Source organism: Xenopus tropicalis, chromosome 6 (assembly GCF_000004195.4).
Source record: "Xenopus tropicalis strain Nigerian chromosome 6, UCB_Xtro_10.0, whole genome shotgun sequence".
Lineage (NCBI taxonomy): Eukaryota > Metazoa > Chordata > Amphibia > Anura > Pipidae > Xenopus > Xenopus tropicalis.
Genome location: NC_030682.2, coordinates 28,497,569 through 28,739,418, shown reverse-complemented (window position 1 = coordinate 28,739,418; position 241,850 = coordinate 28,497,569). Strand labels below are relative to the sequence as shown.

The 241,850-nt window shown below is 39.3% G+C and overlaps 4 protein-coding genes across 5 annotated transcripts; 1 reads left to right on the top strand and 3 right to left on the bottom strand.

The window, feature by feature from the left end:
- Positions 1-1,376: 1,376 nt before the first annotated feature.
- Positions 1,377-118,085, bottom strand: cubn (cubilin). Its single transcript, XM_012965626.2, has 67 exons — positions 117,888-118,085; positions 117,535-117,664; positions 115,007-115,102; positions 112,409-112,447; positions 111,533-111,634; positions 110,363-110,466; positions 109,801-109,927; positions 109,425-109,593; positions 107,374-107,505; positions 106,399-106,494; positions 105,198-105,319; positions 104,644-104,830; positions 101,394-101,512; positions 100,621-100,855; positions 100,059-100,240; positions 98,914-99,076; positions 96,874-97,064; positions 95,763-95,919; positions 91,871-92,049; positions 91,213-91,378; positions 90,112-90,337; positions 88,613-88,743; positions 81,255-81,441; positions 80,694-80,851; positions 80,432-80,613; positions 79,809-79,965; positions 79,078-79,262; positions 69,240-69,399; positions 60,491-60,672; positions 55,245-55,419; positions 54,951-55,132; positions 50,989-51,145; positions 49,546-49,662; positions 47,858-47,971; positions 46,468-46,596; positions 45,680-45,812; positions 44,150-44,355; positions 43,622-43,803; positions 42,214-42,409; positions 40,309-40,506; positions 39,735-39,881; positions 39,049-39,239; positions 36,631-36,814; positions 34,661-34,835; positions 34,025-34,203; positions 30,921-31,130; positions 30,371-30,511; positions 30,099-30,280; positions 28,724-28,895; positions 27,978-28,184; positions 26,307-26,456; positions 25,030-25,151; positions 24,325-24,550; positions 23,209-23,396; positions 22,413-22,560; positions 20,962-21,111; positions 19,740-19,922; positions 17,990-18,119; positions 17,261-17,478; positions 11,557-11,762; positions 8,526-8,688; positions 8,006-8,214; positions 7,111-7,258; positions 6,267-6,451; positions 4,361-4,526; positions 2,828-3,063; positions 1,377-1,702 (listed from the first exon to the last, which is right to left on the bottom strand). Exons 1-67 carry the CDS (start codon positions 118,004-118,006, stop codon positions 1,595-1,597), a joined length of 10,896 nt encoding a protein of 3,631 aa, XP_012821080.2. The 5' UTR covers positions 118,007-118,085; the 3' UTR covers positions 1,377-1,594.
- A 4,366-nt stretch (positions 118,086-122,451) lies between these two features.
- On the bottom strand, positions 122,452-140,796 carry trdmt1 (tRNA aspartic acid methyltransferase 1). 2 transcript variants are annotated; one of them, NM_001004959.2, is given in 11 exon segments: positions 122,452-122,661; positions 122,975-123,104; positions 124,575-124,632; positions 125,264-125,610; positions 126,880-126,963; positions 130,310-130,379; positions 132,034-132,099; positions 133,169-133,240; positions 133,484-133,560; positions 136,118-136,227; positions 140,494-140,796. In NM_001004959.2, coding segments are annotated over 11 exon segments (1,188 nt in total). In that variant the 5' UTR covers positions 140,561-140,796; the 3' UTR covers positions 122,452-122,554.
- Positions 140,797-151,496: 10,700 nt separating this feature from the next.
- vim (vimentin) lies at positions 151,497-165,194 on the top strand. The gene is given in 9 exon segments (NM_001134803.1): positions 151,497-152,116; positions 153,578-153,638; positions 158,622-158,717; positions 158,845-159,006; positions 160,809-160,934; positions 161,900-162,120; positions 162,221-162,264; positions 164,087-164,169; positions 164,826-165,194. Coding segments are annotated over 9 exon segments (1,386 nt in total). The 5' UTR covers positions 151,497-151,565; the 3' UTR covers positions 164,868-165,194.
- A 12,128-nt stretch (positions 165,195-177,322) lies between these two features.
- st8sia6 (ST8 alpha-N-acetyl-neuraminide alpha-2,8-sialyltransferase 6) lies at positions 177,323-238,688 on the bottom strand. The gene is made up of 8 exons (NM_001097280.1): positions 238,582-238,688; positions 200,755-200,808; positions 195,155-195,250; positions 189,143-189,229; positions 186,124-186,268; positions 183,780-183,892; positions 182,368-182,460; positions 177,323-177,791 (listed from the first exon to the last, which is right to left on the bottom strand). Exons 1-8 carry the CDS (start codon positions 238,686-238,688, stop codon positions 177,323-177,325), a joined length of 1,164 nt encoding a protein of 387 aa, NP_001090749.1.
- Between the last annotated feature and the right edge of the window lie 3,162 nt (positions 238,689-241,850).

The window sequence follows — 241,850 nt, the reverse complement described above, 5'->3', positions numbered from 1 at the left end:
CAAAAAAACACAAGATTGTGCCAGTGCCTTGTACTCTTTTAAATATAGAAAAATATGTGTTTTAGGGTAATTTATTGAAAATTTCTCATGTGTTACACTTCCTGCTGCCTCCTTTCCCAGGCTGTGCAGGGGGGGGCAGTGGCACTCAGCACATTGGACTGTAGGATAGGAACCAATCAGCAGCTAGCCTGACCTGATAGGGAACTGAAGCATGTCTTTGCTTGTGTGAATCCTATTGTGCTTCTGGCAGGGACCGTTGGAACTCACTCACCCCTCACTTGAAACAGGGACCCGAGAGAATCTACAGTATAAGGAGCTCCAATAATGGGGCCATTTTTTAAAGAAAATGATCATTTTTATGAATGGCTACTTTAAAGTAGAGGGAAGTCCAAAACCAAAACCAATTTAAGCACCCCCAGTGACCAAATGGGGCTTAAAGGAGAAGGAAAGGTAAAAACTAAGTAAGTTTTATCAGAAAGGGCTATGTAAATACAGCCATAAGCACTCACAGAAACGCTGCACTGACTTCTCTGTAAAAAGATTAGTTGTGTCTGTTTTCCTCTGCCAGAGACACGCAGCTTTCAGCTTCCTGCTCTCTCCTGCTCCCCCCCTCCCTCAGGAATGCTAAGAGCTCACTCCCCCCCCCCTTAGTAAGACTATGAGTCAGCTTCCTGCTGATTGGCTCAGATCCACATTCCTAACTGAGCATGTTCACTTGGTCCCGGTGTCTGTGCAGGAGTGAGGCATTATGGGAATCTTCTCTACCCAGCTCAGCGTTTTTTCTTCCTGTTTGGCTTCAGATCTTCTAAACAGGAGAAATATGGGGAGACTTAAGGGCACTATTGAGACAACTGAAGGTATGCCTGCAGCTTGAGATTAACTCTTTACTAGCCTTTCCTTCTCCTTTAAACAATGGCCACCTTAACTGAAAACCAATGAGGGCTCAGCCAAGTATTGATCAAGACAGCTGGAAACTGCTGATAGGCCATAACCACATGGGGCTGTGGATGTGCTCCTTGTTCAGTGGGTCTGCAAGGATCATCTTGATCATTTGGATTATTGGATCATTTGGCCTTTTATCGGCATCTTTAAAACTCTTCTTATGCGTAAGTAGCAGCAGAAAGCACAGGTTTCCCTAAGGTCATTCTGTATCTTATAAGCAGGTAACGGTGCTGTCTGGGCTGCAGTTCCACTACCCCTCTATACATTTAAACAACCAGCAGCACCAAATCAAAACCACCTCATTAATTCATCAATTTGAACTTCCATACCAGCTATTTCTATCTGTAAAAATGTTGTATTTATTGCACATGATTTCACAGACACAAGCACCCATTCACCAGTCATGTAGGTTCAAGCATTAAAACATGGACACATTAGTGTTAAATATTTATTTATCTGGTGTATAGTGAGTCTTTAAACCCTAATAGTGATTCCTTGTGGTGACATTGGGCACCAAGATGTGATATCCTTTTCAGGCTGGGGCCACGCAGTATCCACATCTACTACTGGATTTCCTACAGATATTCTCATGGTCGGGCAAGAAAATAACATTTCACCCAAGTCTTTTCAGATCCAGTCACCCAAAAGGGTTTCATGTGACCCACGTTAATCTGAAGCCAGAGGGCAATGCCACTTGTTCTGCATGAAACTTAATGAACATCTGGTGAGTGGTGGAGGTGAGTGGAGCAATGCTGGAACCCTATGGATTTAAAGAAAAAAAAAAAAGAAGTCATTAATGTTTGCAGGGTTCTGTTAAATCCATAATAAAGATGGATACAATATTACTGGTTCTAATGCAATGTACTGATGTTGCAAAAAAAATAAAAATAAATATATATATATATATATATATATATATGAATTAGCTGTCTACAGAGTTAATATAAAAACCTACCCAGCACCATTAATACTTTTTGAATTAAACCCTTATACCCATTTCATCAGAGATGAGTTATTTGGACAGGGGTATACAAGTAATGTCAGCGCACCAAGTCAGCTTGGGTCCTAGTTGGGATTTGCAACTTTTGTATCCAAAGCAGTAAAACTAATTTTGCTAAAAAAAAAAACCTCATTGAAGCAGATGACTGTGGAACAGCGACATCTTATGCAAGGCTGAAACTGCAAGTATAACAAGCAGAAGCCACAATCAGGGAAGTTGCTGCTGTTACAGGGCACCATGGATAGCACTGTTCAACTGGATACACCCATATTGACCCCTTTCTGGCTTCTTGTAATAGAAAATAGTGTCCTATGAAAGGTGGCAAGGACAGCTGTGACCAGCCACCTAGAGAAACTATAGATACCATAGCCCTAAATATCTCAACTAGACAAATACATAGAGAAAAATAATGAAAAAAAGGTCTATTTGGCTGGAACATCAGGGTCATTTAACCAACCATTCATCAGGCCTATAGCCAATACTTATAGAAAGCTTATGTTGTAACTTCTCCTTTCTGTCACTAGGTGGCAGTGGCATACTTTTAAAAAACTGTAATTGGGAAATTTTACTAACTGTAAAGGTTTCTATTTACATTTACGTGTGCCAGGGAAAGAGAAAACTAAGTATTTTTAATTCTGCCTCTTTCTAAATAGTTATATTTATAATATGCTATATTAATATTAAAGATATTTTTGGTGTAGAATTAATGGTTAATAAAATACTTCAGAGATCTCCACAAGTACTCACTGTACACTCTGGTAAACACTAGATGGCGCCAATGCATAATAAACAGAACTAAAGTACCAACCTGACAAACCAGAAATGTAAAGTTTGTGTTTTCTATGTGTGTAATAACTGCTTATACAAAAAAACACAGTGACCTACCATTCCACAGAATGTTCCAGCTAACGCTGAACTGGCATCTGGCCCATTATAAACCTTCAGATAATTACTGTCACAGCTTCCTGAGTCATCAATGTTGAGTACTGCAAAGTTCAGAGTAATGAGCCTTCCCAATGGGGCGAGTATTGTCCATTCACAGTTGGTGTTGTTGCTGTAACTCCCAGGATAACTGGGGCTTGTGAATGAGCCATGGTCTCCAAACAGGGTACCTCCGCAAGCTAAATGGTACAGAGGAAATGGACAATATTAATAGCATACCAAAGCATTTCTTTCTCACTTTATAAGGTTGAATACTTAAGTATATTAAAGCCACCTATTGCATGGAAAATTGTTTCCACTGCAGTTGTGGGCTTTGTTTGTTCTGTTTTGGGCTACTTAAAAACTTGGCACTTAAAGTACTGACTTGTGCTCAGTGGCACAGGTATTACTGGATGGCAATTCTAGGACATGGGGTTTATTCTACTTTGGGCACTTTATGCACATCTCTATATAGGATTCCTCCCACTGTGCAAAAAACATGTTTGGCAGCGTAGCGGGTCCCTATTAAAAATGACTGTGTGAGAGCTTTAGGGGCTGATTTACTAACCCACGAATCCGACCCGAATTGGAAAAGTTCCGACTTGAAAACGAACATTTTGCGACTTTTTCGTATTTTTTGCGATTTTTTCGGCGTCTTTACGAATTTTTCGTTACCAATACGATTTTTGCGTAAAAACGCGAGTTTTTCGTAGCCATTACGAAAGTTTCGTAAAATCGCCCGATTTTTCCGTAGCGTTAAAACTTACACGAAAAGTTGCGCCTTTTTCGTAGCATTAAAACTTAAAAGGTGCGAAGTTTCGCGTAAGTTTTAACGCTACGAAAAAAGCTCAACTTTTTGCGCAAGTTTTAACGCTACGAAAAATCGCCAGATTTTACGCAACTTTCGTAATGGCTACGAAAAACTCGCATTTTTACGCAAAAATCGTATTGGTAACGAAAAATTCGTAAAGACGCCGAAAAAATCGCAAAATATCGATCATTACGGAAAAAACGCAATCGGACTCATTTCGACCCGTTCGTGGGTTAGTAAATGTGCCCCTTAGTGTGGCCATGGTAGGGAAATGTAATGCTAAGCTCTGCTGTGGCAGGGACTAATGTAGAGAAGAAGCGGCATGATAAAGAAAGCACTGTAAGCTGCTCCGTGATATTCAATATATTAATATATGGGATTCATAATAATAGTGATCCTTATTATTGAACTAATAAGGCAAAGATTTTTAGAAAATACTGTACATGCAGCATTCCGTTTCTAATTCTATGGAATATTATTCTGCTAGGTTTCCTATTAGCTGTACTCTCCCTTTTACTTCTTTGAATAATGATATCACTGAATTACAGACAATTGTATACGGCTAGGCAGTGATGATGACTGGGATCCATGCTATCATTATTTATAATTGCTGTTAAATTGCTGTAGGCAATAGGAGTTTTCTGGAGAAACCAATTCATTGCATGTAACCGGTAACCTTTTCCTACCGTTAGGGGACGATGTCCATGTGATTTCATATCCTCGAGAAGATAATACCAAATCACTTTTGAAAAACAGCCGTAGGACGTTATTCTTAGAGAAAATGGGGTCTGGCAGAGTATCCCCACAATACTTTCCAATCAGCGGTGAGTTGGAGTCACTTCCATTTCTCACCTATATTATATGCAAGGCAAATAAAGGCGTTATTGTACTGATTCTTGTTAGAAATACCTTCCCCGTGTTCTTTGTAACTGGACATAGACTGGGGGGCAATGGGATGGTGCTTCGTTTTCAGCGTGGAAAATTGTGCAAAAAAAATGCCTTAAACAGCTACATGTGTACAGTGCTTGTGAGTGGGAGCAGTGGGTCAAGATACAAATTTAGAGACCACTAAACTCAAAGCTTCAGTTTGTGTGCACAGAGCTTTGACCAAAGGATGGCAGACACAAAAAACCCTGGGATCTGTTCTTTGCACGATGCACGTGTCCTTCAGTTGTACATTGGCCCCAGAAGATTCACAAATTAAATAAGATTAAAGATTTCAGTCACCCTTAAAATAAATGTTAGCATGATATAATGTTCTGAGACAGGCTAGGCTATAATTTATAAAACAATAGAGAAGGAAGCCATCTTTTTACTTATACTTCACCGCTAAGGTCATGGATATACATACATAAACTACTCAACAAGTTAGCAGTGAAATATGAAAAAACATTTAATGGTTATAATTATTATTATTATTAACATTTATTTATAAAGAACCAACATATTCCGCAGCGCTGTACAATAGGTGGGTTTCATACATTGGACATACAGAGTAACATATAAAGCAATCAATAACCGATACAAGAGGTGAAGAGAGCCCTGCCCAAAGAGCTTACAATCTACAAGATAATTAATTACAAAAGCAAAAAATTGATACTATACCAAATGACATAAGGGTGCATCCCTGTGCCTCATGGCCCCATGCTCCGCCCTCCTTATGAGCCATACATTGGTGGGCGGAGCATGGGGACTATGTGGCACTGTAATGCACCCTTATGCCATTTGGTATAGTATGTTCAATTTTTTGATTTTGTAATTAATTGTAACCATTAAATGTGTTTCATATTTCACTGCTATCTTGTTGTGTAGTTTATGTAGGCTCTAATTTACCCTATACAAAATTATAACGCTCTAAGAGCGTGAAATTATGTTGAATTTCTCCGCAACCAGGAAATAAGACAAACTCGAAAATAATTAAGTATAACTAATATAATGAACTAATACAAGAACCAGCTGGCGGCCAAATTGGCTATAATAAGCACAAACTGGCCACTAGACAAAGCCCATCCACCAAATTAATAAATGTTTTTAAACATGTTGGAATAAAGTTCGAGTTTTAACAGATCCCTCTGAGTCCGGAATGCTTGTCGTCCTCTTTCAAAATTCTAATTTACCCTAGCAACCAGGCAGTGGTTTGAATGACTGAAGATGTATAGGATAGGGCACAAATAGAAACATTAGTAAATAAAAGTAACAACAAAATTGTAGCCTCTCAGAGCAAAAGTTTTTTGGCTGCTGAGGTCAGTGACCCCCAAAAGAGGCAGAAGAGGAAGGGGAGTAATTAAAAAACTAATTACAATAAAACTGTGGACTGACTCATGTTGGTTGCTAAGAATAGGCCATTCTATAGTAAAAGTTAACCTAAAGGTGGAATGGCCATTTAACAAAGCTCAGTACAGAGTATGTATTATTGCTTCTACTGTAGAATAGGTAGAATAGGAATAAGCAGTGTTCCCAGCAAAACTTCCTGCTCATCAGAGCACAGAACTGCTCCTGGCTTCCTGGTGGAAGAATTAACAGGAAAAAAGAAGAGACTGTTCCTCGTAATTGCAGACCAATCTTTGGTGTTTAAATGACTAGTGATCTTACCTCTAAAAAGTCATAACATATGGATGAACTTGTTGCCTCTATACTGAATGAATTAAAGAAGAGAGAGATTGTGTGATTGGGTGGAGCTCTCAGGACTGTGGTACATTCAGCATTGTGGGGGTAATTCTCTGGCCACCCTGGGCTTTTTAAGTATCCAAATGTTTGATTATATTCTCTACTACAGTCTGAAAAAGAGAAGAAATGCAATAATGTTAATTAGTCAATTGCCCTTCTGTTTTATACCTGGCACAAACCTTATACAAAAACTTAACATCAGCAGCTAAAACAGATCAAACAGTAAATTAGATCATATACTGTAGATCTAAATAAGCATTAACACAACAAAATTAAAATTTTATATTTGAAATGACTGCCAGTTGATGGATAAAGAAGCCTTGCTTATTTTATTGGGTTTGTCAGAGTCTATCAGAGTTTAACCATGGTTCAACCATTTTCAATGACACCCCACACAATCGATTACATTATCAGAGCCTGAAGCTGGCAATACATTGAAATATCAATATGTCCACTACAGGAATACAGGCCGCCACAGCGAGGACTGCATCAATGAGCCGATGTGGTCATCGCTCTGACAAGGTTTTTAAACCTGCCCAATCAACATCTGACTAATTTTCACTCAGATATTGGTTGGTAGGTCCGTTGGAGTGCCCCATCACTTCTGCGATCATTTAAAATCTCTTTCTTTCTACAACCATGTATGGCCACCTTTAGTCCTTGGCCTACAACATCCTTTACAATAGTGGTGTAATGCTTACTAGAAATGACACAGAACCTTAGAAATGCAAATACATTTAGAGCTTTACTAGAGAACATAGACACTTACTTGCAGTCTGGTAGGTAAAGATGAATCCATTGCCCTGCATATAGTTTTGTGATTTAAAAACCACAACAGCTGTTTGGCCATAGGAGTAAAAATCTGGAATCCCAAAAGTTTCTGTTCCACAATATCTGCGGACCTGCCCTTGATCACCCTGCAGTAGAATGGAACGATAGCAACTTAGAAGGAAAACAACCTGGCCAGGACAAGCTTCTCTATGAAATGTGAGTTATTTGGCATGCAGATGGAGTTGCTATAAATGGAGTGTAAGCCTGACTGCTAGTGAAAACAGTGGTCTGAAAGGGACCACTTAGCCTTAACAATTAATCTATTGTTTTATTTAATTCAAAATAAAAGCAAAACTAAAATTATATTTGGTTGCTCCCCAACCTTTTTTTACCTGTGAGCTACTGTACAATAAAATGTAAAAAGAGCTGGAGAGCAACACAAACATAAAAGATAATGGTGTGCCAAATAAGGGCCGTTATTGGTTAATTGGTATTCCATATATGGGGGTTCTGTTTGGTAGTACTCATGGTTTTTAAGCAACCAAAACTTGCCTCTAAACCAAGAATTCAAAAATAAGCACCTACTTTGAGGCCACTGGGAGCAACATCCAAAGGGTTGGTGAGCAACATGTTGCTAGTGAGCCACTGGTTGGGGATCACTGCTCCAGGGCAGAAAGTTAAAGAAGAGGTCCACTTTGAAGAAAACCTGGGCACAATTGCCCAAATTCCAAATGGATAAGAGAACCCAGTTTCCTTTCATTTAATTCATTGCAATGTTTACATGTATGTGTATGTATGTATATGTAATGTATCTATGTGTGTGTATTAGAATTCTGTAATGTATGCCAGTATAGCTATCCCCAAGGGAAAAGAGATGTTTGATGTTATCTCACCACAGGAGAGTCCTTTAGTTCTATGTAATTCTGAGAGCAGTCACCATCAGTTTGCAGACGAAAGCTTTGTACACTCAGCCTCACATGCTCCTTAACTGGTGCATCGATAATCCACATACATGAGGTAAATGGTGGGTAAAGATTTGGAAAGTTGGGAGATGATGTGGTCACTGAAGTGGATGTTGCATTATAGCTTCCTCCACATAAAACTGAAATGAGAAATACAGGGCTATAGACCCCATTATACAGTAAAGCAATGTTTCTGTATATCAGTTTTGTAGTGAGCCATAAATAGTGCTTCATAGGAATATCTTATTGTCTAATTTATCTTTAAAGAATCTTCTATAAAGATGAAACTCACTTGTATTTAAATAATATTTATGAAATTGGCAATCCATATAGTTTTGTTCACATATTCTTGAAGCTAATGATCTCATGGTAAAGCAGTATCTAACATTTAGGTACAAGCGACCTAAAAAAAGTGTTTGTTTGTTTTAAAATCTGCAATATTTCAACTTACGGTCTTTAGTGACATAGGATGCATTGAAACCTTGTCTTTCTACTGAGGAATCACTGACAAACAAAACAGTCAAAACATTGCTTGTAGAGAGGAATGGGGCTGGTCTACTGGAACCACAATATGTTCCTTGAAGGTTACTATCTGTGGTACTTCCATCAAAAACCTGAAATAACAAAATTGATATTGTTTCATTTCCTTTATCAGCTGAATGATATAAAATGTTACTTTAAACTATAACGTAGACAAGCCTTGCTCCTTACAGTGGAACAGCTCCACCCATATTGTTTGAGTTCATCCTAAACTCAAGAACAGCAGTAGAACTGTGCCTCGTTCAGTCCAGTGGAAATCTAATTAGAATACTCTGTATATACTCTCTGTATGCTGTAGAAACCTGGATGCTGCATGCTACCCTCCTTAGGTGCACCTACTGGTTGCCTATCAGTTATTAGAATGATTTGATGGAGTATATGCAGCTTCTCCCCATTTCTTGAATTTTTCTTAAAAGGAGAAGCAAGAGTATGGCTAAGCCACCCCAAACCAACAGTAATGAATTTCCCTACAATGAACAGGGAGGAGTTGGCGCTGCATTTATCCTGATATAGGTTTATTACACATACAAGTGACACTCTATTTATTCTAATATTTCTAATACTGGAAAATATATTGGAGTTGTGCCTATTATACTTGCAGTGCCTACTATGAGTAAGCGTGTGCAATGGATGAAACACACACGGCCTAGTCATTTTTTTGGGGACTGATGGACTCATTTTGGGGACTGATGGACTTCATTTACTTGATGATGGTGAGACTTTCTGAGTGTCTATGAAGATTCTCAATCGTCCAGGCCATGATATACAGTATCTAGTCTAAAGTAACTGGAGTTTATTCCTTGAAAACATTTCACCACTCATCCAAGTGGCTTCTTCAGTTCAAATGACTGGTAGGAAATTTCTGGCATTTAAACCCCTGAGGGTAGTACAATAATATACATCCAATCACAATGGTTCTATTGAACTTATAGTGATGAGGGTTTCTGTCCAGCCTGACCAAATCATGTAGCTCCAGTATGATTCTAGCTTGGATATGTTACATTTATGTTATATTTGCTTTATGCCATGTATCTTGTCATATGGTCTGGGTTATAATATATACAACTGGCACAACATTAATCCTGCAATGATAACTGGGAGGTATTTTACATTAAATCGCCACTGAATTTATCCTGCCATGTGTTCTGGAGTATTTTATATTCAGTTGGCCCTGGTATAATATAAATAATCTGTGTAGAAAATATATTCAATTATTTTCCCCAAACACAACAATCAGGATAGCCATAAAGCTATAAAGTGTTTTTCTGCAAAAGTTTCTGCTGTATAACATTTACTGGGAACCTGCAACCAGGTTTTTTGTGAAATCCTCCTGGCAGAGGAGCAATCTGCCACCCCACCGAGGAGTAAGCATTAGTAACAACTCAGTCATGGTCTCCCAAAAATGTTAGACAGTGGGGGTCAGGGGGGCAGTGGCTAAATATCCTTTTCTTTTAATTAAGAAATTATATTTCCCTTCTATATAAAAAGCACCATGATTAACCTGAATGTGCAGTTTATGTTATGGCATATAAACTAAGGCCAGCTAGCAAGAAGCCAAACCAATTATTATACAGGTATGGGACCTGTTATCCAGAATTCTCAATCCTTGGGGTTTTCCAGATAAGAAATCTTTTTTAATCTGGATCTTTATACCTTAACTAAATTTACTAAAGCTCAAATTTTTCTAATTTTCTGATTCTTTTAAAAATTTGAAAAAACTACTTTCCATCATTTATCAAAAAATCTGAACTGAATAGGCATGTGCGGGGAAAAGTCGCAACACTTCAAATTTTTTTGTCGCACGATAACTAATATTTTTGTAATGCCGCACAAAATAGGAAATCCAAAAACATCTAAAGATTCGAAGTGAAGCAAGATCTCCCAGGGAAGGGACATCTGCCATTGACTTCTACAAGTTTTAGATCGAGTATTTTCAGATTTGCAGTTGTCGTAGTTTTATCGCATAGTATATCTCAAAAAAGTTGCAGCTTTTTTTGGTGACTTTTAGCACTAAAAAATCCAAATTGGAAAAAATTAATTTCTGACCATTAGTAAATTGCCCCTGTGGAGGCAGACTTACTAAAACTCTATTTTTTTTTAAATTCAGATAAACTCATTTCCATGAATGTCTGACATTTAGCAAAAAATCTGATCTGAAAAAGTAGGTCTGGGAAAAAGTTGTGGAAAAGTCACAAAAAATCCAAAAACTTCTAACAACTCAAAGCAAAGAAAGGTCTTCCAGGAAAGGGAAGGGACATCTGCCATTGACTTCTACATGATCTCGACAAGTTTTTAGTATTTTCAGATTCGGTACATGCAGACATGCAAAGTCACACTATATTCCTAATATAAATTCATTACAGATGTGCAATGATTTTAAAGTTATTTGTAAATATAGCACCCACACCACACCAGAGGATAAAGATATTATAGAAGAATGCACCTCTGGACCTGCCTTGAACATAATACATCATTTACCTATAAAGACCACATATCCCAAAGGGGACAAGTAAATAAATCTCTTTGCAGGTCTGTTAATCACAGAACATGCAAGGCATTGTGGGAATTGAAGAACCCACACAAAGACTGATTTAAACTACTCCACTTTAACTATTAATGAATCCAATAGATAGTGTGGTATTGTATGATCTGATTTTTATAATTGAATTCATTGCTGCTTTGGTTGATGTGCTATGTCTGGGAAGGCCAATGACTTTTAAATGACAGAATGATTTGTTGAGTGGCCCATGTATACTAGCATTATTTGGCTAGTAAATGACAAGCTTCAAATTGCTGCTCATTTTGCTGTTACTCAGCTACCTTAAGGAAGTTCATAGTTTCAAATTTTAATCTGCTTCACATTTTTGTTGAATTAGGATGAACTCTCTCATCCGTGGCAAAAAACAAGATGGTAAAGGGAAATGGCATTTTTGTGTCTGTACCTTGACATAATCATATCTGCATGTACTGCGAGATTGAGCCTCCAAGAAGAATGCGCTGAAGGTGAGGTTTATCTGTGTGTTGATTGGAGCAATAATGTGCCAAGCACAGTTCAAGTTGCTGTCATATCTTCCATCCAAATTAGAGTCTGGGGAGCCAAAGGTACCGGCTGCATTAGTCAGGTATCCCCCGCAGCCCTGCATAGGCCCTGGAACAACATATGTATCGAATAAAAACAGGTAAGTTACTTACATGGGTAAAATCATTTGCAGGTAGGTGAAAACAGAAAGCTGCAGACCATCTTTTATAAGATACCTGAATAAACCTTTTAAAGGACATTAAAAGAATAATGGGGGGGGGCTATAGGGTACAAATCTATGGGCCAAGTGCGAGAGTAATATGGGGGTGCAAGCGCACACCACTTAGTGCTCATTTAAGAGGAATTGCTCTCCCCAGGGTTGTTGCTCTTTGCACAAAGCGCCAGATGCCTACATGCTTCCCACGTCCCCTGCCTATTTTAAGTCTAGCACGGCTACACTAGATTTAAACATCAGGGCCGAAACGGGAGCACAGAGGCCTGCGCAGAGGACCCATACTATGGCTATGAAACCTGTTATCCAGAATGCTTGGGACCTGGGGCTTTACTTTCCAGAGATCTTTCCATAATTTTGATTTCTATACTAAATATCATTTAAACATTACATAAACCCAATAGGCTTGTTTTTCCGCCAATAAGGGGTAATTATATCTTAGTTGGGATCAAGTACAGGTACTGTTTTATTATTACAGAGAAAAATTACATTCATTTTTAAAAAAAATGTTATTTCATTACAATGGAGTCTATGGGAGATGGCCCTCCCATAACTCAGAGCTTTCTGGATAACTGGTTTCCAAAGAACAGATCCCATACCTGTATTAGTATTTCCCAAGAATTCTTTGTGCATGCTACCGACTTGTAGGCTAACACATGCACCCTATAGTAAGCTTTTCCAATCTGATTATAATGCGCACGTACAACTCTAAATTAACACATTACACCTATGGATATACAGTATATTTACACCCTTACTGAGGCAGGTAAGGGTGTAAATGATGTGACCAATCTCAGTCAAGTGCAGAACATGTTGTTCCTGTATAAATAATAGACAATACATTAAAACATTTACTGTGTGGCGCAGCTGTATATTAAATAAGAACCGGAGTACAGGAACTGGAAACACTACATCAAAAATAACATGTTAGGAAAAAGTGATGCCAAACCAAAAAGCTCTTGGAGCTAATTTACTTGAATAGTTACAAAGACCTATATGCCTTTTAGACCTTTCAGACGTCTGAATGAATTTGCTTTTATTAAATGCCAGGGCGGGTGCTTGACTTATAACCACACTGCAAATGAATGCTGTGATCATGCTTTGTGAATGCGTGACTTTTACACCAGTCATGATGAGTAACACACACATTGTGCATCATACAGATCCTTAAAACTGAATCAGCCAGGGATTGTTGTATAGGGGACTGGCAGATCTCCTTTACATTTGGAGTTGGTGAGGGAGAAGGGCTTTAATAATTTTATAAACTGAATATAAATGCCTTTTACATATATTACATTGTATATAATGGGGCAAAATGATCAAAATGTGAGTTTAAAGCATGATGCTTAAAAACTCACCCACCTTTTATTCATTCAAATGGGATTTTAAGAAACGTATTTATCAGTCTCTAACTTTCACCCACTGATCAACACACTTCTAAATATCCCATAGGAATGAATAGAAGGTGGGAGAATTTTTAAGCATCACGCTCTAAACTCACATTTTGATCATTTTGCCCCAAAGTATTAACATGTATCTAAAGGCATTTTTCTCTTTAAAGGAGAACTAAAGCTTAACTAAATAAATTCTGTATATTATGTTTTGTGCTTCTGTACCAGCCCAAGGCACCCACAGCCCTTTAGCAGGGAAGATTTGTGCCCCCAGTAGCCCCCCATCTTCTTTCTGCTGATTCCCTGCACATACTCTGTGCTGCTGTCACTTACCTGAGCTTAGGGACCCACTCACTATATACTGTATATATAGAATATAAATGTCACAATATAAGGCTGATTAATGATTAATACTGCATGGCAGATCTGAAACCAGTGCAATTACAGAATTTATTATTAATCATCAACTCTGTAGCATCACACTCCATGAGAGACAAAGCTAATTTTATGCTTGATAATTCACAATAACCCCTAAGCTTAGCTTCCCAACAGCTGCCCAGAGCCCACTGAGCATGTCAATGTCACTGACACTTCTAAAAGTTTCCAGTATAGTGACCTCCTGTGACAACTTTGAAGGCCTGGATCATTACTGCTATAGAGATGCTAAACCTTTAGGCTGGCTCAGTATACAAAAAAGTGCATTTCTAGCCATATTTATTTAAAAAAATAGTTAGGCCATGTAGATGCTGTATTGACTTACCTTCATTATCTGATACACCATTACCAATCAGCCATAGGTAAGTGCTGTGTCCAGTTAAAATGCCACTCGGTGTGGGTTAACACTAATGGACATCAGTCTAAACAGTGTGACTTAATGCAGAATGGCTGAACTGTGGCCCTCCTTCCTTCCTTTGTGAATGGGTTTTTGGAAGAGACAGTATAATATTTATATAATATAAAGGACAACATGTTTGACATCCCTAATCGATGACATTAAGGGGCACATGTTTTGCCTTATGACTAATTTAGATGGTATAGAGACATAAGCAGTGGGCCAGACTAACAGTTAAGGAACATTGAATAATTCACAGCTATTTGAGATCATGATGTTTTCTTTATATAATGAACAAGGGGCCTGATTCACTAAAGTGCGATAAAAATGATTGCACGCTTTTTTGCGGTAAAAAAGACGCGATAATTAGCGCGCGATTCACCATAGTATTATCGCGTGCGATAAGTCGCCATTTTCACATGCAGTATTTCTTGTGCTAGTTTTACCGCATGCGTTAATTTCCGCGCTGAAAAGAATACGATCGCATGATTCACTATAACTTTGGCGCGCTAAATATCGCATTCGGCTATGCGAAAATTAACACCTACTACAGGCAGGCGAAAAATTATAGAAAAGTACAGTAAATGAGTTTTTGCCATGAAAATATAGACTTACAGTGTCTTTTTACTCAATTTTACTAAAGTCTTGGCATGTATGGAATTTCGCTACTAATATACAGTACTATAGCGGTGAATATGTTGTCGCCAAAATATACAGTACTATAGCGGTGAATATTTTGTCGCGCAAAATACATTACTATGTATATTTTGCCGATTTTTTTTATCGCGATTTTGTAATCTCGCGACTTGCGGACATTTTGTGACGATTTTGTAATCTGGTGACATGTGCGACTTGGGGCCATTTTGTGTCATTGAGCCTGCAGCCACCAAACTGAGAGGACATGCCTGGGGTTTCTGGCTTGCTACCAGGGGAGAGGCGCTACATAATCAGCGTGCTCCTGTGTGCAGGATATGACCACCCACCGCTGGGGGACTTAGGGGTCCACGAGAGGAAGAGGGCAATCCTGGGCGAGCTAAGAGAAGGTTTGCTTGCCGGGTTTGCCCTTGATGTGGGCCCCCGCCAGCTCCAGCGGCTGTGGTCCGACCTGAAGCGCAGGAGCCCAAAAAATGTTGTTGTGAGGGGCCCTGTTATTTATGATGGTGTATGAATGTATATATATATATATAATATATTACACAAAATAACATCTTGCAATACTATTTCACAGAACTTCAGCTGGCGCCTCCTCCCCAGGCCCAACCCCAGGCCCTTCAGGCTCTACCGGCCCAACAGGCTCTACAGGCCCCCGCGGCCCGACCAGCCGCCCCAGAGGCCCAAGAACTGGCCCCCGAGGCCCCAGGACCATCGGCCCAAGAGCCAGAATAGGCCCCCGAGGCCGAATGTGCCCCCGAGGCCCCAGGGTCCCCCGAGGCCCCAGACACCCCCCCTTCTTTCCTCCCCCAGTTTCCCCTCAGTTTCCCCCCAGGCCCTTGGGTTCTCCCCCCAGGCCTCGGACTCCCCCCAGGCCAAGCGCTGGGCGCCAGGTTCTCCTGCGGGACCATCAGTGCAGGAGGACCTGGCCAACATGAAGGCTGAGCTGGCCCAGCTCCGGGGGGAGGTGGATGAGTTAAAGAGGGACATGGAAGAACTCAAGGGCAGCAAGCCCTAAGTTTTTTTCCCCCCCTTTTTTCCAACCTTTTTTCTTTATTTTATTAGTATAGTAAAATTTTATATTTTTCTACTTTTGAACTGAGTAATGTCTACTTATTTTGCCTTCCTTGATATGGTATTCTATACTTTCATGTAGTTTCCCCTACACTCTTACATTTATCAGTAACAGCATCAATATGCTATATGGGTTAAATGTTTGCAAATATTCTGCCAACAATTTTGTCTGTAGCCCATTTTGCTGAATAGTAAAACTTGCGTTAATTAGTACGTAGCGTATTTTCTGGCGAGTGTGATAACTGCCAATCCAATGTTTTGTTGCCAGAATAATTGCAATATTATATTTGTCCCCGTTTAATAAAGTGCCCATAACATATTTGCCATTTATTCTGTGTCTAAAATCTCTAACTTAATTTAAGCCACTTTAGCAAACGGACCCCTAAGTATTTGGCTAAATATTCTTAAATGCCCCCCATTTTATTATCTCTAGCACTTATTTTTTTTTTCTTACTTAGATTTTTATTGGTTTTTGGGGTTTTTTTTGCAAATAAACATAATTTATACAGCACCTCTTTAGCACTCTGTGCTCTCCCAGGGCAAAATGTCGCCATTTTTATGCTGCCGATTGTCGTGTGCATAATGTCACGACAATTAGCGCATGCGATAAATAGCGTGCATGCGGAAAATACCGCGCACGCTATTTATCGCGACAAGGCTATCGCATGAAATACCGCGCGTAAAATAGCGCAAGTGTACTAATAGTGAATCGTGCGAAAATTCGCCAAAATTAAGAAGCGGTAAAATTTTTAGCGCACGCTAAAAATAGTGCACGTTATTTCGCACTTTAGTAAATCGGGCCCAAGATGTGTTGTCCTCTCACTTCAAAAAGATCATTTACCCATAGTAACCAAACAGATCTTTGTTTCATTCAATAAAAATATCTCAAGCACTATTCATAAATGTTAAACAAATGCTCAACCTTTACTGGTTCCAACCATATTAGACCCCAATAGATACAAAAAAAGCAAAAGTGTGAAGGCAGTACTTAGCTGCTAATTTTTTACTATTGGTCTCAAAACATGTTTTGAGTCACCCCTTCTCAAGTGTGACTTGAAACATAATGTGAGACCAATAATAAAAAATGAAAAATGAATATGGCTAGAAATCCAATATTTTATATACTGAACTTATTAAACCAGCCTAAACGATTAGCATCTCTATAGTGGTTATGATCCATGCCTTCAAAGCTGTCACAGGAAGTCACCATACTGGAATCTGTTAGAAGTGTCAGTGACACTGCACATGCTCAGTGTGCTCTGGCTCTAGGCAATGTAAATCATTTAAAAAACACAAATAAGTGAAAATGAAGACCAAATGCAAATTATCTTAGAATGCCACTGTTCATCATACTAAAAACTGCCCCTTTAAGTACACATAGTTCATTTCATCTGGCGTGTTATGTTCTTATGCATATCATGGCACAGAACAAGATAAAAGGGCTTACCCAAGGTTTGCCTGAAAGTTGCTCTCCAGCCACGTGATGTTATATGATTATCCGTAACGAACAACAGGAACAAATTATTACTCGAACTCCTCAAAATTGGAGGTAGAACATTCCCACAGTAGCGGCCAAGTAACGGGCTGCTGGAATTTAAGCCGTCATAAACAGCAATGTAATCATATAAACAGGAGGAAGAGGCTTCAAGATCAAGCTCATTGAATCTGTCAATAGATAAAAGCAATGGATACATTCATTTCATACTTCAAAGATATGATTTTCAATAATCTCTTAATTTACAATATGACTTGCAGATGTGCCACACAGGTATGCTGCCCTTATGTATGACTAAAAAATAATGTGTGCTTATCAGTAGGGAAGCACCAAATCCACCAATTTTGAATTTGGTTGCATACGGGATCCTTCACCAAAGAGTCATCTGAATACCAAAACAAATTCAAAATCTGCATAATTTTTTTTTCACTTTCTTGTATTATTGTACAAGAGCCAGTGGCAAAAGTCCCCGAAAACCTCTAAAACCATGAGGCAAAGAAAGATTTGTAAAAGGAACACCTGCCATGACGTATTTTTGCATTCGGATTTGTTGCGGTTTTGCCACATAATGAAATGCAGTATTTAGTGCCTTGTGACTGATAAATAGATACTGTAAATATTTCTTAACTTCACGCACTGAAGGAAGAAATGCAGGTAAATTATATTTTAAGAACAACTTACTTCAGTTCTATGATCTTGTTCTCCTGAACGGTGACATGGTACGTGCAGTTCATGTTGTTGTGGTAATCAGTAAAGGCGTACGTTGGGCTCCTTAAGGTTCCATAAGAGGCATTAAAGGTTCCTCCGCAGGCTGAAGAACAAAGCAAATGTGAAGATGCAGCTATGATATAGCATAATTAGATAATGCCATGGTGCATTTATTTAGGTTAAGTAACCCTCTTTAACACAGGGTTTTACCTGTTAGCATATATATTTTATATAAAATGTTATACTACATCTAGTATTTTGCGCTACAGTGATTCTATGCATTTTCCATAAGTATTGTCAGGACTATTAGAAAAGATGTGAAAGGATATAAGAAATGGTTCCTTTTGTGAACCCCATGTTGAAAGGGTTCTCTCTTCGTTATCTTTAGTTTGGACAATAGTTTAGGCATGACAAACTGAAATAGCATAGAGAGCCAAACTGCTGCCCATAAATCTACTGACAATATATAAAAAGAGGTTTTGTAGAATTCTTGGTATGTGTATAGTGGCTGGACAATCCTCACTGACCTATATGTACCATGGCAAAAGGACACCTCATAGGTTAGACATTTTAAATATGCCAAAGGTGGTGATACTGTGTAGGGCAGTGATCCCCAAACAATGGCTTTGCTCACCAATCCCTTGGATGTTGCTCCCAGTGGCCTCAAAGCAGATGCTTATTTTTGAATTCCTGGCTTTTGGGCATGTTTTTGTTGCATAAAAACAAGGTGTACTGCTAAACATAGCCTCCTGTAGCCTGCCAGTCCACATAGGGGCTGCCAAGTTGCCAGTTAGGCTGATGCCATACTGAGCGTATGGTGTATATTTTCGGCAAGCCGAAAATCGCTTCCCGAAAATAGTGCCATACGCTCCTACCTGTGCCTGCACCCAAATGAATGAAATACGCTCGGTGCAGTTACATGTAGCTGGTATCCGCCGAAGATACAAAGTCTCGTGTTTTTTGGCAGATATTGACTACATGTGCCTGCACCTGAGTGTATATTATTCATTTGGGTGCAGGCACAAGGTAGGGTAAGTGTACAGTAGCGGGGCGTATTCTCGGCAAGCGTTTTTCGGCTTGCCAAGAATACACCCGTGTTGGATCAGCCTTAGAGCCCCTATGTGTAACCCCAGGAACATTTTTCATGCTTGTGTTGCTCTTCAACTCTTTTTACATGAATGTGAATGTGGCTCACAGGTAAAAAAAATATTGGGGCTTCCTGTTGTAGGGGCACTGATATGGTATCCATTAGTTTTGCCTGTAGGATGATGGGCTGGATACTGGATACTGGATCAGCCAGTATATGACCACCTTCAGTGTGGGAAAAAATTTTAAGGGTCACAGTTATTCAAGAAAGACAAGCAATATGGATTAGGAAAATCCACATTATATTTATATAACTACACAGTTCTGAGTTTAATATGGACTAAACTAGTATTTCTTTGAATATTAGCACCAATTATAAAGAAAATAGAACTGATAACTAAAAGGAGGTGCAGAGCAACATACAAGGTTGACGCAGCATTCAATTTTAATATAAGTGGCCGAGGGCCTTTATGCAGCTGAAAGTGGCTCCTCAAAATACTAATCTTGCATGCCCAGTTAGCAGATAACAGAAGTATATTCACATATATAACACAGGTCTGCACAGAGGTTGTATAAAAACATTCAGACTACCATTTTGAATGTCACATTGTACCATATAATATGTTTGGTTACTTACGAATCACTCTATAGGTTGCCATAAACCCATGCATGTTTATATCAGAATCCGTGTAAAAATTGAGTGACATTGACCCTCTTGCACTGATAGATGCTGGGACAGAGGCACCACAGAGATTGGCCAAGGGGGATGTTCTCTCACCACCAAAGATTTTTAGTCCGTCCTTGCTACAGGATAGGCTTGCTGCAATGGAAAACAACATTGCATTTCACAATGTATATAGAAAAGATATATACAATCACACATATTAATAAACAAACAGCAGTAAGAGTAATCAGTTTGTGGGTATCAGTGTTGGTCAGGATTAAAAGCAAGGCCTATCCCTATATTATTTGAAAGCGTGCTTATATATTGAGCCTTAGTTTGGTGCATAGCAGCAAGGACCACATTTATCTGAAGAAGTTCCTGTTCATTGTAGCGAGTGTATTATATTCTGACTAGGGTTTGAAAATAAAATCAGACCTATTGTGTTTCTGGGTTAAAAGTAGGGTAAACTTCTGACATAAATGGTACATTCTTATTGCATTTTGGAAGCCAATAGCCTCTGGCTTCCCCGTATCAAATATATGCTCTGTATCAGAAGGAATGTATGACCTAGCATGGGTGTGATGAAAGACAGTGTGCTGCTAAGCAGGGTTTTGTTTAGGAAATAAATATATTGTTATATCTAACCAAACAACTCATTTATCATACAAAAACCAAACTGTAATGTTCAAGTTAAACCATTTTGTTTATATTTTAAACAGCTGATTAAAATGTTCTGAGCTCCATTAATTTAAAGGAGATCTTTCAATTGTTTTTATACTTTACATAGATAACATAGAATGGTTATCATTTCCCAAAGCTTTTAGCATATGAAATCACAAAACTATCATGCAGCCAATGTCGCACTGGGGCACCAGAGTACATAACCTCAAGGGCCACGGAATTTGTGGCAGCCATGGTCGATACCTGCCGGTATGGGACAGGAGTGGGGGAGAAGAACTGGCAGTGAACATACACTGGTATTGCCTTATTGAGAATTAAAGCCTTATATTACATTCCCTTTGCATTCCTACAGAGAACAAACTCAATATGATTAAGATCAAGGTAAAATATAGATTCCATATTCTACAATAAACAATTGTCAGTGTCAGTATTGTGTTAACTGAACACAACATGGCATATAATGGCATTGGCATTTAAATGATATGACAAAGGGCAAGCAAACTCTTTGACTTACATTCAACTTCAAAATTCTGAAAAAACAGGACGATGAACATATTAGCTTCAGCGTGAATGGTATAGTTGCACCTTAAATTGTTGCCATATTTATTTGGGTAATTAGGAGACATAATTCGGCCAGATGAATTTGTGAAGTTGGCACCACATTCTAGAAGAAAAAGTTCAATAGTTGATATATGTTTTCTACATGTATTTAATGGTTATGAATTACTTGTTTTGTATAGGCTGTTTAAATTTTAAACTAATGTTATTATTACAGCACTAGGAGAGAAAGAGAGAGTGAATTGTTTTCTTGCATTTCAAAAATCTCTTACCTGCACAGCACACACTTATATTTCAAAGGTAAATGAAATGATAAAAACTGAAAATAGTATTCTAGGATTGTTCTTTATTGTACACAAAAGTTGTATTGTGCTAGTGATTGAAATTACTATTAGAAAACTGACAATGCAGAACAGAGATTAGAATAGAACCCAAAAGGCAGAGAAAAATATTCATACACTTTACTGAATATAACTAAAATAAATGAGGTATTATCAAATGATGATTTACCCCCAACTTGGTTAACTTCTTTTTGGACAAAATGCAGTGTTTAGTTGGGGTAATTACAGTATTTCTACAGGTATAGAAAGGGTTGACCTATGTGACACTCAGTGGCATATTTACAATATGTTTTGTTTTACGAGCACGGTGCACAGAATAAAACCAAGTACAGGTATGAGAGTACAGAAAGCTATAAATAACGTAATAACTTCATAGCAATTAAGCTCCATGAAGCCATATTGGTGACAAATCAATCCTGCTTGGTCTATTTTATGTTTAAATGAAGTTAAGTTTTCCAAATTATGGAAAACCCTAGGCCACAAGCTTTCTGGATGATAGATCCTATAATTGTATAATACTTTGGCTGTAGAAAAGAACATATGTGCTTAATAATTTTTTTTTTTTTGTGATTACTTCACATAGCACATACTGTTCTGCTTTTAGTCTCCTCCTAGTTCTGTAGAATCTCTTTCATTTTAATATATGTCATGTTTCTATATCTAATTTGTACAATCTGCAAAATGTCCCATTAATATCTGAATGGGATATTCATTTTACAGATGTATAGTCTATGGCACTAGCCAATATGCGTGTATTCTCTGTGCATGTATTCCACATATCTCACATAAACAGTTACTGTATTTCTTGAAATTTCAGAGAGCATTCATTGCAAATAATTTCTGCAAATAATACACACACATCATACAACCTATCAAGTGTCACGGATGTTATACGCAGAATACCAGTGTGGATGAGAATGGACAAATAAAGAGGAGCTGAACTGTGTGGTCCTAATCCAAACAGTGCACTTAAGCCAGATATCTAAAGAACTGTAAGATGTACAAATTTTAAAAAATATCTTCTGGTGGAGAGGAAAGCCTATGATAAGGGTAGGATATTACTTACTGCTGATAAATGAGGCAAAGAAACCACTTCCTGGAGCGTCTTGTGACTGGAACGTTACTCTAATCACATTTCTTGGAGAAATGACAGGGGCCGGAGCAGTGTCCCCACAACCTGTAGCCAGCAATTCCTCCTCAGCACCACTCCATACCTATAGTTACAGTTTAAAAAATGACACGACATTGAACAGTTTTCAAAAGATATATTGTAAGAAAACAAGGCATAATATAACACTATAAGGCAGGGCAACTGTAGCTGATATGAAAAGGAATGCAAAGGAGAAACTATGAAACTTCAGGAATGTGTATTTATATATATATATACATGCAAATGAATTTGAACATGGAAATTTGGGTTTGGATTTGGCGTGTTGGTGACCACATATTTTACAATGGATTTGGAATTTAAAGGGGTTGTTCACTTTTAAGTTAACTTTTAGTATTCGATAGAATGTCCTATTCTTAGAAAAGTTTCAGTGGTACTTTTTATGACTTATCTTTCTGTTAAGGTCTCTCTATTCATATTCCAGATTCTCATTCAAGCCACTGCCTGGTTGCTATGGTAATTTGGACCTTAGCAAGCAGATAGCTGCTAAAATTCTAAACGGGGGAGATGCTGAATAAAAACCTAAATAATTAAAAAACAAAAACACAAATAAGTAAAAATGAAGACCAGCTAAAAACTGTCTAAGGATGGGGCCCACTACAACCATCCAATATAATGAAGTGTAGCCCAGTCAAGTTATATAAGCAATTTTTTCATGTTTACAGTATATACATTTTTTAGTTCCAGCACAAACCTTAACATAGCTTCTTTGACAATGTCCATTATCATCTGGGATATGAAAGTTATTATTGAATGACAATTCATAATGGCTGCTTGCATGTGTCTCTATTGTCCAGGTACATCGACTATTGGCTGGAAAGTGCTGAGGCCAAGCAGGCGATCTTATGGTACCACTATCAGCATGAACATGTCCTCCACAGCCTACAAGGAATTAACAGTCATAACAAGAAATTAAAAAAAATATATGAAAAAAACTGTATATTCTTGAAAAGATGATTTCATACTGTGTATAATATTTTAGCATGGATCTCCCACTGTTGAATTAAAAAACATTAATCCCTGGGGAATGCTGGGCTGTTCCTGTGTTTGCTTTGTGGAATCCCTTTGGCTAGAGTCCAAGTCTGGCTATTCACATACAGAGACAACACATTTCAGTCAAGGCTTTTACTCTCTAAAAGGAAAGGCATATTTTGGCCAATTTACCATACCATAGAATATTAAATAGGGTAGAGTAATGCTATAGTTTTCATGTCACAGCCTATGTTTTGCACAGTTTCATGCAACTTCACATGTTACTATCTCCAGTCTGTTCAGTTGTGGTAACTTACAGCCTTCAAAAATGTCTAATATATACAAATACATGCAGAGATGAACTAAACACTCACAAGAAAATGAGCTATGGTTCACAAACTTCTCCCAGTTTACGTGCTTTGACTTTCTGTAGCCCAATTAATATCTCTTTTTTGCACTCTATTTGTTATATGCAGTGAAAAATGTATACAGCTTTAATATTTGCTATAGTAATAGGACTTGGTGTTGAATATCATGCATATATGTAAAACCTTTGATTAAAAAAAGTGTCCAGTACTCCATAGTTGGGTAGGCACACAATGCAGCTCCATTGCAGGTATTTCAAAGGCATTGTATTCAGGAACATGTAATGTACAGAGGGGCTTATGCATTTAATACCCCAAGGCACTTAATCATGGGTATATCTTAAGTGCCTTGGAGCACACAGAGCTTTGACCATTTCAGTGGGGCTGTTATTGTATACCACCACATTGTATGTTAGGTTTGTCAGTTATATGTAGTTATATTAGTCTTATTATTATGGAATAAATATTTTTACCTAGAGAATCTGAGGTCCAGTTGGCATAAAATCCTCTTCCGTGCAGTGAATCATCAGAGTTGAAAATCACTAGCAGCTTGTTGGATCCTGACTGAATGGTCCCAGGAGATGTTGTCCCACAGAACTGTCCTATCAGTGGGGATCCAGGGCTGGCACCATTCAGTATAGTAACAGAGTCCCAACGGCAAATTTGGTGGCTTTCAATATCAAAGTGTATAAAGGAAAGCTAGGGAGAGAAAGCAATGTGTGTGAGAAATAGAGGTCTGCTTGCCTTTGTTTTGCAAAAGACTTTAGCATAAAAACTAACTTGCAGATTTTTGTTTATGTCATGTTTAACAAGAATTCAATTCTCCCCAGATATATTTAGTGGGTTAAGGTATCTTGGTATAATGGCATAAACCTTAACCAGTCCCTGCGTGTTTTCTTACACAGTGTCTATTTGCACAAGATTTAGATAGCACAGCCTGCAAAAGGAACAATGGAATTCACACCTGTCATTGGCAGGCATAACGTACCTAGTTTCCTTATAGTGTATTTTGCTTAACACAATTTATTTACAATAGGCCCATCAAAAGCATGGACACTAGTTAATAAAGTGACAAGGCAGAATCCCTTTCTGCATGGTGTATTTTGCAAGCTTATAATAATTAGCTGTTTCTGCTCCTATGTAAGTCCTCTTTACATCTTGTTCTGATTAATACTTACAGTGATAATATGGCCTTCTGGAGCGTCTAAAAGCCAGGCACAATGGCTCATACTATTGTAAGAAGCTGGGAAATTAGGGCTAGCAATAACTCCATATTCTCCAGCTTGTATCCCACCACAATCTGGAAAATATCACAGTATAAGAGCATCATAATGGCATGTCTCAAAATATAATGAAACCAAGTTTAAATTGATATACTTGACAACTGTTTGGACTGGAGTAGTCTTTCCTGTTACATATAGCCAAGTGAAACAAGCCCCCACCCCCCGAATCGGAATATGATAAGTTTAAAAAACAAACATCTGAACTCAATTTAGAATAAATAAGATTCATTGAACTATAATAATCATTATCTTAAGGGATCATGAAGAAGGTAAATGAAGCTACATCTGCTGTCCATTGCCCCACCCCAAGGGGCCCATTTACTAACCCACCAATCCAAATCCGAATTGGAAAAATTCCGATTGGAAAACTAACATTTTGCGACTTTTTCGTATTTTTTGCGATTTTTTCGGCACCTTTACGACTTTTCGGAAAAATACCGATCATTACGAAAAAAACGCAATCGGACGCATTTGGCCCGTTCGTGGGTAAGTAAATGTGCCCCCAAGTGTATGAATAAAATATATCTGTTTTTATACAATTAATATTTGGAATATAAAGAGTAGTAGCTCCAATGTATTTACTGGTGACTTTCTTAAAAATAGCTTAACATTCTGGGGGTTAAAATATCGTCTTCATAAGGTACATTTCTGACAATTTAATAATAACATGTGTATTTTATCAATGCCAACAGAATGTGCCTTCTCTCTGCAAGTAATCCAAACAGAAGCTGTTTTTTTAGATTTATAAGAAATATTCCCATTGTAGATTAGCATATTGCATTGATATACTTGCCCAGTTTCTTTAAATACTACATTTTTATATGTATGTTTAGGTATGAGATCTATTATCTGAAATCCTTGGGACCTGGGGTTTTCCAGATAAGGGTTTTTTTCCATAATTTAGTCAACTTAAAATCATTTTAACATTAAAAAAAAGCCCATAGTATTGTTTTTTTTTAACCAATGTGGATTCATGTAACTCAGCTACCATGAAACACAAGGTACTGTTTTATTAATAAAATTATTACAGAGAATAAGGAAACAAGAAAATAAATTATTTGTTTAAAATGGACTGTGGTTGATGGCCTTCCCATAATGTACCTCTTTCTGGATAGCGGGTTTATAATATAAGGGATCCCATACTTTATATATCTGTTACAGTTACACATTACCTGTAAAGGAGTAGCTGGCATTAAAGCCAATATTTTCCACCTCTGCATTACTCACAAAGTGAACCCAGACCTGAGATGCAACAATAGCAAGTGGGACTGAAGGAGTATTGCGACCACATAACCGGGTAATCAGTTCCCCATCAGCATTATCTGTACACAAAACAGGGCAAATCTCTTATACATTCTCTTTACTGACAAACATGTCATACTATAAGCAAAAATTATCACAGAACAATTGCTGAAAGTTCAAATTCCTGGTTGGACATCTTATTACAAGAGCAAATGTATGAACAGATAAGATTAACTGAGAGATCCTTTGCCACTAGTGGGTGCAGCTTTGGATGCAATACTTGTGCAAATGTGTATGTTTTTAAATGCCATAGAGAAAAAAACTTACTACTATATAGTACCTGTAGTCAGTACTTTAGTTGCACCATTATTTAGAGCTAAGGTGTGCCTCACCTATATGATGTCCATTTGATGTGGATGCAACTTGCTTGGCATTAACAAATGGCTCAAGTTCTGCTCCTGCATACTAGTGTTGCTTGTTGCTAGCGGTAGATGAGATGACAATGAAATACATGAAAAAAACGCTTTTTTTGTGGAGTGGGACAGCACCAATGTTTTCTTAGCACCTAGCTTTCCTTTACAGACAGTAACTGTACTAAACCTTCACTATTATTATTACCACATTACTGTTTCTTTAAATGGGACTCATGGCTAATGACTTGAGTGTATATACTTTGTACTGTAAACATCTCTAGAATAAAAAGGGATTCCCATAACAAAAACAAATTTAAGTAACAGATGAAACCATTAATAATACTTGGACCGCAAATTTACAACCACACAGTTACTTTGAAATACTAAGCCCAACTTACCGAGCCAAGTATTGTTTGGTTAGCTGTGCTGGGAAATCTAATTCGCAGCAGGTGTGTAAGTGTGTGTTAGAGTTGGGTTGCACTTCCTTGCACTAATAAGGAACAGTTGTTTTATACTAATGCTTTAGCTGGATTTCACATACAACAACAGTAGAAACTATAGAAAATAATGTTGTTAGAAGAAATTGATTGCTCAGAAATGGGTGTAAGGAAATACCTGAATGCATATATATTAGCTTCACAATTAAATGTAGATGCTAAAATATACCTTCTGGACAACTGCATTCAAGGCATTTTGGTGATTTCTCTTTTTGTAGGGGTAACAGAAGTGATTATTATGGGAAGGATGCAGCCTATGGCAACGTGTCTGCATTCTCTCCTGTGGTGTGCCATAGGCAGAATGTTTCCCATAGAGTAACCACCACCTGCCTGCAGCTGAAGTTATAGTCATTGCTGTGGATTCCTGAGGCCCCGGAGAAAGAGAAACCAACTGCCCCATGCTTGTTTATAGAGATAATGTAGGCCACTGTGTAGAAGAAACCATCAGATCTAATTATGCAATATGTTTTTCTATCGCCCATGTTAACTTGGTTCATGCGATTAAGTCATTTAATTAACATGTGTGACTGATTGTTAGGGGAATGATGAATTTGCAACTGTTTTGAAATTTATGGCCAGGTTTACCAAAGATTGGAAACAATTTCTTTGTCTTCAGCAGAAAGTGGTGATAAATCTGACATTATGGAGTTATTTATTCTATGAGTTTATAACCTAAAAATGGGGTACTCACCAAAACGCAACTCAATAAAGTCACGTTGACAGTTCAGATGATATTCCAACTGCAATCTTTTAAATGAGATAAAAGTGGTAGAGTTTTCGGTGTTTGGGTTTTGAATGATCCATTCACAATTCAGATTTCTTGTGTAATTGTTGACTTGATCATAACCGGGAGATGAAAAGTGTCCTCCTGTGGGATCTGCCAGTGCACCTCCGCAAACTGCAAGACAAATCCACCCACAGTTTTGATAAAAATCCATTGCTTAGACTGGAAGTGCTTTAAAGAAGCACAAACATTGTTTCAATAGTGTGTCACTTAAGACAACATGGTGGCTTGGCGAGTAGCATTTCTGCCTTTGAGGGGATCCTGAATACAATTTTGCCTTGTGCTTGATCTGCAAGGAGTTTGTATGTTCTTCCCTTGCCTGCATGGGTTTCCGGCACACTTTAAAAACTTACAGGTAGGTTATTTGGCTCCTGATAAAAGTTTGGCTAACTTTTGCTAACTCGTCAAAAAAAATTGCCAATGGCAAAATGCTGAATTTTGCAGTGTTGAAATTTGCTCATCACTAGAGGTCTCTCTATAATAATATTTTGTATTTTAATGCACCTAAACTCTCTTTATTTGTTTTAGCTCAGAAAAAAAGATTTTCATTGTTATGGTAAAAAAAATTGGAAAAAATACAAAAGAAAAAACCCTTTGTAGTATTTTAATAAATGTATGACAGTAGCATCATTGATTATTAATGAATAACTTACCTGCATCTTCCATTGAATTGAAAGTTGCCAGAAACCCACCACTTGAAACAGAACCATCTGTTACAAAGATAACTCTCATTGTGTTGCCAGAGGATTTCACTTCTGTCTCTGGGGCTACATTACCGCACAGTTTTCTAAGCAAAGGGGACTGGTTCTGATAACCATTGTATACCTGAAATAGAAGAATGCTCTTAGAACCCAGATCAAAGAACAACTGTGCCAGTGAAACAAATCTGCCCACTTGATAAAGCTTTTATAAATATATCATAGCTGCTGATTAAAGAGCCACTTTTACCAAAACATGAAAATGCAAAAGAGAAAAGTGCTATACTATCCAGTGCTATACAAAGTGCTCAGCCATGGTTTCTTAATGAAAAGGTTGCAAGACAACTCTGAATATAGTTTATATTTGTCAGGCTGGCCTGCAAGAGTAGCAAAGCATATGCAGATGGCCTATGCCCCAATGGACTCCAGTAGAGGAGAACTCTTATCAGTCCATCCTTATTTAACCTATATATAACTCTATACCATTTGGCTCTTAGATCTCTATATCTAATTGCTGTGCGAGTGGGCCCAGGAGGGCTATACAGTGCCCAGTACAACACTTGTGATACTCAAGAAGGACATTATAGTGTACAAAGTACATTATTTGTGCTATTATACACAATTTGCATATGTATTTAGAATTTTAATATATCCTAATTTGTTTTTACAAAAAAAGAAAATACCTTTATATATATACATAAAATGTTCACTTTGTCTGGATTTTAATTTTTTTTTTATATAAAAATACCTTTATTTTGTTATGCAGGGGTTTCTGGCCCAACCCATGAATATGTATTATTTAATGTTGGTAACCAAAAGAATGACTAAGACCTTGGGTCTTGATACACGGATAGATCTGCTCAATTGGTGAGGTTGCCAAAGAAGCAGATTTTTCCCTGATATCTCCACCTTGAAGTGTGCAATATCAGATTGATCCAATTGAGGTCTTGTGACAAATGATTGAGTCACTTTGATGGGATGTAGGGCGAGGACCACCTCAACAAGCCAGTGCGCTCCTCCTCCAATGGGATTTCTAAACCTGCCCGTTTGCCTTCTGGATGACTTTCCGCCACATATAGGACAGACAGGTCTGTCTAAGGGCTCCATATGTGGCCTGATAAGCTGCCGACACAGTCTGTGCCCAAGTATGGCCACCTTTTGACAGGTAAACATGTCTGCAAATACCTATGCTAATTGCTATGAAAATCAGGACTGAAATACTTTTATGTCAATGATTTTTATTTTTTGTTGCCATTGGTCCAACTATAACAGTGGGGAGAGTAATAGACACTGAATTTACAGAGTGATAGACACCAAATTTAGCACTTACAGCCACATAGTCATAGTCACAGTTCTGTTGGTCTTGGAGTAGTAGGGCATTAATGGTGAGAGTGACTCGTCTTCCAGCTGGCACTGTGATCCTCCATTCACATACCCGATTGTGAGGGTACAGGTTAGGATAGTTGGGAGAACTTATTATTCCAGAAGAAGCTGTGTAATCTCCACCACATTCTGAAGAAGATAGCATGGAGTAAAATAATGTATATTCGTAAAGGCATATGGTATTAAGCATTTTTCAGGCAGCGTCAAGTAGAAACTTACCTTCAGTGCTTGCATCATAGCGAATCCTGAATCCCCTGCCATTCTCTGACTGATCACTAACAAACTTGATATAAGCAAAACTGTCAGAAGTAACCAAGTCGCTTGGCACCATACTGTTGCAAAACACTCCTAGTACTCTTCCTGGAAAAAAACAAGTGCACAGCAGATTTAATGCTAATGGTCCCAAACTGTATTTTTAATTTCTTTTTCCAAGTCAGATAAAATACCTTAAAAATAAATACACACCATAATCATCTCAGGAATTTCAAAACAGTACCTCTCTTTGTTAAAGCTACCAAAAGCTTACTATGCAGAATGCCTGCTACTTTCATATTGCCTAGCAAGGGGCTTTATTGTAGGCTGTCCTGCCCTGTATTATGAGAATGATAAATATTCTAGATCTTTGTTTTATATGAAACAGATTGTGTAATATAAAGCACATTATAAGAGATAAATGTTACATGTGTTTTTGGTAACTTTTCAGCAAGGCAATAAAGCACAATATACATTAAAACAATAACCCATGTGCTATATTTAGCAGTGACCTTACCGGAGGCATTATATTCTCGGATTTCCACAAAGTCTCTAGAACAGTCTGTAGAATTATGAAGATCCATGGCCTCGAATTGGATTGTAAGGTAGTGCCCTGTGGGACCAGTGAAGTACCATTCACACAAAGAGTTGTCTGGGTAGTTTTGTAATGGGTATCCTGGGCTCTGAATGATGCCACTTTGTCCAAAATGTGTTCCTCCACAAGTAGCTGAAAAAAGAGGTGCAGACACAATCCTTTTATTGCACTAAATTCAGTAATTTCTGCCCAAGGCCTTGTTTCATAAACATGATCCTAAACAGGATGCAATCATACAAAGCTGCTTTACAGGAGACTATTGAACAGTAACGGATTTAGAATACGAGTTTGTTTACCATAGCCTTTATAAGAGAAATATAAGCTTCTATATGTTACTAGACCTGGTGAAAATATTAGGGCTCATTTACAACTGCAGATGCAGCATGCATAGTGCAATTTTGGGTGCAACTGCCATGTTTTTTTTCCCCATAATACAGCTAAATGCGTCATATTAGCCACAAGATGGCATTGTACATGACGAAGATAAGCGTATTTTGTCGCAAATCAGACAAATTGAGTGGAAGTCCATCTGGTGCCATTTCTGGTGTTCAACTTGCAAGTGATAAACACCGTAAATGTGCTGTGTCTATTGATACAGGGCGCAAAGGGAACCCTGGTGCTAACAACTGGTCAATAGGTGGCTGACACAGGGTTCCCCTGCCTCAATAGGTGAAGCAGCACCTAATTCCGAATGGAAGGCAAGAAGGTAAGTGGTGTTGAGCTCAACTATATGAAATTTCAAGGAGCGCATTTTGAAACAAGTGCCTCTAATGAAAGTGGTGTTACGCCCAATTTACTGCAGAAAAAAGCACAAGTTGACCACTGTGCTTGCAGAATGAGCCCTTTTGTGATGTTTATTACATTACAAATACAGTGGCTTGCAAAACTATTCGGCCCCCTTGAACTTTTCCACATTTTGTCACATTACAGCCACAAACATGAATCAATTTTATTGGAATTCCACGTGAAAGACCAATACAAAGTGGTGTACACGTGAGAAGTGGAAGGAAAATCATACATGATTCCAAACATTTTTTATAAATAAGTAACTTCAAAGTGGGGTGTGTGCGTAATTATTCAGCCCCCTGAGTCAATACTTTGTAGAACCACCTTTTGCTGCAATTACAGCTGCCAGTCTTTTAGGGTATGTCTCTACCAGCTTTGCACGTCTAGAGACTGAAATCCTTGCCCATTCTTCTTTGCAAAACAGCTCCAGCTCAGTCAGATTAGATGGACAGCGTTTGTGAACAGCAGTTTTCAGATCTTGCCACAGAGTCTCGATTGGATTTAGATCTGGACTTTGACTGGGCCATTCTAACACATGGATATGTTTTGTTTTAAACCATTCCATTGTTGCCCTGGCTTTATGTTTAGGGTCGTTGTCCTGCTGGAAGGTGAACCTCCGCCCCAGTCTCAAGTCTTTTGCAGACTCCAAGAGGTTTTCTTCCAAGATTGCCCTGTATTTGGCTCCATCCATCTTCCTATCAACCAGCTTCCCTGTCCCTGCTGAAGAGAAGCCCCCCCAGAGCATGATGCTGTCACCACCATATTTGACAGTGGGGATGGTGTGTTCAGAGTGATGTGCAGTGTTAGTTTTCCGCCACACATAGCGTTTTGCATTTTGGCCAAAAAGTTCCATTTTGGTCTCATCTGACCAGAGCACCTTCTTCCACATGTTTGCTGTGTCCCCCACATGGCTTGTGGCAAACTGCAAACGGGACTTCTTATGGTTTTCTGTTAACAATGGCTTTCTTCTTGCAACTCTTCCATAAAGGCCAACTTTGTGCAGTGCACGACTAATAGTTGTCCTATGGACAGATTCCCCCACCTGAGCTGTAGATCTCTGCAGCTCCCCCAGAGTCACCATGGGCCTCTTGGCTGCATTTCTGATCAGCGCTCTCCTTGTTCGGCCTGTGAGTTTAGGTGGACGGCCTTGTCTTGGTAGGTTTACAGTTGTGCCATACTCCTTCCATTTCTGAATGATCGCTTGAACAGTGCTCCGTGGGATGTTCAAGGCTTTGGAAATCTTTTTGTAGCCTAAGCCTGCTTTAAATTTCTCAATAACTTTATCCCTGACCTGTCTGGTGTGTTCTTTGGACTTCATGGTGTTGTTGCTCCCAATATTCTCTTAGACAACCTCTGAGGCCGTCACAGAGCAGCTGTATTTGTACTGACATTAGATTACACACAGGGGCACTCTATTTAGTCATTAGCACTCATCAGGCAATGTCTATGAGCAACTGACTGCACTCAGACCAAAGGGGGCTGAATAATTACGCACACCCCACTTTGCAGTTATTTATTTGTAAAAAATGTTTGGAATCATGTATGATTTTCGTTCCACTTCTCACGTGTAGACCACTTTGTATTGGTCTTTCACGTGGAATTCCAATTAAACTGATTCATGTTTGTGGCTGTAATGTGTAAGTTCAAGGGGGCCGAATACTTTTGCAAGCCACTGTATCTTGTAGAATGCCAGCTAATACTTATATGAATAATATGCATATTAACATGACTTCCCGGGTAGAATTACCTATACAGGTATGGGATCCCTTATCCGGAAACCCGTTATCCTGAAAGATCCGAATTACTCCATTTTAATCAATAAATTCAGAATTTTAAAACTTTTTTAAAAAAAATTTTCTCTGTAGTAATAAAACAGTAACTTGTAATTGATCCCAACTAAGATATCAATAATCCTTATTGGGGCAAAACAATCATCCTATTGGGTTTAATTAATGTATTATTGATTTTTTAGTAGACTTAAGGTATTGAGACCTAAATTACGGAAAGACCCCTTATCTGGAATGTCCTTGGTCCCGAGCATTCTGGATAACGGGTCCTATACCTGTAATAAGTATTTATACAAACTCTGGAATATATATTTTATTTATAAATATGGTATGTTTTCCCTTCAAAAGTTACACTTCTTAAACAGATATTAAGCTGTGATAAGCACATATGTAATGTAAGGCTAGCAAACTGAAATGTGCCAGGACTGAGAAAAATATAGTTTGGATACATACCTATTTTATACATGGCTTTGAACCCTACACGAGGTGTGCCGCTATCCGTCATAAACCTCAGGTACATGGCAGTGCCCAGGGATTTGTAAGTGATTGGGAGAGCATTTCCACATAACTTAGCAAGTAGCCTTTTACTGGCATCTGCACCGTCACGTAATTCCAGGTAGTTGGAGCTGCAGCTAAATAATGTGAGAGAATGTTTTATTTGATTAACCGGTTCATTTAGACGTTTATATTTCAAGCATTTTGAAGTACTCAGCTAAGCCTCCTTATTTCTTTTGTATTTCTTTCACCCTTATATATGTATATATACTGTATATATATATATATGTGTGTGTGTGTCACCGAGGAGTTCCATTACCATATAAAAGCACTTGGCCATGATTTTATACAGGTCTTGGAACTCCAAGTTGACTTGTAATATCTTTATATTTTACAACACTGAGCACAGTTTTAAGGCTATAAATTACAGGATATTCATGGCACTTGTGTATTATACGGTACTACATGTGGGATGCTGCTTGTTGGAGTTATGGGCCATGGGTGCATTGCTGCCCAGGAGTAAAGAGGCCTTGACGTTGCATGACTAATGCAATTTGTTTTACCAATATTTGTCATATGCAATAATATCAATACTTTTCAGAAGGTTCAATGTAAAATTGTTCCTTAAACTCCAGCTCCACGGCCTCTCCATTCGGTACAGTGATGATCCAAACACAGTCTGCATTCATTGGATAATTCTCAGGATACTTGGGGGAAGTCACAAATCCAGAAGGATCTGATTCACTTATATAAATACTCCCTCCGCAAGCTAGAAAGAACAGCAAAAAGCAAAATATCATGGTCACATACAGAATCGATGATTAGATATATTGCTTTTATGATTGCTATTGGCCTGTAATTGTAAGAAAGATATAGACAATATAGTTGGTTCCATATTGCATTGATTCCATACAGTATAAATGTGGTTTCTTATTTATATTTTATGAAAAAATAGCTGCCTGTTATTGGGTGGATGGTATGAACCAATTATGCTGCTTCTATCACTGCCATAGAAGAGCACGACTGCAATTATGGCAAAACCCCTTCCTATTGGATTTACCGTGGGAAATATAAATAAATAACAACCATGTTGTCCATCAGAGACACTCTACGCGGCTACAACTGAGTGGGGTAAACAGATGGCACAGGAGAACTCACCTTTCTAACCTATTAAACATCTCTAGAAGGCAACATTTGCATCTGCTTACTACATGAATTCATGCTATGGACAGATGCTGTTGCATTTTCTTTTTTGTTTGCTTAGCATGTGGGCCCTATATAATAATATTATAATGGGTTTTCCCACTGAATATTTCCATTGCATCATTTGGCAGGTTGTGAAAAGCCAGATTTTGGTAATAAGGATTTAGCAAAACGTCAAAAAGTGCAAAGAATTCATCATATTAAAACCACTATGATGGTGGGATTATAATGACCCTATGTAATCTTTCAATCCCAAACAGATTATCAGGTAGCAAGTAATTAAAGATGCACATAATCTGGTTTACAAATCCCCAAACCAAAAAAGACGCTTCAATTGGCACCCATCCACTGCCATTCCACATTTGTTCAATGAATACTGGTGCATCTAAATGGGGATCCCCAACCTTTTTAACCCGTGAGCTACATTCAAATGTAAAAAGAGTAAGGGAGCAACATAAGCATGGAAAATATTTCTGGGGGTGCCAAATAAGGGTTGTAATTGGTTTTTTGGTAGCCCCTATGTGGGCTGGCAATCCACAGGAGATAATATACTTGTTTTTTATGGAACCAAATCTTATCTCCAAGTCAGGATTTTTTTTTTTAAAAAAGTACCTCCTCATGAGCCACTGGTTGGGGATTGCCATTCTAAACTAATTGCATGGTTCAAAAGTAGTTTAAGATGCTTTTCTTGTTTGTCCACCCACTATAAAATATTTCATTCCTACAGCTATTGGATTTGCTGTCTGTGCTCCTTATTTTCATCTATATGGGAGCTGCTGGTAGCTTTGACTGAGAGTAGGTGCTGCATTCTGAACAAAGCATTACCTCCTGCTTGTAGGATTTTAACTTCAGCTTAGCCATGGTGGAAATGAGAATATACCACATGTTCCCATTGCCTGAGATGTATTCCATAGCGAAGAAAGGTAACAGGTAGTATGTACCTGGGCAGCACAAACTGTTTCTAGCTTAGAGATAGCAGTATTACTTTAACTAGTTTTACTTTCAACGTAGATCAATTTATTGAAGAGAGGTTGAAATATTAGTTTTCTAGTTTTTCTGGTATTCAAATTCCTTTATTATAATATCATATTTAGGTTAAATTAGTAAATCTAGTACAAAATATTAGCAAGTTCTTTGTTAAGTAGCTCAGATACACAGAACTATAATAAAAAAATTTTGGGTAAGACTCTTGTGCGTATAGTCCATGACTTGTGATATGGCTTATCCGGATCTGGTACAATGGGTCTTGGATCTAAGTTTCATTTCAGTGGCAAACTTATCTACTCAGTAGTTGGACAGTTTAGACCTAAAAAGCTGGAGAGACCTTGCAAGCAGCAGAGGAAGCAAAATAAGGACTGTACCCAAACTTAGTGCCTCATATTTTAGTTGAAAGCCTTTGCCCTCATTGCTGTTGTCAGAAACGAAGTGAACAAACATCTCATTATCAGTGGTGTGCATTGTAGATGGGGGGCTGGTGCCACAGAATTTTCCGTTGCGTGTAGAAGTGCCCATAGGAGGGGATGAGTCATCAGGACCATTTTTTAACTGGAAAAACAAAAATGACAATGAAACAAGGTTCAGGCTATTATTTTTGTCTTATTTATTTGGTGGGGGGGGGGGGGTGGAAAGAAGAGGTACATTAAGTACAGAAAAAAAGATTTGCCTGTAGCATACCATTTTTGCTTAATTCTGTATATGTGGGTATAATTACGTACATGGGAATGTTAGTAAATCTTTGGAGCATCTTCACCAAGTTCTTCTAGAGGCAAATCTTTCATGAATAAAATTAATCCAAATTTTCTTTCCAAATGTTGAACTGTATTTTTATTACAATTCCGTTTTATTTGTTTTATTTAAGGAAATCTAATCTAATCTAAAGAAACACTTATAACTGAATCATCCCCATTGCTTGCTATGGATTTTGCTGAAAGGTCAAGTGCCTGACCTGCATTTGTATGAGGTCATTCAAGCAAGAATTCTTTATTTGCAGTCTTGTTTTTCACAGCTGAAATAGGAATTGGATCTATTCTTCGGATTCAGAAAGATCACAAAATATATTTTTGTCAACATTATTTTTTTTATTATTTGTTTTTGCCTGGAAGTATTGGAACAATGATTTGCTAACACTGGAGGAATTCGCAATTAGGCACTGGCCCAAAGCAACTAATCAGTAATTAAATATTTTTTTTTTGGAGCCAACTGAAAGAAATGAATGAAACAGTTACTGTTAGTAACAGTAAACAGATTGGGGGAGATTTACTAATCCACAAACAGTCCGAAGGCGTCCGAATGTGTTTTTTCGTAATGATCGGTATTTTTGCGACTTTGTCGTCGCCGTCGAAACTTTTTCGTATATTCTCCGCGACGTTTACTATCACGGAATACGAAAAAATTGCGACGGCGACGAAATAATTGCGCAAAATACGATAAAGTCGCGACGCCGCCGAAAAAGTCATGACAAATATGAAAAGTCGTGAGGGCGACGAAAATGTCACACAATTTTCCTTTCCAATATGATTTTTTCCCTTTCGGGATTCGGATTCGTGGATTAGTAAATCTGCCCCTTAGTGTTGATAAATGACTCCCAATGAGTGGTTTGCCTTTCCTTCTGTCCAACAAACTGACTACATGCAGTGGGCATTGCTTCCAAGCAAATTATATTTTTTATCTGGCATAGCCTTAAAGAAATACTCACCCATGCTAGTAAATCCTACTCTTAGGGGCCCATTCATTAAACCACAATTTTTTTTTTGTATTTTTTCTAATTTTTATAACTTTTTGTAATGACCACAAAAATATTGTTAAAATAGTATGACTTTTTAGTGGTTTTTGTTAAAGGAACAGTAACACCAAAAAATGAAAGTGTATAAAAGTAATACCAATATAATGTACTGTTGCCCTGCATTGCTACAACTGGTGTCTTTGCCAGTACTACTACTATAGTTTATATAAATAAAGCTGCTGTGTAGCCATGGGGGCAGCCATTCAAAGGAGAAAAGGCACAGGCACATATAGATATCAGATAATCACATCAGATAACAGATAAACCCCCATTATATGGGGCTTATCTACTAGTTATCTGCTATGTAACCTGTGCCTTTTCTCCTTTTTTCCAGCTTGAATGGCTGCCCCCATGGCTACACAGCAGCTTATTTATATAGTAGCTTTTCTGTAGCAAAACACCAGTTTTTTTGCAGAGCAACAGCACATTATATTTTAATTACTTTAAAACACTTTAATTTTTTGATGTTACTGTTCCTTTAACTTCCACGAAAAAGTCGTATTTTTTGCAAAGACCATTTCGGAATTCATTTAAGCTTTGGTATCGTGACTTTCTTTTGGCCAGGTTGGAGCATTGAATGCAGAGTCATGCATTGAAGTTTCAAAGCCAAAAAGGTTTTCGCGCAGTTTATGATCATTCGGATCGCAACAACAATATTTTCGTACGACCAAGAAAAGAATTTTCACGCAATTTTTGCACATCAGAAATTATGGTTAGTCCGAATTTTTTCCAATCGTGCTTTTAATTGCCGAAAACTTGTGGTTTAATGAATGGACCTCATAGTGTATGCATGTGGCCAAGTGCCTAGGGAATGCACACAGCTATTAGACAGGCACTTACCACTAGCCCAGCTATAGATTTAGCATGATATCTACTGAATGTTAATGTAAGAGTAGAAATGTTATAATAATTAAGTATTTGAGCATAAAATTACTTTTTCTTGCTGAGTTTCTAAAACATTTTTCTATTATTTAAAATATTGTTTATATACACACACCTCTAAATAATCCCCAGTGCCGCATGTAGAATCACTGTTTGGAATCTCAAATGTTGGTTCGAAATGGGCAGCAATAGTAAAGCCACTAGTAACTAGGAAGTGCCATGTACAATTCAGGTTTGCACTGTAGTGCTCAGGGTAGTTTGGAGAAGTGATCAATCCTCTGTTTGCATGTAAATAGCCACCACAGCCTAGATGGAAATAAATAATACTGCATGTTAGGCCTTTTACATCTTAAACTAAAACCTTCTCAGTAGTCATCAATAGGAAGGAAGTGTTCTAGATACAGAAAGACAAGTCCAGTATTAAAGAGCAGAGCTAATGAAGAGTTTTTAGGGGGAAGACACATGGAGCTACTTGTAGCAGCTACTTTTTGTGGCTACAAAATAGACAATGCTGATAATTTACTGATAATTGTCTCCATGTGTGTATTTTAGCAGAGGCAACTGTATTTGTAACTGTAACTTGTATTTTGTGTCTTGTGGCAGGATTGACACAGTTGCAAAGAACTGACTGTCTGTCATTTTCTTTGTGAAATATGTTTTCTAATAAACCCCCTTATGTGGTACTCTAGGTTATTTTGCAAAGAAAAACAAATAGACAAAATACGGTAAAAGCAGTTCATGAAATGACTTCAGCTGGAGAAACATCCAGTGTTCCCTAATGTGTAGCAATGCCATAATTACTTTTGTGATATGATGCATTAAATCCTGTGCCAGATACAGATCCATCAGTTGAAAATCGAATAAACATGCTATCTCCAGAAGATCTGATTGGTCCAGGAACACCCTTTCCACAAACGACAGCAAGCTGTGGAGAGTTGTTATTGTCGCCTAAAGAAATATAAATAAAAATATTTGCAAAACAGTGTACTGATAAATAAGCCTCACTTAAGTAAGTTTTATTAAAAAAAGATCTAAGTCTATTGAGTTCAACAATTGGTATTGTTTAATTAATTTTGGAAACACTGCATATGGTTAGCGTTACAAGAATCTTTAGAACAGAAGGTTAAAATTTCAATGATGCTATAAACACTATGGGGCCTAGGAATGAAGACTGCTCCCCAAAATAAAATATCCAGTGCTCAGGCTTGACCATTCTAAATTCTTACTTTCTAAATTCCATAAGCACTTTTTCTTCAGATGCTTGGAGCCTCATGGTTTAATGGTCAATGTGTAAATGCTCTGCTTATTCACCTTACCTCGACTACAGTGACGAGAAGGGAGAACAAGAAACAAAGGTTATATTTAATTCACATACCATCTCTTATGACAAGCTTATCGTAATTACAACTTCGATGTTTTTCAATATCCACAGATAGAATATTCAATTCCACCGTTGATCCTGGAGCTTTGATAACCCAGGTGCAGTCGAGGTAGCTAGCATAGTTATTTGGCCATCCAGGAGAGAACAAAAACAATGGTGTATCTCCTGTCCTTAGAATTCCACCACAAGCACCTAAAATTGCATTAAAATAAGTAAATCTGATCAAACTTTGCTTTGTTTCAGAATTTATTGAGTGTATGTTTCTGCAACATCTTTAAAGGCCTTATATGTATGCTATAATTAACCTTTCAGACATGTTTTCATCAAAAATAGATTTTTTGAGGCTGAAAGTTCAGAAGTTCAGTTTCTTATCAAATGGGTTTTCCATTAAGAAGCCATCTTGCATAGGAAGCTATGAATGTTGGCTGATTCACTTGCTGTACTGGGTTATAAAAGAAAGTTCCATCTGCCTCCAGCACAAGCACAGTTCCCCAGCAGCATGGACAGATCAAGTCATGTTGGTGAACAGATACTTTCAGTATCCAGGAAAAGTATTGTTTCCCCATGTACACTATTTGGTACATTTCAGTTGTAGTTCTAGCGGCAATTTTATTTGGTATATAAGTTATAATTGTATACATTATGGGGCCCATTCATTAAACCACAAATTTTTCGCATTTTTAGAACTTTTCGTAATGACCACGATAATATCGTTAAAATAGTATGACTTTTTTGTGGTTTTCGTGAACCACGGAAAAGTCGTATTTTTCGCAAAGACTACGACCATTTTGGAATTCATTCAAGCTTTTGTATTGTGACTTTCTTTTGGCCAGGTTGGAGCTGCAGAGGGCCATTGAGTCCTATGGGAGACTTTCCTTGGGCCAGGTTGGAGCTGCAGAGTGCCATTGAGCCCTATGGGAGGCTTTCCTTGGGCCAGGTTGGAGCTGCAGAGTGCCATTGAGTCCTATGGGAGACTTTCCTTGGGCCGGGTTGGAGCTGCAGAGTGCCATTGAGCCCTATGGGAGACTTTCCTTGGGCCAGGTTGGAGCTGCAGAGTGCCATTGAGCCCTATGGGAGGCTTTCCTTGGGTCAGGTTGGAGCTGCAGAGTGCCATTGAGCCCTATGGGAGACTTTCCTTGGGCCGGGTTGGAGCTGCAGAGTGCCATTGAGCCCTATGGGAGACTTTCCTTGGGCCAGGTTGGAGCTGCAGAGTGCCATTGAGCCCTATGGGAGACTTTCCTTGGGCCAGGTTGGAGCTGCAGAGTGCCATTGAGTCCTATGGGAGGCTTCCTAAATCATGCACTTAAGTTTCAAAGCCAGAAATGTTTTTGCGCTGTTTACGATCGTTTGGATACGAAAATTTTGTGACTTTTGGATCACGACCACAATATTTTCATACAACCAAGAAAATAATTTTTGCTCAATTTTCGCACATCAGAAATTATCTGTTTACTCCAAATTTTTTCCAATTGTGCTTTTAATTGGCGAAGATTTGTGGTTTAATGAATGGGCCCCTATGTGTAGACTATATGGAAGAGTTTGTGCTTATGCATCAAAAGAAAATATTTTTTAGCTGGCTAATAGGATATTTGTTATATCTAATGCAAAACTAGGGCAAAAAGGACTTTCATCTGCCTTTGGTTAGCTGACTTATTTGAGCCATTTTAATACCTAAAGCAACAAAATCAATCAAATGACTATATGTTTCCTAAAATGTGAGTACAATAACACATTTCAATATGGCAAATTTCACATCAGTTTTAATAAGCCACATTTGGTTTTCATCAGTCCGTTTCTAATGAATTCTGCAAGGCGAATTAAGGGGTGGCATTTTATAGACAAACATGTAATAATAATAAATAGATGTTAATATCCCTGATTTTATACTGATAATCCTACCTGGAGCTATGGTAGGGAAATTCTCAGAAAATGCATCTACAGCTAACCATTCAAGAAGAAATCCTTTCATGTTTATGCTGTTATCACTTGTAAACTGAACAGTCATTGAACTTCCTGAAGAGAATATGTCAGGGGGCGGAGTTATTCCACAGTATGTGCCAATGACATGATAGTGAGTGTCAGGACCATCATAAATCTGAAATATAACAGTGATATTATTATTAGTTAAAGTTGTTGGATTAATTTTAGCTATAGCTTTGGTATTACAATTAGGGAACACCAGTAATGGTCAAAATATGGGTTTAATAACTAAAGGCTGTTAAATTCCAAAGAATGCACTATATCTACCCTCTTCTCTGAAAGGCAATGCTGTATTTTTCCTACATATTTCTATTTACTTTGTGAAAAGTACAGTATTTGCATTGATGTGATCAGTTCCTGTTTACTCAGTATCCCCTTCAGATATAATGCTGGGCTTTCTGGTTAATGTTCTATAAATAAAACGCAGTCCTAGGTAGATCCAGTTATTAATGTGTGACTGTGTTTATGACATTTGCTGCCACTGTCTCTGCAGGTTTCGATATGACAATTGTTATCGTAATAAGGAGTCCAGACGTCACACTGGGGGGTCATTACTGTGTCTGTGGGTTCTTGTTTACAGTAGTAGGACAAGTATATGTGACCTTAAGTCTAAAGGCATTTGTACAGGGGACTAAAAGGGTATTTATGGACCTTCTTGTCCAGCGTACTTTAATACACTGTGCATTGATTAAGCCCAAATAAAGACCATCAGAGCTGGCTTCTATCTGTACTACTGACCAAGCAGGAATACTTAGGGGTATGTTTATCATGCTGTGTAAAAAGTGGAGTAAAACATCACCGGTGATGTTGTTTATAGCAGCCAATCAGATGCTTTGCTTTGGTTTTCTAACTGTTGAAATCTAATTGCTGATTGGTTGCCCTGGGCAACATCACCGGTAATGCTTCACTCCGCTTTTTACACAGCATGATAAATATACCCCATATAGTATTAATGATTTTTAGTTGTATAGTGTATGTGACAGTCAACCTAAGTACTGAACACCTGTACTCTCTCTCCACTTATATGCAGGCATGATTTATTCTGTCATTCTTTCACCTACAAAGTGTTGTTGTGCACAGTACTTACTATGACTATTTATATATAAATAAAGTGGAACCATGTTGAAGTTATGTGATGGGGACAAATAGCCACAATAAAATGGGAGATGAGGATAATGGGGGCTGTGTGGAAGCGCATTTATCAAAGGGTTAATTCTAACTTTCACCCATTGATAAATATGCTTCTAAAAATCCCGTAGGAATGAATAGAAGGAAGGAGAGTTGTTATACATTAAGCTCTAAATGTGCCCCATAGTCTTAGCCTTACTTTTAGCTTATCATAGATGCATCCAGAATGGTCTTCGATGTCAATTTCCAGGATTCTGGCCTGAATTATTTGCGAGGAGTCCACATTAATTTTCCATAGATAGTTAGAATAATGAGGGTAATTTCTAGGCCACAGTGGAGAAGCAATCTGGCCACGATCGCCTCCTATATTATTTCCAAATACTGACAAAAATTGACATTTAGATTCCAATGTAGGCAACCAAATATGAAATGATAAAAATAGTGAAGATACATTTTAATTAATGGTATATTGATGACAAGGGTATTATACAGTATTTAAACTAGAAGCTCAGCCAGCACAAGTCATTATACCTGTGATCTCATTCTGAGCTCTGACTTTTACCTCAAGGCAGTAAATGAGAGTACTTAAGCCAGACACATGCTCTAATGTAAATTTATTAATGCAACCGTGACTCTATAGAATCACTACAGTTTCCATGCACTGCATCAAATCTTTTATTGAATAAGTCCCTTTCTTATTGTATTCTAACATTGTTTACATACTTACAGTGTGAGAATGTGGCCTGGAACCCAGAACCACTGAGAGAACCATCTGAGACAAATTTAATCCAAAGAATATGTCCAGTAATGGTTGTGATGTTGCTTGGCAATATGTCCCCGCAGAATCGCCCCATTAATGACCCTGTTTCATTCCCCTCCCTGATTTCCAAGTAATCATGAGAGCAACTGTCACTGTGCTGCACCGAGAAAGTGCTACATTTGGGTAGAAAGAAAAAAAAGAAAATTAGGAAAAGTATAAATTTATTGCCAATAAATTACTCTGCATTTAGTTTTCCTGTATAAGCTTTAGTGATTTGTACGTATATAGAGAAATATGAGTTTGCCTGTATATGGGGAGATCATTTCTGCTGCAGATCCTTGTCTGTGTTACCTCTCAGGTGATGGGCAAATCAGCCTATCTAATCATTCTCTGTTCTTGACGTGCAAAACTAAGGAAATAACTGAATTGCCTCATAAATATAAAGTACCCTTTATAAACACTAAGAGGATATTTATCAATAGTTAAACAGGCAATTCACTGCAGATTGCATGAAAGATATTTCCACAGCACTATCTACTTGTTTGGCTGTGCTTCTTGGTTCTCTGGGATAAAAATTAAATCCACCAAAACTATATCAAAGGACCAGTAACAAAAAATAACATTATTTTAGGTGAGTCTCCCATTTTGTGGCAATTTGCCACAATCACAATGTTAATTACAATGAGAATACTGTGATGACAGTAGAGTTGTGTAAGAGCCCTTTAGACAGCTTGCATACTCTGTGCCTCAAGTCACCAAACCCATTGCAATTGACAGTAATTTACCTGTTTACCTCAGTCATGAATAATTTCTTGCTTGGTTTTGTTATATTCCTTATCTGATCCAATTCTCAACACTGCTTTAAAGCTGGCCATACACACACCGATAATATCATACGAAACGAGGTTCGGTGCGTGTATAGCATGTCGGCGAGTCGACCAATATCGCAGGAAGCTGCTGAAATCGGTCGACTCGCCGATCGGCCAGGTTAGAAAATTTTGATCGGGCGCCATAGAAGGCACCTGACCAAAATCTGCCATCAGGGCTGAATCGGCAGAAGGAGGTAGAAATCCTATTGTTTCTACTACGAGTCGACCAATATCGCAGGAAGCTGCTGAAATCGGTCGACTCGCCGATCGGCCAGGTTAGAAAATTTTGATCGGGCGCCATAGAAGGCGCCTGACCAAAATCTGCCATCAGGGCTGAATCGGCAGAAGGAGGTAGAAATCCTATTGACACTAAAACACATTTAATTTGGTATATCCCATTATTTTTTTAGTAAAACTGATTCAGAATATTTAAAATAAAAAATTATACACTCCTAATGAGTCTACGAAATGCGTAGACTCATTTAAACATGAAATGTTTTGATATTTAAAATGAGAGCTGATCTTCAGGGCTTTGTTATCTTTCTAATGTTAAAACAGTTTTCCTGCCAGACAAAGGACTTCCTTCCTCTAAGGCCAATATAGCAGAACAAAATGGAGGTGGAATTACATGAAGGACAGCAGTAGACGGTTGCCAGGAGAGCTGAGAATGTTCCAGACACACTCTGTATTAGCTGGATAGTTCTCAGGATAGCTAGGGCTGTTAAAGGCTCCTGTCTCCATATGTAAAGTGCCTCCGCATGCTAAAAAAAATGACAAAATACGAATATTAACAAAATGAGTTTAATGCTCATCTGATATCTTGCACAGTTACAGTAGCCATAGCTTTTTGACATAATTACTAGAGATCAAAATATGGTTCACCAGATATCTGACCCAAAGTAATAGAACCATTTGTTCATTTTTTTACCTACTATTTTACTACAAGAATATCTGTATTATTCTGTTCCTTTTCAGTTATTATGACACTAGTTTGTGTGTGAAGCAAAACTCTTATCCACATGCATACGGGACAGCTCTTGGAGCAGTGATGGAGGATAACCTTACTCTAAATGGTTCTGTGTGGTTCCCTGAAGGGGAAGGTTGAGGGATTGACACCCTTCTCTAATAGACTGAGATGATATGTTGCAGGGATTATTCTCCATGTGGAACTGCATCTGTCAACCAATTCTTCTTTGTATACGCTGCTAGTTTTGAAAAAAATCCAGCAAGCTATAGGTTTCCAGAGAATTTTGGGACTTTTGGGTAGTCCCATAGGTTGCTTTCCTTTTGAACCTCAGACTACCTTAAGGAATGCTTTCAAAAAATTAGAAATTACTCACACATTTACATGGTTAGACAGTGTCTGGATGGAATGTCACAACATACATTTAAAGAAACAGTTAATATTGTTCTCACCTGATGTTGAAGCAGCAAATGTTGCATGAAAGCCTTTGGCACTGGTGCTGTTATTAGATACAAATTTTACAACAAGGGCATTGCTGAAAGATGTAATAGGATGGGGAATAGTTCTACCACAGTATCGACCTAAAAAAAGCACATTGCAAATTAAAACAGATAACAAAGCAAGCACCATGTATGGTGCTGAAACTAGAAGCTCCTATAGTTCTTGAAGTTCAAATAACATACCTGAAACCTATGCACTGAATAACATACCTAAAACCTATGCACTGAATATCATACCTGAAACCTATGCACTGAATATCATACCTGAAACCTATGCACTGAATAACATACCTGAAACCTATGCACTGAATAACATACCTGAAACCTATGCACTGAATATCATACCTGAAACCTATGCACTGAATATCATACCTGAAACCTATGCACTGAATAACATACCTGAAACCTATGCACTGAATATCATACCTGAAACCTATGCACTGAATAACATACCTGAAACCTATGCACTGAATAACATACCTGAAACCTATGCACTGAATATCATACCTGAAACCTATGCACTGAATAACATACCTGAAACCTATGCACTGAATAACATACCTGAAACCTATGCACTGAATAACATACCTGAAACCTATGCACTGAATATCATACCTGAAACCTATGCACTGAATAACATACCTGAAACCTATGCACTGAATATCATACCTGAAACCTATGCACTGAATAACATACCTGAAACCTATGCACTGAATATCATACCTGAAACCTATGCACTGAATAACATACCTGAAACCTATGCACTGAATATCATACCTGAAACCTATGCACTGAATAACATACCTGAAACCTATGCACTGAATATCATACCTGAAACCTATGCACATTTATGTCTTAAAAATACCAGTGACCAGTATACAAGTATATAGCTAGCGGCATACAGGGCAACTTTTGACAATTATGATCATTTGGCCCGAGGGCTAAGCAACAAGATTGTGTGCAGTTTGGACACACACACTAGGCTCAAATCTGTGGTTTGGCCAAATGATTTTATACAAATGAATCAGTACTTTGTAGTACATCCAAGTCAACTAATGATACACAAATGAAAGTTAACAGCCTATTAGATTTGCTAATTTTAATCAAAAAGGACAAAACTGACCACTAAAAGAGGCTGGCCATATTAGATTTCTCATTTTGAGTCCACTGAGTCGGTATATATCTAGTACAAGCAAATGTAATTGTTATGGATTCAAAAGAAGTACTGGCCAATACCTGTACTGAACAAACATTCAAAGATTTAGTAGTTTTGGTACTTTTCAGTCAAATAAAATTTATATAAGCCCATGGGTCTCTTCTTTATTACAAAAACAAAAAATACCTTGAACAGGTGCATCAGGGTTATTTCCATCCAAAATTTCAACATAATCTAATGTACAATTATCGTTTCTAAACTCAATCTCCAAGTCCGTAAAAGAAAGTGTGACATGATTATCTGGGGAGAAAAAGAAATTCATGAAAAAAATAATATGAGGCCCATTTTGTGTTTTTTGAGGTTTTTGAAACCACAAAGCTCATTTCCACTAAAACCAGGAATGTCTAGTCATTTATTAAACAATCCGAATTAAAAAAGACCAAACAAATTAAATTGCAGAAAATGAAAAGACCACAAAAACCACAAATTTTTAATGGTTTTTACTTTTTTCCTACAAATCTCTGTGGATTTAAAACCCAGAAAAACTCTAAAACCACAAATTAAATAGAGATTGGTAGAATTTTCCTTGGTCAACTTCCACTGACTGCTACATGACCTCGACAGCTTTTAGATGGAGAAGTTTTGTATTAGTGTTGTTTGTGGTTTTGACAAATAATAAATGGCAAAAAAAAAAATTTCCACGAAAAAATTAAGTTTTAGCTATAAAAAAAGGGCCCCTCAATGTAGCATTTGAACAAGACATGTAATGCCAAACAAATATATTTTTTATAATGCTAAAGCCAAGATCTACTAAAAATATTTACAGTACATTATTAAAAGGATGACCAAAGGCAGATAATTGCTAAATTATGTATTAAATAATGATAATCACAATGTAATCCATCTAAACAAATGAATGTAAAATTGCTCAGAGCACATTTCTAAGCACTTCTGCGATTTACTTAATTATTATGTTTAAAAAATGTTCATAATATTAGCAGTTTTATCTGCTAATATAATACATTTGATACACCATTGCCATGAAGGGCAGTTGAGGTGGCTTTTGTACCTAGGGGATTTAATTCTCCTTTAAGTTGGCCTGTAAAGAAAAGTCTTGTGATGTTAGAAAATAAAGCTAGCGAGTCATCTGATATGTATCTGGTCAGTTCTAAGTAGAGAAGCAAGATGTTCCTTTTCTAACTGACCAACCAAAATGAACAGCAGGTGGCGATGTTGCATCAAATTCATAAATATAAAAAGAAAACTGTTAATATCTTGAAACCTGAAGAGTGCATAAAAATGTTAGAGCTAGCCTTTTAACATGGCAGGGTTGGTGGAAGAAAAAAGGTTGGGATGGGGGGGAAGAGAAACCCTTGACCACTTATTCTTAACCAGTCATGAATTGGTGTGGATGGGTTTACAAACATGGTACAAAGGTTTTGCTCAGATTGCTCACTCCATTTAAACATATTATTTTCATATTTTGTTTCAATGGAAACAAATATTCATGTTGTGCCATAGTACACTTTGAAAGTAGTGTGATGCCAAAACAAAGTTGCTCTTTGTATATGTCCCCATCCTTCCCTTTGCTTCCATTCACTTAAGAACCCAGGGCAGGGGGTTGACATGTAAAAGAAGAACAGACAATGAGTTGATGATAGCTAGGCCAGATGTACTGGTACCACACATACATTAATACTATAAGCAGTGTTTGGGTTTGGCACTGTTACACAGTATGGCATCATTTCAGTTGCTATACCTCTTTATAACGCTTGCATTAAACTTTCTTTTTTGAGTATTTTTAGCTGCACAGAACAAAGTCATACTACTGAACTGATTTCCTTAAAAATATGGCACAGTTTCAGGTGACTTACAAGGTTCCTGGGCCTGGATAATCCACATGCAGTTCTGATTGTTTGGGTAGTTGGCAGGATACAATGGAGAGGAAATAGTTGCGCCAATTGAATCTGCCGTGATTAAACTTCCACAAGCTACATGAAAAAGGAAATCATTCAGGGTGAGAAGCAATGTGTTTTTAATATACAAATTCTTTTTTTAATCTTAGTTACTGGAATAACTAATTAATTCCTTAAACATTCTTACATAAAACATAAGGATTATTTGCAGTAACACAACACTCAATTGCATGATAGTTAAATACATTAGCAAAGTAACTAAACTCATCTTCTATTCAAATAACATATTGAGCCAAAAAGAACCTAAAAAATTATCCTGATTCATTTTAGAAATCTGTATGGACTTTAAGGTAAAATGTATTTTTTGCACTATAACATTCCTTCAAGCTTACCTTACTCAGTAAGAAATGTAAGTGTACACATGCCTTACTGGGACCCAGCAACTGTGGTCCCTCTTACATGAATTTGTTTAGTGCAACGTTCTTTCCACTTCTAAATTGAACACAGGATCATAGAATTTACCTGGTAAATGTACCTTGTGAACAGCACAATTTACTTTTTCTTAGTCCACAATTCTCTTTTACTTCTGGCCTCACATATCATTGAAACCAGTTCTCAGTAGGACAAGAGGTATATTAACACCAATCTTTCCCACACTTTGAGACTAGTTCTGTTAGGGCCTTGGCTAGGGAAGGACCAGCATGAAGGCCAATTAGGGACATATTTAGTTAGAATGCACATTTTAAGTCCTAAATATTTCTGAATGCCCATACTTAAGTTCAGTTAGACCAAGATTTTTGTTGTCACGTATATTACTGAAACTTTGCCATAATGGCTCATAGAGCAATATTTTAATATATTTGTAACCTTATTATGAAATAACTGTGGTCCTGGTCAAATGCTGGGCTTTAAAAAGGGAATGAAAGCAAATGAGTCTAAAAACCACTGGTAAAATCTCTTGGAGAGACAGGGAGCTCTTTCTTACATATAAATATTTATTTATTATAATACTTGTCCCCCCTGTGTGTAATTTTGTATTTTGTAAGATTGTACAGCACTGCGTACCCTTGTGGCGCTTTATAAAGTTATACATACATACATACATACATACAGATAGTCTCAGAAGCATTAAACTGTTGGGTGGCTGAAGGTCTTTAACCTTGAGCCCTTTACTACTTTCAACACTTTATTCAGCAGTATCTCAATAAAGGTAGAGGCTCAACAACCCCTCATCAGGTACCATGCCCTAAGTTATAACACTCCTGTGATCTTATAGATGTCACAGCAACATCTAGAGTTCTGGCTGCCTTGTAACAGATGTCACACATTACCTACTAACTACATTACTATATTGGATGTGGCCATCATATAATGGAAAATGGCTGATTAAGAGGTAATCACCTTCAGTAAATTTGGCACTAAATCCCCTGTGCTGGTTACTTCCATCTGACCTCAGTCTGACAAACATTGTGTTCTGAGTTGATGAAATTGCAGCAGGCAGTTGGGTTCCACAAAGAACAGCTAGAGGATCAGCTTCATTGTCTGGTCCATCAAAAACCTGCAAAAGAAATATGTTCAACTACTAATATGTGCACATTGCTTAGGTAGTAGATAAGGCTCACAAGTAGAAATGTGGGATCAGGGTGCACATACCCCAGACCTGCAGGTAATTCATACCATAGAATTATAGCAGGCACTCACAGATCCATGAGTAGGTGTTGTTATAGTAAATGAAAAAGTATTACTTTATTACAAAGGTGGACAGAAAGCCTCACATGTTTTGTGCATAAATGCATTTAATCATTGTCTATGAATAAGTGCATTTGTGTGTGAAATGCATTAGATTGTCTGTACACCATATGTCTTTTTCATTTACTGCAAGAACTACCTGTGGATCTTAATGACGGATAACGCAAACTAACTTAACTAATAAGTATCTATAGCGAAAAAATGTATTTGCATGTACTCCACTATAAACCCTAACTGACATTATGGAAAGGCTTACACATCGCTTCAGCTTTACGAAGTTGAGCAAAGTTTCTTGCAGGCAACTGGAAAGTCGGAGCGATGTGTAAGCCTTTCCACTGGTGATTCGTATTGTTGCTGGTGGAAAGGCACTTTGAAGAGATAAGTCACCCTCGGTAGCAGAAAATTCTCTTTTGATGAAGTGCCTTCTTCTACATTGTCTATAAACAAGCAGAGTGTATATACTGTATGTGCATGCCATCAATGAGATCTAATGGAAAAAATACACAAATCACAAGCAATGAAAATAGTTTTATATGCACGTAGTTTCGGTAACATGGGACTGATGGGCACATCATTTTAAGTCTTAAGAGTTATTTTCCTGCCAGCTGTGTATAAAGCACATATTGCAGGTTTTATAGAGATGAAAGAACTTCTTGTATATTCTGGTGCAATTGGTAGCAGATGCTAAATAAAATAAGAGGATTGCTGCCTACATATAGCACACATATATAAAGCTTATGGCTATGGTTAGAGCTAACATAATGTTTTTCTTTGTTCCTGTAAACAAAAGTAATGTGTGATGTCTGAGCTTGTGTAGGGGAATATATTCATAGGACTAAAAACCATTGTTGACAACACTGCATGATTATGAGCCCTTAAAGGGGTAATTCGCCCAAGGGTTAACATTTAGGGGCTGGTGTAAGGAAATGTAAGGCAAGTCTGTTCACTTGCATTTTCTGCTTGCTTTTCTTTTTACCCTGATCCTGTTTTGTAAACCCATGTGTGTTTGTTCTTTTGCAAGTGTTTTTTGGCAAAAAATCAAAACTTTGCCAGGTTTTAGGTGGCTTTCTAGATAAGGGTTTATTTAATAATACATCCCATACCCAGTTTGTGCTTTAATTATATATATAATGAGCACTGATAATATTTGTCATTAAAGGATAAGGGAGATGCCAAAAGCCTAGGGGTTGACCCTACAGGAAATCACAAAGCCTGTAAAAGCAACAAAGAAGCAAAACTTCTCCCACCAGGGAGGAAGGGAAACCTCACACAGATTTCCTAGGCTATTTGTATTTCCCATGTGTATGGCATGGCAGTAATACTGCACACAGACCTGCACACTTACACATCCGCCACAGCTGCTAGAAAAGGAAAATCTTATGTATTTTACAAATTGATTTCTTAATTGTATAAAGCAAAAGGGGAGTGCCATTTTTCAGTTACACAAAAAATTGCAAGGATTTTGGATGCATTTAAATATAAAAGCAAACAGAGTTGTATCAATTTCTCTCCACTTCAAATTGCAACTGGAAAGTAGTAGGGAAAGTCCCTCACCGAATTAGTTACAAATGTAACTACCTTCACAGCAGACAGAGAAAGAAAATCTATTAATGCTTGCTAGAAAAAACGGGAGTTTTGGAGTGCTTTTACTACAACACTCCTGTAATATTAGTAACGCTCCCTTTAACAAAGTAATAATATCTAAACAAGTATTGTAGCATATATCAATTGTCCCATCATCCTATAAAGTATGGGATACGTGGGAGTTCCAGGGTGCTTTTACTACAATGCTGTAGAGAAATTGGAGAGAAATTGATACAACTCTGTTTGCTTTTGAAACTGGTAACATTGTTTTGAGGCTCATGTTAGCCTCAGTGAAATAGCAACTAACAATTGATGCTCCCTGGAGAACTGATAAGATCTCTGATATACCCCCTGCTATTTTTAATGGGATTTTCTTTTTTCTTTTCTATTTATTACTTATGTAAGTTTTATTATAAATTAATAAAGGTTAAATTTTAATTTCACGATCTACTAAAACTCTGTGTTAACTAAGTGAGTCCAATTAGGCAACTAAATAACGGTGCAGTTAATTGAAGTCTGTTGTGGAACACCCGTTAGGGAGTTTCTTAAGTTGGTTTTTTGATAATATAATAATTGTTTGGTTAGAAGCTCTACTACAGTTTATATAAATAACTTGCTGGGTAGTCATGTAGGAACTATTCAAGTTGAAGCTTAACTCTCCTTAAAAGCCGCAAGCGGGGGAAGAACTAAGGCTGTGAAACCAATGCTTTGGTCTTGGCTGTCTGTCTCCTTCTAATAGCTAATGGCATGGGAGGATCAAGCATGTGAAAGAGGCTTGTGCCCTGGTCAGGAGACACTGTTCTCATGAAATGCAACAATGCAGGGAGGTTCAGGCTGAATCGCTGTGAGTAATGTAATTTATTATTACTGAAGGACAAGGCATTGTTGCCAACAGTATCAAATATTTAATGCGGGCGGCAAGTCTCCCCATGTGTCATTGCCCTACTTCTGCAGGAAGAATGACCAAACTTTCATGTGGTTTTGGCACCCTGACACCTCTCCATTTAATGGTGGGGTATATCCTGATGTGCTATTGTGGCTTGTTAATTTTATGATCATAACATGTAACTAAAAACCCCTGTTTTTGAAAATACATGCACTTGCATAGATACTAAATGACTTAGTTGAAGATTGCACAAGTAATTTCCTCAGGTGCCGCTGGTACAGTAAGGGCATTGTGCATTGTGGCACTCCTTAGTGCTCTTGCACTCACATGTAGTGCAATGCTAAATGCTAATTGGTTTTTTAACTATACATTTTTTGGGGTAGAAAGACAGCAAAATCCCACACAAAGAATTTGGAATGATCTCGCAATGGCTGCAAGAATGTATTTATTGTAAAATACTATATAACGCCTGATTAACAGAAGTTGGTCCCAGTTTATAAAGGGAAAACTTTGGAGTGTATATTATTTAACAAAGTGTTGGAAATGTGTCCTTCTCAAACAATGGAACACATCACATACCCCCATGGAGGGAAATAGGGCTGACTGCAACATTAGTAACCAGTAACATCTAAATGAGTTTACTGTTTCTTTACTGATACTCTAGCTACATACTGGGGATTCTATATAACTGCATATCTGAAGAGACCCATTGTCTGTGTGGGACAGACATTCTAAAACTGGGTATTTAAGTCTACAACTGACTGAAGTTCTGCTGTTCTGTTCTGGCATCACTACATTGTGCGTGCATCCCAGTTTCTACAGCCACATAACAAGCATTCCATTCTGTTCCACATGTGTGTTCCAGTGTGCTAGAAGAAGCCAGACTTTGAAACTGAATCTTTGAGGATCGCTCTTATTATAATGAAATTATATAGCACAAACACATTTACAGTTATTGAAGATTATCATCAGTTTTGCATGAGAAAGAGCCGCAAAGTTGGAATCAGTGAATCTTGCATCAATTTTGAAGCACCTCCTCTATTTTCTGATGGTGCTTTTATTTTTCAGATTAGACTGCAGTAGCAAAACTCCCTCCCCCACCGTTCCTTTTTCAGTCATAAATAAACTTACAGTAAGTACTTACAGTGACACTGTCAAAACTGCACGAACTATGAGATTCAATATCAAAATCTCTGAAAGTTAGAAGAACTCGGTGTCCAAAATCAACTCTTATCACCCAAGAGCATTCTGTGTTGTCTTCATAGGGTCTGGGGTAGTTTGGAGAATGTATCTCCCCATTAGGGGCCTGAAACACTCCCCCACAACCTAAAAATTGAATACAGAATAATAAAATATAGAGTTATCATATCAGATATATATCATATCAGATATTTATCAGATAAATATATTTAAGTGTACCAAAATTGTTGAATTTTACCTCCAGGAATTTCTCTCCAAGTAGTATTAAATCCTCTGCCACTGACATATGCATCAGTCTTGAACCGGACTGTCATTGTATTCCCAGTACTAGAGACCTGCAAGGGATTCTCTTGGGGTCTAGGGGCACATAACTGAGCCAATCTTGGAGAGGAGACTCCAGGCCCACCATAAATCTGAAGTGATGAGAGACATTGGCAGTTAATGATAAGTCCAAAGAAATATGTTTTATTGCATATCTTATATATTTTGCATAGCCTACTATAACTAGTAGGGCAGTGGCAATGATACAAATTACAATGACAATAGCAACGATATGCTGAAAATACAACATGAGATTTTGTGTGAATCACAGTAAAATTATAGGATAATTAAAACTATGATTTCCCCCTATATTCAAAACAGGATGCCCAACTAATCTGCTATTATTCTTGAAATAGTCACCCCAGTAGTTAAACCATCTGAGGAACACATTTGACTGATTTAAAAAGAAATAAACATAAGTAGATCATACAAAGCTATTTCTCAGTGGAGACAATATGGGAAGTAGTGCCTGTTGGTGGGACCAGTAATGCCCTAAAAGATGTACAATTTCAATAAATTTTTCTGACATTGGTCATTGTCATTGGTTTGGTGTATGGGGCCCTAATTTGGTGCTGGGCCCAGTAACTGCTACTTTTACAACTAGATATATGTTTGGTTTCCCAGAACATGGAGCTCCTAGCTTTCATTCCTAGGACATAATGAAGTCTTTGTTAAGAAAGCATCTTGGCAAATACAGCTGGGAACTCATTCAGTTCCACTGTGCTGCCAGCAAGTTCTGTACACTTGGACAGGACTGGAATGGAAACTGGTCATTGCCATTAAATTTCCCACATTAAACAACAGTACGATATGCATAAACCCACAGCTGCATTTTTGTAGATACAGTACCTAACATATATTAATCTCATTATTAAAAGAAGCATAATGAAAGAACTTATATGCACAACTAAGGCTGTAATTACAAACCTATACTTTGTTGACTTCCTTGCTTTGCATCAGTATAATTGTAAACTTGATAATCATAGGATTAGATAAATAAGGGGAACACTACCAAAATATAAATGTGTCATACTGATTTCGGCCCTTTTTGAAACACACTGTGTGTAAAAGTTGTAGAAACTGCAATAAGTAGTATTTTTTCATCAGAATATAATGTATATTATACAATCGTCATGAATATCCAGTAAAATATATCCTTATAAATGGTGCTTAGTAATATCATCAGTTATTATAGGTGCTTAGTGATGTCGTTTGTGTCACATAATATTAGAAGTCCCTTCAGAGTTACATGACTTGTAATATCCTTAGATTAGGGGGTGCATACAGTAATTCCCTATTTAATTAAGCGCTGCTATATTGTTTATTTGGTTTTTGCTCTTAATTCAAAGACTTGATTCTATTGCTGTGTATGGTTCAATGTACATACATCAGTCTAGACCTGAAACTTAAAAACTATTGCTCCCAATAATCGTACCTCTTTATTGGAATTAATGTATGTTTTGTATGTTTTTGTTGAACTCTGGTACTCTGGAGAGTATAAAAACTTTCTACACCCCTTAACCAAACCCACAAGTCTTGCATGTCTGAGTTGGGGAAAAAATACAAAATAAGGACATTCTGCTATACAGCCATTCTCTAGTATGTTATGCTATTTGGCCTTGTTTTCTTGGGCACAGGTTTTAAAGCCACATTAGGGCAGGAACCATTTTATGTTATAAAGTAGTTACTTAATACAGGTATGAGATCTGTTATTTGACAGAAAACTCTGAATTATAGGAAGGCCATTTCGACTTAATTTCAATCAAAGATTTATAAAAATTATTTAGTTTTTCTCTGTAATAATAAAACAGTACCTGTACTTGATCCCAACTAAGATATAATTACCCCTTATTGGGGGCAGAACAGCCCTATTGGGTTTATTTCATGGTTAAATGATTCCCTTTTCTCTGTAATAATAAAACAGTACCTGTACTTGATCCCAACTTAGATATAATTACCCCTTATTGGGGGCAGAACAGCCCTATTGGGTTTATTTAATGGTTAAATGATTCCCTTTTCTCTGTAATAATAAAACAGTACCTGTACTTGATCCCAACTAAGATATAATTACCCCTTATTGGGGGCAGAACAGCCCTATTGGGTTTATTTAATGGTTAAATGATTCCCTTTTCTCTGTAATAATAAAACAGTACCTGTACTTGATCCCAACTAAGATATAATTAATCCTTAGTGGAGGCAATGCAATCCTATTAGGTTTAATACATTTTTAAATGATTTCTTTAGTAGTTAGAAGGTATGGAAATCCACCCCTTATCTGTAAACCCCTTGGCCCAAGCATTCTGGATAACAGGCCCCCACACCTGTACAACAAATGTAACAGCTTAGTAACTACCAACATCTCACAGAGGCCTTCGGCTTTAATATTAATATCAATATTTTGGGCTTATTATTATTGAGTCATTTCTTTTGCAGGTTATAGACTTGTGGTCCTGTAAATGTCTTTTAGTGATTTAGAGATATGATTTTAAGTGAACCAGAAATAATTTTTTACCTTGGGTTAAACTAATGCCAAAATAACCCTACTTTTCCCTTAATTCAGGCCTCTGTCTGTTCAGACCTCTTTCTTGTGCATGGGTAGAAAGACAAGTTAACTACACTATATTATTTTAATACCCAAAATACAGCCAAATTTTTATAAAAACAGCTAAACAGAGGTATCAAATACTTTTATATACAATATTGCTTGCTATTGTGAGCAGCTCAAGCACAGGATGGGCAGGGATGTGCTGAAAATTGAGCCCCCAAATTTCTCATATCTTGGGGGAGGCTAAAGGAATAGGCTTGCTGACAGCATAGAATACAAATATATCTTCTGTGTAGCCATACCCAAACCTTTGGTCATAGCTGGCAATGCATATAATGGGTTCATTTTCCCTCAGCCACTAACTGGTGTAACTTCTGAAATATTTCCTGCAGTTTTCACCACAGAATGTCTCTGTTAAAACTCAGGGACTTGGCTTCATGCTGTCGCTATCATCTAAGGACCCTGCTCAGCATTTTTGGCTACTGTTCTGCAATGTGTTCAGTAGCCCATCTGGCCAAGGCCTTCAGCATGCGGGGGGGGGGGGGGGCTGGTATTAATAAAGAGAGCTCAGTGTAGTAAGTTTACACAGCGTGCCAGGGTGCCTTGGCCCCTGCATTACTCACAGCTCATGCAGAATACGTGACTGGGGCAAAAGGCCAGTAGGGGGTGCCAAGACCAAACTTGAATGCTAACTTCACTGGCCTACCCAACCCCGACAGGAGCAACAGGAGCTCCATAATTACTTCTGTGCCTATGCAAGTAGTCAATGCAGGGCACAATTTAATAATTGGCACCCTGTGGCAGATACAGTCATTATAAATAAATCTTTTACCCTAAACTAAAAGTTTTGCACATAATGAAGAGCTACACAACTAATTCACACTGCTTCTAAATGCTAAAATGTAAAATAGGTTAAAACTCTTTTAGCCGCACAAATACCAAAAAAAAATCTTTACATTCCAAGAAAAAAAACCCAGAAAGGGTATAACTCTGACAATGAAATGCAATGGCATGTAAATAGAATTTCAATGCCGTGATTGTGTTCTCTGCTAGAGTGCACTGTACCCTTAGTGCAGCCGATGGTTTAATCTGCTTTTATCATTTGCTTCTGCCCTGTTAGCTCTATTTATTGTTCAATTTAACTCAGCATTCCAAAGTTCTGAGCAATGGAAGAGCAGATTTACGTGGCTGACTAGCATGCAGATTAATATGAGCTGAAACTGACTGCTTTGTGCTATGGGTGGAAGTGTAAAAAAATTATACACGCAGTGCATTCCCATGATGCTTACTGTAAGCCCAACAAAGTTAGTTTTAAAAACAAGTTCAGCCTTCTGTGTAGTATAAAAAATGTTTTTGTTATTCTTTGAATAAACACAAGACAAACTAAGTGTGCATGAACACTCCCTGCACTAACTCAGTCCTGCTGGACCCTTGTGTAGAGTCACTGTTGATTAGAAGTGGGAAATGATGGGAAATGTAGCCCCTTTCTGCCTCCCAGCTCTTTCCATTGTTATTAATAATACATATCTTACTGGGACTCAAAGTACAGAATCAATGGAAATGTAGTGCACATAGGTGCCCTGTATTTAACAGTGATCAGATAGTATTTCATACAGAACTCTTGCATCCTTTGTTCTTGTAATCAATGCCTGATGCAGCTGCTTTCTGTCTTCCCATTCATTTGCCCATGGTTTTGCCAATGATGACCATGACAGTAGCAGCACCTTGTTTGTAGGCATTCATTTTGTCCCTATTAAGGGTGCGTGCCAGTTATATAAATCTTCTAGCATTGAACTAGAAGAGGGTCTAAAAGCTGAGGCTAGAGGCACTTAAGTTGGCCATATACGCACCGATAATATTGTATGAAACCTCGGTGCGTGTATGGCAACTCGGCGAGGCAACTGATATCGTAGAAGGCAGCTGATATCAGTTGACTCGCCGATCAGGCGGGTTAAAAGATTTTGATCAGTCGCCATTGAAGGCGCCTGAGCAAAATCTGCCTTCAGGGCTGAATCGACAGGAGGTAGAAATCCTATTGTTTCTACCTCCATATCTGACGATTCAGCCCTAAATGTCAGTGGAGGGTTGGAATGATCTTTCGTGCGACTGATGGTCCCACGAAAGATTGTGGCGCGTGGCCAGCTTTAGTCACTACACTTCATTGTACTAGAAAAAGAAAATGACTTAATAGACCCCAGCCTGTCAAAGTGACATTTTATAATTAATTGTCCATATCCTTAAATAGAAAAATAACACAAATCCAAAGTGTTTTAAATAAGAAAACAAAAGAAACACAACATGGCCTGTATTTATTAGGTCTATTACGTTCATAGGAATATATTGTTGCCTGTTATCAATATAACAAATGTGACTTTCTGGACTAGCATCGACTAGCACCGAGTAGCACTTTAAAAATACAGTTCACCTTTACAAAATGTAATATCTTCATATAGTATACCATAAATAATGACTTTTTTTTAATATGCTTTCTATTTTTACCAGTGTTGTAGAGAAATATATAAACTTATTTATGTAGTGCTATACCAGTACTAGTATATTCTAACTTATTGTTATAGTCTTAAATGAACTAGAGGGACAGTAGCAGTTTTAGGCCTTACCTCCAGCACATCATAACTGCACGTAGAATGGTATTCTATATTGAACTCCCAAATGGTGATCTGGATGCTACTCCCTGGGGAGGTTTGTATGTGCCAGATACATTCTCTGTTGTCGGGGTACCTCATTGGAAACCCGGGACTGGTGAAGGAGCCAAAAGGACCAGACAATTCTTCGCCACATCCTGTAAAATCATAAACACTGTTTTAAAAACTGGATGTACCAGTTATTGTACAGCATTAACAGAAATCATTTAAAGGGATTCTGTCATGAATTTTATGATGTAGTGTTCTAAATTTCTAAATTACACTGTTTACAGTTTACACTGATCCTGAGCTTTCAGAAGGAGCCAGTGCTACATATTAGAACTGCTTTCAGAAAGCCTATTGTTTCTCCTACTCCCATGTAAATGGAGGAGTCCCAAGCCAGACTTGGATTTTTTACTGTTGAGCGCTATTCCCATATCCACTACTTTTAATACTACAGCTGTTGGGGAGCTACTGTCTGGGGGGTGATATCCTTGGAGAGTGATATCACTCCAACTTGCAGCTCAGCAGTAAAGTGTGACTGAAGTTTATCAGAGAACATGGATGTTGCACCCTGGGAAAAGAATATGGCTTGCCACATGTGAAATTTCAAAATGAATTATAAAAAAATCTGTAAGTTCTTTTAAAAAACGGATATCAATGCAGGATTCTGCTGGAGAAACTCTATTAACGGATACATTTGAAAAAAAAAACATGTTTTTTGATGACAGTATACCTTTAAATACAATGCTATTATATAGGGTTGTCCAATGATTGGCTCTTCATGCTCATGTGGAGATCTGGGAGTTTTACTGCAAAACATACGGCCTGTGGTGCTGACAAATTATAAGGTTTCTTTAAAAGACACACTCAGCCTGGATTGCTTGGTCATCTCTGGTGAGATGGAAGGATTAAGCTGATTTATTTCATGCTGAGCAGAAACAAAGGACAAGAGCCCCATGGCTGCAGTTAAAACAAACAAGGAACCTTCTATTGGCTAAAATGTTTAAGCTTTCCCTACCCCTGCCTCCTCTTTGTATTGGGTAATATTGGTAGTTTCTCTGTGGACCCAATACTGACCCCATTTCCTTACATTGGGCAAAGACATGGTCATCATATTGTTGTCTAAAGGGGATCTAAACCTTTTTTTTTTTCATACTTTTTTTGCATTTTACATCCCCAAAGGTTTGCTTTCTCTATAGTCACACCATTGATTCCGTGTATAGGGGACTCTACTGTTGTGTGCAGTCTTAAAGAGGAACCATTGCAAAAATGAAAATATAATATAAACCTCATCGTACAGAAATTAGAAACTGTCAAAAGTTGTGCTGGTCAGTTATTTTGTTATTTTATTAGTTTTAGTAATTTGAGTTAGCTCTAATACATCTTCTAGGAAAGGAAGCCCCCCTTAAAGATGTCAATCAAAATCTGAGCCTTACTTCTGCGTGAACAGAGAATAAGGGAGACATTTTGCTGAGAGAGGGTAAATGAAGAGGAACTTGATTATTTCAAAATCTGTACAGAATTGTTAACTGATAACATTTAGAAAGTTTAATAATTCCACGAGATAAAGCTTATATGAAATTTTCATTTTTGCAATACTCCCCTTTAGGGCAAGGTCACACAAGTGCAGGCTGACAAACCGCCTCTATGCTTAAAAAAATCTTTTAGTTGTGCCTGCACCTAAAAGCATTAAATCCACACCAGGTGCAGCCAATATCCGCCAATAAATGGCAATATATAGGCTGAGCGTGCCTGCACCCAGGCAGATTCAGTGCTTCTGGTTGCAGGCACAACTAGATATTTTTTTTTAAACATAGGGGCATATTGTCAGACTGTGGATCTGCACTTCACAGGCTGACAATCTGCCCCATGTGAGGCCTTAAGGACTTTTGGCATATAGTGACCAGTATGCCAGTGAAGCATCAGCAGAGGCTTAAATGATATACAGTGTGCAAGACTGTCATTTTAGCTACAATATATTTTAAGATAGCATTGCCCTAACTCCCCTGTTAATAGTCACCCCCGAAAAAGATATGGAGGATTCCCTGTTACTAATTGCCGGTATTAAATAAAGCCAACTGTGGAACAAACGCCCTTTGTCCCTCAGTCATTATACATTCCTGTGGAGCCAATTCTGCCTTCCGGAAGAAACGAGCAGATCAGAGCTGCTATTATGACTAAGCCTCTCTCAGTGGAAAAGCCTTGTGGAAAACTGACCAGTCATCCTACTTGCTGCTGCTATTTCCTTTATAGTTATTATTTTAACAGTGAATATCTTCTCACATTTCTCAATAAAGGACATGCCGTTGGAACACTACATGCAACGTGTGATCCAGTCTAGCAGCTGGAGGTAAGAAGCTGTGCCTCCAACTGGTAAGCCAACTGGAGAGTTAAGTTTTACCCCTAAAACAGCTATTATTATAAACATAATCCTTTCCAATCTAACTAATAAGCAACTAATGGGCTAACATTCAAAATAGGCCCTGACAATTAAAGCAAATAGAGGCCAAATGCAGAAGCACACCGGCCCACTAAATAATAACTGTTTGTGGCAGTGATCCCACATGTTGCTCACCACGCCCAGTGACCCATTCTTAAATGTATGGCTTGGAGGCAAGTTTTCGAATCACAGAGACACAGTTTTACTCCAAGCAAAGGCTCCTGCAGGCTAACAGTCAACATGGAGCTACAAAATAGCCAATCAACTTTTTACATCTAAGCGTTGATCATGAGTAAAAAAGTTGGGGATCTCTGGTCTATGCAGGCAAATATGTGACCAAATAACCTATTGTCAGTTAATCTCTATGCAAGCAATCTCTATACTTTTTATAGCTCAAGAATCAGAGACAAAAAATACATAGGGATAAAAATATTTGTGGTAAATGTCACCAGATTACTTATGGGTTAATTTAGGAATGGGTTAACTTGGAAATTATCTACAATGTAAAATTAAGTCTGTATAATGCATCCTATCCTATGAAATATGGTGTAATATAGAAAGCCAACATTATCCAGAGCCGTGCATCATTTATAACCCTTCCTTCCCCAGTGGATCTAACAGGCTACTGCCACACATGGCGGATTCTCGGTCTGTGGATAAATGATGGTTAAGAATCCAGTTCTTCTCTCCTAAAAGCTTCTTGATGTGCCTACACATTGCGTTGGTCTAGGAACAGGCACATGGCAGCACAAAACTACTTAAGTATGTGTGCGCGCTGGGGTTTGCTTGGAGGGGTTGAACTTGATGGACTTTTTTCAACCCAACTTAACTATGTAACTATGTAATATTCCCAAAGGATTTAGAATTCTTTTGCTACAACACATCACTTGCCAAATGGAATTTAGTGGAAATTGTATGTGTGCCTGCATCTGGACATGTGCGAAATGGCAGCAGCCTATGGGAATCTGTCTCTGGTTAGAATAAAAGCAAATGCTGCTTGACAGGAAGGCTAAGCACTACACCAACTCTGCCTTGAAGGTCCTGCTTTAATATGATTATCCACCTTTGTATACATTATGTACACTACACAGCTGGCCAATCCCTTATCACAGAGCAACTCTGCATACAGTTATCATGGCGCACCATGATTCTTGAATGCCTGGCAGGGCATCAAACATTCATCTGCACAACATCATCAGTAAACCAACCAAAGAGAGTTATACTCCCCTAGACACTGATCCATTGACCACTGCTGCTTTGGCTTAAAATGAAATGGGTAAAACTGAGTATTTTTCCTATTTCCTATTATCTTTTTCACATGGGAACTGCCCAGTCTGTGACCAGATTTAGATGCCTTTGTCTTGCATACTGGAATTCTCCAGTGAAGACAATGCCCAGTGAGTCAATCTGTTTGGGCTGGTTTTTATTAGAAAGAATTTTGGCTGAGAACATAGACAAATTATATCTGTGAATGACTGGTGAACGTATCAGATTTTTAGTTTTTAAGCATCACATACAAATATTGTCTCCTAAGGCATGGCAATCTTCACTGGAGAGTGAGCAAATACTTATGAAACCAGTTCCATTCATATTATACAAGAAAATATGCCTAAATTCAGTTGTCTTGGAATCATACAGCCTGTATATTCAATGTATTTTTTAAAGGACAAGTTGCACAATCATGGATCATTTGCTATACACCGAAACAGACATGTATAAGGAAATGAGTAGCAACTAAATGTTTGATGTTGGACGCTGTTTTATCAGACATATGAATAAAGATTGATCGTTTTTAAAGTATTCTTGTGGCGGTTCCTGAGTTTTCCTGGTATTCACTGCCAAAAGTTGCTGATGTGCCGGTTGGTACAGACATGTATAGCTTATAATGAACAAAGGGAGCCTTAATTGAAAATCTCTAGGTGTATGAGTATAGCGTAACGGCAAAGTTCAATGACATTGCATCAAACAGTAAATAAATGTAATTTTTTTTTTATGTATACATACCCTAAGGTCTAAAAGGGCTCATTTGGAACCCAAAGGCACAGCTTTACTCAGAAATGGGAGCAAAAATGCACCCATCTAAGTGCTATACACATAGCGCTTGCACTTACGTGCACATATTACATTACATTACATTAACATTTATTTATAAAGCGCCAACATATTCCGCAGCGCTGTACAATAAGTGGGTTACATACATTGGACATACAGAGTAACATATAAAGCAATCAATAACCGATACAAGAGGTGAGCGCTCTGCATCAGTTTTCCAGATGAATCCGCCTCTGTTCTAGGTGCAACAAGTTTGGGTGAAAGAGAACCCTGTATTAATTTTCTGGTGCTTAGTGGTGCTTTAAGGGGATCTAGCACAAAAATAGAAAATGAACATAAGCTCAGTCTCACTGAAATAAATAAAACTTTCTAAAAATAATCAATTAAAAATTCTGTACTGAATTATGAAGTTACTCTTCATTATCCCCCTTTTATTAATCCCTTTAGTCTCCCTTCATTCTCTCTTCATACAGGAGGTGGAGTCAGATTTTAATTGACAGCTAGGTCAATTTCTTCTTTTGGGAGGGTTGCACCCTTTGCCTATTACAGAAGGCTCCGGCAGAAATCCTGTCTTTCTACATGTAGGATTTGTGCCAAAGTCAGTTATTTTGTTAGATTTTGATGCGCAGGAGTCAGATGAGTTAGCTTTACTATATCTGCTAGGAAAGAGAGCCTCCCTAGGAGATGTATAAGACCTACCTATAAATCAAAATTTGTCTCTGACTTCTGCTTAAAGAAAGAATGAAGAGAGACAAGTTGCTGAGAGGGAGAAAGGGAAGAGTTACTTAATTATTTCAGAAATTGTACAAAGTGTGTAATTGATTATATTTAAAAGGTTTTATATTTACAAGAGATAAGCTTATATCACATTTTAATTTTCACGATGGTTCCCCTTTAATGCTGTGCCATGTGGATCACAGACAGTAGGATGGGCGTGTAACTGTGTACCCATGTCCCAACCACATATTACTCCTTCCACCACAGGTGCAATTTAAGGTGGGTATATATAGGCTCATGCCTGTAGGCAACAGAACAAGTGGCGCGCCATCTGAATGATCAAATAGTGTACACAGCGCAATCTCTTTTCTATAGTTTAGGTTGTTTGGGCAGACAGCCTGAACAGAGGACTTATGGTCATAAACTGGCAGATATGGTGCATCAGCTGATTAGATCTTTAGACAGGCTCAATGCATAAAACAACCAATATGCTTAGTATATTGTATATTGTATAGTATATTGGCCAATGCTGTTAGCCCACCATACACATATAGAAAACTATAGAAAATATAGAAACTAAAAATTGCACAAATCACAATTGGTACAAGTAAAGCCAACTTAACTAACCAGCACAAATCTTTTTCCTTTAGTATCTACTTCAACGCGTGCGTCAGATGCTGCATGCATATATTAATACACTGTTATTATGGGTAAAATACATGGCAAACTGTGACTTTCTTGCACTTGCAATACATAAACCCCCATATATTTGTTTACCCATCCGCTGTTTAAGTTTGGGTTTTATACCAAATTTTTATCCTTTGAAAGAAAGAAATGGCCTGCTTCTTGCACAGATTTGTAACATTCTCTATCAAATAAAGCCATTTGGACTCAAACTTCTTACAGATAAAATATGCTATGAAAGCGTTAATGACTGCATAAGAAAAATACTTTTCTGGAAACTACTGCCACATAATGCAACGCATTTTAGAATTTGGAGACCCCCAGGGGAAATTACATAGAATGTCTAGCCCAGGCTGTTGCTAGGATACTAATCAATAAACATAACATTTTCCAGAAATCCCCAACACCACCACCACACTTTGACTCAATAAAGACAGCAATCAGGGCAGATTGTACAAATCCGTGAGTCACTGAGCACTCTCATTTCTTGTGGGTCGGAGGCTCCGTCTGAAAGGCCAGTTTTCTGCTGACAGAAACAAGTACTTTCTCAATCACAGATATTGGCAAAGTACTATATGCTTTTGGATCTGACAGTGGGGGCGCGCAATGCAAAACCACGGATAAAGATTTAAAGCTTGAGGCCACAAAAGTTTCATAAGGGAAATGCGCAGCATCTGATTCAAATTAAGTTCTGTTCCTAAATAGAAACGACTTGTGCATTTACATATCAAATTCATGTAATGTGAACTAGGAGGATCTGCAACTATATCCGGATAAGAATATCTGGATGTAAAAAAAGCTATTTGTTGGTCCTTTAGGTGGGGAGAGTCTCAGCAATTTCATTTAAAGGTGGCCATGCATGTGTAGTTTTTTTAAAGATATTTCCGTTATCGTGAGACCAAGCTTATCATGAAACGATCGCTTAAAAGTATGATTTGTTCACCGACCATTTCAAGCAATATCATCTAGCTGAAGCTAAAGTAAAAAGGAAAAATTGTGGTAGCTGCCTGCTTGGTTCTGCAAACTGACAGATTTCATTGTTTAAAGACAAACTTTTTTAAACCTGCATGATCGATTTTCTGACCGATGTCCGATGAAAGATCGATAGATGTATGTTCGTTCAGTGCACACCAACCATGCCAAATATACCTTTTTAGTAGTATGTGCCACTGGGTAATCCTAAATAGAAAATTGCCTTTTAAGAATTAAGGCCAATACCCTGGGATCATAGGATTCACAATGCACACAAACAAACCAAGGGCACACATACGTTAGGCCCCATCAGCCAATAATGGACGTTTTTTTAATGGAGTTTTGTCTTTTGCTTCCACACTTCTTCCTGTTAAAGTTAGAGCTACATTATTTCTGATACTGGATATATTTTGTCAGACATAGGGGCGTGCCCCCTAAACGTTACATGGTTTGCAACTAATAAATAGCAGGGTTCATCCCACTTAAATAAATCCTGTTGTGCCAGTATTTGTGCATATTTTGGTTAATCTCCCCGTGGACCCATTTACCATTATAAATTGTCTTATGCCATCTATGCTACACACACATATACACACATTGCGTGTATTGGTACAGCATTCTTACACCCAATTAAATGCTATAGGAATTTGCCTGCTGATGAACAAAACCCAGCTTTGTCAGAGATTTCTGCTGTGTCCTCACCAGATAATTATCACTGACAGACAAGCAACCAATAAATCATTCCTATTATACACTATGCACAACTAGCCTTTGGCTGTATGACCTCCAGTCATGACTTAAGTGCCTTTGAAAATGGGAAAGATTTAGCTAAGAGTAATTTACAGATTATTGCAAAACAAGTCCTATATTTGGCCTTCCCCAGTGCCCCAATATTGCATCTCCTGTAGGGTTAAGACTTGTCTAGGATCAAATAGAACGGGTAAGTCTTCTACCAGAGAAACTTGCTGTTGATGTTTGGTCACTGAGAAAGATAACGCTTCCCCAAACTTTGGAAACATCTACTTTAATGGTGGGGGGTTTAGACATGTCTAAAGGAATAAGATTGTGGTCCTTCAAAAAGAGCCTTTATGACATTTGACATTATATTGATGGCTGTTCATCATCCTTGTGGGATGGGAGAGAAATTCTGGGAAAAAATATGTTCGTGAAATGTTTATAGTAGTTTGAGAATCCCAATATGCTTTGCAGTGCTTTTACATTTGGCCAAAACTGAGCAGAATCTGTTGTAAGAGTTCTTTTTATCCTCTGAAGTGCTATGTGCAGTTCATAAATGATGCTGTGTTAATGCACTGTATATCACACTTAAGCAGAAAAATTAAATATTACAGTTTCTAAGTATAAAATCATTTGAATTTGATTAATGTAATATCTATAACATGTATATATATGTATATGTATAGATATTTAAGTTATGTATTCTATCTATAATAGAATAAAAAAATAAGAAGTAGAATTTAAAATGGTTATTGATTGATTATTTGCATGATATGGGTCCTTAACTGAGGTTCTTTTCCAACAGCTCTTTGCTGTAGTAGTATTCTGGGTAAAAATCACATAATGTTTTTATATAGCTTGTGGCTGAAATGATGTCAGAGATCTAACACCATCCGCAGTGGTCTAAGCTCTTATCTGAAAGCCATTGTTCATGTCGCTGGATAATTTTTACCCCTACCAGGGTTCATAGGCAAAGTAATTGAGAAAGAAAGCTCAGCAAGACAATGGATATAACAACATGTGGATAGATAATGAACTTGAAATATGTGAAGTAGTAATATTCTAGCAGAAATGTTGGGATTATACATAATTATTTCAAGAACAGTGCCCAATAAGCCTTACCATTGACATACCACTGCATCTGAAACCCTGGTCGTGTAATTGTATCATCTGAATGGAAGACAACATGGAGGCTTGTTCCAGTTGTGGTACCAGATGGGGGTAACTGATTTCCACAGTAGGTTCCAATGAGTCTTGCCTGCTTATCTGGCCCATCATAAAGCTGCAAAATAATATATGTAAATGAATCATTTGTCTCTGATCTTGTTTTTTTTATGTTTATAAAAGTTGTAAGTTACTTTTTCCAGTTTACTTAAGCTTTTTTGTATTTTTGATATAAGACCAGTGTGCATCAGAGTATTCTCTTTTTTGTATTTCTGTAAAATATGTCTATGAAGATTCTCATTCATCCAGGTCATGATATACAGTATCTAGTAGAATTAAGTCTAAAACAACTGGACTTTTCTGAGTTTTTCTTGAAAACGTTTCACCACTCATCCGAGTGGCTTCTTCAGTTCAAATGACTGGTAGGGAATTCCCCGGTATTTAAACTCTTGATGGTAGTAGAGTCACAGACATCCAATCACAATGGTTCCATTGAACTTGTTCAGTTAGGTGTTAGCTGAAACTGACAGGTGTAAGAAGGTATGATCCAATCACAATGGTACCAAGATTCTCATTGATGAAGGTGTTAATCCTTCAAAGTACATGACTGGAAGTGTGAACTGTTGTGAAACTGCCGGGGCCTATATGGACTCCCAAAAATACACAAAGAAGGAGCCCCTTTGAGGCCAATTGTCAGCAGCATTAACTGTGTGACTTATAACATTGCTAAATACGTGGCCAACATCTTAGCCCCCTTAGTTGGAAACACAGTACACCACATTCAGAACTCCATGGACTTTGTCAAAAAAGTGAAGGTTAAAGCTGGAGATCGATGATACAATGGTGTCCTATGACGTAACATATCTGTTCACATGCATACCCACTGCCGAGGCAATTGATACAGTGAGGAAACGGCTGAAACAAGACACCACCCTCAGCAGCAGAACAAAGCTGACCCCATAACAAGTTTGTTCCTTAGTGGACCTATGTCTCAATACCACTTACTTCAAGCACAAGGAAGTTTTCTATAGACAAAAACATGGCTGTGCCATGGGTTCGCCTGTGTCTCCAATTGTAGCGAACCTTTACATGGAAGAAGTGGAAAAGAAAGCCCTGGACACCTTCAAGGGAACAACACCAAGTCATTGGTTCAGATATGTGGATGACACCTGGGACAAAATTAAAGAACGCGAGGTTCCAGCCTTCACCAAACACATAAACTCGGTGGACAAAATCATCACGTTCACAAGGGAAGATGTGAAAGACAGCAAACTGGCTTTTTTGGACTGTGCTATAGTTATCAAAGAGGGGAGGGACCTGGATATTGAAGTATACAGGAAACCCACCCACACAGACCAGTACTTGCTGTTTGATTCCCACCACCCTTTGGAACATAAACTGGGTGTAATTAGGACTCTACATCATCGAGCTGAAACTGTGGCATCCAATACAGAGGCCAAGGAGAAAGAATATAAACATCTAAAAGGAGCTCTGAAAACTTGTGGGTACCCAGACTGGGCCTTCATCAAAACCAAATCAAAGACCAACAGAAAGACCAGACCTACAAACAGAAGGGAGGAACACAGCAGGCGAAACAACATAGTCATTCCATATGTTGCTGGAACATCAGAAAAACTTTTCAGAAAAATTTTCAACAAACATCGCATTCCTGTGTTTTTCAAACCCAGCAACACCCTGAGACAGAAGCTGGTGCACCCGAAAGACCCAACACCCAAGCACATGAAAAGTAATGTGGTCTATGCTGTCCAGTGTAGTGAAGAGTGCTCAGACTTATACATTGGGGAGACAAAACAACCTCTCTGTAAGAGAATGGCCCAACATAGGCGGGCAAACTCCTCAGGACAAGACTCAGCGGTCTATCTACACCTCAAAGAAAAAGGTCACTCTTTTGAGGACAGTAACGTGCATATTTTGGACCGAGAGGACAGATGGTTTGAAAGAGGTGTGAAAGAGGCCATTTATGCCAACCTGGAAAAACCATCCCTGAACAGAGGAGGGGGCCTGAGACACCGCTTGTCACCAACATACAATGGCGCGTTGACATCCTTACCCCGGCAGTTTCACAACAGTTCACACTTCCAGTCATGTACTTTGAAGGATTAACACCTTCATCAATGAGAATCTTGGTACCATTGTGATTGGATCATACCTTCTTACACCTGTCAGTTTCAGCTAACACCTAACTGAACAAGTTCAATGGAACCATTGTGATTGGATGTCTGTGACTCTACTACCATCAAGAGTTTAAATACCGGGGAATTCCCTACCAGTCATTTGAACTGAAGAAGCCACTCGGATGAGTGGTGAAACGTTTTCAAGAAAAACTCAGAAAAGTCCAGTTGTTTTAGACTTAATTCTACTAGATACTGTATTTCTGTAAACAACATGAATAACTTTTAGCATTATATGGCCAGATACATTCTTAGATGTTTAGAATTTATACTGCTATCTGGTTCCTTGGCATACTGACCTTAGCAACCAGGCATGTCAGAAATATAGCACTTAATGTCATTATCATTAAAGGGAAAATATACCTCTACTTTTTGACATAATTCAGTTGAGCTTATGTGGAAAATATGCATACACTTCCAAATATGCCTTTTTTTAAACAAACTTCCCTTACCTGTTCCCAACCCCCTGTAGCCACAAAGAGTGATCCAACCCCTCCCTCAACTTTTTCCATTGTGAAGTAATACATTTGGGGACTTCCAGAGAATCTGTTCACCACCTACTATAAAAAGCAAAGGGACTTCAAGTCCATCATTTCATATAAACCCAACTAAATGAGCCCATGTCAGATCGGGAGGTATATGTTCAATTTATAGATAGATTGTGAGCAAATTGAAAACAAAGATTTGCTAATATAATAACATCTATTCTCTAACTATCATCACTCATTTTGCAGGTTACACATTGCCATGAAAACACTGAATGTACACTAAGACAGTCCATGTATGAAAATGGAAGGCACTGAACTAGGCCTCAGGCTGTCTTATTTAGTCCAGTTCATCCTCTGTCAGACCTATGACCTTATAGCTGCTTTTCAACTGCAACTCCCAGAATGCCCAACAGTCTTCAGGATTTCTTTTTTGAGGTGCTGGAAACCAAGAACAAATGGCTTCAGGTTGAGAAATGCTGATATGTTGTTACTTTTTCCATCTTGAAATCAGCAGGTTTGGATTCTACCAAATCCTTAGGCTTTGCATATGGTTTGGCTGAACACTGACTTCGGCTTAAAGGAGAAGGAAAGGCTAAGTCACTTGGGGGTGCCAAAATGTTAAGCACTCCCAAGTGACTTTAATCGCTTACCTTTTCCCCCGGGCTGGTGCCCCTGTTAGGAGAGAACAGCACCAGCCCAGGGTAGCAGCGAGCGCTTCCTTCTTCCTTGTTGGCACGCTTGTGCATGCGCAGTAGAGTGAAAAGCCGAACTTTAACAGCAAATTTGGCTTTTCACTCTAATGCACATGCGCCGGCCAAAGGGATTTTGCCGGCAGAAGACATACTGAAAAAGGAATCGCTTGCTACAGGTACCCCAGGCTGGTGCGGTTTTCTCCTAACAGGGGCACCAGCCCGGGGTACAAGATAAGCGATTAAAGTCACTTGGGGGTGCTTAACATTTAGGCACCCCCAAGTGACTTAGCCTTTCCTTCTCCTTTAAGTAATTTGACATTAACAATAATGTAGAAATAGGCTACAAATGTTGTACATTATGTTTTGGGCTTCTGTGCAAGACCAAGGTGACCACAGCCCTTTAGCAGGGAAGATCTATGGCTCTGAATATGTTCCATGTAACTCCCACAGCACATTGAGTATGTGCACTGTTACAAAATCCAAGATGCTAACCCCATGTGCCTGAAACATTCATGTTATAGACAGGTTTGTATATTCATATTTGGGTTTATATAAAGTTTTGTAAAGGATTCAGTATTAAGCTTTTTGAGTCCAAAAATTATGGATTTGGTGCATCCACACTCAAATTATGGACAGTTTTTTTAACTGAGCAGACCTTTGAAAAGGTCATATACAGGGTCCTCCCCTGACGCGTTAAACTTGCACACTCATGGGAGGACATTAGGTGGTGGACTCTGCGGGGGGTAAGGGAGGCTCAGTGGGGGCCCCTGGGGGGAGTTAGGGGGTATGGGGGGACGTGGCCAGTGGGGGTACCTACAGGGCCCCTTGGGGCGGCAGCCCCGGTGGGCCCTGAACCCCCCAGTCGACCCTAGTCATATAAATGGCCCAGTAAACTACCTACTTCTTCTGGAGAGGCCAAATTAGCAGCTCATATTGGCCTGACACATTACTCCTCCATATGTAATAAAACACACTAAATCTGTCCCAATGCAGTAACCCATAGCAACTAATAAGCTTTAGAACAGTTGACCAGTAATTGTTCCCTGTTGATTGGTTGCTATAGTAAACTTAGCTTTCTGTCAGGGCTCTTTACACTCTGTTACAGCCTACCCAGGTGCATTCATATACGCAAGCATTGATATAAAGCTGCGCACCATTTCAGCATATGGTTTGAAGGGTTTTTCCATGGAATGTTAGTTCATCTGTGACTCATTTTAGGTCAATTTACCGGACTTAAAATATATATTTATGCATTTAAAAATGAATACCTCACTGGTTTCTTGCCACCCTCATCACAAAAAGCTGACATATTGCAGAGACACTTTCCTTACCTGTTGGCATACAAAGCTTGCCTCTGTAAGTTATGGGGGAAAGCTATTTTGTGTTTTCATTACCATTACATGCTATGGTACTGCAGCTTCTCAAGCTTACTCTCACTTCACTTCATGTCATTGCTCTGCCTCATTTGCAAAAAATGCTATTTTTTTCAAGGTAAAGTTTCCAGTGGCAAAACAGAAAATCACTGCGTTCCTCTCACACTGGGCTCTATTTATACATTTTCTGTTGCACAGTTAGAAGTGTTGCCACCTAGCAACCACCAAAAAGAGACTGTTCCTGCCTATACAAAATGTATGTCATTTCCTCCCAAACCACAGATTTACTCACACACACACACTGTTACTATAGGAACAGTCCCCATAGCTACTAATTACCTACGGCCTGAGGGAAAACAAACAAGTATAAGTACAACTGTGCAAAATGTTTTATTCTGGTCCAAAGTGTGCTTCTAGCCAATGCAGAATGAGTAAATATCTCAACATGCTTTTAAAGTAACCAATGGTATTTGTTTTTTGTGGACATTTCCTTTGGATTGCTGCGCCATGTGAAATAGAACGCATGTTCTAATTCTAGAACTGAATGGAATGTTAAACGTTCTAACTTTACCTAAAGACAATGTGACTGATGAATCACTGCTGTTGGGGTATAAACCAGGTTCTATGTTTGGAAGTTCACTGCAAGTCATGGGGCAGAGTCTATCAAAATGAATACAGTCTGCAGATGATTCTATTTCAGCTGATCCTTTGAATTTAACGATTGCTTATTATTCATTTTAGGGTTGTACAAAATAGCATTTATTTCAAAAGACTAACGGCAGAGAAGTCACGTTGCTGTGAGTTGGCAGGGTGTTGGCAGGGTGTGGTAAATGACAGACTTTTTCCAAAGTGAAAAACAGATATTTTTTTAAAAAAAAATCAGAGAAATGACTCATTGATGCCGTGGTGTGCATGTCTAAGAGGCATCCCAAATCATTTAGAAAGGCTGTGGCATTTTCAAAGGCAGATCTAATTTCTTTTATACCACAGACTGTACTGCAGCTGCATCAGGGCTTGTGTCCTTGCCAAACAGTTAGAGGAACCAGCACTCCCATAACAGCAGTCACATGGGGTTAAAAAGGGTCTCTGATCCTCTTTACTATTACTCTGTGTAGTACAGTTAATATTAGTATCTATACAGGCATGCAAACACACCCCGTTCCTATTTCTCCTGCTGTCTGCTGTACATATACTGCAGCCAAGTGAGGCCAAACTTGGGGCTTTGGCAGTTTCTGAATTATAAATGTGATGGCTGCACGTTAACCTACAAGAAAATGTATCCATATCTAATGAGAGTTTGACTATATGGCTGTGTCACATTCATAACATGAATATATAGAGCCATAACAATATTATTAGTATTATAATGCCCTCTTTGTAAAATCTGGGGTCCTCTTTAAGGGATTCAAAGAGACCAGGCTTCATTTTTTCTTATATGAAGCAGTTGTATTTGGGATGGTACCTGCCTATTACATACTGCAGCACATAGAGAGAGTAAGTACTTCTGCTGCATGCCTTTGTAAAAATTAGAGATATGGCATGTCAATTTTGTCCTCACACTGTTCCCCATAGCACTGCGCAAACTATAGCATCTTGTTTACACCAATGCCTATATATATATATATATATATATATATATATATATATAGTTTTTATCTGTACACTGAGATAATTGGGAGCCAGAGTAAATGCTAGACCACAAAATGGTTTTGGTGTAAAGTAAAATTAGACCAGTGGTTGCAGACAGTATTACAGACAGAAAGTTTTGTTTATTAACATTGACTATAATTTCACCTGATGCAGTAACCCAAAATAAACAATTAGCAATTAGCTTTGATCAGAATAACTGAAGTACATTTCTAATTGGTTGCTATGAGTTACTGAAATTGAGTGAGCCCAGTGTTAGTAAATGAACCCCAGCTGAGTTACAGGGATCAGTCAACTACCAAATGGAGGCCATAGCCAGCACACAAGGGGGCAAATAGCTCTGTCAACCGATTTGCCGTTGAGAATGAATTTTTTGGTGCAAAACAAGTAGCGGGAGCTGCAGAAGGTGAGACGTGAGTACCATGCGGTATGTGACATACGCAAGTAACGGTTAGATTGGCGCCTGGCATTAGCACAGTAGTATGGAGAACTCTGTATGTTACCTGACATATTGGTAAATATACACTGTGCAACTGCACCTTGAAATATATCTATTTCTGTCTGTTTATGTATCTTCTAAGCAATCATGGATGACACCTTTCATGCTATGCGCCAAGTTGGTTTATACTGACAAACCAATTTACAGAAAATACTGTACATATATCACATACACAGAAGGGGAATTATATAAAGAAACCTTGTTTTCATCAGAAAATGTTTTCAGTTTTCATGGATTTATTAACCCAAATGGCCTGCTGTTTTTATTAGTAAATGAAAATGTTGCATGGAAAAAATATATACAGTTTACTCTATGCCTAATGCCTACTCTGCAGTGAGAGTAAAAACAAACCATGGAATTAAAGTAATTGGTCTGTTCAAAGTCTGAATAGTTTTCAAAGTGTTAATGCCTAGCACTGCAAGCAGAACAGTTATGAATAGAGTTTTTGAAACTTCCCCTAATTACAGTAACACTTCCTGGCAGCATCTGATCCAGTGATACAGGCCAAGAACACAATGTGACCAGATGACATCTCCATTGAGAGGAAGAGAGTACATGCAGGGATAGTGGGGCTGAAATAAAGTAATTGCAGGTTACTATGCCAATACTGCTTGTGATTATCACATGCATAACTACTATAGAAGAAGAGCTACCAACTTGTGTGTGGCAGTGGGGGGTGGCACTACAGTAGACTATCTCACTGTCTGAAGCTGTAAAGTGCAACTGGTTAGTGGGGCAGATAATAATGTGTAACCCTAAGGAGAAAAGACCACCTAGAAATAAATTGTCCTTAGAAAGATAGGATGGTACTACATGTTTCTTGTGAAATCAAATATATTCCAAGGTTTAGGGAAGTTTATGGCTCATTTGAACTGCTTTATCTTTTCACCACCTACGCATCCAGTTTAGTTGACATGTTGCTAAGGCTCACCCCTAAAGAGACAGAGGCACTGTTATATAGTCATGGTTATATTGCAGGAGACAGTTTTAAAAAAATGTCTCCTATCACTTGTGAGACATAAAGTGTCCTCAATGATATCTTCAAATCTTATGTTGAAATATTTCTGGATATACTGTATGTGGTATAATGGTGTTCTTAACCAGCGCATGGTATTTATAGACAGAATATGGTCTTAAATTCTCTCACACTCTTCTGGAAGACAGAAAAAAGCTATAAAGTAAAAAATTATCCTGGGCAATCTGTGGATTCTGACAGACGCCAGAGGCATGGTCGGACTGGGCCCGACCCTTGTTGGTGCGACTTCCCCCCAGCCCGACCGTTCCTCTCCTGACGCATTACATTTGCGCAAGCTTAGGGCAGGACGTTGGGTGGGGGACCCTATGGGGGGTTGGGGGGCCCCTGCAGGGGGGGGTTAGGGGACGCAGCCGGCGGGGGAACCTGCAGGGCCCCTGGGGCGGGAACACCCCCAGTCTGGCCCTGGCTAGAGGGGCTGCTGTAAGATTCCATAGATAGTTACTATTTAGTTGGCTGGTTGAGGGCTGTTTGGGCATCTGTCTACTTAAAATGCCAGGGCCTACTTTGAATGCCAGTCCGGGCCTGATCATGAGTAATATACCTATTATTACTTTAGGAGAACTTAGCCATGAAACATCTATTGCAAGTGAGTCTTGTCAATTTTCAGTGGTATTATACCCTTCTCTACCCTTTCACTCCAAAAAAATAAAGCAATGGACATGCCATTTATAAAGAATCCATTAATATCCATCAATGGGTTATAACTGCTACCCTCACTACCCATTAATATATTATACAAACCCGACTCTTTTCTTGGGTAGGATTTTAAATAGTAACTTTATATAATGAATGGAATTTAGGGTTAAACCTGCAAGTAAATTATTTCCAGCTTCTCAGATATTTCTTCAGGCATTTTATTGTAACACTAGTTTGGCAGATCTATCTGAAACGGCTGCAGGCATCCTGTGTGTGTCACCGCAGTGAGTCAGTTTCCTCTCTATGGCACATCATTCAGTATCACTTTGTATATCAAGTCATGCTCAGTCTGTGATTGAAGTACACACTGAATACTGAAGTCTACAACAAGGAGATTCTCTAGTCATAGAGCAGATATCCTGAGAGCAGCAGTCCACATGATAAGACCAAAATGTGTGCAACGCATTCAAATTTGGTGCTTTTAGCAATAGTTTTACCCAGCATTCCCACGTAACTGGACTTATGCAAAAAACTACATGTAATGTAGCTTGCAGTATATTTGTCAATGCGGGTGCAAAATCTGGTGCTAGTTATAGGGGCATCAATGTTGGGGGTGACAGAGCCAGTTTGCACATAATTTCACTGGTGCAACACACAAAGCCCTAGAATTATTGCCTGCTCAAGGTAGGTGTAAGGTACAGGGCTACATTTTACCCTATTTTGCAAAGCAGGATGAATCATGATGCCAAAAGTATATAGGAGCACAATTAGGCATTAGGTACTCTTGAATGGCATTTTGGCAGAGGAAATTCTGCACCAATAGTTACACCTATCAATGTGAATAAGCCTTTAAATCACAAAGCAAGGCTTAAACATACTATCGCAATTGCCCAATGCTAGACAGGCATTTTATTAAATGTAGTTACAAGGCACACTGTTGGTTTCCATTTGGGGTTGCCAAGGGGCAGAGATGAAGACAAGCTCTTGGAATTTGATAGGGTTGCTAGAAAGCATTTTATAACATGTAGTAGCTTTGCTTGCGCTTTACAGCACATCTGGTCAGTAGGTAGTCATGCCTCAAGACTTCAAAATTCGTGCTACAACCACCACCTGCAGAACAGTGCAGGTTTGGTTGTAGGACCATAGTCTAACATGTTAGCTAGATATTAATCTGGTTAGAATCTTGCAAGCCAAAGCAGTAACAGGACACTTATACAATAAAAGACAACATACCTGTACATAGTCATTGCAGGAGAAATATCCCTCTACATTAAATGTTGTGAATGTATAGTTTATGGTGTTCCCTAATGTTGCTTGTATCGTCCAGTTGCATTGTTGGTTGTGGGGATATGAGTTCGGATAGTTTAAGCTTTCCAATATTCCTCGGCTGCGGTTAGCAATCATAACACCCTGGCAAGCTTAAAAAAATGAAAAAAATTAAGTAGTCAACCCTAAAAGTCCACCCTAAAAGTGGATAGAAATAAAAGATAAATTGCATTTTCTAATGATTTGTTTGTTACCCACAAGGTTTCCAGCTTACATTTTACCTGGGAATCAGTGCAGTCTGCAGCATGCACATTACTGAGTACCCCTATGTAATATGTGCCAATTTTAAAGAGATAAAATAGCTATCTGTTATATATTTTTAGCCATTTTAATAATACAACCAATATTACAGTGCAATAAATCGAACTGAAATAAATGAATATTGAAATAAACTGTTGCTGATTAATTTTTTGTGATTATTTTTTTAATTGGTTTAGTTATTTCTCCTCTATAACAAGTAGAAGGCTGTGGTGCATAAGGAAATTTGACCACCACTTTAAATAGGCTTTAAAAAGAATAACACAAGCAAAAGGGAGGGTATCTATGAATCCCTGAAAATGTAAAAAATTTAACTATGAAAACATTAAGAGAACGTATAATACACCTGTAAGCCTATCAGTCAGTATGAAGGTACTTACTTTGCTTGTATGTTGCGAAGAAGCCACTGAATGAAATTGAGTTATCTGTCCTAAATTTTACATACACATTGCTTCCTGAGGACCTGATTGGATCTGGCAGCCTCTTTCCACATAATTTTTCCAATAAATGTGAATGTGTGGTATTGCCATCATAAACCTACAAGGAAACACAGTATGGACTGCTTAGGATTCTATGTTTTTTCTTTACGTTACTGGGCCCCAGACCAAAATCATATTAGGGCCCCCCTATGCCAGCCATGCCCCACTGGGCCCTCAATACCTCCTGCCCCTGCCCCCCAGCAGCTGCAGGGTTGTCTAGCCTACTTGAAATATTGAGACACACAGAAAAAAACTGATTACAGTAGGCACTTTGGTAAAAGGACCTAAAAACTGCAGTTCTATCACAGTATGAAAAACCTTCAATCTGTATATCTGCATATACCTGTTTTTAATTTAATTAAACTAAATGATCTGCTTTCACTGTTTTACACATGCATATGTTTTATTTTCTTGTGAGTATATGGCATTCATCAGAAATCAAAAATGAACAATATATGTTTGCCAAAGCGACTATGTGCTCTATAAATGTATGTTTATGGAGAAGTATGATTTGGTGCACTTACAGCAAGATAGTCATTCTGACAGTTTGAATGCGACTCTAAATCAAAGTGTTCAAATTGTATCTCAAAAGTGCTTCCACTAGATGCCATCATCTGCCAGTAGCACTCAGAATTGTGATAGTATGGCATGGGGAAGTTTGGAGATGTGAACCCACCGGAGACAGATGTAAGGGTTCCACCACATCCTGCAACAAGAAATATAATGATCAAGGAAACCAATATATAAAATAATATGACATTTTTTCTGCAACAGGAAAGGGTGTACCTGTAGTTGCGCTGTCCCAATGAGCAGAAAATCCAGTTTCAGAGTAACTAGAGTCACTTCGAAATTTTACCCAAAGTTTATTGCTGTGGGAGACAATTACCGGAGGAGGTCCCTGACAAAATTTTCCAAGCAATGGAGATATTTCGTAGCCCCCATCTCTAAAATAAGTTATTAAAAAGAAAACACAACATTAGCAATATTAGCTAAGCCAAAGAAATAAAGTAGTTCATTCCATACACAGGCAGATTTGCATACCCTAGGTGGCATATTGGTATAAAGTCTGCTTGTTGGCCAACCTCGCCAACCAGGCTGATCTTGCCATGTATTGCCACTTTAAGACTGATGTATAGATAGATAGATAGATAAATTTATAATTCAACTGAGGAATTAGGTTTTCTTTAACTGTTATCCAAGTACATATTACATTTCAAAACTCTAGTAAGATCAGACATTCTAAAAAGTCTATGGCACCAGCAGGCACAAAGCCTGTAATAAAAACATAGAATTGCATTTTAGGGCAACAACAAGAGAAATAATAACCACTAAATGAATGTGACTTGCCTGATTTCTACATGGTCCTTGTCACAGTTTGTAGATGTACTGAGCACAAAAGTTGTAAAATTCAGTAAAATCTGTTTATTTGTTTCCACTGTGATTGTGTAAATACACTCCAGGTTATTGGGGTAGCGGTTGGGGTAGTTTGGAGAAGAAAATATTCCAGATGCTTCTGTGTAGCTGGCATCACAGGCTTAAAAAGGAGTAAACAACAAAAAAATGGGCATTAATACTTTCTCATTTTTTTAACATGGATTCTATTAACAATTTGGAAAGCAAGCAGATAAAAATGTCAGTGTAGGACTGGCAAGATTGGGGATGACTTTCATGTAGTTAGCCAGCTTGAATATATTGCAATGTATAGACAAACAATCCCTGTTTTGTTTAAAGGGCATTTTTTTGGTAGCTTAATGCACAAAATGTCTGAATTTCTTTAATATATCAGTAACAGGTGAGTGCAGAGCACCTTTCTTCTTAATCCACATAATACAAAATATAACTGTGTATTAAATCAAGAGGCAGGAGCAAACAAAAAATTACAGTCATTGATAAAGGTGTAGCGCATTCATGGTAAAATGTATTTATTCCAGATTTGCAGTTTTTACTTTTATTATGACAGTGCATTAAACCTTTACATTCCAGAAAATGTACCATCTATAGCAGGTAAATGAAAGTACCAGCAACTGTAGATTCTGTGTTTTTAGGTTTCTCTGTGACCTATGTTACACTATCTGTAACTTGGTAACATGTGGCATGGATGGATCAAACAGGGATTCCCAAAAAAAAACCCCAAATCTTAAGTGAGCCACATTTTAATTCAAACCTGCTGACTGTTTAGATTGCTGGCACATCCTAATGCTACTATGTCTTTATAGTAAAACTCAGCTCAATCCCAGCTAATACATTCATTTCAGTAAGGCTAAACCTAGTTGTTTTCCCAAGATTTTTCCACAATCCAAGCCAGTATTATTCTATAAACCCTGATATTTGGACAATCATTATCCTTAAAAAAATCATGTGTTCAAAACTGAACTCAAATGTTTGTAAGCAAAGTCTGGATGAGAATGCCATGCAACTCAATTCTGATACAGTTGAGAGAAACATACAAGAATAAATCCAGATTTTTAGGCAGAATTCATTCCCATTTATAAAATCAGACTCATCTTGATTCATGGAAATGGAATCTCTTTTCGAGTTCAATTACTTGCGTTCTTGTGGCCCATAGGGTGAAGAAACCCCTTAGGGTGAAGACACACAGAGCTTCTAGCAGCAGATATTTTTTCATTGCTACTAAATGCCAGAAAATCCCCTGCCATAGACAGTACTGAGAATGGCCTCTGCTTAAACACACATAGAGACAATTATCAGTAAATGATCAGCATTGTCTATTTCTGTAGCCACGACAAGTAGCTGTTACTAGTAGCTCCATGTGTCTTCACCCTTAAAGGAACAGTAACATCAAAAAATTAAAGTGTTTTAAAGTAAATAAAATATAATGTGCTGTTGCTCTGCAAAAAACTGGTGTTTTTGCTACAGAAAAGCTACTATATAAATAAGCTGCTGTGTAGCCATGGGGGCAGCCATTTAATCTGGAAAAAAGGAGAAAAGGCACAGGTTACATAGCAGATAACTAGTAGATAAGCCCCATATAATGGGGATTTATCTGTTATCTGCTAAGTAACCTGTGCCTTTTCTCCTTTGAATGGCTGCCCCCATGGCTACACAGCAGCTTACTTATATAAACTATAGTAGTCTTTCTGAGGCAAACACACCAGTTGTAGCAATGCAGGGCAACAGTACATTATATTGTAATTATTTTGTACACTTTTTCTGGTGTTACTGTTAGTTTAATATTCTAACAATGCCAAGAATAGGGGACATTATCCCCTATGCAACACCATTAACATCACAAGTATAATCTTATCATATGGGACTGTTTGCAGAGATACAGAGCTCTGGTTGTACGTTTGTGCCCCAGGTTTCATGGGATCCGAGCAACATGTACAACTGCATCTCTGAAATCCTACAAACCCCATGAAAACAGAATTTTTTCTACTTGCTAATAAAAAAACATCAAAACAAAGGCTCACCAACTAATTAGACGAAGCAATGAAAACACCACAAGAAAAATGGCTTTTAATAAACAGAGCCCATTGTAATTCTACTTGACATTTAAATCTGCTGTGACTGTGAATGCCAGCTTTGTGGGGGAACGTCGTTAAACTGCAGTTTTTTTTGCATTATATTGTGCATAAACACCCCTGGCAACAAATTAGCTTTTTAATGCTGTACTTGAGGCCAGAGTGGGAAAATAAATGTTTAACTGTCTCCAAAATTACTTAGACTCTTTATACATTTACTATTTATTTTTAAAACAGATTGCACTTAAATAATTATGCTTTTATTAATATAGTTTTGACATATTGGGCAGCATCTTAATAACAAATATCAGACTCTCCCACAGTGGATATTACAGGCTAATTTAAACACACACAGAAGAATCAAATTCATCAGCATTTAATGTGCATGTAGTTTTGGCACAGGAAACAGAGCACCCAAAGCAAAACAGCACCATGAAGGTAGTTCCCTGGTCAGAACTGAACCCATTTCCTAAACGCTAAGGGGCAGCAATGTTAACAACTGTGCCCCTCTTACTGCATATATAAAATGGGCACATTTTTAAGATTTAAATACAGGTAAGGGACCTGTAATCCAGAAAGCTCAGAAACTAGGGCTTTCCAGGTTTTTTTTCCATGATTTGGATCTTCATACTTTGTCTACTTTAAATCACTTTAACATTAAATAAACCCAATAAGATTGTTTTGCCACCAATATGGATTCATGCAGCTTAGTTACCATCAATTACAAACTACTGTTTTATAACTACAGAGAAAAAGGGAATAAGTTTTGAAAATCTGAGTTATATAATGGAGCCAATAGGAGATGGCCTTCCAGTAATTTGAAGCTTTCTGGCTAAAGAGCCTCTATACCTTATATTTTGACCAAACTACTAATATTCTAGGCAGGCTCATAGTGGCTGCAGAGATATACATTTCAGAAAGGCAATCACTATACTTAGGACAGCTCTTTAGATAGATGAAGGGTGGGCTGGGGGATGGCTCCCATTCCATTGGTTGGTGTGGAAGGCAATGGGTAGATAATAATTATGTCTGCATTTTTTATAAAGATTACATGGCAAATTTTGACCACAAGTTTTGCCACAAAACTGTGCCAGGTGAAAAAGTTTGCTCATCCCTTGTTGCCACTCTTCTTTAAAACAACACCTGCCTACTACAACCATAATATTTTATTGCCTGATTTTAACAAGGGCCTTGAATATCATTTCTACTGACTTGGTGGAATGGCTAGTTCATATGTAAAGGTCCTATGTTTGTGTTTTCACCGTTATGGAAAGATTGTGTATTTCATTTGGCCGAGAAAGCAGAATTTGCTTGCAATTACTTCTTTTATGTAGATGCCAAGCTAAATACTCTTATAGCAAAAAGTAGAAGAGACAAAAATATGTTGACTTCAATCAACACCCTTAACTATGACAGTTGTGTTTGGTTGCCTTGGTTACTAAGTATTTGAAGCATAGGTATATCTTGCTCTAACCTTGGGAGGTATGATTACAAGATGGAACCTCAATTTTTAATGTGGTTACCTTAAGGTCTGGCATTCACAATAAAGTTTCCAGTGAAACAGAACTGTTGTCAACATCTCTCTCATCACTGAAAGCTTTCCATCTTGCAGTAAATACAATCAACAAAGTAAGCTGGTTATGTGGCATAAAAGCAAGTTTGGGCACTTGCCAAACCACCGAAGACAACTTCATCTTTCGCAGTGTATTAACAAATGAAATGGTTCTGTCCGTTAGTATCACTTCTGCTCTGCAAAAATCTTGTTCTTTTAAAAAGCAAGAGCAACTTACAGAAATAACATACAAATATACAGAGCCTAAAGATACCATAAAGGGAAATATATATTCAATACCTGAATACGCTATATGACACTTTAAATTACACTGGTAAAAGCTGTGTGTTTGCTTCAGAAACAATACTATAGTTTATGTAAATAAACTGCTGTGTAGCCATGGGAACAGACATTAAAGCTGGAAAAAAAGGAGAAAAGGCACAGGTTTAATAGCAGATAACTTTTGTAGAATACAATGGTGTTTTACAGAGCTTATCTGTTATCTGCTATGTAACCTGCTATGTCTCTTTTTTCCAGCTTGAATATCTTACATGTTAAGTCCTCAGAAGTGAGCTCTGAGCAATTTTACATTTATCTGTTTTGACAGTTTTTAAAAAAAAAAAGAGATATTGCACTAATAAGAACAGGTTTTTATTTTTTAAATTCCTGTGAGTAGTGATGAGCGAATCTGTTCCGTTTCGCTTCACCATAAAATTCGCGAAATGGTGAAAAATCTGTGAGACGCAGCTGTCCTGTGACTTTTTTTGTCACCCAACAAATTTTTGACGCATGCCAAATTTTAATGGAAGTTTTGCAAAACAATTTGCCAATGAAGAAATGCGGAATGTGGCTGCGAATCCATGCCTGGCAAAAAAATTAGCTCATCTCTACCTGTGAGTTATGTGGAGATCGTCTATTGGAAGACGCAAGTCAAGGTAAATAATAGGTAAATAATAGGTAAATAATATGGCAGCTTCCACTTAAGTGTATAAATGCAGCACATGTAGCAAATGGTATGTGCATAAAACACTCTACGAAGAGTGGCTGTGGCCTTCAAAAACACGTTGCATTAATTTAGTTATTTAACTGGTTAAATTAAGGAAAATCACGTTTTTCAAATCTTGGTGGAATGCCAGCCTCAAGATTATTATTGTATATTGGTGAATCACAGAGTATGGACTGTTGAGGTACAGCACCCTCAGATTACTCTAATTGTATAGATTGTTATATATTGTGAACGTGTGTATTAAACAAACCATTTCCATATACCTGTACTGAAGAGAAAATAAAGATAAACCTTGGAAAACTTTCAAATATCCGTGTTGTTCATTTCAACAAAAAAACTCATTTAGAAAGATGAGGGTTCAATATAAAGAGAACTTTCCTTACTCTGTTTGAGGGTATTTGACTTTTAATGGCCATGCATGTACCTGGTATAGGTACAGAGGCACAATTAATTAGGAAGTATAGAGTTAATACTATTTCATCTCCATGCTGCGAGACCACAGCCAGATCAGGTCTTGGGATGGAAGTAAAATTACTGCTGACGTGGACACTTTGAATTCATGCATTTGTAAAATGTGGCCTGGCGCTGAGCAGTGTGGTGGAAACATACTTTAAAGTTGTATTCTGATGTGGGTGCCAAGGGAGCTGTTGAAGCACTAAAATAATGCCAGCCTCTGTCCTGTTTTTATCCTATTGTCTGCTTTCATTAAGCTAAACCTTGTAACATTTGAGATGGGGCCCATGTGTATTAATCTAGAATATATAGCAGTAAGGAGTCAAATCTAAATGATCATATTTGAAGGTCATTTTTGAGATTTCCTTTTGTCTTCTATTTTTGTTACAGTTCTCTGGTAGCTGAATCAGATTCGTAGAGAATGCTGCCGTCTGAAACCACTTACAATACTGGCACGGTGTCCAGTCTGAGTGGGAAGTGAAACTGCAGCTTTTCCACCAATTTACAAATCTAGCCCCATCATTAACTCTTTAGGGTAACTGCAGCAGAGTTCTTTTTAATGAGTCATGGTATTAATTTAATACTTTGATCTCTATTGGGCATAGGTAGATCTTTGCAAACTCAAAAACAAGTTCCATATAATGGCATTTGCGTGATAAAACGTTTCCTTTCCCCTTCCCTGAGGGATACAGAAGACTGCCCTGTGCCTCCCAAGAAAGATGTTTTTCACTATTCCTGAATTGTAGAAAACATTTAACCACATTCCAGTCCTAAATAGTATAACTGTTTCTGTATGCATTTATAGAATATTCCATAAGGCTTTGATTTTCAGGACTATGTCCTGGTACGTGTTCTTTTTATGTCTTATTACTGACATCCTGAGACTACAAGAAAGGAGGGAAATGGTAGCCAAGTTTAGTCTTTTACATTAATAGTATTTTTCGAATTTAATACAGAGAACAGTATTCTCCAATCTTCAGGTGAAGAGAATTATCTGCAACTTCATTTAGCTGTCTTCTATCCGAGATCTGCCAGTGTTTCATGATGCATGGCTGGTCAGCCTCTGTGGTTCTACTCTTGGGGGTGCAGAATGTCTGCTGCTAATGTGGCAAGTCTTTGGCAGCAATATGACTAAAATGTGAGACCAACAGTTCTACATGGTGGGCACACACCATTTGCACTCTAATAACCCTTGGACAGATTTTTTGGGTCTGAATTGCACAAACAAATTTTCTGGATTAACCTTTTGGATCTACTTAACGCCATGTTTTTTTTCTCTTTAATACTTCAAGCACAGTACATCTATAAATCCACAGTACATCTATAAATCCTTGGCACTTATCCTCTGAAATATATTTTTCCACTGCATGACCTTTTCTTAATTTTAACTGAGATGCTGAACACTTACTTTTTTATTTCAGCCTGGGCATGTTTACAGAGAGAAAGAGAACACGTATCCCAGCATAGCTACTCCACCACAGGCAGTGAAAGATGCAAATTCCTGGAAACCAATGGCTGAAGCTGGCATGCATTAACCAACAGTGGCTCGCGTTCCACAGAAAAGAAGAGACCGTTTTGAACAAAGGCCTTTTACAAGGATTATGTTGAATATTCCAAGTACAGAAGTGACCACATCATCCCAAGTTAATCTTTCAGGCATTTTAAGTACATGTTCACCAAAAACCTTTTCATTACCAAGTCTTTTCCTCTCCTTGAAAGAGATGCCAGCCATACTACAATGATATTGCTTATGCCCAGCACCGGCAAAAATAGATTATTGACTGGATTATGGATTATACGTGTGCCATCAAAGGATGGTTTAATAGATTTTGCCATTTAAGTGACAGAACAAAATGTAAAAACAATTTTCTGCATAATTTTATAGGGGCGGCTAAAGTCCAGTAAAACCATAAGTTTCTAATTTTCCCTGCATAATTGTGCTGTACAAATAACCAGGCTTATGGAATTAAGCAGGAAAGTAGAAACTTGTTGTGTTAAAGGACAACTAATAAACAAAGGCTATTTTTCAGTTAACTTGTGGTTTCTTGCCCTTAAGGCAAGTAACCACAACCTCATGAAAAGATGGCATTTACATTGTTATTTATTAGTTTTCAGTACTATGAAATACTACATATCAACTACTTACTTACTTACTACTTATTACAGACAGTATTTATTTTCTGTCCTGAATGAAAAAAGAAAATCATATTACCTGTAGTTGCGTTGAGCGAGGTGTATCTGGCTGAAAACCCCTCAACTGCTGTATTTGTATCGGTAACCAAAAGCACAGTCATTGTGTTGCCTCTGCTGGTTATTGATGGAGGGATGGATCTGCCACAAAATCTAGGAATCAAAGGTAAAAAAACCATACATTATGCCTGTGCTTTTGGACTTACTCTTACAATACTCAATGTCCTAACTAAATAACAGATAAATTAATGATGGGCCCAAATCTGCTTTCCAAATCTTGGCTGCAAGGAACTCCAGAGATTAACAGTTGGTTAATACTGACCATACTAATTGATATTAGCATAAGTGCCAGATAATTCTCTAGATCAATCAGTTAAATTCTAGAGCAATTTATTCACATGCTTGAATTGCCAAAGGGCACATCTAATCACAACTGGCACAGTTCAGTTCAGTGTAACTGTAAGCATTCAGAGTATGTGTGTTTAACCAGCTTTGTTGGAACTGTAATGATTGTACAGCAGCACAACAATGAAGGTAAATCGAGACAGTTACCTGCACTAACAGTTCTGTTGTAGACCAAACAGACTATACATTACATTATAGAATTAATCTTGCCTAGAGAACCAACATCGACCGTTGCATTCATATTAAATTTTTTTTACTTTATTCTATATTCACATTGACCCCTTATAATTAAGCCTATCACTTTCATGCATACCAAAAGCACAAGTCATAGGCTCAGTATGGCACGCATCAAAAGTCAGTACCTGTATATATAGATTCCAAAAAACATTCCCCACTTCCCCAAAAACAAGCTCATTACCTGTACTAACAAGACTGGCAATAACACAAAATATCATTAAATATAAGTGTATATAAGTGTATAAAGCACCTGAAGCCTGTGTCTTATTTTTGTTTTATAAAGCATCTGAAGATTATGCCTTATCTTGTGCCATCATGTGTTTATTAAGTGGTTGTTTTTAGTGGCTTACTATTTATCTTTTATTTAAACTGAGCCCTAGAATTCAGCCTGAAAGAAAATGATTTCTGTATTAGGCCAGGACTGAGTTAGATGCCTCAAGACAGAAGCCAAAAACTGCTGAAAGAGACTCCCAAGTATCTCCATTGTCACTCACTGGAGAATGCTAAATGCAGTCAAACTCACTTGTATCTTTGGAAATACTGAGCTTCTGGTAAGAATTAATATGATCTGTGCACAACGTTCCACAAGCAAACATTGCAGAACAGTGATCACTGCCCTCAACCACTCATATGCTGCACCTTCTCTTAAATTTACTTTCAAAGACAATAAGCTTTATCAGACTGTATAATGTTAAGTAGCCTTAACATTTGTAAAAAGAACATTTTTGGAGCAAAGTCAGGTCGACTGTAGATTTGATTCCTGTGTGAGTTCTTTGTAAATTACTCCCTTGTCTTGCAGGCACCAGTTGTACATTGCACAGCTTTATAGGAAAATTATTTTGTTTTATACAAATTTATGATAAGGAAACTGAAAAGTACCTTCCAATTCTAGATTCCATGATAGCACTTGCACTATCATATATATCCAAATAATCATAACTGCATGAATATCCATGTTCAAGATTGAAGGAGTCGAATGTGAGGCGTATCAGATTCCCAGGGGGAATGGAGATGAACCATGTGCATTGGATTCCATGTGGGTAGACAGCTGGATAACCTGGACTAGTAATGGTACCTTGAGTGTCAGTAAGGGTACCTCCACAGCCTGTAAAAAAACAACAGTCAGTAGACTTCCCCTGAAGCTCTGCAAATAGCAAAGCAAAGGTAAATAGTCTAAACACAAAAATGGTGGGTTTGCAATATTTCAAATGTGTGTATGATGTAAAAACTGGCTTAGATTACATACATACTTGTGATGCATGGGGGTGATAGGCAAACCATTCCCCTTATGGTGTGTATGTTAACTGCAGTTAGAAGTAGCAATTACTCATCTGCTGCAAATACCTTTGGAACCTTTAGGATACTAGACCTCAATCAGACTGTCTACTGTAAGATTTAACTATTAATGTGCAAATTGCTTGCATTGTGAGTTATTCTTTAGGAAGATAGGCCAAACTTCCATTATGTTTAAGCAGTCTTTAAAGGGGTGCTTCACATTTTAGCTAACTTTTAGTATGTTATAGAATGGCCTATTCCAAGCAACTTTTCAATTTGTCTTTATTATTTATTTGTTATCATTTTTGTATTATTTGTCTTCTTCTTGCAACAAGCCCAAAAGCTATTATTCTGTGAGGCTATAGTTTTATTGTTATTATTACTTTTTGTAACTTTCTTTTCTATTCAGGCCATCTCCTATTCATATAACAGTCTTTCATCCAATCCAACCCCTGATTGAAAATGAAATAACTAAAAAAACTACAAATAATAAAAAATGATGACCAGTTGCAAGAATAACACTCTATACATCATACTAAAAGTTAAATAAAAGGTGAACAAACCCTTTGAAGTCTCTTTAAATATGAGTGTTACGTTTGGCCCAGTATTATGTAGTGGTCTTGTGGTACTTTCTTCCCTATATAATAGTATGAGGGAAGCTATTTAATCATTATTCTTTAACAAGGTGAAAGAATCTAAACTCACCCTCAATCAAAGATTGATATGAAATAGAGAAACCATGGTTTGTGGCTGAAGAGTCGGTAGTAAATCTGATATAGAGGGCTCTCTGAGTAGATTGAGCAGGCACAGGCATTTCAGGCCCACAGTATTTCCCAATAAGTGGGGAATCTGAAGATGAACCATCCCTTATCTAAAGGAAAATAAGAGCACAGGTATTCAAAAGAAAGCCTCATATTATAATGTTATGTCCTTGTTAAATGTTACTATGATGTTACACAGTGTCACTTTGATGAATCTTGCATAGATTGGTTTTGAGATATGACACTGATTGGCTATCAAACCCTTAACAGCATCATTATAAACATGAAAACATACGTTTTCTTAGTTGGTGCAGAGCAGCTTGTACCATTGAGATTTGACTCAGCAGAGTTTGGGAAGGGTAGAAGGTAAACTAAAATAGTTCAGAATCTAAATTTAAATAACTGTAAAGTATGCTTGTTGACCATGGGTATCTACAACATATTAATGGGACACATATAATCATAAAACATAGCAACAGCATTTAACACAGTAACATCAAGTTGCGCACAAAGCAAACAGAATTTATGGAACAACCAGGAAGAACCAACTTTATCTAAAGATGCAAACAACAGCGGCAATATTAAAAATAATCATTACTTACCTCAACAAAATTAGAACCACAATTGGTACCAGCCAATATATCAAATGAGTTGAACGTAAGTGAGACCACTTCTCCTTCTGGTTGAGTAATGATCCATTCGCAGGTTCTCTCTCGAAAATACGCGTCAGGATAGTGGGGTGTGTGAATTACTCCGGCCCCTGTCAGAAAGCCCCCACAGGCTGAAAAAAGAAGAAAACTGTAAATAATGTTTTACAATCTGTTTATTTTCATATACAAGATGGATATATAGTCATGCAGTGCTTATAATGGATAATGGAAGTCCTGCTGTTAAATATAAGTATATACTGAAGTGTTCCATGACTATACAGACAATAAGGCACATGTCATCATAATACTGTATAGGTCATGTAACGTTTCCTCAACTTCTAATTTCCTAATGACTGAAGCAGGGGGTGCACAACCCCATATAATACACATGATTCTATTGTGTATGTGTGTAAAGGGGAGTTTTGTAATATCAAAGGCTGGTAAAGTATAAGGACTTAGAGGGCTTCCTAGTTTATATGTCCTGGTTGTTTCCCAAACTAACTTTCATATCAAGGAAAAGAGTGATTCCGGGGCTGGATATAGATTAGATAGAGGCAACATAGGCCTGGGGGCAGGTCCCCAGTTTTACTAGTAATTTAGTATTTATGTAAGTTTGTATACTTTCAAAAAAAGGTGGGTTTTAGTTACAAAGTTACAATCATAAAATTGACAAGCCACCATACCATCCCAAGGTAAACCCCATATGGTGGCCCAACTATTTACCTCTGGTCATTTTTTGTAGGCTGGCACCGCCCTGCATGGTATAATGTCTTGGGATAAGTGTCTCCTGACCAAGGGATTGGTCTCACAAGGCCTAATCTTCCCCCCTCCATTGGCTTTTAAATGAGAGAGACTGGTATGGTGGCTTGCTTACAGAAAGAATGACCAAAGTTCCATGTGGTTGTAGCACCCCACTCCCATCCCTTTAATGGCAGACTGGGTGGTGGTCTGGGAAATCTCTCTCTCTCTTAAAAGCCACAAGCAGGGGTGGATTAAACCTGTGAAACCAGTGTTTTGGTCATGGCAGTCTCTCTTCTTTAAAAGCTAATGGCGGGGGAGGATTAAGCCCTGTGCGACCAATCCCATGGTCAGAAGACACTTATTCCAAAACATAAGACCATGCAGAGAAGTGCCAGGCAATTTTATGATCATAACTTTGTAACTAAGAACCCCTATTACTAAAAGTCTATGCCAGGGATCCCCAACCTTTTTTACTCTTGAGCAACATTCGATTGTAAAAAGAGTTGGAGAGCAACACAAGCATGAAAAAGGTACCTGGAGGTGCCAAATAAGGGCTAAGATTGGCTATTTGTTAGCCCCTATGTGGACTGGCAGCCTATAGAAGACCCTGTTTGGCTTTACACTGGGTTTTTTGCAACCAAAACTTGCCTCTAAGCCAAGTATTCAAAAAATAAGCACCTGCTTTGAGGCCACTGAGAGCGACATCCAAGGGGTTGGGGAGCAACATATTGCTCGTGAGCTACTGGTTGGGGATCATTGGTCTATGCACTTACATAGATACTAAGTTACTAGTAAGCAGGGGACCAGGGAATATTCATTGATCAAACCTATCTCTTTTGTAGGTTTGTGGCTAACTTGGCCGGTCGCACTTCCGTTGTACTTAGCTTTGAAGTGCTCCCACAACCCTACTTTTTGTGTATTTTCATCAAAATATGATGGCTGATTGTAGGGTGGTGATGTCCCGACTAAAGCACGTAGCCAGTATAAGCACCAAGATAACAGGGCCAGGGTAAATGTAAGAGTTTGGCAAAGATCACAAGCCTAGACATTGGTTAGGCAATGCTTGAGTAAGATGCTTATCTAAAATAATACACAGTAACTCTGCAGTATGACAGCTAACCACAGCAATATGAAGAAATGGCATTAGCTGTTATTTGGAACATGAAACTTCCTTTGACTCACCCAATGGCAGCCATGCTAGATTTCAGTCCTTGCACCTACACAATACTAAAACGCCAAAGTAAATCTGGCTTTAAAAATTATACCCTTCTCTGTCTCACCTAATTGACCCAAAACTTAGGTCGTTTATTATAATAGCAACTTGTTTTAAGTAAAATTGCGCACAGTAAGTCTTTGAATTGGACTTGAGGTGACAATATGTTTTGTTGCGCCAGCTGGACCTTCTTTTGTATTCTGCATATAAAAAGATGTGACATATGTCTTTGTAGCCTAACTACTTGCTTAATAATTATGTACCCCCTCAAAGCGGCCATATACCTCAAAGTAAACAGCTGGACAAGGAAGTGACATTTTCGGAGCAATATCAAGGTAATAACATGCTGACAATGTATCTAAAGTTCCTAATTATTTTTCCTGTATTTATTACCTGTTTGTCCCAGCATTGATCCAAGTGTCTCACACACACCTAATATAAATAGCTTTATCCCTATTCCCCTTCTACCTCTCAGTTCATCTTAATTCCTATGTGTATTTTAAAACAGTAGATGCAATGGAAAAACAGCTTCTGGGTTAACAATGAAGCAGTTATTCATAAAGCAATTCGTTCATTTTCTTTGGCCTACAGGAATCATCGCTCACCTCTACGGAATCACCCCCAGTTCTGCAGAAAAGCCAGATATTTTGTGAGTTACGGTAACTAAGTGTCTTTTGTCCAAATAACACAAAATATGTACCAACTACAATTTCCTAGTTACAAAATGATGTCGCTTTTTCCCAAACAGGGTACCACTGTCCAGTAACTTTATTCATTAACACTTAACATCCAGCTGTCAAACTCCCTAGAGCAGAGCTGCCCAAGTGGCCCTCCAAAGGGTTTTTATGGTCTGGGCCTGCTCAAAGATTCCTTAGATTTCACTGTATGCAATCATCATTTTACTTCAACCCAACGCACTACCTGTAATAAGTTGGACAGCACTGCCCTATAGTAACCTGCACCATCTAAATCCTGCTCTACTCAATCTATTTGAGAGAGAATCAGCAGGGTCCTATTCACCACCAAAATGGTATCTTCATGTGATCAGACTGCTACCTGCTAACTAGCTAACCTCTAATGACAATGAAGCAATCACTTACACTTCAGCAGAGACACCAACCCAGCAGTTTTATATTTTGGGTGATGGCCACAACGCATTATAACACTGGAAACCTGCCCAATCCCAATCTCAGCTTTGGCTACTAGTCTGCTCTATCTCATAGTGGGCTGAACAGACAGATACCATACATTGAACTGAATATGTGTGCTTGACAAACTTTTGGTTTGTTGTCCAATTTAAGAAAATAATAATTGCAAATTTAGCATCTGGTCTAGTAAATTCTACTTTCTGCCTGGCTGCTATAGGTTACTAGGTAATAAAACACGATATCTATGACATTTCCACATAAGAACTCCCATTTATGTAAAATAGAGAAACAGTTATGAAGGTATCTTTAAAACACATCAACTAATTACAAACAGCACTTAAAAAGCTATAAATGATCAGTCACAGTTTAATTTCATCTCCTTATAGTGGTGAAAGTGCCCTTTCCATGTGATATTATACAGAAAGCTTAACTCTCCATGTTCCAATTTGTGCCTGTATGTTACCCAACCACTTAGACTGTAAGCTCTATGGGGCAGGGACCTCCTTCCTACTGTGTCTCATACCACATGGCACTTACTCCCTGTGTATTTATACTTATTGTATTTATTATAACACTTGTCCTCCCTGTGTGTAATTTTGTATATTGTAAGATTGTACAGTGCTGCCTACCCTTGTGGCACTTTATAAAAGTTATAAAGTTATACATACATACATACAACTCTATACAGTAATAATAAATAATTACAATCTATCCCCCATATTTTAAAAAAACAGATTCTTACCAACTTGATAAAATGCTTTAAAACTCGATCTTGTTACTGATGCATCAGATTTAAATTTGATCCAAAGTGCGTTTGAACTTGATGAAATAGGTGGGGGAATGGTAGTGTTACAGTATCTGCCAATTAAAGGTGCAGTTTCTGTGTCTCCATCTCGTATCTAGTACACGAATATATATTAAAATATCATCAACATACCCAGAACAAGAAAGATGCATTCAAATGGTTTTATATTATATAACATGCAGCTTGCTTTAGTGTCATTCTGTAACACTGTTCCTGGCACATGATTGGAAGAAAATATATTTCACCTGGCTGTCATTTTATTTATAATGAGCAGTCAGTTGAGTAACTACTGAACCGCGGATTTTCACCCCAAAATTTCTCTAAAGTTTTGCCAAACAATTCACCAATGTCGAAATGTGGAATTTCTCTGCAGATCCATGCCTGGCAAAATTTCACTAGTTAAAACACCTTGACTACTGGCCATTTAAATATACTTATAGTTGGAGACAATATGTATATAAGACATAAAAACATGTAACAACTGCCACAACATCATCCATATATAAAATGACTTTGAAACAGTTCAGCATTTCATTATTATTGTAAATTTGCTCCATTATAAATTATTACAGTTCTGCAGAATATGATATATATATATATATACTTTTTATAATAATAACAGTTATTTTAAATTTAATCCATTATTCAATACAAACTCCTAGGAATACTTTTAATATTTAGCTATATTTGGAAACTTTTTTTAAGCAGAATTCAAAAAGCATACAAAATAAATAATGACGACCAATTGGAAAGTTGGTTAGAATAGGTCCATCTATGTATATAACATTCAAAAATCTCATCTCAGACTGACAACTTTCCTTATAAACTAATAGCACTCCCAATGTGTTAGAATTCACTTACAAGAATCTAGCTGGGGCATTGGCCTAGCATGCCAGTGGGGTTAGGGGAAAGGCATGTCCCCCAAATTTTCTAATAGCACGTGCAGAGAAATACAAGCATAGGAATTCCAGACTAGCAAGCACAATTTAGTGGCAAAATGTAATGTTACAGAGTGTGGTTGTAATGTCCAGCAATATAACATCCTTACCTCCATATAAGAAAGAGAACAGCCACTGCTATTTTCTAATTCCAGGTTGGTAAAACGTAGGCTGATTTTTTCATTGGCCGGTTGCTGGATTATATAAATGCACTGTTTGTTCCCAGTATAAGGTTGTGGCCATCGGGGAGATGAAATAAATCCTTCATTGTCAGTAAAATTTCCTCCGCAACCAGGATCAGCTGTCATCGGTTAATGATAACACAAGAATTTTGTTAGAATATAACAATCTGTCGTCAAAAATCAGCAATAGAAATAGGTACATAAATTACACTTTACTTTGAGTGGTTCTTCACCAGGGTCGGACTGTGGGGTGCAGGGCCCACCGGGCAGGTGCCCCCACCAACTGCGTCCCCCACACCCCCTAACCCCCCTTCCTGCTGAGTCTCTCTTAGCCAGCCCCCCGCAGGGTCCCCCACCCGACATCCTCCCCTGAGCACGCATAACTTTAATGTGTCAGGGGGGGAAAAGGTTGGCCGGAGGAGCACCACCGGGGCCCACCGGCCCAGTCCGACCCTGTTGTTCACTTTTAAATTAACTTTTAGTATGATGTAGAGACTGCTATTGTGAGACAATTTGCAATTGGTTTTTATATTGGTTTTAAATTGGTTTTATATTTTAATCATTTGTGGATTTTGAGTTATTTAGCTTTTTATTCAGCAGCTCTCCAGTTTGTAAATTCAGCAATGTGGTGCTAGCAACCAGGCAGTGGTTTGAAGAAGAGACAGGAATATAAATGGAAAGATAAGTAAAAAAAAAGGACCAATAACAATACAAGTGTAGCCACACGGAACAATAGTTTGTAGCTGCTGGGGTCAGTGACCCCCATTTGAAAGCTGGAAGGAGTCAGAAGAGGAAGGCAAATACCTCAAAAACTATAACAAAACTATAAAACTATAAAAATTTAAACCAATTGAAAAGTTGCTAAGAATAGACCATTCTATAACATACTAAAAGTCAAGGGAACAACCCCTTTTGAAAAGAGGAAAGAATTATATAACTGGAAGACAGTGGGATGGGCATTTTAGTCATAAAGTCATATAGTCATAAATAGTGATGAGCAAATTTATTTGGCTGCCATCGATTCCTGACGAAATTCCGCATTTTGCCATCGGAAACTGCAGTGAAAATTTTCTGCAACAAAAAATTTGGCTAGATAAAACGCCCATTGACTTTAATGTCTATGGAGAAAGAAATTGCATATGTACTAAAACATTGTGCTTATAAAAGAAGCCACGTGGTAGGAGTGAGAAAAAATGGCCATTGACTTTAATGAATTTCCAGTAAGAAAAAAAGTTGCATGTGTAAAAACATTTTTCACCGTTTCAGGTGTTTGTCTAAGCAAAACAGGACAGATTCGCTTGTCACCAGTCATAAACGTAAGCTAGGATGCATTATTTCTGATTATAGTGGTACCATTGTACAGGTATGGGATCCCTTATCCGTAAACCCGTTATCCAGAAAGCTCCGAATTACGGAAAGCCCATCTCCCATAGACTCCATTTTAATCAAATAATTCAGAATTTTAAAACTGATTTCCTTTTTCTCTGTAATTATAAAGCAGTACCTTGTACTTGATCCCAACTAAGATATAAATAATCCTTATTGGATGCAAAACAATCCTATATTGTTTAATTAATGGTTTATTGATTGTTTAGTAGACTTAAGGTATGGAGATCCAAATTATGGAAAGACCCCTTATCCGGAATACCCTTGGTCCCGAACATTCTGGATAATGGGTCCTATACCTGTATCATGTATTGTACCTGTACTCGTCTCATAGCAGAGAGACAGTTGGAAAAAAATATTACAGGTAACTCATTACAACAGTGAAAGAGCTTAAGTGTATTTATTTTTATTATTTGGGATATTCCCAAGATTCTACACTAGGCAATATAGCAAACAGGATTGACACAATTAAATAAGCAATAATCTATTCATTAAAGTCAGTCTTTAATACTGAGCCGAACAACCCTTGCATCATGGGATGACAGAGAGTGGCTGAGCCCCAGACAAAACACTTTTACTCACAGGGCGATGAGATGTATGTGATATGAAAGCCTCTGTCTTCCCCTGTGTTACCCGAGTGAAAATGAAGCCAGGCATAGGGGCCAGAAGTCTGCAGAGGAGCTGGGGATAAAGTGCTGCAATATTTTCCAAGGACCCTATCCTGCGGAAGGAGTCCATCCCGAATCTAAAGCAAGCAAACATTGAAGAAATCAGACTTTTATACCAAGGGCAAATGTTCCTGTGGCTAAAACCAACCGTCGGTGGCTGCCGAGGCAGTGACAGCAAAGATGCTTAAATTAGGGCCAAATTACCAATTTAAAGATGATTGTGAGCATCCAATTCTTCTTTTTTAAGCAAGCATTTTTGCTGGGGTTGGGGTTTTATAGTTTATCTATACCACAGAATTACAACAACACAGGAAAAAAGTTACATTTGACTGCTTAAAATAGTCATGAAAGACAAATAGCACATTTTGGAAAACTGCACCTGTTTTCATATATGTGCCGACTCATTAAACAACTTCCTTAGTGTCAGGAAAGTTTTGCTGAGAGTCAGGAAAGTGGTAATACCAGTGATAAAATGTCAACTGCTGGGAATACCTCAGGAATCCCCAGTTTAACTTTAATAAGTATAACCATGCACAAATATAAGTGCACAATAGAAGAAACTCTTAGATTGTAAGCTCTCACAGCCCTCCCACTATTGACCTTTTAATTATCTATAGAATTTATGCCACAAAGAATGCCACTTATATGGACAAATAACTTGGAGTTAGGGAGTGACAGAGGATGCAGGCCTTAATGGGACCCCCCATGACCCATATAAACATTTTTCAATTATTTTTGCAATTTATTTGGATGGAATAGTTGGATTGTTAAATCAGTTTTGGCAGTGCTTACCAAAGCCAGGTTTGTTTCTGTGTTACTGGATGTATATTGACACAGCCCAGCATGAATGCATAGCCCTTGCCTGTATAGGACATGTCAATGTGATAGATTGAACATACCTTGATGATGTTATGCGCAGATTGCAGCTTTTTATAGATGCTGTTTATAGTAACAGTAATATTCTGTTAGCCAGCAATAAAGTCAGCCCTATGAGAATGCTGCAAAATTCTTCCAATGATATGTTAGTTCTAACTTCCCTTTAAGCACAACTATACTTACCTCCAGATAATCTTTTCCACAGTTCTCATGATCCTCCAGGCTCAGTGTACCAAAGGCAAAAGTAATGTAAAGGCCAGGGTTTGTGGAGATGGTCCAGTAACAGTCACGATTGGGGGGATAGTTCCCAGGGTATCCAGGGGACATAATTGATCCATGAGTTTCCATCAGTTCACCTCCACATTCTAAAAAGAAAAGTAAAATCTGTATGTTTTTGATAAACAAGTTACATTTCTATTGACATGATGGGGTCATGAAAGCATATATATTGATTTTGCCACCTTAGTTTATGCATTTGCCACTGTTTTTATAGCAACAGTTTATCACTGCTCTGGTGGCTTTTGTAATTGGAACTATTGCTATTCTTTATTTCTATCCTGCCTGCATGTTTACACGGTGCTTGACAGAGATTCTAGGTTGTGTTCTCTATGCAGTGTTCTGGTTGGAACTAAATTCAGGAGGCAAGTGCTGCAAGTAAGTAGTACTAACTGCTGATTTACCATGACACCCAATAGAATATCTGTAGGTCATACGATTTTCTTTTCTGCAACATTCCACATTATACCTGGTTGGCGAGACTCCCATGAAATCCGGAAACCACCAGCACTGGAGATATGGTCAGAGTGGAACCAAAAAAATAAAGAATTATGGGAACTGGAGATCTCCTGGGGTACGCCGGTGCCACAGTATTTGCCTAATATAAAACTTGAAATTGAGTCTCCGTCATGGACCTGAAGGAATTCAGTTCTGCAAGGGGTGCTTTGCTCCAGATGGAAATTTGTGAAAGTAATATGTAGAATCTACAAACAGAGAACAGATGCATTCTTTTTAAAAATATATCATACTGCTTGTCTCAGAGAACCATTCAACAGCTATTGGTTATTATGACCCCAAGTGCTGCTGTATATCAAAGATCCGCCAACCCATTGCATATTTCCCACTTGTTTATAAAAATGCAAAGATAAAAAACCTAGTACTAAACTAAAATTGTATGGCGTGATACTGCTACTACATTAAATTCCATGCCTTAGTATGAATTCTAGTGATAAGTACTAATGTGATTAGTGTTTGCAACATACACATTCTGGGTCTGCTAATGCATTGCATGCATACAACTGATATGAGATATGATTATCGGTTACTCTCTCATGAAAGTGTTTGTATCTGTATGACATGCATACATATCCCAAGTTTAATGAAGCTGTCACTAAAGTTTAGCTTGAAGCAAGGCTTGACAGTACCTTCCTTCAATCACCTCATCAGTATTTAATTATTACCCTTTCACTGAACTAAGCTTTTCTGCCATTACCCTATCACAATAATCCATGGTGCTCTTACCTTTCTTGGTTCAGTCTTGATTACCCACATACAGCTCAGCATATGGCCATGCTGGTCAGTGCCTGGATTGTTAGGATAACCAAAGGTCCCGGTTAAACCGGTTAAAACACCTCCACACTCTAAGAAGAGAAAGAATAATGTATTGCCTTTCAGCTAATAATATATATCCCATCTAAAACAAGCTGCAGATATATTACTCATGCAAACATTACATTTAAAATTATAACTTGTGAGACACCAGTGCACAAATTAATGAACAACGTCTTCAGTTAGAAACTATGGGGCAGATTCATCAAAGTACGAGTTTGAATCCTGAAATGGGTAAAATTCAGATTAGATATGATCATTTCTGATGATTTCAAATGTCACGAAAATGCTTATGAAAAAATCGTATTAGTCACTGTAATATTGTATTGGTGATCCGAACGTCATGAAATTATCGTATCCGAACAATCGTAAACGGCGGGAAAACCTTTCCGACTTTGATCCTTCAGTACATGATTTTGGAAGCCTCCCATAGGACTCAATGGCACCCTGCAGCTCCAACCCGGCCCAAGGAAAGTCTCCCATAGGGCTCAATGGCACTCTGCAGCTCCAACCCGGCCCAAGGAAAGCCTCCCATAGGGCTCAATGGCACTCTGCAGCTCCAACCTGGCCCAAGGAAAGTCTCCCATAGGGCTCAATGGCACTCTGCAGCTCCAACCTGGCCCAAGGAAAGTCTCCCATAGGGCTCAATGGCACTCTGCAGCTCCAACCCGGCCCAAGGAAAGTCTCCCATAGGGCTCAATGGCACTCTGCAGCTCCAACCTGGCCCAAGGAAAGTCTCCCATAGGGCTCAATGGCACTCTGCAGCTCCAACCTGGCCCAAGGAAAGCCTCCCATAGGGCTCAATGGCACTCTGCAGCTCCAACCTGGCCCAAGGAAAGTCTCCCATAGGGCTCAATGGCACTCTGCAGCTCCAACCTGGCCCAAGGAAAGTCTCCCATAGGGCTCAATGGCACTCTGCAGCTCCAACCCGGCCCAAGGAAAGTCTCCCATAGGGCTCAATGGCACTCTGCAGCTCCAACCTGGCCCAAGGAAAGCCTCCCATATGAATCAATGGCACTCTGCAGCTCCAACCTGGTCCAAGTTACGATACCGAAGCTAGAATGAATCCGAAACTTTGGTACTCGTTGCGACAAATTCGAGTTTGTCATGTAAAATTTGTTGCAAACTATGAAAAACGAAAAACCGCCCCCCCAGAAAATACGCACAGTTCTATAAATTAGAAAAAAATAAAAAAAATTTGTGTTCGGAAGCAATCGTTCTTTGATAAATTTGCCCCTAAAAGTGGTAGCTACATCACAAATGAAGGTGACAAATAAATTGTCAACAATAGTTTACAGACTCCAGCCAATGGTAGATGCGATGCTCCAATGGCCACCTTACAACAGACACTCCTGAGCTATATTCTTTTTAATTCAGATAAATCTGGATGGCTGCATGCAAAGCACATGTGGCAATTCAATGTATTTGCTACAGAAAGCACTTTGAACACTGTGGGAGGAAAACGCTATATAAATCATTCCCTTTTTTGAGGAGGAGTTGACCAAGAGGATAAGTGTTTAGCATTTGGTGTGGGATATGGGTATTTCCAGCTGGTAACAAATTGCTACATCTGACATTTCCCTGATGATAAAGACAGTTTACTTTTTCTAGTCACTAAAATAAATACTGTCACTTCTAAACTTCTAAACATGCTTTGGGCTTTGTACAGGTATGGGATCCATTATCCGGAAACCCGTTATCTAGCTCTAAATTATGGGAAGGCTATCTTCCATAGACTCCATTTTAATCAAATAATTCAACATTTTTTTACATTACTGCTTTTTCTCTGTAGTAATAAAACAGTAACTTGTACCGATCCCAACTAAGACGTAATTAATCCTTATTGGGGGCTAAACAATCCTATTGGGTTTATTAAATGTTTAAATGATTTTTAGTAGACTTAAAGCATGGTGATCCAAATTATGGAAAGAACCCCCATGCTCAGAAAACCCCAGGTCCCAAGCATGCTGGATAATGGGTCCCATACCTGTAGTAGATCAGGCTATCTGTTCAGAAGACTAGACGTTTTGACAGACATTTGCCTATCTCAGCTGAGCACAGATCACAGCTTATGTATTAAAGAAACTCCAGCCCCCATTACACTACAGAACAGAAAGCAAACTCTGCACGAGTTTGTAATAATTTGTTATTCTTTTACAACCCCCTAATATTTTTAAATCGAGAATCCATTGTTACCATAAGTTTGGATTTTTCAGTATATCTTTAAAGTCACTGGTTCAGAGAGAATATTAAGCTGCATGGTTCAATCAAATGAATTCCATTGAATCTGTCGCTAAGAAGCCTGGATTAGATCCCTGCCTCATGGACAATAAAAAATCAGACAGTAACTCTTAGTAGGAATAAAAGGCATCACTAGAAATGACTGGGCCGCACAGCCAAGGTAATTTAGCCCATAATCTCTGTAAAGACATTTTTCATAAGCACATACTGAAACTTCTTCAGTCAGTGTCCTACTTGGCATGAATGTGTGAAGAATGTGTGAATTTCCAGTCAATGTCTTTATAAAAGAGACACTAATAGTGGGGGATATTATTAAGTGACCGTCCAACACCAAAAACCTTTAATTGGAATGGAGAGCTGGGTGCTAATAAATACATAAAAACCTATATAAGAATTTGCCAACCGTTGGCGCAATACCCTTGGGTACATTAGATGTAGCAGGGCCACTGGCATTTCTTTATATAACAGCAGATTAGCATGATGTGATGTATGTGGCAGCTAGTTTGTTTAGAATGGAGTTTATGAATGAATGAACAATCTGACAATAGTCATGCACTAGTATAAAGTCTGACTTTGGTTTTGGAACCATGAAACTTCACTCGCGGTTACAGAAAAACAAGTTACCCATAACCACCAATCAAATGTTTTTCGTCCATATCTAACTGATCTTTAAAAGCTAACAGGCCCCATAAATAATTGAATGCTGTGCAACCAACAGGTTGGTTTTGGCTTGATTACATCAAAGCTGGTTTCAAACGAACCTGCACAATAAACAATTCTAGGCATTCACCCCAGCAAAATTGATTTAAAAAAGATTTAAAATAAATACACAATGAATAGTTATATCAGACTGTAACCAAAGATTTTTTAAGAGAGTACAGAAAATATCTTTGGAAATAATTTTATATACAGACAAGCCTACCTTGCTTGGGAGATTCACAATTGAATCCAGTCCAGCCATTGGGACAGTTACAGGTGTAGCTATTAATTCCATCAGTACAATTCCCTCTATTCTGGCAGGGCCTGCTAGAACATTCATCAATATTTTCTGTACAGTTGGTTCCTGTCCATCCGGGATTGCATCTGCATTCATATCCTGAGACTGTAGGCTGTATAATGAAAAGCAGTATGGGATGAAGGGGCAACATATATGTAGAAGAGTAAAGAGTACCTCTACTTGATCCTAACTAAGAAATAATAAATCTGTATTGGAGGCAAAACAATCCTACTGGGTTTATTTCATGATTTTCAATAGATTTAAAGTACAGTGATCCAGATTACAAAAGGATCACTTATATGGAAAACCCCAGGTCTCAAGCATTCTAAATAACAGGTCCCATACCTGTATTAGTAGATTAATGCTTAAATGTAGCATATCCTAAGAATATCTACTGCAGCATTTTTTTGCAGTGGTTGGATAAAAACGTGTAATTGGAAATGAAAACATGCTAAGTGCCTGCTGATAATATAATATACCTTGCACTGCCCATTTACACAAGGATTGTGTTTCTCGCAGATGTCACTGAGAGCCAAGCAGCCACTTGGGCCATATCCGTTTCCAGCGTAGCCAGGTGGGCAGACACAAATTGGCAAAATTGCTGTAAAAAAAGGGGGGGGGGGGGTTAAAAGTTCTAATAAAATTTATTAATGTGGCAGAAAAAAATGTTGTTTTGTTAGATGGCCTTTGCAGATAGACTGAAATATATATGTTTTATATAGGCTACAACAGGTGATATGTTTATTAAAGAATAAAAGAAAACATGGTAGCCCACCCCCCTCCCCCCGCACGCGCATGCGCATTAGTGCTTCAATTTAAACTCACATATGAAGCAGTGGGAGAGGTCCCCATTGCTCTGTATATAAGCAAAATTGCCCTACATTTGTGCCTCCCTAGGCCTGGGCCTCTGTGGCCTCGCCACAAATCTGGGCCTGGTCGGGGTAGCAGGCAGGGGTGTCACATGGGGCAGAGAAATTGGTGGAGTGGGTGGAAAAATGGACGGAGTATAGGCAAGTCTGGCCTTATAAGGGGTAATCCTTACATTAATTCTGGCCCCTGCCTTAGCTGGTGATTTACTGGCTGGGCTAGTCAAATACCCACCAGTGGTAACCCATATTTTCAGAGCATGGAAACCCAAAAGTTCTCACCAGGACTTAGAAGGTACTGCAAAATCAGTCAGGGTTTCCCAGCAGAACAGATATTAAATAATCTGTATGCCTGTGTGAAGTAATTCCTGTCAGGCAGATGGGCCATATTTCTATATAGTCATCTGATATTTTTCGAAAAATTAAAAAAAACAAAATCCAGTAGCAGAGGGTGGGTACCCCAGGATTCCACAATCGGCACATGTGCAAGTCTGTGCATGCAACAAAAGGCAAAAAGAAGGGGGTGCGGTCCACTATCAGTGGCATCACTGGACCAGGCTGGCAGACTACATGTATAAAGTTTATAACTTTTCTTGCAAATAACCCTATCCACCCTTAGAGCTGTGATTGTGGTACAGAAAAGTTAATTAGGAAGGGTTTTGCAGAACAGTCTGCCATAACTCTGGGTGGAGGCACACCAATGTATACTATACTAGCTCTTTCATACATCAGAGAGAGAGAACTCCTGAAGCTTCAAAGAGGGGGATCAGTGCACGATGGTATCAGAAGAAAGCTACACTATATAATAACTTACCTTCGCCAGGCGCACATGATGCCAAGGGATGGCACCCGCCATTGTTCACAGAGCAGGAGTCTGTTTGAGTACATGTGTGCCCATCTCCTTCATATCCTAGGAAAAAATGCATTTCATATTCTGAATCGCATAGATATGACATAATACACAAAAACCATAAATACATTTTTTTTTTAAAAATCCTTCGAATGGTGCTTAGTGTTATCACAAGTTGTAATTACTACATTGTGGTCAAAGAGTTTTATGAACTCTTTAAAGCACTTGGCTTGCCTTTATGTGGTCATAAAACATCTTATAATTCATATGGTGCAATGTAATAAAAGGTGCAATGTTTGCACTAGACCTAGTAATCAAAAGACTGTAGCATCTGATTGGTTCCTATGTGCTCTTTAGCACCCTTTACTACATTATCCCACAAAAATACTGCATTTCACATGTTGTGGTCATTACTGTCTTGTAATGAACAAGTGATTAGCTCTGCTCAGCAGGGAGCCTTTCCATCAGTGTTGTAGTGTTCCCCCAGGCTCCCTCCATAATTACTCCATTGCTTTCCATAATAGCCTTAAGGCAGCCATAAATGAACCTATCCAGTCTGCTGTTTTAATCTATTCCATTCCACGAAGAATGAATGGTGCTGCCATTCTGGTACTGATTATGCCATATATAACTGTTCTCAAGTCCAAAGTCTTTCAATATACAAAAAATGAGAGGGAAAACTCATAATTCAAAACATCACTATGATCATCTGAACAATCATAAAAGCAAAAACAGAGGTATTCCAATTGTCACTGTCATTGCCAGAAGACACCATCAGAAATTCACTAGGGCACAACAATCACAGACAAAACATACTACCTTTTGGCAATTTGCAAAGAGTTATAGGAAAGTAAAAAAGTGGCACTTAGCACTAATGAATGGCATAAATTGTACTTTATGTTTCGACCAAAAAGCCTTACAAATAGAAAAATTATTTACCTGGTGGGCATGGCCCACAGTGATAGGATCCCATGGTGTTCAGGCATTTTACTGCTGGAGCCACGGAGCAGCCACCATTCTCTGTTTCGCATTCATTAATATCCTGACAGCTGTAGCCATTTCCTTGCCAGCCTTTGTGTGGGCACAGTTAAGAGATTGTGTAAGTGCTGTCATAAAGTAGTACAAACATGGCACTTGCACTAGGCAGATTTGATAAGTTTTATTGTTCACTCTGAAGCAAGAAATGATCTGTGTTTATATGAACCCTTTTTGAGAAAAAGAGGCTTCAAAATACATTTTTTTTATCTGTTACTTCCTGCAGTGATCAGTGATCCAATACCAGTACAGGCAGGGCCCCCAACCTTTTCTACCCAGGAGCAACATTTAAATATTAAAAAAATTGCGGAGCAACGCCAGCATTAAAAAAAGGCTGTGACTGGTTATTTAGTAGCCCGTAGCCCACTATGGACTGGCTAACTATAGGAGGCTCTGTTTGAGGTCTTTATGCCTCCAAAACTTGCCTCAGAAATTCAAAAATATACATTTGCTCTGAGGCCACTGGGAGCAACATCAAAGGGGTTGGTAAGCGACATGTTGCTTGTGAGCCAATGGTTGGGGATCACTTCCAGTACAGGGGTGCTTTAAGGGTTATTTATTTAATTAGCTTGGTGATGTTGCTCAGACCCACCTGACCTTAGTGTAGTAAAGTGACGGTAGGGTTAAGAACTGCAGGATCTGGCAGGAATATCTTGAAATATGTAGAACAGAGGAGAGCTCTCTTTAGGCAGAATAACTGCTGTTATTAAGCTTTACTTCAAAAAGGGCACACAAGGCCGAAACATGTCATGTAAGGTTGTCTGCAATAAAGCTTAATAACAGCAGTTATTCTGCCTAAAGAGTGCTCTCCTCTATTCTACATATTTTGGGATTTCACTAAGGGATAGCGGTATACCTGTAAAAGGGACATTGCACTATTCTTGTTGATGACTCTTCAAAAATGAGTCTGCCTCCTCCCTATCGCTGAGGTCCCCAACTTTTTTTACCCATGAGCCACATTCATGGGTAACAAGCATTAAAAAAAGTTCTTGGGGGTGCCAAATATGGGCTGTGATTTGGTAGCACCTATGTGGGCTGGCAGCCTACAGGAGGCTCTGTTTGGCAGTAATCATGTTTATATGCAACTAATACTTGCCCCAAGTATTAGTTGCCACTGGGAGCAACATCCAAGGTGTCAGTAAACAATATTGGCTCTTGAGCCACCAGTTTGGGATCACTGTCCTATTGTATGTCCACAATGGTCTCCATGTAACATGAATCTAAAATAATTCCAAAACTAACCTTTCAGCATACATATTTGTCATGCCGGGCTTTAAAGGGGTAACTCTGGTTTCTATGATGCTTTTAAAGAACTGCTGCAAAATTCATTTTTAAAGGTAGTCTCAAGGAAATGGGTGATCTTTATAGTGTTTTCATGTTTGAAAAGTAACTCCAAGTTGCAGTAACAGTACAGTTCCACCTGTTCTATGCACCTTAGATACCAGATCATCAACCTAAAACCAGACATCAATAGAATATGCTGAGTGGATTAATCGTAAGTACAATCTGTAACAGAGTTGATTAATAATCAACCGTGCAGCAGCAGTTTATTCACTTCTTCAACAGATGTAACCTCAGTTTCCGCTAATGTTTTGCCTAATCCGTAAGTATATCTTGCCAGGAACCCAAAGCACAGTGAGCATTTGAGGTGTCCCTACCACCAAACAGATGGTCTAAACAAGACCAGAAAGGTGGAGAACAGGCATCCATTATACCAAACATGGGCTGTTATATTAAGTATATACAGTATGTACAATATTTTTTAATACTTATTTATCAGGTTTTAGTTCTCCTTTTAATCTTAAATGCTTGTTTATGAACATAAAGGAAACTTGATATATAGGGTGCTACCTAAATGCAATTAAGAAGGTACTTGCCCCCCTACATACTCCTTACAGGCTTACTGAATAAAATATGCTAGCCATATATGATTACACAGTGAATAAGGCAATTACCTGTTGGACAAGGGCCACAAGTGAATGATCCCATAGTGTTAATACACTGAACTGGAGGGTTTTGGGAACAGGGAGGGTTGGGGAGGGCACATTCATCTACATCTGCAGTACAGGCCGAACTTCCTGGAGGCGACATCCACCCCACATCACAGACACAGCTGTATTTAGGCTGCCAATAGAAATGCCAATTTGATACACACAGACTAGAAAAACATGTTTTTAAAGGGCAAAGCAACAATAGGTTCTTTTGAGGGAAACCATGCCATGTAGAGAAAAATGAAGATTGCTTTCAAAACGGAACTTAATAATACATACTTGAGCAATAAATATGAATATTATAAATAGGCATTTAATCATATTACAGTACTTTTCTTACCTGATTGGCCTGCTCTCTGTCTAAGTCTATACAGATTCCATGTATACAGATGTCCACAGGGTTTGTTCTACAGTCATCAAACCTCATGGTACACAGTGGACCATACCATTCAGGTGGGCAGGAACAACTACAAAATAACACAGCAAGTACAATGGATTTAATGAAATACCAATTGACCTAAATATGCAGTTTTATGTCTTATTTTCAAGTGATAAATACTTGAAAATATACATGAAGAATAACACCTCAATACTAAATCATAATTCATTATGAGGAGACTATTTAGATTACCCCTAGCATAAAAGGAAGATCATAAAAGGCCTATGGGAGGTGTTCAGTAAAACTCACTGGATGAAAGGAAAATGGGAATAATGCAAAGGAAATAGTCACATATAATGTTGTGAATACTATGTTACATTATAGCAATATTACTGGCAAAATGGGTAGCTTTGTTCTAGTGCATTGTGATCACTGCTCCGAATTGTGCCAAATGGGTTACTCTATTATACAGTTGCTACTTTGCATTCAGCAGAGAAACCAAGTGTTTTATGGAAGAATATACCTGTAACTTCCAGGAGTATTCTGACATAAACCTCCATTCTGACAGCCCAGTGCAGTGCCCCCGTAACGCTGGCATTCATTAACGTCCTCAGCACAGGTTGGTCCCTTGAAAATATTTTTGCAAGATAAAATAATACAGGAGTTATATAATGGCCCAGGGAGGCACAATATAGACAGCAGCCCAAGCAATCCGGAGAGTCACACAGACATAGAAGATCCAATGATGGAACTAATTTTTGTTAAGTGTTTGCCATACAGATCATTTCTTCACATAGTGTGGGGAATAGGGGTCCCGAAAATGCCTGCTGACACTACTGTATACATTCATATATACAGTTTTGGAATGTACATAATATGCTTGGAGCAAAATGTCAGAATTAGATATCTAGACATTCAAGTTTGGAATAAGAACTGGCCATTTTTAGTATTATAGTATCAAGTATGTGCAAAACTATATAAACTGTTAATTTAATGAAAAAAACTGCCCTGAATTGGCACAATTGTAATTGTTTATTTTGCATTGACCCATGCTGACTTTGTGAATTTGGTAACTTACGGCCTAGAATCTGCTACTTGGCCTATTATTTATTAACGTATTGGCTTATTGAACATTAACTTTACTGATTAAATGATGTATACGTTAACCAAAAAGCAGACTTTTATAGAACCAGATATTTTCCAATGTTATGCTTTAATGGAAGAAATGAGGTGTCACAGTCAACATGGGCAGTCTTTCATTATTGCAACAATACTCAATCTAGTACATATACTACTGAGAGTGATTGTAAATATCCACTTATTGATTAGTTAGCAAACATTAAGCAAACAGTACAAATGTAGTTTTATTGTCATTAATTTAATCAGTAGTGGGAGTTATATGTTCTTTTGTCCAATTTCATAATTGGAAGCCAGCTAACTAGGAATTCTATTTGCCTTGCTGATCAGCATGGAGATATTGGCTGAATTGAAAGGGCATATATCTTTTTTCTAGGTAACATTTCAAAATTCTGATTGCTTTGATGCCTAAAGCTGTAGGTGTCACTCCAAATGGTTTTATATCTGCATAATAGCCAGTATAATTGAGTGGCAGTTGATTTTTTCCAGCATTGCTGTGTTATCTCCAAATGACCTATCAAAGTACAAGATACTGTAATTACCGTTTGTTACTTACCTGCCACTGATCTGGACACAGGCAGAAAAAAGAATCTAAAAGATTTAAACACGTTCCAGCATTCTGGCATGGATTGCTGTTGCACGCTTTTCTGCTGAGCGCCTGTAAATATAATCATATAATAAAAGGATTATACCAAAAGGCAAAAATAAACAAAAATGTGTGCAATTCCAGATCTGGAAGACTTCTACATTAGGAATTTATGTAAAAAATTTGGAAAATCAGAAGATTTGTTTAAGGAACACAGACCTGTAGCTGCAATGGGCCTTTGGGGTTCTATGGGGAGGGGAATTCATTTTTTACCATAAAAATAAGACCCTACGCACAATGTTATGTAGTGGAAGAGGAAAAAGGGGGACAGATTAAGGGGCAGATTTACTAATCCATGAATGCGAATCCCGAATGGGAAAAAATCGGATTGGAAACAAACATTTTGCGACTTTTTCGTATTTTTTGCGATTTTTTTCGTCGCCATCGTGACTTTTTCGTGAATTGTCCCGACTTTTTCGTAGCCGTTACGACTTGCGCGAATTGTCGCACCTTTTTCGTATTGAGCGCTAGTAAATGGCGGGCAAACCTTTCCGATTTTTTCGCACCGGGTACGAAAAAGTCGCGAAATTCGCATGAGTCGTAATGGCTATGAAAAAGTCGCGACAACTTCTGAAAAAGTCGCGACGCGACGAAATAATTCGCAAAATACCGATCATTACGAAAAAAGCACATTTGAATGCTTTCGATCCGTTCGTGGATTAGTAAATCGGCCCCTAATAAGAGTATGAGGGTGTTTGAGAAGCAAGCAGCCTCTAATAGAATATATCACTATGTCATTAACAATCAACAAACAGATGCTTAATGACCCCATAATAAATCTCTTACCTGCTGTAAGCTTTCAAATTTTACCTCAATATCTGTTAACTGTAAAAAAAAGATATAATACAATCAATATCTGTGGCAGGGCAATGATTTGTGTTTTGCTGCATTATAATGAACCCCATGCTGTAAATTATAAGGAAATCAGAAACAACCATTTAAAGAACCATATAAAGCAAAAAGTAGCAGGCCATGTTCTCTTATACAGCTCATATAATTCTTTTTTTTTTAATTAATAGATTTTTCTTTATACAGGTCATAAAACTCTAAGGGGTGCATTTTTCTCCATTTGTATGTATATGGGTTGCTGTAGAGGCAGTAATGGACAGATTGGGCCATAGTGCTGGTTTGATTTACATTTCTGCAAACTGTTATGTCAATTAATTATAACTGATCAATGTAATTCCTGTCAAACAATTGACCGGCATTATTTGAGTATCATTTACTATACTACTATCATTTACTATAAAATAAAATTTACTACTCCCTCCGAAAAAGGGCCATGCCTACAACACCAAGCCAGGACACACCTAATTACTGTATGTCTGGACAAAACCCCTATTCATCCAAAATCCTGTCCAATTTTCAACTTAGTTCCACAACTTTTATTACATTGGCACCATGAGGAATTATCTGAAAAAACACATTGGTTATGGTCTGGTGCCAGGTATTTTGTTATGAGTGCAACCTTACTATGGAGACTTTTTATAGCTAGCTGGTACTTTCACCTCATTTATTCTAAATAACAATAATTTGTCAGTATGGTATTTAGCATGTAAAGATCTTGTTGGAATTGTGGCACAGAAGTAAGCAGCAGTTGTCACAGGAACATATTGGCTTGTAATTAGGTATTTGCTAACTGCTGATTGGTTAATATGGGTTACTGCAACTGGGAAAACCCCAAAACAGCTGACAATTCTTCCCTATTCTATATCCGTGAACTGTGCTATTTTAAACTCACTAAGGCTTATTATGGAATGTTTTGTCGCCTATGAGGAAACTTTGGGCAACTTTGGAAAACGAAGTGCAGCGTATGTTTTGCCACTGGCGATTCACCTTATTGCTGATGGGAAAGCTCATGGGGATATTTGTGACTCATGGTAGCACAGATTAAGCGCAGGCGACAAATCTCTTGGAGTGCCATAACGGGGGCTACTACTTGTCGCACAATGTCTAATTTAATGTAAGTTTCATATCCCCAGGACTATAAAGATGTGACAAGAGAGAGTGTATACTTTATGACCATTGGAGGTTGTATGAATATCTACCTTCTTTATAATCTTGAAGAATGTAGGAGAAAATTCATATGTTACAGCGATTTAAGACAGAATAAGAAAATATGAATCGCGGGTGGGAAGTCGCATGACTTACCACATATGTACCATATAAAAGAAAATCGGACACAATACAGAGCATTAGACATACTGTTCTTCTAGAAAGCAATATACTGTATCATGGAAAACCAATGAACCTTTCCTAATGGAACGCTATAATATAGAAGCATTTTTACCTGACAAAGATTTACTTAAATTTTGAAAATATTATGGCTACTTATTGCTAATTTCCTGGTGCACATGGTTCTGTCCTGTTCCTTCCAGTCACATGATTCTAGCTCACTTTTAAGCTGACCCTGCACAGACTGGCTTTGGTTGCCAGAAAACACCACACTGTTGTAAAGGTGTTGCAATTACTTAGCAAAGAGAGACTTGGGTTTCTGCACTATGATTTAAAACTATAGTGCTCATTTATCAACTGCAACTGCCATTGTGTACATGCAAAAACTGCTGGACTTGTTGGGCAAATTGATGACATTCATTAAAGGTATTTGCATCCAAAGCTGCTCCTGCTTTGCTACCAAGTAAATCTATTCAGATGAATTGCTTGCAGTGCACTCTGATGAATGGGACACCTGGTCCTAAAGCCACCTCAAAGGTGGCACTCGCTCCAGGGATCCCACTGTATCAAAACAATTAACAAACTTGCGGCTAGCTAATAATTTTTTAAGCAAATGCCAGAAATTACTTTTAAGTGCAATTGTATCCCATTTACTTCAGAGGGCAATTGGAATTATTTTAACATATTGACCAAAATTGCCTCAAGAGCATCTAGCCTTAGTGCAGTGATCCCCAACCAGTGGCTCGGGGGTAACATGTTGCTCCCCAACCCCTTGGATGTTGCTCTCAGTTCCCCCAAACCAGGGAGTTATTTTTGAATTCCTGACTTGGGGGCAAGTTTTGGTTAAATAAAAACAAGATTTACTACCAAATAAAGTTCCTGTAAGCTGAGTGTGCATAGAGGCTGCCTAATAGCCAATCACAGCCCTTATTTGGCACCTCCATGAACTTTTATGGTGCTTGTGTTGTTCTCCAAGTCTTTTTACATTTGACTGTGGCTCACGAGTAAAAAGGTTGGAGACCCCTGCCTTAGTGGATGCAATGATGCTAGAATTATGGGAAACAAAAATTGTGATTTACAGCTGAAATAGCACTTTCACACTGCACTTGCACTTGTAAAGGGTTCCTCTAAGTTCCTATTTTTTACTGTTCCTTTGCCAGCTTCACAACATGATTCGGGACTATTCATAAAAAACCATAAAAGACCTACCTTAGTGTTAAGCTGGGCAACTTGATTTGTTATTGTCTGGTTGGTGCCCGCAGAGCTTGCTTTAAGTTCTGCAATTTCCTCTTTATTTTTGTGTATCTGGAGGGTATAAAAACAAAAATAACATAAATATTATAGTAGCTGTAATACTGAGGGGCACATTTACACTCCTACCAAAAATTATCCACCAGCATATCAACATGAAATGACCTCTAGGTGCAAATCTAAAGTTAGTGTCAGAAAGTTAAGCAATAAAAAGTTACAATTAAACTTTAGCCTGACAGAGCAGCAGTATTGCGGTTGCTGGAGTCAGTCACCCTAACAACCATATTGCATTTTAACTTGCACGATACAAGAGACAAAAGAGGAAAACAAAAATTATACATTAAAAAATGAAGACCAACTGGAAAGTCGCTAGGAAGGGACCATTCTGCAACATAATGAATGCAAAAAATAACTACCACTTTAAGCTTTCTTACTGCCAATATCAAAGATAATGGAGAGAGCACTGCCCTTTTCTCTATTATCTAACTCCAGAATGGATGCCTACAGAGCAGCAGTTCTCAACCTGGGGGTCGAACAACCCTTTCACAGGGGAGCCTAAGATCATCGGAAAACACATATTTCCGATGGTCTTAGGAATAATTTTATGATTGGGGGTCACCACAACACGAGGAACTGTATTAAAGGGTCGCGGCGTTAGAAAGGTTGAGAACCACTGCTACAGAGACAACAACATGATTTTCCAAAAACGAAAATAAGCCACCACAACAGTTTAATCAATGTTCACACCAATGTTACATTTTTGCAGCATTGGCTGAACAGTCCCTAAGGTAAAGATCTAAGAAAGATCTATTTTTGGTGCCATGGAATTAGTGTTGCGGCCACTGGACATGTTGGTTCTATGGGACAAGTGATGGTGCCATGGAACTAGGGTTGCAGTCATCAGACATGTTGGTTCTATGGGACAAGTGATGGTGCCATGGAACTAGGGTTGCAGTCATCAGACATGTTGGTTCTATGGGACAAGTGATGGTGCCATGGAACTAGGGTTGCAGTCATCAGACATGTTGGTTCTATGGGACAAGTGATGGTGCCATGGGACTAGGGTTGCAGCCATCAGAAATGTTGGTTCTATGGGACAAATAATTGGTGCTGTGGGACTAGTGTTGGAGCCATGTGATTTATTAGAGCCATTGGACAAATGTTAAAGCCATGGGACATGTTGGTATCATGGGACAGGTTAACCCCTTGCTATTAACTGCAAATTAATGATGTGGAACCAACAAAACCTTGACAACAACCCACATGGGCTGCCCCAGCAGTATAAGGGAAAGGCAATACTATCAATATTAGCAAGGTACCTAGTGAAGAACCTACCTACTGAAAGGCAACCAAGTCCAAACTGTCATGCTTTATGTATAAATATAAACACACTGCACACCATTCTGTATCAATTTTTTACTTCATTTTTTTTACTTCATTTTTTACTTAATTTACTGTTGCTACCCATACTAATGTGCAATCCCAGTGTTATATTAAAGGAACAGTAACACCAAAAAATGAAAGTGTATAAAAATAATTCATATATTATATACTATTGCCCTGCACTGGTAAAAGTTATGTGTTTTCTTCATAAACACTACTACAGCTTATATAAATACCCTGCTGTGTATCCATGGGGGCAGCCATTTAAATTGAAAAAAGGAGAAAAGGCACAGGTTACTAAGCAGATAACAGATAAGTAGCATAGATTCCCATTGTATTCTACACAGTTTATCTGGTATCTTCTTATGTAACCTGTGCCTTTTCTCCTTCTTTCAATTTAAATGGCTGCCCCCATGGCTACACAGCAGCTATTTCTATTAACTATAGTAGTCTTTCTGAAGCAAACACACAACTTTTACCAGTGCAGGGCAACAGTACATTATATTTTAATTATTTTAAAACATTTTTATTTTTTAGTGTTACTGTTCCTTTAAAGGATGCAAAAACCTTTCCAACATATCCTTTAATACTGAACAAGGCAAAGTGTTTTAAGCCCCTCCCCCCTTGTGAAGAGCATGCATTTGAGGAAGCAAGGCTGCCCTGAAACGTTAAGCTTTATTCTGTATAAACCATACAATTGCGTTTACATGCCTTACTGTAGGGCAAAAACTCTCCTCCACAATTCAGAATGGAGCCTAGAGGACACCTTATACCTCTATCAGGTCTTTGTACCCATCTCTACCTCTGTCTAGTGACGATTTAGTTCAGCCGAATTATTTTTCTCCCAGTACTGCTGATATATATCCCCTTCCACCATAATACACAATTAGGACAGGATATCACATCTATAAATTGCATGGATGCATAGCACATCATACATTATGCAACAGCAACATGCTTGTAAACATATTCTAATATTGCTAGATTTAATGATATTCATCCAATGAAATGATAAAACTATTAGTCATACATACCCGCACATATCCATCAGTATGTGGCATAGGCCATTATCATATACTGATTTATCAAATCATACATCTTACCTGAGCCAGGAGTTCTGTCAGATCGTCCTCATTGATCTTTATCTTCCCATAAGGACCAGTCTTGAATTCAATATTTTTGGTCTGGCTTGTACAAAATATTAAATTTCCACTCTCTGTAGACATGCGAGGCCTTTTCCAAAAAAAATGGGGCACAATTAACATTCTTTTCATTTTGATTCATTCATTTTTTAATTCTGAACAAAAAAAAAATGGTACTTGCCAAAAGCTCCATACATTTTTATTTGCAACACTGAGCATACAGTACAATTTAATATCCACACTGCTTAGCCCTAATGTATTTTTATATAATATATGAGTGCTTATATTAGATACAGTATTAACTTTCCACTTACTGCTCATTGTAAATCTCTCTTTTCTGCCTGGTTTTTACTGGATCTCCAGACTCGCACATCAGAGCTAAAAGAATAAATAATATTCCTAAAAGCCACTGAGTGTAGCCCTGGGAGAGCATGGTGACTGCTAGTTCTCCAGAGCCACTGCTCCAAGCATTCCCTCCAGCTGTGAGTCTCCTTTCACAGATAATGGTACTTTGCCCTCAGTGACTTGCTCATTCCCACAAGGTATCATAACACGCCAGCTTTGCATTTATGTTAATTGTTGAACTCCTGTAATTGATCAGGACAAAGTGCTGATAAGTTACTTTTCAACAGGCTACTTGTGAATCGTTCATAGCTTACCCAGTAGCTTTCTGACCTTTGCCAAAGCAAAAAGATTCCAATCTGCACATTTGCTCCAGAATCGTATTTCCACTGTTCCACTCTGTGCTAGTGTAACAGTAATAGAACAATTAACTAGAGATAACCTCAACCCTTGTACCAGTGTTATGACTGGACAGCGAGCACTTAAACGGCTTATATATGTTTTTGTTATGGGTTTCACTATAGGCTCAGATGTACAGAAATTTGGATAGTGGCGATGAATGCGTATGCCCACTCATACAGTGTATGTCTGTTTGGTCTATGGGCCAATCAGCTACCTTACATAGAGGACCAGCCAGGGTATGGCTTTTTATGTAGCCATTGTTCCACTATAATCTGGCCACGTGCCTTTTATTAGATCCCATTACGTGGTAAGTTAGGTTGAAAAAAGACACATGTCCATCAAGTTCAAGCTTTTATGTCTATATATATTCTGCTTAACTGCTAGTTAATCCAGAGGAAGACAAAAAAAACGTTCTGAAAGCCTTTCCAATTTTTCTCAGAGGGAGAAGAAATTCCTTCCTGACTCCAAGATGGCAGTCGGACCAGTCCCTGGATCAATTTGTATTTAGAGCAATCTCCCATAACCCTGTATTTCCTCACTTGCTAAAAAGCCATCCAACCCCTTGAACTAAGCTCATAAATGTAACTCTCTCAACCTCTTCAATAAAGAAATCCAGATCCTACCTTTTTGAGCACTAGAACAGGCCAATGCCCAAACTTTGTGCACTTAACCCCCTCCTGTTTGTGCCTATATGTAACCCATCCTTATTGTGTTTATAGATTATGGTTCTCCAGAACATTCTTTGCACTGATTGTTACTGCAATATTGCACATATTGACTATGGAAGTATTTAATATAATTTTTATAATATAAAGGACCCTATTTTCAGATATTATGTAATGTGTATTAGAAAGTGTCCCTTTAGATGATTTAGATCAATTTTCAGCCATAATTCTTATAATATCTAGGAGAGCAATTAAGTATTAATCCATAATATTGCCCATATTAACCTTCAGGCTGGGCTTCCAGGAGTATTTAGTAAAGAAATGAGTAAATCTTCCTATATCTTGCCCTTAAAATACTTTTCTTTTTACCACACTGCATACATTTTTGCATCCATTTTAGTGTTTGGCATACCTTTGGAGTCCAAAGTTAATCAGGCCTCCATCCCTCAGATGTTTAATGTGCCCTTTATTACTGTATTATTTTTTTTTTATATTTGAGCCAAAGTGGTTGTATAGGTATATGATCTAGTATCCAGAAACCTGTTATCCAGAAGGCTCAAATTTCGGCAAGGTCATCTCCCATAGAATTTTATGCAAATAATTTAGATTCAGAAAAGGCATTATACAATCATTGTAGAGGTACAATATCGATTTCTAAGGTTAAGTAAGTAAGTTTGTTCACAGAGGTTATAGTAAATGCGTGTGTTAAGTGGTAAAAAGAAAAAAGTGAGATATACATATTTACTTTTGTTAATTGTAGCTAATGTTGCCAAGGGTAATAATTCAGATTTTTAAAAATTAATTCTGTTTTTCTCTGTAACGATAAAACAGTACCTTGTATTTGATCCCAACTGGATCCTATTGGGTTTATTTAATATTTATATAATTTTTAAGCAGACTTCAGGTATGAAGATCCAAATTATGGAAAGATCCCTTATTCAGAAAACCCCAGACACCAAGCATTCTGCATAATAGGTCCGATACCTGTACCATTAAACACCAGTCACCATATTAGCACCACTATAAAAAAGACTAAGAAGACTAAGAAAAAGACTTCTGACACATTCATTAATAATACAGGTATGGGATCCATTATCCGGAAACCTGTTTTCCAGAAAGCTTCGAATTACAGAAAGCCCATCTCCCATAGACTCCATTTTAATCAGATAATTTAAATTTTTAAAACTAATTTCCTTATTCTCTGTAATAATAAACCAGTATCTTTACCTCAACTATGATATAATAAGGCAAACCAATTCTATTGGGTTTAATTAATGGTTTATTGATTTTTAAGTAGACTTAAGGTATGAAGATCCAAATTATGGAAGGACCCCTTACCCAAGCATTCTGGATAATAGGTCCCATACCTGTACTGTGTTTCATATGAATACAGCCTGGACAGGTTGTGAACCAAGCTTAAAGGGGTGGTTCACCTTAAAGTTACTTTTTTTGGGGGAATGTAATAAAATTCGTAAACGGAAAAAATTGCACACAAATCAGAATAAAAATTAGCATTTTGTAAAGTAATATTTTTCATTGTGCAGTTTTATGCATTTTAATCATGCAATGTTTAAGACATTCTTGAAGATGGCATAATGGTTAGCATGAAAATAACGACTTCTTCATTAAGAAGCTTTATTACATGTACAGCGCACTGGCGTAAGCGTTAGCAACCTATATTACATTCCCCCATTAGTATGTTGTAGAAAGGCCAATGCTAAGCACTTTTTCAATTGGTCTCCATTATTTTTTATAGTGTTTTGCTGGCTTCTTCTTTTGACTCTTTCCTGCTTTCAAATGGGGGTCTCTGACCCCAGCAGCTAAAAAAAACTATTGCTCTGTGAGGCTACAGTTTTATTGTTATTGTTACTTTTTATTATTGTTACTTTCTGTTCAGACCCTCTCCTATTTATATTGCAGTTTCTCATTCAAACAACCCCTGGCTGATAAGATAATTTGGACCCTAGCAACCGGATAGCTGCTTAAATTCCAAACTGGAGAGATGCTGAACAAAATAGTGAAATAATAAAAAAAAAACCCACAAATAATATAATAAAAAATGAAGACCAATTATAAATTGTCTCAGAATAGCACTCTCAAGCTTATACTAAAAGTTAACTTAAGGAAGATTAATCCCTTTAGATAACTATAAGTCATAGCCTATGTGGAACACCCAGCTGGTTGCTATTTAGAACTTCTAGACCAGTGATCTCCAATCAGTGGCTCATGTTGCTCACTACCCACTTTGATGTTGCCCCCAGTGGCCTCATGAGTAGAAAAGGTTGGGGATTCTTGCCCTAGACAGAGGGATGGGTGCATAGCATTCCTGGTAATCTAGTCATGATTTCCTGGGTGCCTTTGCTTTACTGATATTTTGTTCACTAATCTTACCTGCTTTCAGCCTTCTGGAGCGATGTTGCTCTGCCTGTAGGCCTATGCATTGCCCAGAGCCAATGATACACAGACTATATATTATAATTGGTTGGGTGATTACCACCAGTGTCAACATTTCCTTCAGCTGTCAAAGCTGCTAATTATATTACATACTGTAGGGTAAGTTTTGAACATATTACATTGTAATATTCACACTGGGTATTTTTAATTGGGATGAACTGGCCTTTCCCAAAGCATTTTGGGATGCAAAGAGCAGAACTATACATAAGAGTGGTATGTTACAAATCATTTTATGTTGGAAGTGAAATATTGTTGCCAAACACATTACATTTTATTTCTGAAAATAGCAACAATAAATCTGGATTATGTAATTAGCTTGTGCCGCTTACTGTTACTTGTTCAGATAAGAATTGGCATACAGACACTGCATGATTATATGTCTACAAGTAATACTGGCAAACATGCTGGCATGCAAAGGTCACAAATCTATTCACTTACCAAATGCATGAGCTTTAGTAAATCTATGGAAGAAAACTGTAGCTTCTATGATTTGGTTCATACAATATGCCACTCGGGTGAACATTCAGCTAAAGTGGTGCTGGATAAGGGAGTAATACCAGGAGAAGAGTAAGACATGGCAAGGATCCTATCTAGCTGCCAAACAAGAATTTAAAAAGAAGGTAGGGCAAGAAGAACGTCTGGGAGAACATGAACAGGACTGGACATGATTGGTCAAAAAAACCCTTCATACTGCAAGCTAGGGCTCTGGACTGGGACTGGCAGAAGGGCTTAATGTCAGAACAGAAGCAGCAGGTTTGTGTACAGAGAAACCCTTAGATTACAACATTCAAGGGAAAGTCATGTCAGTATACAGGAACTTGGGCCAAATAGAAAAGAAGGGGCCACATTAAACAAGCAGGGTCTCTTAGAGATGCCAACTTTGCAGTGTCAGGGCACCAGAAGTCCCTATTACATGAAGCAGCTTCTACTTGATGTCAGGATAACAGACATTTACTAACATGAAACCTTTAGAATCCTCTTTAAACAAAAATGTATTAACACGAGCAACAGGAAATATGTCATGAAATATATAAAAATTGTTTATTAGCGTTACAACAATGCAATCTGATAATCTCTGTTTCTGTACATTATTAACATGTAAATAGCAGATCAGTTGTTTAGGGAGACTGAAGAAGAGTGCTGATGAGACAGGACACAATATGTACATTGAGACTGTTCCCGAGCAGCCGGTAGCGTTGTTTTTTTGTTACCTCTTCTGGAAAACCTAGAATGGAATGAAAAATTGGTTTTTAGACACCAGTTTTATCAAGACCCATGTTACCCTGACAGTCAGAAAATGAACTGACAGATTGATGTCAATTGGTTAGAAAGTGTCCAACTAGTTGGAGCAGTCAAACGTATCCATTTGGGGGGGCTGTTAGATCAAAGCATCGTTCAGCAGTAGCACTAAGCACCAACACCCTTTAGAATTGGTAAACAAATCATTTTGCTTTTACCGCTGTTACTGCTTGGTAAAAAATTACTATGAATCATAAATAAAATAAATGGGAGACAACCACATCCTGTTTCTCACATACCAAATGTTGCTGGAAATCCATGAAGATTTGATATCTCTCTCGGGGTAAAATATCGCATTTTTAGTGAGGACAGCTTTGCAAGTTTCTCCTCTTCAGTCAGCAGATCCAGGGACTTATAAACAGTATCAATCTTTATGGAAAGATGAAAGAGTGAGAGTTCAGAGAAGCTTAAACAAAACAATCTTTTTGAAGGTAACTGTGAAGTCTAAGTAGGGAGCTAATAAATGCTATTAGATGGAACTAAACATTAGCAAATAAATACAACAGATTTCCAATAAACATATCCAGCCCAGCAAGCAGAAACAGTGATTGTGAGACTCACAGACAGGCTTTCACTTGGCTGAACAGTTTAGCCGTGCACTTAATGGAATGGCTATTGTCTGCGAGCAACAAACCGTATGGTGACACAGACAGGCTCTAGCTGCCAGCACCCTTCCAACGTAAACCCAACATTTTTCACCCTTTGGGAAAAGTGATGCCATCAGGAGCTGCATGTTCTTTGTTGGCTATAGAACCCATATTCCATAAAGATGTCAAGTGCTGGGGGGACACTGACATTTACAGCATAAATATTTTACTAGAGACATTCCCATACAGAAACTGCTTTTGTAACGTCTCTAATATAGGGCTGTTTAGACAGTCTTTGGTCCATTTCTAAGGGCAGAACATTTTTGCAAAGCCAATTAAAAGGGAACCAATCAGCCTCTTGTAAGCAGATTCATATATAATAATAGGCAGGCAAAGACCCCCACAATAACAAAGAAAGCAAACACATAACACTTTTTATTTATATAGCACCAGCATATTCTGCAGCACTATACAGGATACAACATTCACATCCTTCCTAACCCCCATATGTAATAAAACACACTAGGGGTCAGGAGCCGCAGTCAGTTATGCAAAAACATCCAATTCATTAAAGGTACTTGCATCAGTGCTCCCTGGACTTCAGTATAGTTGGGGAACCCTGGAACTACTGCCAACTTCACATAAAACACTGTAAATGACCAGGGCTGTGGAGTCGGAGGCAATTTTGGGTACCTGGAGTCGGAGTCGGCAAAAAATGAACCGACTCTGACTCCTACTAAATTTAAATTGGAATAAAAGAATAAAATAAAGCAAGTTTAAATGTCCCAATTCACAAACAGTCATAATTAATTATTTGGGCGAAACCGTCGGATGTTGGCTTCCTAGCCAGTGGTTCTGTGGTTAAATGACATGTATGTCTCCTTCCTTTCCTTCAATGAATGTATAAAATACATTCGCATATTAAAAACAGAGGAGTCGGAGTCGTGGAGTCGGAAGTATCAGAAACTGAGGAGTCGGAGTCGGAGAATTTATCTACCAACTCCACAGCCCTGTAAATGACACAACCTGGACTTTATCAGGCAGTGCAACTATGCAAGAGTAAATGTGTTTGCTTTTACCTAGAGGACTGTTGAATGCTTTCTGGCTGCAGTTACTGCTCTTGGGCTAACTTTGCACCTTTTTACTACACTGCCCCTTTAAGATCCCTGTCCCACACACTCACGCTACAATGGTAAAGAATTTATAGGACATACATAGGATATATATAAAGACGAGAATGAATACAACAAACCTCCACATCAGTAGCTGTCTGAAGAACAGAGCCTGTGCCTTCAACATAATGCCCATATCTATAAAATAAATATGTCTGGTCATTTATTTTATTTATAATGACGTAACCCATTTTAATTAAAATGTTAGCAGTATAAGGTGCTTCAGAAAATAGAAGCGAATGTGGAAATGTTAAAACCCAAAGTGTATTTTCACTATACTAGTTACAGTGAATTTTATTTATGTATGTAATCTGTAAACCCTACAGCAACATAAACCAGAATGGTTTGTATATAGAAGTTGATTGTAATAGTCACACAGACCATAGACATACACTGCATGTGGCATTTTTCCTTTACATTACTCTTTCCATGATTTTGAATGCTAAATCCTGTCTGGTTCTGCAGGGTGGAAGGAGAGCAGAAACAGTACTGCCAGCATAGATATCCCTTTCTTTATACATAAGGAGGCTTCCACCAATCGCAATGCAGCGTTATACTTTAGGAGTAAATGACATATTTCAGACTGCCGTAGGACTGGGCAGGCAATTCTGAAATAAACTGTAAATACTTCCAAAGGTTTAAGGGCATTTTCTCATGTCTTAATATAAGCATGAATACATTTACAGTAGATGAAGGCTAACTATATGGCATGATGGAGACACTTCGGAGGTACAAAAGAACCTTTATAGTTAGGTTTTGATACACTCACCCTTTAGTAAAGCAAGTCGATCGTCTGCACGTGGGTTTAACAATGTCCAGAATCAAAGCGTATCGCAATAAAGACTTTGGGGGCAGAAAATACTGGCTCATCTCCTCGACATTCCCCTCAAGAAAGTCTTGTAACATTCTAACAGAGGAGTCATTGTCCTGGGTTTGTTTTCTCTGCAGCTCTACGGCAGTCTCCAGCTTGTAAAGAACGGTCTTCTCTGGGTCACAGTCTGTGCCACTAAGAGGGCAACTTGAATATTTCTGCTCCACACGTGCTTGTGGGTTACTTTCTGAACAATGAATAATCCTCTTACTTCCAGGGCACTGGCTTGGAAACTCCTCAAGTATCTAACAGAATAAAAACAGCGGTTAAAGGCATGAAAATAAATGTTGCTGATATGATATTTTAAATATTTTTTTAAACACCTCTGATAAATGCTATGATTACCACAGACAAATGTAGACATATGCACACTGTGTCCCACCTTTAAATAAAGTAAATGCTGTGCCATATTGCCATGTGTGCTGTGAGATCAAGACAAGAAAAGGATCATTTACAATGCAGAAGGCAGCGTGCAAAGTGCAAAAAACCCCACATTCTGCATTGTGCACGTTGCTGCACTAGATTTGGAGAGCTTCAGGAGGTGCAGCCTGCAACCCGGTCCAATCCTTACTGTTGCAGGCATTAAGAACATGGTTTGGCTGCACCTCCTGATGCAGCACATTGCTTCTCAGGTCAGATTTTCAGTCTTGCACAAGAAGCAGCCCTAAGGGACGTGCTCTTTTGCCCCCTCAATGCTCTACCACTTGCACCCAGGGGTAACATAAACGATCCCTACATTTTTATCCATCTGCATGTTAACAAACTGGGTTGTATATGGGACAAAGAAAGCCAGAGCCAAGGTAACCACCTAATTAAAGGAATCTACAAATGCTAACATTTTTCAGTGGTATATTTGTGACCTTATTTTGCGCACACTATAGGAAGATTTAAATGCTGCTATTAAGCCTGCCCTAAACATTTCCGTTACTGGTTGGTTGTGTTTGCTGCCAATGCCCCAATAACTAACAACAACTAATAACAGAATTTATTCCCATATATGATGCTAAAGATGGCAGAGGCACGTAACCTCCCACCAATGCCTGAATCGGCCACAACAATGATGCAGTTTAGCAGAGAATGAAGAGTCGCGCACAGTTAAAGGGTGCTTCACCCATTTATTTTTATTTGGCAACGTCCTGTTGGTTGCTAGCCCATGCTTTGCTAGGGGCAATCAAATCAACAGACAGAATTTCTGGTCTAGTCTTTGGAAGCAAGTTTATAATTGGTTGCTATGATTTACTTGACCTGGAACAGATTTAGTTGAGGATGGGCAAAGTTCTAGTAAGCTGGTCTTTGTTCTTTCAGTATGTCTGCCACAAAGAGGGAAATGATATGCACAATACTGGCCAGAGTTTAGGGTGCGTGAATTTCAGATATGATTGATGATAAGATTAATGGCTGATAAGTTTTTTTTCTATTCCAACATTAAAGAACATAGCAAAAGTGATCAAACTTAATAAGCGCTCACTGCTAGTGAATTGCTACTACATAAAAAAAATGCTTTGGGAACTTACTTTACTGGTGGTTGGGAAGGCAAATGGTTCCTTTTGTAGCTTTGCAATCAGGAAGTAGCGCAGTCTTGAATTGGGAATCCCAAGCTAATAGAAAATAAAAAGCTACATTTATAAATCTGCTAAAATGAAATATATGAAAACGTTTGATGAAGAGCAGACAGATAATATTTGAGTGAGTCTAAGGGGGGAATTCACAAAAGTGGTGATATTGAGACAAAATAAAAGTGATGATAGATTTGTGGGATTTTCCACCTAATTCACAAACCTCTATCTCCACTTTCGTGAAAAATGAATCTATCATTTTTTTCTATATTTCTGTGTAATTCCACTTCTGTAACAAGATTTAACGGTCTAAATACCTTATTCTCTAGCCCCTACTCATTACTGCTTGTAATAGCAATTATAAATACAAATAACTCAAAAACCATTACAAACTTGTAATAAATGTATATTGCAAAGCTGCTTAGAATTTTGGTTTCTTTTATTAGGCAAAAAAATATATTTTGAGTTGCCTGCTGCTAAAACTAAAATTTTGCCTGGGAGGCTTTAATTTTCCTTTAAATAAAATGAATATATTCACTCAAAATGTTATTATTGCCCCATTCATTAAGCTAAAACTAGCAGAACAATGCAAATGTGAGTTAAAACTTTTTTATATAAAACATATCAATTCAACTTTTTGTTTAATCAGTGTTTTACTTGTTTATAAAATGTCAATGAGGCTTTTTGCCCCCCCCCCCCCCCCCCGGGGCTCACTTATCAACTTTCTCAGAGAATGTTGATAAATGGAGGATTCATTCTCCCTACTTATTAAACAGTCCCCCTAGTTATATAGGTCTTGAGCAAATAGCAGGCTTCTCAGTTAGGATACACCAACTGCCACTATGTAGCAAATAAAAAACATCCTATAAGTGGGAGGAGGTAGGATAGCCTAGGGGTAGGGAGACCGCCCTGTGACGACGGGGTTGCAGGTTCAATTCCCTCCTCCGGGGTCCGCCTCGTGACTGCCCTGGGCACGGTCACATAACCTTCCAACGTAAGGATATCAGCCTTTAGAAATAGGCTGGTGGAGCGATGTCCAGATTTTTTTTCAGTGGCTGCATTTACATTTTCCACAAATCCTCTCTTTGCATTTTCAAGGGAATTGTGCTGTCTATGGCAGCTGAAAGCAACTGTCACAGGAAAAATCCGTTTCTTATCACTGGCAATAAGAAGCCAATCGATAGGTGAGCTGAGCTGCAGCACAGGGACAATGTGCAAGTGCATTTTAGGGTTATTTTTAGGAATTTGATTAGGATATATGGATATAATCATAGAACAGAATCTACACTGGGGAGCTGATAGGAGAGTAATGGAGATATTCCCTGAGTCGTATAATAGTGCCCAGCTGGTATGTAATACAGGAGATATCCTGTGAGCGCTATCTGTTATCCCCTGCTGGTATATGGTACAGGAGATTCACCCTACTTCTATGCATTATCAGTAACTCTTCAGCCAGAATATAGTTCAGCAGGGGGTACGCTAACCATTAAGCGGTTTTGTCCAGACAACGGCCCCAGTATTGAGTATGTTGCAGGCTACACTGATTCCCAAGCAGCCACGGCTCATGTATCTAAATGGATTACTAATGAACTCTGAGCAGCGAATTGCCTTTGCATCTTTATACAAAATGAATAATAAAGGGGTCAGGTTCCATTTGCCAAAACACTGTCCAGTCAGGGGTCGCAACACAAACTGGGCAAATTTTAATAAAAATGTTTACAATATATTCACACAAAATGTTATTATTGCCTCATTGATTAAGCTAAAATATGCATAATTATGTAAATGTGAGGTAAAAACTTTTTATATATATAAATAATATATATTATAAAAGTAAAAACTTTTTAGGTATAAATTGAACTTTTTTTAATCAGTGTTTTACTTGTTTATAAAATGTTAATGAGGCTTTTTGCACCTATTGTTCTAGGGTTAGACAGAAACTTGTCCCCTAACAATAGTCTACTAATCCCCATTAATATGTTAACGATCCCCCAATGGGGCCCCTACCTTAGGTTTGAAATGGAGACTGGGTGAAACAAAACAAAACAGAAGAGCTTAGAACTGATCTAACAGAGTTACACTGAGCTTTACTCCATTTTGAAAATGTCGGGAAAAAATGTTGTTAAAATGTTGTATAAATGTCGTTTAAATGACAAATTCACAAAAGTGTCTGTAAACTGTCTTTCTTTCACCAAAACGGGAAAGTGGTGGTTGAGTCAGAATTTAGGTGGATTTGTGTTTGTGAATCTGGAGAAAGTGTTTTCCACCAGTTTTTCCACCACTTTTACTCCAAAAAAGGGCTCTCTCCACTTTTGTGAATTCCCCCCTAAGTGTTTATGCTGAGTGCATCCCATGCATGTTGGGAGAAGAAAAGAGAGTAGCCTTCCAATGAGAAAGAGTGCACGTCACACAACAAGTCACAGGGCATGTAGGCAGGTGTGTGCCACTCCTTGTCAGATGAGAGGTTTGTAGGTCTCTGTGAGTTCCCTACAGCTAGATGAACAAGTATCGCTTTGGGCCAGCACTAAAAATGGGCCACGCCCACTACATCACTGTGCCATGATACTTTGGGGTAAGCTATCCTGTAATGCAGGGGTCCCCAACCTTTCTACTTGTGAGCCACTGTCATATGTAAAAAGACTTGGAGGGCAATACAAGCACCATAAAAGTTCATGGAGGTGCCAAATAAGGGCTAAGATTGGCTATTAGGCAGCCTCTATGCTTACAGGGGGCTTTATTTGGTAGGAAATCTTGTTTTTATTCAACCAAAACTTGCCAACAAGTCAGGAATTCAAAAATAACTACCTGGTTTGGGGGCACTGAGAGCAACATCCAAGAGGTTGGTGAGCAACATGTTGCCCCCGAGCCACTGGTTGGGGATCACTGCTGTAACGTAAGCAAAGTTATCATGGGTCTGCCAGAGTCCAACACCCAGAGCCAGTCCTAACACTGCTAGCTCCTAATAAAAGCCAGTTGCCTTGCATTGGTGTGACCTTAGCCAACTCTGTTGTCTGCTGAATGAAAGAATCTGCATCACCTGTATGAGAGAACTATATATTATACATAAAAGCACTTCAGCCAATTACTCACGCAGGAGAAGTTTATCCTTGGCATTTTAACATATGCCAGAAAGATCTTCAAGATGTAAAAAGTATACCCAAAATAATGTTTAGATCTAATTTTTGTTGTATTTCATGTACTCCTTGGTATAGACTTCAGGATTCCTACATGAAGCCTGTACAGCTAGCTCCCCAGGGCTCAATATATAAGCCAATGATATAAGCTTAATAAATAACTGTATTAGGCATTGTTTCAAACACAAAGGTGACTTAATGCTGAAAACATTAAACATTTTAAAACTGGGCAGATATGGTGTAGCTTCACTTACACATGTTGGTGATAACAGGAACTCCTGGTAGGCATAGCCACCCTTTTCCAATGTTCTAATCAAGGCTTCCCTGGGAAGAAAGGAAATGTCACTCTGGGAATAGTATCTAAAACTGGAGCTGTAACACCTCACTCTGTGTGGCCAAGGTATAGAAAGATAAACTGCAATCCCTAAGGCAACAGCCATTTGGCGCAGAGAACTGAACCTTGGCTTCCCTTAAAAAAAACATTCCCAGAGATCATTTGCAAACAAATTAGCTCTGGTGGAGTAACCCATAGCAACCAGCCATCAGTTAATATTTGATTGGTCTTCTACAAGTAGCTTTATAAATGTAAATCTGCCAGGATAGTAAGAAACAACTTATATATGTATATATATTTACATCTTACTATTTCCATTAGAACATTCTGGATAACAGGTGCCATACCTCTATAACATATGCCTCTTTAAAAGGGTGGTTCACCTTTAAATTAAATTTAAGTATGTTAGGGTGAAGGGACACGGAGCTACTTAGTAGATGAGACCTGATATCCAGAATACTAGGGACCCAGGGTTTTCCGGATAAGGGATCTTTCCGTAATTTGGATCTCCATAACTTAAGTCTGCTAAAAATCATTAAAATATTGAATAAACCCAATAGGCTTGTTTTGTCTCCAAAAATGATTAATTATATCTTAGTTGGGATCAAGTACAAAGTACTGTTTTATATTTACAGAGAAAAAGGAAATCATTTTTAAAAATTAGAATGATTTGCTTATAATGGAGTCTATGGGAGATGGCCTTTCTGTAATTCTGAACTTTCTGGATAATGGGTTTCCGGATAAGGGGTCCGATACCTGTACTTGTAACTGCTATTAAACACCAGAAAATCCCCTGCCATAGACAATAATAAGAATTATCTCTGCTAAAACAGACGTAGAGACAATTATCAGTAAATGATCAGCATTGTCTATTTTAGTAGTCATGACAAGTAGCTGCTACTAGTAGCTCTATGTGTCTTCACCCTTATAGAAAGTCCTATTCCTAAAACTTTGCAACTGGTCTTCACTGTTCATGTGTTATAGTTTTTGAACTATTTGCCTTCCCCTGCTACATCTTTTTAGCTTTTCAGATGGTGGTCACTTGCCTGTGATCTCACAATTTTATTATTATTATTATTATTATTATTGTTACTTTATATTACTTATCTTTCTACTCAGTCCCCCTCCTATTCATATTCCAGTCTTTTCTTCAACTTACTGCCTGGTTGCTAAGGTAAAGAAGACCCTAGCAACCAGATAGCTGCTAACATTCCAAACAGGTGAGCTGCTGAACAAAAAGCTAAATAACTGAAAAAGCACAAAAAATAAAAAATGAAAACCAGTTGCTAATTGTCTCAGAATATCAATGTCTATGTCATACTAAGAGTTAATTTAAAGGTGAAAAACCCCTAACTACAATACTTTATATGATAATGAACTTTGTCCTCAGTAAAAAGAAAACTCTGTATATTCTAAATATACCTTAAAAAAGTTCAAGCCTGAATTTGCCACATATTGATGTAGGTGTACTGAACGACTGCAATGTGTATCTCTATATCCAGAAAGGATCAGTTATATATTGATATTGATTTGCTCTTAAATTAACTTATTTACATGTTAAATGAACTTCTATACATGTTACTACTTGCATGGGTTCCAATGAATAATCATACAAACAGTTCATACAATAATTAGAGTTGTTACCTGGCTTCAGATGTCTCAAATCCTTTTACATTCTCTAACAGGATATAGGCAGGTTGTTTCTTTAGCCTGGAAATAACACATATTGGTTACGTTAAAGAAGTTACGAGCCACAATATAAATGTGAGAGAGAAAGATAAGAGGGCAGGCTGTGATGCAAGCCTTTGGCACACTGTAGTATGGCTGAAACCATGTCAATGAATCAATAGTAGTAAAAATAATAACTGTATAAAATGCATTGTATTAGCATATATACATGGAATGTATACAATATTCTATCTTTCATTTTATATCTAGTGCTATAAACCTACATTTAACCCCTATTATTCCCTATGTATAATCCTCTCCTATTCACAGCTCAGTTTAGATATGTTCCACCGGGAGACTACAGTAAATCAAGTCAAAAGAAAGAAAAAATGGAAACAGAAATGTTCTAATACTGTGACCAATCTGATTTACGGGACCCCATTATCTGATCCTTTAACACTGGCAGAAAGAAAGGGGTAGCTGCGCCTTCCTCCCCCCTAAATTATATGTAAAGTAGATTCAATGAACAAAGGAAAAGTAAAAACTGCTTTACAAAGACACAAATAAATGAACAGTTAGGAGGGTTCTTTTAACATCCTTAAATAAACAATTGTATTTGACTGCATAGCTATAGGTGAACAGGTAACAAACGTGGCCCCTAAAGGATTTCACTTTTTTTTATGACACTCCCACTCCCTGACCCCAGTGTGTCTGAGTCTTCAACAGGCTTCCTACACCAATGGAATTTCAATAGGATCTGGTCTGTCAGCATTTGGGGTTGACAGATAATTGGTCCACTGGATAAAGAAGTTGGACAGCAGTTTGCTAATGGGCTACAGATTACCATATAACACTCAGTATCACATGGTTTGGTTATTACTATAACAGTGAAGAGTGGTGCCTGGGGGGAATGCTGTTCTAGGCAATAGAATCCTAAAATTTAGGAAACTACTGAAGCATTGACGAGAAGCCATCCAATGAACACTGCCGTGTTTTGACTATTTTGCAGGACCAAAAAAGTCTGCTGAATAAAAAAAAAGCTCAAGTAGCTTTCAAGTCAGCTGCCATTATACACTGCCCACACATAATGCACAGTAGAAAATGGTCATACCTTGGAAGTACGTCAAGAACATAAAGGAAGCTCTTTGTTCTAGGATCAGAAATGTCACCCTGCAAACCTATCCTGGGTTGGGAAAAGACAATATATAATTATGCACAGCCATGAGATCTGTATATTAAGAAAGAAGCTAAACAATATTCATGGTTAATACTACATTTAGGTAATGAAATCCACTTTCTAAATGGGGCTGTCCCATGCAAATGAATGGGAGGTGGCAGGGAGGTGCCACACATGGTTAGATCACTGACAGTTTCAGGCATATACAATTAGATAGTATTTGATAGTTTAGATAGTTGAAATCTATACCTTGTGAATGGCTGGCAAGGAGGGCTCATAAGGATCATATCAAAGGACAAAGCATCAAGCTCTTTTAGGCTTAGTCCCTAAAACAGAGGGAGAAACACAATGATATATACCATATATATGATAATTGTCCATTAAACACAAAAACACTGGTTCAGAACTTGGCAGAAAAATTAACAATTTGCAATGTGGCTGTCGGTACAGGATGGTAAGCAGTGCAAAAATGGTTGGATTGGGCTGCAGCCAAGACATCAGTGATGTATGTACTGAAAATATCTAATAACAATCACATAATATGATTTATTTTAATGCTTATTTAGTTTTTATACTGATGAAGAAACCCTAGGATAATGGGGGCCACAGGCCCACCCTATTATAAACTATAAAACATGCCCATAAAGAAAAGGATTCATTTTATAAATACTGACAATAAAAGCATATTTAAGTTCTCCCTATCCACAATGTCATAGTGACATGTATTCATATCAATAAGTGATGGAATTTCATAGTGTGCTGACTTAACATGTAACCTTTGTGCCTACAGGCTGTTTATTACTTTGCTACCCAACCACGTGGCGTAGCTTCCTCTGTCCAGAAAGGCATGTTACTGAAATAAGTATATGCAGCACACTGCCTTCTTTAGAAAATCATCTAAAATGATTTAAATTCCACATTGTGTTATCATAAGAATAGTGATAACTTTTATAATAACATTGGAATTTCCTACAATGCCAAGACCAGTAGCCTGAAGCTACACCAAAGAGTTGGGGCAGAGATGGGGGCTCTCCAAACACTTAGGTATCAGAGCGGCTGATGATGGTATCCAGGCTAGGTAGCGTTCCCAGAAAGAGTGAATATTCTCTGTAGTAATTTCCTACAAAAGATATGCTATTTCCAAAGTCTGCAACTTGTACATAATAAAAGATATACAGCCCTTGCTCTGTTGAGGTTGCTGAGAATTTTAGTGACAGCCAAGTACATTTCTTCATATCTGCATTTAAATGAGTGTGTGGAAGGTGCCCTATTGCCCCAACACCAGAGAACACAATAGCCAATCCCCATAAAGAGTGCCGTTGGTACTGTAGCATGTGAAGGCTGTCCCGGTCGAGGTAGGCACCATGGCATCTCCCATTACATAAGCGCATGAAGACACGCTGTCTAAATTCTATGCACACCATAACCTACAATATTACAACGTAGTGGTTTAAATAAAAACAATGCTAAAACTTGTATATTTTTCCCAATTAAAAAAAGGGCTGTGTATCTAAAAGATTTCCTGTAATATTAAATGTCCCTCATGCTGGTCAGTGACCCTGACTGTTTTCAGAAGTACAAAAGAGACTGTAGTTGTAATAACAAACAACAGGAAGCTAAAGAATAGGTACAGGCTCTATAGAAAATACTGGTCATTTTCCTCCATTTGTATAGAAAATAGTGCAGGAAACGGACAGGGAACCCATGCCTGTAGCTCCAGCCTCGGCACTGCTGGGCACATTATTGCTGCGCTCCAGTCTTTTCTGTGAACTGCAAGCCCTGCGGCTGCCTTTGTACTGTACTTGCCTTCATATAGATAACAAGATAAGCAAGGAGTGTACAAGTCAAAGGGAATAATCGTGTCCCTGAACATTTCTCTTGTACATCTGGATCTGACTCTTTCTAGCAAATATGAAACTTTTCTTACCTGTTTCATAATTTAGGCAGAAAGAGATCTCATTAATTTCAAGGGGGATATGTATGATAAGAGGGGCAACATACAAAGCCTTTGCACAACTGCACTTAGATAGGTAGCACAGGAAACAAAAACATGGAGCACCACATGAAGGAGCAAGAATTACATTTTAGCATTCCGGATGCACCTTGCAGCAGCTTCATTAGAAAGGGCAATGCAACAGGGGAAATTATTCAAGCCAGTGTAAACCTCTACTTCTTTGTATGCAGCTCCCCATTCACAAATGTGCAACTCACTTATATGTGGCACTTTGCCCCCCCCACCAAAAAACAAAATGAAACAAAAAACATCAGGGGGCCGAACAAATGTTTAAGAAAATAAAAAGGAGGAACAGTGGGTGCAGAGTATTCAACAACACCATGCCACAACCTGAGCGAGCCCCCATGGATGTCTAGTTACACCTGGGTGGACCCCCAGGGATCTTTACACGGAGTGATTTCCCATGCGCAGATAACTGCTGTTCAGCACGGGACCACTAGGGACAGTCGCTTCTACAGACACCCTTTAAAAACAGCTGGCTCCTTACAATCTGACACTTCATGCCAGTGCCAGGCCAATAGCTCTTCACCACCATAGCTCCCCCTCAATCACCATCATGGCATGCTAGCTCTCTCCACCCCACAGCAACCCAATCAACAAAACCCACCCCCTTGCTCACTGATGCCCCAATGCCTCACAGCGATAATGGGCATGGCCAGAGTTAAGAAAGGCAGAAAAGGTAAGTAGGTATTTTCCTACCTCCCACACTACTGCGCCCTAAGCGCGCGTAGTTCCATCCCTGCCTCACTGCTATGTAACATTTGTACCAGATACACTACTATGTAACATTTGTAACAGATATCTCCCTACCGCTATCTGCTTTCTTAGAACAGACAGCCGTAAACTGCATTGCTTAAAATACCACATACCTCAATAGACTTTGGCCATAAAGGTGTATAGGGAAAGTTGTATTTGTAGACTTCATTTGCAATTGTATTCACATCAACTGCAGCCACGACTTCAGCAGCGACACCACTTTCTGGGGAGAGAAGAAACACGCAAAAACATTTTTAATACAATTAAAAAAGAAGCCATGCAAGAGGGAAGTGTTCTTTAACATATACAGATTGAGAATGTTGCAGTGAACGAGAGTAATTGTTCAATACATTGTTTTTGTTGTTTATTGCTTTTTTAAAATAATTTGAAGTTTTCTGGGTGCAGTAATTGTGCAAACTGTCACAGACGGACTACAGTAAAGCTAACTGAAAGAAAGGGACTCCATAGTGTGCGCCCAGTGCAGCATATGCTTAAATTAAAGAGGCCTATGTAATGCACTTAGCAGCGGCGTAACTACACTGCACCTTGCCGTCTGCAAAAAAATTCTTCAGAGGGGCCCAATGCGCACTTTAACCCCCTACCACCCCCTTCCACATGCCCATGCCTGGGTCCCCACTCCTCAGGTAAGAGAGCGATCAGGTAGGGGGGGATTTATTTACAGCTATAGAGGAAGCAGATCCCGCACTCCACCCCACCACCATGGGGTCTGCTGCCTCTATAGTTACTTAACTGTCACTTAAAAAAGTCTGCCCAAGCTCAGTAGTCTTCTACAGCAACTATTTTTCCAATAATCACTGCTCTGGAACAGTAAAAGCTAACTGCTGGTCTTTGGTTGCTATGGGTTACTGAACCGGGGCAAACTTTTAGTCTTTTATAACAAGGGCCCAATGGTGAAGTGAATAAATACAACCCAGCTGACTAGAATGTTATGTGACTATCTAGTCATCACAACTTTTGCTACATGAATGGGAAAAGAGCATGAAAAAGGCTCACCTGAACAGGTAAGATAACAGTGACACCTAGGGGCAGATTTATCAAAACGTTCTGTTCATTACTATGGGATTTTTAGAAGTGTATTTACTAATGGGTAAAATGGGTGAAGAGGTAACCATTTGATAAGTAAGCTTTTAAAAATCCCATAGGAATGAATAGAATGGGGGTGGGTATATATTACGCTCTAAACTCACATTTTGATAAATCTGCCCCTTAGTGTAGTTATAAGGCTGTATATAATTGCACATTGCTATTAAAATAACTGAGTAGTTAAAGTTTAAAGTGGGCATGTAAGAGGTCATTATGAACGCAAATGCAGTGTGCAATGTCATCTCAGCCATGGTCCTGGATGTATTTGTACAATTGAGCCTAATGTGTCAAAAAGGATGCAACTGCTCTTCCATTTTGATGCAAATAGGGTACAAGTTGCATCCAGCATGGTCAGAGTGGGGGTTGGGTCACTTCCAAAGTTCCTATTAAATACGTTTGCATTCAATTCACTGGCTGTAGGTCTGGAGCACCTTTTGATGCAACCAGCAGTGGGAACCCTGAAGCTACCACCCTTTGGACCTGGGGTAGGTAGGTCCAGGATTTTTGTAGTGGGCACCACTCTTGCAACCAGTAACTGCTTGCCACTCTGCATCGTCTAACCTGATTGATAAGATTTAGGGTTGATTTTCAGCCAGTTACCAGTTTTGCCACAAAAATGGTCCAATATGTGAATGACTTAAGGCCAAGGTAGGTTAATGATAGGCGTGTTAGAACCTTCCTTCCTCAGCAGCACATTAAAATGCTTACAGCCAATTTTTAGGCAATGCAGAAAGACATGAAATAATAAGAATGCCTTTTCAAATGTTATTTAGTGGCTTTTGCTCTCCAAGGCGCTTGCAGCCTGAACCCCTCGTGAATAAAACTTCTTCACCCGCCGGCACCTAGCTGTACCATGATAATATTGTTGTTAAGGTTTCAGCAGTGACATCAGATTTCACAGTCAAAACAGATGTCCAGTAATGTGTTTTCCAAATGTGAATGTTCCCCCTCAGAACTAGGACTTTAGCCGGTCAAACTAACAAATAATACCCTTTCCCCAGCCTGAAGTGCCACATGTGTTATTCCCCCCTGCCCAAGCTGAAAGCTCTGTCAATCCCATTAGGAACTCCCCAGTGTACGATGCCAGCATATGGGTGCAATCTGTTTTTAGGCGAGTGTCACAGCGCTCAGGGCCCACCGAAAGTAAACAATTTGGCATCAAAGAAAATATTTAAATAGCCTTAACAGCACACTCTGCACCACTTCTGGCTATAATACACTCACCATCACAGTCTCCAAGCATTTTTGTCTAATCAAATAAAATTACATTACTGAATGTTCTTAATTGAGGATTTCACTGCACTTGTGACTAAACTAAACTAAAAATAAAATTGGGTTAGAGTTGCTACTTCCCCTTCAAAACCAGGCACACATAATCCCTTATGTTGCAAGGCTAATGGGCAGTTTCTATGGATAGCTGTACAGAGTGGGCTAAGATGGGCAGTGATATGTTAGCAGCCACATTTGTATTTACTTTGCAAATATTTTGGCTAAAAAGACTTTTTTTTTTATATCCTGCTGTACCAGCCCAGTGGTTCAGCAGTACTGCAGCTGCCAGGCCTGGACTGGCAATTTGTAGATTCTGGCATAGGTCATAGGGGCTGCTGTAAAATGCCCTAGAGAATTACTATTTATTGGGGGCTGTTTGGGCCTCTGTGTATTTAAAGGCTGTTTGTAAAGAATAAAAGAGCCTCGTCTAGTCTTCCAGTCCACACTGGCCTTATTGGTCACCCCCTAGGAACTTCTTTTTCATGCTTGTGTTGCTCCACAACTTTTTTTTTTATATATTTCACAGGTGTACAGAAGGTTATGGGCAGTACAGTGTAACATATCTAGACTACCAATTCTATGTTGAGCTTTACATCTGCTTTAAAGGAGACATATTGGATAAATGGAAAAAAAAAACTAATTTTGTAGGCAATTATGAATAATATGTGGTGCTGGGTTCACATTGTTCTAAAATTGAATACAGTCTGTAAAAAATTGCCCCTTTATTGGAGCTCCCAATAGATCCTACCAGGTCTCTGATGAAGGTTTCAAATGAAGGGTGGCAGTGTCCTAACAGTCCCTGCCAGAAGTACAGCAGAAGGGGGATAGCCAATCACAGCCCTTCAGTCACACAGGTAAAGAAAGGCTTCAGTTCCCTATCAGGTCAGCCTAGCTGCTGATTGGTTCCTGTCCTACAGTACAGTGTGCTGAATGCCTTCAGCTCCCCTGCACATCCAGAGAATTCAGCCAGCAGGAAGTGGAAAGGATGGATGGGACTAGTGGGGTTTTGGTGAAATTTTTCATTATATATTTTCATTATAATCCTTATATATTTAGAGGAGTATAATTCACTACAGGGTTGGCAGGTTTTCCACCAAATTGGGCTACTAATTTAAAGCCCAGACGGGTTTCCAAAGTACAAACCCGCCAAGGTACAAATTTCAACTATTTTTTGGAGCCTTGGTGGGTTTGTAGTTTGGAAACTAGCCAAAGTTTTTTTCTCTCTGACATGCTTATCCAAGTGCATGCTGGGTAATGTAGTTTTTCTCTTACAATTAGCCTACAGCTAAGATTAATATAAAAACTACAATCCCCAGCATGCAATTATAGACAGAAACTCCCTTTTCTATTCTTCTTTGCTGAAGCAGCAACACTACTATAACCTGCATAGACTGGGCACAGAGGGCAGGGAATAATCAGCCATCCCAGTAACTGGAGAGGGGGCACAGGGCTTGGGTAGCGTTTATTTGCTTTAAAAAGGCATGTATTCCCGTATATACTTTTTTGGAAAAATACATCTGGCAACCCTGATTCACTGGTACATTTTTATATGATATATCTCCTATAAGGCATGCCCTAACAGCACGGAACACATAGGGGTACAGTTAATAGAAGGTCAGTGTGGCCCCACACACCCAGGTGCATTCAATTCGCAAAATCTCCATGTGCGTCGGTTTTCAAGCGATTTCACTTTCTATCAAACGCAAGCGCTGCTTTAACTAATAACCTCCAACCCGGGTAACCCCAGGCAGCAGTGCGCTTTATCGCTGTTATTCGGCGAGGATTAGCGGCAGTTTCACTGCCTGCTGAAATAAAAGTATGAGTTAGCGTCAGCGAGGAATTCTGGGAGTTGTAGTTCTTTTTCCCCCCGATCACACAGGGAGCTTGAGGCTGAGTGTCTGATGGCAGTACAAAAGGGAGAGAGTAGCAGGAGGTGCGAATTGAAAGAAATGGTTGGGGATAAGAAGAGTCCGATCTGCGCGTATTATCAGCGCATGTGTGCAGCGTTGCGGCCTGGAGCCCGGCCTGGGCTGAGAGAAACATGGGGACACAAGCGGGGCATCTCCCCCCCCCCCCGTACCTACCCGGCCGCGGTGCATTCCCCTTGTCCCCTCACCTGTCAGGCCGCAGTGCATCCCGCCAATCCCGCTGTACAGCTCCAGTACCCGCAGTGGCCGAGCCATAACTCTACTTCCCGGTTCTGTGTGCGGCCTCCGTGTTGCCTGCGAGTCGGTGCGGCGGATTCCCTGTAGCTGCCTGGCACCAAAGGAACGCAATGCGACTCACTAGCAACTCCAGTCTGCGGCCTCCTAGCATCCTCCTACAGCCACATGCCGCTCACATATCCCCTCTAACATTCACTCACTATCATTATACTGGCGGCCCTCCAACTGCTTGTGTGTCCTGTTACTCCCAGCAGCCTCAGCTAGGCATAGGGCCTCAGGGCACCAAGGAGTTACCTAGGTTGGAAGTGCTGTTTGATAGTACAGTTCCAGTTCTAATAAGGCATTTAGGGGCATATTTATTATGCTGTGTAAAAAACGGTGAGAAAATTCCCCACACATCGCTAGGCTTCGCTGTGTAAAAACAGCATAAAATCGGCGTCATTTTTTTACACGTTTTTTCTTCCACCGGAACTTATGGAAAATAACGGCGTAATATCCGGTGGTCAGACGGCGATCTTTTCCATTTATTTTAAACAGCTTTTTACTTGTTTTTTCTGTGAATTAGTTGTACGCAGCATAATAAATATGCCCCTCTGTGTTATGTAGTGCAAAATAAGCTGTGCAAGTGGATCACAATACCTTAGTGCTGCTGCCATTCTGGGGATAGCAGTGGAAGGTTATAATGAGGTGCAGGCAGCAGCCTGAGACCCATCAAGCTCAGTGCAGTGTGGCAGAACTGTATATTATATCTACTTGCATTTAGTCTTCACTTGGCATCTCAAAACCAGTGCAGAGGGCCCAAACTACTCAGATTCAGTAGTTTCATTAAAGGTGATCCTTAAACCGAGCCTTCCCAAATTCCTGGCATATGTCTCTGATAACTGCATTCAGGCTCAGATTCAGAATTTAAGGTGCAAGGGGATTTACTGGCGTGCAGTGTATGTGTAACAGCTGGTTTATGCTTACGAATAAAGAGTGATTTTATTATGTATTCACCTGTATATTGATTCTCTACAGAGAAATATTTAATGATGTTGGTGTAGCTGTGTAGTTTTGGCGCTTGTAACATATTGGAATGGTTGCATAAACTGTATATTACACCTGTATTACAACTGTATGTACTTTTTAAAATGGCCTGTGCTTCTGTGTATGAGCATAAGGTTACATTGCATTCCTGATGGGAACACACGGTTGCTGTGCTGGACCTGCGTTTCAGAGCATCCCAGAGAGGTCTAATTGTCTGCAAACCCAAAAAGGCGCAAACTAGGTATAAAGAGGTGCAGGCTCAGACTGGCAATCGGTGGGTTCAGGCAAATGGCTGCTGTAAGATGCCATAGACAGTCACTTTATTGACCTGTTTGGGCTTCTGTGTACTTGAAATGCCAGGCCCTATTTTGGATCTCAGTCTCAAACCTGGAGAGAAAGTGCACCTGTCTAGGCCAGAACCATTTTGGGAAAGGAGGATGTAATTCCACAAAACATTTATTGAGATTATGCGGTTTATAGCCGTTTTGTTTTTTTCAAATCCAATTAACTATAAATACCAGTGCTTCACACCTTAAAGGGGTGGTTCACCTTTAAGTTCACTTTTAGTATGTCATAGTATGGCCAATTCTAAGCAACTTTTCAGTTAGTCTTCATTAATTATTTATAGTTTTTAAATGATTTAAAATTATTATTTTTCTCTTCTTCTTCTGACTCTCTCCAGCCTTCAAATGGGAGTTACTGACCCCATCAGCCAAAAATGATTGCCCTGCAAGGCTATAATTTTATTGTTATTATTACTTTTTATACAAACATATATGAAGAGCAATCACAAATTGTCTCAGAATTTTACTCATACTAAAAACTAACTGAAAAAAAATCTACTGCCATACCCATGGCCATAAAAAACACTCCCATGATATCCCATATACAATATGTATTAGCCACCACCTGCCTGGCAGGAGACGGTGCTTCGGGTTCCAAGCTCCCAATGCCATGTGCCATCTTTAGAGACATTATATAAAAGCTTACGGTGATAGGGTTTACCCCTGAAATAGATTGCTTATCAAATTCACATTCAATTCTTTAAATAAATGACCCAGTGCTCTCTCAATGATGGAAGATGTCTAGGCTGCTACTCTCCAGTATGGCTGTAGTCCAAGTGGGACTGTGCAGGTTACTTGAAAGTCTGCAAGAAAGCCTATTGTGTGGTCCCAACCTTGAGCACCCTTTGTTCTCGTATTAAAGTTTTCTTGTAGCGTTGAAAAAATCAATACTTGTTTACCCTATCTGAGCACCCTGCTACTAAAGATCTAAATGGGATGAGCTTCGTGCCAGCTGCAGTTAATACAATAAATAATCTTTACTTTGGGCAGCTGATTAAATAGTTCCTATCAATAAATGAAGAGCCGGATGACAGATTTAATTATTGGTTACCCACAAAAATATTTATCAGTCCTATTTTCATTAAGCTTGAGGAGACAAGAGTTGGCATGGCATTGTGTGCCTCTGATAATGATCTACATTTAAACAAATGACAATATATTGGGTTATAGAGAGAGAGAGAGAGACTTCCTATTCTGCTGATGAACTGTAAATCACAACTGCCTGGTAATTTGGGAAACTGGATTTACTTATCTACTTGTTGAAAGCTGACATTAAAAAGGCAAAATGAACCTGAAATTACGTTATTCTCTTTACCGACCATAGATGTGACATTCAGTGGCTAATTTACAATCCCCCCCCCCAGTGGAGTTTATAATCTAAGGTCCCTATCTTGCTGACCATGTCTCCTTCTCCTTTTTTATAAGGGCTAAATACACAATAGATTGTGTAGGATGGGGTTGGATAGACAGATTGCATCCAGTTGAATGTAGCTGCATAGGTAAAAAAATAATAGGATTAATATATATATATATATGCATAAACTTTATCCCTGTTTCTAAAATATAAATAAAAAGAGAAAGGGATGATTTGCAAATCATTGAGACACTATATTTAACTGAAAATAGTACAACATAATCAAGTGTTGACACTATGAGGGGCGATTTGAGGAAAAACAAATACTTGTGTGAGTATTTTATGAAACCTCACAGGATTTGTAAAAGAAAAAACTAAAGTCGCCAGATAAAAATATCTCTGCAAGGAAAAGTTGTTGGGGTTCAATAGAAGTAAAAAAAATTCACATTCAAGACTTTCTACCTCATTTTTTCTGCAAAAAAACACAGCCAAAGAATTTTCTGAATTTTTCTTAAATAAGGTAGTTCTCAAGGGAAAATATAAGACTGAAGAAAAAAGGTTTGTATTCTACAGAGCTTATCTACTTTATAACCTGTGCCTTTTCTCCTTTGTGCCAGCTTGAATGGCTGCCCCCATGGATACACAGCAGCTTGTATATATTTTGTATATATAAACTATAGTAGGGTTTCTGAAGCAAACACACAACTTTACCAGTGCAGGGCAACAGTACGTTATGTTTAAATTCAAAACATTTTCTTCTTTGGTGTTACTGTTCCTTTAAAGGCAAACTTTGTCTAGTTCAGAGGAGGAAACTTGTGGAAAGAGATCGTTATGTTGCCATGAGGTGAGTAGCCTGTTGGGTTGACACAAGCCCCTACTTTAATGACCAATGATTTAGGACAAGTGCTTCAGGAAAACATGTTTTATTGGAGACAACCATTAGGCACACAGCCGTTTCCAAGGGGAAGATCCCATCAGCCATTCCCTGCTTTCACACACAAGTAAAAAGCTTTTGATTTCTAACGTCCCTCTCTAATGTAAAATGGGAAATCGGGTACAGGTAAAAGAGAATTTATTGAAAAATATGAATTTTTTTAGAACCTTTCAGAAAGTTTCATACAGTATTCTGCAAAATATGTCCCTGCCTTCATGTTTTTCCTGTATATCCACAAATGTACAAAATATACAATAATTTTGGTCTTTTTTATAGGTCATGACTCGTCTACCATCAGTTTAATACATCCATATTAAGAGAATCTTAAAATTTCCTCAAACTCTCAAACCCTGGTTTCTCTTCTCTTGGTAAATCCATGACTCCCTATTATAGAAAATATTGTAGATTATTTAGTGTATTAACAATGTGCCTGTGCCTCTTGTGCGTCTGTGGACAAAAAGAATGAAAGATTGCAAATACAGGTATGGGACCTTTTATACAGAATACTTAGGACCTAGGATCTTTTGGATAGAGGATCTTTCCATAATTTAGAACACCATACTTTCAGTCTGCTAAAAATCATTTAAACAATAAATAAACCCAATAGGATTGTTTGGCCTCCAATAAGGATTAATTAGATCTTGGTTTGGATCAAGTGCAAGGTGCTGTTTCATTATTACATTTAATTTTTAAACATTTGATTTGCTTGATTAAAGTGTAGTCTATGGGAGATGGCCTTCCCATAATTCTGAGCTTTCTGGATAACAGGTTTTTAGATGAGGAATCCTATACCTACTGTACACTTGGTCAACTTTTGTCAAAGATTGAGACCATGCTAAGATATATTCATAGTGTGAGATATAAGGACTAATTTATGACTGCACAGAGCAGTTGCAGACACAAGTTTTCCAAAGTCAATTATGTGAAAAAGATTTGTGTTGACATGCACGCAATATAGTGGGCATTTTAATGTATTGGCAGCAAATGCTGCACTGAGGGTAAAAAAGCATGGCAAAATGGCATTTTGCACACTGTACAATGCTCTAGTTTTTGAACATAAATGAGCCCAATATTGTATGGATGCACCATTATTACTATGCATGCATTACTACATCAAGAAGTTAGTAAATATGTTGAAAAGTTCCGACTTGCTATTCAAAATGGAGTAGAAATTAAAGGGGCAGTTTACCTCCTTGTTCAACATGAGAGCAATGAACATCATTTTTGCCTATTGTGTCACAAACAGGGAGACTGAAGCTACCTCCTTGTGAAATAGATAATTAGTATACAGCATACTGATAATCCCCCTGCACAATCAACTGTTTCTAACAAAACAATCACAACAAAGGCCAAAGGGAGGGGGTTGTACATTGGTGATGCAACATAGCCTTTCTAATAAGAATGATTTCACAAACCAGGATTGGACTGGTTTGCCAGAGGATCTCCCAGTGGCCCAGCCAAGTACAATTCCCATCACCCCTTTCTTATTTCCACTATAGCTCTGTATGACATCTACATTTAGTACTGTATATAGCTAATTGTTGCAAGAGCGGGCCCTCCATGTCAGATTCTCTAACACTGACAAACACTGCTTTAGAGTAGCTGCTTTGCATTTGTGTGGGGGAAAACCAGAGCAATAAAATAGCAATATAATAGTTATGCTCTTTGATGTTAATTTAAAGTAGAGGAATAACAAATAATTGTTGTCTCCTAACAAGGCACATGGTCCACATATTTTAGTTTGCTTTCCATATTAATATTCCCGTATATGGAAGGCATTTCTCTCAGTCTATTTTAAGAACTTGCTTTTATTGGAAAGGAAATCTTTTATTTTTATAATTCAGCACGTTTGCACAAAGAAAAGTAGAGCAGGTTTGCTAAATAACAAATTTAGACAGAAAGACTACACATACAAAAAAAATAGATATCAAATTTTATTAAGTGTAAGTATTGGTATAATACTGAGAAAGGCTATTTTATACATAATAACAATCAGTTACAGGTAACCTGATCCGGAAACCCATTATCCAGAAAGTTCCGAATTATGGAAAGACCATCTTTTTAAAAATGATTTCCTTTTTCTCTATAATAATAAACCTTGTAATAAAAAACCTTTATAATAATAAACCTTGTACTTGATCCCAAGTAAGATATAATTAATCCTTATTGGGGCAAATCATTCCTATTGGGTTTAATTACTGTTTAAATACTGTTTAAATACTGTTGGGTTTAATTACTGTTTAAATACTGTTTTTGCAAACTTTAGGTAGGGGATGTGAATTACAGAAAGACCCCTTATCCGGAAAACCCCAGGTCCCAAGCATTCTGGATAACGGGTCCCATACCTGTACTAACGCTACGTATGTTGTCTTGTAAGGGGAAATTAAATATTTCTTTAAATATTATATTTCTGGGACATGTTGAGCTATTGTTATGCCATTTGTTTTGGCCATTTCTGATGAGGCCATTTCTGATGAGGCCATTTCTTGTTGCTATATGCAACAATCATAAAGTGAGTTTAAAAGAGACATCACAACTAATAAAAAAAAAAAACAAGCTTGTAGGCAATAATGAATAATATATGGTGCTGGTTTCAATCTGGGCTAAAAATTATCATTATCTCCCTATAGATCTGCTATGATCCATGTCCATGTTTCAAATGAGAGGTGGGTGTGACCTAATGGTCCCTGCCAGAGGCAGACTATGGGGGAGACAGCCAATTACAGCCCAGCAGTCACATACGCAAACACGGGCTTCAGTTCCCTGTCAGGTAGATTGGTTCCTATTCTACTGTGCAGTGGGCTGAGTGCCACCAGCTGTATATGTATATGTACTAATAATCTGAATTAGTTACTAAGCAGCCTTATATCGTGACATTTATATTATATATATATACAGTATATTGTGAGTGGGCCCCTAATCAGCAGAAAATAAGATGGGGAGCTACTAGGGCATCTTTAGAGGAGCAGATCTTCCCTGCTAAAGGGCTGTGGGTGCCTTGGGCTGGTACAGAAGCACAAAACATAATCTGCAACATTTCTAGCCTACTTCTTTAGTTAAAGTTTAGTTCTCTTTTAAGGGCTTGGAATAAAGCAATTTAGCAATCATTATAGTAAATTAGCCCATATGCAAGAATGCTGTATTATAAACATAGGTAGAATCTCAGCCATAAAGCAAGACAGAACTGCTGATTTGTGATTGAAAAGAAGGTGATTGAAGGGTTTGACTGCACTTCCATATGCAAGCACAAACATTTCCAGAATTTTAAGGCAGTGTTTTACTAGTTCCCCTGTTTCCAGGAGCAAATAAAGTGTATCTTTTAACAATACTGTCCCTTTAACGATAATAAAATAGAAGTAATTGGCCTTGGCAAAATGGCAGATGCATGTCTTAGAAGCAGGATAGATAAAAACCATCTACCATACTGGCTTATAGCTCTGGATACAGACAGACCCTGCATGAATAATTCTAGGAGGAAATTGTCTTCTTTTCTTTCGTTGTGTTTTTGGAAAGGATCCCAAAATTTCCCGCGCTGTGGTCACGGAGGAAATGTCTCACAAGAGAAGGGAGGGCCCTTACTGTGCGCAACAGACACTCATCCCTCTCCTCTCCCTCCTCTCTGTCAGCCAGATACTGGTGTAACTGCACAGGGAACCCTAGTGCTTCCCTAGTGCCACTGAGCCTGCAACTTGCAATGGGGGACTCTGGACCACCCCAGGGCTCTCTGATTTAATAAACTGGGATACATGTTAAGAACATATGTTTAGGATATGTGCATCACGTTGGCTCATTCACACGCCTTCCTAAAAGGTGTATTCTTTTATTTCCTGTTATCTGTGGTTTTGCTAAGAAAAGCATGTGTGCAGCCCTTCACGCTGCCTGGCATAAATGCTGTAAATGCAGAATTGCAGATACTTTCACAAATCTGGTATGTTTCATAACTTACATTTAAATTGAAGGTAGAAAACGAGGGGCCTCATTTTATGTAAGAAGGCTGAGTTGGATTGCCATAAATCAAGGATGCCTAGGTGTTGTTGAACTGCAGCACAGCTTTACTTCTGATAAAGTGCCACTGTGAACAAAAATGATTTGCAGCCCTAAGGGTGAAGACACACAGAGCTACTTGTAGCAGCTACTTTTTCACGGTTACTGAACGCCAGAAAATCCCCTGCCATAGACAATATTGAGAATTGCCTCTGCTAAAACACATGTTGAGACAATTATCAGTAAATGATCAGCATTGTTTATTTTAGTAGCCACAACAAGTAGCTGCTACTAGTAGCTCTGTGTGTCTTCACCCTAAGGGCAGTGGTACACGGGGAGATTTGTCGCAAGCGACTAATGTCCCCACATGCCATCCCACCGGCTTGAATGTAAATCACTGGTGGGATGGCATACGCTTTGCTGCAATGTCCCCAAGTTTCCTCTTCAGACAACTTTGAGCGACTGTGGGACATCGCAGCGACGTGTATGTCATCCCACCGGTGATTTACATTCTAGCCGGAGGGATGGCATTGCGGGGAGATTAGTTGCCTGCAACTAATCTCTCCATGTACCACTGCCCTAAGAGTGCTCAACTGCAACTATCGGCCTAACTCTCAAACTTTATTGTACTATATTTCCCATCCTCCCCTAATAACCAGTATGGGATCTATAGTTTAGGGTAGCTCAAGTTCTCAAGGGACCCAGTGGCCTTATATACAGACACTCACAGCTATAAGCAGCAGGAACAGGAAATATATTGTAATCAGCTCATCACCATGGTTATTGCCTGAAAATACATCCATCCATCTGGGGTTGCTTATGACTTCATTCTACCCCCTCCCTTCCCCCCAGCATCATGCAGAGGAAAGGGGGAGGGGGTGGTGGCTGGGACAAAATGATGAGAGGACAAAGGCTGAGCACCATAAAATATGCAATGGGTTTTGTTAAATGTAGATGAACTGCAGCCCTCTGCTTCATGTTCAACTACCACTCTAACACTAGAGAGTTACAGTTTAAAACCTAAATCTTGGGAAACTCACACTGGACATCTGAGGCAATAAGTTTACATTGAGCCAAAGGCTGCATAAAGAAAGTGTATCATTGTGCTGTGTCCCTTGCTTTGGGGACACGTGTTAGATGTGAGGGATAAGAAGGACAGAATAGCGCAGAGGACCAACGCTCTTCTGCAAGAGATATGAATTAACTGAGCTCAAAGTAGCAGATCGCTAATCCAGCTTGCTCATTTCTATTGGCTAAGAACCTACAAGGGGACCCAAGCAGCAAATCCTAGAAATTCAAGTGTCCAAGGAAGTAAAAAGAAACTCAGAGCCTAAGTACCATCATGGTAACAACCAAGTCATCTTACAGAAGGATTTCTGAGAGAAACCCTAGGTCAAGTTCATCTGGAAGTTGCTATGTGACCTCCAGCACCGGGTATTCCATGGGCAGTGCCACGCGCCAGGCACAGGCAGCAGCAGAATGGCCTATTCCACATCTGCCTCCCCCTCTGTGTTCAAGTCCTATGAGGAGCCGAGAAGCAGCCTTCCCCCAGCCAGCCTGGGCGACACCATGGGGCAGAAAAGAGGATGGGGAGCTACTGGGGGCACATTTGGAGCTGTGATTTCTTTGGGCTGGTACAGAAACCCAAATATAATGTACAACATTTCTACCCTGCTTATTTAGTTAGGCTTTACTTCTCCTTTAAAGGATACACTGTATTTGCACCTGGGAACAATGCACAATTTTTGGTAATGGGCTAGCGGATAAAATTACAACAGCTAAGAGGCCTTTAATAAAGGTCCCTGATGCTAATGGGCAGGTCAGCAATTTTCCAAGTTGCACCATAACCCACAGATTGCCACCCTGCATCTAAGTTCTCCTCCATTTTTTTAAGACTAAACCCATTTCCAATAATGTTGTGGATGGGTTGAGTTGGTGCAGTAACATCACCAGAGGAGTGACCAGTGGACAGAGTCCCTGTTTTAAATTTTGGCTACATAATGAACAGCACTTAAGGCTCAGTTTCTCAATCCCCCAACTCACTGATCTGCCCATGGCTAATCCTGGGATAGCAGTATATTTACTACATCTAAAAATGTGATTGTTTTCTCAATTTGATTACATGTTCTTGGAATGACCGACCATACGTTTTGCCTATCTGTGGAAAAATCCTAATCTACAAGTATACAGAAGGATAATAAAGCCAAGCACCAAAAATGTGTAATTATAACTAATTACACACCTGTCCCATTGGCTGAAAAGATCTCAGATGTATCATCATACTAATTCCTTATGAACTGCTGTGCCACTAGGGGGATTTCAGCACATGTTGTACAGGGCAAGATCTAAGTACAGTATGTACCAACAGTATGAAGTATTATTGCTTCTCATACCTGTCTAAGTGACTGAAGGTTGCCTTCTGCTTCTTCCCTCTGGACCATTTCATCTTGTAGCCTAAAGCAAGATTTTCAGCTCAAAATGAGAAAGATTTGCAAACCTGGGGTAAAGATTTAATTGTAGGCTTTGTAGAGCTAACAAAATAATTTTTTTTATTTAGCACTAAGCAAACTTTGTAGGACTTTCCGCTGATTGCTTTAGCAGGGAATGGGGGATAATTTTTGGGTGATATTGTACCATCTTCTAAGCAGCTTAAAAAAGAATTGTCTACAGAGCAAATCTGTCGTTCAGCTTTTGAATTTCAGCCTTTTCGTTGGACTTCATTCTACCCCCTCCCTTCCCCCCATCATCATGCAGAGGCAGAGGGAAGGAGGAGGGGGTGGTGGCTGGGACAAAATGATGAGAGGAGAAAGGCTGAGGGTTGTGAGCACCATATAACATGCAATGGATTTTATTAAATGTAACGGAACTGCAGCCCTCTGGCTCTTGTTCATCTACCACTCCAACACTAGGTTGAGAGTTACAGTTTAAAAAAGCTCATGCTGGACACCTGAGCCAATAAGTTTTCAATGAGCAGAAGGCTGCATAAAGAAATTGTATTATTGTGCTGTGTCCTTTCTTTTGGAGCCACACATTAGATGTGAGGGATAAGAGGGACAGAATAGTGCTAAGAGAACCCAGCCCTCTACTCCTGCAAGAGATACGAAGTAACTTTCTGAGAAGATGAGCACAAAGTAGCGGATCGCTAGTCCAGCCCTGTGTGTTTCTATTGGCTAAGAACTTACAAGGGGAAACTGAGCAGCAAATCTGATAGGTTGTCTGAGGCATCTGTCATGGGAAACCCTGTTAGCTTCTGTATAAGTACCGCCCTTGGTGCCAGCTCTCTGTACTGCTCAAGTACTGGCTGGGTGAGGAGAGGGGTGCTCACATAGAAACTCAAGTGTCCAAGGAATTACAAAGGAAACCCAGAGCCTAAGCACCACAATGGCAACAACCAAGTCATCTTACAGAAGGATTTTCGGGGGAAACCCTAGGTCGAGCTCCTCTGGAAATCGCTATGTGACCTCCAGCACCAGGTATTCCCTGGGCAGTGCCATGCGCCCAGGCGCAGGCAGCAGCAGCAGCAGAGTTGTCTATTCCACATCTGCCTCCCCTGCTGTATTCAAGTCCTCCTCGGTAAGGCTGAGAAGCAGCCTTCCCCCAGCCAGGCTGGCAGACACAGTGGACTTCACCCTAGCAGATGCTGTCAACCTTGAATATAAAGCCAACAGGACCAACGAAAAGGCTGAAATGCAAGAGCTAAATGACAGATTTGCCAACTTCATCGACAAGGTGCGATTCCTGGAGCAGCAGAACAAGATCCTTGTGGCTGAGCTGGAACAGCTGAAAGGGAAGGGAACCTCACGGATAGGGGACCTCTACGAGGAGGAGATGAGGGAGCTCCGTAGACAATTAGATCAAGTGACCAACGCTAAAGACCGAGTAGAAGTAGACAGAGACAACCTGGCCGATGACCTCCAGCGACTGAGAGAAAAGTAAGAGCAAGTATAACTTTATCATAGTTACAGCTAATGGTGGATGCTTACTGATCCAATGTCCTCATTGTATTACCTAATCACTTATCAGCATCCTCCTATAGGGTAATTGTAAATAGTATGTTGTATCTATCATTCTGTATAGCCATTCCTTCTCCAACTACTTCTTAAAGACTCCTTTCAGCTTAAAACTGTGAGGGTATGCTGGGAGTTGTAGTCTAGCAATAGCTGCAGGTTCCCCGTATAGACTGGGTGTTGCCTTTTGTTTCTCCAGTATGATGTACATCCCATTAAAGTCCCAGCTGATGTGGGTTTGAATGTTTGTAGCTATGGTATGGCTAGCATATTAGTTTCCATTCAGTAGATTAAGGCAAGTGTTAATGGCAGTCTTGTGTTATGGAGAGCCTGGATGAAATGTCAGAATAGAGATATTAAAGAGATTATTAAACTACTTTATGTAAGTCAGGATGTTCATTATGCTGCTTTGCACTGAACAAGATTATACTTTGTTGTCAGATGGCTGCTTTATCAGAAATGATGGAAACCTTCAGGCTAGATTATATAATGGTCAGAAATGCAGAAGGACTATGAAAAACTGGGCATATACTTTGCCAGGGACACTGTGAAAAACTTTCCTACTCAGTGTCTGGCATTGTGCTCATTGGGATGGGTGTGGCACTCCATTCAGACTGAATGTTGCCTCCATTTTGGTCTCATTGCTAATGGAAGATGCATATTTGTAATATAAAAACATACAAATAGATGGAGCGTTGTTTATTCATTATCCAAATAGCCTTATATTGGCCTATTAACAATAAAAACCTACTAGTGGGTTGGATGTCTATATAGCATTTCCTTGGTTAAATTGTTTGGCAAGAGAAAGTTTACTGAGATCGAGTTCCTCCCTAGGCCTATTAGCCAATTGTTCTGAAAAAAAACATTTGTTTTGCAACATTACTGGCAAACTAAAGAACTTAGTCATGGCAGAACAACTATTTGAGGAAAGTAATACACACACACATACAATATATCTTCATAAATTTCCTCTTAGAGCCAAATTTATCAAGGTACTTCCTAGGTGGCGCTATAATCTAAGAAGAGTTGGAAGTTGGGCAGAAATCTCAGGCTTGGGCGGGGTTCCCTGGGTCTTTACAATATAGCACCCCAAAACCAAGCTGTGGTGATGACTCCCTCTAGATAAAACCAACCCCATCACTTGCCCATTGCAATATCATAGACTTCACTTTAGCTACTTTACTTTTAGCTGCATAGGAGATGGTACAAAATCACTCAAAAATGATTCCCCATTCTCTGCTAAAGCAATCAGCGAATGTCCTACAATGTATGCTTAGTGCTAAATAAAAGATTGTATTTTGTTAGCTCTACAAAGCCTACAATTAAATCTTTTCCCAAGGTTTACAAATCTTTCTCATTTTGAGCTGAAACTTGTTCTTACTTTAGGCTACAAGATGAAATGATCCAGAAGGAAGAAGCAGAAGGCAACCTGCAGTCATTTAGACAGGTATGAGAAGCAATACTACTTCAAACTGTTGGTATATACTGCACTTAGATCTTGCACTTACTGTACAACATGTGCTGAAATCCCCCTAGTGGTACAGCAGTTCATAAGGCATCAGTATGTTGATACATCTGAGATCTTCTCAGCCAAAATTTGGCAATGGGACAGGTGTGTAATTAGTTATGATGTTTGGTTTCTGTATTAGCATGATTCTTCTGTATATATATATATAGCTTAGGATATTTTCACAAATAGGGAAACCCTATGGTCAGTCAATTGAGAAAACAATCAAGTGTTGAAGATATAATAAATATGCTGCTATTACTAGACTAGCCAAGGGCGGATCAGTGAGTCGGGGGGGGGGGGAGGGTTTGGGTTGAGAAACTGAAGCTCAAGTGCTGTTCATTAGGTAGCAAAAATTTCAAACAGGGCCTCTGTTCATTGGTCTCCCCTCTGGTGGTGTCACTCTATCAGCTCCACCCATTATTGGAAATGGGTCTGGTCTTAAAAAAATGGATGAGAACTTAGATGCACGACGGAAATCTGTGGGTTACGTCAGGTGCGGCTTGGAAATTTTCAGACCTGCCCATCACTATCAGAGACCTTTATCAGAGACCTCTTAGCTGCTGTTGTATTACATCCGTTAACAATAAGGCTGCAATATGGGTATCCCTGTACTATTCTATAAACTAGTATATATAACCTAATTATAGACCTTCAAGTTCTACCTTTTATTCAGTTACAATTCCAGTATTCATCAAATGAGACTCTGTCTACAACAGCAGGTAGAGGACCATGAGGTGCCAAGATAATGGCAAAATAAACTTTTACTGGCTATAAAAAGTGGCAAAATCCTGTTTATAAACATATTTTATTTTCCATGTAGTCCTGAACAGAAATTGCCCAAGCATTATAACATGTAGAACATGTTTCAGAAGAAAACCATACAGATCATGGAATGCAGAGCAGATGGTAAAAATTACTCAGCACGCTAAGCATGAATGTCCATTGGTTATGGCCTGGGATAAAATCCCTGGGATCACTGGCAAGTCACTATGGCCTGCAAATGTTATATATTTTCATGAGGGGTGTCTCCTTCTTTAGAAGAGTCAACAAACTGGTTAATCTTGTAGTCTCACATTAGTATCTAAATCTTTTTGTTGTCTCATTATTCTGTGTCCTCCTTTGTAAAGAGGAAACAAGTAAGCTTTCTGCCATATATAATTTATAGCCATATCATGGCTATTCACTCTTACCCTTGGTAAGGTTCACAAAAGTGGACTTTTCTTGCCACCCCTCTCCACCCTTTTGCATTTCCTTCAGACAAAAGAGAACCCAACCAATGACAAACACAAAAGTGCTTCAGATTGGAAGTAGCCCCCAATAATGGGAACTCCGGACCATCTGTTTCCTTTTGCTGAGAAGCATTAGCAGTTTCTCACGGCCGCCCTGTGGAATGCAGGAATAAGAATGATGCAAAGTGTCAGGGCTGAAATAATAGCAGGCTTTGTGCTCCCCCCTTGTGAGCAGTGAGTCCTGCCCTGTCTGTCCTTCTGCAGATGGAAGGCCGAGAGAAAGGAATACGGTTAATCTGCGAAGAATTCCTCTATCTGCCGGAATTTCTTTTTATGCTTCACATATTGATATTGGGAAAGGCTTTTGGGAGTTTTTTTTTTAACATTTTCATTGGCAGGTTTAAAAAAAAAAAAAAAAAAAAAAAAAAATGTGAATTAACTTAAGGAGGTCCCAAGATTATTTTGCAGTTGAGGGGTATAGCAGAGATCATATTAACGTAACAAAACTCTCTTTGGTATATTGAGGAGCCTGCGGCTAGGTCGAGATGGGGGAAAATATAAAATTTGAAGTTGTGCAACTACGAGATAAGTGATGTTGCAAAATTTTTGGAATCATAACAGCGGTATCTTAACCCATTCACCCCCACGACTGATGAATAAATTCCTTAGCTGTGCATTCTCCTTTTCTTAAATAAATTACATTGTTTGAATAGGGTATTGTCCCATTTGTCTATACATACTTCTAGTCATGGTTGTTCTGTTAGAATGTTATACAATGGCTAATTCTAAACAACTTTTCAGTTGGTCTTCCATTATTTGTTTTTTTAGTTTTTGAATGATGTGTCTTCTTCAGACTCTTTCCAACATTCAAATGGGGGTCACTGACCACAGAAGCCAAAAAAGAAAATATTGCTCAGTTAGGCTACAATTTGATTGCTATTGTTACTTTTTATTGCTTATTTTTCCTATTCCTGTCTTTTATTCAAACCACTCCCTGGTTGCTAAGGTAATTTGAACCCTAGCAACCAGATAACTGCTGAAATTCCAATTCCATCATTAAAAAAACACAAATAATAAAAAATGAAGACCAGTTGCAAATTGTCTCAGAATATTACTCTCTACATAATACTAAAAGTTAACTCAAAGGTGAACAACCCATTTAACTTGGGTTTACTAAATAGGGCTTGTCCGGACATACTTTTTGCCTGTCACGGGAAAAGCAGCTCCCAGTAAATATCAGAATAGCACTCAGTAGTAAGAAATCCAAGTCCAGCTTGGGACTCCTCCAGTTACATGGGAGTAGTAGAAACAATAGGTTACCTGAAAGCAGTTCTAATGTGTAGCGCTGGCTCCTTCTGAAAGCTCAGACTCAGGCACAATGGTAGAGTGAATTATTTGCTGTGTAAACAGTGTAATTTAGAAATAAAAAGTACCCCATAAAAATCATGAAAGTTTCCCTTTAATTGGCTTCAACTGTTTTTTGCTTATGGCCAGGGAGAGAAAGCCAATTGGGCTATAACATGTTTTCCTTCTACTTTGGGCTGAACTTCTGCTTCTTAGAAACAGGTTAAAACAAAAAATCATTCCATTGAGAAGCCTGCTGTATAATGAGTTGCTCCTTATCTTAAAGCTTAATAGAGCTGCAGCTGAGGAAAGGAAAGGGTTTGTTAATACAGAGGGGTTTGCAGTGGAAAAGTATTTTTTTTTAAACCAGCTCATAAGAGCCACAAAACCTTATACACTGAACTCATGTTAAACAAGGGTCCATACCAGCCCTTTAATATGTTAATTTTTACAGTCCTATAAAAGTTAATTCAAAGGTCTTTAAGAAAGGAGACTAAAGCATATAAAAAACATTTGGGAATGGCCATTGAACCTTTGCAGCCTCAGCTCTGCTCTCTGTGCTTTCATATGTAAAGAGCTTTGGTAAATCAAGCAGATCACTGAGCTAAAAATCACTGTTCACTCCAGTAGAAATTTGGATGAAAGGAATAACTGAGCCATTCATGTGGTTTACTTGCATTTATTTTACAGCATGTCAAATAAGTTTGGATTGAATACATTTATTCATTATAACTTTATGAAAAGACTACATGGGCAGTTCCTTTATTCCTGGTCAGAATTAAAAGGATTATTCCATTTCCTATTGTATTGTATGAGGCTCCCACTTGGCAATGTTACATGGCTTTAGCTTCCCAACAGTAAATTCATGGATAGGATTAAGTCTAATTCATAACTGCTGGACAGTTTGGCAGGAACTTTAGCTTCTAGCAATACCATACCAACTGCTTGTGCAAATGTAATACACCTATGAGATTACAAGGCCACATCATGCCCATCTTATGCAGATTCATGGTTTTGTGTTCGACACTTGAGCCCAGCACTCTTGTTACATAAGCTGTGTCATGCACTGCACCTGGGGTGGGTCAATATGAGATACAAGCTATTAATGTCTTGCATAAATGAGTCCCGGTAGGATTATGGCAGCTACTAACCATAAAAATTAGGATTTTTTTACAAGTAGCATATGGTACCATTAGCCCTTACTTCACTAGAGTTTGCTCTATGTCCCTCATCATGTGGCCCCCCTTCTAAAGTGAACTAGATTAGTATATTGCATCATTAAAAGAAATTGGTTTTCATTCAGCTCTCGTTTTAACAACATGGCTATCCATATGCTCCTGTAACACATCTTCCAGCATCCTCCAGTAACAGAGGCCTGGGGGCAGATGTGAGCCCCCAGCAACCTCCAGTAACAGAGGCCTGGGGGCAGATGTGAGCCCCCAGCAACCTCCAGTAACAGGGGCCTGGGGGCAGATGTGAGCCCCCAGCAACCTCCAGTAACAGGGGCCTGGGGGCAGATGTGAGCTCCCAGCATTCACCAATTACAGAATGGTTCTAACGGTCCCTGCCAGAAGCACAGTTGGAGGGCAATAGCCAATCACAGCCCTGCATTCACACAAGCAAAGACAGACTTCAGTTCCCTATCAGGTTAGGCTATCCTACAGTGCAGTGTGATGAGTGCCGCTGGCTCCCCTGTGCAGCCTGGGAAAGGAGGCAGGAAGTGGATGGGGTTAGTAGGGTTTGGGGAGAATTCTTCAATAAATTAGCCTGCAAATCAACCCTTTTTTTTACACAAAATATTCCCTTTAATTAAAGACCATTGCAGCCTAGATGCTCCACTTACTGTTAGTTTTACATATAGATGGCTGGAGTGATTGATTTTATTGATGACAGGTTGCAGGTTGGGTGTATTTTGGCTGTAAGGCTTAACCGAGTCCAGATTGCCATAAAGCAGTGCATGGACCATTTTCAAAGTGACCCTTTCCTGCTTTTAACCTTGATGTTCTTGGGTTAGAGGCATCTGGATGGAATTTGTGCTCTTGGCTACCAATAGCCTAGGTCAAACAACATCATAATAATTTTTGTTTTCCTTTAATTCATGCTTTTTTTATCCTTAGAGCCAAAGATGAACTCTGCTAAGTTATGTCATTTGGGTCTCGCCCTTAACATCTGGCATTTAAATGATTAGCACATGGGACTGGGCTGCAACAGCCCTGCATTAATATGCCTTCCTTTAGAAATGACTAGAATATCAAACCTTTAATATGCTTCTTAAAATCATTTATGTGTATTAAGGAGTTGACATATGATTTACTAGCTGTTAACTGTAACACCATTTTATTCTCAGGATGTGGACAATGCCTCTTTGGCACGTATTGACTTGGAGAGGAAAGTGGAGTCTTTACAAGAGGAGATTGTTTTCCTGAAGAAACTCCATGATGAGGTGAGACTAGAAAGCCCTACATTTATGTAGTCTGCCATGTTTGTAGTTGTATCTTGATTCTGTTATATAAATTCTACGTTTTTAAGACCTGAAAAAAAGTTGAACTTTTTGTTATTTGTTTGACTAGGAAATCCGAGAACTTCAGCTTCAAATTCAGGAGTCACATATCCAGGTTGACATGGATGTGTCCAAACCGGACCTCACTGCTGCCCTGCGTGATGTCCGCCAGCAGTACGAGAATGTGGCTGCTAAAAATCTTTCGGATGCCGAAGACTGGTACAAGTCTAAGGTGCGTCACAAGAGATTCTGCCATTAGTGGTGGTGGTTGAGAATATATATACACGAACTGTGCACCTTATGGTGCTTTGGTGGAGCTGAGAGTTGTACTTTAACAACAAAAGGTTTGGTGATGGGAATTAAAAAACTTAGCTATAGTTTTCTTGCTATACTAAACCTGCTATCCCACAGTCCCTTCCCAGAGGCCATTATCCCCCCACTGCTACTATAGGCACCATCTCCCCCCACTATACCTGCTATCCCACAGCCCCAGTCCCTTCCCAGAGGCTATTATCCCCCCACTGCTACTATAGGCACCATCTCTTCCTACTATACCTGCTATCCCACAGCCACAGTCCCTTCCCAGAGGCTATTATCCCCCACTGCTACTATAGGCACCATCTCTCACTACTATACCTGCTATCCCACAGCCCCAGTCCCTTCCCAGAGGCTATTATCCCACTGCTACTATAGGCACCATCTCTCACTACTATACCTGCTATCCCACAGCCACAGTCCCTTCCCAGGGGCTATTATCCCCCCACTGCTACTAAAGGTACCATCTCTCCCTACTATACCTGCTATACCACAGCCACAGTCCCTTCCCAGAGGCTAATATCCCCCCACTGCTACTATAGGCACCATCTCTCCCTACTATACCTGCTATCCCACAGCCCCAGTCCCTTCCCAGAGGCTATTATCCCCCCACTGCTACTATAGGCACCATCTCTCACTACTATACCTGCTATCCCACAGCCACAGTCCCTTCCCAGGGGCTATTATCCCCCCACTGCTACTAAAGGTACCATCTCTCCCTACTATACCTGCTATACCACAGCCCCAGTCCCTTCCCAGAGGCTATTATCCCCCCACTGCTACTATAGGCACCATCTCTCACTACTATACCTGCTATCCCACAGCCCCAGTCCCTTCCCAGAGGCTATTATCCCACTGCTACTATAGGCACCATCTCTCACTACTATACCTGCTATCCCACAGCCCCAGTCCCTTCCCAGAGGCTATTATCCCCCCACTGCTACTATAGGCACCATCTCTCCCTACTATACCTGCTATCCCACAGCCACAGTCCCTTCCCAGAGGCTATTATCCCACTGCTACTATAGGCACCATCTCTCCCTACTATACCTGCTATCCCACAGCCACAGTCCCTTCCCAGGGGCTATTATCCCCCCACTGCTACTAAAGGTACCATCTCTCCCTACTATACCTGCTATACCACAGCCACAGTCCCTTCCCAGAGGCTAATATCCCCCCACTGCTACTATAGGCACCATCTCACCCTACTATACCTGCTATACCACAGCCACAGTCCCTTCCCAGAGGCTATTATCCAACTGCTACTATAGGTACCATCTCTCCCTACTATACCTGCTATACCACAGCCACAGTCCCTTCCCAGAGGCTAATATCCCCCCACTGCTACTATAGGTACCATCTCTCCCTACTATACCTGCTATACCACAGCCACAGTCCCTTCCCAGAGGCTATTATCCCACTGCTACTATAGGCACCATCTCTCCCTACTATACCTGCTATCCCACAGCCACAGTCCCTTCCCAGAGGCTATTACCCCACTGCTATTATTGGCACCATCTCCCTATACTATCCTTGAGCATTAAAACAACATTCTGGTTTACATTTAACTGTACAAGAAAAACTTTAGGGAGAGCCTTGGCCTGTTATGAGTAAAATAAGAACAACAATACAATGTGATGTGTCAGTCTCAAAAACAACCATTTGTACATGACCTATAATGGCATTTAAGATACTAAAATGTAGCTTACTGTGTTGTAGTTTGCGGACCTGTCGGAAGCTGCTAATCGCAACAATGATGCCCTGCGTCAAGCTAAGCAGGATGCCAATGACTACCGCAGACAGATCCAGACTCTCACCTGCGAGATTGATGCAATGAAAGGATCTGTGAGTACAACAACTGTGACAAATGAAGGGGAATGTTGGGCAGTCCAGTTGAGTTTTCCACAGACTAAAACTTTCCAAGTGCACTGAAGCAGACAAGTGTGCATATTACTTGGATCACAAATATCCATGGGAATGCCTTTTTCTGTGATGTGATGGGGGAGAATTATACTAACATTTTAACCCATGGTGTGAATGAATTGGGTACGCCAATGATGTTATTGGTTTTATCTAGTGCTAACAATACTGTACAGTAAATAATTATGGCAGAGCCGGAACTAGGGGTAGGCAGAAAAGTTACATGCCTAGGGTGCAACGTTGAGGGTATTTGGCACATTCTTTTGCCTACCCCTAGTTCCAAGCTCTTTTTATACCCCCCACCGCGAGCTACCTCCATCCCGTCTTCAGCGCCGCCAGCAACCCGGCTTAGCTCGGCACTGAATTCTGGTACAAAGGGTCCCTACCTATAGAGCTTTTTGTGCCAAAAGGATAAGGATAAGTGACTTTCTGATGCTAGAAGACTCAGGAGTCATCCACAGACCTGAACCCTGGGGTTAGCCCTCCCTTTTGGAGACATATGAAGCCATGTTTTATGCATGAAGTTGGCATCTCTCTCCAGTTTTGTTAAGAAATGCCTCCTTTACAAGCATTGTAACTGGATGCTTAAATGCCCTTATTACGCACATATTTTAATACTGTGCTCGAGCAGGGTTTCAAATGTCCTGTGAATGTTTTTTGTTCATTGAACATTTGCCCCCACCCTAAATCAATTGATTTAAATGTTTTCAGATTTTTGAATAGGAAGATAAAGAAGAGCAACTCCATAATGTACTTGTTAAGCCTTATTTTATATTTTGCTTTTCCAATATTTTTATTGTTGTTGTTGTTCGTGGTCTAAAACTCGCCTAGGAATCCGTTATCTGCCCATGCTCACTGACTTACTGGCATACTGTTGTATTCCCTTGCAGAATGAGTCTTACGAACGCCAAATGCGAGAAATGGAGGAGAATTTTGCCGGAGAAGCTGCTAATTATCAGGACACTATTCAGCGCCTGCAAGAGGAGATCCACAACATGAAGGAAGAGATGGCTCGGCACTTGCGAGAGTACCAGGATCTGCTCAATGTTAAGATGGCCCTTGATATAGAGATTGCTACTTACAGGAAACTCCTGGAGGGAGAAGAGAGCAGGTAGGTTTGAAAAGCTGTCACTAAGCATTAATGTTGGCATTTCTATACTGAATTAGGCTGAACGGTGTGTGAACTGTCATAAATATGTTCTGTTTTGCAGAATTACTGTTCCCGTACATTCCTTTTCTTCAATGAGCCTTAGAGGTAAATCTCTTTTAATTTTATTCTTTATAAAGGGAAGTTAGCAGGATGTTATATCTGTATACTAACTAGTTTGAGCATCAGTACTTGCATTGTTAAAAACAACTATGACATGAATGGGTCTGGGTATTTGATCAGCTTGTCGAATGACTGGCTCAGTCAGAACAGCCTTCCTGTCTTGGACTCGTTTCCCATTCAAGCAAATGTGAAATGACGGTCATAAGGCATATGCAAGTGATGTCAGATGGGGTAAAATGCAAAAAAACTAATGACGGTGCAGTAAAGAGCCTTTATATTTAATCGGCAGACTAATGCTCATTATAAACACCAAACTAAGTAAGAACTCAGAACTGCCTGTACTAAGTGGTACCCTTCCTTCTCCAGCATCCATTTAGGAGTCCTTGTTGCATACAAAGGATGGGGGTAAAGAGGAATATCCTGGGTGTTTTCATAAACCCCTATGTAATTTTCTTAAAGGGGTAGTACTGGTCTTTTTTTGTATTTTTGAATTATTTAGCATTTTGTTTAGCAGCTCTTTAATTTGGATCTTCAGTGGATATCTGGTTGCTAGGGTCCAATTTACCCTAGCAGCAAGGCAGTGGTGATAGGAGAGGGACTGAATAGAAAGATAAGTAACAAAGTAACAAAACCAATACATTTGTAGTCTCGCAGAGCAGTCATTTTTTGGCTGCTTGAGTTGGTGACCCCCATTTGAAAGTTGGGAAGAAGCAGAAGAGGAATGAAAATAATTCTAAAACTTTAAAAAATGAAGACTAATTAAAAAGTTTCTAAGAATAGGCCATTCTATAACATACTAAATGATAACCTAATGGTGACCTGCCCAATTAAGAGCAATGACACACAGGGAGAATAAGAAGTGCGCTCAAACAAAGTAGACAATTAAAAAGAAGTTGTACCAAGCTTAACTTTTTTAGTTCTATGGCACCAGTGCGTTTTGTTGCTGCTACAAAATGCCAGAAAATACATTGCCATAGTGTATATGGTAATTGCTTTGCTACATCACTTAGATCACATAATCACTGATTGGTGAGCGATTAAACAACTAGCAGAGGTGATTCTCAATATCCCCTGTGGCAAAGCATCTTCTGGTGTTTGGTAGCCACAACAAATGTGGGTGACACGCACCGCATGTTATTGCCCTTAGGCCAATGGCATTTTGTTGCATCTCCTAAGGATGACAAAGTGTCTAGGAATACCTTGGATTTGTTTCCATTACCAACGGATGCCAAGGTATATTTGGGTTCTTTGTCACTTGCCATCAGACTAAGGGCAATTTCCATGCAATTACACAGGATGTCATTAGCAGCGGTATTGAAACCTCAATTTCACATCCCATAAATTGTCCTTGCATTTTACTCCATTTATTGTTGTCCCACCAATATATATCAATATATTGTCTGTCCAACCAATATAGTTTTTTTTTGGTGAAGGAAGGCTGACAGCTTTTTTAGATGTGCCAGTATAAGGAAAGTGATTAATATATGTAGCTTTTGAGATAAGTCCGATGGGCAACCAAATGAGCTCATGTCCTGACATGGGGGCCTTCGCCAATTCTATTATACCAATATAATATAATACATATATAATTTACAGACATTTAGGCTGATAACACACGGAAAGATTAGACACCTACAGTTACTAATATCCCTTAAATGCTTTCCGACTGGCAATTTACTTCACTAAGGGATGAGGTATAGCACTAAGGGATGAGGTATAGCACTAAGGGACTACATTCCATAGTGCAGGTGTATTGTATATTGTGTATTTGTATTGTTTGCAGAATGATAGTTGCTTTGTCTTGCAGAAACCAACCTTGATTCGCACCCAGTGGAAAGCCATTCCAAACGCACTCTGCTCATCAAGACTGTGGAGACAAGAGATGGACAGGTTTGTCTTCACCTTTTGTGATACAAATTCTGCATGTGTGTGTCTGTGTTCCAGTATAGCTGAATAAGATGGGTAAGAGAAAGTGAATCAACAAGAGACTTGTTTGATAAATACAAAATAATGGCATTCAGAAAAGATGAAGTTTTATTTACATAGTATTTAGTTTACAAAACAATTTGCAATAACATAACGCAGATAACTTGCCAATATAAAATCCTGGCAGAAGTGTAAAGAGTCTTAGCAACACCTTCAGCAATACAGTCAACGCTTTATATCATTGGCAGCCCTCCAGCCTTCTGCACTTCCAGGCTACTGCCACCTAAAAGCTGCCAATGGGCCGAGTAGGCAGCTTATCGGCCCGTGCACTGGCTCCTCAGATGGGTCTACCCAACCGATATCTGGCCGAAAATCATCCAGATATTTATCAGCAGGTTTTAAAGATTCAGTCAGGACTCATTGATGCGGCTCTCTCGCCGGCCTTATCCTGTCAATGTGATCCAATATTTCCCACCTCAAGCTTCAATGTGAATTTTAATTGGCCTGAAACTAAAAGAGTGTGACTGTTATGACTGTGTTTTCATGTACTGATGCCTTGGTTGTTAGCCAAGAGGGTTATTCATTGGTGTGTACTAACAGTGGTCGGTTTCTTTTGGCAGGTTATTAATGAAAGCTCTCAGCACCATGATGACCTGGAATGAAACTGAAATATCCAAAGCAAAGCGGAGAACCTTTACCAGCACCGTAATACTGTTACCTGTTTTAAAGTTTGAAGAAAACCAGCTTTCAAGTGCCTTTTGCAGTAAATTGGAGAGCACAAGATAGGGATAAGCTAACTGCTAATTAGGAGTTTGGTTTGAGTGACAGCCCTTGAGAAGGTCACACAGCGAGCTTCCTTCTGTCTAGTTTACAGACAATGTAATAGCAAAGATCTTGTGCCGCAATACTGTTTTTACATTCCCAAGAAAAAAGCTTTTTTTATTTCCAGGCAATGTGCAGCCAGTGCTTCAATAAATCTTTAGAAATAACAGCCTGTCCATGTGTTATTTGTTTAACCCTCACTAGCCAAGGTTAAATTGCATACTGGTAGAATTTGGGAAAAAAAGGCCTTAACACTAATGGCAAATGAGTCTGCTTTTCCACCTGCATAAAAACACAGTAAACCCCCCCCTCAAGAATCAAAAGGTAGTGTAACAACCCCCAGCATCAAGTGGCACAGTGTATGCCCCAGCTTTACGTGGCACAGTGTAACATCCCCCAGCACTAAGTGGCACAGTGTAACATCCCCCAGCTCCACATGGCACAGTGTAACATCCCCCAGCTCCACATGGCACAGTGTAACATCCCCCAGCACTAAGTGGCACAGTGTAACATCCCCCAGCTCCACATGGCACAGTGTAACATCCCCCAGCTCCATGTGGCACAGTGTATGCCCCAGCTCCACGTGGCACAGTGTAACATCCCCCAGCTCCACATGGCACAGTGTAACATCCCCCAGCACTAAGTGGCACAGTGTAACATCCCCCAGCTCCTCATGGCACAGTGTAACATCCCCCAGCTCCATGTGGCACAGTGTATGCCCCAGCTCCACATGGCACAGTGTAACATCCCCCAGCACTAAGTGGCACAGTGTAACATCCCCAGCTCCACATGGCACAGTGTAACATCCCCCAGCTCCTCATGGCACAGTGTAACATCCCCCAGCTCCATGTGGCACAGTGTATGCCCCAGCTCCACGTGGCACAGTGTAACATCCCCCAGCTCCACATGGCACAGTGTAACATCCCCCAGCTCCACATGGCACAGTGTAACATCCCCCAGCTCCATGTGGCACAGTGTATGCCCCAGCTCCACGTGGCACAGTGTAACATCCCCCAGCTCCATGTGGCACAGTGTATGCCCCAGCTCCACATGGCACAGTGTAACATCCCCCAGCACTAAGTGGCACAGTGTAACATCCCCAGCTCCACACGGCACAGTGTAACATCCCCCAGCTCCTCATGGCACAGTGTAACATCCCCCAGCTCCATGTGGCACAGTGTATGCCCCAGCTCCACGTGGCACAGTGTAACATCCCCCAGCTCCACATGGCACAGTGTAACATCCCCCAGCTCCACATGGCACAGTGTAACATCCCCCAGCACCATGTGGCATAGTGTATGTCCCAGCTTCACGTGGCACAGCGTAACATCCCCCAGCTCCATGTGGCACAGTGTATGCCCCAGCTCCATGTGGCACAGTGTAACATCCCCCAGCTCCACATGGCACAGTGTAACATCCCCCAGCTCCACATGGCACAGTGTAACATCCCCCAGCACCATGTGGCACCGTGTAACATCCCCCAGCATAATGTGGCATAGTGTATGTCCCAGCTCCACGTGGCACAGCGTAACATCCCCCAGCTCCATGTGGCACAGTGTATGCCCCAGCTCCATGTGGCACAATGTAACATCCCCCAGCTCCACGTGGCACAGTGTTACATACTTACTGGTTATTTTGTTTTGTATGATGTAGAGAGTGCTATCCTGAAACAATTTGCAATTGCTCTTTGTTATTTATTTAGCAACTCTCCAGTTCTGAATTTTAGCAGCTATATGGTTGCTAAGGTCTGAATAACCTTAGCAACCAGACAGTGATTCAAATAAGAAACTGGAATATGAAAAGGAGTGGGTCTAGATAGAACGATAAGCTGTAAAAAGTAAGAATAACAAACACAAAGCAGCCTTGTCCTTACTGCCTGCTACAGGGCCCCATTGCAGGCTGCACCCACAGCTCCCTAACTGCAGGTAGGGGTGGGACACGTATGTGCCTCCCACTTGCCAACCTCAAAATGGAGCACGGACATCTGTAGTTGCCCCGCCATGAATACAGCACTGCCTCCAGTCAGTAGTGCTGTATTCATAGGGGTGGCCACAGGTCTCCTGATTGTACCAGATTTTTGCACCCTGCTTTCCACATTGTACATGACCCTACTGTAGATCAATTGTGTAGGGAACTGTATTTCCTGACACTCATGTAACTTTCTCTACAGTCTTCCTGTAACAAGCTGCGTCGTAGCTATCGGCCCAGCATCTTAGCAACAGCTCCATAACCCCTGGAGAAATGATTGATCCTTTACCCAAAAGAGTATATTCCCACAGGAATTGTGTTATTTACATTAATACCATTATAACCCAGGGGAAAGGAATAAATATGAACTGGACAACTGTAAAGAGCACCTTTCTTATAAAACCTCAACAAATTTTAAGGCCCTGCAGGTATGGGTGTTTCAATGTAAAGTACCCTTAACAGTTTTTAATAAAGTTAAAAGCCAGGGACGCTATAGATAACAGCAATTTTTTGGCCATGCCCATTTTCATGCCTTCATAAACCACTCCCCCTTTTCCAGATACTCCCTGCATTATACACAGTGGAAGGCAGTAACTGTATATACTATATATACATTGAGAGCCAGTGAAACATTTGGGTGCAATGCTGGTTTCATTTGTACGGCCTCCCAGAACATTTGGGAGAAAACATGTCAGTTTTATGTATTATTATTTTAGTGTATTGTACAGGTATCGGACCCCTTATCCGGAAACCCGTTATCCAGAAAGTTCCGAATTACAGAAGTGCCTTCTCCCTTAGACTCCATTATAAGCAAATAATTCTAATTTTTAAAAATGATTTCCTTTTTCTCTGTAATAATAAAACAGGACCTTGTACTTGATCCCAACTAAGTTATAATTACCCCTTATTGGGGGTAGAACAGCCCTATTGGGTTTATTTAATGGTTAAATGATTCCCTTTCTCCTGTAATAATAAAAAGTACCTGTAACTTTGATCCCAAGCTAAGATATAATTACCACTTATTGGGGGCCAGAACCAGCCCTATTGGGTTTATTTAATGGTTAAATGATTCCCTTTTCTCTGTAATATTAAAAACAGCTACCTGTGACTTTGATCCCAACTAAGTAATAATTACCCCTTATTGGGGGCAGAAACAGCCCTATTGGGTTTATTTAATGGTTAAATGGATTCCCTTTTCCTCTGTAATAAAAGAACAGTACCCTGGTACTTGATCCGCAACTATGATATAAATTACCCCTTATTGGGGGGCCAGAACAGCCCTATTCGGGTTTATTAATGGTTAAATGATTCCCTTTTCTCTGTATAATTAAAACAGTACCTGTACTTGATCCCAACTAAAGATATAATTACCCCTTATTGGGGGCAGAACAGCCCTATTGGGTTTATTTCATGGTTAAATGATTCCCTTTTCTCTGTAATAATAAAACAGTACCTTGTACTTGATCCCAACTAAGATATAATTAATCCTTATTGGAACCAAAACAATTCTATTGGGTTTAATTACTGTTTAAATTATTTTTTTTAGTAGACTTAAGGTAGGAGATCCAAATTACGGAAAGACCCCTTATCCGGAATACCTCAGGTCCTGAGCATTCTGGATAACGGGTTCCATACCTGTATAATAAAACTACATCAAATATTCAGGCCCCCTGCTTATCAGAATTACATTGCCTGTTATCTCATGTGATTCACCATGTACTGTATGTCTGCAAACATTCAATTACATTATTAGCGGAAGTTAACTCTGATTTATTAGATCATGTAGAGCAACAAATATTATTTTATACCAGCCTTCCTATATTTTAATCTAATTTCCCCATTCATAACATTGGCAACAAGAATCATTTATACCAGCCAGACTGGTAAAATATTAGCACCAAGTCCGAATCCATTGGAATGCAAAACCTTAAAATATTTAACGTTACATTGTGTGATAATGTAAATTGTGGGGTTTTTTTGTGTGTGGTTAGTGGGGCACATTTTTCCCTGAATTATCAAATTAGGATTCAGATTCAGGATTTGGGATTCAGCTGATTCTGTGGATGAAGCAGTGTTTAATGTAAATATCAGCGCTGCCTCTATTCCTGCCCTTATGCGCTTTCTGTAGTACAGGGAATTTCTACTTATCTGTTCTTACATATAGCAACATGAGGGGCTGCTTTTATACTGTTTTACTGCCATCTAGTGGTACAAACTGGCACTGCACTAGAAGCACTGGTTTAGTATGGTTAACAATAGATTTTAGCAAGTATCAATTTATCATCACTTTCAAATTGAATTAAAGAAAATGTAATGTTTGCTCCTCTGCAAAATATGTTTTTTTCTTGCTCTTACAGTTTTCATTCTCAAACCTTGTTACTTTGCAAGGTACATATTCCTTTGTCATGCACATGTTGAGAGGCCTAATTTAGAGGCCAAATATAGGTTGTATGTATTTCATTTTGTTTCACTACTTAAACCAACCAAACATATTTGTTTCTGGTAATATTTATAGATACATTTTTTATTGGGAATTTTATTAGGATTCTGCTGCTCTGGTTAATACTCTATATAAAGCTATATAGGGGCACTGCCTGTTTTCACCTTGGGTGAGGTCTTTTAAAAGTCAAAATGGGAGGGATCTCTTGGTCCAGGGTTAGTGGATTACTGCCTAATTGGATATATGTGTTAATGATAAGAATAATACAACCTGCATGATTCTATTATATTTTTTTATTTGTTTGCAAATTGGGCTGTTTTGGGGCAATATTTAAAATTATTTTTCACTTTACCAAATAACAGCAGAATATCCTTGAGAGTGGAATGATGTGCTGTGTTTGGACAAGGAATAAAGGTATCGGGGCAGGAATAGGCAGCTTTCTGGCAGAGCTCCTATAAAATCCTCAGTCAGAGACCTGTGGGCTGGATGTGCCTCTGTAGTATTTTTGTGACTCCCAGTCTGCTCCAGGCTCCATAGGCTTCATTGTATGATATCATTGTTTGAATATTATCTGGCCCTTAAACACTCAGTATTACTTTCTATGACTCTGTGACACTACATTACTACATATAATAAGCTAGATAGCACTGATATGATGTAAAGGGCCCAAGGACTGCAAACCTTCATAGCCATGAGAAGATTCATTTGTGTACTTCAGGCCATTTTAACTGAACGTTTTCTAGTGCCAAAGTCATCTTGACTAACCCTCTCCTGGCACTAGGGCAGGATTACATTTGTTATAATGATATCAGAGCCATCTACTCCTGTTGGTCTGTGATTAACCATACCAGTGAATGACTGAAATAGTGAAATTTAGTTTTTCCTTGCCTGTGTTTTTGAGTGCAGTTAAGACCTGGCAGCAGCTGTGGTTATAGGCAGGAGAAAGCACTGAAGAGTTCATTTATGAACAGAGGCTGCGTTTTGTCCTGCACTCCCCTGTGGTGCAACGTAGGAGAAATCCACCGCAGGGAAACTCAGGGCTAAACACCCATGTGTAGGAACCCTTAGACACATACTATAGGGCTGCTCTTGTAGCAAGCCATTCAGCAGCCCCAGAGCCTTAGTACTACCTAAAACAAAACATTTTTATTCTGAGTTTTACTTGCCTTTAATAAATGACACATGCCCACAATAGCGTTGCCACCTCACCCCTTTAATATCAGCTATATATTGAACTCACATCCTACATTAGCAATTGCAGTGACACCTCAATGTACTCTGATTTCATGATTCTGATTTCATGTATAATTTTTGTGGTGATGTTCCAAAAAATGGCTGTTTGTGCTTTGTGAATGTTGTTAATAGTGAAATAAGGAGGTTTAAAGGAGAAAGAAAGGTAAAAACTAAGTAAGCTTTATCAGAAAGGTCTATGTAAATACAGCCATAAGCACTCACAGAAACGCTGCCCTGACTTCCCTGAAAAAAGATTAGTTGTATCTGTAATTCCTGTGCCAGAGACACGGAGCTTTCTGCTGTCTGCTCTCTCCTGCTCCCCCCTCCCTCAAGAATACTAAGAACTCCCCCCTTAGGAATGTGGATCTGAGCCAATCAGCAGGAAGCTGACTCATAGGGGCACATTTACTAATCCACAAACGTCCGAAAGCGTCCGAATGCATTTTTTTCGTATTGATCGGTATTTTTGCAACTTTTCCATCGCCGTCGTGATTTTTTTCGTATTTTGCGGATTTTTTCGTCACCGTTACGACTTTATCGTATATTTTCCGCGACTTTTTCGCCGCCGTTGCGAAAAATTCGGATTGGCTTTTCCGCCATTTACAATTGCTCAATACAAAAAAATCGCGATGGTGACGAAAACATTGCGCAAAATACGATAAAGTTGTTTTCGTTTCCAATCTGATTTTTTCCCATTCGGGATTCGGATTCAAGGATTAGTAAATGTGCCCCATAGTCTAACTATCTGAGCATGTTCACTTGGTCTGGGTGTCTGTGCAGGAGTGAGGCATTATGGGAACTTTCTTTACACAGCTCAGCGTTTTTTCTTCCTGTTTGGCTTCTGATCTTCTGAACAGGTGAAATATGGGGAGACTTAAGGGCACTATTGAGACAACTGAAGGTATGCCTGCAGCTTGAGATTAACTCTTTACTAGCCTTTCCTTCTCCTTTAAAGTACTAACCAGATAAATACTGGTTCTGTCTGTAAATAGTCAATTCCAATCAGTCTGCACCTCATACAGTCATACACAAATGACTTGTTGCTTTAGGTTGTTAATGTGACTGTCAGCGAGGCCTTGCACTTCCCCCCATAGTGCGACATTAGTGCTGCTGCTTAACCCTCATTATTAACACAGTAAATATTGTATTTTACAGTTAAACAGACTCCTGTGCTCATATCCTTTGAATGAATAAGTTTCTTTAACACTTTAAAGGGGAATGTAGTAAAAGTCACATTGTGAAAATGTATTGCTCTGTGTGAGCAAATCTGCCTTTGCGCGAATTTAATATGGGCTTTGGGTACGTGGAAACTGTTTAGCGACAACTTCCGACAGTGGAAAAAGTTTGCAAATTGTGTTTGTGCCAGAGCGCAGTGTATGTAATAAAACTTCTTAATGAAAAAGTTGTTAAGTTGCCTCAAAAAGATTTCGCCACCTCCAAGCGTGCCTTCAGTAGTTTGCAATGCGCAAGTAAAATTTGCAATTACAGACTAATGAACAATATTACACTGAGAATATTTATTCTTATTTGTGTGCAATATTTGACTTCATTACAGTATATTCCTCCTATTTGATCAACAGGTATTCTGACTTCTGTACGCTTTTTTGGTTATTTTCAACAAAACAAGCCAAGATGTTCTCTTTATTAGTTAATACAAATACTATAGTGGGGTAGCAAAGTCTCCCAAGGCCTAATGCAACTTTAGTGAGACTAAAAGCCTGAGCCTAGACAAATAATTCAAAATAAAGCAGATTGAGGGTAATATAAATAGTGTAATTTTCAGGAAATTGAATGTTTTATTTGTTTTTGAATGTTGTATTGAATGTTTGTATTAACGTGACCATTTCAGTACAAAAAAAATGAAATATGTAAATAAATATTTACAAGAAGGTGTGTAAATCATCATCTTTATTGTCTTCCACCACATAGCAGAAAATCCCGATTCCCTCATAGAAAGACAGACATTTAAATACTTAAGTGCGTGAGACATTTCAGGATTTTATGAATATGGAAGACAACAGGCTAAGCCTGTAACAGCCACCAAGACAAAACAAGGGGGTTTATTACCAAAAAGAAATACACTGTGTGGGTGCCTGTACAGAAGGCCCTTTCATTTTTTAATCAAGTTCATTTGTAGAGCAGACAGCCTTCCAGCCGAACAATCTGAGAAATTACACGTTTATCATTGTGACTTCTCAGTAAAGTTGAAATACAAGTACGAGCAACAAGGCAAAGTACAAAGCGCAAAAACCGAGCGCAGTCGGCCATATTTTTTTTGCACTTTGCACCCTGCCTCCCTGTATTGGCACAGGTCTCTACGTTCAGCCCAGTAAATACAGTAATGCCTGTGATTGGTTGTGTGGGGCTCCTTCCTTTGGCATCAGGGCTACCAGTTATCCCGGGACTGAAAAACTCTGCAAATGATATTGATGGCAGCACTGACTCCTGACATAAGTCACAAAGTTTGCACCAAATCAACAAATCCATAGCAACAATCAGCAGCTAACAATTTAGAATCCAATCCCAAAGAGATCTTGCACAACCTTCTTAGCCTTGAATAAAAAGTTCTTTATTCATAAATCTTTAGTGATTGGTTAAGAGTAATTACTTCCAAGATGTCATTTTTAAAGATAAATTAAAAATTTTGTGAGTTTTTGCGAGTATATTTGTTGTGGGTTGGGAGTGCACTTTTTGAACTATTGTTCCTCTCTGCTTTATCCAATAGAACCAATATCTAGATCTGTTTGGAGCCACCTTGGATGCCACTAATTGGTTACTATGGGTTCCTAAACTGGGCCCTCAGAGGCTTGAATATGCTTTTCATGGAAAACACAAAAGGGGTTATTTTTGACAAGTGCAGTGTATCTTGTACTTCCAAATAGTTGCGCTCAGTGCCCGCAACCCTTCCTGCCTTCTGTTCTGAATTAAGTGATGATGGACCTACTGACGCAGGGGAAACCTGGAACTCCTGACCAGATGGTAACTCCTGGGTTCCCCCATTTGCACCCAGCACCAATAGGCAAAGCACACTTGCACCTAAAGGATTGTGCACAAATGCCACATGCACGGCAAATACCAGAAATGATGCCAGACTGAATGCCGCAGAATTTTGTCCGATTTGCAATGAATGCACAAACAGTTGCATCAGTTTTGGAAAACTGGACACAATTGTGGCAATAGCATTGCACCTTTACTCCCAAAAAATATACTGGGATTCTGGGGGGAAAGTGTATCATTGGGGAAAAAACCCCCGGTGATTGCGCTCAAAATTGCACTTTGCTCCCTGCTCTTACGGACATAAATGAGCCCTGCAGAATAACTGCTTTGTTGCAGACACCGGGGGGAGTTGCGCTTGACACAGTTGCACACTTAAAAAAAAGGCCGGTTGTGGGCTGAAACATCGCTTGTATTGTCCAGGATATAGCTAAGATGAAATAAAGGCTTTTTTATCCTATTGCATCCTTGTGGTGCTGTTTTACTATTTATACAGTATATTTGACATTGTGAAAACGTGCGCCAGTCGTGAAGAATTTTGTGGAGATTTGTGCTGTTCCAGTTTTTGTTTTTTACAGTTGCGCACTTCGACAGGAATTGCATGCAACTGTGCAGAAAATTGTTGAAGTCTGGATGGAATCACTTCTGCTTCTTGCTGCCAATGTGGCATCTGTGTGCGATTCTTTAGGCACAAATCTGCTGCAGTGATGTGGGAAACCCTGACGCTACTGCCTGGTTCACAGGTAATGGGAGCTTAACAGTTTCCCTTTGTCAGTAGGAGCAGCAGCAATAGATTCAGAACATGAGGAAGGCAGCAACACCAAGTGCAACTATACAGCAGTGTAAGTGTGGGTGCCGGCACAAGTACCTTTAATGTTTCCACACAGAGCACTGATTACGTGTATGGGGAGTATTATAGGCCCAGAGCCCAGAGCTGTGATGGTGGCAGTGAATCTGCAGGCAGTCGGACGGGGCCAAGCAAACAGTATAAGAGGGGCTTGAAGGACGTTTGGTACTTGATATTTAAGGCTGTGGCACATGGGGATATTAGTCGCCCGCGACAAATCTCCCTTGGAAGTTTCCTCTCAAGGCAACTTACGCGATTTCGGGGGAAATCGCGGCGCCGCGTATGCCATCCCACCGGCGGGATGGCATTTCAGGGAGATTAGTCGCCCGCGACATTTGTGGCGGGCGACTGATATCCCTGTCTGCCACAGCCCTTACCTGACACAAATAAACAATGGTCTAAATGGCAAATATAAAACTGCTTAGTATTGAGGAAACTAGCCTTACACCTTTATCATATTATCCTTTTTATATAAAAACTTCCCACATCTGTGAAACACTCGTTTCGTTTCTCGTTTTCGTTTCTAAGCAATAAAGTAACACAGAATGTCAGGCGTATTTTTGGCTCACCCGTAGCAAGTTACACAGAGTTGTTTGTAAGTTCCCCATGGCACAGGGATTTGGCACATCATGTTTTACACAGCTATAAAGCTGCTTGGTACACGGGTAGGCTGGATACATGAAATACTCATTTATAAAATGCACTGGGATATTGATACAGGGAGTGCTCGGGCTAGCTAGCCAGGCACAGTGCCTATACACAGGATTTTCCAGGCCTGACAGAGCTTACACTTCAATAATAATGATCGGAGAGGAGGCAAATGAACATCAAACAGCTCATTATCCAGTTCCATTCTTTTTCCCAGCATCCCTGCCATCATCAAGTGTAACATCTGTCTGAGTACCCAGGCCTGGAAAATTCTCTGTATAGCACTGTGCAAAACCAACTTATGATTATGATTTTTGCTTCATACCATTCAAAACAATACACAGTTCAAAAGAAAGTTCTGACATTCTCATCTGGCTGAACCTTATAATGGCTTTACGCCCAAATATAAAGTATTGCTTCTTGAAAGCAAATGTAATTCTAAGGAACTTTCCAATGTATGTGAATAAAAAGTTTTGCGTGATTTGAAATTTGTTTGTAATTGTTATTGAAAGCAATATCTATCTATCTATCTTTGCTATTCTTGGACTGCTGGTTCTGACATGTACAAGCCTGGAGTTTTTCCCAGGACAAAAACAAAAGGTTGTGTTAATGTTGTTTAGGACCAGAGGTGCTTATTCTGTGTTTTTCCTAGTGAAATGCAAGCTGGTCTGAAATCCACAGAACCCATATGGGTTTGGGTCACCCACTTAATTGGGTCACAGGCGGGCGGCAGGTCAAACTGTCCACATCCCACAACTCCCATGATATTAACATACCACCAATTCCTCCTCCTGCATCTGTTTGTTTATATACTCCTATCTGCCTGCCCCACCTCCCCCTGTAGATTTCAAAGATTTGCAAATTGGGTGCAGATATATAAATCATGATTGGGTTGGGTTGGGAGAGGGTGGGTTAAGTGCGGTTTGGCTTTTTGTCTGTTGGAGGAAAGCTGATTGCTGTAACACTGTTTTCGTATACAATCGTATACATAGTCAGAATCAGCAGTGCAGGCAATATCAAAGCAAAAATATATTCAATTGCAGCTGAACATTAGTAATCAAAGTATAGTGGACAGTTGCTTTGCATTAAATTTGCTTTCGTTATGCATAATTGTATCTTTGGGTTTACAAACCAGTTAAACCAGTACCATACCTTACACCAGTTCCTACTTCCTAATTAAATTAAAGGCAGTCACACAGATTACAGGAATGTCTAGCAAATATACTAGCCAGTGTGTCACACATGAAATGAGGAATCAAATGAGTCTCATACTGCCCAGTCATATCTCCTTGTGCATGGCCACTTTGTCCTGTTCAGCTAAAATATCAGTTTAGCCCATGGAAGTGGTCCGTATGTATATGCTTGGGGCTAGCTCTTCACACAGACTTTTTATCTTTGGTAAACTGGTGTGTAAAGCTATCGAATAAATATCCTTGTTTTGTGTAATTAGGTGCTAGCAGAACTGGTACATTCGCTTACCTATTGTTTTTATCCCCTATTTAGGATATCCATTAGAACTATAATCTGTACAGCTGAATATTTTCACAACAGTGCCTATGTTCTGAACATGACATGTAAACATTTTTAGGGAAAAAGTCCTGAGTTTGTTTTGCATTTTTAAATTAAAAATAAAACACACATTTGTTACACAAGACATGGCCAAAACAAAAACAATGGCCAAGACAAAGAAAATAACAGGTGTATCCTGCCATTTTAAAGTGACGAGTAGCTTGTAAGATCCCAGGAACGTCAAAGCCTGATCAGTTTGACAGTCTAGTCATGTGTGTATTATACACGGCACAGCATGGCATCCGCACCACTGTTCTACCAGTACATACATGTGAGAAATGAGCTCCTCCATCCTAAAAGGCATAAAGCAGAATGCAAAAAAGCTGAATTTCCTTCAAGAACAGCCACCTGATTTACTTATTTAGATTTAGTCAATGTTCTGAAGCTGATTCCATCATTAAAAAAATTTATTTGGCAAAAAAAATTCCTTTGATTCTCTCAGTTTAGACCTTCATCGAGGGGACTATAATCAAGATTCTCAATGCTTAAGCTGGAGCCAACATTTGCCTTTCAGTAAAGGTTTTCCGCAGCTCCTTGAGTCTGAGGTCGCCAAGTATCCAGGCTTTGCTAGCAAGAGGTGATGAAATACCAAAATTTTATCTCTTTTCACACTTCCCAATTTGAAGTCTGAGGACCCCTTTGTGATGCAGTTGAAGGACCTGATAAAACTCTTTGGGCATAGCGTGAAAGCCAGGCTTTGGCAGCATATTGTCATAGTAGTGATGGCTAATTGGCTTTCCCTCTAAATCCTTGGAGAAAGGCCAGAACCCATACAGTATTACTTCTTCACACAGTTCCATGGCGGCGCTGGTAATCATGAGTCCAGTAGAAAGACGATAAGCCCTTACGCCCTTCCCTTTCCAAAACTTTGCAAGGTTTTTGAGATAGTTTGGGTGAAAGAATACAGCTTTTTGTTTTGCCTGGTTTTTCTCCAGTACACGGTGCACTTCAAATGAAATGGCTGTGTTGCTGCTGTAGGAAAATGCTGGCAACAAAAGCAAGGAATTTCCATAGTTTGAGACATACTTTAGAAAAACATTTTTCACCTTATTAAGTTTTCTATATCTGCAAAAAAAAAAAAAAAAAAAAGCAATTAAAGATTAAGGTGCGCAAAGACATGTACTAATTGCAGTCTGTGGGAGTTAACAGGAGGGAAATGCCTCATCTGGCTCTCAACTCATACATAATAAATCTCATTGGGGTGTAGGCTGCATGTTAAGAGATGATAAAAAGAATTCAGTGCTAAAGGTACTATTTATAAAGAAAAGTCTGCAGTACAATTTAGAAGCTGTGAAAGCATGTCATTCCCTTCCTTTATAGAACAGAGGGCTGATGGCAGGGGGTCGGCGGGCTATTGCTTGCTATTCATGTTTGGTAAAGAAAAATTCCTGATCTTATGAATATGTAGGTGTTCTAATTATACATATGAAGCTCAGGTTGTGAAACAAGTTATTTGATAACACCAGGAAATGTTTTCACATAGTTTTATGAGCTGGATATGTTTGGGGATGAAGGGGCCTGATGCTAGTTGGTGGCTAGCGGTATTTATAAGAGAACGGTTAATGTACAATCCCAAGTATGGCATGTATTATCCGAATAGCTTGGAAACTGGGATTTCCTGGATAAGGGATCTTTCTGTAATTAAGATCACCATACTACTAAAAAACATTTAAACATTAAATAAACCCAGTAGGATTTCTTTGCCACCAATGTGGAGTTATTCAGCTTAGTTACAGTCAAGTACAAGATACTGTTTTAAATATGTCTTAATATATCTGTTGTAGATTCTGAACTTTTTGGATATTGGGTTTTTGGATAAGGCATCCCATACCTGTACAAGGAATGAAGGAAGAAGGTGAGGAGATGCAGTAAGAGTAATGATTTAGTGGTGACTGGGTGCAAGGGTGTATGGCAGGGAGAGGTGACCAGAGTACATTTTACAGTTTGGCCAATGGGCCTGTCCTGAGGGACACTGTAGGACACAGAGTTTGCAATTAGTGCACAGTTCATGTTTTCAAGACCCTAATGGGTCCCCATGCATTGAGGTGGCTTTCCAGTTTGGGCAAACATTTCATAAATCTGTTCTTCCCAATTAGAAAAACTGAGCTTATGCTGCTTACTGCCACTTAGGGCGCTGGGGCTTACTGCATCAGCAGATAATAAAGCAGCATTATTACTGTAACGTGTGACGAGGGGGCATGCCATACTGTTTGCTAATGAGAGGGATCTCTGGATTTAACGGATAGCTCTTTAGGGCTCTGACACATGGGGAGATTAGTCGCCCGCGACTAATCTCCCCGAGTTGCCTTCACCTGCCATCCCACCGGCGAAAATGTAAGTCGCCGGTGGGATGGCACACGCAGTGGCGCGATTTCGTGCAAATCGGCGAAAATGCCTCGTGAGGCAACTTCGGCGATTTGCGCAGAATCGCGTTGCCGCGTGTGCCATCCCACCGGCGACTTATATTTTCGCCGGTGGGATGGCAAGTGAAGGCAACTCGGGGAGATTAATCGCCCGCGAACAGGGAGTTTTGTCAAGGGCGACTAATCTCCCCGTGTGCCAGAGCCCTTAGTGGGGTGTGTGTGCCCATATACAACCCGGATTCCAAAAAAGTTGGGACACTAAACAAATTGTGAATAAAAACTGAATGCAATGATGTGGAGGTGCCAACTTCTAATATTTTATTCAGAATAGAACATAAATCACGGAACAAAAGTTTAAACTGAGAAAATGTACCATTTTAAGGGAAAAATATGTTGATTCAGAATTTCATGGTGTCAACAAATCCCAAAAAAGTTGGGACAAGGCCATTTTCACCACTGTGTGGCATCTCCCCTTCTTCTTACAACACTCAATAGACATCTGGGGACCGAGGAGACCAGTTTCTCAAGTTTAGGAATAGGAATGCTCTCCCATTCTTGTCTAATACAGGCCTCTAACTGTTCAATCGTCTTGGGCCTTCTTTGTCGCACCTTCCTCTTTATGATGCGCCAAATGTTCTCTATAGGTGAAAGATCCGGACTGCAGACTGGCCATTTCAGTACCCGGATCCTTCTCCTACGCAGCCATGATGTTGTGATTGATGCAGAATGTGGTCTGGCATTATCTTGTTGCAAAATGCAGGGTCTTCCCTGAAAGAGATGACGTCTGGATGGGAACATATGTTGATCTAGAACCTGAATATATTTTTCTGCATTGATGCTGCCTTTCCAGACATGCAAGCTGCCCATGCCACACGCACTCATGCAACCCCATACCATCAGAGATGCAGGCTTCTGAACTGAGCGTTGATAACAACTTGGGTTGTCCTTGTCCTCTTTGGTCCGGATGACATGGCGTCCCAGATTTCCAAAAAGAACTTCGAATCGTGACTCGTCTGACCACAGAACAGTCTTCCATTTTGCCACACTCCATTTTAAATGATCCCTGGCCCAGTGAAAACGCCTGAGCTTGTGGATCTTGCTTAGAAATGGCTTCTTCTTTGCACTGTAGAGTTTCAGCTGGCAACGGCGGATGGCACGGTGGATTGTGTTCACTGACAATGGTTTCTGGAAGTATTCCTGAGCCCATTCTGTGATTTCCTTTACAGTAGCATTCCTGTTTGTGGTGCAGTGTCGTTTAAGGGCCCGGAGATCACGGGCATCCAGTATGGTTTTACGGCCTTGACCCTTACGCACAGAGATTGTTCCAGATTCTCTGAATCTTCGGATGATGTTATGCACAGTTGATGATGATAGATGCAAAATCTTTGCAATTTTTCGCTGGGTAACACCTTTCTGATATTGCTCCACTATCTTTCTGCGCAACATTGTGGGAATTGGTGATCCTCTACCCATCTTGGCTTCTGAGAGACACTGCCACTCTGAGAAGCTCTTTTTATACCCAATCATGTTGCCAATTTACCTAATTAGTGTTATTTGGTCTTCCAGCTCTTCGTTATGCTCAAATTTACTTTTTCCAGCCTCTTATTGCTACTTGTCCCAACTTTTTTGGATTTGTTGACACCATGAAATTCTGAATCAACATATTTTTCCCTTAAAATTGTACATTTTCTCAGTTTAAACTTTTGTTCTGTGATTTATGTTCTATTCTGAATAAAATATTAGAAGTTGGCACCTCCACATCATTGCTTCAGTTTTTATTCACAATTTGTTTAGTGTCCCAACTTTTTTGGAATCCGGTTTGTACAATGGCAATTTCTTGCTAGTTGAGATGACGACTACTTTTTGAGTGTGAAAAGGTTATGCTATGGCTTCTAAACTGCCACCAACTTCATTGTACAGACAAAAGTCAACATGGGTGATCTGAATACAGTACTTTGGCTCATTAATGTTCTGAACATAGAATAAGCCAAAACATAAATCTGTGAAACTGGTCATGCGTCATTTGTAAACCCAAAGTAGTAAAACTTCAAATACTTTGGGTCCCTGCTATGAAACTTAGGGGCACATTTACTAAGACACGAATCTGAACCGAATTGGAAAAATTCCGATTTGAAAACGAACATTTTGCGACTTTTTCGTATTTTTTGCGATTTTTTCAGCGTCTTTACGACTTTTTCATTACCAATACGATTTGCGCGAAAAAACACGAGTTTTTCGTAGCCATTCCGAAAGTTGCGCAAAATCTGCCGATTTTTTTGTAGCGTTAAAACTTGCGCAAAAAGTTGCGCCTTTTTCGTAGCGTTAAAACTTAAAAGGTGCGACGTTTCGCGCAAGTTTTAACGCTACGAAAAAATAGAAACTTTTTGCGCAAGTTTTAACGCTACGAAAAATCACCAGATTTTGCGCAACTTTCGGAATGGCTAAGAAAAACTCGCGTTTTTTCGCACAAATCGTATTAGTAACGAAAAAGTCGCGACATTTTTCCGAAAAAATCGCAAAATACCGATCATTACGAAAAAACCGCAATCGGACACATTCGGCCCGTTCGTGGGTTAGTAAATGTGCCCCTTAGTGTGCAGGAAATGGTGATATTATTAAAGAGTTTCTAATAAAGTAATTAGAACCTTGCAAGAGTTATTAATCTCCTTAAATTATCGCCAGGCAATAAAAATGAGAGAAATTGATGTTTGACACCTCATGTGCATAATGTTGCCAGTAGTGTCCAATGGTGTGTAACCCAGCTACACTGACCCCCTGTGTGCCCCAAATTCCTGCTTCTTTGTAAAGTACAGGTGTAGGATCTGTTATCCAGAATGTTTGGGTTTTTCAAGATAAGGGATCATCCATAATTTGGATCTCCATACCTTAAGTCTGCTAAAAATCATTCAAATGAAGTAAACCGAATAGGATTGTTTTGCCTCCAATATGGATTCATGCTGCTTAGTTACCATCAAGTACAAGGTACTGTTTTATTATTGCAGAGTAAAAGGAAATAATTATTTGCTTAATAATAGGTAGGATTCCTGTATTTCAGAGCTTTCTGGATAATGGGTTTCTGGATATTGCATGCAATAACTGTACCTGCAAATGAAAGGGTGATTTGCTAACATGGGCACTAAACTGTACCAGTGCAGTTACCAATAGCAATTAGGCTTAATCAGTCTATTACAGAAAGCAAAGCTGCACTGGAGCAAATTAGCCCTCCATTATATTAAAAGGCATAGGGGTACATTGACATTTTGGACGGCCATACTTACTTTTGAGAAATAATGCTTGGATTAACTGTAACGAGATTTGTTTTATTTCCAACATCAACACTTACATTTCCCGATGTAGGGGGAAGGTTACACCTGAAATATACAAAACAGATTCTAAATAGAACTAGAAAGGGAAGTTTGAGAACAAACGTCATGTTGGGTTGAAAAACGTGAAGTCACTGAATGAAATCTGATCTGTTGTTGGCTCCGCCCACGTTTTCTAACCCTGAATACGTAGTCAGCCAGTGACTGACTGTGCAAAGTTTGGGAACCCTGACATAAATAGTGCGAGAAAGGCAGCATTTTAAATTTAAACCAAAAAAAATTCAATAGGTCAAGTCTGATTGGCTGATCACGTTGAATTTCCCCATTGAAAATCAATAGTTAAAATCTGATTGGCTGTTGGTGGCTCCACCCCCTTTTAAAACCTAAAAATGCAGTCCCCTAGTGACCCTGGTGTTAATACTGTGAGAATGGTATCAGGTTGAATTTCCCCATTGAAAATCAATAGTTAAAATCTGATTGGCTGTTGGTGGCTTCGCCCACTTTGGGGTCATCCAACAAATGTCGCTGTTTTATTTGGGGTGACCCCATGATTATGTTATTCAAGTTTGGGGGGTGTAGCTTCAAAGCTGTAAGAGTGGCAGCAGTTTGAAAATCTTCCCTGTCAAAGTCAATGGGAAAATTGGGGGGTTCGGAGCGGCGCCACAAAAAGACGGGGGCGGGATCACTTAGAAAAGCACAAGCAACCTGCTCCGCTATAGGGCGAAGAAGTATGGGGAGTTTGGGTATTGTACCCCTAAACCTGTAGGAGGAGTAGCGTTTAGAAAATGGGGGGCGCTAAGAAGAAGAAAAAGAAGATGAAGCGGAAGAATAAGCCAAAGTGGGGGGGGGGTTTCAACCCAACACAACTCGAATATATAAGACAGACAGGTGGGCTGAACATCGCAAAGCTTTGAATGTTATGAATAAAACCAAGGATCAAACAAAGTACAAATCAGGGTCAGCATTTTAATCTCTGTGCAGTAGTGGATTTAATGAATGCTGGGCCTAAATCTGTTTTGGCAGGATTCTCTATGATTCTCTCTGTTTCAGCTCGGAATATGAGTTGTGTTCGTGAGCCAGGAAATATATTCTTATAATAAAATCAGTTCTTATTGGACTATGGATAAAGTATCCCATATAAACTGAAATTGAATGTGTCCCTAACAGAGAAGAATATTTGCAGCAAGTATTGATATTCCATACTTTTATAGATTTACATTATATATATGGTAAAATAATAATTTTACTGCAAAATGGTTTAATCCTCCAACAAATAATGGACATTAAGGGATGAATGTTCTTTTACAATCCCTGTAGAACACAGAATATATGCTTCTATATAAATATATAATAAAGGTTCCCCATACCTGAATACAAAATCAGACTGGTCGATCTCTACTCCACATCCGCTGTTTGCTAGGATTCCTCCATTCCCAACCACAGCACATTGCTTGAAGGGGGTTCCATCAAAGGGCTGGGACTACAAAACAAATACAATTACTCTGTCACTTTAGTGTTATAGACATTATTATTTACTGTTTTGCATTGCTTTGCATGTGTCAAGAGCACTCTAAGCTATGAACATGAATAGTTACCCCCTAAGGTAGTCATTTTTCACTAGTATGTTCTATACACTTTCTGATAATGAAGAAGGACATCATGGAGCTAGAGAGAGAGAATGAGTGGGAAGGGAAATAAATAAGGAACATATTTGTATACATTAGAAAAGATATGTCACATGTGGCTTTTCCTTAAGTTTTCATAGCAACAAGATCCAAGTATTTCTACAGAGCATGTACAATTTTCATTTAAGGGAGCTAAGTTCTTGCAGATAGCTGCAATTATTGTGCAAAATTGGGCTCCTGGGGATGTAAAGAAAAGCTTTTGCTTTCCATCAGGCACCTCATGTTACATAGTCTTTTGCTTTCTATATGACAAACCAAAATCAACTCTGCACAATGTTACATTACAGCAACCGGAGGCTTTCATTGGAGAGTTACAGGTTACCCATGCATGCTATAGTAGTATAGCTTTATAAGAACCACAGAGAGCAGGCTAAAGGCATTGTAGTTAGTGCCGTGTCAAGTAGTTGAGGAGATGGAAGAGGAGAGTCATATGATCCATATGATCCTAAAGCAGTAAAAGAACATTATGTTGATTTATTTAGGAATTTGAGGATTTGGTGTAGGTAGGACCAAAAAAGTATTTTGGTTTTGAATAGGTTTGCACATGTTGGCAAACAGATTCATTTTCTTCCTGTGCCCCTTTATCTACTGTTAGTCTACAACTCCCAGTGATCTAGTTTAACATCAGCTGGATGGTAGCAGATTGATTCCTGTTTGCAGAAAATCACACATCCACGTGCCCCCCATATCTTTATTCACATTGGGGGGAATTCACAAAAGTGGTGATATTGGACAAAATAAAAGTGGAGATAGATTTGTCGGATTTTCCACCTAATTCACCAACCTCTATCTCCTCTATCTCCAGATTTTGTCATTGTCCAGACATCTTTTTTATGAATTTGCCTTTAGCAAATCTGTCGGTGCCATCAAACCCAGTCCCACATCTACAGGAGCCTTGGGGTAAGGATTTTACCAGAAGGATTTTGCATTTCATATGCTATTTGTCATTTCACTTTGGGGGCATTTCCTGAGGGGTAATTTTAGTTTGCCCAGGGAAACTATACATCATTTTTTCAGGACAATCTGGGCTTTCTAATGCTTTCTATATTTCTGTGTAATTCCACTTCTGTAACAATATTTAAGGGTCTAAATACCTTCTTCTCTAGCCCCTACTCATTACTGGGCAGCAGCAATCCGGCCCCCACCCCAACATGCCCGGTGAATAGAGCTAGGGCCCACTGGGTTTTTATCCAGTGCCCCGTTGAGGCCAGTCTAACCCTGTACCCCAATATCCCAGTTTGGGTGCCAGTGTGTATGTGCTGTTTGCTGATCACCAAGATGGCTGCTGGGAACAGGTGGGGACCAATGCTGTCAGGCAGCTCTGTAGTTCTGGACATGCTATGGGGGCACAGATAAGTGATTAAAGAGGGGGCACTGCTGCTGCTTAAACTAAAAATTTGCCTGAGAGGCTTTACTTTTCCTTTTAATAAAAATGTTTACAATATATTCACACAAAATGTTATTATTGCCTCATCCATTAACCTAAAACTAGCATAATCATGCAAATTTGAGGTAAAAACTTTTTATATATAAGATATAAATTAAACTTTTTTTAATCAGTGTTTTACTTGTTTATAAAATGTTAATGAGGCTTTTTGCACCTATTGTTCTAGGGTTAGACAGAAACTTGTCCCCTAACAATAGGCTGCTAATCCCCATTAATATGTTAATGATCCCCCAATGGGGCCCCTACCTTAGGTGGGAAATGGAGACTGGGGGAAACAAAACAAAACAGAAGAGCTTAGAATTGGTCTGACAGAATAACACTGAGCTATACTCCATTTTGAAAATGTCGGGGAAAAATGTCGGGGAAAAATGTCGGGAAAAAATGACGTTCAAATGACAAATTCACAAAAGTGTCTGTAAAATGTCTTTCTTTCACCAAAAACGGAAAAGTGGTGGTTGAGTCGGAATTTAGGCGGATTTTCTGATCTGGAGAAAGTGTTTTCCACCAGTTTTTCCACCACTTTTACTCCAAAAAAGGGCTACCTCCACTTTTGTGAGTTCCCCCCATTGTGTCTCTTACCTTTGGAAGCATTCTGTAAATTTCTTCAGTTATTAAAATTCTCTTTTTACTCTCCACTTCATATGTAATGTTGATTCCTACTGAGGTATTGTTCTGAGAAACGATGAAGTTCTTGACACCATTGCAGCACGAGGACAAATCCAACCTGCATAATAATATGGTATAGTTTGAATATTACTATTCATCAACAAGACATAAATATAATAGCCGACCAACAATTGAGGTTAAATATGCAATACGGCTAACAATGAAAGGGCTAGTATAACCAAGTACAGATATTGGATTATCCAGAATGCCTGGGACTGGGGTTTTCTGGATAAGGGGTCTTTGCACAATTTGGATCACCAGACCATAAATCTACTAAAAATCATTTAGACATGAAATATACCCAATAAGATGAACATCTTTTGCCGCCAATATGGATTCATGTAGCTCAGTTAGGATAAAGGTACAGGTATGGAACCCATTATCCAGAATGCTTGGGACCTGGGGTTTTCCGGATAAGGGATCTTTCTGTAATTTGGATCTCCATACCTTAAGTCAGCTAAAAAATAATTTCAAAATTAAATAACCCCAATAGGACTGTTCTGCATCCAATAAGTATTAATTGTATCTTAGTTGGGATCAAGTACAAGGTGTTGGTTTATTATTACAGAGAAAAAGGAAATCCTTTCCAAAAATTAGAATTATTTTCTTATAATGGAGTCTATGGGAGATGGCCTTCCAGTAATTTGGAACTTTCTGGATAACAGGTTTCTGGATAACGGATCCCATACAAGGATCTGTTTAGAACAGAGTTGAATCAGTTGTTTAAAATTATGGAGTGATGGAACTTTCTGGATAAGGGGTCCTCCTACACATGTATGGGACCCATTATCCAGAATGCTCGAGACCTGGGGTTTTCCGGTTAAGAGGTCTTTCCGTAATTCGGATCTCCTACCATAAATCTACTAAAAAAATTATTTAAACAGTAATTAAACCCAACAGGATTGCTTTGGCTCCAATACTGATTAATTATATCTTAGTTGGGATCAAGTACAAGTAACTGTTTTATTATTACAGAGAAAAAGGAAATCATGTTGAAAAATTAGAAGTATTTGCTTCAAATGGACTCTATGGGAGATAGCCTTTCCGTAATTTGGAACTTTATGGATAATGGGTTTCCAGATAAGGGGTCCAATACATGTACTTGTAATGGAACACACACTTCAAGCCAATGTTCATTTTGCCAGTACTTTCATCCTTCCTCATCATTCATCCTCTTTCATTTTGCAGATAGTAATATTATATTATAGAACATTTTGAATGGTCCCTTTTGTTCTTGCATAGGAAAACATTTAGATGCTATCATCTCCTAAATTTCTATAACTTCTGCTATCCTTTTTGGCTGGGATTCTTGCAATCTTTATAACCACCTTCTGACTCAGTAGTTAATGATCCTAATTGAAAGCCATTGTTTACAACACGTTAGCATTATGAGCCCTTACCAGGATGTGTCTGAGAAAAAAAGGAAGGTCAGCAAGGCAAACAAAACAATTCCACAGCAATTTAACGGTTTGTGTTTTTATTAAAACTATAATATTTAGTAACAGAAACATTTCCCAGTAACACTTAGGCTAGCATAAAAATCAAATATTTTAAAAAAGGGAATTGTTTATGGTCACTATTTCGCATCCATTTTGTTAATTTTGTAGATATTTTTGCCCACGGGTGATTGATTTGATTATACAACATGTATGGGCATACAGTAATTATAGAGACCTGTAATTATTTGCTAAGGGAATACGCTATGCTTCCCTAAACTTCACATCTTTTGTTAAACTGAGAACAAATACGAGACTGTCAAGCAAACTCTATTCTAATTGAGTAGATTCCATAAGAACATTGTATTTTTTGGTGCTAATTGTATAAACACTATTTCTCCCTGTAGGAGCAACAGAGATGAGGTGTGAGGTGTAAAACATATTTATGGCACCTGTATTTAGCATCATTTGAATGATAAATAAATGGGCCAAAGCAAGCTTTATTATGCTGTTAACACCAAAAAATGAAAGTGTTCTAAAGTTATTGAAATATAATATACTGTGGCCCTGCACTGGTAAAACTCGGGTGTTTGCTTCAGGAACACTACTATAGTTTATATAAATAAGCTGCTGTGTAGCCCTGGGGGCAGCCATTCAATCTGGAAATAAGGAGAAAAAGGCACAGGTTACATAGCAGATAACAGATAAGACACCATTGTATTCTACAAGGTTTATCTGTTAGCTGCTATATAACCTGTGCCTTTTCTTCTTTTGAATGGCTGCCCCCATGGCTACACACCAGGGTTTATATAAACTCCAGTAAGGTTTCTGAAGCAAACACAAAACTTTTACCAGTGCAGGGCAGCAGTACATTATAGTTTAATTTCTTTGAAATATATACATTTTTGGTGTTACTGTTCCTTTAAGACAACAGAAGGATTGCGGCTCTCTGACTACTTAGATGAGACTGAACTAAAATCATAGCGCTGGAAGAAAGCAATCGGGTTCATGTGAATGAGGAATATGCAAGCACAAATGTAGCTAAAAGATTTTCAAAATTTATGAAAATCTAAATTTTTCAACACCACCTTCACCAAATCATGTACATTGTTTTCATGCAAAAGCAACTTTTTATTTTGATTATAATGTCCCTTTAACATCAGTATTATACTTTCTCTCAGCACCTCCGCAGAAGAACAATACCATTCTACTATGAATGCTTTCCATGATCATCATCTGGGGCCATAGCCAGGGGCACAACAGGGCATAATTGGGGACTATCAGGGATTGACAAAGACACACATGCTCCCCAGTCTTATTCATTTGTCTCTGTATTCTGTTTCTTGTTTAGCATTCTTACAAATAAATCTCCTTATCTAGTAGGTAGGGTAGGAAATGACTGAAAATACATTATCATTCCCTAAAAACAAATTACTTTGTGTTTTAACGTTGTAAAAATATCACAGAACCAGCAGAAAATACAGTAGTTTTGTTACCTGAACTTGCTACGTTCTTCTGGCCTTTTGTGCCATGTACAGTTCTGCAGATCATTAACAGTTTGGATATAATAGTCTTCAGAGTACCTTAAAAAACAATGCAGCCAATGGTGAATAATTATTTATGGCAAAATACATTTCTTAACAAATTGCTGATACATATGGGTGTCCACAGGAACATTCCCAGAGGTGAGGGCAAATTCATTAACTAAATGCAACCTGTTTCCGAGATGACACCTGTATACTAAACCTAGGGGTTAAGGTCAGGGTCGAACTGGTGTATCCGGGGCCCCCAGTCACGCGGACCTTCCTCTCCCCAGACATGAACTTTCTCCCCGCCCCCCTGTGTGCTTCATTGTTTTTATTTGCACCCTGATGGGGGGATGAGGGTCAGAAAGCGAGCGGGAAGCAGGGATGGATTGGTCAGGCCCACAAGGTGTGGGACCCACTGGTTTTTTTCCAGGGAGCAGCTTACCCCTCATATGATTTTGTATTTAGGTGGGGGGCTGTTTAATGTACCAGATCAAAGGTTAAGTAGCCATATAACATTAATGATTCAGAACTTCAAAGTCATCCAGAGGAGCATGCCCTTTTTGGATTTTGTTAGGCCATTTTTGGGTGTTAGTGATACTGCACATGCTCAGGGTGCTCTTGGCTATTACTGACAAGCTGAGCTTAGGCAGCATCAGAAATCATCAAGCAGATAATGAGGTTCATAGAAGCTACAGGGCTGATGACTAAATTCTCATGCAGAATGCACTGGCTTCTGAGCTGCTATGTTGTGAATCTAAATTAATTGGTAATTAGCCTTATGAGTTATTATGAGTTGCTCCATAAATTCAGGTAAGTGACAGCAGCACAGAGTATGTGCAGGGAATCAGCAGAAAAGAAGATGGGGGGCTACTGGGGACATCTTTGGAGGCACAGATCTTCCGTGCCAAAGGGCTGTGGGGGCCTTGAGTGAATAAAAAAGCTCCTAACATAATGTGGCTGCCTTATGAACTAAGATTCTTAATTGCACAAGTGCAGGTGTAAACTGCAACCATTCCGGAAATTCGTTTTGACTGCACGATGGAAAATAAAACATGACCTGATTGGTTGCTGTTGGCAAATACTCTTCTGCATTTTAGCATAAGTAATTCCCCATGTGTTGTAATTATAGCATACATCTTTGTTAAACTTTAGCTGTCTTTTAGCTTCTGTTACAGCAAGAGCAGTACAGGTATGGGACCTATTATCCAGAATGCTTGGGACTTTGGGTTTTCACAGAAAAGGGGTCTTTCCATAATTTCCTTACTTTAAGTCTACTAAAAATGGTTTGAACATTAAAAATTCCCAATAGGATTGTTTTGCCTCCAATAAGAATGAATTATATCTTGGTTGGGATCAAGTACAAGGTACTGATTTATTATTACAGAAAAAAAGGAAATTTTTTTAAAATGTGAATAATTTGATGAATTGGAGTCTATAAGAGATGGCCTTCCCATAATTTGGAGCTTTCTGGATAATGGGTTTCAGATAACTGATCCCATAGCTTTACCCCATCATTATACCAATCAGCGCCCCTGGAAGTTACAAAACAACTGGTGCTGCAAAGCCCATTTCATTAAATGATACAACATAGAATAGTTATGTTCATATTTTGTATAGCATTATCAGTCCAACCAAAAGTACATCAGCGACACTATGAAGCAGGTCTGGACTAAGATTATGCCATTTACAGCAGCCCCTCTGACATCTGCCAGAATATACAGATTGCCAGTCCGGGCCCACTATCAAGTGAAAAAGCAGTATTAATACCAAACTAAACAGATGGCACATAGAAAAAGAATCTCTTCTGTAAAGTTATGCCTAATCTCTTGCATGATGGTATAAACAGCCTGTTTGAGTTCAAATTCATATAAAAAATGAATAAAAGGCTTAACATGAATCCTTAGAATTTATCGTGTTAGAACAGAGGCGAGGATAAGGAGAAATAGGATCTGTAGACACTAGAGGGCAGCGCATTGATGACAATAATTCGGTATGGCAGAGGTACGTAGCAGGGGGGATTGAAGCTATGCCGTTCCTAAACTGTTTCCTCTTCATTAAAAGACCGCAAAATTAATGGAATATGCAAAGACGCAGTTCCTGTCAGCAAATAGTTTTTACCTCAGGGCCCTCTGCAAAATAATGCTTTTTTAAACCAGCCTACGGCTATTTTCATTAATTACAATTCTAATGTGGCTGCAACTCACAAGTTTAGACTAAGGAGTAGGAAATGGTAATTTAGCTGCCTTAAACAGTCTTCAAGCAAGAATATAAGTTGTACGGATATAGTAACAGCTCTGGGGGAGAAGACGAGGCATGAAGCTCCAATGTGTATTATATTGTATCTCATGTGGTATATAGTACAGGTATGGCATCCGATAACCGGAAAACTGTTATTTATTACTTTGTTCTTTATCCCAGCTAAGATATAATTAATCCTTAGTGAAGGCAAATGAATCCTGTTGGGTCTATTTAATGTTTCTTTTCTTTTTCTTTCTTTTTTTTTTTTTTTTAGTTTTAAGGTATGAAGATCCAAATTACGGAAAGACCCCTTATCTGGAAAACCCCTGGTCCCGAGCATTCTGGGTAACAGGTCCCAAACCTGTACATAGTATATGGTATATAGTATTGTATCCTATGTGTTTTATATATGGTATATAATAATGTATCATATAAATGTTTAGAATATAGTATTTCATATTTGGCATAAAATGTTGCATCTTATATGTTGTAGATATGGTATATTCTATTGTATCTTATATATTCTACATATTGTATATTATATTGTTTTCTATATGGTATATAGTACACCTGTATTGCATTTTATATGTTTTTTATATGGTGTATACTATTGCATCATACATATGGTATAGAATATTGTAATTTATTTATGGCATAAAATATTCAATCTTATATGTTCTATATATGGTATATTATATTGTATATAATTTGTTCTATATATTGTATATAATATTGAGTCTTACATACATGGCGTAGAATACTGTATCTTTTATATATGGGCCACTGTCTGCAAAGAGTTTGTATGTTTTCCACCATGTCTGCATGGGATTCCTCAGGGTACCTTCAACACTCCAAAACCCTACAGGTAGGTTAACTTACTTCGTAAGAATATACCAGGGACATAGATTGTAAGCTCCACTGGGACAGGGACAGATGTGAATTATTTATAATTTCTGCAAAGCACTGGGGAACTGTGCAAATACCACTATAAAAATACCAGTAAATAAATATAATCATATATCTTATATGTTCAGGGGGTAATGTGTTTGTAACCTTTATACATAATATAGTTCAGCGCTGTCCGTATAGCACCATATAGTGGGCAGTTAATTATATACATGTTCAGGGACCAGATGATTATAAAATAATGATCATACAAAGGGGTCTTGAGCCTACTGGAGCCATAAATATTCATTAGAGGGACACGTCTAGCCCTTGAGCCTGCAGTTGAACAGCCCTGATACAGTTTAGCAAACTTTCCCTTTGATGATTAAGGTGCTTGTGATTCACTTCACATGTGACACCGCGAAGAATGAATAAATTGGGCTGATTATTGCTGTTTTGTCTGACAGACTAAGGTTGCCTTTGAATAATTATTGCTATCAGAAATGTAATTAAGTTTTATGCTGCTTAACTGCTTCCTAATTGCTTAAGTCTCCCCAGCCACGATGCTTATTAATGCATTGGAATTAGTACATCATTCCTTATTCCTTATCATAGATATTGTATTATTTATTTTTTTATTGGACAGCAATACAAACCAGTTAACAAGCACTGGCGCAGCTTAATAGCACTAAATTCAGTTAGAATATTATATCTTTTTAATTGTCATGGCTCAAAATTATTATATTAGAAATGTACTCAGTTGTTTAGCTAAATTGGACCAATTTCGTTTTAAAATAACAGTTTAAGAAACAGCATTATATATTCACTCACAGTAGATTTTCGGTTCACAAACAAGCCTTGTAAAGACTTTTACTACCATAGTCAAGGGACACGTTTGATTATATTTCCTAGAGCCAAACCTAGAACCTGCCATCCTTGGTCCATTTTCACAACCATTAGAGGGAGACAGTGCCAAACGGTAAAAAGGTTATACAGACTTATGTTGTTAATAACAATGCGCTATAAAAAATTTTCCAGCCTGGGACCCACTAAGGCTTCTGCCCACCACCTCCTGATGTGACCTGATGTATTAAATGAAAAAAAAAACACACAAATCCTTCACAAACCATCATGCTTGTGTACATTCTTCTTCTTTCACCCAACATTCCAAAGTCGCAGACCCCCAGCCAAAGTCTTGAGACCCTTCTTTATCTTGCCTCTAGGGAAGGGCCCCTTTTTCCCTGGGGTTGGCTGACATTCCTCCCATGGCTTTAACAGAGAAAGGAACCTAGTGGCTACGAATCCACCTCAAGTAGATCTTTAGGGCTCTGGCACACGGGGAGATTAGTCGCCCGCGACAAATCTCCCTGTTCACGGGCGACTAATCTCCCTGAGTTGCCATCAGTTGCCATCCCACCGGCGAACATGTAAGTCGCCGGTGGGATGGCACACGCGGCGGCACGATTTCGGCAAATCGCCGAAGATGCCTCCCAAGGCAACTTCGGCGATTTGCCGAAATCGCCTGCGCAGCGTGTACCATCCCACTGGCGACTTACATGTTCGCCGGAGGGATGGTAGTTTGGGGAGATTAGTCGCCCGTGACAAGGGAGATTTGTCGCGGGCGACTAATCTCCCCATGTGCCAGAGCCATAATGGGCATCATGCACCTCTGATCTAGGCAAAAAAAAATATAAAAGAGTAAAGTGGTAAAATAGAAGCCATGAAAACAGCCCATAGCCTTTGGCTGGATTATATATTTGTTTGTTTTGAGCTCCACTGACTCATATGACAAAACAATATTAGTAGCTGTTTGTAGCTGGCCGGAAATAGGTTTCATTTTGTCTTATGGGGGAGCCATAGGAATACTCATGTTTTGCATAGGTAACTTCTACTACTACTTACACACACAATATTGTTTATTTAGTGTCAGATTTGCTAAAAAAAATTGACACATTGGTGAGAAAGCTGAAGTAGATATTTTCAGAAAAATTGAAGTCTAATTCACGCTGCCAAAAGCAGTTTTTAAGGAAACACATAATGTAAAATATTACACAAGAACAATGGAAGAGGCTGTAAATACAAATTGGGGACAATGTGGATATACAAAAGCCCTACTACTCAAGAAGTGCTAAAAAAAAAGTTTGCTTTGTCAAATCTGCAGCAATAAAAGTTCTTTAGAAGCAAAAACCCCATAAACCAATTAAGCCGTTTTATTGAGGAAATGAGGCCAGGAAAGCATTCCTAAATATGCAGAAATTGTGCTTTTTGCCAGAGGCTTATTCAGTAAAATGATTAGTGGAAGAAATCTCCATGAAACATGCCCCTGCTTTCTTACTTTGATGGCAATGGAACTTGCAAAGAATAAAACCAATGTTGTATGTGTATATATACAGTATATATATACAGTATATACATATACAAGGAAGAGTGCAGCACACCCTATAATGGTTCAAACGCCCTGGGTGCTGGCTAAAATGAGGGAATATATGGACAGAGAGCCACACACAAAAGGACTTAGCAATAAAGTGAAAAAATGTATTCAAAAAAAAAATTCAACGTTTCGAGTACCAACTGTACTCTTCCCTGAGGAAGAGTACAGTTGGTACTCGAAACGTTGGATTTTTTTTTAATAATTTTTTTCACTTTATTGCTAAGTCCTTGTGTGTGCGGCTCTCTGTCCATATATATATATATATATATATATATATATATATATACATATATCTATATATATATATATTCAGGCATACGCTGGCAACCTGCAAAGAAGAAGGTTTGTTAAACTTAGTTTATTAGAAATAGAAATCAATTTTTGAGAGTTTTACAGAATTGTGGCACGGGTTAGAGCAAACTTACCGCTTCTTTAATGATACAGTCAACAGCCGGTCTTGAACATCTCTGCAGTATGAATTGTTTACTGGGCTTGTAGTATAGTTGGACTGTGAAGTAACTCTACATTCAGATCAATGAGAAGATAAAAAGATCAATTATAAAACTTGATTCCAACATACAAAGGTTATTGATGTAGCATTTCATCACAATGAGCTATTTTATATGCTACCAAATCATTCAGAGATTATTGCAAGGAAGAAAACAGTCAAGAAGGAATCCTTGCTGGCTGAGGATGCTGGGAGTTTAGTTTAGCTTCAGACTGAGCGTTGCACATACAGTATGACACAGAAGGGAAATGTGCATGAAAATAGAAGCACTCTATTGTGTGTATTAAGGGCATAATGTGGGCAATTTCTACCTCCCAGAGAAGTAGGTAAAGAGCAATTAAAAAGATTTAAGTTAACTTTAATTATATTAAAGAATGTCCTATTCCTAGCAATTTTTAAATTGGTCTTCAGTATTTTTTTTTTTATAGTTTTTGCATTATTTGCCTCCCTCTTCTACATCTTTCCAGCTTTTAAACCAGAGTCACTGACCCAGCAGCCAAAAAACCATTGCTCTGACAGCTTACAGTTTTATTATTGTTACCTTTTAATCCTTATCTTTCTATCCAGTCCCTCTCCTGTTCATATTCCAGTATCTTATTCAAACTACTGCCTGGTTGCTAAAGTAAACAAGACCCTAGCAACCAGATAGCTGCTGCAATCCCAAACTGGAGACCTGCCGAACAAAATCTTAATAACTGAAAAAACCTCAAAAAAAAAAAAAACAGTTGCAAGTTGTTTAAGAATATTAATGTTTATGTTAAATAATAAAATAATAAAAATGAGTTTAAAAGTGATCAACCCCTTTAACGTAACAAGCCAGACAGACACTGCTTTCCTTTGCAATTGCTTTACCATTTACATTGATAATGTGTAACAAAGTATATGAGAAAGTTGCTTAGAATTCTCTCATTATGAACTAACGCGGTTTTGGGTGGTGGTTTCCTTGAAGGAAGTGGCTCACCAATTACTTCAACTTGAGAAGTGTAAAAACTATAATGTGAAATTATGTAAGTAATGTATATAGAGGATGTTGTAACAACATTTTGAGTGCTTATCAGTTTCTCATGAACTCACTTAAACAATAATAGGCACAATAGAATGGTAACGTTGCACTTTATTTGTGAAATATATGAAGATGGGATGGCGCCCTGCTTGAGTATGCACAGCGCCTTATACACTTGCTAATTAGCTGTGGATCATGTGCATCCCATATTAAGTATATATGTATATGATCCTAATCATTCAAACAGTATGCCTATATTATGGGTTGCCTGAGATAAATCCAAAATACTTATGGAAGTAGCCTGAATATTCCTCATGTGGAAACTGAAACATTGTTTCTGTCAATATTGTTTATGCGTATTAGATCAGCAGCAACAGGTGATATCACAGTGCAACTTTACATGTGACATACGTGTGACATCAGCACTCATGCACCTGATAGTAATATCAAAAAGAATAAATATCCCTCTCAATGGTTGGTAGTTTTATTGTTAATTGCAAGTTTAGTTATTATGATATGCAGCATTAAATTATTGGAGCAAGTAAAGACCTAAGACACTAAGGGAGAGGGAGGACCCTCCTCCTGCCACTCACGGATACAATGCTGCTGAACCCAGGTGCAAAAGTGCAAAAAACATGGCAGATTGCATCCAATTTTAGCACTTTGCTCTCTGCCCTGCAGGAGGTAAATTACCCTCCATGGATTGTAAGGTCAGCGGCGCATGAAATGGCTGTCGCTTCAATCTGATGGAAAACATTTTTGGACAAAACCACCTTAACTGCGTTTCACCGCTCATAATACTATTAAATAAAAAGTGCACTGTATTTGTAAACAGGTTGGTTTTGGTTGGTGACTTTGCCCTGTGCCTCAGATATCAAGGTGTTAAGGGCCAATATTAGTGGTATGAGCAGGGGGGTGTAAGCTCTGAAAATGTGTGGGGGCTCAGTGCTGTAAAAAGGGGACCATTTTTTTTTAATTCACAGTAATTCAAAATGGGGTATTTGCCAGCACTTGACAGCATATCTGGCTAGCAACCAGTTATAATTTAATGAAGGATTCTAGTACCTGCTGAAGTAACTGGGCAATATCTGCACAACATGATTCATTGGAGGGAATACGGTAACATTTGCTGATAGCACATTCCCTTCTCTTGCTGAATATGCTTCTATGAAAGCTTACTTTCCAATGTCCAATATTCAGTATACCTGATTTAAACACTCCAGTATGGAATTATGGAAAAATAGACAATAATTAGAAAACAAATTCATGATTTCGTATATATTGACAAAAAACTATGTTTTCCCCGCATACAATTACCCATATTATTAAGCTGGTGTTGACTTGTAGGCTCTGCACAAATTTGGCACGGCTTTGCTATTTTATTGTCTGCCTCGTAAAAGGACTTTACAAGTGTGTTGCATCCTACTGTGAATTGCAGGTATCCATGTAAAATGCTGCCTTTGTATTTAATGAAAAACACATTCATGCCCTACAGTCTCTGCTATTATCCTGCACATTCTGTGGCCAACCTGCACCTTAGTTAGTTAGGATGGGGTGGTGCACTTACAGGGTTACCCACAGCGCCCAAACTAAGAACAAGCCTTAATCACCAAAAGGAGGAGAGCGTGCCTTCAATATATTATTGATCTTTCTAAAAAGTTCTTCGTTGCAAAGTTAGCTTTTTAAACCTCTCATTTTGTTCTATATTTTAAAATGGCAAATATTAAAGGTATAATAACTCTCAATGGAATTGCTTTCCTGAGTTGGTAGCAGATGAATTACGTGTGCCATTTACCTACATCTACATTTAAACGACTGAATGATGTAGACTACAATGTAAAAATTTTGCTTTTCAAAAAAGTATGTACCTTTACAATGTAATACGTTTATTTAATTAGTTAATTATAAATTACTAAATATAGTCATTTTTCTGAATATTTTTAATTCTGTCCCCTCCTTTTTTTAATGTGTAATAGAGCAAAACTTGGACCGACTCGGCAGCTTATCTGCCCGTGTAGGGGCAGAAACGAGCGGGCTGGCCGACCAATATCTGGCCTGAAATTGGCCAGATATCGATCGGCCAGGTTAGAAAATCCAGTCGGATCTGGGACCGCATCGGCTCGTTGATGCAGTCCCTGAACCGACTGCCCCATTGCCGCCTACATAATCCGGTCGTTTGGCCCCAGGGCCAAACGATCGGATTATTTATTTTTTTAACTGCAAGCTCCCCGATATCGCCCACCTGTAGGTGGGTGATATCGGGGGAAGATCCGCTCGCTTGGCGATCTCGCCAAGCGAGCGGATCTACCCGTGTATGGGGACCTTTACTGGGACAGATCCCATAAAGCCGAAGTGGTTCAGGGAGAAGGTTATGCCTTGTACCCTCCCTCATCACTACTGTGGTCCCTTCAGTAAGACAGCAGTGCTTATAAAGGAACATTCTCTCAGATAATTTCTCCTGATTGGAGCAAAAAAGCTGCTCTTGCTAACCATAACTGACTGTGTCATGTTCCTAGAACATGCTACTACAAAAGATACCCTGCACTTACTAAATCCTGGTTCAAGGGCTCCCCGACTTTACTAGAGATAGATTGATTTTCTAAGGCACTGATGCTTTACTGGGGCCTTGATGATCCCAGGCTCAGTGAAACACCTGGATCAACAGATGCAGGCAGATCCAGCCCCTGCTAAACACTATATTACAATATGCTCATAAGGCATATGGGGTAATAATATAAACTATCCAAAAATAATAGCAAAATAGATACAGTACATAGACTTGCGCCCAGTAACAGTCAAATACGGAAGTGTAGGGTTTAAAGCTATAGGATTGTTAACCCTATAGGTCCCTACAGTTATTAATAGGAGAAATACAGAAATTGTGTTTTCATTCGTTAACCCATTTTGAAGAAATCTTAAGCAAAACATCAGCTCTGTTCCGCTGGCACAATTCCTAGTGGATGGCTTGCAATTATCTGTCTGCATTTCGGCAGCCCCAACCATAATTGTTAATATTACAGCACATTGAGCTGTATGCACGCCGTCGCGCCTGCACACAACTTGTCAAATTAATAGCGCGGTGACAAAGGCCATGTTTTATTTAGCCGAAAATCCCACTTTATAATGTACTTTTAATACAGCAGACATTCGGAATGCTGAGTCATGCTTTCTGCCAGTAATTTATGTTGTCTGGCTTTTAACAATAAAATATTGCTTTTATGAGCAATTTTAATAATGGAAGTAGGGCGAACATGTTGCATCAAAGTTTTCCATTACAATGCATTTTTACAAACCATTTACAATGAATAAATCTATATAAGTTGTCCTGTGTTAAAGGGATATTATATTAACCAGTTATATAGGGAATAAGGTACACTCGACTGTAAAATACAAGGCAATGCCAAGGTGACTACTAACATCCTCATATTTTACAACTGGGGTAAAAAATATATATTTTTTAATAATACAAATGTTTCAGTAAGTCATGTGACACAAATGACTTAACAATACACCAATTATTACTGCTGACATCACTCAGCACCATTTCTAAGTGTAAAATACAGGATATTCATTTCTCATATGTGTTATATAAAAAGCTTTTGAATGAATATGTGGCCAATAGTGGTTACTTTTTCATTAAAGACTTTTTATTAAAATACCTTGTTGGGTAATCATGGCTGCTCTGAACAATTTACGTAAATACACATCTACAGAGGAGTAATATGTCAATGTGCTTTATCAAACATTGCTAGAAATATAAAATAAAATATAAAAAGGGAATATTGCTCCATTAACCTTAACACAGACTGGAAATGACTTGCTCTGGGTTGTAGGATATGTTTGTGACCATGCAAAAAAAATGCACTTGCTAAATGCTAAATACATTACAAGGCAATTTTATTACATGATACTTGATATAAAAAGGATAAAACTATTAATTATCTTATCCAAGCTGGAAAATGGGTAAAAATAAACCAGCTTCGGGCCCCCAATCAGGAGGAATACTCACGTGGAGCACGTTAAGCAAGATAATGAGCAAGTTCTTCACTGGGGGCATCAGTCCCACACTAAAATATTGTGTTTCACCATATTGCTCCAACTGCATGGGTAAACTGCAAATGAACACCCTTTGACACTCAAGTTCATGAGGAAATGGTAGGAAATGCTAGAATTTGCAGATGCACTTGGCAAGCCAAAAGTTTCCCACACCTGCTTGGAGATGGTTATGGATTTGGAGATTTTTTCTAGACATAAAACAAACAAACAAACAAACAAAAAACCACTGTTTACCCCCTGACCCACCCAAAATCCAATCTACTTTCTGGTAGGCCACACCCTGTTGGGAGTAAGTTGTTGAGGGCTATCCTACAGGAACTGTGACCATTGGGAATATAATAATACAATAATGGTTTTCTCTGCAGACAGAATGCTATGGCTACACATTTGTAACAGCAGTTAACCCAGCTCAATATATATATTATGTGTAAATGATGACAATACCAGTAATAACTTACATGAAGTTCACTTCTGGCTTTACTAATCCAAATGTGGATGTGACTGTTCCAGGCCTTTAAAGGGGAAACAAAAACAAGATGAGAGTTGTTAGAATCATTGTAAAATGTTAGCAATTAAAATAAAAATCATGTACTTGTCTCTTTAACAGCCTGATAATGTAATGAAGTCAAATTCTTTACTTGTCCTTCATAACCATGTCATTTTGAGAACAACAGTTATTCAGTTAAGAAAAATTCTACTTTTTCAGCACAAATTGCTTTATGGCAGGTTTTCTACATAAATAAATAGGATAAGAATCACACAAGACACAATGATTATAATTAAACTGCATATATCCTATTCTATTTGAGTTATTTTATGTTTAAATGGTATTCAGTAGCCTTAAGGTATGGTGATCCAAATTACAAAGACCACCAGGTCCCAAGCATTCTGGATAAAAGATCCAATATGTGAACTATATAGATAGCATTCACACTGGTGTTACACAGAGAAAGGGATCCCAAAGAGGTGGTACAAATATAACATGTGATTACGAGTAGGGGACCTGTTATACATAATATTCTGAACCTGGTATTTTCTGAATAAGGGATCTTTCTGTAATTTGGAACACCAGTCGTACAGAGGGAGCCACTGAATTCATGAACAAAGGCACCCCACTGAGCCGTTATACAGAGAGCTGACTGGAGTGTTATACAGAAGGAGCTGACTGGGCTATTATACAGAGGAGGCCAATGTAGTGTTATATTGAGGGAGCTGACTGAGCCGTTATACAGAGGATGCCAATGGAGTGTTATATTGAGGGAGCTGACTGAGCCGTTATACAGAGGGAGGCACTTGAGTGTTACACAGAGGGAGCTGACTGGGCTGTTACACAGAGGGAGCTGACTGGGCTGTTATACAGAGGGAGGCACGTGAGTGTTATACAGAGGGAGCTGACTGGGCTGTTATACAGAGGGAGGCACGTGAGTGTTACACAGAGGGAGCTGACTGGGCTGTTATACAGAGGGAGGCACGTGAGTGTTATACAGAGGGAGCTGACTGAGCCGTTATACAGAGGGAGGCACGTGAGTGTTATACAGAGGGAGCTGACTGAGCCGTTATACAGAGGATGCCAATGGAGTGTTATATTGAGGGAGCTGACTGAGCCGTTATACAGAGGGAGGCACGTGAGTGTTACACAGAGGGAGCTGACTGGGCCGTTATACAGAGGGAGGCACTTGAGTGTTACACAGAGGGAGCTGACTGGGCTGTTATACAGAGGATGTTACTGAACTTTTACCTCGGTTCTGCTGCAATAGCATTACATTCCTTAGAAGAGAATCTTTCCCTGTGCCGGCCCTCTCGTGCCCGGGTACCAAGAGCACATAAACATGATGGCCGCTGGCTCACTGTAAAACACCTTGATGCGCCCCATGGGAAGATTTGCTTTACTAAAATAATAATTGTACCTTTTCTATAGATTTTTGTTTGTTTCACATTGGGCAAATTATAAAATACAGCATAACAGAAATACTTCCAAAGGGAAAGCAAGGATTCAATATACTTTCTGTGGGTAATTTAATCAAAGGCCTTTGTATTTTTTCCCCTTTATTCACTTGAAAGGTGTTGGTACTCTTTGTACTTGTAATGGAGGAGGAATAATTAAGCCTTCCTAGCAGTCATCTGTCATTTTAGATCGCAGCCCAGCCCCAGGGCTTCTGTCTGGAGAAAATACACAGAATAATGTGCTACTGACAATCTTGTTTATTCTTTCTCAGGCAAATCCCTTGATGGGAAAAGCAGGTCATGTTATAGACAATGCTGGCACCGAATGATATAATCAGGGGGCTGTAAAATGGCATCTCTTGCATACCCAATCAGCATAACAAAAATGCCTTCTCAAAGTCTTCTCATCTCAGACAACTTATTGCAACTGAAAATGATTCATTTTACTGCTACAATACAGAGAGTGAGCAACTTTGTATTAAAGGGACTCTCTATAGAAATTGCAAATGTGTTTTGCATATTTTGATTTCTGATTGGGTGGAGAGAGTGCGTCCAATCAGCCCATCATAAGGCACAATCAATTATGCACAACCATGGGTGTTTGTACAAGGGGCCAACAGAGGAGCAACCCCGAGTGTAATGCAGATATCAATAAACAGTGTGTAGAATTATGAAGTCAAGGTCTAAGCTGGACCGCCATGCATTAAGACTATAGACATATATAAGTACAAGGGTAAAGGGCTAAAATGGACCTGTACATAGTTAAGTAGGACTGAAAGAAAGACAATAGCCCATGCAGATAGATGAATACAGACCTATCAATACACATTATATATTTATATTTATATACAAAATCCTACTCCTGTCCAGAGGCTAACTAAACACAGACAATATTCACTTGTTTGGTAAACTGTGGCTTTTAGTTCACAGCAGTTTCACTGAGGAGCTCCTCTCTCCTCACACAGGCAGCCCAATCAGTTGGAGGCAGACCCTTTTTCAACACAGCAGCTAGGTTAATTGGACACCAATGCAAATGGTTGCCCGACAGCATTAACCCTAGCACTGCTGACAAATATTGAATAAGAAATATTGCTTCTCTTTGCCCACAATAAATCCCTCACTGTGCCACATATCCCTCTCCCCAGCGTAACACTGTACTGTGGAGCGACTCTTGCAACATTACTGTGGACCCTGGATAGGGAATCAGCATGATAAGGGCAGGGAGGGTGGGAGCTGCTACACTCAAAATGGCTCCTTCCCCTTGCGCTTCGCCCCTTTTCTTAGTTCCTTCCTCTTCTTAGCCAATCCGCTCCCGGACTACATTTCCCACAATGCCCCCAAAATACCTCATCTCCCTGGGCCTTTTTTCCTAACCTTATCATGGCCCCTTACTCCTGCCTCGTTTATTACGGGGCCCCTTTAGCATGCAATAGGCCCGTGTTTTACACAGAATTTAAATGACTGTAGTGAGAGAAACCAGTGTGTTACCTTGGAATTTTTGCATATTGCTATGCATTTACTGTAATGGAGCATGGTCAGTCACTAACGACTCCATTCATTAAAGCACGACTGACCACGAATGAAAAAAAATTAATATTTTTTCTAAGTTTGAGAACTTTTCATATTGCCCACGATAATATCGTTAAAATAGTACAACTTTTTTGTGGTTTTCGTTAAATTCCACGAAAAAGTTGTATTTTTCGCAAACACTACGACCATTTCGGAATTCATTCAAGCTTCGGTATCGTGACTTTCTTTTGGCCAGGTTGGAGCTGTAGAGTACCACTGAGTCCTATTGAAGGCTTCCAAAATCATGCATTGAAGTTTCAACGCCAGAAAGGTTTTCGCGCCATTTATGATAGTTTGAATACAAAAATTTTGTGACTTTTGAATCGCGACCACAATATTTTCGTATCACCAAGAAAATAATTTTCGCGCAATTTTCACACATCAGAAATTATCGTGGTTACTCCGAATTTTTTCCAGTCATGCTTTTTAGTAGCAAAAATTTGCGCTTTAATGAATGGGCCCCGAAGTAAGTATCCTACCCAGCAAATAGTATTTTATGGCTTCTGTAGTCCACTTTATTGCCAAGCATTCTTTCTCCGCTGTGGCATACATTTGTTCCCTTGGCAGTAACCTGTTTGTAGGAAGAAATGTTTTGAGAAATCAGTTGAAACCATCTAATATGGTTACTCCATCTAATATTCGCAGGGGCCTTTTTCCTAACTAGAACTGTCAGTGGGGCAGCAATGGGGAATGAACTGTTGATAGTACCCCACTAACACATGAAAGGCTCTGACCTGTTTCTTCTGTAATGGGCAAGGCCAGTCTTCAATGGCCTGTATTTTAGTTATTTGGGGCTTACCTTTGCCCCTTCTTACAGTATAACCAAGGTATTTTTCCTTGTTTTTTTTCAGGGGTTAGGTAACATGATTTTCTAACATATGACTTTCCAAGGCTTTATTTGGTGTGTATGACAAATTAGTTTGTTTTTCCTTCAGTCTGGCTGCTTTACCTTATACCTTACAGGGCCAACCTGAGAAATAATTCCACATCCTAGTAATGTACCATGTAAAGGATTTGGCATAGAAACTCCTGCATTAGGGTCACCAGGTCAGCAAAGCGTTCTGAACCCTATGGCCCCTATCTTTGTCAATCCATATTTTACAATCCTTAGACATTTTGTTTTTACAGTTTACTGCATACAGATCAGGATGAGTGAATGGAAAAACTTTCAGTGGACTTTGTACCAAGGACTCAGTTTTTGGTCTAGTTAATTGTGTTTGTAGCAAAATGAGTCTAGCTGCGTCCCAGCATTAGGGAATAGGGCAAATTTGGCACAACTGCTGCTGTGGTGTGAAAAGTATGGCCAGAGCGGTCATTTGACAAAGACACTGTGGAATATTGTGCCAGGCAGCGATGAATACATATTAGGTCAACTTTTTCTGCCGGGGGCTAATAGCATTAACCAAATTAAGTTGATGTCATAGTGATATCACTACCCGAGTCCACCAGAGCCACTGTTGTTTTCCCATTTAACATTACTGGAGCATGGAAAATATAGTCTCCCGCCCATTCTCTAAGCAAAAATTGTCTGTATTCAAAACATATAATTGGATTTTTACTCACTGGTGACCCCTTTGGCGCAAATGAGTTTTCACTTTTTCCAAGGTTTCAGACACAGAGATCTTCCAAGGTTTCAGACACAGAGTCTTGGCGGCCCCCAGGAATACTGCCAGTTAGCTTTTTGGCTGCAAGGTAGCAATCCATACATTCAAGCATATCCTTACAGTTTTTGGGCTTCCTCGCGCTACCCACTGTCTCAGTCTTGGTGGCAGCCCATGCAACAACCTGCCCAAGACAATAGTCACCACAATTTCTGCAGGGGACGAAATCTCTGGGTTTAACCATTTCTTGGCCAAATAGATTAAGTCAAAAAGCTGGGATCTGGGCGCTTTCTGTTCCAGGTACTTCCACCCATGGAATCTCTGGGCTCAGATTACTGCAGAGACACCAGTCCTTGCAATGATCTTAGCTTTTAGCATGTTGTAGTCCCCTGCCTCCTCCTCACCCAAGTCAAAGTAGGCTTTTTAGGCATCTCCAATAAGAAGGGTGCCAATATGCCAGCCCAATAGTGCAGCGGGCCATTTATCTGGACATGGCTGTGCATTCAAACGCGAAGAGATATGCTTCCACATCATCCTGTGGGGTCATCTTTTGTAAAAAGCAATTTACATGGACAGATCTGTCAGAGCACACACCCGGGTTAACATTAGCACCATTGGAGATACTCTGTACCATATGACTGAGGAGTAGTTTGTCTTCCTTTTGCGCTTCAGCAATAGCTCCCATCTGAACTTCTAACAGACAGTTTGCCTTGGCAGCCTGAGCATTAGTGTCTTGCTGCACACACACTGCACGCAATAGGGCTTTGACCACATCCTCCATCTTGGTTCCCAAAGTCGGCACCAGCACAATTAGGGGATCCCACTTCTGACACCGCATGTGGCCGATTGGCAGAGAAGGAACCAGAAAGCAGCTATTGCAGCAGAATGTTCAGCTTTGCTTTAATTTAAGTTTTGCACATCAAACACCAGGCTGCCCCTTTAAGGCTCATACTAAAAATAAAACAAACCCGGACATTAAAGTAATGGTAAAATAAAGTCAGAAAAAGCTATTAGATTTGTAAATATGCTAAATGACAACTTTTTATTTCAGGTGGTTCAAAAACCTACTAGGAATGATTCTTTTTTGGACCTGGTGATATCTAATAATACTGAACTTATCTCTAACATTTGTGTGGGTGAGCATACATGGAATAGTGATCATAACTGAGATAATGCTGCAGAGACAGCTCTATAAGGGAGTAACTAAAACGCTTGATTTTAGACGTGCAGACTTTGCCAGTATAAGGGCATCTCTGCAATGTGTCAACTGGGAAAGGCTTTTAGAGGGTTAAACACAGAAAGAAAATGGAATATCTTCAAAACATTGCTTTGCAAGTATACAGGTCAGTATATTACCCTTGTAAACAAGGAGAGGCATCGCAAAGCAAAACCTTTATGGCTGAATAAAAGTGTTAACGTCGAGGTTGGTAAAAAAAAACGTGCTTTTAGGGCATTCAAGTTAGCTGGGACAGCAGGGACTTTCATCAGGTACAAGGAAGCAAATAAAGCAGCAAAAAAGCTATCAGGCAAGCTAAAATAGAGATGGAAAGGGATATTGCAGCTAGGAGTGAAAGGAATCCAAAAATTTTTTTTTTTAAATATGTAAATAGTAAAAAAATGAAGCAAGAAGGGGTGGAATCCTTATTGTCACAGGGGGATCAGTTGGCTGATGAGAACAGGGAAAAAGCAGAGATTTTGAACTCTTATTTTCATCTGTCTATACATCTAAAGAGCCAGATAATGAAGGCTTCCCTTGTAATATGCCCAGTTCTAGTAATTTAGCTACTGACGCATGGGTCACTCGGGAGGAAATTCAAAAGAGACTTGAACATGTAAAGGTAAACAAAGGTCCAGGACCGGATGGGATTCATCCCAGGGTATTAAACGAGCTTAGCCCTATGACTGCCAAACCTCTTCACTTAATTTTTCAGGATTCATTGAGGTCTGGCATGGTGCCGAGAGACTGGAGAATAGCTAACGTGGTAGTGCCGTTATTTAAAAAAGGATTCCGTTATCAGCCTGAAAACTATAGGCCTGTTAGTCTGACGTCAGTAGTTGGAAAGCTTTTAGAAGGGGTAATAAGGGATAGGGTACTTGAATATATTGCAAATCACAATACTATTAGTTTGTGCCAGCATGGTTTTATGCGTAACAGATCTTGCCAGACTAATTTAGTCGCCTTTTATGAGGAGGTGAGCAGGAACCTCGATGCGGGAATGGCAGTTGATGTCATCTACTTAGACTTTTCTAAAGCGTTTGATACAGTACCTCACAGAAGGTTAATGATAAAATTGATGAATATTGGCCTAGAACATCATTTTTGTAATTGGATAGAGAACTGGCTGAAGGATAGATTACAAAGAGTGGTGGTAAATGGAACATTTTCTAATTGGACCAGTGTGGTTAGTGGAGTACCGCAGGGGTCAGTCCTTGGTCCTTTGCTTTTTAACTTGTTTATTAATGACCTGGAGGTGGGCATAGACCACAGTTAGTATTGATGTTGGTATATATGGTTTATGTAAGTGAGTCAGTATAGGTTTGTGAGTGCTGGGTTTACTTGGAAGGGTTGAACTTGATGGACTTTGTTTTTTTTAACATTATGTAACTATATGGTGTGTATGACAGATTTGTTTGTTTTTCCTTCTGGCTGCTTTACCTTATACATTTCCAGACCAACCTGAGAAATAATTCCACATCCTAGTAATGTACCATGTAAAGGATTTGGCATAGAAACTCCTGCATTAGGGTCACCAGTTCAGCAAAGCGTTCTGAACCCTATGGCCCCTATCCTTCTTTTACATTTAGATGTTTTGTTTTTACAGTTTACTGCATACAGATCAGGATAAGTGAATAGAACAACTTTCAGTGGACTTTGCACCAAGGACTTGTAGCACACCGGCAAAATTAGGGTAGTTGCGTCCCAGCACTAGGGAAGAGGGCACATTTGGCACCACTGCTTCCACATCATCCTGTGGGGTCATCTTTTGTAAAAAGCGATTTGCATGGACAAATCTGTCAGAGCACACACCCGGGTTAACATTAGCACCATTGGAGATACTCTGTACCATATGACTGAGGAGTAGTTTGTCTTCCTTTTGTGTTTCAGCAATAGCGCCCACCTGAACTTCTAACAGACAGTTTGCCTCGGCAGCCTGAGCATTAGTGTCTTGCTGTACGGACACTGCATGCAATAGGGCTTTGACCACATCCTCCATCTTGGTTCCCAAAGTCGGCACCAGCACAATTAGGGGATCCCACTCAGACCCAGATTTGTAGCGAGGTCACAAAGGCCTGGGCCTAGGGTGACCGAAATTTTGCTCCCATACGGAGCAATGGGGACCTCTCCTCACTGCTCCGTATGTGAGTTTAAATGTACGCTCACAAGGTAAGAGGGGTGTTCGTGACTGCGCATGCGCAGGGGGTGGGGTGGTGTGGCTGATTGGCAGGGGACTTTAATTCAAGTTTTGGACATGAAACACCAGGCCGCCCCTTTAAAGCTCACACCAAAAATAAAACAAACAAGACCTCATTGAGGTCTGGCATGGTGCTGAGAGACTGGAGAATTGCTAACGTGGTGCCGTTATTTAAAAAAGAATCCCGTTATCAGCCTGAAAACTATAGTCCTGTTAGTCTGACATCAGTAGTTGGAAAGCTTTTGGAAGGGGTAATAAGGGATAGGGTACTTGAATATATTGCAACCACAATACTATAAGTTTGTGCCAGCATGGTTTTATGCGTAACAGATCTTGCCAGACTAATTTAATTGCCTTTTATGAGGAGGTGAGCAGGAACCTCGATGCTGGAATGGCAGTGGATGTCATCTACTTGGACTTTGCTAAAGCGTTTGATACAGTACCTCACAGAAGGTTAATGATAAAATTAAGGAATATTGGCCTAGAACATAATATTTGTAATTGGATAGAGAACTGGCTGAAGGATAGATTACAAAGAGTGGTGGTAAATGGAACATTTTCTAATTGGACCAGTGTGGTTAGTGGAGTACCGCAGGGGTCAGTCCTTGGTCCTTTGCTTTTTAACTTGTTTATTAATGACCTGGAGGTGGGCATAGAGAGTACTGTTTCTATTTTTGCTGATGATACTAAATTGTGCAAAGCTATAAGTTCCATGCAGGATGCTGTCACTTTGCAGAGCCATTTGGCAAAATTGGAAAACTGGGAAGAAAAATGGAAAATGAGGATTAATTTAGACAAGTGCAAAGTTATGCACTTTGGTAGAAGTTATATCAATGCAAGTTATACACGAAATGGTAGTGTGTTGGGGGTATCCTTAATGGAGATGGATCTGGGGTTTTTGTAGATAACAAGTTGTGTAATTCCAGGCAGTGTCATTCTGTGGCTACTAAAGGAAATAAAGTGCTGTCTTGTATAAAAAAGGGCATTGACTCAAGGGATAAAAACATAATTTTGCCCCTTTATAGGTCCCTGGTAAGGCCTCACCTTGAGTATGAAGTGCAGTTTTGGGCTCCAGTCCTTAAGAAGGATATTAATGAGCTGGAGAGAGTGCAGAGACTGCAACTAAACTGGTAAAGGGGATGGAAGATTTAAGCTATGAGGTTAGACTGTCGAGGTTGGGGTTGTTTTCTCTGGAAAAAAGGCGCTTGCGAGGGGACATGATTACTCTGTACAAGTACATTAGAGGGGATTATAGGCAGATAGGGGATGTTTGTTTTTATGGGAAAAAAAGATCATCACACCAGGGGCCACACTAGAAGAACGGAGCTTCCATTTGAAGCAGCGTAGGGGGTTATTACTTCCTAGTGATGTTGTAATGACAGATTCTGTTAATGCCTATAAGAGGGGCCTGGATGAGTTCTTGAACAAGCACAGTATCCAAGGCTATTGTGATACTAATATCTACAGTTAGTATTGATGTTGGTATATATGGTTTATGTAAGTGAGTCAGTATAGGTTTGTGTGTGCTGGGTTTACTTGGAAGGGTTGAACTTGATGGTCTTTTTTAACATTATGTAACTATATGGTGTGTATGACAGATTTGTTTGTTTTTCCTTCTGGCTGCTTTACCTTATACATTTCAGGACCAACCTGAGAAATAATTCCACATCATAGTAATGTACCATGTAAAGGATTTGGCATAGAAACTCGTGCATTAGGGTCACCAGGTCAGCAAAGCGTTCTGAACCCTATGGCCCCTATCCTTCTTTTACATTTAGATGTTTTGTTTTTACAGTTTACTGCATACAGATCAGGATGAGTGAATAGAAAAACTTTCAGAGGACTTTGCACCAAGGACTTGTAGCACACCGGCAAAATTAGGGTAGTTGCGTCCCAGCACTAGGGAAGAGGCCAAATTTGGCACCACTGCTTCCACATCATCCTGTGGGGTCATCTTTTGTAAAAAGCGATTTGCATGGACAGATCTGTCAGAGCACACACCCGGGTTAACATTACCACCATTGGAGATACTCTGTACCATATGACTGAGGAGTACTTTGTCTTCCTTTTGTGTTTCAGCAATAGCTCCCACCTGAACTTCTAACAGACAGTTTGCCTCGGCAGCCTGAGCATTAGTGTCTTGCTGCACACACACTGCACGCAACAGGGCTTTGACCACATCCTCCATCTTGGTTCACAAAGTTGGCACGAGCACAATTAGGGGATCCCATTCAGGCCCAGATTTGTAGCGAGGTCACAAAGGCCTGAGCCTAGGGTGACCAAAATTTTGCTCCTGTACGGAGCAATGGGGACCTCTCCTCACTGCTCCGTATGTGAGTTTAAATGTAAGCTCGTGGGAGAAGAGGGGTGTTCGTGAACGAGGTTGGCTGATTGGCAGAGAAGTAACCAGACAGCAGCTATTGCAGCAGAATGTTCAGTTTTGCTTTAATTCAAGTGTTGCACATCAAACACCAGGCTCACACCAAAAATAAAATAATCAAAACAAATCCTACTCCTGTCCGGAGGCTAACTAAACACAGGGTTTTCCCTCTCTAACAAGCCAGTCAGCTATTCTGATCCTGGCGTAAAGTAACACAAGGGCAATATTCACCTGTTAGGTAAACTGTGGCTTTCAGTTCAGAGCAGTTTCACTGAGGAGCCCCTCTCTCCTCACACAGGCAGCCCAGTCAGTTGGAGGCAGCCCCACAGCAGCTAGGTTAATTGGACACCAATGCACATGGTTGCCTGACAGCATTAACCCTAGCACTGCTGACAGAAATATTGCTTCTCTTTGCCCAAAAATAATCCCTCAGTCTGCCACAATATATATATATATAAATTGGCAAAATTGTACAGCATCCCCCTACAGAATAATCTGCGGTGCACGTCCCCAATAGGTTCCGACTCTCCTTCAAACATATATTTTTTTTTCAAACATATATTTATTATATGATATAATATTTATTTATGATTTTGTGCAGTAAACAATTTTATAGGGTATTCTTAGATAAGTCACTATTCTGTGTAATTACTATTTACAGGGATGGAACCCTGCATCAAGCTTATATGATAAATGATGTTGTCATTTCCTCTTTTGAACTATAAATAGCCTTTATTTGAGCAATGCAAATGGAGCACGGCGGGGCTGTTTTTTGTGTGTACAGTAAGATTATGATACAATTTTTTTGCATACAATATATGTCTTCTGCATCTAATGTGCTTGCTGTCTGTTTTTGAAATATATATATATATATATATATATATATATACACACACATACATATATTAACTAGCTCCAGAGAAATCAACCCCAACCTTTTATGGTCATTCATAGTTACATAGTTACATAGTTACATAGTTACATAGGGTTGAAAAAAGACCAGTGTCCATCAAGTTCAACCCATCCAAGTAAACCCAGCACACTTAACCCACACCTACCAATCAATACACTTACATACATACACTATATATACAACCACTAGTACTAACTGTAGATATTAGTATCACAATAGCCTTGGATATTCTGATTGATCAAGAACTCATCCAGGCCCCTCCTTATAGTTTAAATCCTCTATCCCTATTACCAGTTCAGTTGCATGTCTCTGCATTTTCTCCAGCTTTTTAAGGACTGGAGCCCAAAACTGCACTGCATACTCAACCATAAAGATGCAATATTATGTTTTTGTCCCTTGTGTTAATGCCCTTATGCAAGACAGAACTTTATTTGATTTGGTAGCCACTGACTGACACTGCTTAAAGTTACACAGTTTGTTATCCACAAAATTCTTCTCAGTTAACAAAGCCCCCAACACACTGCCATTCAGTGTGTAACTTGCATTCATATTCTTTCTACCAACGTGCGTAACCTTGCATTTCATTTCATCAACTCTGAAACTCATTTGCCAGTTTGCTGCCCAGTTCTCCAGCTTAGTCAAATCTTACTGCAAAGTGCATGGACCTTTTAAATATTATCAGCAAAAATAGAGACAGTACAGGTATAGGATCTGTTATGCAAAACAAATAAGATAAGGAATCGTTCTGTAACTGCAATCACCATATTTTAAGTTTGCCACCAATATGAATTCATGCAGCTTAGTACAAGGTACTGTTTTATTAATACAGAGAAAAAGGAAATAATTTTTAAAAATTGGAATTATTTGCTTAAACCAAACTTCTTGTAATTTTCAATCTTTGGATCTGGATAACATGTTTCTGGATAATAGGTCCCATACCTGTACATCCAATGCCCACCTCCAGGCCATTAAATAAATACATAAAAAAACAATGGGCCAAGGACAGATCCCTACGGTACTACGGTCCAATTAGAAAATGTTCAATTTGCCACAAATAGTAAGTTGCATCCATGGACTGCTAATGTTTCTAAAGCCGTTACTATATGTTATATGTGCAGTCGTAAGCCAGCAGTGACGCCTTCCTCACTACAAAATGTTTAGGACAACTTATGTGCAATTTATCAAATCAACCACTAATTTTTGTCAGAGACTGTGTTGAAATTCTGGGGAAGATGTGAAAAAAAGCACAATGATAAGCCGCCAAATGTAACACATTGACTAGTACTCTGCAATAAATCAGCCCTCAATTCCTAATTAATTTACTAACATTGGAACTAAATTGCACCAGTGCAGTTACCAGCCACTTAAGACTTTGTTTTCATTTTCCAGTTTGTTGTGCAATTGGTGCAATTTAGTCCTTCAAGAGTGAAAATACACTCATATACTCAGCGCTTGTTGGTGATAGTCAAATATAAATAAAGTCTCCAATGTGATGAAAAATGTAAACTTGTGCTGCTTCCTCTTGATAAAAGCTCCCCTTCAGATGAGCCTCAAAGTGTATGTGCAGAATGTTGATAGAAGCGCATGAAAATAAAAATAAAATATATAGTGCAAAAAAGTAATATACTAAACACAATAATAAATATGGTGAGTGATTTTGGATGAACACCACAATATATGTGACCCCAGCTATATATATGTTCAAACTGCTCACCAGAACAACGTATCAAAAGAGCATATAAACCACACCCAGCTGGGCTTTTGATTGAAGTGAGATCCAATTCAGCAATGTATATGGAATGGAAAATAAGGCAGATATAGTGTAAAACTGTTTAATAAATATAAAAGGCCCTGCGCTCTGCAGGCTACTTACAGTACAGTAGTAGTATAGAAGTAAAAACAAACGGAGCTTTGGAGGATACTCCCGGTGCAATTTAGTTTTAGTTGTCACAGCCAAAAGCAAGTAAGAGCTAATATTGATCCCAGTGGTTAGTATGTAGGATTCTCCTAATTTTAGCATATAGTTCTGATTTACACGCTCTAGTTTTTCTAACATGATTCTCACATTCTATAAGAGAGGTAAATGTGAAACGCGCTCTTCCATCAGCATCGGGGTGTGAGAATATTTGCAATAACTCTCGCTACATCTATACCAAGAGTTTCATGTGTGCTTGGCAAATGTTTGGGCAGGGCTCTAAGAACCATCACTTAGAACTTCACGTGGAAATGAAGAGATCTTCCCAATACAGAGTCTGCAGATCTACAGCTTCAGAGCAGCGCAAACACAGTTCTATATCAAGATGGTACATAGACGCGTACTTATAGAACAGCTTATTCCTATCAACTTTGCAATTGGTTTTTATTATTTATTTTGTATATTTTATTAATTATTTCTCTTCCTTCTGAGCCTTTCCAGCTTTCAAATGGGGGTCACTGACCCCCAGTAGGTAAAAACTATTGCTCTGTGAGGCTACAATTTTCATTGCTTATATTTCTACTACACATATTCAGTCCTCTTGTTCAATCCACTGTCTGGTTGCTAGGGTATATAAGACTAAATAACATACCATTGATTAAACACATTATTCAGTGAAATACACAACCATTTATTGGCTCAGAATTTAAACACAAAATTCAGACTTCCTCTGATGAAGCACCTAGTGTGCGAAACGCGTTAGGAAGGAGAGTGGGTGCCATGGGGCATTGGGATGTACCTTTCCATTTGGTATAGTATGTTCTGTTTTTTTTTAATTTTGTGTTTACATTCTGAGCCAATAAATGGTTGTGTATTTCACTGAATAATGTGTTTAATCAATGGTATGTTATTTCAGGACCTTTCAGTGAGATATATCTTAGGTTCTCTTTCTCAATCTTATTCATTTTCATTAATTATAAGACTAAATAAGCTGAAAAAAACCACTCAAAATAAAAAATGAAGACCAATTGCAAATGATCTTAGAATATCAATGTCTACATGACACTAAAGGTTAATTTAAAGGTGAACTACCCCTATAATATGGTTGCCAATTAGTGTAACTCATATTTAGAGTGGTGCCTCACAATACCACAGGACCTTATTGCCAACAAAGTAAAGAAACCTGATGCTGTGAAAAATAAGGGACAATTCTAGAAATTCCAGCTAGAAGGGCTGCATTGGTTGCCATTAATATAAAGGGAACATAAACCCAGATATAAACTCTTGCATATTGCAAGCACATTTTATCCTAAGCAATTTTACAATGTACATTAATTACAATGTTTTTGATTTTGAAATGGTTTGTACATTTAATTGCTACTGAAAGCTTTGCTGTTCCATTGCTGGCCCTGACTACCTGTAACAATCAAAACAATGTACCATTTGTCAGCTCCCCCCCCCCAGCCAAGACTCTGTTCGAAAATGCCTGTAGATAATAGCGAAGGACAGATACTGCTTTCCAAGCCATTGCAAACAACTTTAAAATGTAACCAACCATAAAGAGCCCATACTATATCTTCAATTGTATTCTGTCCAATTTTCAAAGATTTGAAACCAAGATAGAGAGAGATGCCAGTGAGCCCCTGGCAAAACTCTAATATTTATGTATTTAGTTTAACTCAGATCAGTTGCACAGTTGCATGAACACGGTACAGGGAACATCTCATTAAAGTACAAGGACACTGACAAGTGCAACAGCAAGTCAAAATAAAAGGGGTCATTTTCGAAGACCCCGGACAAAATGCAGGAGCACAAAGAGGTAATAAGAGTCTGCAGTCTGGCTGTGCTCTGCACCTCACACCAGATAAGCAAAGCGCAGCATCGGTGGGCACAGGCCAGCCCATTACTTGCTATTGGGAAGGCAAAAAGTACAGGGCCCTGTGGCAGCCAGCTTCCGCTCCCTTACTTGTGCGTCTGAATGACCTGCGTCCATCTGTACCTATATGTCTGCCCATCACCTGTTTTTTTTACCCCATCTTTAACATAGTAAATTACTATTAATGACTCAATATAAGGAGAGAGTCTGTTGCCACCTTTTGTAGCTTCTAATACTGACCAGGGTGGGGGGCATGCCTATGAGAGGCCGGGTCATGACGGTGGAGTTGTGATGTCACTGCCCACAGATAGCGAACTTAGCGAGTAGAGCAGGGGTCTCAAACTCGCGGTACAATATTTTGTGGCCCGCACCAACGCCGAATGAATGGATCGCAATTTTTTTTGCGATTCAAGGGATAATGCAAGGCACGGCGGGCGGGAGCTGCTGATTGCGGAAATGACGTTATGCCATCATAACAGTTATTATGGGAAGACGTAAGGAGCTAATTGTGCACACAGAACGTCTTCCCATAATAACTGTTATGATGGCATAACGTCATTTCCGCAATCAGCAGCTCCCGACTTTTTTTTGTGAAATCCCTTATGCGGCCCAGCCTCATCCTGACTTTGCCTCCTGCGGCCCCCAGGTAAATTGAGTTTGAGCCCCCTGGAGTAGAGGGATTTGGAGGCGGGCAGAGGTGTTTCAGAGGTGGATCTTGGGAGGGCCAGAGACTAGTTCAGTGTATTTACCTGGTAATACTGGTAGGCCAGTGAATTACCAGATGAGTGACAACCCTATCCTCAAATTTCAATACTCAAATTGGGGTTTAGAATTTGGTTAGGATATGGCTGAAACTTTTATGGAAAATTCAGTATTTGGCCGAATCCAAAAATGATAAATGTGGCACATAAAAAAATTACTAGGAATACAGTGAAAAAAGATTAGGCTAAATACCAAACCAAATTTGCACCCCCGATATGTTCCCACAGTTCCCTAATTTAGATGTACTTGTGGGATGCACACGTATATTTATCATAACACATTATTTAAAGGGGAACTGCGGCTTCTGAACCCAAATTTGTTAAAGAGCCCCACACAACACAGAAACCCCTAATATACCGATCACTGTTCATTCAAAAAGTATGAATAAATACCATTTTATATGCTGAAATCCAGCTGCAAAACAGTTCTTCTCTTTGTGCATCATTTGAAATCATGGCAGAGGAGGAGGGACTAAAATATTAATGTTACAAATTGTAACTACTTTACTACAGCTTACAGCATGCAGGAACTGCATAACCCACAATGCATTGCACTGTGATTTTCCTTTCCCTATTGACATAATCTGTGCAGGAAATTGTGGGATATGGGGGATGCAGGATGAGGACAGTTGACTAATTTGGGTGGAGTTCCCCTTTAGGTATTCTCAGACTTATGAGTTGCTACTTGCACTTTTCCGTATTCTTGTTTTATTTCTGCATTTAATTCTGCAAGTTGGGAGGTGGGGGTTCTTCTGATATTGCCTTGCTCTTCAGGGCAGGTGTTTATCAAAATCTCCAAATTGCCTCACATATAAACACAGTATGGGAGCACAGCTACCATCTCTTTGCATAATTTCAGCAGTGACAGGGACGTTAGCTAATGCCTCTATTTACTTGTACAGCCTGTGCACCTCTAAATCATTCACAAGCACCATTACTGGCTGAGCTAACAAGTTCAAAAGTCAAATGTGGCAAATAAATAACACATAAGGGAAGACTGATTTGATGTGCTGGAATGGAACATGAGGTCATTACTTTTTAATACAGTGCATTTTCTTCTAAAGTTTGGGCATGATACATTTCCATTTGCTTTCTTTCCAGCTCCTATCTATTTTGGTAAGGTAGAATAAAATCTAAGGCTAAGGAAAATGTGTCATTAATCCATGCAAGGCAGCCACCAGTCACTGAAAAATGAAAGTAAAAAAACCAAATGAGCCTAGGTCTGCTAAATACGAGCATAAATTTCAGGCAAATTATAATTAAACATTCAGTGCCACAGCTCGGCTCCAGGGCAATTAAGGTCCTTTTCTATGGGGATTGAACTAGATGATTTATTCACATAGATATATGCATCATAGAAACCCAATAAATCAGACTTTTTAGGTTGAAGCGCCGATTTGTCATGCAAAATTTAGTCTGGCCCCTCTTATTTATTATTTTTCATTCTTCTATAGAAGGAGGAGTATTTAGAACACCATACATTTATATGGCCAAAAGTATGTGGACACCACTTTTTACTAATTATTGGAATTGGTAATATAAGCCAAACCCACCATTGCTGGCACAGGTGCCACTACATCACACATTGGGGCCGATTCACTAAAGGTGAACTAAAGAACGCTTATCGCATGCTTTTTTGCGTTAAAAACAGGGGCACCAGCCCAGGGTACAAGGTAGGCAATTAAAGTCACTTGGGGGTGCCTAACATTTTGGCACCCCAAAGTGACTTTGCCTTTCCTTCTCCTTTAAGCAAAACAGGGATTGTTTGCCAATATATTGCAATATATTCAAGCTGGCCAACTAACTCAAAGTCATCCCCAGTCTGGCCAGTCCTACACTCACTTTTATCTGATTCATTAGGAATTATACTGCTTCAATATGCATTTTATACATTTTTTTACCTGCAACTTTTTTGCAGGGTAAAACCCCCAAAAAGGTTGCCCTTTCATTGACCACCACTGTGATCACCAACTGTAACTGGGAAGGGTCGGAGCGGCCACTGCTCCTGTATAAACTATAGCAAACTTAGGGTAAATTGTGCTCACCACTAAATTGTTAAACATTAGGTGGGGGTGACCACAAAATTCATATAAACAGAGAATACCTTCCTAGAGGAGTAGATGGTAAAGGCAGTTTTAGCAGCAAAGAATGGACAACCTTCATATTAATAACCATGGTTTGGAGCTGGATGTGTTCACAAACTTTTGGCCATATGCTATATCTGTACACACTGCCAACTTACTACAGGTATGGGATCCCTTATCCGGAAACCCGTTATCCAGAAAGCTCAGAATTACAGAATGCCTGTCTCGCATAGACTCCATTTTGATCAAATAATTCAGGATTTTAAAACAGATTTCCTTTTTCTCTGTAATAATAAAACAGTACCTTGTAATTGATCCCAACTAAGATATAATCAATCCTTATTGGATGCAAAACAATCCCATAGGGTTTAATTAATGTTTTATTGATTCTTTAGTAGACTTAAGGTATGAATATCCAAATTACGGAAAGGCCCCTTATCCGGAACACCCTTGGTCCCGAGCATTCTGTATAATGGGTCCTATACCTGTATTAGGATGCTCAATTGCTAGGGGGACAGCTGCACAGGTTGGGAACCACTGCCCTATCTAATTACACACTAAGGGGCTGATTTACTAAGACACGATTTCGAATCCGAATTGGAAAAATTCCGATTGGAAACGAACATTTTGCGACTTTTTCGGTTTTTTTGCGATTTTTTCGGCGTCTTTACGATTTTTTGCGTAAAACGCGAGTTTTTCGGCGTCTTTACGATTTTTGCGTAAAAACGCGAGTTTTTCGGCGTCTTTATGATTTTTGCGTAAAAACGCGAGTTTTTCGGCGTCATTACGAAAGTTGCGCAAAGTCGCGATTTTTTCGTAGCGTTAACACATGCGCGCAAAGTTGTGCCTTTTTCGTAGCGTTAAAACTTAAAAGGCGCGACATTTCGCGCAAGTTTTAACGCTACGAAAAAATCGCGACTTTGCGCAACTTTCGTAATGACGCCGAAAAACTCGCGTTTTTACGCAAAAATCGTAAAGACGCCGAAAAACTCGCGTTTTTACGCAAAAATCGTAAAGACGCCGAAAAAATCGCAAAATTACTGATCATTACGAAAAAAACGCAATCGGACGCATTCGGCCCGTTCGTGGGTTAGTAAATGTGCCCCTTACTGTACAGCACTGCAGAATATGTTGGCACTTTATAAATAAATGTTAATAATAATAATAATGCTGTATAACAGTGTGCCCATCTTTCTCTAGGTAGATCACTGCCTTCATCATGCAAATGACAATAAAAGGATCATGTTATGGGGCTAGAAGCCCTAATAAATTCTTGGAGAGATATATCAGACCCAAGATTCTACAAGGACAAACCTGCTACAGATGGACACAATACAGTGTATTATACACGAAAAACCTCATTACCAAGATGAATAATTGAAATCATGTTAGTTAGAAGCCAATTAGAATAAACCCAATTAGTCTGATCAGGGACATGCCACTTACTAACCCTGCTCTATGTATTCTCCCTGCACTCCTTACATTGGCATAACCACAGGTTACTTGGCCCCAAACTACTTTAACCCCCAAGCTCTAAACTGGATGAAGGATTATCTAATTGTAACATATCAATTAGGACCTTTACTGAGTTGCTGGTCCCTGTTGTAACAACTCTGCTCATTTTATACGCATTTGTGCATAAAAATCCTAAAATATAATGTCATTTTGCGAATAATGTGCTGTAGAAAAGTGCGATTTTTTTTAACGCCACACTGTGAAATACGCTGGGCTGCCTCAGAACACTTCGTTCCTCTGGTATGTGCAAATGTGCCATCTCCGCTTGGCGTAATCACTGCTATTTTGAGACTTGTTTATTTACCAGACGCAGTTTAGATTAATCTGAATACTTACAAAGCAGGAAAAACATTGTTTTATACGGAAATGCATTTGCTGTGTTTTGTAATATTTTCAATGAAATAATGATGTGCTTTTCTACAAGACCCAGAAATGAATTCCTGCCATGTAATAAACATAACGACTTCCACTTTTGTTCTGTATATATTAGCATACAGAAAACTCCAATAGAAAAATATATATATGTTTGTGACTGAAAATTCTGAATTTAGGAACTTTCCTGTGTCAGACGTGACGGTGGAAATATAATGTACATGGAATTTATATTGTAGATTAATATATGGTTCAACGAGGGTTATGAAGTATCATGCGCAAAGGTTGCGACTCATCAGCAGTTATTACAGAAAAATCGTACATGGTAGTTGGGAATTATTAAGAATTCGAAAACAAATTAGGCTTTATTGCCTCTTTACATACATACAATAAAAAATGACCCAAAATATACTGGCTGGACAGAAAATATCAGTATTTTAAAAGCACTCCATAGCAATATAATAAGCAGCTTATAATCATTAAATTAAATTTACTAACATAAATTATAAAACATAGAATATATAAAAACATAGATTCAAGTTCATTAAGACTTTCTAATTCATTAATAAATAAGCACACATTTTCAGTTCCTTAGGCGCTGGTAATTAGGGATATGTGAGTAGTTAAGGCAATAAAACAATATGTTCTAGCACTTCCTCCAATTGTTCCAGGCAGAGGAAAAACTCTGTAACCTAAAGATCTCATATCAAGTTCAATAAAGTTCAAAATGCGTGCTGTATGTTGCTTTCTGGCCAACACGGGCTATGAGCACACTTCTTGAGCCTTCTCTGGATATAGCACCAACTCACTTCCTCCCGCGTGCGTTCCACTGCAGAACGCAACCTCCAAACATGCATCAATATTTCTCAGAAAATCTTTTAAGGGCTCTGGCACACGGGGAGACTAGTCACCCGCAACAAATCTCCCTTGTCGCGGGCAACTAATCTCCCCGAGAATGTAAGTCACCGGTGGGATGGCATACCGCGAAAGTTTCCTCTCAAGGCAACTTCCGCAATTTCGGAGAAATTTGCCGTGGGCGACTAGTCTCCCCGTGTGCCAGAGCCCTTCGCAGACATTAGTCACCCAACTAATCTCCCCAAAATACCATCCCACCCGCGAAAATGTAAATTGCCGGTGGGATGGCATACGCAGCGCTGCGATTTCACCTAAATCGCGGAAGATGCCTTGAGAGGAAACTTCCGCTATTTCGGGGGAAATCACAGCGCTGCGTATGCTGCCATCGCACTGCATCCCCAAGAGCTTTGTCGCGGGCGACTAGTCTCCCCGTCTGCCACAGCCCTAAGGGTTAAGACACAAGGAGCTACTAGTAGCAGCTACTTTTCAAGGCTACTAAACTCCAGAAAATCCCAAACCATAGACAACACTGAGAGTTGCCTCTGCTAAAACACACGTAGAGACAATTATCAGTAAAGGATCAGCATTGTCTATTTTAGTAGCCATGACAAGTAGCTGCTACTAGTAGCTCTGTGTGTCTTCACCCTTAAATCAGAATCCTTGCTGCTACTTTTTTTCTATATTGACGGAGTGCTTTAAGTGCTCTGCGACGCGTTTCACCTCAAAATGCTTTATCAAGCAGATACACCAGTTCTTAAAGGGGCAGCTATCCTACATGCACACTACATATACCTTATATAACTACATAACTTACAAAATGCAATTCCTTTATATAGGGTCAATAAAATACATCTTTTCTAGACAGAGAGATAAATTTGCTATTCAGACTTTTAGATCGCAAAGTAACCACAGTTATTATTATTATTTGCTGTCTGTTTAGTGTAGTTAGAATTATGATCAGACATATGCTGACTGTGGCAACCAAAAGACTAGTGTTGATTTGAAGGACACACCATCACACCACAACTGATAATAGTGCAGCCAGACTGTTGATAACTTGCCTACCAGCCTTGTGGACTTTTGGCTGATGTTTATGATGTATCCAAAAAAATGTTATAGGACAGCAGCCAATTTTCCAATAAAAATGGTTCTTTATTTGTGCTTTTGATTAAGTGTGGTGGAACCTGAAATGTGCAAGGCAATTAAGACTCTGATGTTTTTAAGCTCAGCAAATAAAGAATCATTTTATTGGAAGATTGGCTGATGTCCTGTACAATTATTTTGGATACAAAGTTAAGTAACATTTCAGAATCTGCAGCTTCTCTCAATTGGTTTTTACGAGCACTTGAGCGGCTTGTGGATTATGTTTATGATGACAGAAGACCCAATGATATCAGGGAAGTGGTGACATTTTCTCCATGTATTGGAATGGATATACAAGATTAGGGACCACGCACCCTCAGTAGGGTCGGACTGGGTCAGCAGGGCACTGGGAAAAAACCTGGTGGGCCACACCAACCCAAGCCCACTCTCCGCTCCAAACTTTTGGTGCTTCACCCTTACCCCCCAATCACAGCCACAAGGATAAAGTAAAAGATATGCAGCACTTGGGGGTGGGGGTGGAGGCAGCTTTGAAAAGCAGAGGAGTTGGTGGTGTAGGGGGCACCTGAGGTGGCAGCCCTGGTGGACCCAGGACACCCCAGTCTGAACAAAACCAACCTTAGTTAATACACTGCTCACTGCCTTCTACTAAATAAAATACAAATTTCACCATCTCATACAGAGAAAAAGAAATTAACAGGCAGAAGTTACAGAACAAGCCACCACCATTACAGAATAGTTATAAGATGGGTACTGTTACTGAAGAGCAGAAGTGTTGGGTGAATAATTCATTCATTATCTCCCAGACTGCTGTGCGCCTCAGTAAAATTAACTTCTTTGCATGCTTCTGTGTTCCTCTGCCTTTTGTCTTTGTGAAGTGTAGAATAAGTATTGGACATATGAACATATTCATGGTACTCTTACCCTATTAATTCTGACTCATGCTCATGAAGGGGCAACTTGCATTCCTTCCTTGAATTACTGCTTGCAGCCACCTGCCTCTGGCCAAGGTTCATCCCCTGAATTTGTTTGTTTGTTTGTTAGTATTGCTGACTGCTTCCACCTTGCCCTTTCTGTTTATTTGGGTGCTTTGTGGTTATATCTGCTCCTAGGGGAATTGCCTGATCCTGTGGCTAAAGATAGCCCTAGATAGTTACATAGTTAATTTACAAGTTTAACCCCTCCAAATGCACCCAGTGCAGATATATACGCCTACTCTTACTGACCTATCTATATATTCACATATATATAAACTATATATACCAATACTGACTGTAGATTCTAGTATCACAGTTTGTATTAGAGGGAGTAGGGGGTAAGGGTATGTGCTGTATGTTTCTAAGGTTAGCAACAAGAATGTTGGTATGTTAAAGCAGTTGAGAGTATGTGGGGTTAATAGCACATTTATGCTTTATGATTCAGTTCAATTCAGTAGAATTTCTATTGTTGCCCATTATATGGCAGCTTGGTGCAGGAGATAGTCCCCCAGGGTCAGTCAGGGGGATGGATTGTGCTCTTTTGCTAACATTCAGTGATAATTCATGAAGCCAAGGGCCTAAAGAAACCTACCTCCAAGGAAGTGCACAGAACCATCAGTAAACATTATTGGGGGACTAAACCCCACCCTATGCAAATTAATGAAAGTTGCTCAGGATGTAATATTCTTTTCTGCCATTATATACCATAATCCAGTGATCCCCAACCAGTGGCTCAGAAGCAAAATGTTGCTCCCCAACCCCTTGGATGTTGCTCCCAGTGGCCTCAAAGCATTCCTGGCTTGGAATTTTTAGTTGCATAAAAACCAGGTGTAGTGACAAACACAATCTCCTGTAGGCTGAGAGATAGCCAATGGCAGTCCTTATTGTCACCCCCATGAAGCTTTTCCATGCTTGTGTTGCTCCCCAACTCTTTTTATATTTGAATGGGGCTCATGGGTAGAAAAGTTTGGGGACCCCTGCCTTAATCTATCAAGCACAGTCACTATCCTGCTTTTGTGACCATTCTGTTACAATAATGTCACAATAATGGCATAAGCCGGAGATAGAATGGGAGTTAAAAGATAACTAATGGAGATAGAAGAAAAAGAAAGCTTTTTGCCATTTGTGACTCTGCCAGTGCATTAGTACTTACATTTCAATTTGCTACAGATGTATGAGAATCAAAGCCATCTTACAGTTTAAAGCTTCTATTTTGTTCCAAAGCGCTTTCCTGTGTATTTATGTGTTTGTCTGCCTAGCACAGCTAATTAAGCAGCTGGTGTTTTTAGTTAGCTAGCCAAAATGGCAATGCCTGGGCAATATGTGCAGCTTCTGTAACTGGCTCTCTGGAACAGGTGAAGGGCAGTTAGGAGAGGCGGCAGTGAGGGCTCCTGGTTTGGCTTCAGGCTAATCCCAGGGCCTTTACAGTTCTTGGCAGCTGTTCCTTTCACACTGCGTTTCTAAGTGATATGCATTATTCATGCCACTCGTAACATTTCATTTAACACAATTCCTCCATGTGCCTATTCTTCTGAACTGATTTCATTAAAATGTTGGTGAAAGTTAGAGCCAGACATCAAGGTGCAAATTAAGGCACAATAAGAGAGATGTAGGGCAGCCATATTTGTGGTTGTAATCAACTGTAAATAGCATGGCAAGGTAAAGTACTGTAGGGGCTTGGGGAAAATCTAGGAATGGCTGATATAGGGAGAAAGAAAACCCATGCTATAAATAAAATATCATTTATTCTTTATGGACCCCTGGAGATAATTCCAAAGATTTAGGAAAGCTTCCCTCTCATTAGGAGAACGGGTGCCGAAATGGTGGAAAATGAGAGTAGGACAGTGAATAATGTGGTATAATGAAAGGAAAATGGAAGCATATGGATAAAAAACCTATCCGACCCAGCTTTACACTAGGACAGAAGGAATCTCAGCCCTGGAACCCCAGCATTACTGGGAGAAAACTGCTGATAGAAGACTAAAAAAAAAAGACTAAAAAATTGTTTATTAGAGATAAAATTAAGGATTTACCACTTTACACTTCACATACTTCACAGATTATAACACACTATTAGATATTTTTCTATCCATCTATCTATATAGTCCAACCTGACTCTTTTAGCTTGAGCTGTTGGTAAGTGTGCCACCTTTTTGAGATTTCTCTACCTAACATTGGCATTAGGCATAATTATTACAGTCCATGCCAGGAAAATACCAGCCAAGTGGCAACGCTAGTGGAATGCCAGAAGTTGAAGCTGAAGGCTAATCAGGTATACATCCCTGAGGAATAATATTTTTCCTCTAAGACTGGTGCTCACAGCCTTCCTTCAATGGCCCCCCTGATCCCTAACCTGGACCCTGAAGTAATTTTAACATTTGACAAAGTGAAATCCAAACTAAGAGTAACAGAATATTCTTGGAACCCCATGGGATTGTCATTTATGTCATTTATATCATAGTATTTAACTATAACCATCTCATAGCGCAATATATATTGATTATATGACAGTAAAATACCTCCATAAAAATGATCAGAGACCTAACAATAATATGTAGATAAAGGATACACAACTTCCAGCTTTCTTTTCAAACACTTGGCAGAATCACATACTTTACACAGTACAGGATTCTACAGTAACAATAAAACAGGAATATTTCAAACATTCTCAGTTGTAAATCTAGGCAGGCTGTATGAGTAAGAGCTGGATGATAGCAACCTTCCTTTAAAGGAAGAACTGAGTGAGGCTAACCTTGTGGCCCAGGCAGCAGGGTCACTATCAGAAACATTGGGGCCCTGTACAAGTTATTTATGGGGTCCCCCATGGCCACAAGTGCACAGTACCATAATGTTGGCCAGGCCGCTTGTGTGTGCAATATAAACAGTAGAGATGTAGCGAACTGTTCGCCGGCGAACTAATTCGCGCGAACATCGGGTGTTCGCAAGTCCGCAAATTCGCGAACTTTTCGTAATGTTCGCAATTTGGGTTCGCCGGCACCGAAAAAATCGCAAAACTTACGATAACGTTACGAATGCTCCGAAAAAATCGCAAAACTTACGATAACGTTACGAATGCTCCGAAAAAGTCGCAAAACTTACGATAACGTTACGAATGCTCCGAAAAAGTCGCAAAACTTACGATAACGTTACGAAAGCTCCGAAAAAGTCGCAAAACTTACGATAACGTTACGAATGCTCCGAAAAAGTCGCAAAACTTACGATAACTTTACGAAAGCTCCGAAAAAGTCGCAAAACTTACGATAACGTTACGAATGCTCCGAAAAAGTCGCAAAACTTACGATAACGTTACGAATGCTCCGAAAAAGTCGCAAAACTTACGATAACGTTACGAAAGCTCCGAAAAAGTCGCAAAACTTACGATAACGTTACGAATGCTCCGAAAAAGTCGCAAAACTTACGATAACTTTACGAAAGCGCCGGAAATTACGAAAAAGTCGCAAAATTACCGATCATTTCGAAAAACAGCGTGGGTCAATTTTTCAGAGAAATTTTTGCTTGATCCCCCTCCTGCATGCCACTGTCCAGGTCGTGGCACCCTTTAAACAACTTTAAAATCAGTTTTCTGGCCAGAAATGGCTTTTCTAGGTTTTAAAGTTCGCCTTCCCATTGAAGTCTATGGGGTTCGCAAAGTTCGCTAATATTCGCAATTTTCGGCGGAAGTTTTTTTTGAGGTTCGCTACATCCCTAATAAACAGCTGATGTAACTCTATAATAAGTAGTTCATATGCAGAGTTCTATTAATTAATGTACTAATTATTGGTCAGTTCATTGGGGGTCAGTGGAGTTTGCCCTAGGATTAAACCCTATGCTCTGCTCTCTCATTACTTGATATGGAAGTTAAGGAAGTTTTGGCACAAGTTACGTAAACTGTGCCAGTTTAGGGGCCCAATAACTAGTCAGTAGTAGTTCATAAAAAAATAATGTGCTAATAAGTCTGTCTTTTAATTGGGGATCAGTGGAGTTTATATGTAGTGAACTGGAAAGTTCATGTAAGAGACACTGATATAATTCAATAAATAGATCCCAATAAAAACAGCTGGCTGCTATAATAAACAGTTCATATAAATAGTTAAAATAACTAATAACACATAGTTAATGTGCTTATACCTTGATCAGTTCAATGGGGGCAGTGGAATTTACCTTAAGTTTATTAGTCCATTGGGGGTCAGTGACATTTCCCCTACCAAGGTTCTCTGCATTGTCTTTTGCTTGATACACAAGTTATATAAGTTCCTAGCATGTTGCGTAAGTTTCTAGCCAGTTTGTGCAGAATTTACGGAAATTCCATATGTTTTAACGTAACCTTATATGTGTACTGTTTGCATAACTTTGGCGATGTGACCTCCCCCGGCAGGTGTGCATCTTCCATCACATAAGCCTGAGGTTGTTTCTCTAGGGTATTATTGGCTACTATTTTGATGGGGATATCCGAGCATCCTACCATAGGGAGCGCACTTTACTTCCAGTTCCTACTCAGCAGCCAGGAGAAAGCAGTCGTTAGAAGTTGAAAGGGTAGCTGGTGCTACTAAAACATTTTCCTTCTATTATTTTTGGTGTATTATGCAATGACGAAGACTTGTTTTTGGAACTGTATGTGCCCTTATGGGCAATGGGCACATGGAAATAACTTTGCCCTGACCCTGCTGGCGCACCCGCAGTCAGGCAATTATTGCTGGGAATTTTGTCAGTGAGTGTTTTCAGACAGTACCTGAACCACGAGTGCACCAGCCGGCCAGCACAATTACCAATATAGTAAATGCAACAGCAAACATTTTCTAGCATTTTGCTGCCCGCACAGGCTAGATGGCAGCAAAATCATCCATGTACCATTACCCCCAAGTCAACTGTCCTGCCATAGGCAAGGTTGCTTATACAGATCCTCCTTAAGGCTGATGCCGCACATGGCGTTTTTACACTGCGTATTTTCTAATTCTCTCGGCGGCTGAAAAACGCACAATATCATCATCCATAGAAATAACTTGAAAAGACTCGAAGCAAACCACACAATACGTAAATACGCTAGAAAATGCCTTAGCATGGATTTTTCAAGCGTTTGCTGAAATACACCAGTATTTGCACAGCAACCTATTCCTATGTATACACAAAGGCAGCTGCCAGACCTAGTGGAAATACGCAGCGTTTTTTACTATTTCGCACTATTAGCACCATGGAAACGAGATTTGCTACGTCACCAGTACTAGGCTGAAAAACGCCATAGTCATGGGCTGTGTGGCTTGTGCGGCGTTTTTAGGCTGAGAAAATACGCAGCGTAAAAACGCCACGTGTGGCATCAGCCTAAAAGAGGAGGAAAGTTACAATCATTGGGTTCAAACACATCAGTGATTGTAATCACTTGAAATCACTTACCTGATACCCAGGCCTGTGCTCCTGCTGGCAGAAAAGTGCACTGGCCCAGGGTATCAGTGACAAAGTGGTTGATTACAATCACTGTGGGGTGCCTAACATAATTCCAAGTAACTTTGCAATATACATCAATTATGCAGCCTTTTCATGATATGATTTTTAATGTCACAATATGGTTTGGAACAGTTCTCTAAGCCTGGGCCCCTATTCAGACTTATTCAGAAATAAAATGTAACAGTAGTCGACTGTCTTCAGCCTGCATCCTCCCAATCCCACAATTCCCTGCACACATGATGTCAATAAGGAAAGGGACATCTCAGTGCAATGCATTGTCAGTTGTTACAATTTGTAACATCAAAGGTTTAGTCCCTCCTCCCCTGCACCGACAGAATTTCAAATGATGCAGAAAGAGAAAACTATTTACAGCTGAATTTGAGCATATACAAATGGTATTTATTCATACTTTTTGAAGGAACAGTTTATTAAACAGTGCTGGGAGCATAACTGCACTTGCTACACTTAAAAAGATACATCAATGGTTTCAAACCCCCAGAAGTTTGGCTGTTTAAATAGCAACTATTTTTAAAAACTGTGTTATCCTCCAGCCTGCAAGTTTTTTTAGCGATACTTGTCCTTTAAGTTATCAGGGGTGGTTTTTTGATGGCGCGAGGCTAAGATCTCACCACAATTTGCAGATACTAAAGAGTTATTATAAGTTCCTTTGCAATAATGCCTCGCCGTAACCCCTACAGGACTTTGTTATCTTCCATCATCCCGCGTGTATTCCTAACATGAGTTCTGCCCATGGACATTTATTTATCCGAGGCGCTAGCAGGTGGGCAATTTACCCCTGTGCTTATGAGATTTTAATGACCTGTGGGATTCCAATGCAGGGGCTGCTGCAGTACATCTTGTTTAGTAGAACTGTCAGCGAATATTTCACCTCAAGCAGCCAAGTCTCAAATAAAACATGGAAATCGCTAAGCGGAGCATGTGTTTACTGTATAAATCAAAGCCGAGGGACCACTGCTAAGCCCACTGGTTACTGCAGGGAAGCAAAGTAACTCATCAACTACAGGAACAAATTTGTAATTAACATACAATAGCGTTACTCACTCTCTGACCCTTTCCATACACATGTGTGTTTAAAGGGGAACGCCACCCAAACATAACTTAAAGGAGAAGGAAAGTCAAAATCTATTAAGCACACTATTAAATAGTACTACTATTGCTGAGTAAAAACGCTATATTCCTGGCTTGCCTAATGAAAGATTTACAGAGATACACATACTAGAACCTACATACTTGTTTCAGTGAACGGCGCCACCATCTTGTCCAGCATGTCTGTATGGGCTGAAAAGCACAAGCCAGCCCCCCCTCCGCTCCCCGCTCCTGCCACAAAGCCTCCGCTGCTCCCCGCTCCTGCCACAAACCCCCCCAAGCTCCACAAACACCCCCCGCTCCCACCACAAACCCTCCGCTGCTCGCCGCACCTGCCCCCCGCTCCCCCCACCTGCTTGTCACAGAGTTCTCCGACGCTGCATCGTCATGGCAACCGGATGCTCCTGCTGTGTGCGCATGCGCCGCCTGCAGTAACAAGTCACCAAGTCTTGAAGGAGCAATGCATTATGGGAATCTTCTCTACCCAGCTCAGCGGTTTTTTTCCTGTTTGGCTTCTGATCTTCTGAATGGGTGAAGTATGGGGAGACTTAAGGGCACTATTGAGACAACTGAAGGTATGCCTGCAGCTTGGGATTAACTCTTTATTAGCCTTTCCTTCTCCTTTAAGCCTTTTGAAAAGTAAACTTTACAATATATCTTTTTATTTAAAAATATGCAGCCTTTTCATGATTTTTAATATAATAATATGATTTGGAACAGTTCCCTAAGCCCCGCCCCCTGTTCTCCTGCTGATCTGGCTGACTGCTTTGAGACAAAAAAATGTAACAGTTGTCAGCTGTCCTTAGCCTGCCTTCAGCCTGCATCCTCCCAATCCCACAATCCCTGCATGTGTGATGCCAATAAGGAAAGGAACATCCCAGTGCAATGCATTGTGGGTTATGTAATTCCTGCATGCTGCCTGTAAGCCGTGGAGAAGTTGTTGCAATTTGTAACATCAATGTTTTAGTCCCTCCTCCCCTGCCAGGATTTCAAATGATGCAGAAAGGGGGGTTTGCAGCTGGATTTCAGCATATAAAAATGGTATTTATTCATACTTTGTGAAGGAACAGATTACAGTGATAGGTATATTGGGGGTTTCTGTGTTTCTGTGTGGGGCTCTTTAACAAATTTAGTTTCACAAACCAGACTTCCCCTTAAACAGAAACATCTATTTAGACACAGATGTATGCATTAAGTTCTTAACTTTCCTACATAACTAACCTCTTCATGATGTATCACATAGGCAGCAAAACCTGCTTTTGGTTGGGGTCTAAGTAAAAGGGGAAGGAATGTGGCACATTCTGAGTTTGTTCGGGGGGATTGTATGTTAAAGGGACAGTAACACCAAAAAATGAAAGTGTATAAAAGTAATTACTATATAATGTAATGCTGTCCTGTACTGGTACAACTGGTGTGTTTTCCTTAGAAAGACTACTATAGTTTATATAAATAAAGCTTCTGTGTAGCCACGGGGGCAGCCATTTACAGGAGAAAAGGCACAGGTTACTTTGCAGATAACAGATAAAACCCCATTATATTCTACAAAGCTTATCTGTTATCTGCTATGTGCCTGTGCCTTTTCTCCTTTTTCCCAGCTTCGATGGCTGCCCCCGTGTTGACATAGCAGCTTATTTATATAAACTATAGTAGTGTTTCTGTTGCAAATTTACCAGTTTTACCAGCGCAGGGCAACTGTACATTATATTTTAATTACTTTAAAACACTTTCATTTTTTGGTGTTACTGTTCCTTTAATGTAAAATGTTTTTTTTCTATACAGGCGCAATTTGAATAGCAAGATATAATGCGTTAGCTGGAAATTCCCATCAGGGATGATTTCCTTGTTTTGGCAGAAGATGGTCACTAGCAATTTGGCACATTATACAATGGAAGTAAGGGTTTTGTAATCCCATAAAATTATATATATATATATATTGACAGTAATGGGTAAAGGTATCTCATGGATATTAAACAGTGAAAAACTGTTTTTTACTGGAAAAGAACATGATAGGCTGACAGTGGAGGGTACTAGAACCCAAGCAGATTATAGAGTCGGTATTCAGTAAGATCCAGTACTCACTGGCGCACTGGCACCCTATGAGTATGAATATGATAAAGTTAGAGTAGCGAATACAGTTATCCCAAGCACATGATACAGAAACACCAGTTTATACTAGCTGCTCCGGTCACATTATACAATGAGAGGCACTGGTCACTGGAACCTCAACACATTAAACAGAAAAGTTAGTAGATGGAATTTAATGCTACATTGACATACAATAATAAAGACATCCATCAGCATATAATCATTTAATAGCGCTGTGACCCCAGCATAGAAGTGTACAGTGACCACCCCCCTGCCAGCGTATAACAGTAAAATAACACAAGAGCATGTAATGGTGGTAACCACCTCCCAGTATATAATGGGGCAACAGTGACCACCACCTTCATATAAGGCAGTGCTGTCCAACTGGCGGCCCCCCTCTGTGTGGCCCCCCACCTGTCTGGCTGCTTTGATGGCTTACTCTTGTGTAAGCTTTAAATGGTATCAATACTGAGATTAACTGCCCCCTGCATGGTTCTCACCTCAGATTCAGGCTGTAATCCCTCTGTATTGTTTAAATATGTAATCCCCTGTGTTGTTCACACCTTTTAATCTCTGCATTGTTCACCCCCTGCAGTGTTCACACCTCAGGTTCAGGCTGTAATCACCCATATTGTTCCCCTGTTCACACCTCAGGAGCAGTAGAAACCCACAAATAATCCCTGCACACTACAAAAAGAACATATACTGAGGTGGTACTTCAATTAAAAAGTTTTTTAATATATAGTTATTGTGCAGACTGTAGGAGCAGTGCCAGCATTGTGTCACTGTAGGCTGCCTGTGTGTGCCATACACACAGGCATCATAGGGCAAGCAGAGAATGGCACACACAGGCCAAGTATGGTACAAACCAGCCAAGAATGGCAAACACAGTGAAAGTATGGCACACGCAGGCAGGGTAGGGAAGGCAGAGTATGGCACACACAGGCAGGGTAGGGCAGGCAGAGTATGGCACACACAGGCCAAGTATGGCAAAAACCAGACAAGAATGGCACACACAGTGAAAGTATGGCACACAGGCAGGGTAGGGAAGGCAGAGTATGGCACACACAGGCAGGGTAGGGAAGGCAGAGTATGGCACACACAGGCAGGGTAGGGAAGGCAGAGTATGGCACACACAGGCAGGGTAGGGCAGGCAGAGTATGGCAGGTTTTTGCTGTACTACAACCATTAATATGGGTATGGTCATGTGATAACACGGGTGTGGTTTCAAGTAGGTGCGGTTTCAAAAAGGGGAGTGGTCAAAACTGGCTTCCATTATTGGCCCTCCACCACGTAGGTCGGAAAAATTCCGGCCCTCGGTACAACAGAAGTTGGACAGCACTGATATAAGGGTATTGTGTCCACAGTAAAAATGGTACAGTGGTCCCTAGAATACAAGGGTACAATAAAGGTACAATATTCCATTTAACACAGCAGAACAGTGACCCCTCCACTAGTATATCAGGATACATGCTGATATCCCCAGCAGAAGCAGCATATAGGGATACAGTAGCACATTATGGAACAGTACAGTGGGATACAGTACAGTGGGGTGGAACCCAAGATATATATACAATGAGTTCAGCACAAAAGGAACATGAACCCCCTCGTCCCATAGAATATAAGGGCGAAGACAATACTAATCCCGTTTCGCTTTGCAGAAAAATTCAAAAGTGTGTGCGTAAAAAAAATGAGGCACGCAACTTTTTTTTTGATGCGGACGACCATTTTTTGTTGTGCAACATATTTTTCTGTGGCAAATTTTGTCTCCCGTTTAGAGAAACACTCTGCCAATGGTGAAACATGGAAATTCGCCACAAATCCATGCCTGGCGAATTATTTTGCCCATCAATAGTAGCAGCTACTTTTTCACGGCTGCTAAATAGGGATGTAGCGAACATCGCCAAAAATGTTCGCGGACCCGTTCGCGGACTTTCGGCAAAACTCGCGAATATTCGCGAACTTTGCGAACCCCATAGACTTCAATGGGAAGGTGAACTTTAAAACCTAGAAAAGCCATTTCTGGCCAGAAAACTGATTTTAAAGTTGTTTAAAGGGTGCCACGACCTGGACAGTGGCATGCAGGAGGGGGATCAAGCAAAAATTTCTCTGAAAAATACTTTGTAAAAAAAACGCCAAAAAAATAACGCCAAAAAATAACGCCAAAAAAAACCGCAAGCCATTCCTATGTATACGCAAAGGCGAAAAACCGAAGCGAAAAAACGCGGCGGAAAAAACCGAGGCGAAAAAACACGGCGCAAAAAAAAACGCAGCAAACTCAAAATGGCGAACATCGCCAAAAGTTCGCGAATTTCCGCGTTCGCGAACACCCGATGTTCGCGCGAATTAGTTCGCCGGCGAACGGTTCGCTACATCTCTACTGCTAAACTCCAGAAAATACATTTCCATATACAATACTGAGAATTGCCTTTGCTAAAACACAGGTAAAGACAGTAAGTTATCAGTAGCATAGCATTGCCTATTTTAGTAGCCGTGACAAATAGCTGCTACTAGTAGCTCCATGTGTCGTCACCCCATCAGGACATCGGACACCCACTCAGCACTTTGATGCTGATAGTGCAGTGTCAGGTCACAGCCCCCAATAAACTTTTTAAAGGGTGGTGACCCACCCGCTCATTGAGCAAAGCTGCTCCGTGACTGATAAGAGTGGAGTCAGTGACAGAGAGCGGGATTTCCCTGTAATCTGACAACGAGATATGGCTGCAAAAGCAAGACAAAAATGTTGAGCCCACATCTCCATTCTGCCTATGACGTATCATCTCTTTGCTAGGAAACCCATATCACATGCATAGCTGGGCCTCCTCTATAAACTCCTCTGCCTTGAAGCCTTGGCTGCACTGTACATTCCCTGGTAGCCCAAGAAGCATTACACATTTCCCCACTACATGAAAGGAATCTCCTCCACTTGTGGAGCTTCCGTGGCACATTTATCCTAAATCTGCACTTTGTTGGAGAATCTGTTGGAATATATCTCGTGACAGTGGGCACATAGTGTGTCATCAAAGGGGTGAACATGCTTGTACATATGTGCCGGCTGGAGGGTGCACAATGGGTCATCTCCCAATGTACCTTGCACTGACGCTGTGTGGGTGTGTGATATTGTATATAGGCGCAGGAGTAATGAGTATTTGGCAATTAAGTTGTTTTTTTTTTTACAATGGACTAACAATCAGTGTTTTCAAAAATATATCAAGGGATAACCCTTGATGCCATCCTGCCATCCTGAAGTCTTAAGCCCAGGGGTCAAAGATGGTTGCCAACCGCATTTATAAAAACAACAATTTCTTACTTCAGCCTACAGTTTCTTATATGTAATTTAATGTAATGTAGCTGCTTAACTGTGCTTCTAAATCTGAAAATCATTCCAATTCCAAGAATGCAGGCACAGTTCCAATAATTACCTTATTATAGTGCCACTAAGTGCATGCACTGAACCCCCCTGAGTCTACAATGTATATTTGGTGCCTAAACCACATTCAGGCTGTCTTGCCCAAGGCCACAAGGAGTCAATGTAGCAATCAGAGCAAGTTTTCCAGTTGTAGCCATTTAAAGATAATATACAGATATAGGATCTGTGCAAACCCAGAACTCTCTGAAATAAGGCAGTGCCACTTACCATAAAGTGCTATCTAACTTAATAATTCTTCACTTTTCATGGATTTGCTTTTTAGGGCGAAGACACATGGGGCGATTAGTAGGCACAACTTTTTAAAAAACTCGCAAGCATTTCTACTGACTTCTATTATATCCTATGGAAGAAAAGTCGATGCGATTAGTCGCCACGACGGACGTAGTAAAAAGTTGTGCCGACTAATCGTTCCGTATGTCTTCGCCCTTAGATTATTTTAGACTCAAGATTCAATAGGGACAAATCTGCTACAGATAAACACCACGGGTATCGGATCTATTTTTTCAGATAAGGGATTTTTCTGTAATTTGGATCGCCATTTAAGTCTGCTAAAAATCATGCAAACATTAAATACACCCAGTAGGATTGTTTGGCCTCTGATATAGATTCATGCAGTACAAGGTTCTGTTTTATTATTACAGAGAAAAAGGAAATCATTTTTAAAAATTAAATATCTATTGTGTTTTTGTTTATGAGATCCCATACCTTTGAGGCACAGTGCTACATTACTAAGAGATACCTTATCTGGAAGCCTCAAGTTGCCAAGCATTCCAGATAACAGTTTCATACCTGCATGGCATATTTATTATATTTATGTTCACAGTACAACTTAAATGGACTGTAAAAAATATTAGCTGGGTTTTTTGCCTAGGGTGCTATATATTATTATAATGTTATAGTCTGATGGGGAAAATGAAAATGGAGAGACTATATAATGATACAGTACTATTCAGTGACCAAACTGTTATTGAGATTGGTCGAGTGCCTATTTGGCTTTTACCAAGCAATTGTGATTAAACTTATAACCAGCAGCCTGAGTCTCATACCTTTTCATAGGAAAACAGGCAGCTAGTTCAGTTAAACCAAATATTTAAGCACTTTCATCTATATAAGTGTGTGATTCTATAACTTTGGCTACACAATACATCCTTTATTAATGCATAGAACTAAAGAGAAAGAAAAAGCTACTTTCCTAAATGCAATCATTTAGCTGCTTTTTAAACACTCTGCACTACTGGTTCTCGCTTTGAAAACAAAACAGCAGACGCAGTGTCACAAACCTGTATCAAAGCATGAAAACCCACTACCTTGTTTCAAGAGACAGAACCAGCAGTGCAGAAAGGAGCAGAAGAAGGAAAAAATGCTGCTGCCAACTGTAATGACATTTACAAAGAATTCAAAACCATAGATATAAATAAAATAAATGCATACTAGAACCAGGCAACAGGCAAAATTCTGGTTGAGGGTGTATGTCCCTGGAATATTGATCCTATTCTTGTGTATGAAGCCATGTGTGCTGTAAGGCTGGGAGATCCGACTCTGTACAAAGAAAGAAGTAAAGGCCATATACACTTTCTAACAACCTATAGACATTTCCAGCTTTCTGATAACGTAACAAGATGATTCCTAGAAAGATGAACTGTTCTGTTACTGACCCGATCAATATACAATTATTGAGTCGCAACAAACTAAACTACTTTAAATGTCATTAGGAAAAGAGAACGTATTGACTCATTTCCAGCGATTCCACATTGAGTACGGCCCAATCACCGTGCCCTACAGCATATAGTCATGCCCAGGGGGCTCTTCGTTATCATGTTCTATAGCGCTGGGGTGGATTTGGAGTTGCTAATATACCTGGTCAGTATGGAGTACATGTGCTGCCAGCGAGTCTTAATGATGTAGCCTGATAATACTTATTATTATTATTGGGGCATATTTGTTATCCTGCTGGATTGTGCTGTATTTATATAATATATATGTATGTGTGCTGCTAAATGTGCTGTTGTGACAGGCTGTATATCTCTCTTTGTACGGCGACAATCACTTTCCTGAGACTTTTTTTGTTACCATGTATTTCTGCGCATAAGTGGTGTCTATTCATTTATCAATGCAATCAAAAGAAAACACAGTGACATAAAATTGACATTATGGAGGTGTACAACAGATCTGGTATGCTGATATACATATAGCTATACATATATATATACATATGTATAGAGAGAAAGAGAGGGAGTGAGAGATATGAACACAGATGTGAACACTGATGCCATTTAACAGTCACACCCACAGTTTCCTTTCTGTGTTACATACAGAAGAGAAGGGTCTTTGGTTAGAGAAAAAACTGGGGCCCCACATTGGAGATAGCGTGCAAGTACCCCCTCTATGATAAGCAAACAATAATCCTAAGATTGTGGGGATGATCCTGTGAGCTGCAGTTCAACAATGACTGAAGAGACACATGTTGGGCATCCCTAATGTATCTACTGAAAAATTCTAAAAAAAAGTGTTAGATAAAACATCCCATGTACTGTTTCTGTATCTACTTTTAAATAGATACCCTTTCTGCCCTGCCCAATCAGCATGACTACAGCAGGTAAATGCATCCTGCAGCCCCCCAGTTGTCATTAGACTCAGCTTTTGGTGGCTGCTGCCAGGCTAAAGGTTGGATGCCCCTGACAGGCAGTTGGCAGCTGTTGGTGAAGGTAAGCAATCTATTTTTTTCAAATCTGGCAAGTAATTTTTCTTTTCTTTCACACTGACCAACTGCATAGAAGTAAAGCAATGACTGATTGAGTAGTTATTGCCAAGGGATGTTACAGAATGCCCATATGCCATGTATGGTGGGTGTGGTGCCCCCAGAGGCATGCCCAGTAAGTGAGGGTCCCTAGAAGTCATTGTGAGTGTGGGCAAGTGTGGGGCAGTTGCTATGAGGGTAGCCAATGTACCTGTAATGTGCAGATTCGCCTATGGAGAGCCAGACAGTGAGGACGAAGAGCAGCAGACTGGTCCCTAGCAGAACCAGGAGAGTTTTCTTCATGTTGTGGCCCCTCATCCCACTGAGAGGTGTGTGCCCCCCGGGGCAGAGGGGTTTCTCACCGCAGCTTGGTCACTCTCCTGCTGGTGTGGGGCAGTCACCCCTACCCCCCACCCTGGGCTCCTTCCATCCAGCCACTTCTCCTACACAGGTTGGCACGAATCCCCCAGCACCTGTCTGCAAAGCGTGAGAGCCTGGAGATATCTGCACGCACACCCTCCCCTCACAGCCCACCCAGCCCTCCTCCTCCTCCTCCTCCTCCTCTGGGTTCAGCTGCCGCTTATGTGCTCCTTCTTCATCACCTTAGTCAGACTCATCGCTCCCTCCCCCCGGCTCCTGCACCTCTGGAACGCCGAGCATTTCCCCAGTTTTCCATGGCATGTAGGTGGCTGTTCCGTGAGCTGCCCATCGTCTCTGTATGGGCATCAGCTATCCGCCTATCCACACACTGTTTAACCCCAGCCGCCTCAGTGCCTGCCCACTTCCACACTAATAGCTGGCAGCCCGGGGAGAGCGGCCGGAGATGGGCTCAGTGATGCTGTGAGGATGGTGCCTCGGTGCTAATGTAGCTCTGCCTGCTGCTCTATGTGCTGCTCCGTGTGCTGCTCTCTCCGCTGCTCCGTGTGTGCTGCTCCGTGTGTGCTGCTCCGTGTGCTGCTCATGGCCGGGAAGATTCCATTCGGCAGGGGAGTTGCAGTAGCGGCAGCTGCTTCATCCCCAGACTTGCCTGCCCTGATCAACCAAAAGCCCTCAAACACGTTTCCCTGCCCAGGGGGGACACGGCTACAGCATGGCTGCTTCTGCTCCCTCAAACTTGCACCCCTGCCCACAGCACATCCTATTATATACTATGAATATAGATTCAATCATAGGGGTTGGGGGGGGGGCATGGCCTCCCTAAAATTTCCCCCCTAATCCACACTTTTATTCTTTAGCTTTTTAACCCCTTTTCACTTCCCATACACGTTGATGCAAGGGGTTCTGGTCATTAAGGGCACTGGGGGTACCAGGGGCACAACAAGCTCACACAGCATTTAAGTGGGATTGGTACTAGTGATTTGTGGGTCAGTCATTGGACTTATGCTCATGTAGCCATCACTAAACTACAATTCCCAGCATGCTCAGTATAAACTATAGTATAGTATGGGCACTGGGGGTACCAGGGGGGATTCAAACTAGTGATGTGCAGGTCAGCCATTGGATCTGTGGTCATGTAGCCATCACTACACTACAATTCCCAGCATGCTCAGTATAAACTATATTATATTATGGGCACTGGGGGTACCAGGGGGGGATACAAACTAGTGATGTGCAGGTCAGCCATTGGGCCAGTGGTCATGTAGCCATCACTACACTACAATTCCCAGCATGCTCAGTATAAACTATATTATATTATGGGCACTGGGGGTACCAGGGGGGGATACAAACTAGTGATGTGCAGGTCAGCCATTGGACCTGTGGTCATGTAGCTATCACTACACTACAATTCCCAGCATGCTCAGTATAAACTATAGTATATTATGGCCACTCGGGGAACCAGGGGGGATACAAACTAGTAATGTGCAGGTCAGCCATTGGGCCAGTGGTCATGTAGCCATCACTAGACTTCAATTCCCCGCACACTGTTATAGTTAGCCAATATAGCCAAATATTGTTATTGTCTGTTAGTTTAATGATTGCTAGCCTACGTTTCCCAGAACACTCAGTACAAACCAGGGATCCCCAACCTTTACAGAATACAGAAAACAACCCATTTTATGCATGCCTTTGAAATGACTGTGTCCATTTCCTTTGATCCTGTAGAAAGCAGAGCGATAAGGCCAGAGGAAGCACTTACAGATAAAATGTAACTTACTGTGGGGTTAAAGTTTTTCAGAATAAAGAAACAACAACAATCACCAACCGCGCTTTATTTTTTTTTAACTTTTGAATCCCTTTTTCACATAACATACACATTTTGGCAGGGGCGCTGATCATTATGGGCACTGGGGGTACCAGGGGCACAACAAGCTCTCCATCCACACAGTCCATTTACATGGATTCAAACTAGTGATGTGCTGGTCAGTCATTGGCCTGTAATCATGTTGCCTTCACTAGACTTCAATTCCCAGCATGCTCAGTTAAACTGCATAGTTAACCAATATTGCTGTTCTTTCAAATGTGCACTCACTCTGGATCCTCTAGTGGGTGTTTAGTTGGCTTAAATAGCCTTTTAAATAAATGAGTATTTCAAGTTTATAAAACTCAGCTTTTTTCATTTTTTTCTAGATTCCCTTAAGAATATTGAGGATATATATGAATACATTGGCGATGTTAATGATTCTAAACTAGGCAAGTAGTAGAATAATTTCTCTTTTTAGTGTTCTATGTTACTGTAGTATTTTAGGGTACAAATGATGTACTCATTTCTAAGTTTCAGCATTTGAAGGAACATACCTACTGCCCCCTACTGGCAGATTTTGCACCTTAGGCTCATGGTGGCGCATTAACTTGTTTAAACCACTGGAGACTTTGGGAATCCGCCCTTCCATGTAATGCTAATAAGCATGCATTTGCTCTTCACTCACCTTCTTCTACCTCATGAGACAATAAAGGGGTGAAACACAATAAAGGGGTGATATACAATAAATGGTGGATATACAATAAAGGGGTGATACACAATAAATGGGTGATATACAATAAAGGGGTGATATACAATAAAGGGGTGATATACAATAAAGGAGTGATACAAAATAAATGGGGGATATACAATAAAGGGGTGCTACACAATAAAGGGGTGATATACAATAAAGGGGTGATATACAATAAAGGGGTGATATACAATAAATGGGGCATATACAATAAAGGGGTGATACACAATAAAGGGGTGATGTACAATAAATTGGGGATATACAATAAAGGGGTGATACACAATAAAGGGGTGATACACAATAAGGGGGTGATATACAATAAAGGGGTGATATACAATAAATGGGGGATATACAATAAAGGGGTGAAACACAATAAAGGGGTGATATACAATAAATGGGGATATACAATAAAGGAGTGATACACAATAAAGGGGTGATACACAATAAATGGGTGATATACAATAAATGGGGGATATACAATAAAGGGGTGATATACAATAAATGGGTGATATACAATAAATGGGTGATACACAATAAAGGGGTGATATAC

Coding starts and splice junctions, on each gene's coding strand:
- cubn (XM_012965626.2), bottom strand. CDS start 118,006: ATGCTCTCCCAGGGCTACACTCAGTGGCTTTTAGGAATATTATTTATT. Junction 109,594..109,800: donor ACAGAGAGCAGGCCAATCAG/GTAAGAAAAGTA, acceptor TTCTATTGGCAG/CCTAAATACAGCTGTGTCTG. Junction 105,320..106,398: donor ATCATGTGCGCCTGGCGAAG/GTAAGTTATTAT, acceptor CTTTTTTTACAG/CAATTTTGCCAATTTGTGTC.
- trdmt1 (XM_018094616.2), bottom strand. CDS start 133,521: ATGATCCTTATGAGCCCTCCTTGCCAGCCATTCACAAG. Junction 126,964..130,309: donor TCCTGTTATCACCAACATGT/GTAAGTGAAGCT, acceptor ATTTTCTATTAG/CTTGGGATTCCCAATTCAAG. Junction 122,662..122,974: donor TGGATTTCCAGCAACATTTG/GTATGTGAGAAA, acceptor ATTCCATTCTAG/GTTTTCCAGAAGAGGTAACA.
- st8sia6 (NM_001097280.1), bottom strand. CDS start 238,688: ATGAGGGGCCACAACATGAAGAAAACTCTCCTGGTTCTGCTAGGGACC. Junction 195,251..200,754: donor AAGCCAGAAGTGAACTTCAT/GTAAGTTATTAC, acceptor ATCTGAATGTAG/AGTTACTTCACAGTCCAACT. Junction 182,461..183,779: donor CAGTCTGATTTTGTATTCAG/GTATGGGGAACC, acceptor TGTATATTTCAG/GTGTAACCTTCCCCCTACAT.